Genomic DNA, 288,358 nt, shown 5'->3' with positions numbered 1-288,358 from the left:
TAGCATTCAAATCAGCTTTAAATTCAGCAATATGTCTCTCATTGGTCCAATGATCAGCAAATCATCCACATAAAGAACCACAATGAAAAGTACATCACTCTCACGCTTTACATACAATGTGCTTTCTATTGGATTGTTATGAAAGTCTCGTTTGACCAAATGAGTGTTAGCCTTCTCATACCAAGCACGAGGTGATTGCTTCAACCTGTACAAATCTTTGTTACATTTTCACCCTTTATTCTCTGGTCCTTTCTTGACAAAATCGTGAGGCTGCGTTGCATAAACTTCCTCAAATATGTCACCATTCAAGAAAGCAACAACAATGTCTGATTGATGTACATCCCAACCAAAATGAGTTGCCAATGCACATAGAAAATGTACATTAGCCATTCGACAATTGGGAGAAAAAGTCTCTTCATAATCTATGCCTTTTTGTTGTGCATAACCCTTTGCAACAATTTGAGCCTTTTTGCTATGAGGCAAATCACATAAAGTCGATGTGTCATTTTCTATAAGTGCATCATATTCAGATTGCATAGCAACCATCAAATTTTTTGGATTTTCTGCTTCATCAAAAGATAGAGGTTCCTCAACATCATGTAAGCTAGACACAACCAAAGCATAATAATCTGATGCATAAGATGCATGGTGAGAACCTAAACGAGTACGACTAGGCAAAGGTGCATCCAATTTACTATCACGCAAAATATGCATCAACCATTTAGGCATGTCTCTAGCCTGCTCATTCTCAGCCTAAGTACATCATGTATATCTGCATCAGTAATAGGCTGACCTGCAACATTTCCAAAAAACCCCATAGGTTGCACATTTGCCTTATTGGAATTGTTTTTTGAACTTCCACCACTAAAAAGAGACAACAAAGTGTCATGAATGTCCTGTGAGCTTACATTATTGTCTCTAGTACATGATAGCAAGGGCTGAATAGAATCTTCCACAAACACAACATCCCGTGAAACTAGAATACACTTTGTTTGTGGATGATACCACCTGTAACCTTCGCTTTCAACACTATAACCAACAAAACTACATTTGACAACCTTATCATCCTTGTGTTTGTGGCACCAAAGCATATGTAAAACAACCAAAAATACGCATGTGCTCAATAGAAGGCTTTCTTTCATGACATGCTTAATATGGATTCATAGACTACAAAGCTTTCGTAGGACACGTGTTTAGTACATAAGTGGCACAATTGATGGCCTCGAGCCAAAATGAATGCGGAAAAGCTTGACCTTTGACCATACATCGTGCCATTTCCGTAAGTGACCTATTCTTCCTCTCAGCAACACCATTTTGGTGAGGCATATAAGGCACTGTACATTGGTGTTTTATCCCACAACTACCATAAATGCATTAAATTCATGAGACATATACTCCCCCCTCCACCAGAACGAAGGGTACCCATAGTACATTTCAAGACATTTTCAGATAGTGATAAATTATTTGAGGCACATAAACTCTTTGGACTTTGCTTTAAGCGGATATACCCATGCATGACTGGAGTAATCATCAACAAAAGTCATTAAGTAAAGGTAATTTCCCAAGGATGAAATTTGCATGGACCCACAAACATCACTATGCACAAGCTACAACCTGCATGTGGCCCTAGCTGAACCATCCTTTGGAAACTTAGAACGCTTCATCTTACCTAAAATACAGCCTTCACAAACATGTTTGACAGGTGCTTCAAGAGGCGGCAAAGAAGCAACCATATCAAATTTTTGCAAACGCAGCAAACTAGCAAGATTTAGATAACCAAAACGTGCATGCCAAAGTTTTGCATCTGAAATAGTTGAATCCACAACTTTGTTTGCAAAATTCTACCCACACTTGTCATACAAAGTGAGCTTATATAACCCATGGCATAAAACGCCACATGCATTGAAGACTTGGACCTCACCAATGATTGATTAGTTGATTAACATATTCTCGTTCTGGCTTAAGTCTAACACATGCAAAAAAATGAATTAAATGTGCTTACATGCAAGTTATGATTGCTTACGTGCTAGAAGATCTTGAAAATTTTAAAATGTACAACCCTTGCCTTTAAAGCTAGAGCCAAAGCGATTTTGTGACTTGCCTCCAATGAGATTGTGTGATATGGTACTTTTCTCGCACCCCATCTCAAGTGTTGGAATGACCACTCCGCATCAGACTATGTGATGACCCCATCACATTCCCATTAGGACTCACAGTGCCCAAAATATTTGAAGCACACTCCCTTTGTAGCTTGTTCCATTTGATATCCACCTTCATATAATTCTTACACTTCCTCTAGAGCAAGGTTTGTGCCAATTCTTACACTCCCTTGTGGCTTGTTCCATTTGATATCCACCTTCATATAATTCTTACACTTCCTCCAGAGAAAGGTTTGTGCCAATTTGCATTGGCGAATTAGTGGGTACCACCCTAGGTTGTGTGTGAATATTGCTATCCAAAACATGACAATGTAAAACATGCTCATGAAAAAACCAAATCCATTGATGGACCATTCCCCTTGCCAAAAATCCCACACTAAAGCCTGCAATGAACCTATCGCATCTTTGTCCCTCGTTAGGCATTACAATACATGTCACTTTACTGCCTTTGCGGGTGCACTGAATACCCACATGGCTTTGTTAATTTTCTCTCCTTTATCACGGACCCTCCCCCTTCACTCCTCTTAACAGGCATGTTTGATGTCCCTTCACTTGTGAAATTTATCTTGGCTTCCCACCTCACTGTTGGTCCTTTTTTATTGAATTGTACTCTAGTCAATGAGTTGACTCACCCTCAATATTAATCATCTTTGTTGGAAACCTCTTCATTCAAAAAAAGTTTCCTTGTCACCTGTTGGAGTTGAGGCTTCCCTATAGAGCGGTGTTCCCTTAGTAGCTTCATTCACACGGCATGTCACATGGTTGATTACTTAGCCGCTCAACAAGCCTTTGTAAGGGAGGGCCCTTTCCTAAATGTTTTTCCCTCAAGAATGAAATAGCTTTTCTACTCTATAAAAGTGCATAGCTAGGTCGGTGATGCATTTATCATATACAAATATGCACCTCTTGAATCCCTCTCTTGCCAGCCAGGTCCCATGTTTGGTTTTAGCAAGATTTGTGTGTGGAGTGTTAGGACCGGTCGTAGTTTTTTCAATAGATGTCGTGATGCTACCCAATTGAGCAATGCACACCTCCTACCAGCTTAGCCATGAATCCATGTATGGAAGATTTTTTTCCATTCAAATTTCTAGTCGATTCCATTGTCGTATCAGTTGGGCTTCGATAGTAGTTGCCTCCTTGGATGGTGCTTGCCTCCACTTCTCATACATTTTTATGTGTGTTGATTGTGAGGATGCTATTATGTACTTCACTGTGTGTTATTCGTGCTTTTCTTTCGATGAAATAGGCAAAAACGCTCTTGTCCCTCTGTCACATTGCCCTTACTACCATTGAACACATGGCACACTGCATTCCAATTTGCTTGTGCTTCATATGATCATGTCTCTCACATACTCTCAAGCGACTCTCTCACACTTGTACACTCAAGGAGCTCTCCCTCTCACTCTCATGCTCTAAGGTCCCCTCCCTTCCACCCTCCCTTGCATTACCCTCTATCCCTCTCTCCCGTTAAAATTACGGTTGTAGGAAAACACATACATCTTAGAGAAGATGAAGGAAGCTCAAGGCACACAATAGAGAGCATATTGTGTGCAATGGAAAGATAGATAGCCCTAGAATGATGGGCGTATATACAATGCACAGGGGGAAAAACCTCCTAAAGTGGGAAAAATGCCCCCAAGGTCCTAAGTGTGATTACACACATCACTACCACATATATATAATAACAAAATCCCCCCTGGAGTGATGTGGTCAACAAAGTGAAGAGTAAAAGGAAGTGCCATGCCCTGAGGACATGATCAGTCAACAAAGGGGAGTAAGCCTAAAGCCTTGCGGAAAGCTTCAGACTTCTAACGAGACAATGCCTTTGTGAAAAGATCTGCAAGGTTGTCCTGTGTTGGTCCATAAGCCAAGTTGATGTCTCCTGCTGAGAGTCTCTCCCTGACATGGTGGTAATGCACCTCAATGTGCTTTATGAAAGCATGAAAAATTGGGTTCCTCGCAACTACCAATGCGCTCTGACTGATGTTAGTGTAGATAGTGTTGGTAGTGCCCTGTCCAACACCCAAATCAACCATAATGTGTTTGAGCCATACACACTCAATTGTAGCTAGGAAGACTGTCCTGTACTCATCCTCACAACTAGAAGTGGCCACAGTAGGTTGCTTCTTGCTCAACAAGGATATAAATTAACTGCCAAGCATGAAACATAAACCACTTGTGGACACTCGCGTGTCAACCAACCCAATTTGAGTCCAAAAATGCATGTAAGTCTGGCAGCAATGATCCCCCCTTGGGATAAAACAAGCCAAGATGTAAAGTTCCATTCACGTAGTGGAAAATCCTCTTGAAAGCCTGCCAATGCTTAGACATTGGTCTATGCAAAAATCTCTTGACGTGTATGATTGCAAATTGAATATTCGGCCTCGTGTTGCATACATAAATGAGGCATCTTATAGCAGTTTAATAAAGAGTGACATCTGCAGGATAACAAGCATCATGAAGACTCAATTTCAAACTTGTTTCCATGGGAGTGGCAATAGGTTTGAAATCCTCAAGTCCAAACTTACATAGAATGTCTCTATGTAACTTTTTTGACACACTGCAATACCACCATCACAATGCTTAAATTGTATGCCCAAGTAATGATGCGACATCCCCAAATATGTCATCTTAAAAGTAGCATTCAAATCAGCCTTAAATTTAGCAATATGTCTCTCATTTGGTCCAGTGATCAATGAATCATCCACATAAAGAACCACAATGAGAAGTACATCACTCTCACACTTTACATACAATGTGCTTTTTGTTGCTCTGTTACGAAAGCCTCGTTGGACCAAATGAGTGTCAGCCTTCTCATACCAAGCACAAGGCGACATTTGCAACAAGTCGAGTGTTATAGCGATCAATCTCACCATCCGGCTTGCGTTTCAACTTGTAAACCCACTTTGTACCAATGTCCTTTTTGCCAAGAGGCAAAACACATAAAGTCCATGTGTCATTTTCTATAAGTGCATCAAATTCATATTGCATGGCAGCCATCCAATTTTTCGCATTTTGTGCTTCATCAAAAGATAGAGGTTCCTCAACATCATGTAAGATAGACACAACCAAATCATAACACTCTAATGCATAAGATGCATGGCAAGAACCTGAACGAGTACGACTAGACAAAGGTGCATCCAATTTACTGTCACGCAAAGTATGCACCAACCATTTAGGCATGCCTCTACCCTTCTCATTCTTAGCCTTTCCTCATCAAGTACATCATGTATATCTCCATCAGTAATAGGCTGATCTGCAACATTTCCAAACACCCCCATAGGCTGTAGATTTTCCTTATTGGAAATTTTTTTGAACTTCCACCACTGAAAAGAGGCAACAAAGTGTCAGGAATATCCTGAGAGCTTTTATTATTGTCTCTAGTACATGATAGCAAGGGCTGAATAGAATCTTCCACAAACACAACATCCTGTGAAACTAGAATACACTTTGTTTGTGGATAATACCACCTATAACCTTCACTTTCAACAACCAACAAAATTACTTTTGACAGTCTTATCATCCTTGTGTTTGTGGCACCAAAGCATATGCAAAACAACCAAAAATATGCATGTGCTCAATAAAAGGCTTTTTATATGCCATGCTTCATATGGAGTCATTGACTGCAAAGCTTTTGTAGGATACCTGTTAAGTACATAAGTGGCACACATGATGGCCTCAAGCCAAAACGAATGCGACAAATCTTGACTTTTGACCATACATCATGCCATTTCCGTAAGTGATCGATTTTTCCTCTCAGCAACACCATTTTGCTGAGGCATATAAGGCACTGTACATTGGTGTTTTATCCCACGACTAGCCAGAAATGCATTAAATTCATGAGACATATACTTCCCCCTGGATCAGAACGAAGGGTGCCCATAGTACATTTCAAAAAAAAATCAGCCATAGGCAGAAATTGTTTGAAGCACATAAACACTTTGGACTTCGCTTTAAGCGGATATACCCATGCATGCCTGGAGTAATCATCAATAAAATTCACAAAAGTAAAGGTAATTGCCCAAGGATGCAGCTTGCATGGGCCCACAAACATCACTATGCACAATTTGCAACCTGCATGTGGCCCTAATTGAACATTCGACAAAGAAGAAACCATATGAGATTTCTGCAAACGCAGCAAACTTACAAAATTCAGATGACCAAAATGTGCATGCAAAGGTATTGCATTTGAAATAGTCTTTGAATCCACAACTGCATTTTTTAAACTCTGTCCACACTTGTCATACAAAGTGAGCTTATACAACCCACAACATAAAATGACATATGCAACAATTTTATCACCAAAACTGAGATCATGTACTGTATATCTGTCACCCACAAATTTGACTACAGACTAAGTCTAGCAAGTGTAGGTATAGACAAGAGATTCTTCTTGATCCTAGGTACATAAAGTCAATCAACAAATGTAAAAGAACTGCCATTTGCAGTAGTAGTAAGCACAATCTTTCCAACTCCATGAACCGGATAAGAGGCATTGTTGGCACAAGTGACTGAATTCCCATGAGGGACAGAATCAAGAGAGGCACAAATCACGATGTGAGGTAATGTGCTTTGTACCACCACTCTCAAAATACCACACATGTGAATCTGTAGCAACTGACATGCATGCATCATGGACAACAAGATTATAAGTGCACTCTGCACTAAAAGCCCAATCTGCATCAACATCAGTATCACAATCTCCTATTCACAAAAGAATAGTCTGCACAAGGGAACTGTCTTATGGGAGAGAGTTGGTGATGTCTGCCATGTTCGATGATTAAATTAGATCCATTCTAGAGCTCAGTCACATGGGGGAGAAAATGTTTGTCAGGTGAGATGGGGATCATTGGCTTCACACATGGAAATATTGAGCATTGTACGAGCGGCTGAGTGAATTCCCAACGCCCAAGATTGAGTGTACAATCATGAAGTTTGATCTTGAGGAGATGACAGAGTTCCTATAAGTGCTTATCATGATCAATAATTAAGGTTCTTTACATTATCTTTTTTGCACTTGAATTCCAATTTTTGCTTAATTGTTACCAAAAAAATGAGAACACACGAGTCCATGTGCCTCACACCACTGCCCACAACATCTTCATGATGCAAAAGTTGACACTTGGGAACCCACACTCCTTGTTGGAAAATTTTAGTGATGAGGACAAGTGTTGAGCCAGCAGAGGATCACACCCACATTTTTGCTCATACTCATCATTTTTGTAACCATTGATTGTAATAAATGTCTTTCCGACATTGATTTTGAATTGAGCCATTCATTAAGTAACGGGATTCAATTGAGTTTCCAGCTTGTAATCCCGAAGTAATTTCACTCGCTGATGTAATTAGTTAGAGATGTTCTCACCTCCAAGGCTGAGGTATATAAGCCAAAGTTTTTGTAACCTAAAAGGGGGATTCAGATTATTAATCAAAGTGAGTTTTTGAGCGCCGTGACTGTGTCTGAGAGAGAGTGAGAGAGAGAGAGTCTTATCTACTTGCTACGCGAGCTACGGAGCCGCCATTGGAGAAGCGACACCGCCATTGTGTTAGAACCGGCGAGTACGCACAGATACCAAGAGTGCGCGTTATCGGCTTCTATGTGTGGTAAGTTCCTACGAGCTTCGGTGTGAGTTTTCTTCCAACTCGTGTGTCGGAATAGAGCGTGCAGCATATCTATAGAACCACAACGAGTAGAGCTACACATTAGTACCATCAGGCTCAAGTTTCAGTCACCTGTATTTTTCGGCCTATCTTCATACGCGTTTACCGCACGGAGTGGTTATAGGTTGATTTTGCAGTTCAAGTCTTTAGGGTGTTGTTCTTACCTAGTACATAGACTTCCCCTTGAGTTTGAGATCGATTCAATGATTCTAGATCCTGTTTCTTATAGCATTCGTTCGTAGTACGGATTTCAGGCACTTGCGTATTTTAGAACTTAGATTTGATTTCCTTAGTAGTGATTGTCATTAGAAGGTCGAGTAGGTGATTTGACACCCACCTAGTTGTTTCCATGTGCCTGCGGGTCAAGCTCCGTCCTCGTCTGATAAATTCTATTGTTGGTTGAGTTCTCGCTATTTAGCTTCCGCTAGCGGCGTAACCGCCTTAACATTTGGCGCCGCTGCCGGGGACGAGAGCCCTAAGTAGGTGACCTTAGACTAATCCTACGAGGTGAGTCGTATAAACTACTTTGTATACTTTAGTTAGAAAAGATCTAGGAGTGGTGGACTCCGAAGATCTCGAGAGATTCTAGGAAGTGGGGTATTCCCGGGTCTTCCGTGTTGACAGTATTTTTAGTTTAGCTTAGATTTGTTTGTTGTTGTGTTGGTGTTGAGTAGTTGTTGATAGAAGAAGAATTTGCTAGTCCGTGGGTGGCAGTGGATCTCTTTAAAATCACAATTACCAAACCCATTTTTATGATTAGGAATAGCTTAGGTAGGACTTCATTTGATCCTGATCTGGAGCTAGTAATCATTGGAGTATTTGCTTGATATGGTTGATTGCATGTTAGATCACTAAACCGTCGAGTTAGTAGTGAAACTTGCAACAAACAAAAGTCAGAGAAATTTTCTGTGTATCTGAGAGCTGCTAAGCACTTGAGATAGCTTTAGGAAGGATTCTGTGCCAAAAAACTAGAGATCTGCAACTTTAGACATCATACGCGTATGATGTCTAAATGACCAAACAGAGACCAAAACAAAAATTTTGACTTTACCAAAGTGTTCAAAAGGGGGGTTATACCCTAATTTCAACTTAAAACAAGAGCATTAACACTCAAAGAAACCCAAAAAGACAAGTCGGAGTCCAAGAAACGCAAAGAAGAGGAAATGTTGGATTCAGATCTTGTTTTTACATTCAAACCTGACAAAAACACTTGAAACTCAATTATAAACATTGGAGAAGGCTTAAAACCAAGAATAGTCAAAATCTGGGACAAAAGACATCATACGCGTATAATGTCTTTTGGCACATCCACTGCTTATTTTTGATATCTGACCTGACAAGATTGTTACAAGCACTGTAGGAAGCATAAATATCAAGTTTTGACCCAAATTGATGAAAAAGACATCATACGCGTATGATGTCTTTGACCTAATTTTGGACATATTTTGATACTTTGCCAACACAGATCCATTGTAATAGCTGTCTAGAGGTTATATTTCAAGTTTCATCCCATTTGGATCACAATTGACCCAAAAAACAAGTCAAAAGCGGAAAATTGCCAAGAAAAGCCTAAATTAGCCATAACTTGCTCAAACAGAGTTCAAACTAAATTTTGTGAGTGGACAGAGCATAAGGGGGCTACTGAGAGTGAGCATAACCAAAATAGTCTAAATCTGTGAAAAAAGACATCATACGCGTATAATGTCTTTTTCAGCATAACTGCAACAAAATTCTCACTTGATGAAACAGAAGTTGTCCAACTGACAAGATTAAACAATTGACCAAGTATCAATCAGTTTGGATCAATTCTGACCACAAAAACTTGGGGAAAACAAATTGCCGAGACGGAAAAGTTAAAGTCCTTTAGGGGAATTGATGAATTTGAGATCGGGCAGGAATCTCCAGAATAACCAACCAAAACAAGGGGAACAAGCAAGTGTCATATCAACCGAGGGAAGTGTAAACCAAAGTTGGGTGCAACCATTAGAGCCGATCTTTGAAGGAAGTGTCTCTGATACTTCTTCGGAGAGATCTTACGAGATTTTCACCGAACACGTGGAACACCTGAACCTGAACAACAGAGAAAATATGGCAGCAGGATCATCAAACCCTTCCGCCACAATGAAGCTATTATTCATAAAATATCAGTACGACAATGAGCAAGGTGCCAAGATCTACAAGGATGGAATGGACCGCTATTGTGTGAAGATAGAAGATAGACCTAGTGAGTTCAAGGACTTAGTGCCTATGAGCTATAGCAGAGATAGATATCTAGATGACGAGGGTACCATGTACTTGGTAGTCCTAAACCCTAACATTGTGGACAAGTGGGGATTGATGGGCACCAAAGCCAAAGTAGATGAAGAACTTGAGGAGAAAGCACCAATAATGAACTTCCCTGATGCGAGGTTAAGAAGAGAAAATGAAACTACAAGGATCAACACTGATAACATCTATGTGGGGCTATACAAATATAATAATGGGGAGCAAGATCTCTATTATAGATGTGAAGAACCCTACACTGGAGAGTTGACAGACACAAAAAGACTTTATGTCTTTACCTACACAGAGAGATCGGAAGTGAAAATTGCCGCTTACGACAAGTATGGGAGGCAATACTCAACAATGGGCAAGAAAGAATTAGAAGGATATACATACTTTGGGGGACCACTACATCAGTATTATGTTACCTCTAGCTCACAAAGACTAGCACCAACAAATGGAGTGCAAAACCCAATGACGACAGGAGGACAAAGAACTCAGGTTGCTGACTCTTTCAGCCAACCTCCGTACTCGAAGCTTGGACCAATGGGACATTATATTCTAGAGAGTCAATGGATACGAATCGAGGTAGTGCAGTTTATACCACTCCAGGTCCAAGGTTTGAAGCGGAACCATCACATTTACCTCCTAGTAGTAGATTCAGGGCAGGGGAACCGACAAAGGTAACCCATGAAGTCCATGATGCTAGAGAAGGCTTTAGCCGGGACACAGGAGCAATGAGATTGGTAGCCGACCATAGACGCATGAGACCATCTCAAGTAGCCAAGTGTATGCCAAAGAAGTATGGTGGTTCGGGAGATCCGTATACACATGTGTCACTCTTTAAGCAAGTCTTAAGAGCTGAGCAGATAACCGATTTCCATACACAATACGAGGGATTTGGTCTTACTCTAGAAGGTACGGCATTGACATGGTTTCAACCACTGAACATAGGGGGATTCCATGACATTGACCATTTGCTAAGAGAGTTTGCTGAGGAATTCTCAAAACAAGGGATTAAGCACAATACGGTCTCACAAATATATGCTTTTAAACAAAGAGAACACGAAAAAGTGAAGGAAGCTTCATTTCGCTTCAAACAATACATTGAGAGATGTCCAGTACGTGAACGACCACAAGATGACAGACTATCTGTTCTCTTTATTGAGGGACTGAGAAACGACACTCTCAAGAAGGACTTGCACTTGAAAGCTTGTACAAGTTTCGAGCAAGTAACGAGAGAGGCATTGTACTTAGTGGATAACTGTACGGTTTATGGAGAGGTGTCAGCGAATATAGATTTTGCATCCAGTAGCTCTTCCTCCGTAGTGAGCGAGACTACCACTAAAAAGAATGTTCAAACAACAACCATGCCAAATATAGAGCAAATGATAGAAGAGGCTCTAAAAAGGATGGCACCATACCAAAAACCATTGCCAAAACCGCTGAAATGGTGTGCTATTGAGCAAAAATGGACAAATCATCCAACAGAGGAGTGCTATTACAACAAAGGGTATGTAAGGGAGCGTCAGTATGCACCTCCTGCTCAATTAGCACCACCTCAGGTACATCCAGTACCTCGATACCCAACGGGAAATGTACCAGGACCTATGGGGATAGAAAGACCGCAACCGGTATTGGGACAACAACCACCTTTACCAGGAGCAAGACCAGTGGGCATTAGATATGCACCAACCTTAGAGAATCAGGAAGAACAAGCCTTAGTGCCTGTTCAAGCCTATTATGAAGAATCTGGTGCACACATGTCTCCAATTGTGTATTACCCACCAGAAGAACCCAAACAACCAGAACCATGGGGCATGATTGGGAATGTTGGAACACCAACAGTTACAAGTGCTTCTGATGAAGAGAGATACAATTTGGACGCAAGAACATTGATGTTCATAGCTCATGGAGGGTTAACAGGACAAAGACCATCCTATCCACAAAGGACGAATCAAGTGGGACCAAGACCAGCACTAGGACCCTGTTACAAGTGTGGAGGTGACCATCTGATGAATGTTTGTCCACATACGGAAATCATTAGAATTAACGCTTATTGCACTGAGTGTGGGGTTACTCACTTCATTGAGGATTGTTCAAAGAATCCAAACAAAGTGCAAAAGACGACATTGAATATGCTAGAAACTATTCCTACCAGCAGTGGGTCTGAAAATGAAACTCTGATACCAACGCAAGTTGTTACTAGAGCTCAAGCTAAGAAAACCACTAGAGAACCTGAGAATGGAAAGTTAGCGACTGAAATGGTTAGTCAAGGACCGCGGAGTCAGAAAAACACATGGAAAGCTAGAAAAGCACGCATGAAGTTGAGAAAAGAACGTGAAGACGCTATTCTAGCTGAGGAACTAAAGCGAATAAAGATAGATTAGAAAAACTTGAGAGTCAAAACGGGAAACGAGAGATGAGCCCGGAAAGAACGAAACAAAAGAGTATCAAAGAAACAACGAGCTTAAGCTCAGGGGGATCAGTGCTAGTCGACAAAGTACACGAACCATTGGACGCACTGATGAGAGCTTACGAAGCTAGGTTAAAGAACAACCAAACACAAGAACAGAGGTGGATGACATACCCAAACGCGGAATTGGAAAAGCAGAGACTTGAAATGTGCCAGAGAATGATCGAGACTGCACAAGCCTTATTAGAACCACCAAGAGAAACAATGAATTGTGGAACGGAAAACCCAATTCAGCAAGAGACTATCATTTCACGGGTAGCTGAAAAGACTCCCAGTGCACAAAAGCCTGAAAATACACACAAGGATGACCGCATAGTGTTGAACACAACCGATCAGGAGATAGAGAGTTTTCATCCAGTCATACAGAGGTCTTACGGAAGAGATGAGGATTACAATGAATTTTGGAAACAAGTGAGAGAGGCAAACTTTGCAAACGAGCTAAGTTGCCAAGCTAATCAGACAAATTGGGAAAAGGACATCAGGAACCTCCCATAGTGGAATTTGAGGCAGGATCTCAAGTGGACTTGGATCTGCAATCTTACTGGGGAGATGGGGGCTCTGTTAGAACAATGGAGAGAAAACCTCACTCACTGAAAACCTTACCTTCATACTTAGGAGAGTATGAAGCAAAATCCGAGATTAGAGCACTTCCCTCACGAAGAATCTCATCAAAAAAAGTCATGGACTCGCAAGGATTGATAGAGATCTTGTCAACACCAGTGACATGCACTATCACTCTAGCTGAGCTTTTGAGGCTAAGACCACATATGTGGACCACTGTAGGAAAATGCTTGGAGAAATTCGGGATAAAAGACCCAACATCGAGACTGAAGAGGGTATACAAGAGCTGAGCAAACCACAAAAGAACGCTAAGCCTGTACCCTTAAACAAGGTCGGAGAGTATTGCGAAGGTGAAGAGGGGAATACAACCTTACCAGTTGAATTCCAAGGAGTAAACACGATGGCAATACTAGACAGCGGAGCTGGGGTAGCCATTGCTACAAAAGAAATCTGGAAAAAATGGGGGAAACCAGCAATAAGGAAGACTAGGTTGAAACTCCAATTAGCAGATGGACACATGGAGAAACCTATGGGGTTATTAGAGAAAGTTGTAGTGACTTCTTGCGGCATTGAATACGAACATACTTTTGCTATTGTCGATTTTGGCAAGGAGAATAACTATGATATCATACTGGGAAGACCATTCATGAGACAGTTGAAAATGGTCCAGGATTGGGGCTACGATCACATATACCTGAGAAATATGGAAACCACTACACGTGTGAACCTGAAAGACCATAGCTACAAAGATGTGAACCGAACACCGGTGGAGGAGTTTGATTCAGCTACTTTGGCGGGATCCGAATTTCCAGCTTGGTTAGGTAAACCCAAGGAGTTATGGATGTGTGGAGCTTCGAAATGTGGAAGTCTGAAACGAGAAGAATGTGTTTTAGAAAGGGCTATCGAAGACGAAACTTATATAGGAGAACCCTTTCCAGAGGACACGCTTGAACCATTAGAATGGACACACATTCTAGCAACCCTAGATGTTTGTGCAATTCCGGATGGTCCCACAACAAAATTTTGCGACAAGGACGGGTACGACGTGGTTCCGTACTTCATGTTGAGAACTGTACTCGAAAAAGAAACTGAAAAGAACGATACACTGGAAAAGGAAGATGAAGAAGAGGTGTTTCACGACATTCCCGATCATCCAGAGTGGGGAAATGAAGCAGACAACGAGTCAACGGACAATTCAAGCGGAAACGAAGAAACTATAACGGATGTCCGATTTTATGATTTTCCGAACCAAACTAAACAACGCCAGAAACGCTATAGAGCAAAGAAAAAAACAAAGGGGGTTAGAACCAATCCGATGCCTAGAATAAGAGGAAAAAATCAATTCCTAATGCTAGTAAAGGCGGAAGATTGTGTTAAGGACAAGATTTCTGGAAGAATGAGAGGCAATGATCAAAAGAGCTTACGAAAAACAAAAGAGGCTCAAGAAATCAAGTTCAAAGAAATGGAACGAAAACTGAAACAGAAAAATCAGAAAAGAACAAGCGCAACAGAGAACACACGGAGTCCAAGCTAGAACGTAGAAACAAGTACAGAGAGCTCAAGAAAACTCTGAAAGAAGTTTGGACGACAGAAATTGAGAGTGGAGAGGACGAAAACGCCAAAATCAAGGAAAACATGGATGTTCCCTCTCACTATAGGAAATTCACAATAGAGGATAGGAAGGTGGTATTAACCCCACCTATTCGAGAGAGAAAGGAGAACGAATCTTATGACGGACCGGAGGATGCAAAAAAAGTTGATTTAGCAGCTCCAGGTGAGCCACCTAGACCGGTGTACATAGCCACAGATTTGTCTCCAGGCGAGGAAGAGAGACTTTTGAGTCTTCTCAGAGAGTATAGGGATGTGTTTGCATGGTCTTATAAGGACTTAAAGGGAGTTGACCCATCGATATGCCAACACACAATCCCACTAAAACAAGACGCAAAGCCTAGCAGACAGAGACCATACACATATAATGATACGTTTGCTAAGCGAATCAAAGAAGAGATAGATAAGCTAATGGAAGCTGAATTCATATACGAGATTGAACACACCGATTGGGTATCTCCAATTGTGGTAGTACCCAAGAAGAACGGAAAACTCCGAGTGTGTGTCAACTTAAAAAAGTGAATGCTGCAACAATCAGGGACAATTATCCCCTGCCGATAACTGATCATGTTCTAGAGCGTGTATCAGGGAAAACAGCATACTCCTTTCTTGATGGTTTTTCAGGATATAACCAGCTAGCCATAGCACCAGAAGATCAACATAAAACAGCTTTTGCAACGGAGTGGGGAATTTATGCTTATCGGGTTATGCCTTTTGGTCTAACCAATGCTCCCGCAACCTTCCAGAGGCTGATGACGCATGCTTTCAAAGAATACTTAAGGTTGTTTCTAGAAATATACATGGATGACTTATGTGTACATTCTCTTCTGAGAGATGAGCATCTAGAACACCTAAGAAAAGTATTTGAGAAATGTAGGACATATCGCATTTGTCTCAATCCTGAGAAATGTGTGTTTATGGTCCGACAGGGCAGAATTCTGGGACATATTGTCTCACAAAACGGAATATCCACGGATTTAGAGAAGATAAAAGTTATAGTGGATATGCCTAGACCAACCAATGCGAAACAAGTACAGAGCTTTATGGGACATTGCGGATATTATAGACGATTCATTTACATGTACGCTATAATAGGCCAACCACTTTACAGGCTAATAGTGAACTTTGAATGGACAGAGGAGTGTGAGGAATCATTCAAGAAATTGAAAGAGGCACTCATTACTGCTCCAGTCTTGAAATCACCAGATTGGGAGAAGATATTCCATGTGCATATAGATGCTTCGGCATATGCAATAGGATGCATTCTGGCTCAGCCAGAAGAAGGAAACATGGATTTTCCTATCTGTTACGCCAGTCGACAGCTCAACAATGCAGAGAAGAATTACACCACAACAGAGCGAGAAGGATTAGGAATGATATATGCTGTGAAGAAATTTCGGCATTATCTTCTAGCCAACAAGTTTGTGTTTTTTACGGATCACCAAGCCTTGCTCTACCTAGTGAATAAACCATGCAATACCGGGAGAATAGTGAGATGGTTCATTATCTTACTGGAATTCGACTTCACGGTAGTAGTAAAGAAAGGAAAAACACATCTTAGAGCTGATCATCTTTCGCGATTGACGAATGGAGAAGACCCTATAGGAGTAGATGACGACATGCCAGACGCGTACTTGTTCAACATAGAAATGATACCGAAGTGGTCTCAAAATGTCGTTAACCTATTAACCTATGGAGGAGAGTTCGATAGAAGAGAATACAACCAGAAACATATTGCTATTCAGCAATCCAAGAATCTTCAATTGGTTGCAGGAAGGTTGTATCAATTGGGAAATGATCATGTTTTACGACTATGCATCAATCCTGAGGAATATAATATATATCTGCGCGAAGCACATGTTCAGGAATGTGCATTTCATTGTTCAAGAAGGAACACATATAGGAATTTGTTACAATTGGGAGTCTATTGGCCAGGAATGAAAGAAAGCGTACATGAATATGTCACTGTATGTATTGTATGTTCATCAAAACCGCCAGCAGAGTATTCGACATTATATCAGATAATGATCGCTCCAGAATGGAGTCAGTATATTGTTGAATATCTCACAAATAGAACTTTCCCAGAAGGAACGTCAAAAGCTCGTCAGAAATCTGTAGAGACAGAAGCTAGAGATTACGCTTTAATAGGAGATCAACTCTATAAGAGAGGTAAAGACAACCAGCTTAGGATTTGCGCATCAGAGTCTGAGTATGTGATAATCCTGGAGCAAGCTCATGGAGGAGTAGGTGGAGGCCATTTCTCAGGTGATAAGACAACAAAACTTGTCTTAGCCGCAGGAATATGGTGGCCAACATTACATATGGACGCTGAGGAATACGTTAAACGGTGTGATGACTGTCAGCGGACCAAAGTACCACTTAAAAGAGATGATATGCCGCTTAGACCAATGATGGGGGCAAGAGCTTTTGCAAAATGGGGGATTGATTATGTCGGACCCATTTCACCTCCTGCATATAAGACTCATGCACAATACATCGTTGTGGCTACAGACTATCTAACAAAGTGGGTCGAAGCAAAGGCAACTCAAAAAGCAGATGCCAGGACCACGGCACAATTTCTATATGAATACGTCTTTGTACGATATGGATTGCCAATAGAAATTGTGAGTGATCGAGGCACACATTTTATAAATGAAGTGATAGAGATCCTTCTAGATGAATTCATGGTAATCCATAGGAAATCAGCCCCGTATCATCCACAAGCAAACGGACAAGCTGAAGCAACAAACAAAACCATATGCACGGTCCTTACGAAGATTGTATCTGAGTCGAGAACTGACTGGGACCAGAAGTTGCATTCAACATTATGGGCATATAGGGTAGCATATAAAACATCAATAGGAACGACCCCATATAACATGGTTTTTGGGCTAAATGCTATCTTACCAATAGAATTCTTGATTTCAACCTTAAGGGTGGCTAAGGATCTAGAGTGGACAGGGCACGAGCTTTCTGATAGAATAGATGACCTGGAAAAGCTAGATGAGCTTCGCCTAAAAGCAGTAGCTTCTATCTACGCTCAAAAAAGGCGACAAAAAGAATTTTTTGATAAGCATGTGCGGACTAAAGAGTTTAAGGTTGGGGACTATGTCCTAGTTTACACTCTGAAACAGCATGCTAAGAAGCTTAAAAAGCGAGGGATGGGACCTCTGGTGATTAAAGATCTATCACCAAGTGGAGCCGTCAAGCTTGCTACATTAGACGGAGAAGAAATGCCCAATTGGATTAGTGGATGCAGAGTGAAAAAGTATCTTTTGCCGCTAACCCAAGACATGCTTCTCAAAATACATCAAGAAAAGCTGCGTGTCCAGAAAAAGAAAAAGATTGTGGAGGAAGCGCAAGCCGAGGCGAAGGAAAGAATGGAGAAAAGAAAACTACTGCGTCAGAAACAGCGCAATGAAGGAGCAATACGAATAAACGCAGTCAGTATAACAAAAATGGATAATGACAAAGAAGAACCCATCATTGAATGCAAAGTAGGAACCAACCAAATCAAAGCCAGAGCACTATTGGATTCAGGAGCTCAAACTAACCTACTTTCACTTAGTTTATATAGACAATTGACAAATGACACTAAATTACAAACTGCCAAGCAAGAGTTAAAGAGTTATTCTGAGAATTCAATCAAAACGGTCGGATGCACAGTTTTACATATACAGATTAACCAGTATGTGTATCCTCATATGTTTTACGTGGTTGAAGACCAAGCTACACAACATCCATTATTGCTAGGACAACCATGGCAGAAGCAATACAATGCAATGATTGACTGGAGTTCTAATTCAGTGCTTATCAAATACGAAGGTGAAAGTCAATCAGTTAAGTTCACCAAAGGAGAAGAGCCAACTCCAAAGGACGAATCCAAAGACAAAGGTAAACAACAACCAGAGAAAAAGAAGAAGCAATGGCAACCAAAAGTTTCTATACAACCGGATTACTCTTCGACGAGGAATTCTCAACAGTGGATAAGGAAGACAAGCAATAATATAACAGCTCAACCTTGGGAAAAAACGGAGTCAAAGTTGGTATGGAGACCAAAAAAGGTTGTGCCAGAGAACACAAAGGTGGAAAACAGAGTCTTCAATACCAGACAACAGAGTGATTCCAGACAATCAAGGACAGTGAAACAGATCTGGATTCCAAAGAAGTTCATGACGGCACAAAGCTATAGCAAGCAAATTTGGATCCCAAAGATTTGTAAACAGGAACTCCCTTCAGTACAATCAACGGAAACTCCTAGGTATTTCAAGGCGAGGAAATCAACACAAAAAACAAAGCAGGTTTGGGTCGCAAAGAGTTTGTGGCAAGCACAAGCAAAGCGGAAGCAGATTTGGATTGTGAAAAAGAACAACAAGGTAAAGAAGAATCCATCTACTGATTCTACTACCGAAGTGCCAAAACCAACCCAAAACCCGACCACCAATCTTCAATCAAACAAAGAGAGCTTTATTGGAAAGATGTTGTATCATCGCTCTACAATTGCATTTGGAACTTATGACCAAAACAACTACAATGCTTCGCCCACAGACACTTCATAGTCGTCCGGGAGGACTCAGACTAGGAGGGGGGGAGGTATACAGGTATACAGGAGCTACAAAGCAGCTACAAGCGAAAAAAACAAAAAAAAACAAAAATTATATTACAAGGGCAGTGTTTACATGATTTTGCAATTTTTATGTTTGATTGCGGATATTGATAATATTTATGCCCTTATATACCTTGTTTTGCAACAAGAAGAGATCAAATGATGAATTTGGGTCTCTAGACGTGTAAATATCACTAAATAAGAGTGCTTTTGGAGCTAAAAAGTGGAAAAAAAGTGGTAATCCAAGTCCAGAAATCACAAATAAGTGTATATTCATATACACGGGTTACCAGCTATTTATCGTGTATGTTTGGAATTTTTTGGCTTCAATTTGCTATTTTCTTTTATTTTTTATGATTTTCTTAATAAAAGTAAAAGAAAAATAAAAAAGCAGGTGAAATGAGATCGGAAAAAAGAAAAGAATAGACGGTGATGGTCCTAATGACAAGGGCAACCCATGGTAAAAATTGGGTACAATTCTGAAAAAGTTGCGGAAAGCCCGAAATGACAGAATTTTGGCAAAGTGGACAGATTTCTCAGAAACAGGTCAAACGGAGTCCAAATTGAGAAATTTCAAATCCTAAAGTGCATTTCACGACGAGATAGGAGCACATGTCAAATTTGGTAACAAGTGATCCGGGAAGCCCGAAGTTAAGTATTTTTCACATCACTTTCAAGCTCATTTCCACTATTACCTTCTTGGAGAGAGCAAAGAGCACACAGGAGCATCCGACCTTCTACCGCCTTCTACGACTGCTACGAGAGCTCAGAGGACACCAGACATGAGAGGTAGACTCGTTGCCATAAGCTTTTGATGCTTATCGTTAACTTTTGTCGCGAAAACTGACCAAAACCAAGAAACAAGAGCAGACGGGGAATGGGGAAGAACGCTAGGTAGGGGCACAACCGCCTAACCAAACCTTGCAAGAACTTAGAGGTGGGTTACCCTAGCATAGAAGATGGGTTTCTAACACTCAAAGCTCGAGAAAGAACGACTTGAAAAACCCTAGGTCAACAGAGCGTGCAAGAGGCAAACAGGAAAAAGTTGTCGAAACGACACAAAACTTCTCAGGAAGCTTAACAACATCGAGGGCAATGCAACCATGGAGTATCTCCGGGTTTGGATCACCAAAAGTAGATCGGAACAACCGATTCGGCTGCGGACACACAAAGCGTCATTTTGGCATAACGGCTAAAATTGACGACCAAATGACATGAAACTTCACAAGCAGCTTCAAATATACATGGATGACTTATGTTTGCAAGCAAAACCCAAAAGAAAGCTGATTCACTTACCGATGGTGAAAAAGACGCTTTCGGGCAACCAAATGGAGAAAGATGGAGAACGGGGAGCCAAAGTCAAGTTCAACCAAATAGGTGGCTTCACAACATATCCAATGAGCTGGAAATGCAACTCTCGAGAAGAAAAGTTGAAGAAATTCAACTCCAAGGCAAAAAGACGACTTCGGAGACTGAAATGCCTATAAGGGGGCTTTTTAGATAAACTGATGACTTTTTAAGTTGAAAACTAGTTAGCAGGGCTTAGGGCACTAGCACAAAGCATTCTTTGCACAAAAAGACCAACATTTCAAGAAAAGACATCATACGCGTATGATGTCTCACAGCATGATTTTCACATCCATTTCAACATTTGAGTGCATAGCCTCATTCCACATGTTAATCACATCCTATGAACCAAGTATCATGAGAATTGGAGTTAGAAAACCCAAGGAAAACCAAAAAGACGCAAAGTAGGCCATAAAATTGATTTTTGGTCCTAATTTTGTCAAAATAACTCCAAACTCATTGAAACTTTGTAGGATTGTTGATTAACACATCTACAAGCTATCTGGAACCAAAAAGCACCATTTTGACACAAAAGACATCATACGCGTATGATGTCTATTTGCACTTACAGAGCCAAAACTGCTCATTTGACATCATACATCCATTATATATATCTAATACATGCTACATATGAATTTTGGAACCATTTGGTCAAGTGGATCACCCCATTGCCCAATTGAGAGAAAATCCTTCATCCAAAGCCTATTTTAGCCCAAATCCAACATACTCAAGTCCAAACCAAGATTTGAGTAGGGACAGTCCTTCACTAGTACATGGGGAGTCCGCAGAACCAATCCCATGAAAAATTGATGAAAAAGACATCATACGCGTATGATGTCTCCAGAGCCATTTTTAGCCCAAAATCTATCCAAACTTCATAAATCCACTGAATAAGCCTATCTAAAGCCAAATCCAAGCTTATAGAGAAAATTGGTCCAAAAATACACTAAAAGACATCATACGCATATGATGTCTCACTATGTGATTTTGGCACCTCAGGGCTTCAACCACCAAACAGAAGTGATCTACATGCCATTTGAAGGTGAACCACCAAGTTTTATCCAATTTGGATCATAAAATCCAATTCCCTTTCAAAATTTTGCCAAGAGCCTGAACTGGACTAAACTGGCCAAAACTTGACCAAATGGGATCCAAACTCAAATCCAAGCATATGATACTCATGTATACACTATCAGCTACAAGCACAACCAATATGAAGTCATTTTGACACAAAAGACATCATACGCGTATGATGTCTCCAGCATGATTTTGAGCCCAGTTTGCATATTTTTTCACCTACCCTGCATCTTTAGGCCCTGAATAGCTCATGTTTCAATTTTCAAGTCATTTGAATAGTTAAAAGCTTCATTTCAGCTTTCAGTACTAAAAAGACGCTAACTTCTGAAATTGGAGTTACACGATCCATGGATTCCGCCAAGTCATCAGCAACAAAGAGAAAAAGACCGACAATCAAAGATGCTCTTGCAGAAGCAGAACCCTTTGACATTCCAGCAGAAACCCTCAAGCCAACCAAAACTTGGGTGGAGGAAGCAGTACTGGAACAAGAGGGAATAAAGATCTACCAAGGGACTTTCAGAGATCCTCAAGGGCAAGCGGTGGATATACCGATGATCCCACAAGAATTGGTGGATTATAGCAGGTCAGAGAACATCAGCAGGTACCTGGAAAGGGCAGACTTGCACAGATTCTTCACCTCGAGACCATCAGGTGTAGATACAAGAAGAGTGTATGAGTTGGCAACCTCCATTCAGAAGGATGGAAAAGCCACATTGACAGCAATAGATGGAGAGAAAGTAGAGGTACAGATCACTCCACAGCTCATTGCAGATGCATTGAAGCTGCACAACAAAGGGAGCTCTGTCAGGGAAAGAAGGGAGGCTATAGAGGTTTATGGGTCCAAGAAACAGAATGCAACCTATGGAGATATGGCAGACCAAAGAGCGGCAACCCTTTGCCGACTGTACAACCAGTTTCTCCATATTTGCAGTAAAAGACTGCAAAAGTAAACGACACCACCCCATGCCATTGCAACTACCATCACATGGGCATTGAAGAGCAATATGCCAAAAGAGGTGAATTACGCTCAACACATCCACGAGCAAGTAATTGCCATGCACAACGAGAAGCCAAAGTATATAGGAGGAGCTGAAGTTCTGACAAGAATAGCTTATGAAGCTATTGGAGCCAGAGATCAATGGCCAAAGGTTCCCTCCCAGAATGAGTGGGTTAGAGAAGCCGATGAGGAGGAAGAACAACCTGAAGTATCCAAGAGGGCGTCCACAAGAGCACGCAGGAAACTAGAAATAGTTTCAGAACCTGAAGAGGATGTGGATGAGCCGCTTATGAAGAAAGCAAAGAAGAAGGTTGCTCCCAAGCAAACCAAACGTTAGAAAGCGGCAAGAATGGAAAGACTGGTGGAGCAGTTTAGAGCGGAAAGAGCTCTAAAGGGGGACTTTGAAGAAAAGTGGGTGCCAAACCCCACTAAAGTCGGAACTAGCTCAGTCAGGCCACATGTTGATCAATATGATCAATATATTAGAGCTTATGAGGAGTCAGAGGCTATATTGGAGCAGCAACCGGTCGAGCCATACACTGAAGAGGAAGTACAGCTTTTAAAAGCTGAGCTGAAAAAGGACGACAAGGGGAAGAAGAAAGTAAATGAGTCTACTGAACCTCAAGAGAAAGACGGGCAAGCAAACAAAGGGAAAGCCAAGATGACTGAGGACAATCAGCCCTCCTTTACTGATGTACCAAGCCCGAAGAAGACGGAAATCATTGTGGAAGAGACCACAGTAGAGATGGACACGGCTGGTATGGAAAAGCCGGAGGCCAGGACCAAGGAAAAGGAGATAGATCCAATTCAGCAAAAGAAAAACGATTATGAGGATCTGGTAGCGATAGGGTACACTGAAGAAGAGGCCCTTGAGGCATTCTATGGGATCCCCCTACAAAAACAAGATGATCGGAGAGGGACAGAGGAAAAAATAAAGAGTACAAAAGAGAGTGAAGAGAAACTGGACGAGCAGAACGTACTAGAAGAGCCGAAGCCAGTGGAGGTGGTGGCAGAAAAAGCTTTAGAGTTGACAGATGAAGATGAAAAAGACATGCACATGGTACATGAACTGCTCAGCAAGATCAAAGAAAGATCCAAGGCAAAGGAAGTGGAGATTGAGACAGGCAAACAAAGGGAAGCCGAGTTGCAGAGGAAATTAGAGAATGCTATGACTGAATCTGAAAGTCATAAAGCATCACTCTACGACACGGAAAACGAGAGAGACGTCTTGATACTCCAGCTAGCCGAGGCTTCAAGAGAAGTAACAAGTGCACAGGAAGCAAGGAAGCGGATGGAAGACGACTTGGAGGCGGCTAAAGATGAGCTCATTGAGCTAAGGGAAAGAGTCGAGCTCAAGGAAAGAACAATCACTAGACTCAGGACTACCCCTAGAGCTAGCAGAGCAGGAACCGAACAAGAGGGAGCTCTTGTACCAGCTCTGGAAGACCAGGTCCGAAGCTTACAAAGAGAGCTAAGATTAGAGCAAGTGCAAAGGTTGCACATTGCGGAGGGATCATTGGCAGCAGAGGAGAGGCTCACTTTAGAAAATCAAACACTAAGAACAGAGAATGAGACCCTCCGCAAACAGCTCCAAAATCTACAAGAGCAACAAAGAAGAGAGACAGAGACACCACAAGAAGAATCAGGTGGAGCAGCCATAGAGCTACCAGAAACTGGAGAGGCAACCACAATTGAAGATCCAGCCCCAGTTCAAGAGGTGGCCTCAACTTCAGGAATCTCTGAAGAAGAAGAACAAAGGCTCCATGAACAAATAGAAAAGTCAACAGAGGAGAGTGCCAAGGCGGAAATGGAATGGGAGAGGAGACTCCTAATCTCCATTAGACTTCAGGGACTAGACACAAAAGTGCTCCATGAAGAGTGGATGCAACCCAGCCTGCCTTTCCCTTTGATGAAGTTTGAAGTGATAAAAACGAAAAAGAGAATAGAGGAGGAGCAGTATGTCGCTCTTTACGAAGGCGACATCAAAAAAGAGGAACAATCAAAGAAGATTGTAGATTCGCAGCCTAGATGGAGGAAAGGTTGGCTGAACAAATACCCAGCCTACCTCATCTACTTGGTAGAGGCACCAAAGGAGATTCGGGAGGATGCAACCTTCTGCCCGGTGCCAAGAGTCAGAAGCTGGAAAGAGCATGGCAGGATTGCAGAAAAGAAGCCAAATTGGCTTAATTACCCCAGGATGCCAGGACCAAAGGCAGGAGAGAGAATAGGTAAAGCCTACATGGTGAAAACCCTAACGGGCACCATCAAGCTCTTTACTGGCTCTCCTGACCTTTCGTGTCAGATGCTCAAGAAAATTTGCAGGACTCTCTTAACTTGCATTGAAGTGTTCGCGCCAGATAAAGCCACGACCTCGAGTCTACTATCGACGGCCGACACAGTGACTGATATGATGTATGATCTTTCATTGCAGCCTTCTCCAAAAGTGTTGCACCTCCTATACCAGAGGATTATGTTTTTGCCTAGCTTCCACATGCAAACATTCGAAGAAGCTTTCTACACCGGCTTTTTCACCCACGAAAGTAAAATATTCGGCCCAACCTTGACCATCGGCAACCTACGATACGAATCACATTTGCAGATGCTCAAGACGACAGGACTTTATTGACCAAGCATAAAAGTCATGTCAGGGACGACATGAGCGCGGAGGGGGGGGAGTGTTGAGCCAGCAGAGGATCACACCCACATTTTTGCTCACACTCATCATTTTTGTAACCATTGATTGTAATAAATGTCTTTGAATCCACAACTGCATTTTTTAAACTCTGTCCACACTTGTCATACAAAGTGAGCTTATACAACCCACAACATAAAATGACATATGCAACAATTTTATCACCAAAACTGAGATCATGTACTGTATATCTGTCACCCACAAATTTGACTACAGACTAAGTCTAGCAAGTGTAGGTATAGACAAGAGATTCTTCTTGATCCTAGGTACATAAAGTCAATCAACAAATGTAAAAGAACTGCCATTTGCAGTAGTAGTAAGCACAATCTTTCCAACTCCATGAACCGGATAAGAGGCATTGTTGGCACAAGTGACTGAATTCCCATGAGGGACAGAATCAAGAGAGGCACAAATCACGATGTGAGGTAATGTGCTTTGTACCACCACTCTCAAAATACCACACATGTGAATCTGTAGCAACTGACATGCATGCATCATGGACAACAAGATTATAAGTGCACTCTGCACTAAAAGCCCAATCTGCATCAACATCAGTATCACAATCTCCTATTCACAAAAGAATAGTCTGCACAAGGGAACTGTCTTATGGGAGAGAGTTGGTGATGTCTGCCATGTTCGATGATTAAATTAGATCCATTCTAGAGCTCAGTCACATGGGGGAGAAAATGTTTGTTAGGTGAGATGGGGATCATTGGCTTCACACATGGAAATATTGAGCATTGTACGAGCGGCTGAATGAATTCCCAACGCCCAAGATTGAATGTACAACGGTGAAGTTTGATCTTGAGGAGATGACAGAGTTCCTATAAGTGCTTATCATGATCAATAATTAAGGTTCTTTACATTATCTTTTTTGCACTTGAATTCCAATTTTTGCTTAATTGTTACCAAAAAAATGAGAACACACGAGTCCATGTGCCTCACACCACTGCCCACAACATCTTCATGATGCAAAAGTTGACACTTGGGAACCCACACTCCTTGTTGGAAAATTTTAGTGATGAGGACAAGTGTTGAGCCAGCAGAGGATCACACCCACATTTTTGCTCACACTCATCATTTTTGTAACCATTGATTGTAATAAATGTCTTTCCGACATTGATTTTGAATTGAGCCATTCATTAAGTAACGGGACTCAATTGAGTTTCCAGCTTGTAATCCCGAAGTAATTTCACTCGCTGATGTAATTAGTTAGAGATGTTCTCACCTCCAAGGCTGAGGTATATAAGCCAAAGTTTTTGTAACCTAAAAGGGGGATTCAGATTATTAATCAAAGTGAGTTTTTGAGCGCCGTGACTGTGTCTGAGAGAGAGTGAGAGAGAGAGAGAGAGTCTTATCTACTTGCTACGCGAGCTACGAAGCCGCCATTGGAGAAGCGACACCGCCATTGTGTTAGCAACGGCGAGAGCTACGCACAGATACCAAGAGTGCGCATTATCGGCTTCTATGTGTGGTAAGTTCCTACGAGCTTTGGTGTGAGTTTTCTTCCAACTCGTGTGTCGGAATAGAGCGTGCAGCATATCTATAGAACCACAACGAGTAGAGCTACACATTAGTACCATCGGGGTCAAGTTTCGGTCACATGTATTTTTCGGCCTGTCTTCATACGCATTTACCGCACGGAGTGGTTATAGGTTGATTTTGCAGTTCAAGTCTTTAGGGTGTTCTTCTTACCTAGTGCATAGACTTCCCCTTGAGTTTGAGATCGATTCAATGATTCTAGATCCTGTTTCGTATAGCATTCGTTCGTAGTACGGATTTCAGTCACTTGCGTATTTTAGAACTTAGATTTGATTTCCTTAGTAGTGATTGTCATTAGAAGGTCGAGTAGGTGATTTGACACCCACCTAGTTGTTTCCATGCGCCTGCGGGTCAAGCTCCGTCCTCGTCTGACAAATTCTGTTGGTGGTTGAGTTCTCGCTATTTAGCTTCCGCTAGCGGCGTAACCGCCTTAACAACAAGGCAAAAGTTGAGAGGGTGCTTCATGGCACGGCAATGAACCAATCAAAGATGGCTTTGACTACCAATGTCTTTACTAGCATAGATACTACATAAGGTGAGTTTAATTTGCATGCACTATGTGATGCCTATTATACATGTATCAAACTATTAAGTTTTATTGGTGTGTATGATTTATATTATATGTTTTGATCAATGGAGTCAATACTCTAATTTGTAAATGGTGGTTGGGAATCCTCAAGAAATATTTGTGTAGGGTGGAGACTGAGAAAAAGGAGAGTGGTATCTATCCCGATGAGTGGATAGACAAGATCCACGGTAAGGATGTGTGGAGAGACTGTCCAGGGTTCTTGGACTATGATGATAGGGAGTTCCCTCAAAACAAAGTGGAATCATACAACAGTAAGTTATTTCCTTCTTATGCAAACAATGTGATACTCGTTGGTATATAATGTTCTCACTATTATTTTGACTTGTAGTGTTACACAAGAAGGCTAGGGAGAAGGGCAAAGAGCGCAAGTGTCACCATTAATCAGCCTCTCAATGCCCTTTCTCCTAGCACAATCGAGAGACATCCAAGCCCAAACATAGCAGCTGTAGAACCATTAAGTGGGAAGAAGAGAGTTCGAGTAGTCATTGAAGAATTGGAAGAGCCTTTAGAAGAGTAGCAGATTGAAAGGAACGAATAGTAAGGTGGTTGTTTAGATTTTGAACAAGGTGACTCCGAGAGACGCTTGAAATCACATAGGTTGAATCCATTACGGGGTTCCAGATATAGGGGCTCAATACACACCACCTCCATCACGATTGGGCAAAGCGAGGGTAGCCAGTGACTTTTAAATCATCTCATGAGGCCTTCCAAACCACTTGGGTCCTTTCCACTAGGAAAAAAATATAACTAGAAGTCAATGCATGAAATGTTTTTCAACAATTGATTACATTTTGCATGTGAAACAGTTTCAGCATGCTCGGATGTAGACATGGTGAAAATTGGAGTTGTTGGAGTGGTTCTCGTACATCTTGCAGTCCTTGTTGATGTGGACCATCTAAGAAGGATGCTTATGGACTCAAAGAGTAGCTTTGAGTGAGTTTATGATGCTTTAGTATTTAGTTTCTATACATGATTAATTGGACTCTCATTCCATCTTCTTACACATGGTCTTATGTATCGCAGGACTCTCCAAGTGATTCGTTGTTTTGTGGGGGTCCCTCTCTCACACTAGCCAAATGGATCCTGATTAACGACTTGGAGGGGTGCAACTTGTGTGGGTAGAATTATTAACACGTTGCAAACTTGGCACTGACATTGGCAACATACCTCGTTGGAATGTATTCCCTGACAAGGTTGTTGCCAGTGTTTCACCTTAGCTATAGAGATCTTATTGTTGGATGGTGCAATTGTGGTGGCTTGTCAGGCAGACCACCTAGCACTCATCACCAAGGAGGCTTGCGTGTGTGATTTTGCCATCTCCGTACCATTTTACCTTGGAGTTTCTTGTACATATATGCTATTATTGAGGATTTCATAGATTCAGTAAGTCCTAAACCATTTCTTTATGAGCTTCATGATAGTTATGGTTTTGTTTCCGTTTTAATCATAAACCATATTGTAGGTTGAGATGTTGGTGCTAGCCATGTTTACACGTAGATTTGATGGGCGTCTAGTTGTTCTATTGTACAATTGTTAGACCAGAGATGTGACAATCAACGGTGTGTTTTTTATGTTGATAGTGATATGGTCGAGAACCATTCCAAGAGGCACCATGGACTCTAAACCACATTGAAGCACCCTTTTGATGTGGTGTGGAGAAGAGCTCTTTGGTCGGTAAGTTGAGGAATGATTGAAGTTACAAGCTGTAGTTACCATTGTAGTGTTCAATAATGTACGTGATATTCTGCAGGTGACTGGTGGTGGGTACATTCACGAAGGTTGGTGATGTAGTTTTAGAGTGTTTTGTTGGATGAAATGGCTTGGAGACGGAGTGTGAGCGTCTACAATTACATTGCATCATCATTGAGTGAGAACACATTGTATTTATGGCACATCTCTTACCACAACAATGGCTTTTGAATAGGCTAGGCTCGACTTTTCATTTTGGTGATGTTTCATGATCAGCACGGATACAACCACCTATGTTTCACCCATCACATCCCTAGCAGTCCATGGCACCATTTATTCCACCCTCGAGTAGACGTCCATCTATAGTACCTAGTTGGCCATACCACAACCAACCGCTTCACAAGTCACTCTTTTCCTTGCTACCCATAGGGCCTCCACCAGCACAGCCGCCACCATAATTGTTTCTACCAGGAATCTAAAATCAAATTTTTATTGTTTATTTCATATAAACTCATTCTGTACGTAATGTCACCTTCAAACTTTGTATTTGTTATTCTCACCATATTTAAATTTTGCAAAGGATCACTTTCTATTTTTTGATAAGTGAGATAATTTGCATTCGTGATGTTAAATAATCCTTGTTTTGTATGTAATTTAAGCAATTGTGTTTAATCTTGAAGTGAAATCTTGTTTAAGATCATATTGTATTCAGAAAGTAGTCAAAAGACATGGTGTAAATTACCTTAAAAATGATGTGACTTTGGGATTTATATAAAAGGCCAAAAATTCACACATATCATTCATTTGCAAATTTCTCTCTGCACTTTTTTACAAGGATCTCTTTCGGTGTTCTCGCATCCACACATTCGTCTTGTAGCTGAGAGGTAACCATGGGCAATGCAATGAGCATGGGAAAGATGTTGGAATTAGGGTTGCACAGAAACACACACAGCTTGGAGAAGACGAAGGAAGCTCAAGGCACACAATAGAGAGTGTGTTACTTAGTGTGCAATGGAAAGATAGATAGCCCTAGAGTGATGGGTGTATATACAATGCTTGGGGGGAAAAACCTCCTAAAGAGGGAAAAAAAGCCCCGGCGGTCCTAGTGTGTTCACACACATCACTACCACATGTATATGGTAACAAATCCCCCCTGGAGTGATGCGGTGAACGAGAGCTGGCACATGAGTAAAGGGAAGTGCCATGCCCTAAGGACAGGATCAGTCCACAAAGGGGAGTAAGCCCAAAGCTTTGCGGAAAGCTTCAAGCTTCTCACGAGACAATGCCTTTGTGAAAAGATCTGCATGGTTGTCCTATGTTGGCACATAAGCCAAGCTGATCCCTCTTGCTGAGAGCCTCTCCCTGACATAGTGGTAATGCACCTCAATGTGCTTTGTGCAAGCATGAAAAACTGGGTTCCTTGCAACTGCCAATGCGCTCTGACTGTCAGTGTAGATAGTGTTGGCAGTGTCCTGTCCAACACCCAAATCAGCCATAAGGTGTCTGAGCCATACACACTCAACCGTAGCTGTGAAAACTGCCCTGTACTCAGCCTCACAACTCGAAGTGGCCACAGTAGGTTGCTTCTTGCTCAACCATGATATACATGAACTGCCAAGCATGAAACAAAAACCACTTGTGGACACTCGCGTCTCAAAACAACCAGCCCAATCTGAGTCCGAAAAAGCATGTAAGTCTGGCGGCAATGATCCCCCCTTGGGATAAAACAAGCCAAGGTGTAAAGTGACACTAAGGTAGCGGAAAATTCTCTTGACAACGTGCCAATGCTTAGACCCTGGGCTATGCATAAATCTGCTGACCTGAGAGACTGCAAACTGAATATCCGGCCTCGTGTTGCATACATAAATGAGGCAGCCAAGAGCAGTTTGGTAAAGAGTGACATCAGCAGGATCGCCAGCATCATGTAGACTCAACTTCAAACCTGTTTCCGTGGGAGTGGCAATAGGTTTGCAATCCTCAAGTCCAAACTTACATAGCAATGTCTCTATGTAACTTTTCTGACACAAGGCAATACCACCATCACACTGCTTAAATTGTATACCTAAGTAATGATGCAACAGCCCCAAATCTTTCATCTTGAAAGTAGCATTCAAATCAGCCTTATATTCAACAATATGTCTCTCATTTGGTCCAGTGATCAGCAAATCATCAACATAAAGAACCACAATGAGAAGTACATCACCCTCACGCTTTACATACAATGTGCTTTCTGTTGGACTCTTACGAAAGCCTTGTTTTACCAAATGAGTGTCAACTTTCTCATACCAAGCACGAGGAGATTGCTTCAACCCATACAAAGCCTTCTTACATCTGCACACTTTGTCCTCTTGTCCTTTTATGACAAACCCACGAGGCTGCGTTACATAAACTTCCTCAAATATGTCACCATTCAAAAAAGCAGTAACAATGTCTGATTGATGTACATCCCAACCAAAATGACCTGCCAATACACATAGAAAACGTACAGTAGTCATACGACAAGTGGGAGCAAAAGTCTCTTCATAATCTATGCCTTTTTGCTGTGCATAACCCTTTGCAACAAGTCGAGCCTTATGGCGATCAATCTCACCATCCGGTTTGCGTTTCAACTTGTAAACCCACTTCGTACCAATGGCCTTTTTGCCAGGAGGCAAATCACATAAAGTCCATGTGTCATTCTCTATAAGTGCATCATATTCTGATTGCATGGCAGCCATCCAATTTTTTGAATTTGTGCTTCATCAAAAGACAGAGGCTACTCAACATCATGTAAGCTAGACACAGCCAAAGCAAAACAATCTGATGCATAAGATGCATGGCGAGAGCCTGAACGCGTACGACTAGACAAAGGTGCATCCAATTTAATGTCACGCAAAGTGTGCACCAGCCATTTTGGCATACCTCTAGCCTGCTCATTTTCAGCCCTTTCCACATCAAGTACATCATTTACATCTACATCAGTAATAGACTGATCTAAAACATTTTCAGAAACCCCCATAGGCTGTACATTTTCCTCATTGGAACTTACATTCGTATTTCCACCACTGAAAAGAGGCAACAAAGTGTCATAAATGTCCTGTGAGCTTACATTACTGTCTCTAGTACATGATAGCAAGGGCTGAAGAGAATCTTCCACAAACACTACATCCCGAGAAACCGGAATACGTTTTGTTTGTGGATGATACAACCTATAACCTTTGCTTTCAGCACTATAACCAACAAAAATACATTTGACAGCCTTATCATCCAGTTTTCTGCGCTGCACTTGTGGCACCAAAGCATATGCCAAACAACCAAAACCACGCATGTACTCAATAGAAGGCTTTCTATCATGCCATGCTTCATATGGAGTAATAGACTGCAAAACTTTCGTAGGACACCTGTTAAGTACATAAGTGGCACACATGATGGCCTCAAGCCAAAAAGAATGCGGCAAAGCTTGACTTTTGACCATACATCGTGCCATTTCAGTCAGTGGCCTGTTTTTCCTCTTAGCAACACCATTTTGCTAAGGTGTATAAGGCACTGTACATGGGTGTTTTATCCCACGACTAGCCAAAAATGCATTAAATTCATGAGACATATACTCCCCCCCTCGATCGGAACGGAGGGTGCCCATAGTACATTTCGAGACATTTTCAGCCATAGCTAGAAATTGTTTGAAGCACATAAAAACTTCGGACTTCGCTTTAAGCGGAAATACCCATGCATGCCTGGAGTAATCATCAATGAAAGTCACAAAGTACAAGTAATTTCCCAAGGACGGAGTTTGCATGGGCCCACAAACATCACTATGCACAAGCTGCAACCTGCATGTGGCCCGAACTGTGAACCATCCTTTGGAAATTTAGAACGCTGCATCTTACCCAAAATACAGCCTTCACAAACATGTTTGACAGGTGCTTCAAGAGGTGGCAAAGAAGCAACCATATCAGATTTCTGCAAATGCAGCAAACTGGCAAAATTCAGATGACCAAAACGTGCATGCCAAAGTTTTGCATCTGAAATAGCCCTTGAATCTGCAACATCATTTGCAAAATTTTGTCCACATTTGTCATACAAAGTGAGCTTATACAGCCCACGGCACAAAAGCCCAGATGCAACAATTTCATCACCAAAACTGAGATCATGAACTGTACTTCTGTCATCCACAAATTTGACTACAAGTCCAAGTCTAGCAAGTGCGGATACAGACAAGAGATTCTTCTTGATCCCAGGTACATAAATTGCATCAACAAGTGTGAAGAAACTGCCATTAGCAGCAGTGAGCACAATCTTTCCAACTCCCTGAACTGGATAAGAGGCGTTGTTGGCACAAGTGACTGAATTCCCATGAGGGACAGACTCGAGAGAGGTAAACAATTCATGATGTGAGGTAATGTGCTTTGTAGCACCACTGTCGAAATACCACACATGTGAATCTGTAGCAACTGACAAGCATGCATCATGGACAGCAGGATTGTAAGTGCACTCTGCGCTAAAAGCCCATTCTGCATCAACATCAGCAACACAGTCTCCTTTCACAGAAGACTCAACAATGGCTGCATTTGTAGTGGAACCAGCATTTGCAGTGGAACCACCCTCTTTCTTCTTAGCCTCTTTGGCCTTCAACTTAGGACACGACTTGATCAAGTGATCATTGGATTTACAATAATGGCAACGCATCTTCTTTTTGCCCTTATCACCAGAATTTCCAGACGAAGTACTGCCAGCAAAAGCATTAGGAACAGAATTTTTGCCACTCGCAACAGAACCAAAAGAAGTGGCTCTTCTGTTACCACCCTTTCTTTGAGAAGCAATAAAAGCCTGTTCAACTGCACGCTACCTAGTCTTGTTTTTTCTAGAAAGTGACTCTTGCAACAACAATGTGCATAATGCATCAAACTTGACAACTTCATGATTTCCTTGGGTCATCAGTCTCCAAGTACTAGCAAAAGTTTGGTAGGAATCTAGTAAGGCATCAAGAACAGTCTGCACAAGGAAACTGTCTGAAATGACTTCACCTGCAGAAATAAGCTGCTCATTGATATCCTTGACACTACCAAGGAAAGTGTCCATATCATCTTCCTCATGCATAATCTTCGACTCCAGCTCTTTACGCAGCAAAGCAATTTTAGCCTCATTGCAGCTTGCATAAAGACCTGCTAAAATATCCCAAGCCTGTTTTGCAGATTTTGCTAAACGGATGTGAGGAACAATGGTGCGCTTCACAGACAACGCAATCAATGCATGAGCCCGTGCATCCTTAACATCCGAACGAGCTTGTTATGCCGTAGGCAAAACAACTCTAACAGCTGCAATCCTTGCAGCAAGACCTGCAACATCCTCAACATTGCCTACATCCTCAGAACCAGGACGTACATCAATGCCCTGCACAATGTTCTAGACACCCTTTGACACAAGAACATGTTGCATCATATAAGCCCACATAGGGTAGTTGTCCCCATCCAACCTGTCCTCAACAGCAAACATCTTGAACACATCTGTGTTGTTGTTGTCAGCCATGGTAAATGCTGCACCTGATGTGAAAACTGTCTGAAAATAGGAGAAACGGAGCGGGAACAACCTGTGCTATATAGCACAAACCATAGAAGACTATAAGGCACCTGTTATGTAGAAAACGGCACTGACAGAAATTTTGCACAAAATGATGAAATAGCCTGTGCAGTACTGCCTGGAGTGGAAACGGAGGCCGAAATAAGCCCAAATCAAAATTCTGAGCAGACCAAGCTCTTCGAGCTGTCCCAAACTATTTGTCGACCTACGAACGCTTACCAAAGCTCACTGAAATCACAAAAAGTGAGCAAGCGTGTGCTGGAGCAGCTGGCGACTAAGCACGGGAGGACGTGACCTGCTCTGATACCAATTGTTGGAATTAGGGTTATAGAGAAACACACACAGCTTGGAGAAGACGAAGGAAGCTCAAGGCACACAATAGAGAGTGTGTTACTTAGTGTGAAATGGAAAGATAGATAGCCCTAGAGTGATGGGCGTATATACAATGCTCGGGGGGAAAAACCTCCTAAAGAGGGAAAAAATGCCCCGGCGGTCCTAGTGTGTTCACACACATCACTACCACATGTATATGGTAACAAAAGCCGCTCAACATGGGCATGGGTCTCAGTGTGGTCAACGAATCCCCCATGTCGACCCCATCAACAATGTGCATGCTAAATATATTTTGAGCACTGTACATGCAATGGGCAACTTATGTGAAACATTTATGCAAGCAACAATAAAAAGGATTTATGTGCAGCCAATGAAGCCACCAAGCCCCTATTCAATGCCATGTATGAGCTAGATGATAATGCACACCCAACCAAAGAGGATGTCGAGCAAGTTGCCATTATTGCCTACAAAGTAGTAATGAACTAGGGAGATCTTAGATACCGCATCCCACATGAGTGTGTAGTCTTTGCGAGGGATGTGGAGGCCTGGGTAGAAGTGTAGATGACATACATTGCTTCATAGGGATAAGATAATGGAGCTAACAATGGAAACAATGAGGACAATGACAATGACAATGACAATGACAATGACAATGACAATGACCATGACCATGACCATGACAACAAAAGTAGCGATGACGACAACTAGATATTTCCATTGTAAGCTAGTGTTAGAACAATAAGCCCATGAATCTTGTAGCCATTGTACTATATTGTTTCACTCCATGTTATCTTTTTCCATTATTGTTTTAAATTTAGATGTTTACTTTAAAGTCTTTCAATATCAGTATATGGGTATGTTTCACACATGTCTTAATGGTGTCATGCATTTCGTATTATATTGAAGATTGTTAAAATTATCTTCAACAAGGAGTGTCGTTTACTATTAGATCGTATATGTGTTGCAGAGTAGATAATATCCCACTTCGACAAAAGGAATCTTTGGAATCTACTCATTGGATTCCAAAAAAGCCATGAAATACTCGCAAAAAAAAATGCATCCACATAAGTTTACCTACCAAAGTGAGGTAGCTTTGCTAGTGTTGGCCATTGTGGAACCCATGTGATTTAATGGTAACGTTATGTAACTCACTTGTCCAAGCCATAACAAGGCTAGAATTAGAGTTGAAAAATGAAGTTCTTTGTTATTTGTAGTTCACAATAATCTCTCCAATAAAAGATATTTTATTGATGTTCTTGATATTATGATTAGAAATGGTAGAATTAGAGGTAAAAAAAATGTAGTGCTTTGTATCTATAGTTTGCAATAGTCTCTCCAAATAATAGATATTCTATCAATATTCTTGATATTATGATTAGAAATGGTTAAGATAAGTGCAATTTTCCATAATATGTTGAAGCATAATTATTGAAAGGCTCATCCTTAGTCCCTTTGCAACAAAAGGTGGTAAAGAGATAGACAATACAACTCATAGAATAGAGACTAGTAATCCCTGATATACATAGCACACGAATCCCCCCCCAAAAAATATATTCAAAGTAGATGATAGCCAAACAAACAAAAACATCCAATATTAGAATTTGGCAAGAACAAATGATAGTCAATGATAAAAATTCAATAATGGCAACATGAAGCTTCAAACCAAAATAATAACATCCAAATCAAAATTTTATAGTGCTTTCGCACCTATGAAATTTGAGGCTATTGGAAATGGCTACACATGCCAGTTGGCGGTCCCCAATAACTATCTATTGTAATTTAAAAAGATTAGAGTAACTTGCCGACCATAGCTATAGATGGTGAGTAGCCCATCTTACACATTGATTAGCAAAGTTTAAACAAACTACAATGTAACAAAGAGAATATGAGCACAAAAAATACATCACAAATTTGTGCAACAAGGAGAAAGAGTAGTAATTTCTACAAAATATTTGTAAATCCATTGTGGCATGTTGCGCAACATAATGAAACATTGATCATAAGTAAAGTTCATAACTGATATTTTTTAAGCTATATATATTACTACTTACTTCCTTATTGTTATAGTTGGCAAAACATTTTCAAACTTTGTAATTCCTCTTTATTTTGAGTGGTTAACGATGCAAAACAACAAATTAAATCAACAACCTTGCTAGAAGAATGGTGTGTGTGTGTGTGTGCGTGTGTGTGTGTGTGTGTGTGTGTGAGAGAGAGAGAGAGAGAGAGAGAGAGAGAGAGAGAGAGAGAGAGAGAGGGAGGTTGCATTGATCTTGTACTGAACTTGATTATGCACTACACAATTGATACAAGAGAGTTGGGAACTAATGTCATTTGTACTTGGAAAGAAGGAAAATTTTGAATAGGAGATTGCAACACTAAGTCTGATGACCATTTGATTCATAGAGCCTACCTCCATCCAACCCTCCCTCCACTACATTGTTGCCTACAAGAAGAACCCCTCAACCTTATAAATAAACAAGGTTAAAAATAGGAAACTCTCTCTCTCTCTCTCTCTCTCTCTCTTCTCTCCACCAATTGCAACAAATTTGAATAAACCATGGCCTATGTAGATTTAGTGGGAGAAGAGTTCTAGGAAAGAGTACACAATGTGAGAAAACCGGTAGGAGGCCACAAAAGAGGACCAAAACAACTAGGAGAATGGAGTTACTTCTTGATAAAATAGACGGCGAGGTGAGTGAAGGTTGCTAAGGGTGAGCAAGGTGAATGACCACCAAAGCTCTCCCTATGCCCCAATTGAAGGAGTACGAGCGGAAGTGCGACACGAGAGAGAGTGCGAGAAGAAGAGCACGACGATATGGTGAACTCGCTCTACTGTAATGTGTAGAGCATAGTGAGTTCTTATTAGGTTTTTTTTTTAAAAAAATGTGTACATACCTGGCGGCCCGCCCACTTACCTGGGCGACCACATTGGGCTTTATACCCCAACAACCTCCCACTTAAAGTCCAATGTGGTACTTTAAGTGTGAGAGAAGCTACTATACAAGCTAATATACAAGAGATGTAGAGAAGTGATGTACTACCCTACACCTAACTGCTTGCGAAAATGCGCAAAGCTCTCTGAGGGAAGTCCTTTTGTAAGTAGATCAGCAGGATTTTCTGTGGTGTGAACTTTGACAAGCTGAAGTTGCTTATCCTCGAGCATTTCCGTGATGAAATGATACTTCACATCCACATGCTTTGTCTTTGAGTGATAAACTGGATTGCGAGCCAATTGTATAGCACTTTGACTATCACAATATAACACAGGCATCTCTTCTTTGATTCCCAAATCTGTTACTAGTCGATTAAGCCAAATTGATTCTTTGCATGCCTCTGATGCTGCAACATATTCAGCCTCTGTAGTAGACTGAGTAACACAATCTTGTAATCTAGAACTCCATGATACTGCTCCACCAGCCAATGTAAAGACATACCCTGACGTAGACCTTCGGTTGTCTAAGTCACCTGCATAATCTGAGTCTGTAAAACCCTTTACACTTAGCTCCTGACTCCCATAGCATATATGCATACTCTTTGTAGCTTTCAGGTATCTCAATATTCCTTTCACTGCCTCCCAATGTTTCTTGCCTGGGTTTGACATGTATCGACTTACTACTCCCACTGCAAATGCAATGTCTGGGCGAGTAGCAATCATTGCATACATCAAACTACCCACTGCAGACGCATATGGAATCTTATCCATTTCAACCTGTTCTTCCTCAGACACAGGACAATCTTGTTTGCTAAGTTTCACATATGGTGGCAATGGAACACTCACTGCCTTTCCCTTCTCCATATGGAAACGTTGCAAAACCTTGTCAATATACTCTGTTTGAGATAACCAAATCAACTTCTTTGATATGTCTCTCTCAATGTGCATACCAAGTATATGACTTGCCTCACCCATGTCTTTCATGTCAAACGATTTTGCCATCTTTGACTTCAAAGCTGAAATTTCTTCCAAGTGCTTGCCAGCAATCAACATGTCATCCACATACAAAATAAGGATCAGCCAACTACCATCCTTAGCTTTCTTTGTATATAGACAGTGATCGAACTCACTACGTTTGTATCCTTGAGAAAGCATAAACTTGTGGAATTTATGGTACCATGCCCTCGGTGATTGTTTTAAGCCATAAAGACTCTTTAACAACTGGCATACCCAATCTTCCTTGCCTTTCTCAACAAACCCTTCTGGCTGCTGCATGTAAATTTCCACATCTAAATCACCATGCAAGAACGTTGTCTTGACATCCATTTGGTGCAACACCAAATCTAATATGGCAACCAATGCAAGAAAGCATCTCAATGTAGTCATCTTGACCACCGGAGAGAAGACTTCATCAAAGTCAATGCCTTGTTCTTGCTTAAAGCCCTTGGCAACAAGCCTTGCTTTGTACTTTGGCTGACTATCATGAGCGGTGATCTTATACCTGTAAACCCATTTACAAGGTAGAGCCTTTTTGCCTTGTGGTAATTTAACTAGCTTCCATATCTTGTTTTTATGCAGAGCTGTCATCTCTGACTGCATGGCCAATTGCCAATTCCCGGAGTCCTTCATTTGCACTGCTTCCTTGTAACATGAAGGCTCATTGCAATCCGTCAACATGACATAGTTCATAGATGGAACAAACCTATCAGGAGGTCGCGTGACACGTCCAGATCTACGCACAATAGTTGGCTCAGGCTCAGCCACAACCTGTGGTTCCACTCTATCTTGCCCTTGCTCCTCTTGAGCCCTGACATTTTGTCTTGCACGTGCAGGTCCATCTTCTTGGAAGACAACTCATCTAATCTCCTCAACCCTCTCTGGTTTAGAATGATATTTGGATTCATTAAAGTGAACATCATTGCTGCGGACAACCTTTCTGGATTCGGGATCCCAAAGTCTGTACCCCATCTCACTAGAATTACCATAGCCTAGAAAGATGCACTTTCTACTCTTTGGCTCAAGTTTGTTCCTAAATTCCTTTGGAACGTGAGTATATGCCTCACAGCCACAGACTCTGAGATGCTTGTATGAGGGCATTTTGCCTGACCATACCATCTCTGGCACTGAATCCTTCTGCAAAACCTTGCCAGGAGATCTATTTACAAGATGAACAACTGTTGATACAGCTTCAGCCCAAAACCCATTTGGCAGCTGTGCATTAGACAACATACTTCTGACCTTCTCTTGTATGGTCCTATTCATCCTCTCAGCAACACCATTTTGAGGAGGATTGTAAGGAGCAGTTATACCTTTTGACTCACAAAAGTCCTGAAAGGCCTTTGAAACATACTCTCCACCATTGTCAGTGCGTAAGCATTTAAGCTTCTTGCCACTCTGATTCTCCACAAGTGTCACAAACGTTTTGAAAACACTAAACGCTTCATCCTTGTGCTTGAGAAAGTAAACCCATACTTTCCTCGAGTAATCATCTATAAATGTCATAAAGTAAGAAGCTCCCCCTAGAGATAGGTTAGGCATAGGTCCACACAAATCACTATGAACAAGTGCCAACTGTGTTTCTCTTCTACTGCTTCTATGCTTATGTGGCTGCTGTGTTTGCTTACCATACAAACAATGTTCACAAAATTCAAAATCATTAAATGAAAAGCCAGGCAAATAACCAGAACGAGACAAGATTTCCATTCCCTTCTTGGACATATGTCCTAACCGGCTATGCCACAAAGAAACGTTCGGCTGCTCTGTTACATTGATTACATTTTTAGAGACATTTGATACATAAATCATGTAAATTCCTCCAGACTTTACTCCATGTGCTACTGTCATTGAACCCTTGGATATCTTCCACATGTTCTGTCCAAAAGTGGTGACGTAGCCAGCATCATCAAGTAAACCTGTGCTGATCAAGCTCTTTGTAATTGCGGGAACATGTCTCACATTCTTCAGCGTGAAAGAAGAGCCATTCTGAAACTTCAATTGAACATCTCCAACACCTAAGATCTCACATGTCTGCCCATTGCCTAGCCGAACATGATCTTTAGTGGTCACATAAGAGGTAAACCACTCCTTGTTTGGAGACACATGAAGTGATGCCCCTGAGTCTATAATCGAGTCACTCAGTGCATTTCCATCAGATGTTGTAAGAAGAGCTGAGTCCATTGCATTCTTCAAGAAGTAGATGTCTCCTGACACTAGACTGTCATCCTCTGCAACAGTGTTTGTCACATTTATTTCTTGAATCTTCACCGAGGACTTGTTCTTCTCACCATGGTCTTCAGCTTTCTCTTTGCCTTTTTTTGCTTTCCATTCTCTGCAGTCTCTTTTCATGTGACCCTTCTTGCCACAATGGTAGCATTCTATGTCACTCTTGCCTTTAGCATTGCGGGACTTGCTACGAGACTGATTCCTCTTTCCACCTTTGTACTTTTCTTTGGTCCTTCCCCTGACAAGTAAGGTTGTTCCTTTGCCTTTGTCCATTGTCTTTCTATTGGTTTCTTCAGTAAGCACACTTCCTTCTACACCTGCTATGTTCAAACCATCTGGAGGTGCAGAATTACTCAAAGCTGTGCGAAAAGTGTCCCAACTTTCCGGCAATGTGATCAACAGGAACATAGCTCTAACAAGTTCATCAAACTTGACACCTTGAGCTGACAACTGACTATAGATTGTGTTGAATTCATTCAGATGATTGGACATAGGTGTCCCTTCTTTCATCTTCAAGTCAACAAGCTTCTTAAGCCAGTATACCTGTGAAGCTGCACTCTGCTTCTCATAAAGATCACTTAGCTTTAACCATGCTTGAGAAGCCGACATCTCGTCTGCTACATTGAAGTAAACGCTTTCTGCCAAAGTCAGCATAATGGTAGAAAGTGCCAATTCATCCATTTCGCTCCATTCATCTTCGTCCATATCTTCTGGTTTTATCCCCTTGAGCTTTATAGGATTTATCTGCTTCTTTTGTACCAACACGTGCCAAATCTGCTTCTTCCACAATGGGAAATTGGTTCCATCCAGCTTCTTGATATTGTAAAGAGCAGTGTCCTGTGATCCAGCCATAGCTACGCTTCATAGTAGTTTACTTTCCTGGGAAAAATTCGGTAGAGTTTCCCTTGTAAACTGATCTCTGAACCAATATCAACCTGTCAAATGAACCAAGAAAGCTTCAGATTCTGCAGAAATTTTGGCAGAGTCTCCTTTGTAAAATGGCTCTGGTGTACTAAAAACAGACCAAAAAACAGCTCAAAAAACCACTGTCTCTCTACCACTGTAAGGTGTGGGTAAACCTGTCCTGCACCTGTACTGTCTCTGACTGTCCTGTAAGCATAGACTGCGACAATGCCTCAACGGCAGTAAAGCAAAGATGCAATCCCAACTGTCTAACTCACAGTCAATACATCCTAGCTGCCTATCTAAGGGTGCTCGAGGGATCGCTCGAAGACCTGTATCACCGAAAGGATCTCAACATTCGAGAATCCCCCAGCTCAATAAAACCTCACTCGACCCTCAACAAAGGCTGCAGTAAATCTGACAGTACATAGACTTCCCACAAAGTCATACATCCACAAATTTCCCACTGTATGCTGTAACCGCTGTGGCGGTTGTTTGCTGCGTGACTCACAGCCAACAAACCCTCAACAGACATACATCATCTCTGACAATACATCCCATGTGGAAGTACCTGCAATGTCAGGATGAAATCTGGAATATCAAGCAGCAAACACAAGCTACCTAATGAACTGGTGGATGTCGCCTACAGTCTGTTTGTAGATGCGCCTGTGTCGTATGTGACACGCCTCCAAGAACTGTGAGCCGTCCTTCGATGTGTAGACAGCCACAAATCAACACTCTGGGAGTGTCGATATCCTCAGCACCTGCAGTCGTAGGCCGAAAACCCCAAATTTGCAGAGTCGGATCTGCACCCGCTGAGACCACGTAGTCGAAAATGACCTGCGCAGAACTTTGTCGAAGCCGAACAGCGACCGAGATGACCTCAGAATGAAATTCTGAGCACACCGAGCCCTACGAGTCCGCCCACAAGATTTTGGGCCGTGTCTTTGCCTGTCAAATTTCACTCCAATCTGAGCTGGTGACTCTAGCCTCCTGCAGTGCTGCCCCGAGCCTCGATCTGAGCTTTGATACCAGTTGAAGGAGTACGAGCGGAAGTGCGACGCGAGAGAGAGTGCGAGAAGAAGAGCACGACGATATGGTGAACTCGCTCTACTGTAATGTGTAGAGCATAGTGAGTTCTTATTAGGTTTTTTTTAAAAAAAAATGTGTACATACCTGGCGGCCCGCCCACTTACCTGGGCGACCACATTGGGCTTTATACCCCAACACCAATCACTCGTGGAGAGAAAAAGAGGGCTGGATTTTAACGCATGAGGGAAGATCATTAATATACTTCAAAAGAGAAGAATGTTGTAGAAATAATTGTACTCTCCACGTCGAGCTACCTATGCCATCTTTACCTTGCTCGCTCCTTCTTTATGGTCCAACCCTCTCATTGCTACATGTGCTCGCCTACCATATTGTGCCCTCATGATGTAGTCCCAAAGGCATACAATATGGATTTGGAGCTACCATATTATAAGATTGTTGCACTCATTGCAGATATCTGTTAGTACTTTCTAGGATGGGAGCTTGGGAATCATGATGGACACATTCTTCTAGAATTTGCACAACTCCAACAACACATTTGTGTTATGCTCATATTGCCTATTCCTCATTGTGGCTCAAAGCTTGGATAGGCTCTTGTGTAGAACATTTTTAGGAGGAGGAGGCTATCTGGCTTATTGCTATGAGCTTAACTCTATTCCAATATTAGGGTCTAGCCTCGACTCCTTTTTCATGGTGTACTTCAGCATTCGTTTGATCCATGAACTTGCACTCTTATTTTGACTTGTCAAAGAATATTTATTAAGGTTGTTAATTGTTGTGAATTTGGGAGGCTATTTATATCTCACACCCATATGTCAACATTTTTGACTTTGGGATTCTTTTGGGCACAGTCCAAGGAATCCTAGTATTCTAAGCACAATTATGATGTTAGAGATATAAAATCATTCTCTTATAGCTTGCTACCCCTTGGATCAAAAAATTGAGTAGTGATGGAATAGAGAGCTAATTTTCACAGTAAAATGTTAGGAATCACTTCAAAAAAACTCAAGACTGGAAAGGCAAGTGCTAATGTGGCTAAAATCGCAACCAAATTTGATGATCACATTTAACAATGTGTCGTTGGTGCATTGCACAAACACCCAAAAAAGTAATCCTACCACTACTCCTACTCTTTTTCTACTTCCAGAGTACTCTTATGCAAGAAAGATCATAGACAAAAGAGTGGATGAATTTTACTATTGTGATGAATAAAGTTACTCATGTTTGTGCATTCACGTGCACGTGTGTGTGTGTGTGTGTGTGGATTTTGCAAAGAGCACCCACACCTCCTCTTCTGAAAATAGAATTTTGATCATTGCTCTAGCACAATCCCTATCACATTCACTACTACCTAATCCTAATTAACCATGCGTAGAAGTATGCTCCCTCTTAATGCTCTTACGCACATGATTATTCCAATGAAATTTGATACATATAAGAGGTGTCAAAAGGAGAACCTAGCTCATACCTTTAAGATCATCAAGATTACCCCTCAACAACAATAAGCTCATAATAAAATGGGGGGTTACGACAATAGTAGCGCATGCGCGTGCACACACACACACACACACACACACACACACACACACGGATATAACCCAAATCCTACAAATTTTTCAATTTGGGTTCAACAACCCAAGGGACTAGCTATGGCAAGTCCTCTCCTCTACATAGAAGACAATTGCACGAAGCCACACTCGACTTGCAAAGCACACAATAAACCTCTCTGTCCTCCCATCGATTGTATTACCCAATCTTGGATCTCTTCATCTCTACCTATTTTACCCACACAAGCAATATGTGAGAAATGATGATGCTTCACCTTCAATGAAAGCAAGGTAATTAGGGTTTTGCCACACATTAGTAAAGCAACAATGGATATCATTCGAAATCCTTGGTCAATCCAAGCCTTGGGACCCTTTGACTTCCTATGGACTTTGCAAGCATAAGACTAGACATGAAATCTATAGCCCAAATCAGTCCAAGTTTCACGTTGTAAGTCAAATTTGTTGATATAAAATACTTCAAAACTCATTTGCATCACTTTGAATGATTCTTGAAAGTTGTAAAAGTAAAAGCCAATAAAGGAATACGTGAACAAGGTGCCTCAAATGGACTTAATATCATCGTGGGCAATGAATAGGGCCTAAACTTCACCCCATACAACGAAAAGTCTTCTTGCTCTTCTTCCTTTACTTCACCATGTCTTTGAGGAATTGGAGATTATCTGTTGTTGAACCCCATTTATGCATTGCATCTTAGTATACACTCAATTCCTGGCTCATATGTTGCACATTTGTGAAAACCCTATTATGAGGATAATCCATTAGTGCACACAATTTTGGTGGAATAACAGCTTAAACACCAAAGTAGTCATTGTTGTGATCATGCTGGTAATGAGCTAATTTAGGTGCCCAACTTTGGGGTCCTGCATGTTTACTTTCAAAGCACACATCTTGGTGCTATGAAGGTGTTTGACTAAGTACTTGCAAAGGATGTAAATGAAAACTATCTATATCTATGTCTTTCTATGGTACCTTTATTAAAGCTATCTATATTTTTGGTCTTTTGAAGGTACCTATGTGAAGGCCCCTTGCATCTAGGTGCATAGGCTTCCAAAGTCCACCCTAAGTTCGATATTAAGACAAGGTACAAACTATTTTCAATGGTGCAAACTATGACACACAAAGCTCTTCCAATTTGACTTGGACAACATACCTATAGCATATCCACTTCTTGCCTTAAGTCCCAAGTGGTATTCACCCCAAGTGCTATCAATGCATTCACCATCACAAAAATATTGGTCTCGAACATGCTAGAATATCAGGGTGACCAACTGATACCATTCCCCTCATGCTCCTCTAGTTGCCCTCGAAGCATAGCAGTGGCAAAAGTTGTTCCCTTAGTCTTTCACATTCTTTGACTTCTATCTTGGAGCCTTTCTCTTGCATCATGTATTGCACTCTTAATGCCTTCTAGTATTTTCTTTCTTCCATGACACGTATCCTCCCCTGTGACGTTAGCATCTAAATTTTCTTTCTTCCATGACACGTATCCTCCCTCTGTGATGTTAGCATCTAAATTATCTCAATAGTATCTAAGGGCACAATTACTCTCTTTGTATATTTTGAATCGTGTGTGCTTGTTGCCGTAACTCTCTCAAGATAATGTCTTGAGGAGGCTCCATGGAAGCTTCTATAGTGTTCCACAATGCCTTCACCACAAATAGCCCGAGCAACCTTGTGGCCTATTAGGTCTTGCTGACTAGGGTGGACACCTTTCTTATGCAAAGAGCGTTGCAAACTTTGTTGCGATCTCTCCTTGTTGTGGGTACTAGTGCTTTTATGTAAAGGTGTAGTTGCTCAAATTTTCCATGATAATAGGAATTCTCATACTATTTAACTTAGGCTAAAATAATTGAATCAAATCATATCTAAATATCTAAGCATTTCACCAATGTGGCCAAACGTATGTTGCTCAAAGCGACCATGCAAGAAGGAACCTTATACGCCTCAAAATACAATAGCAAGATTGAAGATAAAGCATTATGAAGTAATTATTGCAAATAATCATTCAAACAATAGGCACGGTAAGTCATTTTCCCCCTATAGTGAGTCGTTCCAATTAGTAGGCATGCCAAAACCCTTAAGGGCATGGGGTCTTAAGTGAAGCCCCCGAGACAGATGACATTCTCAGAGAACTAAGTGCGTAAATCTTGAGGAGATTAGATGTCAAACAAAATGTCCACGTGGTCGGACGCCTTAGAGATTCGAAACCAAAATCTACACTGTGCAACTCAATGCCCTATCCACCAAGGCGTGTGCCTTTTGGTGTCCGCAATGCCTAAACAAAAATCTATAAAGTAAACTATGTAGGCAGAAATAAACTAAGACACAAAAAATAAACTTGAACACACTTAAAAAAAATCTGATGGGCAAATTTACCTCGCATTTTGTGCCCTCACTTGGTTATTGTAGATCCCACCATCCGAGCTTCGTTCAAAACCTCGTGCCTTTTAGTGCTGAGGGTAGGCATTTAATAATCAAAATGTCAACGCATTGCTTACAAAAATGAAATGTCAACACCCCCCCCCCCCCCCCCCCCCCCCCCCCCCCAAAAAAAAAAAAAAAAAAAAAACCGGGGAAAAAAGAACAGGAAAGATAATGTTAATATAGAGTATTACTTGCATTCCAATAGTGCTACTACTAGGAGCACCATGTAGTTGAACGATGAGTTCTAATAATCTTTTGCATCACCCATGTGGGTCTTATACAAATGCATAAGACCAATGAAACCCTATAATCACATTGGTGTGCATGATGAAATTCATGTAGGTAAGTAGAATGTCGCACAGCAGCGGTGACACAAAGTGAGGGAATTTGTGGGAGACATTTGTATGGGGAAGGACCTTAACAACTAAAAAGTAAAAGATAAAGCGACATCTTGGCAAGAGTGGCAACCAAGTTAGAGGATGACAAAGAAAGGGGCTTATGGTTAAAGAAGGTAGATGAACAAGAGAGAAACTTTCCACTTAGCTCCATAGTTGGTAGTGAGTGTGTGCGTGTGCGCACGAGCACTCGAACACATGTGCGCGTGCGAGAGAGAGAGAGAGAGAGAGAGAGAGAGAGAGAGAGAGAGAGAGAGAGACCAAAGTATAATCTTGGGTTCCCACCTGACACAAACTTGCTATTGTGTTAGACTTTGTTAATTTTGATAAAAATAGGTTTCCTTCCTTGCAATGTTGTCGTCTTTGGCTAGCTTGGCACGTTACTTTTACAACAGAGTAACATAAATAGTCGAGGTTAGTATCAACTATGCTTGTCCTAGGGTACGCGAGTTGTCTATGATGATTGACTTTCGCTCTGTTTGTTTAAGAATCATCTCCTGCTTGCAAATTTTCTTAAAACTGTGACAAACGTGGATAATTAATGTGTCCAGTGCCATTTTTTACTTTGTAAATAAGAGTCGGAGTGTCTCTTAATCTTTTTTTTTGGGGTTTGGTTTTTTTTTTTTTTTTTGTTTTGGGGGGGGGGGGGGGGGGGGGGGGGGGGGGGGGGGGGGGGGGGGGGGGGGGGGGGGGGGGGGGGGGGGGGGGGGGGGGGGGGGGGGGGGGCTCTTATTTTGTTCTTTAGATAAAGAAAACAAGGGGAATTGCATCAAGGTTCACACCTAAGGAGTGAAAGAATTAATAACACACGCGCTTTTGTGGGGAGGGGAGGGTATAATGTAATTGTGTGAGGCATGTACAGAGGCGTAAGGCTAAAAGGACCTTCACGAGCCAGCTGGTCGGACCTGATTGGAAAGGAGGAACGAGGGGCGCGACTCTTAGGAGAGAAAAATCAAGCAGAGTGCGCGAAAAAATGGGGGCAAGCGTACGATTGCCAGGTGTCATTGCTCGCGCTCCGAATGGCGGGATAGCATGTCCGAACCAAACCATCATCCGACCTGGACCCCTCTCATTCGTCGAGAAGCCTCTCTTGCTGAGCTGGGCGTTGCGTGGCACGCTGACGTGGAGTCGTCTTTGTCACTCTCTCAAGACCACCATGCCCTCTCTCAGACAACCCTTACATTCAGGCTATTGAGCTCTCTCTCTCTCTCTCTCTCTCTCTCTCTCTCATATACACGCGCGCGCGCACACGCACACGCCTTTCGTCTCTCTCTCTCCTCTCTCTCTCTCTCTCTCTCTCTCCCCCCCCCCAACCCCCGGGGCCTTCGCGCGGGCCTCCCTTTTCCAATCTGCACCTTGTCCCCACTCCACACAGAGTGCGTCTCTCCATAAGCAGGAAAATCACCAGTACACGTGAACAGAGAATTCCAAAGCCCGCAATTTGTAAAGCGTCTCCTTTGTTCATATTGCGTCGATGAATCATCAGGCAGCATGATCCATGGAGCAAAAACACCTTACATCCTCCAAGCAACTTCGCCTCACCGCCAACGCTGCCCCATTCCCTCGCCCCAATTGGAGCCTTGAAGATTGGCCTGTCCAAAACTCTTCCCACCCTTACCATCTTCAGCATCACCATGCTACGATCTCCAATTCTGTTCCTGGCTACGGTGCAGATTCTTCGAATCTTGATGGTACTCTCTCTCTCTCTCTAAATAGAGTGACACATTATCTTCGTTGTTCCAGGAATATGTGCATGTATCTCACACACACACACACACACACACACACACACACACACACACACACAGAGAGAGAGAGAGAGAGAGAGAGAGAGAGAGAGAGAGAGAGAGAGAGAGAGAGAGAGAGAGAGAGAGAGAGAGAGAGAGAGAGCGCTTTCAGTTTCGTGTCTGCAGGCCACATTTTGTTCAATTTGTGGTATAGAGTCCAACATAGTTTTCATCAAAGCACATTCATGGGCTTAATTAGAATGCAGAGCTGAGATGTAGGAGGTGAAGTATGAGCATAGAATGAGTGCATTTTTATGTAGATTTTTTTGACAAGAAATTTCATGGCATTACACACACACACACACACACACACACACACACAGAGAGAGAGAGAGAGAGAGAGAGAGAGAGAGAGAGAGAGAGGAGAGAGAAGAGAGAGAGAGAGAGAGAGAGAGAGAGAGAGAGAGAGAGAGAGAGATGTGTCATCAAGAATGGTATCTGTTTCCTTTCCCTGCTCTTGTCTCCTGCAGAACTAGCATGGCACCCAATGACATCACAGTCACCAGATGAAAATGAACTTAGCATGGGGCCTTTTCCTGAACGGCGGGGTGAGCCAAATTGTGGGTTCTATATGCGCACGGGCCATTGTGGCTATGGTATGAATTGCCGGTACAATCATCCGCCCAACAGAAATCTGGTTCGTTTCATTCATTTACGAACATAGGCAGGAGTTCACCTTTCTGTTTTTTTCAATAATACTCTTTTATAGTCATCATAGTAGCTTCATGCACAAGTGCTGCAAATGTGTGTGACTTTTAGGCTGCAGCACTAGCAAGAGATAAAGGAGAGTATCCAGAGCGACTTGGACAACCTGAGTGCCAGGTTTGGGAATATTCATTTCATTTTTGGTTTCAGCGGTTGGGTCTGATTGAACATTTGAAACTTCTTACTTATTGGTGCAGTACTATTTGAAGACTGGAACCTGCAAGTTTGGTATAACATGTAAATTTCACCATCCCAAGGATAGAGCAGGATATGTTGGAAGCACAGCTTTGAATGCTCTAGGTTTCCCTTTGCGCCTGGTATGCATTTAACCTGTTGCTTCATGATTTTAGTCTTACTTTCATTAGAGTATGGAGTAAGTGATTGATATGCTTGTATGGATGTTGGAAGTGCATTCAAAGGCCAAGAGAGTCAAGGACAGGTCTAAAACCTTAAGAAATGCAATACATTTGTGTCAAACTTGTTGTATGTCTGCCACCAGATATTGACAAGATCTCTTCATCTGATAACCATGTTGGCTACATTATTCTCATTATATTGATTGAGTCCTATTGCAGGGATAGTGCAGAATGATAGAGATCTGTATGTGATATATCAGCATTTAACTTGGACACTTCATACACCATTCCCTACACTGTAATTAGTTTGGCGCCTCTCTGTTTGGCTTGCCCAAATAGTGTTAGAAGACATTTCTTGTGATATCGTGCAGGAATACATTTATGTGGGTCTTACAATTAGGATTGTGCGCCTCTCCTATCTGACAAAAGGCTATTTAGAGGCTTATTCTATCAAAGAATGGATCTTACAGTCTCAGATGGAGGACGTACAGTTATGGCTTGTTTTCTAAGACTTCTTAAATTTGGAGCAACACATTTTTTCAGCTGTCATCTTGTGCCCGAGACAGAGAAGAGCACAGTATTTGCCATGCAAGCAACTCTCACAAGGAAGGCACATAGTGGGCTTATCTATGCTCTGAAGAGTGGCAATTTGCAGCCTGTTCTCAGGCTGGACACAGGTCTGTATGGGCAGCAATCTATGATTGCTCGTGGTGCCCGCTAAAAGGGTCAAATGGGATGTACAATCAGCACCCTACAGGAAGCAAAACCACATGTAGCAAGTGCTGATGTTGTAGAGAATGAAATGCAGGCAAAGCTTGCTACTTGAGAGCAAGAACAGGGCTGATCTGGTTCTGGCTCCTGCTCATTGTTGGGGTTCTCTTACATTGCAGCTCTAGTGTCTTGCTCCTGGGCACCCCTCTTCTTGTTGTTGTTGTTACCCGTTTTACCTTTCTCAACTTGCACCAACTCTACATATTTTCATCTTCTTTACTCATTCATATCCCTTTTTATACAAATCATTGCCTTCAAGCATTTCCATGCCTCTAGAGGGTTGTCCTAATATTGCGGGTCTGTTGTACAACTGCCACGTCATCAGATGTCTGCATCTGGGCAGTGCTGCCACGTCATCATTTTGTGACATTGGTGCAGTCGATCCGATATTTCATGACTTAAGTGGAAATCACATCTTGGGTTGTTTTATCCCAAGGGAGGATCATTGCCGCTAGATTCAAATGCTTTCTCAGACTCGGATTGGGCTAGTTGCTATAACACGAGTATCCACTTGTGGTTTTTGTTTCATGCTCAACAACCCATTCATATCATGGTTGGGCAACAAGTAGCCTACAGTGGCCACTTCTAGTTGTGAGGTTGAGTATAAGGCAACTTTCATAGCTACTATTGAGTGTCTTTGGCTCATATGCCTTTTGACTGACTTGGATGTTCACCAATGGTCTGCCACCACTATGCAGGACAACCCTCTTGATCTATTCACAAGGGCTCTGCCTCGTGAGAAGTTCGAAGCTTTTCGCAAAGCTTTGGGCTTACTCCCCTTTGTGGGCTGATCACATAATGTCTAGCACTTCCATATACATGAGTGCAAGCTCATGTTCACCGCATCACACTCGGGGGGATGAATTATGATAGTGATGTGTGTGAGCATGCTTGGGACCGCCGGGGTACTTTTTACCCTTGTTAGGAGGTTTTTTCCCCCCGGCTTGTTTATACGCCCATTATTGTAGGGCAAGCATTATCTTTGCATTAGCACACTTACTAATACAACTTCTTGTCTTGTATGCTCTTGAGCTTCTATTTCATCTTCTTCATCTTTGCGAGGAAGTCCTCCATGTGAGACTGTAAGATCCATTCTTTGTACCTGGCTGAAAATAAAAGCCGCAACTTAATGAATGTCGACAAAGTTTTTTGCAAGGATCTCACTAGTTTGGTCCGATGATTGTTATGTCATGTTCCATTGCGCCCGATGTTGATATCAGAGCTTTATTGTTGGTTCCGGGCTGAATCTGCAAACTTTGGTGGATCTGACCGAGCGGCGACGATCTGCTACGGGAAGGTGAGATCTGCAAGGTTTGGTACTTGCGGTACGGTTGCTAACCACTGAAAAATGAAAAAGTTGATGCAAATGGGGGTTTATCACCGGAAATCTGCAAAACACTAGGCTGAATTTCTGTACAAAAACGCAGGGGCTGTGCTGGGGTCCTGTTGCAAAAACGCTAGTGAATCTGTTGTCTTGCTGTTGCTAGGCTGCTGCAAATGCAAAACGCTGGGCTGAATTTGTACTTGAAGAAAACGTTGGCTTGTTCTTGGATGAAAACGCTAGGTGATCATGCCCGGGGGGGTCTTGCCGAGAAGGTGCACTGTTGAACACAAGGTTCTTGCTGCCTCTTCTGCCAGAAAGTGCTAGTGCTGGGTTTTCTTATATACATGCTTGTCAAATTGCCCTACCCAGTTTCCCAACAAAAATCACTTAAAAATAATAAGTGAAAAATGGCTAAAATAGGTCTATGCATTTTAAAAATGCTCCTGATGGGTTTTGACTGTAATTTGATGGTCATGCTGTGTGCAACTAGAGGATATGTATCTACTCTAAGTGTCTGAACATACACGGTCTGCGAACAGACTCACAAAAGTGCCATAACACTTCCTAAGCTAGGCTAACTGAACCCCTATCATGAAGTAGGTTGTCCACGTACACATAGGGTTAGATGTGCACGTGACATCCCCTCCTTTTCAAAGTGAGGTACTGGTGCCGAACTGTATGCGTCGAGGGAGATCGCCAACATCGTCTTGAATCCTGGAAAGGACTCTTTGCCGGCCCACTTTGATGCGTGGGTCGTGCGATACTTGAACTTCATAAAAGTCTGCAACGCTTGCTTCTTTGGGACGTGCTGAAAACGACACAGTCATTTGTGGCTCCTTCAATGCTTCAACTTCGTCTATAGTCACGCGTTGTTGGGAAACAAGTAAACTGAAACACCTCTATAGCGATGTCACCCAAGAGCGTTGAAAGAGTACTACAACAACACCAAAAGCTTTGGAAAATCCCTTTGAAACACCACAAGTCCAGCAAGAGTAGTCCTCTTGGGAATTTACTGGCCGTCGCCCACCCAAGAGACTATGTCACATATGAGCAAAACCCTGCCAAAGCATGGATTTACAGCACACGCCGACCAATGCATATGAAGACAAGGGCCTTCCCTTTCACCATTGAACATCACAAACCCACAACTTCAACATCAATTCCACAATTCACACATACATGTCCTCCAAATCTGTCTACACACAATTTGCCACTAGGTTGCCATAACCATAACCCTGCAGAGAACTAGTCGTAACCTGAAGAGCACAACTCCAATTGGGGCACTTTAAAGCTTAAAAAATGACTGGCGAGAAAACTGAAGATGAACAAATTTGAATCTACACGCCGCTACATGCAAAATTGATGCGAACAGGGAGATGTCCCGGTACAAGTACGCGTAGAGTAGGCAAGGCGGGGGCAAAAACTGCAACAGAAACCATCAAGGAGGCACGACGAGCTCAAACCTACAATTTTCTGGAGTTTGGCTGAACTTTTTTTAGTTTGTACATGAGTTTAAGTTATATACAAGTCTCGCTTCAAAGAACTCACTCACGGGCACTTACAGTAGTCCGACAGCTGCCACTAGACTAGCGACTTGCAGTGCATGTACGTGTGCTTGCTAAAGCAAGCTAAAAAACCCACAAAACAAAAGTCCACACACCCTTTTGACATCGGGCGTCATGACCGTATGTACAATTTTACAAAAAACGGGGTGTCAGAAATGCGCCCAACATAGTTTGCCACACCCCAGCTAGATCATTCATGATCAACAGCACAAAAGAGATCCTGTAAACCACATGAGGGAGTCTTCACTTCATCTTCATCCTTAGCCACATGATCAGCAAATTCTTCAAAAGAAGGCTCATCCTCAATCACAGTCATTAACCTTGCAATATAATTCTTCAACCTGTAGCCATTCACACGTGCTTTATGTTGGGTACCATCCAAGTCAGCAAGCGGATATGTGCCATTTGGAAACCTCTTTAAGACCAAGAAAGGACCTTGCCACTTGATTTGAAATTTCTTTTGAAAAGTGCTATCAAGCTTACTATTGTAACGAAGCACCATGTCACCCTTCTTGATGTCCTTGTCCTTCACCTTCTCATTTGCCTTTGCTTGATTCTTCTTCAAGACCTGCTCATAATGCTCAAAAGCCAACAACCTATCCAACTGTACACATAGCAAATATAGAAGCTTTTCCTTGAATGTATCATTGGGCTCTTCTTCAAGCTTTAGCATCATCTTCAAAGCTGGTATCTCCACTTCAATAGGAAGTAAAGCCTCTATGCCAAAAACTAGATGGAAGGGAGAGAAACCAGTACCTGATTTGATGGTGGTCCTGTAAGCCCATAGAGCACAAGGTAGCTCTAAATCCCAAGTCTTCACATTGTTTCTTGTCATCTTTGTAATCATCCTTATGATCTCTCCATTAAACCTTTCATTTATGCCATTGCATTGGGGATAATATGGAGTAGTAAACCTGCGATGCACATGAAGCTTCTCACATAGATAATCCACCAACTCTCCCCTGAAATCTGGACCCTTGTCAGAAAGTAACTCCAATGGCATGCCAAATTTGCTGCAAATATCTTCATATATAAATAAGGAAACATCTTTACTCGTGATGTGCTTAACAGCTTTTGGCTTCGGCCCACCTGGATAGATAGTCAACAGCAGTAAGTATGTAACATTTGCCTCTAGCTATCATAGGTAGAGGACCTATTGCATTAATACCCCACTTCTCAAACACATCATAAGCCACAATGGTGCCTCTAATTTGTGATTTGAGAACCCTATTTGCCATGCTTTGACACTCTTTACAAGACTTGCCCCAATGATGAACATCACGTTGGAACGCTTGGCCACATAACCCTCCTGCAAGACTTTATGCAAAGTGATCTTTGAAGCAAAGTGACCACCACAAGAACCCTCATGATTCTCCTCTAAAATTTTGTAAATTTCCTCTTTCCAAGGCACTTTTCTCATCACAAGATCAGCCCCCCTCATATACAAAGCATCACCAAGTAGCACATACCTTTTGGCACGGTGTAGGAAGGCATATTTTTTTGACTTCTCCAACTCTGATGGAAGCATACCTGTTTGTAGAAACTCTTCCTCCCTCTCTAAAGCTTCCCTTCCCAAATAAAGAGGAGAATCAACCATTATCACATACAATTGCCCAATTGAAGCTTGCGTTGCACCATGTGCTTCTTCATTTTGAGACCTATCCACATGCCTTAAACTCCAAGCCCAATTGAAGCTTGCGCTGCACCATGTGCTTCTTCATTTTGAGACCTATCCAAATGCTTAAGCAGATTCTTTACTTAAAAACACATATTTTTCAGCCTTGGATTCTTACTTTGCCACACCCCAAGTACTTGCTTAACCACCAAAAGAGCATCACCTCTTACCCTCACATGACGGATGCCAAGCTCAAGGCAAAGATTGAGACCTTTCTCCAAAGTAGCATACTTAGTTTCATTGTTGCTTTGTGCTGTAAGCTTCAAACTCCTTTTAGTTACCAAAGCACCTTGAGGATCATAAATTACCACACCTCCTGAAGCTTCACCATGCGCTTTCCTGTAAGAGCCATAAAAAAACAATAGATAGGCATTGTCTATGTCAGGAGCTTCCATGTGTTGCTTCTTCACTGCATCCTCCTTAAGAAGAAGAGGGCTTTCCTTATAAGTAAACAAATAAGCCAATGTAGCCCTTGTACTCTCCTCAACAAAAAAAGAGAATTGGAATTCCTGTAGCTCCACAATCCACTTCATGAGCCTCTTTGACAAAGTAGGGCTATTCACCAATTGAGGTAGAAGAGTGTAGCTAGTGAGGAATGTGAATGGTTTAGGGAGAAGGTAGTGCCTAAACCTTCTACATGCATAAATCACACTCACCATGATGAGCTCCACCTTGGTATAGCCTCTTTCCACCTCTAGCTTCACCCTGCTAGCACTATAGATAGGCTTCATGTAGTGGGAATTGTTACTTCGTTGAAGAAGCATAGCTCCAATAGCATCCTCACCTACTGATGGATTCACATAAAACCACCCTTTATCCCAATTAGGAGCTTGCATAGCAGGAAGAGAACCAAGAACCTCTTTGATACCTTGAAAAACCTCTTCACATTCATTTGTCCATTGTAGAGGATCCAACCTTGCTACTTGTAGAGGATAAAGAAGTTGAGGAGGACAAAGGAATGAACCTTGCCATATACTTCACCTTTTGAATGAAAGTAGCAAGTTGCTTTGTATCTTTAGGTGATGGGAGGAGCACCAAAGCCTTCATTTTGTCAGGATCCGTTTCAATCCCATTCTTTGAAATCATATGTCCCAAAAAGTTCACTCGTGGTTGAGCAAGATGACACTTCTTTGGGTTGAGTTGACTTCCACTTTCATCATATCGCTTCAATGCCATCCCAAGCTTTACACAATGATCCTTTCTAGAGCTATAAACACAAAAGTCATCAATAAGATCCTTCACAAACTTGCCAAGAAAGGGAGAGCACACCTTATTGACGCGCTTTTGATACCATGCACAGCCATTCATAAGACCAAAAGGAAGCACACAATAACAAAAGCATCCCCATGGTGTGATAATGTGGTCTTCTTTCGATCTTCTAAAGCCAAGGTGAGCTGAAAATATTTAGAGAATCCATCACATACACTATACCTCTCATGCCCTGCAATAGAATCAAGTATGTCATCTATGAAAGGAAGAGGGTATGGATCCCTGTTCATGGCTGCGTTTAGAGGCTTAAAATCAACACACATCCTCCACTTTCCATCCTTCTTGGGTGTGACAACAACAGGACTCACCCATTCTGCAGTACTCACAGGAGACATGAAACCTACTTCAAGAATCTTGTCTACCTCTTCCTTTAAAGCATTAAGTTGTACCTGTCCCATTCTCCTTAGCTTTTGGCGTACGGGCTGAGCTTCTTTCTTGATTGGAATGTGAATTTTCTCTCCCTTAAAGCCTCTAATTTCTTCATAAGAAGTGATGAATAAATGGGGAAATTATTGTATCATATGTAGGTACTCACCCTTCTCTTGACTAGTCAAGTCGGGAGACAACATACCTTGTATCAACTCTTGTTTGACATTAGGTTGAGCTTTAGGTTGCATCATCTCTTCAATTTGCTTAGAAGGACCAGATATATCCTCATTCTCCATAAGGCCAAGAAATCTTTGTTTCTCATCATGCTCTTCTTTAAGAAACAAGGAGGAAACATCTAGATGGATATCGTTGCTATCTTCCACTTCACTGCCATCATCCCCATTTTCTTCTTCTTCACTTGAGTAATCTTCTTCATCACTTTGCTCATCAAAATCGGCATCCAAAGATTGCTTGCTAGCCATGTCAAACCTCTTCTCATCACCCCTTCTATTGTAGAGAGTGATGGTACCATGTCCCCAATCCTATACAGCTTTGGTTGCCTGTAACCATGGTCTTCCAAGGATGAGAGGGAAAGCACCAATACCTGCAGGCATAACATGGCAATTGACTAGCACTTTAACATCAAATACATCTACCTCCAAGTCCTTTATAACTCCCAAGCACCTCACCCGGAAAACCTGAATTCTTCACCATGTTGAGTCCCAACTTTGATACACAAGCTTGAGTAATAACACATACTTGTGCACCTCTATCAATATAAGCCTCTCCAATGCACTTACTCTTATGCCATGCATCCATAGTAGGACATATATCAGGTAGCTCATTCAAAGATAGGACTCTCACTGACCCCCTTGCAGGCTCCTTCTTCATGGGGTTGACTACATGCTTCCATTGCCTCTTTAACTTAGGACACATATCCATGAGTTTCCCAAAGGTAACATCAGATCAGCCCGTAAACTATAATTTGGTTGTCCTTCTCCCAAAGGAAAGTCGGATGCATTGTAATGTTTCATGGGTTTTCTCTTCTTCTTCTCTTTACCCATACCTGATTCAACCTGTTTCCCTCTTTTATGGTTGGGACTTGCATCACTTATATCACGATCTCTTATAACCCTCTTACCTACAGGCATGACAATAGCTCCCGAATCATCCTCTTTCTTCTCCAAACGGATTATGCTCACCACCTTTGTTTTGGCCTTCTCTTCAGTTGTCAAACCGCTTGGCCCTGCTTCCCCTTTAATCTCAATACCATAATCTTGAGCTCGAGAAGGAATTTGTGGAGGAAGAGGAAACATGTCACCACCCATTCTCTTTGGCTTGTCACATTGAGGGCTTTTATGACCCTATTCACCACAATTGTAACATTGAAACATATCCCCTCTTCCAGCCATGCCTCTTCCTCTACCACCTGTAAAACCCTCATTGCTTCCATAACCACGTCCATATTCATAGCTTTGACCTCTTCCACCTCCCATCATATGCACACTAAGATTCTTCATAAGACCTCCAACCTCTTGCATCTCCTTGCGAAAAGCATTCACATCATGAGAAGCTTGTTGATCATAACCTGGCTCCCTAATGAGGACCTTGGTCGCTCTACCGCTTACACTTCAACTTTTGGCTCGACATTGATTTTAAGTTGATGAAGACGCTCTGCTTTCCACTCTTTATTCTTTGCAATTTTAACTGCCTCCTCAAAGGTCCTTGGCTGCTTAAGCTCTACCTTCAAGCGTAGGTTACTCCTCAAGCTTGCAAGAAACCTGTCCATCTTTAACATGGCTGGAGGAATTTCAGCCCCCAAAGATGTACACCACTTTGTCCATAACGCATTGAATGCCTTCACAAAGTCTTCTATGGTCTGGCCTTCACCCTGTACTAAGCCTTGAATAGATTGCCATACCTTTTGTGGGTCTTCCACCTGTTGGAAGTGCGTAAGAAAATCATTCCTTACCATTTCATCAGTCATAACTTGAGGAGGTTGGGCTGATTGTAGCTCCTTTTTGTAGCCTTCCAACCATTCCCTAGCATCTCCCTTCAAACAGAAATAGAAGATTCGCAGCACCAACGCTGGGTCTTGCTTGTTAGCAAAAAGGCAAGCAAACTCCATTCTCTCAATGAAACCTTTGGAACTTTCATTTGATTTTCCACTAAACTCCGGAAAATTAAACGCCATGTCTTCCAAAACCTGTAAATTGAAGGTAACTTGAAGCGATTCCTCGGTGGCGGGCACCAAAACACTGTTGGGAAACAAGCAAACTGAAACACCTTTATAGCGATGTCACCCAAGAGCGTTGAAAGAGCACTACAACAACACCAAAAGCTTTGGAAAATCCCTTTGAAACACAAGTCCAGCAAGAGTAGTCCCCTTGGGAATTTACTGGCCGTCGTCGACCCAAGAGACTGTCACATAGGAGCAAACTCCTGTCAAAGCATGGATTTACAGCACACGCCGACCAATGCATATGAAGACAAGGGCCTCCCCTTTCACCATTGAACATCACAAACCCACAACTTCAACATCAATTCCACAATTCATACATACATGCCCTCCAAATCTGTCTGCACACAATTTGCCACTAGGTTGCCACAGCCATAACCCTGCAGAGAACTAGTCATGACCTGAAGAGCACAACTCCAATTGGGGCACTTTAAAGCTTGAAAAATGACTGGCGAGAAAACTGAAGATGACCAAATTTGAATCTACACGCCGCTACATGCAAAATTGATGTGAACAGGGAGCTGTCCCGGTACAAGTACGCATAGAGTAGGCAAGGCGGGGACAAAAACTGCAACAGAAACCATCAAGGAGGCACGACGAGCTCAAACCTACAATTTTCTGGAGTTTGGTTGAACTTTTTTTAGTTTGTACACGAGTTTAAGTTATATACAAGTCTCGCTTCAAAAAACTCACTCACGGGCACTTACAGTAGCCCGACAGTTGTCACTAGACTAGCGACTTGCATTGCATGTCCATGTGCTTGCTTTAAAACCCACAAAACGAAAGCCCACACACCCTTTTGACATCGGGCGTCATGTCCTTATGTACAAATTTACAAAAAACGGGGTGTCAGAAATGCGCCCAACAGCGTCTACCTTCTTCAAGAATCTCCAAGGATGAAAATTCCTGAAACGACTTCCATCACAAAAACATGAACATATCCATTCACATTATTATGCATTTCTTCATGCTTATCATTATCATGCAAATCATGTATGTCGTGCTTTGGAGAAGAAAAGACCGAGAGAGTCTCCTTCTCCTGATCCCTTGGAATCTGTGCCTGCACATTAGAAAAGAGTCGGAACAACTCTTGTATGTGTTGGGCTCTATGTTCGACCGCCAAGCACGCTTGCTCATGCTCACGCTGAAAGGCTAACCGGCTTTCTTTGCGCTCGCGAGCCAATTCTGCTTTTCTTTCTTGGTGCTCGTGATCCATTTCTGCTTTTCTTTCTTGGTGCTGACGCTTTATGGCTGCCATTCTTTCGTTGTGTGCACGATCTAATTCTGCCTTTCTTTCTTCTTTTCTTGCTTCGTGTTCACGATCAAATTCTGCCGTTCTTTTTTCTTTTCTTGCTTCGTGTTCTAACTTTCTGTCCATCATCATCCTGTCGAAAGCCTCCATAGGATTTGGTGCAATCCTTAGCGTAGATGGGGAAGGAAGAGGGTTGGAGAAACCTTCTACTGGGAAAAAGTCTTCTTCGCCACTTTCATGCTCATATCCTTTATGCGAAGTATCCATTCCGCTTCAGGTGATGACTATACACTGAAGTCTTGGGTTTTGAAGTTCATAAGGAACTTGGGTTCTTGTGGGCCTTGGTTCTTTAGGTTCTTGAAGGTCTTGAGTCTTGAGGTTCTTCCTTAGCATGCAATCTGTGTTAGAGAAGGATCTTCTCTTTACCTGAGCTCTTCTCTTTCTTGCAGGCGCACCCCTTGGCAGCCTTGCGCTCACACCAAGGTTGCTTTTTCCAAGGAACTTGGGTTCTTGTGGGCCTTGGTTCTTTAGGTTCTTGAGGGTCTTGAGTCTTGAGGTTCTTGAGGGTCTTGAGGTTCTTCTTTAGCTTGCAATCTGTGTTAGAGAAGGATCTTCTCTTTACTTGAGCTCTTCTCTTTCTTGCAGGCGCACCCCTTGGCGGCCTTGCGCTCTCACCAAGGGTGCTTTTTCCCACCTCAGGGAAGGACAGCAGAGAGGCTATTGGTGTAGTGACAATCACATTGGCACGGATTCCCGCCTTCTAGTCAGATACAGATCGGAGTCACCACTAGCTTCAACCAGAGAGAGGCTTGTGAGTGGCAGACAGGGGCAGATAGTGCTCCCTATGATTGATTTGGACCCTTGTGTAGGAGTTCAAGTTATTGGTGTTTGGACCCGTAGGTCGGAGCTCAAGGCACATGCATCTGGCAGGGAACCAATCAAGCGTATCAAAGACACTATGAATGGGCGCGTCAATTCATTGTTGTTGGTCGGATCATGTACATGATGTGTTCCAGAGTTCATTATCTTGGAGTGTTATATTTTGCACGTGATATGTTCACAGTTCGCGAATGGGGATTATTGGACGTAGTCTTGTCTACAGTTCAGATCTTCTACAGAGGCAACCGACGCTCAAGATGGCATTTCTTTCAAGTACAAAGTTGAGGAGAGCAACACCGGGTGTATCTAGTAGTCTGCAGCTGCTGGGGTGTCCATGGTAGCTTCTTCATCGACTTGGTTTCACTATTGATGTCCACTATGAGCTGTAGAGAGGGTGTTAAAGTTTAGGCATCTCAAGTGAACTAGTATTTATTTGGCTTTCAGAGATTTATTTCACTTATTTGTCAAAGTCAAGGTAGGGCAATTTACCGAGATTTCTATATGAGAAACTCTCGGCCCCCATTATATTATCATCTGTTATCTCATTGCCTTGGTTGATTGGTTCAGTGCATCTCTCTCTCTCTCTCTCTCTCTCTCTCTCTCTCTCTCTCTCTCTCTCCTCGTGCTTTCTCACCTTGGTCTACACGCTTCCACATCGCCGATTTTGACAGTTTAGTATGCCAAAAGGTTAAGTTTTGACAGGCATAAGGCACACGGACTCATTACAGCCTTTACCCATTCCCACCCGCCCTTGGGAAAGCATTGCTATGGATTTCATCTTTGATCTCCCCAAGACTCAAAGTGGGCATGATGGCATTTGGACAGTCGTCAACAGATTCAGTAACCGGGCTCACTTCTTTACGATAAAGAAGACAGGTAAGGCCGATCATTCGGCGAAACTGTTTGTCTTGAGTCCATTGCTTTGGACAGAGATCCTCAGTTTACTAGGTTGTGTTGGAGTGAAATATGGGAGAACATTGCCACGCGGTTGCAGTTCTCGTCCTCATTCCACTCGCAGACAAATGGGCAATTTGAGATAGCCAATTAAACGGTTTTGGATTTGTTGAAGTCTTATAGCTCGATCAAACGACTTTATGGGAAAAGTATTTGCCCTTGGTGGAGTTTCCTAACAACGACACACGGGGAAAGCGCCGTTTGAAGTGGAGGGTGCTAAGAAGGTTCCTCAATTTCTCAGCACCAAAGATGAGATTTGTTTAATTCAGATTTTTTTTGAAAAAGTCTACAAGGCATGGAAGGCTATCTAGCAGTTTACTTGAGGAGAGGTTGTCCTCTCTTGATAGTAACTAGATCAACAAGAAAACCAAGGAGTTCAAGGAAGGGAGTCAGGCAGTCAGGTTTGAGACGTTTTTAGACTACCAAGACACCCGTCGAGCCCTTGAGTTTGTACCACAGTTTGATGTTGCCTTCTCTGGAGGACGGTCCACAGAACACTCTAGGGTGGGAACGGCGGCATCTTCCTTGAAAGGAACTGTGCAGACATGGTTTTCTACTCTGTTGTTACGCAGAGAAGCACATGTGACGTGGTTAAAATTATTATTTTTTTCACGTCAACTTGGATATCAGTTGAATATGCAAGAGATGTCATCACGGCTTAGCATCACTTGAAAATGACTGAGAACGATACATTGAATGACTACTGCCAGAGGTTTTGGGATACTTATTTGCTAGTGTCTTCGTTACGGAAGAGTACTTTGAAAGACTAGATTTTGCGTTTTTGCTGTGGTTTGCTAAAAAAGATTGGAGACTATTGTCTAAACCAGAAGTCTGACTCTATTCAAGGACTTATACAACATGCTAAGGAACGATTTGGAACGCATGCCAACTTATTGACTTATCTTACGGACAGGATAGTATCTACCTCAACAACGCAAGAGTTCGCCAGATTGAAAATAATGAATCAGGGGAACTGGATGACAGCTCATCGCAGGATTCTAGAGAATGAGATGGTAGCACATCCGAAGGTACCGACAAACTAAGGGAACCAGATGCAAGTTCATCAAAGGATTCAGGAGAAAGCGGATCAGATGATAGTTGTGTTAGGGTTCCGATAATTTCGACTGACGTGCCACCGGACAGGGGAGCTAGCGAAGCTACCCATAGGTCCCAGGGTACAAGTAAAGAAAGGAAAAAGAGAATCAGCTGGTGGATCAGAGATTTCCCCAGACCCACGATAAGATTTTTGAAGCGGATCAGTATGATCTAGATCTGGATACTGCTTTTGCCAAGGTGCATGAGGCTCTTGAGAAGTCTCAAGCACGGCATAAGAAGGCAGCCGAGAAGATTCGACGCGACTTGTAGCTGAAGGAAGAAGATCGGGTGCTCTTATGGTTTGAGAAGGCAGGCCTAAGAAAATGAAAGGAAAAGGAGTAGCTTTTTCCAAAGCTAAAAAGGTGGTACTTTGGCCCTTTCCAGATTCAAGAAAAGATAAGTGATGTGTCCTTCAGACTAAAGTTGCCAGATACTTGGAAGATTCACCATGCTTTTCATGTGAGTTTCTTGAAACCGTTCAAGGGTGAGGTGCCAATCGAGAAGGAGCCTGAGGAGCAACCTGAAGTGGAAGAGCGAGGAGATACTCGTTTCGGAACAAATACTGGCTCACAAGGAAAGGAACGTGAACGGTGGTTCTTAGTCGAGAACTATCCGGCATTGGATGCGAAGCGGATGGAGGAGGATCCAACAGATATTCCTCAGATTTGGAACTTTACCTTGAGATTTTTGGTCTAGCTTCCACTATTCCGAGAGATCCCGTGGATCAGCAGGTGCAGACGGGACTGCACAAGAGGGGAGTCACTCCGCTCCTTTGTCACAGGTTACCTAGATGGAATAAAGTCATTGATTTTTCATTGGACTTCAAGGATACTGATGTGCTGACAATATTCTACTTGATGACTTTATGAAAGAAGTACTTCGACATGGGAATTCCCAAAAATGAATCTGATTTTTTTGTGCTCACTCATGTGATTGTGTTGAGTGCAGGTTTGCAAGACGGAATGGCTGCAGCATTTCGATCTTGCGAGCCTATGGACATGATCGCAATAAGGATTAGTTAACGCGACATAGTGAGGTCCTATGTGGATCTTGATGCGATTGCTAAATACGTTGCAAGGAATCATGGTCTTGAGAATCTCTATAGACACGATCGCAATAAGAATTAGTTAATCCGACATCAGTGAGGTCCGGGATGGATCTGGATGCTTTACTAAATTCGTTGCTGGTAGCCATGGTCTGAGATTTGGAATGAAATTTTCCTGTGATTGATTTGATTTGAATGTGATGTGAACGTTCAGTGATTGTCATCTTTGTGCAAGTGCTGGATTTGTGTCGTCTAGTGCGTAGGTACTTAGAGTCAGTGTCTACTGAACTGGTTTATGGCCTCTGTCTGTTTTGCAGGCGTAATTGAGGGTGATCACAATTCTTTCAAGCGAAGGGTATGTCACAAAATCATGACGTGGCAGCACTGTCTGGAAGCAGACAACTGATGACGTGGTAGTTGTACGACAGACCCGCGACTTACATTGAAAACAGTACGGAAATCCCAAAAAATGCGCTTACATGTTGACGTGGTAGGTACTACAGATTTTTGCGTTTTGCATTGACAGGTGCCGACGTGGCATACTGTACGGAATTCCGCAAATTACGTTGACTGCTTTTTGGCAATTTTTAGGCCTAAAAGCTTTTGGGACAATTTGCTTTTGAGTTTGACTGTTTTTGGGGCTCTGCTTTTAGGGCATCCCTTGTAAGAATAAATAAGCCCTAAGGGCCTTACTCTTTAGAGCATCTGGATGCAGAGTCTGAGAGCCGAGTTCCCTCGAAAATTGTACTTTGCAATGATTAATAATAAAGAATACCGAAAGGGGTGCCAGACTTTGGGGCCAATACCTCTGGGCACGGAACTACGTTGGGCTGTGTCGACTCTCTCTCTCTTTATTGAAGTTCAGTGATTTTGAAGTTTCTGTTTGTGTGTTGCTATTGATTTCTCGCTTGGAGTGTCCAAGCGTGTTACAGCCGATGTGTTCACCTTGGGCTATACATAATCTGATCACGTGCAAGATTGCATACTGAACATCTTGCTTTGTAATGTATACACAAATCAAGCAACCAACACCTTGTTGACAAAAAGTGACATCAAAGTGTTCTCCAACATTATGAAGACTTAGCTTCAACTCTGTTTCCATAGGAGTAGCAATAGGCTTGTAATTTTCAAGGTTGAATCTACGCAACAATGTCTTAATGCACTTTGTCTGATACAAAGCATATATCACGTGACACATCCAACCCTATGTGTCCGTGGACAAGCTACAGCACGACAAGGGTTCAGTCAGTCCAGTCAGTCTAGATTTTGAAGTGATGTGGCACTTTTGTGAGTCTGTTTCGCAGACCGTGCATGTCCAGACACTTAGCGTAGATGCATATCCTCTGGTTGCACACAGCATAATCATAAGCATTCCCATCAGATTCCATCAGAATCCTTCAGGGGAATTTTCCAGTGCATTTAGCCTATTTTACCTATTTTTGACATTCTTCACTTATTATTTTTAAGTGACTTTTGTTGGAAAGTAGGTAGGGCAAATTGTGTAAGTTTGTATATAAGTGAACCTAGTCTAGTACTAATTGGCAGAAGAGGCAACAGGAGCCAAGCTCAGCAGGCAACTTCTCAAGCAAGAACTTGGCGGTCTCCCATCCAAGCAAGACTCAACATCTAGCGTTTTCTCCATCAAGCATCATCGCCAGGAGTTCCCTCAGCTTGTGTTTTTGCAACAGGTAGTCACTGCAACAATCCCCATGCCTGGCGTTTTTCATAAGGCCTAGCGTTTTCAGCATTAGCTTCATCGCTAGCAAAGATGCAACACATCAGCGTTTTCAGCCCTTGCCATCGCCACAAAACCCCCATGCCTAGCGTTTTTGATCCTAGCAGAAGCAGCCCCAGTTTTCAGCCTTTGGACATTTTCAGCAGGTGATTTTCAGCCATCAAAGACCATCAGTTTTCAGCCTTAAGACCTGCAGAATTTCAGCGACAAAGACCAACAAAAGCAGCGCCAAAACCAGCGTTTTTGGATTGTAGCAAATTTCAGCCCATAGCGTTTTTGGACAGCAGATAAAAGATTACAGATTTCAGCCCTTAGGTCGGTCTCGCCATCCCCGTCATCGTCATCGACATAGCTTAGACTTGCATCAGTCTCATGCATACCATTTGTACCAGTTTGTGCAATCATAAGTAGACCACTCTCGCCGACAAGAGTGGGGCCTTCGGAGGAGGGTTTTACAACGTCTCTGGTGTCGTATCTCTCTTCTCTCTCTATCTCTCAGTCTCATACACTTGCACGCACCGTGTCCACTCACTTTGTTCGTGATCATAGCACTCCCCATTAAGAACGGAAGGCTCTCCCTTCTATAAGAACTAAAAGGAACCTTGAGCAAAATATGGAACACTCATCTTGAGCAAAGTTCAAACATTCATTCCGCTGCACCTAACAGCATACCTCCATCAGCTTGCTTGATGCAAAAGCCCTAAATCTAACATTTCAGAAGAGTTATCCAATTAATGTTAATATCAACAATACGTCCCTCATTTGATCCAATGAGCAACATGTCATCAACATAAAGCACAATGGTAAAAAATAAATCATCCGCACACTTGACATACAAAGTGCTTCAATTGGACTATTTTGAAAACCATGTGTGGCCAAGTAAGCGCGAAATCTTTTCATACCAAGCACACAGAGCTTGCTTTAAACCATACAAAGTCTTCTTAAGCATGCATAACTTGTTTTCCTATCCTTTTTGAAAAAAACCACGAGGTTGCAATACATACAGTTTCTCGTGCAAATCACCGTAGTCTTTATGTCCAAGTGATGTACATTCCAACCATTATGAATTGCCAATGCACAAATGCTATGAATGGTAAGTCATATAACAAGTGGGAGCAAAAGTCTCATCAAAATCAACGCCCCTCTCTTTAGCATACCCTTTTGCCAGAAGTCTAGTCTTATAGCGATCAACACTACCATCAGGCTTTGAACTTGAAACCCCTCTTAGTTCCAATGGCCTTTTTGCCAAGAGACAAGTCACACAGACCATGCGCCATTCTTACTATAATCACTTCCTACGAGGGATCACACGGAAACATAGAGATAACTGCAATCTACACACTTAGCAACACTTTTAGTACTTCAAAATAACTATAAAAAGGGCCAGAAAATCCACACGCTACATGGAGTGGCGGAGTTCCACCCCTAGACGCACTGGCCCCAAAGACTAGCGCCTCTCTTGGTTTATCTTTATTATTGATTCGCAAAGGTACACTCGAGGGTCCAACTCTCTCTGATACTCTGCATCAAGATGCTCCCTAAGAATTGGCCCTCTAGGCACTTATAAGCTTATAGCATCTGCGCTCAAAGCTAGCTCTAAAAACTGCCAACAAGAATTACGGAATTCCTGTACAGTAGTGCTGTGTCAACATGTCAGCTCAAGTCACGGAAATCAGCTCTAGGGTCCAAGCTTTTGACTTTTGGGTTTTGGGCATAGTTACATGGAACGGGAAATCGAACGAGGAATGGCAATGGGCATGGAATCCCATTCCTTGTTATGGATAGTCACGTCTGAAACACGGAGCGGGACTTGAAACGTGAAATTGAAATGGGAACTCACGACATGATTGGATGCTCGCTGTTGTTGCTCCCGCCCCACTTGCTCGCTCCTCCTTGCGCTGTCCCTACTGCCTTGCCCCATCCCCCCTGCCACTCCCTCCCTCTCCCTTTGCCCCCCCCCCCCCCCCCCCCCCCCCGCTGTCGCTTGTGCTTTGCCTGTCCCCTCCCTAGCCAGCGGGCAACTCCTCCCCAACGTTGCCCACTGCCCACCCGCTCCTCCGTCCGCTTTTTTCATTGCCCCCCACCCCCCAAAAGGAGCCCCTGCTGCTTGGCTCGACAGTGATGCCTCATTGACATTGCTCGTCGGTGTTCACTTCAGCAGGAATACGCCCTCTCTCGTCTTCATCAGCAGTAGCAGACACAAATGGAAGCTCTTGCTCCGCCACAAAAGGACTCAGATGAAGCCCCCTCGCCCAACTCCGCCGAGCCCACGATCCGACTTGCTCTATCGCCAGCATAGCAAGCGAGCCTCGTAGCAGAGGTGGAGCCCCTTCAGGCCACCTCTGTCACCTTCAAGATTATTAAGAGTCGTCCCAGTCGAGGAGAGGTACCGCCTTCTAGCTGAGGTGGGGAAGATCATTGACATCCACCTTCTCTGATGAGAATACTATCAGATAGAGTTTGAGACTCCCGAGATGACTGCCATGGTCATCTCGATGAGCCCGTTGGCCATTCGAGCGGTCAGAGCTCATTTCCGACAGTGGCGCCATGGGTTCGATCCAACATCAGATGTTCTCGTTGAGGAGGCAGACTTCCCTGGTGTGCGGAGGGAGTACCTACCGCGTCTTTCTAGGATTGGTTCCAAGATTGGGACAATCTTGGAGACCCCGCGCATGGCAGCTTCAGTTGTAGCCAAGGTTGTCGGTGTGCCTTCAGTCCGTGTCCTAGTTCGTGACACTCACTCTCTCCCAAAGGTGGTCCTTCTATCTAGGGTGACTCGTGAGTGGGGGATGGTTACACAAGAGGGTGGAGTATTTGGGACTCTCAAACCAGTGCTTCATTTGAAGACAGATGGGTCACTTAGTGAAGGCCTGTCCTCGCAGGAGATCTAGACCCACAACGCATGGGCAGCCTCCCAAGGCCGAGCATGCCCAGCAGACAGGTACCCAGGACACACAAGCTAGTACCTCGACAGAGGCTAGCGATCAGCCAGCTGACGGTTGGCAGCAGGTACCCAACCGTCACTATCAGGGACCACGCATATCCTCAGGCTTTGAAGCAACTGACCCGTCAGGTCTCCTCAACTGTTTGACATTGGCGTGCCCATGGCATGGCCCAACCGTCTCAAAAAACTCCCCAGTAACTCTGTCACCCATCTGTGTCCACCGAGATACCTACCAATGGAAGACAAACTCATGTTCCTGAACTCATGTCCCCGCTCCTCAATGCTAGCCACCTACCAATGGAAGACAAACTCATGTTCCTGAACTCATGTCCCCGCTCCTCAATGCTAGCCACCTCCTGTCTAGCCTGTTGCCCCCTCCCTTCCTCTGTTTGTCTATCATGGTTAGAATCACTAGCGCATGGTCAAAAAAAGTAGTTTCTGACAGGATCCAAGCAGATCCCCCAATTACAAATGTGGTCACTAGCGTAGAAGCGATCTATCCGAGATAGATTCGCTCCTACTCTGCAGTCAAAGAGAGAGAAGGACAAGTTGCTTGGGGTCCTCGCGTGAGTGCTGCCAAACATCAAAAACCCTCACAGTCATACATAGGCGCTCCCAAGTTGCCAACTCAGCCCCGTGCACAATAGCATGGCCACCTCCAATCCTGTCAGAGGGATCCTCTAGCATGTTGAAGTCTCCCCCAACACACCACTGCTCTGCATGCGGCAAAGACTCTACAATATGAGACCAAAACTATGCTCGTGCACTTGCCACATTGGGTGCATATATGTTCAGGAAACCCATGAGGCAACCTTGAACGTGCATAGTAATCCACTGAGCCATGCCTGGCACAATAATACCTCTGCCCACAATGGCATGCTGCCATGAGTGCGCAATAGTCATACATATCCCTCCCTGGATACCTCCAGGTCCAAATGTAGTTGACCAAAATGTCTCATAGCGACCACGCAAAATCTGACCGCATCGTCTAATGCAGCTCTCACAGAGATGATGCTCCTATAGCATAAGAAAATTGATCTCACCACCCACAAGGCATCGCTGAAGCTCCTGACGCAACCGACCCCTCTGGTGCTGAAACTAGGGTCCTCTTAATCCCTGCACATTCCATGAGATGATCCTCATGGAATCAATGAGAGAAACCAAATGTTGCAACAATAGCCAACCTCGCTATCTTAGAGGCAGGCTTGGATGGGAAGTAATCCGCATCCGAGCGACCTCTAGACAAAGGAAATTGAAGTGATTGTCCCACCCAGGCCCAAGCCGAGCGTGCAGTCCGTAAGGCTACATCCTCTGTCCAAGAATCCTCATGTACAAATACGTAGCAAGGGCAAGGGAGGCTCTGAGTGTCAACAAGCAAGTGTAGCACAATGTGCGTGCTGCATCCGGCAGTGTCACACTAAACTTGGCTAAAGGCCAAAGTGTCTGTACCAGACCTGTCACTCCAAGGTCCCCTGTGTGGTATGAGAACTCAATAGCTTGGATTTGGAGCCAGTTAAGAAATGTGTGCAAGTTACACTCTGTATGGTCCCTGCCACACAATGGAAAGGAGAAACCTATCGTTGTATCGAGAGCCTCAGTGCCTCGGGCTGCTAAGAAGAGGACGTGAACTCGAAAGCAAGATTCCTCTAGGTCGGAAGAACGGTCACTAAGAAAGCGTGTGAAGCTGTAGAAGAAGTCCCATCGTCTGCGAATGTTGAAGCTAGTCAAACCACGAGGGACCGCTGCAAAAGGAGAGGTTTGTACAAGAAGAGGCGTCCTCAGGTGGGATTGTCCCTCTCAAGCCATGCGACTCGAAGCAAAAGCACTGCCAAGAGATCGTCTCGCGATGTGTGTCCACTCCTTTGCGTATGAGGAGGTGTGAGATGGATAGGGAGATGAAACTGAGGGTCCCACCGGGGAGAGAGGAGGAGCAGGAGGAGGGGGTGGGGGAGGAGGGAGAGGAGGAGGAGGAGGAGGAGGTAGAGCGGAGGAGTCTGAAGGTGGAGGGGGGGGGGGAGGCGGTGGAGGTGGAGCAGCTGCGTTGGAGGGGGCCTCCTCAGAGGGGCTCCTCTTGGAGGGGGTCAAAACGGTTCCCTATCGGAACCCAATGCTTGTGAGCTGCAAGAGGGCGACCACCACGGGGGGTAGTGTGGTGAGCCCTAGTTGCTACTGACTTTTACCGTGTTCTGTTGTCAGCTCAGTCTCAGTCAAAGCGGCGGGATGCATGCAAAGAGCAGGTTTGGACACAGATGCCTTGCCTTGTTACTGAGGAGATGCGACAGAGACTTGAGCTTCCTCTCCAGCTAGAGGAGCTCTATGAGGCCCTCAGAGCATTTCCTCGTGGTAGTTGTTCAGGGGAGGATGGTTTGACTCCCAATTTCTTCTTAGAGTACTGGGACTTGCTTGGTTCAGATCTTTACAACACATTCCAATACATTTTGCACACTGGCGAGATGGCGGACAACATGAGTGACAGCATGATCTACCTTATTCCCAAGGAGAGAGGCTCCTTGGATAAGATTCGACAATGGCGACCCATCTCTATCCTCAACTCATCTTCCAAAATTTTGGCAAACTCTCTGAGCTTGAGGATTCAACCACTACTCGAGAGCATTATACATGGGACCCATACATAATTTGTCAAGAGAGTAGAATCCTTGACAACATCTTCACTTTTTGGGAGGCGTCTGTCCTCGTGCGTCTCTGTGGAGTGGATCTAGTGATACTCCTTGATTTGAGATGGCCTACGATAGAGTTAACTAGGACTTCTTGGAGGGAACTCTATGCACATGGGCTTTTGAGATGCTTGGATCCGAGGTGTGTCAGCTCTCTATAAGCGTGCGCACAGTCACGTGCTCTTGGCAGGGGGAAGAGGGGAACGCTTCATGCTCACGCGTTTGGTTGGACAGGGTTGCGCTCTAGCCCCCTTCCTTTTTCTGTTCTATGCTGAGGCGATGAGCAGATTCTTGACTTCTCAGCAGGTTGGCTTGCGTGGTCTAGAGCTCCCTAATAGGGCAGATGAGCTACTTGACGCTGAGTTTGCCAACGACTTAGTCTCATACTTGGAGGGCCAGGAGGCCAATCTGCACAAGTGTGAACAGGCCCTTGAGATGTTTTGTTGTGCATCAGGAGCACTGATCAACTGGAGGAAGATAGTAGCTTTCTGGGTTGGCAGTGCTCCTACTCGTGATTGGTCACCAAGTGGGGGTTTTAGATGGATTTTCCCAAGGATTGTAGTTCACTATTTGGGTTGTCAAGCTTACTTGGACTTGTCCCCCGAGCAGCAGATTGCTCCCCTCCTCTTGTCCATTAGGAGGAAGTTCCAACGTTGGAGCTAGGCACGGCTCTCTTTGGTAGGCAGAGTTGTAGTGGCCAACCAAGTGTTGTTGGCTACTATGTGGTACATCACGTCTTGTTGGATCTTCTCGAGCTCCTGTATCAACCAGCTAGAGTGGCTGATTAGGAACTTTCTTTGGTCATGGCGCGACACCCGCACAGCTCGGGTCAAACCAGGTCATCACCTTACCATGTTCTAAGGGGGGCTTGGGATCATAGACCTAGCAAAGCAGAGCAGAGCCCTTCTTGGGAAGTTTGTTGTCAGAGGACTCCTTCTAGGGGAGGAGCCTTGGAAGGATTTGCTGCTTCACCGGCTTCGAGATCGAGTCCCTCATGTAGGAGGCCCTTGGAGCCCTTCCATTAGGTGGATCTTGTAGCGGAGATAATGTGTCGTGCCCTCTATAGTGGGTGCTCCTTAGTGCAATGTGCGTGAATATCTCACCCCACAGAATGAACACAGAAGACAGAACAACAGAGCAAGAACAGTACGACTCAACAGATCATGAACAATACGAACATTGACAAACTCAAAGAAACCGATACAGACTCTGGCATGGCAGCACACTCAGCTCTAGCCCAGATCTCATAGGTACAGTGGGGGTGTCGAGGCTCAGCTGTGTAGGGATGGTGCAGAGTGTTGTATACAACTTTGAGAGACTCTAGATAACTGACCACACAAAAGTAATGGTGCTAATTGCTATCAAATTGAGCTTGGGAAAGGTAAACTCATTCTGGCCTTGACTTGGGTTCGAAGCCGTGGATGCACGAAGTTTAGGGCAATCCTTACTGTAGTGATCCTTCGTTTCAGGGCAATGACGGCAGGGAGGGGACCCTTTTGGCAGGGGTCATTTGCTTTGGTAATAACCATATTCCCCGCATTTGTAGCACAAAATGGGCCGATTCAATGGGCGAGGTGGCCCTTGTTCTTGGAGGTGGAGGCTTAGAAGTTTTGAGGTGATGAGGGAGCATGGGTATGATAAAAGCTCTGAGAGGGAAAAGTGCTCTGCATACCTTGCATAGGAGGGGCTATCAGCAAAGGTGGCATGTGGTTTGGATGGCCATAGGGGGAAGCCATGTTGGATGTAGGCGGTGGCCCTTGTTGAAGAGTAGGACCAAGACTTTGTTGTATTTGTCGCAATCCCTTGAGGTAGTAGCAATCCTTGTCCTCGTGTCCCGACTTTTCACAGAAGTGGCAGTAAACCCAAAGGGGGCATTGAGAGCGGCATGAACTACACCAAACCATAGCCTTACTCTCTTGCTGAGACTTAAGCTCTCCTAGCTCGCGCTTGATCTGTTCCAAAGCCTCGTGATGTGGAGGCTTCTCGTGTCTAAGAGAGAAGGACCTCTCCTCTTGAAGAGCTCGCTGTAACTTTAGGGCTTCTTGTTCCCTGCGTAAAGAAGTTAACGGATCAGAAGGACTTTCCAAAAACACTGAGGGTGTCTCTACCTGAGGGGAGTCGGTGAACAGCTTCCTATCTCCTTCTATCCTAGTAGTAGCCGCAACAAACTCCTCCAAAGTGGCGTCAGGTCGGAGACTCTCGGAGTTTTTGCTGGGAAGTTATGGGAATAGCCTTCTCCACCCACTTCTTAACCATAAATTCACCTGGTTGCTGAGGAATCTTGGCCACTAGAGACTTTGTTCTGGTCATGAGCTCTGCAAAAGTCTCATTTGGCTGGAGCATCAGGTTTGCCAACTCATCAAGGACCTTCTCCTGAAAATTGCATGGTCTCAAAGATTCTTAAAATTGTTGTCTTAATGTAGCCCAAGTAGTAAAGTGGTTCTCTGCAAATTCATTGTACCACTTGTCTGCTAATCCATCCAAGGTAGATGGGAAGAGTACTAAGTAGGCATCTTCTCGGTTGAGGTCACAACCTCTGCAAAGAGAAACAAACCTCCTGGCATGGTCGTCAGCATCCTCTGTGGAGAGACCCTTGAAAGTCGGAAACTTAATATTCACCTTAGCTAGAACGCTTGTGAGCTCCTCCATGGCTATCTGTGTAGGAGCTTGTTGCACTGGAGCTTGCTATAACACAGGGGATGAGAAGTTTATTGATGGGGGTGACTCGGGAGGTGTAGAACTGCTTGAGGGACTGGAGGTAGGTGCAGGGGAAGGTCGGGAAGGTAGGGGTAATGGGGTTGGTGGACTTCTACTTGGCACGAAGGGTTGATGCTTCCTGTGGTAATACTTTAGAGGACTTAATAGTGGGCTTTGTCGCTCTTTTGACTCCCTTGTATGTGTCATGCAGTAACCAAAGCCCACCCAAGCTTTGGGCATGAAGACCTTTAACTTGTTGAAAACTGGTCCAATCGCCACTAGACCAAGGCGAGAGAGATATACCACTTGGCTGGATCTGGACGAGAGAGACTAGACCAAGGCGAGTGACTGGACCACTTGGGTGTACTTGGACCAGAGAGAGACTAGACCTGGCCTGGCTAGACCTGGACGAGAGAGGACTAGACCCAGCCTAGAGACTGCTAGACCAAGGTGAGAGACTAGACAAGCAATCTAGATGAGCCGGTTGAAAACTAAGCAGGTTGAGGGAAAACCAAACGGGACCAAGCTGAGGCAGGCCCAGACCTGTGCGAACAAACCGAGTGATACAGAGAGTTGAAACCAGGTAGCTCCTCGACTCGACTTTCGACGGCGTGAGACTTCTGTTGAGGTCCCATCGGGTGTGCCAAAAATGAGAGCACCTGTAGCAGAGATAATGTGTCGTGCCCTCTATAGTGGGTGATCCTCAGTGCAATGTGTGAGAATATCTCACTTCATAGAATGAAAACACAGGAGACAAAGAACAACAAAGCAAGAACGCAGAGCAACAATAGTACGACTCAACAGATAATGAACAGTACGAACATCGACAAACTCAAAGAAACCGATACAGACTCTGGGATGGCAGCACACTCAGCTCCAGCCCAGATCTCATAGGTACAATGGGGGTGTCGAGGCTCACTGTTCGATTGGGGCGCCACATACTGGCAGCACGGAGAGAGACTCGTCCTGCTGCAACACTTCATTGGCAGGAGGAGGGTCTCACAGTTGAGTTCTTGTTAGAGTTTTGGGAGCGGTTGTGGGAGTCTAGACAGCTGAGGCGAGTCACTTTGTTCTAGTGGCTAGTTGCACACATAGCTACAGCAGTAGGGAGATTGCTAGTACATAGTGGCTTTTTGGCAGCCTGTGGAGCTTGTGACCATCCTTTGGAGAGTCAGTGTCACTTTCTGTGGGACTGTCCCATGGCATAGCAGGTTTGGCTTCGGATTCTTTGAATGATGACAGCTCTTTCCACAACGCGATAGTACACTTTGGGTGCTACAACCCGTTCACCCTCATGGGCCCTGGGCTCCATTTTGAGCTAGCCTCCACCAGTAGGTTAATAGCGATCCAGGGGGGTTGACCTACACTGTAGCTTGCCACATAGCTTACCCCGCAGGAGTGGTGCAGTTAGAGAGGTGTGTTGGGATCTCGTCTGTGGCCTAACACTCTCGTTCATTTGGTGGGTCCGTTGCTTCTGCATCTTTGAGGCTCGCCGCGTTCCACCCGCGGAGACTGTTCGTGATTTTTAGTTGGAGCTGATTCACACTCTCAGGGGTCAGTTCGAGAGACTTCAAGGCAGCTCTGGTCGCATGCGGGAGCGCAGAGAGGCTTTCCTGCGACTTTGGCGCCCAAGGCCTTTCTTCACCATGGTCCAGGGTGCGCCTAGATGGCATTACGGGCCACCTGTGTGGCTCTTTCCTCCTCCCATTTTGTGATTTAGCCTTATTGTACATATTTTGTTCACTCACTGGGAGAGTCGCCCCATGCTTTTGATGTAGCCCTCTCTAGTAGAGGTGGTTTGTAGCCCTATGAGGCAGGTTTTATTAACTAATAGAAGGATCTTTTTCTCAATTTTTTTTTTTTGGATTGGAAATGGAGATCAGAGATCTAAAAATGACCATAAGTTGACAGGCGTTAGGATTATTGATTCCTAATCCCTTATTTACGTTAGGCCACTCGGTAGGACGTTTTAAGTTGGGATTTTTTATGTTTCTTCTAGACCTTAGCAAATTCTACAAAACACACTCAAGTTAGCCCAGGACTTGAAGGTAATGCAACTGATCTTAGTTCCACGTAGATGCCTTCATATGCAAATATGACATAGGAGAACTGTTCATGGCACAAAGGATTCTGGCTTTGACCAAGGGATTGGCATGGACCACCTTTTTAGGGAGAGTGAGTCTTGGGTGGGCCAGACAAATGCATTGATGCGATGCGTCTATGACTTCGACGCAAAAACCCCAACCCTAAAACCCATCACATACCACCTTCTAAAATCAAAGCAATTGTCCTCGATTGCAGAATACAACTAAATGTTTACACTTCTTACTTTCATGCGACCTAAAAACTCACAATTGATAATTTAGTCATGCATTCTTATGTCATGATGGTTGTGCACACATAAAAGCTAGCTGCAGACACCGTTTGAAAGTCAATCTTATGGCCAGTTCTTAGCCAATGCCCAGAAAAGGTCATTGGATCTTGCTTGTGGTGTCAATCACACACCCAAGATCATAGTCTTAGCCAATGCTTGTTACATGGCATTAGATCTTGCTTGGAGGAAGGTATGTCACAAATATACACCATTCTAATGCATATAAAATGACATTGGATCTCATCAGAGGGCAAGTTCCCAATTGATGTCTCTCTGGGTGTGATCGTTCATCCAAAGTCTGTGGAGAGTCCCCGAAGTGAACATCTATCTCATGGTATGACGGAAGCATGTCATCGGCCATACCATGTAAAATTTATATTCATTATTCATCAATCCTCATCATCATATCCTCATTTAAATTTCATAAAACAAAATAAAATTCTTATCCTCAAACGAAAAGTCATCGGATTCATTCCTAGCCGTTGTTGCTCCCAATTGCTTTCAAATGCAAATTCCTCACCATCTCATCCTCAATTTCTATTGCCAAACAGGTAAAATTTCAAGCAGAGGGTTCTCCTCGTTGCAAAAGAGTGGATGTCTAGTTCCATGTTTCCAAATGCTTTCATATGCATGTTCCTCGCTCCTATTAGCACACAAATAACAAGAGCTTCCAAAAAACATTATTTCTACACATGCTGAAATTTTCTGCAGAAACCCTAATTTGATGCTGAAAGCCCTCATTTTTTCAAAGTTGTTGGAATCAAAATCCGTTTGCGCAAATCGTAGAACTCGTCAAGAGGATCAACTTTGCCAACTGTTGCATATCCAAATTCTCAACTATTGAAGAGATTTTTAAAGGTCTCTGTAACATAGAAAAAACATAAAAACGCATGTTTTTAGAGCTTTTTAGGGCAAAATCGAACTCTTTTTTCTCCTTCTCCTCCTCTTGTCATTTCTTCTTCATCCCACTCCATAGCTTCCATCTGTAGGTTGACGTAGGATTGGCTTCCATCTCCATGTTCTCTGTCCATGTTACTTGTCCATATTATATGGTTCCACGTATTTCCTCTCAGCAATGCCACTTTCTCAAGGGGTGTATAGTATTGTACATTGGTGCTTTATTCCATGACTTGCTAGAAGTGCTTTGGACATATACTACCCCCCTCAATTAGAACATAGGGTGCCCACAGTAAAGCTAAATATATTTTTAGCCATACGCAAAAGCTGTTTGAAGCACATGGAATTTGCCTTGAGCGGATACACATGCATGTCTGTAGTAATCATCAATAAGAGTCACGAAGTACAACTGATTTCCAAAAATGGAGTATGCATCGGACCACAAGCGTGACTATGAACAAGCTCCAATTGGCAAATAGTCAGCACACAACCATGAACGTCACATTTTGCCCAAGATATTGTCATGTGACACATCCAATGCTATGTGTCTGTTGCTAAAATTGCTTTATCTTACAGAAAAATAATTCTGAATGAATTATTGGATCTATAAGTGAGAGGGTTTTCTCGCTTGGAACACCAAGAAAATAATTCTAAATGAATTATTGGAATTTTAAGTGAGAGGGTTTTTTTCACTCGAGACATCCGAGTACAGAGTATTCCTAGTGCGTCATTCAAAGTAATGACAGGAGCACTGTGAAAGGGAATATCTGTAAGGCCACCAGGAACGGGTACTTCTGATGCGTCACATCGGATGGGTGACAGGGAGCATCGGGAAGAAGTATCCGACCATCTAGGAACGGACATCTCTGATGCGTCATAGGATGGGTGACATAGAGCATCGTGAAGGGGATTGTACCGTAAGTTTGGTAGGAAAGGACTAGGTGATGGGTATTCCTGATGCGTCACAAGGTGGGTGACGGGTGCATCGGAAAGGGGATATCCATAGTCGAGAGGAAATCTGAAGTGGAAAGAGGAATACGCGTAAAGACGCAAGCACAAGAATAAAGATGGATTTTGAGAAGCTTTTCTTAAAAAGCGGAAAATTTTAGCGAGTTTTCCAGAAAGAGCAAACGCTTTCCCACGAGGAATCTATGTCTGCATTGCATTTGTGCATGTGGTTGCATCCAGGGACGCCTGGGAAGTGTTGTGAAAAGCATTGTTTTAAACTTATAAGGTTTTATTGAGTTTTTGGGTAGGTTCAGACCAATTTTAAAATATGCTGTCCTCCACTTAATAAGTGGGCAACCACTTAGAAAATAAAGCAACAAAACGAGCCAGCGAATTCTCCCTCCCTATTTCGGGTAGAGCAGCGCAAAAAAAAAAAGAAAAAGAAAAAAAAACCGGCCGCGATCTCTACGCGAGCAGCTATTCGTGCCGTGGCCAAAGAGCTATAAAAGCACCACATGCCCTCACTGAAAGGGAGTTACCAACGTCAGCAAGAGAAGACTCTGCGCCGGATAACGCAAGAGATCGCGAGACTACGAGCACGGAAGTCGCTTTTCCCGCGCAAGAGCGACAGGTATCTATTGTGGATTCGCCATACGAATTGTTGTCGCGTGTTTGCGTGTGTATTTGCAGGTACTTCATTGCTAAGGAGAAGCGAGAAGGCTTCGGCCTACGCTTGGGAATTTTGGGAACGGAATTCGGAAATTGTCTGCGAAGTCTCAACCCCGAGTACATACGGAAAAAGGATTGAGAGCTCGTCTCTTGGATTTCCCTTACGGGAAGGAACGACCATCGAGTCAGAGATTTAGAACGGAGGGGTTTTCTTCGGTTCTTGTGCTTGTAAAAAGATTCTCCCTAATAAAGAATTCTCATTAAGGGGGGGGACCAGCCCATCTTCTGGGCCCCAGTATTGTGTCGATCTTCTCACTCTCTTTCTCTATTTATTTCTCTCTATATCCTTTGGCTTTAGTATTAAGTGATAAATTCTATTTATCCGAGTATATTTTATATTATTATGCGCTCCCGTTTGTGACAGTGGTATCAGAGCATGGTCTCCTCTCTTTCTCTGTAAAGGAGGACGACTCTGGGAAGATACTGGAAGAAGCCATGACAAGCCAAGAGAGAAATAAGCAGGCGGAACCCTAAGTCCTGCAGGAAAAAGCTCGCCGAGTTGGGAAAATTTTTCTCTTTGCAAGAAGTCGACACAAGACTTGGGATTCTCTGCAAAGGGGACTAGAGCATGATGCTCAAGAACCTAGAGAATCTGAGGAGCGGAATGCTCAAGATACTTCAGAACCCAGAAGATATCCATGAACATCAATCCAAAACCATAGCCAAGAAATCCCGTCATTTTGGGAAGGATATGAAGAAGGTCTTTAGACCTCAGAACACTCCGGTCAAGTTTGATACTCTTGACGGAACGGAAGATGCCCCGAAAGCTACCGCTTTCATTCGACAGTTTGAAGTTGCCTTTGCAAACGGCAATTTCTGAGAAGCTTCGAAGGTGAGGCATGTGACCAAACACCTCAAGGGGATTGCAAGTACTTGGTGGTATACCAAAGCTCTGCAAGGAACTTACAACAACAATTCAAGGATGAATTTTCTGACAAATTTTTTTCCTCTACGCTTTGAGGAAGGCATTCAAGAAGATTGGGATTGGTTTGCCCAATAGGAACATGAGCGAGTTAAAGCAAGTAGTGGTTCACTCTTGCCAAGGTAGCTCCATTCTTGACCCTATCTGAGGAAGGAAAGATGAACAAATTTAACGAAGGACTTTTGCCCGAATTTTGTGAACGCATCTGCAAGATACTTTGCAGCAGATGGTGGACTCAGCAATAAAAGTTGAAAGTGTACACCTTAGTGTACATAGAATACAATCCCCACAGTGGGACAAGAACCATTGATAACAGAAACAACGAATTTTTGTTCTCTCTCCTCGAAGGATACATTGTTATCCGGAGAAAGTTTGAAGTAAGGGAATTCAATCTAACTCCCGAGTTTTTGAATAGAAGACCCTCAAACTTTAAGTGAGAGGGCAGGTCTTTGAAATCTTTGAGGAACTCATCAATTGCGTATTGCTTTTATGCACGAGATATGCACGTGTCTAACCAAGACAATCACTCTCGAGTGTTTATGAGAGTAAGGTTGAGTCAGAACATTGTTTTATACGATGAACTGCTTTGCTTAACACCAGTTCTGTAATTGGACACTTTAGTGTCCTATTTACTTGGATGTTGTTGGAATTATTTCACATATATGGAAGATAGTTCTTGGTGTGTGGTTTCTACTGTAGCTAGCTTATGAGGTGAAAAAAAATCTCCAATTTTCTTTCTATCAAAATAATTGTTATTTTAAGAGATTCAATTGATCTCTTACGTCAAAATTTTTAGTGATGTTTTGTCAAAAATCTCATAATTTGTCTATAAGTTCTAGAAGATTTAAGTTGTACTATGTTTCTAAAGTCTATATAATACCTATTAATGCTCTAGAATAGGTAATCAAGTGAAAACTCTTATTTTCTATTCCCATTATTAGCTACAAACAGAAACGTGCATCTTCAAAAATGCTGAAAAAGGGAAAAATTTTGGCCTTCTAAGAAAAGTTTGAGTGGATGTATTTGATTGAAATTGATTCTACTAGTCAAAACCAAGAAATTACATATTTTTTGGCCCTCCAATCTCATGTATATCTCATAAATTCATGGTCATTTTGAATTTTTGTTCATGCATCGTACCTTCCAAATTATAAATTATCCTTCTAATACATGTAAGTGAGGTCTTAGAGGTCCCATTTGTTTCTATATCAAGTAACTATTTATATCACATTGATATGTACAAAAGATTTCAAGAGTATGGCCAATTCTAGAGCTCATGTGTCGAATTTCAAAAAGATGAAATCTATAATATGTGTTGTTTTGCGCATGAGAGATGATCTATTTTTACTAGCACATAGAAACATGAACCTTTGTATATTAAGCATCGTGTAGATACATCACATGCATATATTGCATATACAACCTTAAATTACACACTTACCAATTTCTATATTGCTTATAATCAACTTCAAAACAATGGCTAATTAGACCTGGATGACTTTTGATAATTTAATTTTTAAGTGAGCAAGAAACATGTCAAAAATTATTTTTAAGACATAGACATGTTAGAATTTTCTACCACTTCCTAGCATTCTCTTTTTAGTCGATGCGATCATATCTTTTATAACATTCAGTACAGTTTTGCTCATGTACTCTTGGTTACTGTGAATGTACATCAATTTAGGCTCGAAATTACAAGGACTTATTTTTTACACATAGTTTGACTATCATAATTTCAGTCCTCAAAAGGATCTCTTCAAATACTTCTCTCATTTCCTACGGCATTTTATCTAAAACTACCACAAAAGGACACTTAAGTGTCCTGTTTTGGTACCAAATTAGTGTTAACCATCTGGAAGGTCCATGATTGATCTGGTATCCGGTAGTTCTCCAACAAATTACTTGTTATTGCGGGTAGGAAATTATGAAGGAACCATTCTGAGCTTTCAAGCAAAGAAAAGCTTTCATGAAGCTTGAGTACTCTTTAAGCCCACACCCCCTACCCGGTAAGGGAAGATATGGTAGTGCTTTTTGCACAAGTGACGGAATACTCTCTTTACGAGGGAAGGAACAAGCGACGACTACGGCCTATGATCGAGGAATCCAAGGATTAAAATCCCAGTTTATTTGATGAGCGGGTTTTGCTCTAAGATTAAGCCAAGGGATCGACAGGTTGAGCGTCTTCTCTCTAAGGATCTTACGAAGGGAAGGTAATTTCCTAGGCTCACTGAAACTTATGTACACCTTTGGGTATATAGATAACACATGAAGGTGCAGACCTATGCTAAGGTGGGTCATCTACCAATCGAATTTTTTTCTGCTGAATGGAATGAGATGAACCAACATCCTTTTTAGGATCTCGATGGGAGTTTGTTATACTCTCTTGAGCGCCCTTTTGCACGCAAGGATATTCCGACACGAGAATCTCTATTCGAGATGTGTTCGGTAGAAGGAATTTGAGTTTCTCTATGGAGAAGAGGTTTTCTGATGGTCGTTGATCATTGAGTACACTATGTGTCTTTACCATTACAGTAGCAACTTTTGGTTGCGGTATATGTTTCTCCATGAGTAGGTTAAGTAGCATTTACACGCTGCTGGAATAAATTTGAACTATTCTGTTTGTAAGAATATAATTCGCCAACTGTTTCAAAAAGGTAAGAATTACATATGGGAGAACATCCCTGAGAATCAAAGAGGGTTCGCTCTATTGTGAACCGGGTTTGAACGTACGTTCAATGGCTAGAATCCTATCTGCTTGAGATTTTGCAAGGCGTCATTGATGCTCGCAAGGAGGAAAAGATTGGAAGGAAGTGCCGCCGTGCACAAGGAATCTTCGGATTGGAACCGTCCGCCTGCATTGAGCGATGGCTCGAAACAAGAACCTTCTTTAAAATGATCGCAGACTTTGTTTGTGAAGGAAGACATCAAGATTAATACTCTTATGATTTGGGCATTTCCTATGTGGGAGGACACAAGAGGTTTAATACCCTCTGGACTAACAACGCAGGATTATGCGCAAGGACAGATACTTAGATTGATTTCTAGGAGGATTATTCTTCTCGGAATTGAGAAGGTGGAAATGAGTTAACAGGTTCTCGGATGAGGAAACTTCCGATCTGTTGGAAAGACGCGAATGATGAGCATGGCTTGTAACTTTAATGAAAGGTGAAGGATATCCTCGAGGTACTAGAGGAAAGACATGAACCGGTAAGGTAAGTATTAAATTTTTGAAATTTTGAATTTTTGTTAAATTTAATTTAAGTTCTTTTTTGAGAAAGGACTCTCAACTCACCATTGAGCAACATTTGGAATCTTTCCGGTTTCTCCCCGACAGTTTAGATAGACCTCTACAGATGAGGACAACTATTTATAAGTGAGAGGGATGTTGCTAAATTGGCTTTATCTTACAAAAAAATAATTCTGAATGAATTATTGGATTTATAAGTGAGAGGGTTTTCTCGCTTGGAACACCAAGAAAATAATTCTAAATCAATTATTGGAATTTTAAGTGAGAGGGTTTTTCTCACTGAAGACATCCGAGTACAAAGGATCCCTAGTGCGTCATTCAAAGTAATGACAGGAGCACTGTGAAAGGAAATATCTGTAAGGCCACCAGGAACTGGTACCATTGATGCGTCACATCAGATGGGTGACAGGGAGCATTGGGAAGAGGTATCCGACCATCCAGGAACGGACATCTCTGATGCGTCATAGGATGGGTGACAGAGAGCATCGTGAAGGGGATTGTATCGTAAGTTCGGTAGGAAAGGACTAGGTGATGGGTATTCCTGATGCGTCACAAGGTGGGTGACGGGTGCATCGGAAAGGGGATATCCATAGTCGAGAGGAAATCCGAAGTGGAAAGAGGAATACGCGTAAAGACGCAAGCACAAGAATAAAGATGGGTTTTGAGAAGCTTTTCTTAAAAAGCGGAAAATTTTAACGAGTTTTCCGGGAAGAGCAACCGCTTTTTCGCGAGGAATCTATGTCTGCATTGCATTTGTGCATGTGGTTGCATCCAGGGACGCCTGGGAAGTGTTGTGAAAAGCATTGTTTTAAACTTATAAGGTTTTATTGAGTTTTTGGGCAAGTTCATACCAATTTTAAAATATGCCGGCGGTCCACTTAATAAGTGGGCAGACACTTAGAAAATAAAGCAACAAAACCAGCCAGCGAATTCTCTCTCTCTATTTCGGGTAGAGCAGCGCACCAAAAAGAAAAAAAAAAAAAAACTAGTCGCAATCTATACGCGAGCAGCTATTCATGCCATGGCCAAAGAGCTATAAAAGCACCACATACCCTCACTGAAAGGGAGTTACCAACGTCAGCAAGAGAAGACTCTGCCGCCAGATAATGCAAGGGATTGCAAGACTATGGAGCACGGAAGTCGCTTTTCCCGCGCAAGAGCGACAGGTATCTATTGTGGATTCGCCATACGAATTGTTGTCGCGTGTTTGCGTGTGTGTTTGCAGGTACTTCATCGCGAAGGAGAAGCGAGAAGACTTCAGCCTACACTTGAGAATTCTGGGAACGGAATTCAGAAATTGTCTGCGGAGTCTCGATTCCGAGTATAGACGGAAAAAGGATTGAGAGCTCGTCTCTCGGATTTCCCTTACGGGAAGGAACGACCATCGAGTCAGAGATTTAGAACGGAGGGGTTTTCTCTGGTTCTTGTACTTGTAAAAAGATTCTCCCTAATAAAGAATTCTCTTTAAGAGGGGGGGACCAACCCATCTTCTGGTCCCTAGTATTGTGTCCATCTTCTCACTCTCTTTCTCTATTTATTTCTCTCTATATCCTTTGGCTTTAGTATTGAGTGATATATCCTTTGGCTTTAGTATTAAGTGATAAATTCTATTTTTCCGAGTATATTTTATATTGCTATGCGCTCCCGTTTGTGACAGTGTCCGTGGACAAGCTACAGCATGATCAGGGTTCAGTTAGTCCAATCAGTCTATATTTAGAAGTGATCTGGCACTTTTGAGAGTCTATTCGTAGACCGTGCATGCCCAGTCACTTAGTGTAGATGCATATCCTCTGGTTGCACGCAGCATGATCATCAGTATTCCCATCAGAATCCATCAGAATCAATCACGGGAATTTTCCAGTGCATTTAGCCTATTTTTTCTATTTTTGACATTTTTCACTTATTAATTTAAGTGACTTCCAACAAAAGTAGGTTGGGCAAATCGGGTAAGGAAATATAGAAGCAAACCAAAGCTAGTATTCTTTGGAAGATGAGCAAGGAGCACAACAGGCCCCAGGCAGCAGGTACTCCCTCTCTCTCAGCAAGAGCCTCTACACCCTTGGTGTTTTTGGTCATACCCTCATCGCCCAGAGTCCCCTAGCTCTGGCGTTTTCAGCTTTGCTTTCATCGCCAGCATCCCCACAGAATCAGCGTTTCCAAGATCGCCATGAAAGCTGCCATCCTCTAGCGTTTTCAGCCTTCGGTCACACAGCAGATAGAGCAGCGTTTTCAGCAGCCAATTCAGCCATAAGAACCAGCACCCTCAGCGTTTTTGTCAACGATTTCAGCATCAAGAAAACACAGCCAAGATCAGCGTTTTTCAGCCCTAGAACTTGCGTTTTTCAACCACCCAAAACAACCCCAGATTTAGCAGATTTTCAGCCATTAGAAGGTCGTAGATTTCAGTCCTTAAGTCACCGTCGTCGTCACCGACATAGTCCCAAGTTGCATCAGTTTTCCATGCATCGTCATTGTACTTCTTTGTGCAATCAATCATAGACCACTCTTGCCAACGAGAGTGGGGCCTTTGGAGGAGGGTTTTACAACGTCTCTGGTGTCGTATCTCTCTTCTCTCTTTTCTCTCAGTCTCATACACTTGCACGCACAATATCCACTCACTTTGTTCGTGATCATAGCACTCTCCATAAAGAACGGAAGGCTCTCCCTTCCATAAGAACATAAGGAACGTTGAGCAATATGGATCAGTAATCTTGAGAAAATACAACATTCATTCGGCTGCACCTTACATTGGTATCAGAGCTTTGGAAGTGTTCTGTATCACTCAAGGAAAGAACCACAAGAACCACAAGAATTTTGTTTTGCTTGTTGCGGTCGCACGAACCCCAAGTTTGCTTGGGCGTCTCGATTTCGAATCGTGTTTTTTGAAGAGTGACAGGAATCCCAAGAAAGAAGGGCTTGTCCAGCCTCCCCTTGTGTCTCTTTTCACTCATTGAGAGCAGACCGTGTACTTAGCGATCGGCCAATCGACGTGAGGTGAGAAAAAGTAACCTTGGTGTGAGCGCAAGGCCGCCAAGGGGTGGGCCCGCGGAAAAGAGTATAACTTGGGTGAAGAGAAGATCCTTCTCAAACGTGATTTGCAAGCAAAAGAAAACCTCAAGAATCTCAAGAACCTCAAGACCCTCAAGAACCCAAGTTCCTCGTGAACTTAAGAACCAAAGATCCTAGTGCGTGGTCGTCACCCGAAGCGGAATGGATACTTCGCATACAGGTGATGAGCATGAGAGAGGCGACGAAGGGTTCTCCCCACCAGGAGATTTTTCCAACCCTTTCCCTTCGCCATCTACGCCACGAGTTGTACTAACTCCTATGGAGATGATGGTCAAGTCAATGATGGACATGATGCTGGCACAACAGGAAGCGAATCGCATTACTTTGGAACGCAATGAAAGAAATACAATACAACAAGAAGAAGCGAATCGAGTTGCGTTCGCAGAACAAGAAACAAATCGCCTTGCTTTCGAACGCGAGCACGATGAATGAAATGAACGAAAAGCATAAAGGGAGGCTGAGCTAGAAGCTCAAAGAGAGCTACGCACTCAAGAATTGCTTCGACAAGTGCTAGCCTCGAAGACCGAACCAGCCAAATATCATGGGAGTTCTTCAAGTGGTACAAGCCACGATGCGGATTCCAACAACCTTGTCATTGAGAAGTTGACTTTCAGTAAGTATGATGGTAAGATGGATGCTATGGTTATTCATTTTTGGTTGCATCAATTTAATGTTTATTTTGCGACAACTAAGAAAACAGGAAATAGCAAAGTTTTGACGGCAGAACCAACCTGCATCTTCTCCCGACTCTGACACACACATTGATGAGTCCCTCATGAAGTGTTATGGTCATGTAAAAGGGCAGCGTTTTATCATATTGTTTGATCCAAGCAGTATGCATGATGTGATTACACCCCCTCTTGTTGAGAGAGCCCGCCTAGAGGTTAGTCAGAAATCTCCTCTCTAAGTTTCTGGCTTCGCTCTTGGTATGGACTCTCTCATCACAAAGGAGTGCCTTGAGGTGATGTTTACCGTTCAAGAAGCTTCTTTTCGTAGGAAATTTCTTGTGTCTCCTCTCTCAGGATGTGATATGATTTTGGGCATAAGATGGTTTCGAGAACTCAACCCTGTCATTGATTGGGAGGCTAACACTCTCACTTTACATGCCCAAACTGATTCCCCCTTCATCATTCGTGCTGAGGAGGGCTTGCATTCTTTGCCTCTCATCTCTCATGTGTAGCTAAAGCGTGAATTATGACGAGGAGCACAAGCGGTATTCATCTATGCTGCTCCAGTTTCCTAGAGCATTCAGGCTCCAACTAAGTATTCAGAGTTGTTTACGAAGTTTAAACATCTCTTTTTGCAGGATGATCTTCCATCTCGTCTCCCACCCGAGCGGCCGGAGAACCATCGCATCGAGCTTATGGAGGGAGCGTAGCCTGTTAGTAAGGCTGCCTACCGTTTGAACAAGTCACAGGAGGAAGAGTTAGAGCGACAACTCACCGAGTTGGTGGCTAGAGGATTCATACGTCCTAGTGTAAGTCCCTATTTTGTTTGTTCGCAAGAAGGATGGTTCGTCTTGTTTGTGTGTTGATTACATGGCATTAAACAAGATGACCGTCAAGAACGAGTTTCAGATGCCTCGCATTGAGTATATCCTTGATAGGCTCAATGGGACAAAGGTTTTCAACAAGGTCGATCTCAAAAGTGGATACCATCAGGTACGGATATTCAAAGGCGACATTTTCAAGACCGCTTTTTGCACTTAGCGAGGGCAATGGGAGTATATTGTTATGCCTTTTGGATTGACAGGTATCGTGGGTACGTTCAATTGTCTCATGGTAGGTCGTTTCAGCGATATGGTCGGTGTATGTGTGTTCATCTTTTTAGATGATATTCTCATTTTTTCTGCATCGTGGGAACAACATGAAAGAGATGTTGAAAGCGTACTAACTCGTTTGGATGAGTGTCAGTTGTACATTGCAGCTAAGAAGTCTGAATTTTTTCTTACTGAAGTCACTTATCTGGGTTATATCATTTCTGCAGAAGACGTCAAGCTAGATCCCGCGAAGGTGGAACAGGTTCGTAATTGGGATTTGCCCAAAACTGCATATGATGTGTGTTCTTTTCTTGGTTTATGTCAAGCATATAGTTGGCACATAGAGAATTTTACACGCATTGCTGCACCTATGACTGATGTTTTGAAAGGGGTAAAGACTCGCCGTCAGCGCGTAGACTTGCCCGAGGCAGCCATTGAGGCTTTCACAGCTCTCAAGGTTGCGGTGACAGAAGCACCGTGTTTGATTCTTGCCTCTTGGGATGATCCCTTTGAGGTATGGACGGATGCGAGCAATGTCGCCATAGGCCCTGTGCTTCAGCAGCATGGTCGTCCTATAGCTTTCCTTAGCCGGAAGCTCAATAGTGCGGAAAAGAATTATTCAATTTACGATAAAGAACTTTTGTATGTCATTCACTCTCTTAAGCATTGGAAGCATTTTCTTTATGGTAGAGAGTTTACAGTGCGCACAGATCATCAAGCCCTCAAGTGGCTCCAGTCTATGCCTAGTGCACATTGGAGTGATCGCCAAGCACGGTGGTCACAATTTTTTGAGCAATTTGGAGGTTTGATTGAGTATGTGCCTGGAAAAGCTAACCCTGTTGTGCAGATGCGTTGAGTCGCAAAGGATAGATTTTGGCTCTTGAGCCACAGACCACATTTTCTATTCAGGGTGAGTCTTTTTATAGCATGAAGAATTAGTATGCGAGATTCCGAGTTTGGTAAGCATTGGTTGCAGGCTCTTGCTTCCCAAGGGCCAAGCGACTATCTCATCTGTGATGGATTGTTGTTTTGTCGTCACCGTTTATGTATGTTTCCCTCTCTCAAGCCAACCATATTGCATGATGAACATGATTCTCTCACGGGTGGGCATAGGGGAATGAACACCACATTGGAAAAAATTGAACGATTTTTTTTATTGGCTCAAAATGCGAAAAGATGTGTTTCGTTATGTCACACAGTGCACTATATGTCAAAAAGTAAAAGCTTCTCGGGGTAAGTAGCAAGGCCTCTTGCTTCTGCTGCCTATTCGTGATGAACCTTTCCAAGATATTTCTATGGATTTTGTGACTAGCCTACCACCAAGTTTATATTCAAGGAACACTTAATGTTTAACAATTGTTGATTGTTTCAGCAAATTTTGCATGTTGATTCCTTGTAAAGCCACAGTTACTGCACAAGATGTAGCACGATTGTTCATTAAGCATTGGTACCCCCTCTGTGGTTTGCCAAAGTCAATTGTTTCAGATAGGGATGTTAAGTTCACGTCCAATTTTTGGTGAGCACTCTTTGAAAATTTTGGCACTAAGTTAAATTTTTCATCAGCTTTTCATCCACAGTCAGATGGTCAAACAGAAATTTACAATGAGTTGGCTTTTGATGTTTTAAAGTCATATGTGCATGATCAACAGTCTTAGTGGGAGCTTTATCTTCCATTGGTACAGGCTATTTTGAATGACTCTTTTTCTTCTGCTATTGGTCGAACTCCGTATGAGGCAGCTTTTGGCCGTCCGTTCCAGTCACCTTTGACTCGCTCGGTCAGTCAAATGCCTGATGCCAATGCTGAAAGTCAGTCATTGGATGAGATTTCTGAGAGTGTGAAGCTTCGACTAAGCAACGCTCAGGAATCTTATTCACGGCAGGCTAATAAGCATCGTCAGGATGTTTCGATCAAGGAAGGAGATTGGGTGTATTTAAGAATCATGAAGCAACGTCTTAAGCAAGTTGGAAAGAAGTGTCAAAAGTTGTCTTTTCGTATGTATGGTCCATTTCTAGTCATTAAAAAGATAAATGAGGTTTCAATGAAATTGCAGTTGCCTAACTCATGGTCAATGCACAACGTTTTCCATGTTTCTTGGTTGAAAGTGTTTCAGGGAACACCTTCAAAGGACATTTGGAAGAAGAAGAACCGGAGATCATCGATGAAGCTGAAGTCATGGCACCGGAGCAAGTGTTGTTGCATCGGTTTCGCCATGGTTCAAAGAAGCAAGTGCGACAATATTTTTTGAAGTTCAAGGATCGAGGAACCCATGAAGCGGTGTGGGTAGACGAAGAGTTCTTCAAGGATTATCCAGAGTTGTTTGCAGACTACAAGGAAGCCATGCAGCTCGGTACCAGTATCTCACTTTAAAAAGGAGGGGATGTCACGTGACACATCCAATCCTATGTTTCCGTGGACAAGCTACAGCATGATCAGGGTTTAGTCAGTCCAGTCAGTCTATATTTAGAAGTTATCTGACACTTTTGTGAGTCTATTCGTAGACCGTGCATGCCCAGTCACTTAGTGTAGATGCATATCCTCTGGTTGCACGCAGCATGATCATCAGTATTCCCACCAGAATCCATCAAAATCAGTCACGGGAATTTTCCAGTGCATTTAGCTTATTTTTTCTATTTTTGACATTTTTCACTTATTAATTTAAGTGACTTTCCAACAAAAGTAGGTTGGGCAAATCGGGTAAGGAAATATATAAGCAAACCAAAGCTAGTATTCTTTGGCAGATGAGCAAGGAGCACAATAGGCCCCAGGCAGCAGGTACTCCCTCTCTCTCAGCAAGAACCTCTACACCCTTGACGTTTTTGGTCATACCCTCATCGCCCATATTCAGCCCAGCGTTTTGTCATCGCCCACAGTCCCCTAGCCCTGGCGTTTTCAGCTTTGCTTTCATCGCCAGCATCCCCACAGAATCAGCGTTTCCAAGATCGCCATGAAAGCTGCCATCCTCTAGTGTTTTCAGCCTTCGGTCACAGCACACAGAGCAGCGTTTTCAGCAGCCAATTCAGCCATAAAAACCAGCACCCTCAGCGTTTTTGTCAACGATTTCAGCATCAAGAAAACGCAGCCAAGATCAGCGTTTTTCAGCCCTAGAACCTGCGTTTTCCAACCACCCAAAACAGCCCCAGATTTAGCAGATTTTCAGCCATTAGAAGGTCGCTGATTTCAGTCCTTAAGTCACCGTCGTTGTCACCGACATAGTCCCAAGTTGCATCAGTTTTCCATGCATCGTCATTGTACCACTTTGTGCAATCAATCGTAGACCACTCTCGCCAACGAGAGTGGGGCGTTCGGAGGAGGGTTTTACAACATCTCTGGTGTCGTATCTCTCTTCTCTCTTTTCTCTCAGTCTCATACACTTGCACGCACAATATCCACTCACTTTGTTCGTGATCATAGCACTCTCCATAAAGGACGGATGGCTCTCCCTTTCATAATAACTAAAAGGAACCTTGAGCAATATGGATCACTAATCTTGAGAGAATACAACATTCATTCCGTTGCACCTTACAGATATAGCCTTCACATACATATTGTAATGGTGCTTTGAGGGGGCAACAAAGCAACGATATCGAAGTTCTGCAAACATAGCAAATCGACAAAACTCATATGACCAAAATGTGCATGTCAAAGTTTTGTATCTGAAGCCGCCTTCAAATGAGATACTATGCATGTTGAATCTTCCTCGCATTTTCTTGTAAGCGTTGAACATCTACAGTCCACAAAAAAATGGCACATGCTATAATAATATCCGAAAAATTGAGATTGCATAGTACATCTGTAATCCACAAACTTGATTACAGATACATACAAAATATTCTTTTTGATCCCAGGCACATACAAAGGATTCAAAAGTGTAAAGAGCTTCACCTGTACTAATAAGCATTATCTTCCTAACTCCCTTAACTAGATAAGAGACATTATTGGCACACATGATAGTCAATATTCCTGCTAGGGGCAGTCTCAATAGAAGTGAACAAATCAGGATGACAATAATGTGCTTAGTTGCACTCCTCTCAAAGAACCATATATGATCCATAGATTCTGCAATACATGCATCATGAATACATTGACCATATAGACAATGCACGCTAAAAGCCTATTTTGCATCCTGCAGAACACTTTCTGAATTTGCATTGGAAGAAGCATTTGCAATGGTTGCATTTGCCTCTTTCGTATAAGCCTCTTTAGCCTTAAGCTTAGGACATTGCTTGAGGAGATGATCATTGGCCCTACAATAATGGCATTTCAACTGCTTGCCTTGATTGCCAAACTTCCGAGACATATTGCTATTTGAAGAAGCAACAGTGGTTTTCCTCTTTTGTTGTGCAGCAAGAAATGCGTGTTTAATGGCCGGCTGCTTAACCCTGTTGAGCCTCTTGTAGCAATATAGAGACTAGACTATCAAACTCTCCATCATGTGGTTTATTGTCTATCACAAGATTAAAGGTGGAGACAAAAGAATTTGGCGAAGCATCAAGAAATTAATCAGCAAGAGTACTATTAGGAATCACCTCACCAATGCCAAGTAATTGCTCATTGAGATCTTTAATCTTCGCTAGAAATATATCTATATCATCCTGCTCCTGCATAACCTTAGACTCTAGCTCCTTATGTAGGTAAGCATTTTTTTAACAAATTTGAACCAGAGGCTAGTCTATCCCACGTCTGTTTTGTAACTCGTGTTTAGCAAATATGTGGAGTGTAATAGACTTCGACACTCAAAGCCAAAGATCTATAGTAACAAAGGTGAGAAAATTGCAAACTCCTGAATTGAACTTGGAGAGAGAGAGAGAGAGAGAGAGAGAGAGAGAGAGAGAGAGAGAGAGAGAGAGAGAGTCCACACAAAGCGGGGCGGAGTTCCACTTTCAGGTTCACTGGCCCTGAAGACTGGTGCCCCTTTCGGTATTTCTTTATTATTGCTTCACAGGAGTACAATGTTCGAGGGTCCGCTCTCTGTGGGTGCTCCCAAGCTAATCTATCAAGAGTAGAGCCCTGGCACTTACTTAAGGGCCTGTGGCCAAAAAGTAAACTCACTTTGAAAAGCACTAGCTCCCAAAAGCTCCAAGACCAAAATCTGGTGACCGCTGGGGAGTGGACATACATACAATGCCACACCAACACCTTTGCAAAATGCATGCCAGTCCGTACAGTGCTGTCACGTGTCAGTTTTTCTACAATCTGGGGTCCTTGCTTTATTTTTAAAGGGTTTAGGCTCCTTGGCGGGTTGTGTTAGTTGGGTAGGGTTAGGCTTTTAACGCTAACCTCTTGGCTAGAATCTGTAAGTTAGGCTATGCCACATCACAAATTTGTCACATACATGATACCCCCCTCTTGAAAGAATTGTAATCGCCCTCGGCTATGCCTACAAAACAGACAGAGACAAAAACTAGCTGTAGTAGACGTTGACTCTTAAGTAGTCACATACTAAATTGCACACATCTAGCACTTGGACAAAGACGACAGTAACATCACATTCACATCATTATCCGCGTCGAGACCTCAAATGAGAATCATGATCATTGTAAATTATTTAGCAATCACAACCAGACCGCGCTGATCTTTTCACGGAGGTCTTGATCACGTAGTTATTTCATCTTTCCAACACGTACTGAAACAATACACATGAGAGAGCACATGTAACAAATTCATTAGAGGAATTCCCATTTCAAATGTACATCTTTACATAGAGTCATTCAACAGAACAATGTTACTTGTCAGTATCCCTGAAATCGCAAAGAGAAATTATTGACTTTATTCCCATTGAGGTAACTTGTGACAAAAGAGTGGAATAGCTCCCCTCTTGTGCAGTCCACACCGCACCAGATTCAACATGCTGATTCCTCAGTAACTTTCGGAATAGTCAGTGCTAAACCAAAAGCCTCACAGTAAAGCTCTAAACTATGAGGAGAATCTATTAAGTCCTCCTCCTCCATCCACTTGGCATCAAGAGCTGGATCATTCTTTAACTTGACCAAATATGTGCGGATCAGCTTACCTTTTGCTTTCCTTTCCTTATGTGCTAGTACCTGTTCTGGAATGAGAATCTCTTTCGCCTCTTCCATTTCTTGTTGCTCATCTGGCTTCTTGTCCACTACCTTTGAAAGGTCTCAAGAGACATTGCGAATCTTCCAAGTATTTGGTAACTTTAGTCGGAAGAATACATCATTTATCTTTTGTCGTGGGGATTTTAATCAGGCCTTGCCCTACCTCCCCTTGGGCACCTATTTATAGGGGCAGGGGGGTACCCAAGTCCCACTTTCACATCTCTCATCTCACAGAGATCATATTGTTTTACTGAGGTTCTCTTGCTCTGGTAGTTAGTGGGGGGACTGATCGCTCCCTTTCCTACATAGCATTTGTAGTCCTCTCTCTCTCTCTCTCTCTCTCTCTCTCTCTCTCTCTCTCTCTTCCGCACATGCCCACTCTCCCATGGTATCAGCAGCTTCAGGCTCTCCATGGTCCGGGCACTACATTGCATCAGGAACTTCTCCCAAGATCAGCAACAGCCAGCGTTTCTGTAAAACGAGCACAAATCTGCCAGCGTTTTTGCATGCACCAGGCAAGCGATGGAAATTTGCGTTTTTTCTGTCACGGTGGGAACGTCCTCAACCTGCATTTTTGCATTTGCACCTGGCGCTTTTGATCAAGGCTGCCAGCTCTACACTTTCTGGGCAATTTCTTCACCGGAAAACCTCTCCAATCCATCAGCGTTTTTACTGCCTCCTGCGTTTTTGGGATCTGCTGCATTTTGAGTATGGCGGGGCAGCGCTCAACTTCCAACCCAGTGGATCTTGCTTTCACATGGCTTCGCATCCGGTGTGTCGCCATCAAAATCCTCTCCATTTCCACCAGATTTCAGCCACACACCTGCCGTTTTATCTTTGTTTCTAGCAATGGTTTTGCACATAGAAATAAACCCTCCCTACACCCTATGCACCGCTCCGGATCGGACAAGCACGCTGAAAACCGCTGGACAGCAGCGTTTTCATCACCTTGTAGTTGCGTGTTTGGGTGGACAGCAGCCTCTTGGCTTGTGTTTTTTACAGAGGATGAAGTTACCTCCTGCCAAGACACCATCCGGTGGTGGTCCATGCGGTCTCTCAGTGACTGCTACAGTACATGGTATCTTTGACATCTGCTTGATTATCTACGGGCATACGATCTTTGGGAGGTCCATTCATTCCAGCCATCATTCTGTGGTTGCGCACTCTAGCAGGGGTGGTGACGTGGTTTGCTTTGGACACACCTATGCACTCATCAGAGGAGTTCACACGAGATATGGCCATGCTCATGGTGTCACGTGACACATCCAACCCTATGTGTCCGTGGACAAGCTACAGCATGACCAGGGTTCAGTTCAGTCAAGTCAGTCTAGATTTAGCAGTGATCTGACACTTTTGTGAGTCTGTTCGTAGACCGTACATGCCCAGACACTAAGTGTAGATGGATATCCTCTGGTTGCACACAACATGATCATAAGCATTCCCATCAGAATCCATCAGAATCCTTCAGGAGAATTTTCCAGTGCATTTAGCCTATTTTACCTATTTTTGACATTTTTCACTTATTATTTTTAAGTGACTTTTGTTGGAAAGTAGGTAGGGCAAATTGAGTAAGTTAGTATATTAGCAAACCTAGACTAGCACTAATTGACAGAAGAGGCAGCAGGAGCACCTTGCTTAACAGGCAACTTCTCAGCAAGACCAACCCCCGCGACAACTCTGGCGTTTTCTCTCAACAGAAGGCCTAGCGTTTTTACACCAGATCAGCCAGCGTTTTTGCACTTGCAGATTCCAGACGACAGTAGACATAAGATCAGCCATAGCGTTAGCAGATCCCCACCGCAACACAACATATTTTCTAGCGTTAGCAGATTTCCCCGCAAGGTTAGTTTTCAGCCCTAGCGTTTTTGGTTTGCAGATCAACCTCAGCGTTTTTGCAGATCTTCGAGACAGATTCAGCCCTAGAACCAGCGTTTTTAGTTTTCAGTAGTCAAACATCGCAGAAGAAGTCCCGAACCTCGTAGATCTCACCTTCCCGCAGCAATTCCTCGCCGCACGGTCAGTTTCCGCAAGGTTTACAGTTTCAGCCCGGAAAACGCAGATTTCAGCATCTGCGTTTTCAGCGCGTCGTCATCGACATCGTCACCGACATAGAGTTAGAATTCAGTAGATAAAGATTTGCAGATTTCAGCCATTAGCATTTTCAGATTTCAGCCCGCCGTCTCATCGTCGTCGACATCGTTGGCAAGTCCAAGCATTGTAGAAATTTGTGCAATCATAAAGTAGACCACTCTCGCCATACAGAGTAGGGCCCTCGGAGGAGGGTTTTACAACATCCCCGGTGTCATATTCTCTTCTCTCTATCTCTCAGTCTCATGCACTTCCATTCACTTTGTTTTTTCCGTAAGTAAAAGGAACCTTGAGCACAGTTCGAAGCACTCATCTTGAGGAAAGTTCAAACATTCATTTCGCTGCACCTTACATTGGTATCAGAGCTTTGGCAGTGTTCTGTTTCACCCAAGGAAAGAACCACAAGAACCACATAATTTTTTTTTGCTTGTGGCAGTCGCACGAACCCAAGTTCACTTGGGCATGTCGATTCCTAATCGTGTTTTTGAAGAGTGACAGGAAACCCAAGAAAGAAGGGCTTGTCCAGCCTCCCCTTGTGCCTCTTTTCACTCATTGAGAGCGGACCGTGCACTTAGCCGCCGGCCAATCGACGTGAGGTGGAAAAAAGCGACCTTGGTGTGAGCGCAAGGTTGCCAAGGGGTGCGCCCACGAAAAAGAGCAGAACTTGGGTGAAGAGAAGATCCTTCTCTAACACAGATTGCAAGCGAAAGAAGAACCTCAAGACCCTCAAGAACGTCAAGAACTCAAGATCCCCAAGAACCCAAGTTCCTCGTAAACTTAAGAACCCAAGAACCCCAAGAACCCAAGTTCCTCGTGAACTTAAGAACCCAAGACCACAAGAACCCACAAGAACCCAAGACTTCAGTGGATGGTCATCACTCAAAGCGAAATGGATACTTCGCTTGGAGAAGATGAGCCTGAGAAAGGCGAAGAAGAATTTTCCCCACAAGGAGGTTTTTCCGACCCTCCCCCTTCCCCATCTATGCCAAGGATTGCACTAACTCCTATGGAGGAGTTGGAGCAATTGTTTTTGGAACGACAGTTAGACCACAAAGCACGAAAAGCAGAAAGAGAAGCAGACAGAAAGGCCTACGAAGAAGAATTGGCAGACATAGATCGTGAATACGAAGAAAGCATGGCAGCCATAGAGCGTAAGTACGATTTGGAAGACAAAGAAAGACGAGCCAAATTGGATCGCGAGATCAAAGAAAGTCAAGCAGAATTTGATCACGAGAACAAAGCCATCAAAGAAAGAGCGACCAACACATGAAAGAGCTCTTGCGACTCTTTTCTCAGGCACGATGTAAGAGATTCAGGAGAAGGAGACTCTCTCAATCTCTTCTTCTCCCAAGCATGACACACATGATTTGCATGATGATTTGAATGACAATGATTTGCATGATCAAGATGTGATTTCTCACAAGCATGATGATTTGCATGAAGATGATGTGATTGTTCACAAAGATGATGTGTTAGTGGATGCTTTTTCTAGCAAAGCTAACCTTGTTGCAGATTCGATCAATCACGAAGGATCGATCTTGGCTCTCGAGTCGAGGTCCAAAGAACTCCCTCAAGAAGAAGCAATCTTGGCTCTCGAGCCTAGGTCCAAAGAACCCTTACATGAAGTATTATGTGTTCGCATGATTTGTCAGCACGCATTGTTCGAGTGTTCCATTCATGATCGTTTCTTGTATTTTCGTCAGCGTCTTTATGTGATCCCTTTTCCTAGGCATGACATATTGTATGTTGAGTACGTTTCACTCATGAATGAGCACGAATGTATGCGGAATGTTCATGAAAAGCTGAAAAGTATGTATTCCATGTCTCTTCCTTGGCATGACACATTCGTAGAGCGAGCACATGAAAGTATGAGCACCAAGCATGGGCATTTCCGTTGTGAATTGCCACAGTTGATTGATTTAGATCATCACGACAAGTTCGATCTCATTGTTTGCGTGTGTTTGGTGAACGGTTTGGCACTTTGTCTATTTGTTCATCTACATTGCATGCATAGTCTTTTACGAAGATAAGATTTTTTCCACTAACTTTACATGGAATAGATATGTTCATGAATTTTCAGCCATGGAGATTCTTGAAGAAGAAAGAAGCATGACTCTCGACGAAGTTGAAGCATTGAAGGAGCCCATAAGACTTGGTGTCGCTTTCGGCGCGGCCCAAAGAAGCAAGCGTTGCAGACCTTTATGAACTTCAAGTACTGCACGATCCACACATCAAAGTGGGCTGGCAAAGAGTCCCTTCCAGGATTCCGGATGCTATTGGCGATCTCCCTCGACGCCATACAGTTTGGTACCAGTACCTCACTTTGAAAAGGAGGGGATGTCACGTGACACATTTAACCCTATGTGTCCGTGGACAAGCTACAACATGACCAGGGTTCAGTTCAGTCAAGTCAGTCTAGATTTAGAAGTGATCTGGCACTTTTGTGAGTCTGTTCGCAGACCGTGCATGCCCAAACACTTAGTGTAGATGCATATCCTCTGGTTGCACAGAGCATGATCATAAGCATTTCCATCAGAATGCATCAGAATCCTTCAGGCGAATTTTCCAGTGCATTTAGCTTGTTTTACCTATTTTTGACATTTTTCACTTATTATTTTTAATTGACTTTTGTTGGAAAGTAGGTAGGGCAAATTGAGTTTGTTTGTATATAAGCAAACCTAGACTAGCACTAATTGGCAGAAGAGGCAGCAAGAGCACCTTGCTCAATAGGCAACTTCTCAGCAAGACCAACCCCCGCGACAACTCTGGTGTTTTCTCTCAATAGAAGGCCTAGCGTTTTTGCACCAGATCAGCCAACATTTTTGCACTTGCAGATTCAAGGCGACAGTAGACAACAGATCAGCCATAGTGTTAGCAGATTCGCACCGCAACACAGCAGATTTCCCCGCAAGGTCAGTTTTCAGCCCTAGCATTTTTGGTTTGCAGATCAACCTCAGCGTTTTGCAGATCTTCGCGACAGATTCAGCCCTAGAACCAGCGTTTTCAGTTTTCAGTAGTCAGACATCGCAGAAGAAGTCCCGGACCTCGCAGATCTCACCTTCCCGCAACAGTGCCTCGCCGCACGGTGAGTTCCCGCAAGGTTTACAGTTTCAGCCCGGAAAACGCAGATTTCAGCATCTGCGTTTTCAGCGCGTCATCGTTGTACCGTCGTCATCGACATCGTCACCGACATAGAGTCAGAATTCAGCAGATAAAGATTTGCTGATTTCAGCCATTAGCATTTTCAGATTTCAGCCCGTGTCGACGTCGTCCTCATCGCCGTCGACATCGTCGGCAAGTCCAAGCATTGTAGAGATTTGTGCAATCATAAAGTAGACCACTCTCGCCATAGAGAGTGGGGCCTTCAGAGGAGGGTTTTACATCCTCCTTGGTGCCGTATTCTCTTCTCTCTCTATCTCTCAGTCTCATGCCCTTCCATTCACAATGTCTATTCACTTTGTTTGTGTCCATTGCACTCTCTCACTAAAGGAACGGAAGGCTCTCCCTTCCGTAAGTAAAAGGAACCTTGAGCACAGTTCGGAGCACTCATCTTGAGCAAAGTTCAAACATTCATTCCGCTGCACCTTACACATGGCATATGGGATTTTGACATTTCCAAAGAAGGCACCACCATCTCTCGTGGACAGACACTTATCACTTGACTTCGACATGTCATATCACTTGCTTACATAGAAGCATCTACATGGACTTCTTGGACAGGTTCATGCTTGGATCTATAGATTGGAGTGGGACTTCTGTACTTTGAAGTTTAAACTCTCTTGGAGAGCTTACCCGCGAGATGCGGGAGATTAGGCATCATCATGCGACTACATTCGGAGTCACCCGGAGCTTGGCTTGGATGGTAGTGCAGTTGCTCTTCTACACTCCTGATCATTTGGATTGCTACCTTCAGAGTTGCTTACACTCACCCTTGGTAACCTTACAGCAGACTTATCCCCCGGCTTGGGCAGCAGGCCACTCCCAGCTCATTCACATTGAAAGCCAAACCGAGTTGGAGTTTGGTGGCGTTGTTGGCGTGGATTTTGTTTTGGTAGACACCGGAGGATTGGAGGTAGGAGATGTAGGCAAGACGGCGTAGACAGATTGGTGTGGCCTTTTCACTTCTTAGAGAATCTTCATAGCGCAGACTTCTTAGTCTGGCTTCCCTACTTCTACAGGATGATCACGATGCAAACAGCTTGGTCAGACCACACCTCTTCTTAGAGGCCCTTCACAGCAGAGACTGTTGAGTCTGGCTGTCCCCTTATCTTGGATTACCCTACCCACTGATAGGACACCATCCGTGCGGTCTCCCCGTGATTGTTGCAGCTTACGGTAGCTTCTACAGTGCACATTGCTTAGTTTGGCTTTCCTTGGTTCGGAGGACCATTACGATGCAGAGTGCTACCAGGGTAGTTTTTGTTCAACGTACGGAACGTCTAGTACCATTCGGTCTGACCCGTTCCATTGAGTTTGTTTAGTATGTTCCGTTCGGTCGAAAATTGTAGCCGTTTATGACTGTTGGCAACAGTTTTTGAACGTTGACAGTGAACGTTAGTGGGCGTTTAGGGAGCCGTTTTGGAGCATGTTTGCAACCATGTGGCATGTACCAATGCCCATTGCCATGCTCTCCCTCTCACATGCATAATGCCCCATGCTCTCCCTCTCCCATGCTCTTCCTCTTCCTATAATCTATTTAAGTAACTCCTCCACCTTGTTCTCCAACACAACTTACAAGCTACAAGCTCTAGCCTCTCAATGCTCTCATCATCCTTGTGCTCCCATTGAAGCTCTCAAGTGACAAGGCTCAAGCTCTCCATCTTCTCTCCCTTGGGTCTCTCCCCCTCAAGCTCCCATTGAAGCTCTCGAGTCTCAAGTGACAAGCTCTCCATCTCCTCTCCCTTGGGTCTCTCCCTCTCAAGCTCCCCACTTTTTTGTATCATCTTGAGTCTTGACTCTTTACTTATCAATGATCATTGTGTTTATGTAATGCTCATTCTCTTTAGTCTTTGAGTCTTGACTCTTTACGTTGTAGTATTGTAAATTGTAATCTGTACAAATGTCAAGTTTCTTTAAGGCCTAAGCCTTAGACTTAAGAATTATTTGTTTTTTTAATTTTGAACGTACATAACGTCATCGTACATCATAAAATTTTTTAGTTCGTTTAGTACCGCACATCATTGTACGTGTACAAAACGTAGACCGTACGAGACCACTCTGAGTGCTACATCTGGCCTTCTTGGAGTTTTACACAGCTTAGCCACCTGGCCACATTGGGTTACAGGTTCATGCATTGACAAGCTTCCGGTCATTCTCACGACGGTTCCTGGGCTTCCCATTTCTCCAAACGGTTCGACTACAGACACCATAGATCCTATCGGGCAGGACATTTGTAGGTCTATTGGCAAGGAGTTGTTTTCACACTCAGTTCGGGACCTTCACGCAGTACCTTCACACTGCATTCCCAAATCAAAATTTTGATAGCCCCAAGATCAAAGATGTTTCCCGATGGTTATGTTGCCCCATGAATTCTCACAAAAAATCACCTCAATTGGAGAACGTGAGCCAAAAGTTTGCTTGCAACGCAACCCTAGATGTTGAAGCCTGCTCTGATATCAATTGTTGAAAATACGGTTGTAGGAATACGCACAAAGATGAAGAAGAAGCTCAAGAGCTCTCAACACAAGAAGTAGTATTATTGATTGTGCTAATACAAAGATAGAGATTAAGACCAAAGCCGAGTGTAAGATAGGGTCTTTGACATCTAAGTAAGCAAAGAAAGAGACCTTCAAAGGAAAGAAGAAATTGATAAAGTGTGCTCAATGGGCGAAGTTCACTATGTCTAAATTGCCCTCAGTAATGCTCGTGCATTGCTCAATAGAATGATAAACGTGTTTTTAGGGAGCACCAACACTATGTAGACACATTCTTTGATGACATCCTTGGTTTCTCCAAGCTCTAATCGGAGCATAAAGAGCACCTGTCATGAGTGTTTGGAGCATTGAGGGAACACAGGTTGGTGATCAACGGAAAGAAAAACGTTCTTTTTGGAAGAAATAGACTTATTGGGCACTTGTTTCATGTAAGGGTGTTAGCATGGATCCGGCTAAAGTTGAGGCTAGCCACAATTGATCTATGTTGCGGAATCTACATGATATGAGCAGCTTCTTGGGCTTATGTTCTTACTATTGGAGGTTCATTAGAAGCTTTTCCTAGATATCTTCGCTCACAGCATTTGAGGCTCAAGAAGAAGGTGACTATTGGACTTGTATTGACACTACTAGATTTGTAGAAGAATTTTGAGGCTTTTAGTGATGCTTGTGGGAGCAGTTTGGGAGTGGTCTTGATGTAGGACGGCCATGTAGTAGCTTATGACAAGAGTCGATTACTTTTGAGTACTGAGAGTATAACATAAATATTTTTGAGTACCGAGAGTATAACACATATTTATGAGAAGGAACTCTTAGCAGTGATACATGCTTTGAGTCAGTAAGAGCATTATTTGCTCGGTGCAGACTCTATAGTATACAAGAATCATCAGAGTTTGAAATATTTTTTATCCCAACCGAATCTATCAAAGAAACAGATGAGATTAGGGGAGTGCCTTAGTGCTAGAGTGCCTCAGGCTGGAGGCCATTGGCGACCTTCGACTAGATGGATTTTCACAGAGATGCGCAGAGTCGGCTTGAGCAAGAGATTGGAGGACTGTTTTGTTGTGAGTCTGCTCCGCTCCTGGGAGCAGCTGCGGAGAGGCCTGGAGCATCATCAGCCTACTTGCACGGAGGAGCGTCTGAGACAGCCCCTTGTTTGGAACCCCATGGTTAGCACTTAGAGAGGCCACTTGGTTGGTAGTAGGCCTCATGTTTCTTGGGTCCCATGGCAGAGGGTCCAGCACGCACTTTAGGTGACTGGCACAGTTCTCAGGCTTGTCAGAGGAGCTTCAGAGCATCTAGCTACAGGGCATGAGAGGGGTGCAAAGCATGTGTCAGGACATCACAAAGGCAGTAACAGTTGAGTGGCTCACACCTCTCGAGTCAGCAACACCCAGATGGATGGAAGGCTTCACGCATATGGAGGTTCTCATCGTAGTTCAGGCTTGCTCAGAGATTGTACTCTCCCTGTTTTTCGAGCTACAGGGTGAGGGTCGTTTACACTGAGTTCAATAGAGGCCCCATAAGTTGCAGAGTGCTGTTTTCAGAGGATCCGAGTTGTGGGCATCTGTGAAAGGAGTTGTGTCATAGATCTTTACCTAGCAGCTCTTGAGAGCGGCCACTGGAGGATGTGGGCTTGTGAGAGCTGTCCACTGGCATGAGTGCAGTGGGATCCTGGAAAGTGGTTTTCGAGGGACCATTCTCCTCAGCTGACCATCCAGGTGTCCCTTTCTTTTAGTACAATGTTCGACTGGGACGTCACATACTGGCAGCACGGAGAGAGGCTCGTCGTGCTGCATCACATCATTTGCAGGAGGAGGGTCTCACAACTGAGTTCTTGTCGGCTTTTTGGGTGAGCCTTGAGGTTCTAAGACACAAGATAGTTGCGGAGAGTCACTTTGTTCCAGTGGCTGGTTGCACACTGAGCTACAACGGTTGGGAGCTGGCTTGTACATAGTGGTCTCTCGGCATCATGCACAGCTTGTGACCATCCTGTGGAGAGTTAGCGTCATTGTCTTTGGGACTGTCCTTTGGCACAGCTGGTTTGGCTTCGTGTCCTTCGGCTGCTGATGCCAACGGCACGGCAATACACTTGGGGGCAGCTGTTTGGTCCACTCTTACGGGCCTGGCACTTAAGTCTGAGCTATCCTCCACGAGTAGGATGATAGTGATGCAGGGGGGTTGACCTACACTCTAGCCTCCATAGGAGTGGTGCAGTGAGAGAGAGGATTGTTGGGAGCTCATTTGTGGCCTGACACTCTGGTTCATCTGGCGGGCCCGGTGCTTCCGCACCTTTGAGGCTCGCCCTGTATCACCAACAGAGACAGTTCAAGATCTTTGGCTAGAGCTAATCCATACTCTCAGAGGACAATTTGAGAGACTCCAGGGCAGCTCCGACCGCATGCGGGAGCGTAGAGAGGCTTTCCTTTCACTCTGACGCACTAGGCCTTTCTTCACCATGGTCCAGGGTGAGCTCAGATGGCACTACCGTGCACCTGTGTGGCTTTTCCCTCCTTCCATCTCTTGATTTAGCCTCATTGTACATATGTTGTTTTTTCATTGGGAGAGTCTCCCCCTTATGATTGTTGTAGCCCTCTCTAGTAGAGGTGGTTGTAGCCCTATGGGTAGTTTCATTAACTAATAGAAGGATCTTTTTCTTGAAAAAAAAGAAAAAAGAAAAAGAAACAGATTAGATTGGCGAATATCATGTCTCAATTTCATTTTCAAATAGTGTATTTGAAGGGCAAAGAGTATGTGACAGATGCACGATCTCGCAAGCCACAGATATCCGTAGTCAACAGTATTTCATCATAACTTTGATGAGATGAGGGAGCAGTATGTTTCCGGTCCGAATTTTGGTGACGTTATAGAGTGGGAAGATAGTTTCAAGATTTTCTTCTAAGGATGGTTATTTGATGCGGAAGCCACGTTTTGTGCGACAAGGGCTTTGAGGCTAAAGGTGTTTTAGTGTGACATTCATTCTTTCATTAGGCATAGAGGGATAGATGGGATGCTCAAGGTAGTTGACAGTTACTTCGATTGGCCTAAGCTCAAAAAGGATGTGGATGAGTTTGTGCGTGCTTGTTTGGTAAGCTAGAAGGTAAAGTATGACATGCACAAAGGGACATGGCTCCTATAGCCTTTACCTATTCGAGATCGACCATGGGAGTGTATTGCTATGGACTTTATGCTCGACCTTTTGAATACTAAGGCTGGGCATGATGGTATTTGGACTATCATGGATAGGTTCAGTAAGCAGGCTCCCTCTGTACCAATGAAGAAGAAAGTGAATACCGATCATTTGGCAAAATATCTCGTATCTTTCGGGTTAATGGGATGCCTAAATCTATTATTTCAGATAGTGACCTCGGATTTAGTAGCTTGCATTGCAGAACAATGTATGAGAATGAGGGTATTATACTTGAGTTCTCTTCGTCGTTTGATCCATAGATGTATGGGCAATCACAGATTACCAACTCGGTGATAGTAGACTTGTTGAAATGCTATATCTGTGATTAGTCTGAGTGGGAGAGCTGTTTGCCATTGGTGGAGTTTGCTTACAACAACACTACTCACACATCGATGGGGAAGACACCATTTGAGATTGTTGAGAAGGTTCTGCCCATCTTGTACACCAAGGAAAATATTTTTCTAGGTGATCATTTTGTATCTAGCCACATTTTTTGCTAAGGTTAAGGAGGCTTTTTAGAAGTCTCAAGAACGGCAAAAAAAAGAATTGACAAGAAATGACGTGACTTGTATTTGAAGCTGATTGGGTGCTTCTCGAGATTGAGAAGGAACGCTTAAGAAAGATGAAGGGTAAGGAGAAGCTTTATTCAAAGCTAAGTATGCGATACTGTGGGCACTTCAAAGTCTTTGAGAAGATCAATGATGTATTTTTTTGACTCAAGTTGCCAGATACTTAGAGGATTCATAATGCATTCAACTTGAGTCTACAAGACCTTTTAGAGGTGAGGTGCTGGAGCACAAGGAGCCAGAGAAGCAACCTAAGGTAGAAGAAAGCGAGGAAATTTGTATATGTGAGCAGATCTTAGCGCACAAGGAGAGGAGAGTGATGGGCAAGCTGGTCCAAGAGAGGCAAAGCGATGGTTCAAGAAGCAGCTGGAGGGCTACACGTGTATATCCTATCAGCCTTATAGTTCTTGCAAGTGTTCGACAATACTTATGCCCTAGAGAACTACACTGAAGAATCAAAGATCTCTTGAGCCGTCGCTTTTCTCAAAGACAATGTTATGCAGTGGTGGAGTTCTATAGCTACCAAGCCTCACGCTCCAAGGACTTGGCAAGCTTTCAAGAATATTTTTGCCTAGAGTTACATGACATCCTGGTTTGAGGTGCAATTTCTGGTAGGGGGAGCTGGTGGCAAGAACGTTGGTAAAGGTGGTTGCACTGGTAGAAGTTGGATGGCTGCACCATATTTTTGAAAACACCCTCGATCAGAATAGAAGATTGTGTAGATTGGTGAGAGGTAAAACCTAAGGCAACAGAGGTGGTAACATAATCGCGAGGTAAGTTTCGACAATCGAAGAGCTTATAGACCATGCTGTAGTAGGCTACAAACTTATGAAGGGAAGTTTAGAAATTATCACATATGATCAACCAACAAACACTCACAATCCTTGACAACAATGTACAAACTCTGGAGATTCTCGTGCCTGTTTGAAGAAGCCTGCATGCCCTCATGTGCCAACTCGCCATTGAAAAACTTTGCAATAAGAAGGCCGATGCTTCGAATGTTTCTAGACGGGACACACCTCTTACGTATGTCCTAATAAAGGTGATAAAACTCTAGAGAAACCTCCTATTAAGAAAGCCAAAACTATTGCTGGACTTGTTTCAAATATTTATGACATCTCTATACCCAATGCTTCCAAAGAATTGTGCAGAGTCTACGGGCAGATTAGAGTCCATAAGGCGCTTATCTTCTTCGATCCAAGAGCTATCGATAACTTCATCCATCTAGAGTTCTTCAAGCAGATGGACTTTGAATATGATCAATTTGTTGGAGTATTGGAGGTTGAGTTAGCCACAAAGGAAACCAGTAAAGTTGTACCACTTATTGGTGCTCTTCCGGTCACCATTCAAGGGTACCATGGCAAGACTGGCTTCCACATCATGAAGCTAGGGCATTTGCTACGCTCTTTTGGGTATGTCTTGGCATGACAAGAACGATGCTACCATTCAGATTTGGAACCGAACCATCACGTTGATGTAGAATCGCAAGCTAGTTGTCCTTAAAGTTGGATTGATGGAGACAAACCTTAAATGATTTTAGTTTGCATTGCGTTTAGATACTTTTTAAACTCTATTTGAGAATATTGTTTGTAATTTGTTTGAAATAGAATTTATCTGTTTTGAACTTGTCTTGGTGTCGATTGAGTCTGTTTGATTTTGGTTTTGATGCTTGTTTCAATGGTGTTTGAGAACCTTTTGACGACACAGGTTGCGGTCTAGGTCTAGGTAGTTTGGGGAGCGTGTAGTTGTAAATGGAAACCTTCGAGCGATGCAAGCTGCGGTCAGGGGTGCGTTTGGTTATATGTGCTCTGACGATGCAAACTTCGGTATGAGGAGCGTTTAGTTGTACTGAGAACCCTCTTAATAATGGAAACTTTGGTTTGGGGAGTTTTGGTTGTATCTGGATGTTTATGTTATTTGTTTGTACATTTGAACACTATGTCATGTAAAAAGCATTTTGTGAAGCATATGAATCTGGTGCATCAATAGTTCCAAGCTGGATGAGATTGCTTAGATATGTGATCTTAGTGCATCGAGACACCCCTTTAAAGATCAACACGGTTTGTGTGTGATGGCTAACATTGTTACATTGGAATATCAAAAGCTTCGATGTGGATCAGTGGATGACTCAAGTTGTGGAACTGTATGGTGTACTGTGTGCTAGAGTATGCTCTGTCTGGTAATGATGGGCATTGGCATGTATGCATAAAGCCAGTGTGTGCTAAAGAATTGGATTGAGCTTTGCAGGTTTAATCGTGGACGATTACTCTTCTTTTAAGAGGGGGGTATGCCAGAAGTTGGTGGTGTGGAATGACCCCAAGGGGGTTAGGGCCATTATAACCTTAACATGTTTAGACGACCTGCCAAGACCAACTTAAAAGTGTTGATGTGGCAACCCAGTCCGAAAATCACGGAATAAATGCTGATGTGGCATTGTTCGGACATGCCCATAATTCTGGGAACCATGCTATCTTCTTTCTTTTTTTGAAGATGCTTTAGAATCTCCTACACCTTAGTAACAGACTTGGACACTCCAAGTCAAGAATCTACCGCGACAGCACCAAAATAACCACTTCAAAACAGTTCACAGTTCACAATTTATTCGACACTGGCCCGGCGGAGTTCCATGCGTAGAGTTATTGGCCCCAAAGACTGGCGCCCCTTTCGGTATTTCTTTTTGTATTAATCTGAGTTCAAAGTACAAGAGTGCGGACATGCGCTCACACTCAGACTCTGCGTCCAGATGCTCTGAGTTGTGAGAGGCCTGCTCACGTATTTATAGAGTACAAGGGATGCCAAAAGCAGAGCCCCAAAAGCTAGAAACTAAAAGCCTTAAAATAAATAAATAAAAGCAAGGCTCTCTCTCTCTCTCTCTCTCTCTCTCTCTCTCTCTCTCTCTCTCCCTCTCGCTTGTAAATTAAAGCAAGGCCTTCAAAATAAAATGCTCTCTCTCTCTCTCTCTCTCTCTCTCTCTCTCTCTCTCTCTCTCTCTCTCTCTCTCTCTTCAACTTGCGTAGAATAAAGCAAAAGGCAAAAATCAGCGTAACCAACCCTGCGTAGAAAAAACAACAGAATGTTCGTACGTTGCTTGCCACGTCATCAGCCTGTATGATTTCCGTTTTTTTCGCCGCTTTTCACGGGTCTGCCGTACTACAGCGCCACGTGAGCATTTGCTAGGGATTTTCCCGGGGGTTGTCCATGCTGTAAGGATGTGTGTGTGTGCAGCCACGTCACCAGTTTGTGACATACCCCCCTCTTGAAAGCATTGTAATCGCCCTCTATTATGCTTGCAAAACAGACAGAGGCCATAAACCGTCTTAGCAGACACTGACTGTTAGTACCTACGCACTCGGAACACACATCTAGCACATGTACCAATCGACAGTCACATCACACGACATCACAGGACATCACATGACATTCAACATTCGTTCGGATCTTAGACCATGATTTATCGGCAATGTAGTTAGCAATCGCATCTAGATCTAGTCGGGACCTCATAGATGCCCGATTGACTAACCCCTATTGCAACCATGTCTATTCGAGATCATTTCGACCAAAATGCTGTAGTCATTTCGTCTATCAGTTCTTGCACTTAAAACAAGTCAAGAACAAATCAGTTTCATATTCCGGAATTTCATTTCATAAAGTCATACAACAAAATACTGTCAGCTCTTAGTATCCTTGAAGCTCAAAGAGACATCAGTGACTAGTATTCAAAAATTGAGGCATCTGTTGATAAAGGAGCGGACTAACTCCCCTGTTGTGCAAACCCACTGCACCAGATCTCCAGCCAAGCTGAATTCGGGGTTCCACTTGGAGTAGACTATGCTTAACCAAAAGCTTCAAGGTAAAGTTTCACAATCTGAGGAATATCTGCTAGGTCCTCCTCCTCCGTCCACTTCGCATCCAATTCAGGATAGTTCTTGAATTTAACCAAGAACCGCCTTCTCACTTTACCCTTATTCTTTTTTTTTTTCCCCGAGGAAAAGATCCTTCAATTAGTTACTGAAACCGCCCATAGGGCTACAACCACCTCTTCAAGAGAGGGCTACAACCATGGTGGGAGACTCTCCCAATGAAAAAACCAGCATATGTACAATGGGGCTAAATCAAGAAATGGGGCGAGGAAAAAGCCACACAAGTGGTCGGTAGTGCCATCGGAGTACACCCTGGACCATGGTGTAGAAAGGTCCAGGACGCTAGAGTCGAAGGAAAGCCTCTCTGCGCTCCCGCATGCGGTCGGAGCTGCCCTGTAGTCCCTCGAGCTGTCCTTTGAGAGTGTGGATCAGCTCTAGCCAAAAATCGCGAAGTCTCTGCTGGTGGCACAGGGGCGAGCCTCAAAGATGCGGCAGCAATGGGCCTGCCAGATGAACCAGAGGGTCAAGCTAGTGATGAGCTCCCAACACTCCTCTCTCTCAGTGCACCACTCCTGTGGAGTAAGCTCTGTGGTAGGTTGGAGTGTAGGTCGCCCCTCCTGCATCACTATCATCCTGTTGATGGAAGATAGCTCAAACTGAAGTGCCGGGCCCGTGAGGGTGGACCAAGCCGCTGCTCCCCAAGTGTACTGTCGAGCCGTAGAGGGAGCAGGCATCAGCCGAAGAACTCGAAGCCACACCTGCTGTGCCGAAGGACAGTCCCAAAAACAGTGACGTTGACTCTCCACAAGATGGTCACAAGTTGCACATGCGGGCGAGAGACCACTATGCACTAGCCAGCTCCCAACTGCTGTAGCTCTGTGTGCGACCAGCCACTGAAACAGCCTCGGCTGTTTGGAGTCTCATAACCTCTCCCAGAAGGCTGCCAAGAACTCAGTTGTGAGACCCTCCTCCTGCCAATGAGGTGCTGTAGCGGGGCGGGCCTCTCTCTGTGCTGCTAGTATATGACGTCCCAATCGAACAGTGTACTGAAAGAATGGGACACCTGGGTGGTCTGCAGAAGAGAAAGGGTCCCTCCAGAGCCACTCACCAGGATCCCACTGTACTCGTGCTAGTGGACAGCACTCCCAAGCCCACAGCCTCCAACATCCAGTCTCAAGAGCTGTTGGGTCAGGATCGATGACAGAAGTCCTCCCACAGATGCCCACTACTCGGATCCTTTGAAAACAGCACTCTGCCACCTGCGGGGCCTCTACTGCAACTCTCTGTAAGCGTCCCCCACCCTGAAGCTCGAAGAAAACGGATGGAACAGTTCTGAGCAGGCCCTGACTGAGATGAGAACCTCTAGTCGTGTGAAGGCTCCCATCCACCTGGGTGCTACTGGCTCGAGAGGTGTGAGCCACTCAGCTGGAACTGCCTCTGAGATGTCCTGGCACATGCTCTGCACCCCTCTCATGCCCTGTAGGTGGAAACCCTACACCTCCTTTGACAAGCTTGTGAACTCTAACCAGTCACCTAAAGAGCGCCGTGGACCCGCTGCCATGGGACCCCAGGAAACATGAGGCCGACTACCAACCAAGTGGCCTCTCTGTGTGCTAACCATGGGGTTCTAGACAAGGGGCTACCGTGTAGGTGCTCCTCTGTGCAAGCAGGCTGTCTCTGCTGCAGGACTCGCTGCAAGAGCTCCCAAGATCGAAGCAAACTTAAGCGAAGCGGTCCTCCAGTCTCCTGCTCAAACCAACTCTGCGCATCTCTGTGAAGATCCATCTGGTCGAAGGTCGCCAAGGGCCTCCAGCCGGAGGCACCCTAGCACGAAGTCGCTGTAGCAAGAAATCCTTCGAGGGCTCCTCACCTGGAAGAAGTCCTCTGACTATGAACTTCCCAAGAAGGGCTCTGCTCTGCTGTGCTGGGTCAATGATCCCAAGCCCTCCCTGTGAACAAGGAAGAGTGATGACCTGCCAAGCCACTTTGGCTCGGGCTATCTTAGTGTCACGTGTTGACCAAAGGAAGTTCCTGATCAGCCTTTCTACTTGGCTGATACAAGAACTCGAGAAGATCCAACAAGAAGTGATGTACTACATAGTCTCCAACAACACCTGGTTGGCCACTACTACTCTGCCAGTCAAAGAAAGTCGTGCTAAGCTCCAGTGTAGCAACTTCCTCCTGATAGACAGGAGGAGGGGAGCAATGTGCTGCTCGGGAGACAAGTCCAAACCAACCTGACAGCCCAAGTACCGAACTGTAGTCCCTGGGGGAATCCACCTAAAACTCTCTCCTGGCATCCAATCGGGCACAAGAGCACTACCAACCGAGAAAGCCACTGTCTTTCTCCAGTTGATCAGTGCGCCCGATGCACAACAGAAGGTCTCCAGAGCCTGCTCACACCTGTGAAGGTTGGCCTCCTCGCCATCTAAGTACAAGGCTGAGTCGTCGGCAAACTCAGCGTCCAGTAGCTCATCTCCCCGAATAGGGAGTGCTAAGCCCCGTAGACCAACCTGCTGCGACACCAAAAACCTGCTCATCGCCTCCACATAGAACAGAAAGAGGAAGGGGGCAAGAGGACAGCCCTGTCTGAGCGAACGTGTGAGCATGAAGCGATCACCTCTACCTCCTGCCAAAAGTACTTGACTGTGAGCCTGTCTGTACAGAGCTGCCACCCCTCTGATCCAAGCATCTGAGAAGCCTATCCTGCGTAGAGTGCCCTCTAGAAAGTCCCAGTCAACTCTGTCGTATGTCTTCTCAAATCGAGAAGAAGAATCACTAGGTCCTCACCACAGAGCCGTGCTAGGGCAGAAGCCTCCCAAAAAGTAAAGATGTTGTCAAGGATACTGCGTTCCTTGACAAAACCTGTCTGAGTCCCATTTATAAGGTGGTTGAATCCTGAAACTCAGAGCCTTGGCAAGAATTTTGTAGGCTGAGTTGAGGATGGTGCTGGGGCGCCACTGTGGAATCTCATCCAAGGAGCCACCCTCCTTGAGAATGAGGTAGATCAAACCCTCACTCATGCTGTCAGGCATCACTCCTGTGTGCAAAATGTACTGAAAAGCACTACAGAGATCTGGGCCAAGCATGTCCCAGTGCTCCAAGAAAAACTGGGAGTCAGTCCATCCTCACCTGGACAACTACCACGGGGGAGGGCCCTAAGAGCCGTGTGCAGCTCCTCAAGCTGAAGTGGCAGCTCAAGCCTTCGACGCATCTCCTCAGTCACAAGACAAGGCATCTGTGCCCAAACTTGCTCCCTGCATGCACCCTGACGCTCTGACTGAGGCTGTGTAGATAGTAACTCACGGTAAAAGTCAATAGCAACTGCACACATATCCTCGGGCTCAGAAGCAACTGACCTGTCGGGCCTACGCAACTGACTGACGTTGACATGCGCATGTCGAGGTCCCGCTGCCTCAAAGAAAGCACCAGTCACTCTGTCGCCCACCTGTGTCCACTGAGATGCCTGTCGGTGGAAAGCAAGCTCGTGTCGCCTCTCCTCTGTGCTAACAAGCTCCTGTCGAGCTTGCTGTAGCTGCTCCTCCAACGAAGGACTATCTGGATGCTGCTCCTGCATCCTCTGTAACGAAGCAATGCCTCGTCTGAGACGCTGGTGCTCCTCTCTCGCTGCACCCCGGCGAGCCAAAGACTCCTGGAGAAAGAAACGACTAATCTGAGCTAGTCTTGAGGCCACTCTGTCAGCAGGAGAATCCTGCCTGTCCAAGCTCTCTGTCCAGAGAGCCTCTACTCGCTCTTTGAGTGCAGAGTCCAAGAAGACCCTCTTTGAGATGCGAAGCATCATGCTCCCTCTCCTTTGCCTGTCTGCCATTGTGAGGATCACTGGTGCATGGTCCGAGAAGGAAGTCCCTGCCAGAATGCCAACTGTCCCTCCCAAGGCACTGAAATGGTCACTAGTGTAGAAGCGATCTATCCGCGATAGATTCACTCCTCCCACTCTGCGGTCTGAACGAGAGAAGGCAAGGTTGTCTGGAGGCCTCACAAAACTAGAGTGCTGCCAAACATCCGAGACCCTCAGAGTCATACAAAACCTCTCCCAAGCTGCCAGCTCAACCCCATGCATAGTAGCATGGCTACCACCAATCCTGTCAGAAGGGTCCTCCAACATGTTGAAGTCCCCCCCTATGCACGAGTGTTCTGCCTGCAGCAGAGACTCAACTATCTGTGACCAAAACTCTGCTCGAGCACTCGCCACATTGGGCGCATAGAATGTTCAGGAAGCCCACAAGGCAACCCTGAACCTGCATAGTAATCCACTGAGCAGTGCCTGGCACAATAATCCCTTTGCCCACAATGGCCTGCTGCAAAGAGTCCGCAATAGTCATACATACCCCACCCTTGATGCCTCTAGGTCCAAAAGCAGCTGACCAAAAAGTATCATATTGTCCACGCAAGAGTTGACCACAACGTCTAATGCGACTCTCACACAGATGTGCTTCTGAAGCATAAGGACATCAATCTCTCCTCCCACAAGGCAGCGCTGAAGCTCCTGACGCAGTAGACCCCGTTGATGTTGAAACTGGGGCCCACCAAGTCCGTGCACGTTCCATGAGACGATCCTCATTGGGAGCGAGAGAGAACAGATGCCGCCGCCGCAGCAGCTAAACGGGCTATCTTCGAGGCTGGCTTGGATGGGGAGTAATCCGCATCCGAGCGTCCTCTAGATAGACGTGAGTGCAAAAAACGAGTGCCTGGCCCAAGCCCAAGCAGAGCGAGCCGTACGCAGAGCAACCTCCTATGTCCAGGAGTCCTCATGAATGTGTACATAGCATGGTAAGCAGTGTGTATCGGCAAAGAAGTAAACCACAATGTGTCTATATCCTGTTGTATTTGGAGGTGTCACCGCAAACTTGGCCAATGTCCACAAAGTCTGAAGCATGTCTGTAACTCCTAGTTCTCCCATGTGGTGAGAGAACTCTAGAACCTGTGTGTGCAACCATCCCAACACTAAGTCGAGAGTCCACCTAGTCTGGTCCCTGCCGTAAAGGGGAAAGGAGAAGCCAACTGCTGAGTCCAAGGCCTCTATTCCCCTAGTTGCAAGGAACAGAACATGGAGCCTGAAGCAGGCTGCCTCATGGTCTGCCAAGGGGTCGCCGAGAAAACGAGTAAAGTCGTAGTCGAAGAAGTCCCATCGGTGCCGGATGTCGATGCTCGTCAGACCTCGAGGGATAGTTGCAAGTGGAGACGTCTGTACCTGTAGAGGGGGTCGCAAGAAAGGCTGTCCCTCTCTCGCCAAGCGACTCGTGGCAAAGGCGTTGCCAAGAGATCTCCTAGCAACCAGAGAGGGCCCTGCCCCCTGGGTCGACTGTGGAATTGGAGCGGGAGGGGGGGGAGTAGGAGCAGGGGGGAGCGGTGGAGAAGAGGGGCGGGGGGGAGCGGCAGAGGTAGAGGGGTGGGGGGAAGAGGCAGCGGGAGCAGGAGGCGGGGGGGAGGATGATGAGGAGGGGGGAACTTTTGGGGGGGGGGGGAAGGGGTTGTCGAGGGTGAGGCTGGGGTGGGGGTTGGAGCAGGGACCTCATCCTGCTCAAGAGGACTGAACCGGTTCCCCGTGGGAACCCACTGCTGCTAGGTAGGCGCCTGAGGACTACTCTGAGTGCCAGGCTGTTGTTGTGGCCCCTGCCGTCGTCGACCACGGGCCTGCTGCCATCCCTCCTCTGCTGGGGGGAGTGACGAGGTATTCGTTGAGTAGCTTCATACCGCAGACCGTTTGTCTTGGGAGTGCTCAGCGGCGCTGTTTGTTTTGTCTTGTAACATGCATATGTAAGCATTTGTGTTGCATTGTGATGTGCCAATTACTGAATATTCCTAATTGGATGAGATCGCATGGGTATGTAATTTTAGTACATCAAGACATCCGTGGAAGATCAATACAGTATGGGTGTGATGGCTAATTTTACTAAGCCGGAATATCAAGAGTTCCGATCTGGACGAAAGGAGAAGCTAACTCCTTGATCAAAAGAGCAGAAAGGAGAAGCTAACTCCTTGATCAAAACAGCCCAAAGGAGAAGCTAACTCCTTGATCAAAACAACAGAAAGGAGAAGCTAACTCCTTAATAAAAAGAGCAAATTTATTGTTCCTCGGAATGTCCCTCGCAATGAGTCTCGGACATTTTTGAGCTAACTTGATTTGTTTTGCAGATATGCTGTAATCGCGGACGATTACTCTCTTTCAAGAAGGGGAGATGTAACGAACTGTTGACGTGTCAAAGCCTAAAGAATGGAGCCCACTTACAGATGTGGCCGAGGGGCCTTAACCCTAAGAAGAACAAGTAACAGAAGAAGTCCTACCAACTTATGGGGACCTTGTTCGATGGGGCCCCAAGTGACATAAAGGATTCAAATAAAGCAGGACCCGCACACACGCAAAAATTGATGACGTGGCAGATTTTTGAAAATTGCGCTAACATGATGACGTGGTAGGCTATACGGATTTCCGCGTTTTGCGCTGACTGATGACATGGCAGGCTATACGGATTTTCGTAAATTGTGATGACAGTTTTTTGGCTTTGCTTTGGGACCAAAAGCTTTTGAGTTTTAAAGGCTTTTTATTGTAACTGCTTTTCAAGCCAAGGGCCTTTAAATATGAGATTAGGGCTCATTCTTTGGCATGCTTCCTGGAGAAGGTGCAGAGTCTGGAGTACCAGCTTCTACTGTGTTGATGCAATATAAAGAAATACCGAAAGGGGCGGCAAGGTTTGGGGCCAATACTCTCTGGGGTGGAATTCCGCCACTCGGTGTCGCGTGTCGTCTCTCTCTCTCTCTCTCTCTCTCTCTCTCTCTCTCTCTTAGTTCAGTTGTTATTGAAGTGCTAAAAGTCCGTTCAGTTTGTTCTTTTCTATTGGCACGTGGTGCCCGTCTTGTGATATTCGGCCCTTTGCGTCATCAGTCCATCTGTGGGGTAGGTCAAACTGCCTGAATGAATGGCAAAACCCCGTTTCGCATGACTCATCGACTCTTGAATGGAAGCAACTTTTGTTCTAAGCAGTGATCTCGGATCTTTGTAGCAAGACCCGAGGTAAACCGCTCAATGTGTTCCTTGAACGAGATCTTCTTAAATGAAGAGGCGGGTAGAAAAGAGCTCTAGAATCTCTCGCAATAATCGTCCACTGTATTCTTCTTGGTCATCCAAAGATGATTCCAAGCAGTTCGTATGTCGTGTTCATACTCTCGAGCCAGCCAAGAAGAAATAAAAAGCCTCTTAAATTTTGGGTCCTTTGTCCACAGATGCCTTGATTTTTGAATGCTAGTGTCACTGATGTCTCTTTGAGCTTCAGGGGTACTAAGAGCTGACAATATTTTGCTGTATGACTTTATGAAATGGAATTCCGGAAAATATGAAACTGATTTGTTCTTGACTTGTTTAAGTGCAAGAATTGATAGACGAAATGATTGCAGCATCTAGGTCTGAATGATCTCAATAGACATGGTTGCAATAGGGATTAGTCAATCGGGCATCTATGAGGCCCTCAGTGGATCTAGATGCGGTTGCTAATTGCATTGCCGATAAATCATGGTCTGAGATTTGAATGAATGTTGAATGTGATTTGTCATGTGATGTCCTTTGATGTCAAGTGATGTCTTGTGATATCGTATGATGTGACTGTCGATTGATACATGTGCTAGATGTGTGTTCCTAGTGCGTCGGTACTAACAGTCAGAGTCTGCTAAGACAGCTTATGGCTTCTGGGTTTTGCAGGCATAATCGAGGGCGATTACGATGCTTTCAAGGGGGGGGTATGTCACAAACTGGTGATGTGGCTGGCCCCTGGGCATACCTTGAGTGGGCAGCAGATACACACACACACTTGCTCCGTTGGCTGACGTGGCAGTAGTCCCGAAAATCTGCAGTGACACGTGGCAGCAGCGTACGGATATTTCCGAAAATTGCGACGCACGCATTCTACGGACAACTGACGTGGCAGATGCGTAGGGAAATAAAGCAGCTTTTGCGTGGGTTTATTTCTACGCAAGAGAAAGAGAGTGAGAGCTTTATTTTTAGCTGCTCTATTTTACTTAGCAAGGAAAACTTGTGAGAGGAATTTGCTTTATTTTGGAAAGCTGTTTAATGGGCAGCAGCTTTGGAACAGCTTTTGGGGCTCTGCTTTTGGCATCCCTTGTAATCTCTTTATAAGTGTGGTTAGGCTTCCCACTCCTCAAAGCATCTGGACGCAGAGTCTGAGAGTGAGAGCCTCCCACTCGTTTCGAGTTGCAGATTAATACAAAAAGAAATATTACCGAAAGGGGCGCCAATCTACTCTGGGGCCAATATATCTAGGCACGGAACTCCGCTGGGCAAGTGTCGAATCAATTGTGAACTGTGAACTGTTTGAAGTGATTTCTTGTGGTGTCGCGGTAGATTTCTTGACTTGGAGTGTCCAAGTCTGTTACAGTGGTATCAGAGCATGTCACAAATCAGTGACGTGGCAGCCATTTGGGCAGGACAAGGTGTTGTGGCTTGGCCCTGGACATGGGGAGCAGCAAATGCACGCGCACACACACCCTTTCTCTAGCTAGCTTCCAGGAAATTCAGTGTTAGGGCTGACGTGGCATGACTGTACGGATTGCCCGGAAATCACGGTGCAGATTGCGAAGTGCTGATGTGGCAGCAGCGTACGGCAAAAGCCAGGAATCGTGACATTTTGCTTTTTCTGGCTGTTTTCGGCTACGCAATTCAGCCTTGCTTTTCTACGCAAAAGAGGGGGGAGAGAGAGAGAGAGAGAGAGAGAGAGAGAGAGAGAGAGAGAGAGAGAGAGAGAGAGAGCTAAAAGCTCTGCTTTATTTACTAAAAAGGCAGAGCTTGTGAGAGACAGAGCAGCAAATGCACGCGCACACACACCCTTTCTCTAGCTAGCTTCCAGGAAATTCAGTGTTAGGGCTGACGTGGCATGACTGTTGTGGCTTGGCCCTGGACATGGGGAGCAGCAAATGCACGCGCACACACACCCTTTCTCTAGCTAGCTTCCAGGAAATTCAGTGTTAGGGCTGACGTGGCATGACTGTACGGATTGCCCGGAAATCACGGTGCAGATTGCGAAGTGCTGATGTGGCAGCAGCGTACGGCAAAAGCCAGGAATCGTGACATTTTGCTTTTTCTGGCTGTTTTCGGCTACGCAGTTCAGCCTTGCTTTTCTACGCAAAAGAGGGGAGAGAGAGAGAGAGAGAGAGAGAGAGAGAGAGAGAGAGAGAGAGAGAGAGAGAGCTAAAAGCTCTGCTTTATTTACTAAAAAGGCAGAGCTTGTGAGAGACAGAGAGCTCTTGCTTTATTTGGCAAGGTTTTTGATTTTCAGCTTTTGGGGCTCTGCTTTTGGGCACCCTTGTAACCTTTAAATAAGTGGGCAGGCCTCCCACTACTTAGAGCATCTAGACGCAAAGTCTGAGAGTGAGAGCCTCCCACTCGCTTGTACTTTTGCAACAGATTAATACAAAAAGAAATACCGAAAGGGGCGCCAGTCTTTGGGGCCAATATCTCTTGGCACGGAACTCCGCCACAAACTGGTGACGTGGCTGGCCCCAAGGCATACCTTGAGTGGGCAGCAGATACACACACCCGCCGTTGGCTAACCTGGCAGCAGTCCCGAAAATTTGCAGTGACACATGGCAGCAACGTACGGATATTTTCGGAAATTGCGGCGCATACTGCGGACAGCTGACGTGGCAGATGTATAGGGAAATAAAGCAGCTTTTGCGTGGGTTTATTTCTACGCAAGAGAAAGAGAGTGAGAGCTTTATTTTTAAGCTGCTTTATTTTACTAAGCAAGGAAAGCTTGTGAGAGGAATTTGCTTTATTTTGGAAAGCTTTTTAATGGGTAGCTTTTGGCATCCCTTGTAATCTCTTTATAAGTGTGAGAGGAAGGAAAGCAAGGAAAGCTTGTGAGAGGAATTTGCTTTATTTTGGAAAGCTTTTTAATGGGTAGCTTTTGGGGCTCTGCTTTTGGCATCCCTTGTAATCTCTTTATAAATGTGGTTAGGCTTCCCACTCCTCAGAGCATCTGGACGCAGAGTCTGAGAGTGAGAGCCTCCCACTCATTTGTACTTTGAGTTGCAGATTAATACAAAAAGAAATACCGAAAGGGGCTCCAGTCTTTGGGGCCAATATCTCTAGGCACGGAACTCTGTTGCGGGCGAGTGTCGAATCAATTGTGAACTGTGAACTGTTTGAAGTGATTTCTTGTGGTGTTGTGGTAGATTTCTCGACTTGGAGTGTCCAATTCTGTTATTACAGGAGCTTTTCACTCTTGTCTACTTTTAGAAGGCCATGGCCTTTAAATATGTAAAGGGGGGTGGGTCTCCTGACATTTGAGTTGCAAGAAGCAAAGAAGCACCCCGAACTTGTAACCTACTGAAGCAATATAAAAAAGAAATACCAAAAGCGGTGCTAGGGTTTTGGGGCCAATGCACTCTGGGAGTGGAACTGTGCCTCTTTGCCTCTCATGTGGATTATGTGTGTGTGCGTGCGCGCGCACGCAAGTTTGTGAAGCGCTAAAAGTCTGTTCCAGTCTGTTCTTTTCAGTTGGCACGTGGTGCCACCCTGTTACACACTCCCATGCCCTCTACCTTGCATTCTCGAGGGAAGGATTGTGAGGCAATGAGTGGATGATAGAAGATTGAATCGGGGACTCACAATAGCTGGCAAGGTCGCTGCCGTGGTGAGGTTTTGCATAGTGAAAAACCTACTCCATGTCTGTCCACTCAAAAATACTGGAAAGAGAACAATGGACTCAAATCGCCTTTGTCAAGAAGTGCAGAGGCCAGGAGGAAAAAGCAAGAGTGTAACATGATCTGTATAACTAGGACAGGCCGAGGAGGGTTGGGAGTTGAAAAGAGCAGAAAAGCTTTCCAAAGAAGGCCTATTGATTTTTGGAAGTGAGAAATTGCACTGCAGTTGAAGGGAACAGGTATAACAGTCCTTGTGCTTGTCATGAATATCATTAGTCTGTTAAAATCGACATTGCACTGCAGTTGAAGGGAGCAGGTATAACAGTCCTCATGCTTGTCATGTATATCATTAGTCTGTTAAAATCGACATGGTAGCAATCCTTGAAGAATCGACCTGGGCATTCTTTACATGTGGAAAGCATCACCTCAGATGTTCTAGTCCTTATGAAAAGGGAATTATTGTGGACATCGATGTTTGCCAGTCGTATGAATAAGTAGAAGATAACCTCCTTATGATTGGTGGCAGTCAGCTGGTTGGGTGGGATGTTCTGAAATGCGAGCCTCTAAGGAAGATTGACTGTTTTTCTCTCTGAGTTTTGGTGTAATCTAGTGCTAGTGCATGGTGATCTTGCACTATTTGTTGTCTTGAGGGCATTCACATTGTAGTCATTTGCTTATCTGAAGCTTGTGATCAATAATTTAAAGCTCGCTAGCTCAACTGAATGCTTAGTATGGATTACTATAGGATTTATGTAAGCTAATACTTAACATGCCGTTTGAACGCTCCAAACTATCCTGTCTATATAAATCTTGACATATGTCATAGATGCTATTGTTTCACAACGCGAATAATTTGTGCTTTCCCAATGGAAATAAGCAAAAGAAAGTCTCAAGAATTCCCTTCAAACTCTCTTCACCAGTTTCCATATGTTTCATGCCACATTGCTATCAAAAGTTTGAAATAAAAAGTTGGCAGCCATGCTCAAGAGTCCAAAGCTTGATATCCACCACTTACTATCCCTAATCGCTGTGTTCAAAAAGTTTTGTAGACTCTGTACTCTATAGAGGTCAAAGACCATCAGTATGTATTGGACGGGGGCCCTTTTACTTCAAAGATACTCTCTCTCATGCAAACTCATGTAGATCAAAACTATATTGACATATGGTAATTGTTGCATAGACCTCCCCTTGCTTCAAAGCAACCCTTCCTTATGCAAGCTCATGTAGGTCAAGACCAGAGTGACTCATGGTGATTCATAGAACCTTGGTAGATATTATTGGCATCATAGTTGAACTCCAGTTGCATTTTTGCAGTAGAACTGCCACCCAGGAAAGAAGCTGAAATCTATGGCGTGTGGTAACTGTTTGTACAGTCCAGCAACACAGGCTAGGTTAATGCTTTGTACATGGAGCCAACAATTTGCTAAGCGGATTTTGTTATGCTGTTTGCTACTTAGGTGACAGCACTCAATGTGTTAAATACAGGTTTTTATGGTGCAATCTGAAATGATATATATATTTTTTATATTGAGCAGGGTGAGAAAGATTGCTCTTATTACATGCGGACTGGCTCATGTAAATTCGGGGCAACATGTAAATTCAACCATCCCCAACCTGCAGCATTTCGGGCACTTGTTGCAGTTTCTGGGTCTTCCATGTATGCTGCTAATGGCTCTTCAGCAGCAGCTTCTCCACATCCATTCCAAGGAATACCTTCTTGGTCAATGCCAAGAACACCTTATGCACCACGATCTCGGTTTCAGGCACCCTCAGCGTTTGCTCCTTTGATCGTCCAAGCTCAAAACATGGTTTCTGTGCCTGGATGGGGTGCATATCAAGTATGTGATGCTTCTGAAGAACCAGGATGTTATATCTATTTTGCAAATTTCTCTCGTGCTGGAGGTTTTATGCCCATGCTACTGTTATACAACTGACATTCTTTACGTATCCCGATACATAGCTGCCGATACATTGCTGAAGGAGGACGGCTTTCTTTTTCTGCACATGCGCTCTCTGTTAAAGGATATGTATGCTTGCTTGTAGCCAAGAAAACTTCTAGATAACTACCAGTTTGTTTAAGCTAGAACACATATTGCAGCTAACAAAGCAAGCAGTCAAGGTGAGACAAACCCATGAGATTAGAACTAGCGGAAGGTTGTTTGTATGTGCAAGCTTGAGGAGTAGACCGAAGAAGTTGAATTGGGACAATATTTTCAACTTTTGGCCATATAATTAGCAATGTATGCAGTTGGGATGAGCATCTACAAAAAACCAATTCTACTCTTAAGTTGTTCACCTTCTTCCCAGAATGACAATGATTAACAGAACTTAAAACAGAGGAAAGTGTGTGTTGTGAAATTTGCATTCTGCTAGACTTGTGGCAATTACAAGGCTATTATGACTCAGAAACTAGGGACCTTTTTTTGTAAAGGTCTGCCAGCAATGTGTGCACTGTGGACAGTTTTGTATGTGAGAACAGAGCAAGGATAGGTAGCCAGATTGGGGGAGTAATAGAAAATGCAATTTTTATGTGGGTTTCATGTTCTTGTTAATTCTCACGTTTACTACAAAGCCTTCATTAACAACATCGTGTTCACATCCAGTTTTAGCTCAAGGAACTCTATTTCAGAATAATACTGGATTGCAGTAAGATAGTCTGCTAACTGTTGAGATAGTTAATTGGACATGCTCTCAAAAATTTACAACTCTGGCTAAACAGGCCAGGATGGGATCTCAACAGCCGGTGCTTGGAGGAGCAAGCTTTGTGTATGGAACGGGTTCCCTCAATGAGGCACCATCTGGTGGAATTCACACAACCTACCCTCCATATGCTGCAGGCTCTGCCGCGACAGGTCTTCCACCTGCTATGCAATCGACATTTATGTCTAATGATTCTACCTTCCCTGAGAGGCCTGGCCAACCAGAGTGCCAATATTACATGAAAACTGGAGACTGCAAATATGGAATGGCTTGTCGATACCATCACCCAAAAGATCGAGCTTCATTTACTCCAAATTGCATTCTCAATCCTCTTGGACTTCCAATCAGACAGGTAAGCCACTGTTTGGTTGTGATAATCTTTGCATTCTCAATTCTCTTGGACTTCCAATTAGACAGGAAAGCCACTTTTCGGCTTTGATAATCTTTACCGACGTATGTATTCATTCTGAAATTTTAAGGAAGCATGTACACGTCAATAATCTGGATGTGATGGTGATTGGGTGAAAGATAGTTTTGGTGGTAGAGGTTGCCTAGATACCCTGGGGACGGGTAGTCGGGACACTTAGGAAAATTGCAGCGTCATGGTTTTTGTCTTCTAAGCATGCACTACATAAAAATTGCTGAGCTGGAATAGGGTGAATATCCCATGCTGACTGCCTACTGCAGGGGATATTTTTTACTCAGGAGCCAGCTTATTGCTGCTGGTGAAGGGATGTTGTAAAAGGGCCTGCGCGCAGGGCAGGGCATCAGGTTGAAACAGGTGCCCAAGGGGCTGGACACAGTCTCCAGAGAGGGGGTGCCTCAGGGCAGCCAGGGCCACAAGCACAGTGTCCAGAGGCAGCCGACCTGAAGGTGCTGTGCCCAAGCTCTATGCCCTCTAGGAAGCCAGCCCTAGGGTGCATTGCTGAAAAGAAAAAATTATTTTCAACCTTTTTTTTTCAGGCCAAGGTAATAAGGCAGCCGGGATTTATAAAAAAATGTAAGGTATTTGTAAAACCAGGGCTTTTACGTAGTATTTTGAACACATTTTGGACCTTAAAAGTCTATGATACGAAAAGTCCTATAAGAGGCAACTTTTGATACATCTTGAGGTATGTAAATGCTGGGAATGCTTAATGGCATTTATCTTGCAGTCGTATATGTCTTTCTCTGCAATTCTTTGTTCTTCCTCTGTAGGCTTGCTTGCTCCACTGCCGCTTTGGAACTCTCTAGTTTATTCTCTACCTTATCCTTTGATTCTTTCTTTGGACACTTAGCTAGAACGTGCCTAACTTCTCCACAACCCATAGCATTTACTCTCTTTGTAGTATTCTGAACGCTGCTCTACTGTCAATTTAGGTCCTGTGTATTTCTTCTGCTGCTTCTTGCCTTTCTTCTTCTCCTTAGAAAATTCTCTATCAGATAACTTGGACATTGGCTTGTTTGTCACATAAGTCAAGGAGCCTGACTGCATGGACAAATTGTTCATAGCATGTTCCGTGAGCTTCCGAATGCTCTTGGACATCTGTTTCAAATAGTATCACCGGATCTCTTCTTCTTTGGAATGCATACGTGAGAGATTCTGAGGGGTGTCGGCCCGGAGAGAGGACACACATTGATCGGGCTAGATGGGATGATGGTCCAAGAGCTTCCTTTTGCCATTGGTCAGATGCTTCCCTGGTTTGTGCACAGGTCATTGGTGCTACCTATGGATCCGCAGAGGGGTTTTTGCCCATATGGAGAGATTGATGAGGCTATTCCTGATGACTGGCATGGCTACATTGGAGGATAGACTTATTTACCTTCTCATCAGGATTGGTGGGCTTTCTCCACCCAGACACTGGAGATCGATTGTTGCGTAGGAGGGGACTTTGGTGTTTCGCATTGCATGGACAAGCCATCATGGCCATCACATCAGATTGGAGTTTCAAGGTGAGGTACCTCTTGATGAGCATCTTGTTAGAGTAGTGGGCTCTTTAGCGGTGATCCTGTGTTGACCCTGTCTTCAGTGTGGAGCTTTGGAGATTGTGGCTATGATAGGGAAAGCCCCTAGTTGATTTGGATTGGGATCCTGGTGATTGGCAATGGCCTTCTTTGAAGGCTGATGGGGCTGCTCTTTCATTTTTTGAGTACAATCTCTCTCTTGGGAGGAAGCTTATCCTGCGGACATGGCATCCACCTCACCGTTCATGTCAGCTAGAGGTATGGCAGGATCAATGTATTTATCCCGCTTTTGAATGACAGTTTCGGACATGCATATGGATCCTCAGGATTAGTTGTAGGATATGTTATTTCATGTGGATGATAGCGCATGCAGGATTGCCTGTTCGCACTTGGTTCACAGTCATCAATCGCGACCTGACTTGCACAGGTGTACTTTACAGTGTGAGTCTTTGAGGCACCGTTCTGGGTTTGTCCATATGCTCAGCTAGTGTGGAGGGTTTGTTGATTAGAGTGGGCGTACATGAAGTTTTGTGACGTGGGAGGTAGTTGCATGGATTTTGCAATTTTCGAGGTCGCACACCTTTTTCCAAGGCTTGCCGATAGACTCGGTCTTCATGCTTACTTCATTGGAATATAGACCGGGCAGCATCACTCTTTAAAGTTTGGACCATGTGGACGCCTCGTTGTGCTCACATTCTGGGCTCATAGTCTTCTCCTACCTCCACCACTTTGAAAGCCATTTGGACCGAGCTACTAGATACGCTTTGCAGCTAGTGGGATAGTTTAGCAGGCTCTTGCAGGGCGGTAGAGCGGCGTAGATGCTCCTTTCTTCACACATGGACACGATCTTCATTTCTTCTCAATACGGAGCATTATGCACCCCCTTAGTGGTTCATTTTACATTCCTCAAACATGCCACCTTGATATCTGCATAGCCCTCACAACGTTATTCCTCTTTTGTATATCCTCTGGATGATAGGTCATTTAGCATCTCCAGAGGTCTCTTTTGTACACAGTATACAACCACTTTTTTTTTTGGGGAGAGAGAGAGAGAGAGAGAGAGAGAGAGAGAGAGAGAGAGAGAGAGAGAGAGAGAGAGAGAGAGAGAGAGAGAGAGAGAGAGAGAGAGAGAGAGAGAGAGAGAGAGAGAGAGAGAGAGAGAGAGAGAGAGAAAGAAAGAAAGATTTTTAACGTCTATGTCAGGCCGAAATCGGCCTATGAGACAAATCAAATGTACATGGTGTGTATGTCATCCGTCTATCGGAAAGACAAATGAAACAAAACTGATACAAAACTGAACTGAATGTAGGTAGTGGAGTATCTGAGGAGGGATGGAGCTCTATCTCTAGGGGTATATGCATGTCTATATGCTCAAGGTAGTACAATCATGAGAATGCATCAAGCTATCTAGCTCCATCCTGTACTAATGGGGGGATGTAAGATGTGGTACATGGGCGGGGCTGGTGCCAAGGCTACCCGGATGAAAGCTGTCGGGTCGGCCCTCATCTGAGCTACTCGCTCCTCAGTGGCACGACGCTCCCGGGCTCGGATCTCCTCGATCTGTCGGTGGTGGGAGCTCGCGCCCCTGTAGCCTGTGACTCGTGGTCGTCGTCTAGCTCGGCTCACCTCCGCCTGTGGGAGTGTCACTCCCCTCTGAGTGTCTGGTGAGGGAGGGGCGGCAATCCTCTGAAAGAAGTCTGTGAGCTGCGACTGTCTCCCCTCTGTCTGTGTAGCTGTGTGTGGCTGTAGTAGTGTGTCCCGATGGCTCTGTATCTCTAATAAGAAACGTCCGAGCTGTCTCTGATCTCGAGAGTCCATGATCTCTCGGAGAGTGGACTGTCCTCTGAATAAGGCCTCATACCTGCCTCTGAGAGAGAGAGAGAGAGATGAAATGAAATAAAATGTTATATTAAACGTCTTCAAAACGCCAAAATGACCAAAATAATGCAATCCTCGTGGATCTAATCCAATGTTTGGGTATAAATATAAAATGAAGTAAAGTAAAAGATTAAAATCGTTACCATCATCATCCATGCCCGAGGATTCCCGGCATCGGGAGTTGTCGGAGAAAGTATTGCATCGGTCGTTGAAGAGCTTCGTCAATGTCCGCCTCTGTAAATAGTTGTACTGGGCGTCTCCCATGTCGTACTAGGATAGTCCTGATTCATAGGTGGAGCCTCCGTCAATGTCGTGGTCGCCCCTGTAGACGTGGGCGTCTAGCTCTCGCAAGCTCAGTGGCTCTGTCCACTGATATACCTCTGGTAGAAGTGGGCTCTGAAGTCTGCTAAGAATCATGCTCATCCAGCTGCTGAGTCCCTGCTCTAAAGAAGTCAGTGATCTTACTCTGTGAACGTCTCCCACTACGTGGTCTTCTCAAGAGACTTTCCCTCTGTCTGTGCAGCTCTAGCAAAAACAACCGGAGGCATCTCTGATCCTAATATCTCATAACTCTAGCCAACGGTCCAAAGCTCTCTTTGAATAGACAGTGGAAGCGGCCTCGTATCTCATAGTGTACCGGATTATGACAAATGTGATGTAACAATGTCTCTGGCTTTGTATGGCATATCCTGGCTTCTACTGGTACTCTCCTAAATCTGCCAGTCTCAATCTCTAGCTTATGCGATGATGTGCGCATTTGACCAATAGCACATCATGTCCCGTAGGATAAATGAGTGTCCATATAGGCCGGTCTGATCACATATCCATTCTCTGTTAGTTGGAGGAGTTGCTCTCTATACAAAGCCATCTTCGTGCCCAACTCTTGTACGGGCTGTATCCATGTGCTTCTGGTATCTAGTTGAATCAAATCCTAACGTATAAGTCTAGTGGTGTCTCTCCGTGTGAGAGAAAGGGAGGGTGCATCCATGGAGTACTGAAATGCAGGTGTAAGGTGCAGCGGAATGAATGTTGTTTTTTCTCAAGATTAGTGATCTTTATTGCTCAAGGTTCCTTTTAGTTCTTTAGGGAAAGAGAGCTTTCCGTATTGTAGAGTGCCGTGGTCACGAACAAAGTGAGTGGATGTTGTGCGTGCAAATGAATGAGACTGAGAGAAGGAGAGAGAAGAGATACGACACCCGAGAGGTTGTAAAACCCTCCTCTGAAGGCCCCACTCTCGCCGGCGAGAGTGGTCTACTTTGATTGCACAAAGGTGTACAATGCGTATGCAATGGGACTATGCCGATGACGACGACGGTGATGACGACGACGACTTGATGGCTGAAATCTGAGTTCTTCTAATCGCTGATTTCGGGGACTGTTTCGGTGGCTGAAAATGACTGTTTTGGCTGCGTTTCTATGGCTAAACTCAGGGGATCAATCTGCAACTGAATGGGGGCTGATCTGCTACGGGTCTACTGCTGAAAACCTGCGTTGATGCTGCAGATTAGGGCTGAAAGTAAAAAACGCTGGTGCATGGCTGATGCTAGCAAAAACGCTAATGTTGATGTGGGCTGGAAATCCAAAAACGCCAATGGGCTGATTTGGGGAACGCTAGCAATGCTGATGAGTCTGCTGGCGATGGCAGTAATCTGCTAACGCTAGGGTGCTGGTGGTGTTGACGATCCAGGCAAGGCTGAAAACGCCAGATCTTGGAGGTAGGCGAGGATGGGATCTCCAAAAACGCCAAGGTGCTTGAGGGGGTACTGCTGAGAAGTTGCCTGTTGAGCGGGAAGCTCCTGCTGCCGCTTCTGCCAGAAAGTGCTAACTTGGGTTTGGTTATATATTAACTTAGCAAAATTGCCCTACCTACTTTTGTTGGAAAGTCACTTAAAAATAATAAGTGAAAATCCCAATAAATAGGAAAATAGGCTAAATGCACTGGAAAATTCCCCTAATTGATGCTAATGGATTCTGATGGGAATTCCGATGATCATGCTGTGTGCAACCGGAGGATATGCATCTATGCTAAGTGACTGGGCATGCACGGTCTACGAATAGACTCTGTAAGCAGGCTACAGTGTCACTTTCACAGGACACAGTTAGGACAGTTGGTCTAGGCTAGTTCACACTGGACGGACATTGGACGGACCCTCTGGGCTGGGAAGTGACACGTGGCAGGGTACCGACGGTAGTCTAGTGGACCTCGTGGCCAGGTCACCACATGGCTGACATTTATGAGCCGTTGGTGGCTCTTTATGGTGGTACATATGAGTAGTAGCGGTTGGTGATGTGATCATCTTCTTCACATCTGATCTTGTACGGAGTGGTCTAGAGTGAGTCTTGACACAGAGCATGTCTTCACCATCCCTGCACATCTGAGCCTCGACACCCCCATTGTACCTGTGAGTCCTGGGCTGGAGCTGAGTGTGCTGCCACGCCAGAGTCTGTATCAGTCGTTGAGGTAGTCGAGTCATATGTTCTGGTTTGCTGTTGTGTCTTTGTGAGCTCTGTTGATGTCTTTGGTTTCCTTTTCTGTTCAGTTTGTTTGAGTGAGATTGTCACGCACATTGCACTGAGGACCACCCACTGTAGAGAGCACGACACATTATCCGCGCTACATGTGCTCTCATTTTGGCGATCACGGTGGGACCTCAACTGAAATCTCACTCTGTGAGGTGCAAATCTTGAAGCTAGTTGGGTCTATCTAGCTTCGCCTGCCTTGCCTAGTTTCACCGACCTTGCCTTGCACTGTTCTCTTCTCGCCTGGTCCAACTGGTCTACTGGCCCAACCTTCCCTCGTCTCTGGTCTAGACCTCCTCCTCCTCGACCCTGGTCTAGTCCTCCTCGTCCCTGCTCCAGCTTGGTCTAGTCACTTGCCTGGTCTAGACCCTCGTCTAGTCCTCCTCGTCCCTGGTCCAGCCCGGTCTAGTCACCTGCCTGGTCTAGTAGAGTCTATACCAGGCTTCAGCTAGTTCAAGGTTTTCTTGCCCAAAGCTTGGTTGGTTTGGTGGTCGTTGCATGACCCATACAAGGCGGTCAGTCGAGAGTCAAAGCGCACTCCTGAGTCCTCTGAAGTACTACAACAGAAGACGACCCTTGGAACTTGTTAGAAGTCCATCAACCTCATCATCCATACCTCCACATAAGGCATCACCCATTCCTCCCTCCGGTTTCACATCTTCCAGATCACCTTCTCCAGTGAAGCTCTCTCCTATTCTGCTACAGCAGGCTACTGAGCAACAGGCTCAGCAAGGGGCCATGGAGCCATTGGCTAGCGTTTTGGCCAAGGTAAACATCAAGTTCCTACATTCAAAAGTCTCTCTTCAGAAGATGCTGACGACCATGCAAGGAGGTTTGTATCTCTTTGTAGGGGTCGTGGTCTTAACAGAAAAGATGCTTATTTGGTACTCTTTCCATCCACCTTGGATGGCTTAGCAGACAAATGGTACAGCCAGTTTGCAGAGAACCATTTTGCAACCTAGGCAGTCTTAAGGCAACAATTCTGTGCAGCTTTCAGGCCCGGTGATTACCAGGAGAAGGTGTTGGATGAGTTAGCCAACATGGTGCTCCAACCAGAGGAGACTTTTGCAGAACTTATGACGAAAACCAAGTCTCTGGTTGCCAAGCTTCCCCAACAACCAGGTGAATTTATGGTTAAGAAGTGGGTAGAGAAGGTGCTTCCCAAAAGTTCTCAGCAAAAATTACGAGAGAGTCTCCGACCCGACGCCACTCTGGAGGAGTTCATCGTAGCTGCTACGAGGATAGAGGGGGCCAGGAAGCTGTTCACCAACCCCCCTCACATAGAGACCCCCTCTGTGTTTTTGGAAAGTCCTTCTGATCCTTTAACTTCTTTACGCAGGGAACTTGAAGCCCTAAAGTTACAGCGAGCTCTTCAAGAGGAGAGGTACTTCTCTCTTAGACAAGAGAAGCCTCCACATCACGAGGCATTGGAACAAATTAAACGCGAGCTAGAAGAGCTCAAGTGTCAGCAAGAGACTAAGGCTACGGTTTGGTGTAGCTCATGCCGCTCTCCAGGGCACCCTCCACAAGAATGCCCCCTTCGGGTTTACTGCCACTTCTGTGAAAAATCTGGACACGAGGACAAGGATTGTTACTACCTCAAGGGATTGCGACAAATACAGCAAAGTCTTGGTCCTTCTTCAGCAAGGGCCAGCACTTGCATCCAACATGGTTTCTCCCTGTGGCCATCCACACCATATGCCACCTTTGCTGACAGCCCCTCCTATGCAAGGTATGCAGAGCACTTTTCCCTCTCAGAGCTTTTATCATACCCATGCCCCCTCACCACCTCACAACTTCTATGCCTCCACCTCCAACTCCATGGAGCAAGGACCACCTCGTCCTTCGACTCGTCCAGTGAATCGGCCCATTTTGTGCTACAGATGCGGGGAATATGGTCATTACCAAAGCAAATGCCCTTTGCCCGAAGGGTCTCCTCCCTACCGTCATTGCCCTGATATGAAGGATCACTACAGTAAGGATTGCCCTAAAATTCGTGCATCTACGGCTTCGAACCCAAGTCAAAGTCAGACTGAGTTTGCCTTTCCCAAGCTCAATTTGATAGCAGTTAGCACTGTTTCTCAGCCACCCCCTTCTACCCACGTGGTTACCCCTCAAAATAAGCTGCCGCAGTTGGCAGAGGAGCCATCAAGCGTCCTCACCCGGGCCCAGAGAGCCGCTCTCGGTCTTAGCATTCCATCAAGTTCAACTCCCCCACACATTGTCACACGAGTGGATACCCTGCTTGCAGCTGTTAACAAGCCATCCCCTAGTGCCATGAAAGAATCCAAATCTTTGCTCTCAGATATTGATGAAGCTTTCTTGGAAGTAGTTTCCGATCTACAGAAGATCAAAGTACCAGAGGAACAACAACAGGTAGAAAAAGCGAAGCATACAGCAGAGACAGTCTTGAAGAACACTTTCCAACAAGTGTCCCTCTATGACATGTTGCGGCTAGATGCGAGTTTCAGAAGTGACACCCTTGCAGTTATTCAGTCACTTTACCCTGGAGCAGGTCCTAGTGGCGGGCACCTCCCAGTGCGACCGTCAGAGTCCTATATGATATCCAATCCTGCTGCTCCACTCACTGATTATAGAAGCCCTCGCCTGACAGTGTCCGTTTTGGGTCGACAATTCTCAGGAGTGATAGTGGATGGTGGATTTGGCATCAACCTGATGCCCGAGTTCACTATGTTAGCTCTAGGTCTACAACCTACTCGCCCTGTTCCCTTCACGGTTACGTTGGCCGACTAGCGGACAGTCTACTCAGTGGGCATAGTGGACAATGTGCCTCTGCAGGTACAAGCCTTTACTTTTAACTTTGATTTTGTTGTGGTTCGTCTTCCCCAGGTTGAGGGCGGATTTCCTTTGGTCATTGGAAGACCATGGCTGCGACACACTAAAGCACTTCATGATTGGGGAAACGACGCAATGTGGATACATACTTCTGGCTCCTCGATGCCAACCCATTCTCTTAGAAGGTGGTATGGATCCCGTGGTGCAGCAAGTTTCTTTGTCAATGGAAACCAAACCTGAACAAGAACAGCCTACTACACCTGAAGGGTGAGATGAAGATCTGCTGGAGTGGTTAGAGGCTATCAAATCTATGCCTTGTTATGGAGTCTCTATTCACTCTTTGCATGAAGGTACACCCTCTTCTAATGTTTCCACAGTAACTAAACCCAATGAGCCACCTGAGCCTATGAAGAAGCATAGAAGCAGTAAGAAATCTCGACCACAAGAGTTCACCACCGTTCAAACTCAGCCTCAGAGATGTCTACTGCTACGACCAGAACGAAGCTTTGCTTTGGGTCTGGCGAACTCCCTTCACAGAGCCCGGCCGGCTTGACGAATTCCTTACTCTTGATAATTATCTTGCTAATGATAGTTCGTTCTGTCCTCGGCCCTTACCTTGCTCATCATGGTCTGGTACCTCTTCTCCCTTTCCCAACTCCCAACTCTACCCACCTCTCTCCCAACTCGAACCTACCCACCCCCTCCCTTGGCCTTCGCCCTAGTCCCCCTCACCACCTACCCACTCAACCTCACACCCTCGCCCTAGTCCCTCTCCCTCTCCATTGCCCAGCTCTCGCCCTATTCACCCCACCCCCTCCCGGCCCTCGCCCCTTCCCTCCCCCAACCCCCTTGTCTATCCCTCTCGCCCCCTACCCACTCGCCCTCGTCCCCTAGTCCCTCGCCCTCGCCCCTTCCCTCCCCCCATCCCCTTGTCTATCCCTCTCGCCCCCTGCCCACTCGCCCTCGTCCCCTAGTCCCTCGCCCTCGCCCTTGCCCTCGCCCCTAGTCCCTTGCCCTCCCTCTCGCCCCTAGTCCCCTAGTCCGTCGCCCTCACCCCTAGTTCCTAGCCCCCTCACCTACCCCCTCGCCCTCGCCCTCGCCCTCGCCCTTGCCCTCGCCCCTAGTCCCCTCACCTACCCACTCGCCCTCGCCCCTCCCCACCCCCTATCCTCCCCCTCTCGCCCCTACCCTCTCCTCCCCCTTCCCCCTCGCCCCTACCCTTCCCCTCACTTACCCTCACCCCTACCCTCCCCGTCTCGCCCCTACCCAAGCCCTCCCCCCCTCACCCCTACCCTCCCCCTCACCTCCCCTCGCCCCTACCCACTCCCTCTCCTCCCTCGCCCCTATCTAGTCCACCCTCCCCACCCTCGCCCCTACCTACCCCCTCTCGCCCCTACCCTCCCACCCCTTCACCCTCGCCCCTACCCACCCCCTCCTTTGCCTCGTCCCTAACCAGCCCCCCTCGCCCCTGGTTAGGCTGGCATCCAGGTCGGAAATGCTTGCTGGGAGCGCTACTGCCTCGAGCATGGCATCCATCCAGATGGACAGATGCCCAGTAACAAGACTGTTGGTGGCGGTGATGATGCCTTTAACACCTTCTTCAGTGAGACGAGACGGGAGCGGGAAAGCATGTTCCTCGAGCTGTGTTTGTTGATTTAGAGCCCACTGTGATTGATGAACCAAACTGGTTACTTACCCCAGAATTCACTTCATGCTTTCATCATATGCCCCAGTGATTTCGGCAGCCAAGGCCTATCATGAGCAGTTGTCCGTTGCAGAGATAACCAACAGTGCATTTGAGCCATCATCAATGATGGCAAAATGTGATCCTCGTCATGGTAATCCTATCACAGTAGCAAGCTTAAGAGCCTTTTTGGCTGTTTCCTTGGGGCTTTCAAGCATTCACCTGGTTGCCATCACAATGCCGTTAACGCTTTTAGTTTTGCCATTAAGATGGAGCTTAACCGCATCGCGTTATTACTTGAGCTTCTGATCATCCCTCTTTTCGACAATTTCATCTGCAAGTGCGGACCAGGTCATTTTCTTCTCACTATAGTTATGGAGGATAAAGATGCGCTGGATCCAAACCGAGCATATCTCTTTGCTGAGGAGCGTCAGTCTATTTTGCCGATCGGGATTCTTGGACTATGCAATCATATTGGGTTCTTGCCTATTCAAAGGCTTAAGGCGTTGCAAGCAGGACAATGTTTTACTCCACTTTTGAGGCATGTAAGGTCATGGTTGGGCCTAGCACTTGCTTCAAGAAATGTACGGATGCAGCACTCAGTGGTTTTCTTTCATAGTTTTCAGTATTCCTCTCACCGAGACGGTGAGCGGTCTTGTGGCGGGCAACCTGTAGCAGGCTACAGTGTCACTTTCACAGGACACAGTTAGGACAGTTAGTCAGGCTGGTTCACACTGGACGGACATTGGACGGACCCTCTGGGCTGGGAAGTGACACGTGGCAGGGTATCGACGGTGGTCTAGTGGACCTCGTGGCCAGGTCACCACATGGCTCACATTTATGAGCCGTTGGTGGCTCTTTATGGTGTTACATATGAGTAGTAGCGGTTGGTGATGTGATCATCTTCTTCACCTCTGATCTTGTACGGAGTGGTCTAGAGTGAGTCTTGACACAGAGCACGTCTTCACCATCCCTGCACATCTGAACCTCGACACCCCCATTGTACCTATGAGTCCTGGGCTGGAGCTGAGTGTGCTGCCACACCAGAGTCTGTATCAGTCGTTGAGGTAGTCGAGTCATATATTCTGGTCTGCTGTTGTGTCTTTGTGAGCTCTGTTGATGTCTATAGTTTCCTTTTCTGTTCAGTTTGTTTGAGTGAGATTGTCACGCACATTGCAATGAGGACCACCCACTGTAGAGAGAACGACACATTATCCGCGCTACAAACTCACAAAAGTGCCAGATCACTGCTAATCTAGACTGACTGGATTGACTGAACCCTGATCATGCTGTAGCTTGTCCACGGACACATAGGGTTGGGATGTGTCACGTGACATCCCCTCCTTTTCAAAGTGAGGTACTGGTACCGAACTGTATGGCGTCGAGGGAGATCGCCAACAGCATCCGGAATCCTAGAAGGGACTCTTCGCCGGCCCACTTTGATGTGTGGGTCGTGCGGTACTTGAACTTCATAAAGGTCTGCAGTGCTTGCTTCTTTGGGCCGCGTCGAAAGCGACACAAAGTCTTCAGAATCTCCTTTCTTGCTTCAACTTCGTCTAGAGTCCTGCTTCTTTCGTCTTCAAGAATCTCCATGGCTGAAAATTCCTGAAACAATCTCCAACACAAAACCATGAACATACCTATTCCATGTAAAGTGAAGGAAAACAATCTTGTCTTCGCTAAAGACTGTGTATGCAATGTAGATGAACATAGAGACGGAGTGACAACCCGTTCATCAAACACATGCAAACAATGAGATCGAATCTTTTCTGTTTGATCAAAATCATTCAACTGTGGAAAATCACGATGGAAATGCCCATGCTTGGTGCTCATACTATCATGTGATCTTTCGGACACTGTGTCATGCCAAGAAAGAGACATGGAATGTGACTTCCTTGATGCATACTTTTCAGCTTTTCACGGAAAATTGGCATACATTCGTGCTCATCCATGATAGAAACGTGCTCAACATACAATATGTCATGCCTAGGAAAAGGGATCACATAACGATGTTGACTAAAATACAGGAAACGATCACGAATGGAACATTCGAACAATGCGTGCGTATCAATCATGCGAACACATAATACTTCCTGTGATGGTTCTTTGGACCAAGGCTCAAGAGGCTAGATCGCTGCTTCGGGATCTATCGAATCTTCTTGTGGGGGATCTATGGACCTTGACTCGAAAGCCAAGATCGATTCTTGGTGATTGATCGAATCTACAACGAGGTTAGCTTCTCTAAAAAAAGCATCAACTAACACATCATCCTTGTGAACAATCACATCCTCTTCAAGCAACTCATCATGCCTGTGAGAAATCACATCTTGATCATGCAAATCATCATGCTTGTGAGAAATCACATCTTGATCATGCAAATCATCATGCTTGTCATTGTCATCCAAATCATTATGCAAATCATTGGCATCCAAATCATCATGCTTATCATTGTGCTTCAAATCATCATGCAAGTCATTATCATTCAATTCATCATGCTTCACACAATCATGCAAATCCTGTGTATCCTGCTTTGGAGAAGAAGAGACTGAGACAGTCTCCTTTCCGTGATTCTGTGCAAAGTACGCCTGTACTTGAGAAAAAAGTCGCAAGAACTCTTTGTTTTGTCAGTCGCTCTGTTCTTGTAGTGCTTTGGGCTCACGTGCTATGGCTGCCATTCTGTCTTGGTACTTACGCTCGATGGCTGCCATATCTTCTTCGTAGGCTTTTCTTTCTCCTTCTCTTTCTTGGTCCAACTCCTCCATAGGAGTTAGTGCAATCTTTGTCGTAGATGGAAAAGGGGGAGGGTCGGAAAAACCTCCTAGTGGGGAAAATTCTTCTTCGCCTCTCTCATGCTCATCACTTCCAAGCGAAGTATCCATTCCACTTCGAGTGATGACCATTCTGCAATCGTGGATTCTTGTGTTCTTAAGTCCACGAGGGACTTGGATTCTTGAGGGTCTTGGGTTCTGAAGTTCACGAGGAACTTGGGTTCTTGGGTATTGAAGTTCACGAGGAACTTGGGTTCTTGGGTTCTTGAGGATCTTGAGGTTCTTGAGTTTTTCTTTCGCTTGCAAATGGCGTTGGAGAAGGATCTTCTCTTCACCCGAGTTCTACCCTTTTCTGCGGGCGCACCCCTTGGCGGCCTTGCACTCACACCAAGGTTGCTTTTTCCCACCTCACGTCGATTGGCCGGCCACTAAGTGCACGGTCTGCTCTCAATGAGTGAAAAGAGACACAAGGGGAGGCTGGACAAGCCCTTCTTTCTTGGGATTCCTGTCACTCTTCAACAAAACACGATTAGGAATCGCCACGCCCAAGTAAACTTGGGTTCGTGCGATCGCAACAAGCAAAAAAAATTCTCGTGGTTCTTTCCTTGAGTAATGTAGAACACTTCCAAAGCTCTGATACCAATGTTAGGTGCAGCGGAATGAATGTTGTTTTTTCTCAAGATTAGTGATCTTTATTGCTCAAGGTTCCTTTTAGTTCTTTAGGGAAAGAGAGAGCTTCCCGCCTTGTAGAGTGCTGTGGTCACGAACAAAGTGAGTGGATGTTGTGCGTGCAAATGAATGAGACTGAGAGAAGGAGAGAGAAGAGATACGACACTCGAGAGGTTGTAAAACCCTCCTCCAAAGGCCCCACTCTCGTCGGCGAGAGTGGTCTACTTTGATTGCACAAAGGTGTACAATGCGTATGCAATGGGACTATGACGATGACAACGACGGTGATGACGACGACGACTTGATGGCTGAAATCTGAGTTCTTCTAATCGCTGATTTCGGGGACTGTTTCGGTGGCTGAAAATGACTGTTTTGGCTGCGTTTCTATGGCTAAACTCAGGGGATCAATCTGCAACTGAATGGGGGCTGATCTGCTACGGGTCTACTGCTGAAAACCTGCGTTGATGCTGCAGATTAGGGCTGAAAGTAAAAAACGCTGGTGCATGGCTGATGCTAGCAAAAACGCTAATGTTGATGTGGGCTGGAAATCCAAAAACGCCAATGGGCTGATTTGGGGAACGCTAGCAATGCTGATGAGTTTGCTGGCGATGGCAGTAATCTGCTAACGCTAGGGTGCTGGTGGTGTTGACGATCCAGGCAAGGCTGAAAACGCCAGATCTTGGAGGTAGGCGAGGATGGGATCTCCAAAAACGCCAAGGTGCTTGAGGGGGTACTGCTGAGAAGTTGCCTGTTGAGCGGGAAGCTCCTGCTGCCGCTTCTGCCAGAAAGTGCTAACTTGGGTTTGGTTATATATTAACTTAGCAAAATTGCCCTACCTACTTTTGTTGGAAAGTCACTTAAAAATAATAAGTGAAAATCCCAATAAATAGGAAAATAGGCTAAATGCACTGGAAAATTCCCCTAACTGATGCTAATGGATTCTGATGGGAATTCCGATGATCATGCTGTGTGCAACCGGAGGATATGCATCTATGCTAAGTGACTGGGCATGCACAATCTACGAATAGACTCACAAAAGTGCCAGATCACTGCTAATCTAGACTGGCTGGACTGACTGAACCCTGATCATGCTGTAGCTTGTCCACGGACACATAGGGTTGGGATGTGTCACGTGACAGGAGGCAATCTATCCATGCTGAAGCCATGGGATTGAAACCATGATGTCATCTGCCCATACCCTCATGCTGTGTCCCCATGTAGGGCTAGCAGTCGGGATGACTCAAGTGCCAACCGAACATATCTATCTCTGGGAAGGTCCCACAAATGCCGGTCCACTAAAGACTACCCCAAGATAGGTGTATGCATCTGTATACTCCATTGTCTCCTGGACATGTGTAAAAGTAGGTGCTGTGTGTGTGTGTGTGTGTGTGTGAGAGAGAGAGAGAGAGAGAGAGAGAGAGAGAGAGAGAGAGAGAGTTAGAGTTTAAACTATTATCATTATACATAACACATGAGACAAACTTCAAAGACCAAGGCCTACAGTTCATAGTACAAAATCATGTATTTCTTTCGACAATAAATCGAAACAAATACATCTCAGTATCAGGCCATAATAGAGGAAAGAAGGTTCTGATTAGTGTGCCAGTATAAATGTACAACATTCCATCTTCTCAAACAGCAGCCGAGGAAAGGACACCCTAACCTGCATCCACAGTAAGAAAACAAACTTTTCGTTAGTTTTCAAACCGCATAACAGGTAATTGGGGTGACCTAGTTGTCATCCATGTCACCTTGGTACTAACCTAAGAAGAAACCCATGCTGTCTAAATTACAGTGAAGTGTAATAACCTTTTTGAAGACCTTGAATTTTAGAAACAAATTATCGAAGTGTTAGGTCCAATTATCTGAATTGTACAGTACACACCCTAATGCAAAGTATCATTCCTTTATTTCAATGCGAAATATCAACTGAAAAATGCTCATAATGTCACAAAACGGGAGTGTACATGAGCACTTAGAAATCTGAAAAATAAAATACGTTGCAAAAGGGAGAGAAGGGAGAAGATCGACACAGTATTGGGGACCAGAAGATGGGCTGGTCCCCCCCCGTTACGAGTATTCTTTATTCAGGGAGAATTCTTATACAAGCACGAGAACCCGAGGAAACCCCTCCGTTCTGTAATCTTAGACCCGAAGGTCGTGCTTTCCTGTAAAGGGCTTGGGTGCATGGCCGTACTTTCCTGTAAGGGACTTAGGCGCGAAGCCGTACTTTCCCGTAAGGGACTTAGGCGTAAAGCCGTACTTTCCCTGTAAAATGGGAGATTCCTGCAAAACAAACCACACAAAGCAATAATTCTCAATGCGTATCAACACCTTATACCTGTCGCTTCTTGCTCGGAAAAGCGACCTCCGTACTCAGTCATCAGACGAACACTTGCCGTTTCCGTCGCCAACCTCTGCTCCAGAATCCCAGCGCTAGCACTTTCTACTGCTCCCGGCCTCCCCAAAAACTGAACGCTTGCTGCCCTTTTATAGGCCCTGGCACCCGGCGGGAATAGCAGCCGAAAAAGCAGAGCCTTGGTGCCCTAGAGAGAGGAGAGAGAAGATTCGCTGATTTTGGCGCTTTCTAGAGAGAGGAGAGAGAGAGAGAGCAGATTTCAGCCCCCTGCGTAGCTTTTAGCGCTGGCTTCTTTTTTAATAAGAGCCTTGCTTTATTTTCTTAATAAAAGGGCTAGTCACTTAAAAGTGACCGGCCACTTTATAAAATAAAGTGTGAACTTGTTCAAACTTTAAAAACTGACTCAGTTAGTGAAAACAATGCTACACGAACACATTCCAGGCGTCCCCGGGTGTAGGACACGGCACAGATGCAATGCAGATAGAGACTCCTCGCGGGAAAACATCTGCCCTCCCGCAACTGTTCCTGCTTTTCGTAAAAAGCTTCATTGAACCCATCTTTATTCTTGTGCTTGCGTTCCTACGCGTATTTTCTTACTCAGTTCGGATTTCCTCCTTAGCCTACGGGATGCCCCCTTACTGATGCACCCGTCACCCATCATGTGACGCATTAGGGGCACTCGTAACCCGACCCTTTCCACCGAACTTACGGAAACTCCTTCGCGATGTTTACCGTCACCCATCAAATGACACATCAGAGTTTGTCCGTTCTTGATGGCAGTTCCTGTAGCTACAATCTTTTAACAGTTCTTAGTGCACATAATAAAATATCCTAAAAAAAAAATTAATCATTAAAAATAAGAAAATAGTCCAATTAGCAACATCCCTCTGGCTTCTAAACAGTTGACCTCAACTGTAGTGCTTGGACATATACCTCCAGTATCTCGGGATAAGCTGCTAATTCATCTGCGTCATCCACTGAGCATGTAGATGCGAATAGTTCTTAAACTTAACCAAATACTTCTGTGTTATCTTTCCGGATTTGAGAGACCGCTCCTGATGACTTACTATCTGCTCCAGTTGGAGTATTTGTTCTGTTTCCTCAACCTCAGGAGGTTGCTCAGCACTAGGCTGGCTCGGAGGCGGTCCCACATACGGCATGAGTAAACTGACATGGAAAGCATTATGGATCTTCCAATTAGGCGGTAGCTCTAATCGGAAAGTGACATCATTTACTCGCTCAGTGATCTTAAATGGCCCATAATAACGGGTAGAAAGTTTTACCACTTTCCCCTTATGAGACGCTTGTTTCTTAAGTCTTGCCTTCTCAAACTTGAGTAAGACTAACTGTCCAACTGTTAAGTCTAGATTCCTCCTGTGCTTGTCTGCAGCTTTCTTATGCTTTTCCTGAGAGCGTAGAATAGCTCTCCTAACTTGCCCGTGGGTTGTGTCCAAATTCATCCCGGACAAATTCATCTGCTGCAAAGATCTTATCCTTAGTTAAAAGGATGGGTGGAAGCAAAGGCTTACCATATAGAATCTCAAAAGGTGCTTCCCCTGTCGATGAGTGTATGGTATTGTTATACGCATACTCGACAAGAGGCAAATATTTCTCCCAGTCAGATTGCCGGTCTGACACATAAGCTTTTAACATATCCAATAATGTGGAATTGGCTATCTCACCTTGCCCGTCCGTTTGAGGATGGTAGGGAGATGAAAAATTCAGCTTCGTACCAAGATTATCCATCAAGGCACGCCAAAAATTTCCTGTCATGCGAGGATCTCGATCACTCACAATAGACTTAGGCATTTCATGATGCTTAAAGATCTGTGCCAGGAAGACCCTAGCCATATGATCTGCTTTGATCGATTTCTTGACTGGTATAAAGTGTGCTTGCTTGCTAAACCTGTCCACAATGGTCCAGATCGTGTCATTTCCAGTCTGAGTTCTAGGGAGGTCCATGATGAAGTCCATGGCAATACTTTCCCAAGGTTCATTAGGCACAGGCAATGGTTGTAATAACCCAGGCGTCTTATGCCGATCATACTTCACTTTTTCGCAAACCAAGCATTCCCTGACATACTTATCAATGTCAGCTTTAAGGCTAGGCCAAAAGAAATATCTTTCCATTGCTAAGGTCGTAGGGAGAATACCCCGATGACCCGCATAAGGCGAAGCGTGTGCTTCATCCATGATCTTCTTTCTTAATGGTTCCGCCACACATATGGCCTGATGGTGGTAGAGATAACCGTTCCGGAGGGAATAGGGAAACTCATTCTCTCTACGATGTAGCTTTCCCCAAATGGTGGAGAAGTCTGGGTCATTCGGATACAAATCCGGTAGTGCTTCTAATTCTTGGTGATACACCGAAGTGATAGCGTTTACCCTTGGCCGTCTAGACAATGCGTCTGCGACCACATTCTTACTCCCAGCCGTGTGAAGGATCTGAAAGTGAAACATAGACAAAAAGTTGGCCCATCTCATCTGCTTCTCAGATAGTTTCCTTTGCGTAAGAAAATACCGCAAACTCTGGTGATCAGTCTTGATCACAAAATCCGCTCCTAGAAGATAGTGCTTCCAGTTGGATAAGGCGTGAATCACAGCCGTGAGTTCCTTTTCGTAGATTGATGCATGCAACTCTGCATCCTTAACCCGTCTGCTTTCGTAGGCCACTGCATGGCCTTCTTGGTTTAACACTGCTCTGATGCAATCGCCTGAAGCATCGCAGTGAACCTCAAATGGTTTCCTTAAGTCAGGCACTATCAAAATAGGTCCATGGCTTAGTAAGTACTTGAGCCGATCAAAAGCTCCTTGTTGTCTCGATCCCCATCTGAAAGGAATCTTCTTCTTTGTCAAGTCATGAAGTGGTCCTGCTACATGAGCAAATCCTCGGACAAACCGTCGGTAATACGAACATAATCCCAGGAAACTACGTACATCATGTACCGTAGTGGGAATAGGCCAATCTTCTACCACTCGGATCTTGGTGGGATCCATACTCACTTGATTGTGAGAGACTATATGGCCGAGATAGTGTATCTCTGAGAGAAAGAACTCGCTCTTCTTTGCATTCACATGCAACTCATGCTTTCGCAATTCTTGAAACACTAAGTCCAAGTGCTTCCGATGTTCCTCTTCTGACTTAGAGAAGATGAGTATGTCGTCAGAACACTCCCGTAAAAGCTCGATACGGGCTGAAAATGCGGTCCATCATGCGATTGAACGTCGCAGGAGCATTGGTCAAGCCGAAAGGCATTACCAAAAATTCATATAGTCCAAAGGTTGTGCGGAAAGCAGTCTTGTGGACATCCTCAGGGGCGATCCGTATCTGATGATACCCACTCTTTAAGTCTATGCGACTAAAGACACTTGCACCCTGTAACTTATCAAGTATATCATCAATCCGGGGGATCGGAAAGCGATTCTTGATCGTGATCTTGTTTAAAGACCTATAGTCTATGCACATTCGAAACGTGCCATCTTTCTTCTGCACCAGTAGAACTGGAGAGCAGTAGGGTGAAGCACTTGGCCGTACTAACCCTTTCTCTAGAAGCTCGTTCACTTGCTTGAAAATTTCCTCTTGCTGAGCAAGACTTACCCGATAAGGGGGTTGATTGGGAGGTGAGCTACCCGGTATGAGATCTATGCGGTGATCTTCCGGGCGTACCGGAGGGAGTTCATCAGGAAGTGTTTCCGTGAAACAATCTTTGTACTTTTCAATAAATTGAAGACGCTTAATTTCTAGACTAGAGAGAGAGTCCCTACTAGTTTTATCCTTCTCACGTGCAAAAGTGAAGTAAGCAGAAACACACTTCTTCATTTCTTTCTCAACGGAGATATGGCTTACAATTGGGAACTGTCAATCTCCTGCATCAGCATGAATCTTTATCTTCTCACCCCCATGATCAAAAGTGTGGGTCTTTTCCACATAATCGGGAATAGGTGTCATGTGGAAGTACCACGGCATACCCAAGATGATATCACATCCCTCGATGGGTGCCATCAAAAATGATTTGGGGTCCTTGTACTCGCCAATCCGAAGATTGAGCTGTCCTTGCACGAGAGTTGCATTGGTTGTCAACCCCTCGAATGCCGATCCAGATGTAACCGGTGTGCCAAGCTGAGCCGGTGTGAGGCACAAACGTTCCGCAGTATCCACGGAGATGAAGTTATCCGTGGATCCTGGATCATAAAGAATCAGTACTCGCTGGTTGTTCAAAGACCCCCAGCCCTTCAGAAGTTGACGCTTCCCTTTCTCCGTGTCTGTGTTTCCTTGAACATCTGGAATTGAGTTCGAGCTTGGCGGTGAGGGCTCCTTCCTTGCTTTCTCTTGCCTTGTAGAGGCTTGTTCTTGCCGTTGCTGCTTTAGGGGGCAATCCGGTTTCATATGTCCTTTCTCGCCACAGTAGAAGCATCTTCCTTCCTCTGTGAAAGTTTGAAGCTGAATAGGAGAAAGATACTTAGTTCGCTTGCCAGTGCCCTTTGGCTTCTTAGAATGATCATCATCCCTAGATGGAGGGCGTTTTCTTCCTTGGCCTCCTTGGTCATCATAGACCCCTCTTTGTCTTGCACGATAAGTGCTATGCTCCATTTTTTTGGGCGTCCCAGTTCAGTGCAAATCCTCAGCAATGATTGCTGACTCCATCATCCTCTGAAGAGTATCATGCGGATACACCTTCATACTCTTTCGAAGCTGCGGTTGGAGACCCGCTTCGAACTTTCGTTTCTTTTCCTCGTCGGCAATCTTCATGAAGGGAGTGACGTTCAGAAGAACCGACCAATACTTGTCCACATAAGTCATTACTCTTTCATGTTCCTTCTGGGCAAGCCAGTCCCATTCCTTCCGTATGTCCCGCTCGAAGTCAGGTGGAAGAAATTGTTCATAAAATTCAGATTTGAAGCTCTCCCAAGTTCTGGCCTGAGAACCTTCCAGAATCTTGGCTAACCACCAATTACTTGCCGTTTCCTTGAGGTGCATCCCCACATGGCGTAATTTGGATCTTTCTGTGAAGTGCCCATTGGTAAAGGCGACTTCAAACTGCCTGATGAAGGACAGTGCTTTGGAGATGTCTCTCCGTCCGTTGTAGGTTTCAAACTTGATGTCCTTGTCGCCCGATTTGAAGACTCTCATGCGATGTTGAGACTTGCGACCATGCTTCTTGAATCGAGGCTTATCTTTAGGTTGATGTAGGGTAGTAGTAGTAGCGGCTTCCTTCTTCTGTCGAGATGATCGAGAAGTAGAAGTATAATCAAGAGAGTAGGATGGAGATGAGATAGAGATGTCCTTGCTCTCGTCTAGCAAAGAGAGCGCTTTTTCCTGGCCTTTCCTTGGAGTAGGCCGTTCATTCCGATCCGAAGATCCTTTGTGCACCTTGGCACGTTCTTCTTCTCTTGCCTCCTATGGTCTCACGCCAACATTGTTGTCTGGATGCTTGGCTGCATCAGTTCCAGTCGTTTTCTTCATTCCGCCCAAGAGCTTTTGGACGTCTGGCAACAGTAAGATTTGTTGCAAATCCGCAAGTTGAGCTTGCACTTGTTGAAGTTCCTCTTCAACGCTTCTCCCTTGGCTCGACATGGTTCTTCCCGTTCTTCCCGGAATCGTCCTTCTTTGCAGAGAAGAGAGGAGTCCGAGCTCTGATACCACTGTCACAAAACGGGAGCGTACACGAGCACTTAGAAATCTGAAAAATAAAATACTTTGCAAAAGGGAGAGAAGGGAGAAGATCGACACAGGATTGGGGACCAGAAGATGGGCTGGTCCCCCCCCCCCCCCCCCCCCCCCCCCTCGTTAAGAGTATTCTTTATTCAGGGAGAATTCTTATACAAGCACGAGAACCCGAGGAAACCCCTTCGTTCTGTAATCTTAGATCCGAAGGTCGTGCCTTTCCGTAAAGGGCTTGGGCGCATGGCCGTTCCTTCTCGTAAGGGACTTAGGCACGAAGCCGTACTTTCTCGTAAGGGACTTAGGCGCAAAGCCGTACTGTCTCGTAAGGGATTCCCCGTAAAACGGGAGATTCCTGCAAAACAAACCACACAAAGCAATAATTCTCAATGCATATCAACACCTTATACCTGTCGCTCCTTGCTCGGAAAGGCGACCTCCGTACTCAGTCGTCACACAAACACTTGCCGTTTCCGTCGCCAACCTCTCCTCCAGAATCCCAGCGCTAGCACTTTCTGTTGCTCCCGGCCTCCCCAAAAACTGAACGCTTGCTGCCCTTTTATAGGCCCCGCACCCGTCGGGACTAGTAGCCGAAAAAGCAGAGCCCTGGCGCCCTAGAGAGAGGAGAGAGAAGAATCGCTGATTCTGGCGCTTTCTAGAGAGAGGAGAGAGAGAGATCGCAGATTTCAGCCCCCTGCGTAGCTTTTAGCGCTGGCTTCTTTTTAATAAGAGCCTTGCTTTATTTTCTTAATAAAAGGGCTGGTCACTTAAAAGTGACCGGCCACTTTATAAAATAAAGTGTGAACCTGTTCAAACTTTAAAAACTCACTAAGTTAGTGAAAACAATGCTACACGAACACATTCCAGGCGTCCTCGGGTGCAGGACACGGCACAGATGCAATGCAGACACAGACTCCTCGCGGGAAAACATCTACCCTCCCGCGACTGTACCTGCTTTTCGTAAAAAGCTTCATTGAACCCATCTTTATTCTTGTGCTTGCGTTCTTACGCGTATTTTCTTACTCAGTTCGGATTTCCTCCTTAGCCTACGGGATGCCCCCTTACGGATGCACCCGTCACCCATCATGTGACGCATTAGGGGCACTCGTAACCCGGCTCTTTCCATCGAACTTACGGAAACTCCTTCGCGATGTTTACCGTCACCCATCAAATGACACATCAGAGTTTGTCCGTTCTTGATGGCAGTTCCTGTAGCTACAATCTTTTAACAGTTCTTAGTGCACATAATAAAATATCCTTTAAAAAAAAAAATCATTAAAAATAAGAAAATAGTCCAATTAGCAACACATAATCCCTTAACCCCATCCGCTATCTAAAATCTCATTTTAGAAAGCTGATTTAAGTAAGTCAATGTGTTTTTGAAGTCATAATACTCCTTAGATCAACATCTGATATGCAAATATCAATTTTTTAGAGTTAATAGATACCATTCCCATTCAGGCAATAACCCCGGAAAGCCAATTGGGCCATATTCCTATGATATCAAAGTTTAGGCAGAAAAAGAGCTCGTAAAACTCAGATATAGAGAGAACATTATACATAAGGTTAGAGAATATCGTATCGACAAGCAATATAAGAGATAACTTTTCGATCAGCATTGTGAGCCGAATACCCCCTGCTCTGCAAAAGAAACCATTAGAACCAGTCACTTGGCATTCCATACCGACTATAACAATGGAAGGCCCACCAGCTTACCAACGTTCTACGATATCCAGGTCGATCAAGAGCCCATATAGACCATATAGAGGAGAAACGAATACGCATAAACGGTTTATAACAACCTAAAATGACCAGATATATGGCCAAACCAAACTATATGCAGGGCTGAATACAGTACATTAGTCCCAGATGCAGCATTATCCATAAATGAAGCACCAGGTAAATACATTTATTGTTGGTATACCGAGCAGCAGGTAAGATCAACTGCAATAAACAACTCATTATAAATCTAAAAGCTGTTTCCATTTCCTCACGGCCCAACATCTACTCCGAAAAAACCTCCATGATCAGGGTCAGCAGTTGGTGTCCCTAACTGGTACACATTTTTGGGATGCAAATCTGTGCTAAATGCATAGTCCAGCTTGTCGAACTTATAACTTATCCCAATCATCCAATACGTAGAATACATTATTGAGAAAGCATAGTATCATGTCATTCATCCCAGCAAAAACAGAAGACCAACCGTAAGAGATAGGCTAGCCATCAGGTCTTCAAGCTAAACATATCAAGAGTTATTGCAAATGACTACCAATAGCTTATTATATTGTAATAAATATCGGCCCAATGATTGATTCAGTCACAGGCATGATACGGGTCAGTAGTAGGCAACCCCTAAACCAGCAAACACTTATTTGAAGGCCGTCTGACTCTTTCTTTCAATATACACAGAGACCAGCACAAATATACACTTTCATACGGCCAAAAAACCAGTCCTTTCCGCCCAATTATACCAAATTCCTGTATCCGAGTTCAACCCTTGCTCATTATGTGAGTTTGAGCAAATTTTCTTTTGGTGAAACCAACAATCAAAGAGCATCAGTAAGAGATTAATCGGCCCCAAGCCCCAACCTTATGTGTTCATGCAATTAGTTACCAATACCAACAGCTCTTACTATCCTAATATATCCAAAATACCTCCCATTGGGAGAACCAGACCATACCATGTGTTATAAAAGAGAAAGACTAAAGCTTTACAATGTGTTGAAGTAATATATTCAAACTTACCTCAGTAGTATCCACCACGTTTTTCTTGCTAGGGGCCATACTATGAAGACAATCAAGTAGTGCTCCGTACATGAAGAATAACAATGTAGAGTATGCACCAAATGAGAAAGCACACACACCCTTGCAGAATGAAAACCAAGTGAGCATATAACTCACGTTATAAAGCATTGCCACCTCCGCCTATCATGCTCGTAGCTGGCTATAGAGACTATATTTGGAAAGACAGCTCATGGCAGCAGAGGTTTAATGAATATCCACCATTTCCACTTAGTACAGAGCGGCTCTACATCTTCATCAAGCCCCAAATATAGCGGTTAAGAGGGGCATGCATTCATCCGAGCCCCAATACGTCAAATCATTCAAGGCGTCCTCGTCGAACAGGGTAATGCTAACATGGTTATTCCCCTATAATAAAATCAGTTATGACAGAGTTTCTAAAATTGCCCTCATATAAGTGGCAGCTCTTGCATCATTCCCACGTGGTGGGGTATAGAGTGGGCCTTTTTTAGGTGAGTGGTAGCGTTCTTTAGTTACAAGAGAGCATGGTATATTTCCTTTAAGTGGTAGATTTTATGAGATAAGTCAATGTTTTACAAGGGTTAAAGCAAACTCGAGGGTTACACTATGGTAGATATGATATATATATATATATATATATATATATAGAGAGAGAGAGAGAGAGAGAGAGAGAGAGAGAGAGAGAGAGAGAGAGAGAGAGAGAGAGAGAGAGAGACCCACCCTTACCGAGGGGAAGGCCTACCACTTGGTGAGGGGGGGTCATCTCCAAGTGGTGAGACCTCCCCTACCACCAGTGTATTAGTGAAAGAGTTCAAAAGCTTAATAACCTTCTCTTTTTTAGCCGAGCATAGTGACAAGTGGTGAGACCTCCCCTACAACCAGTGTATTAGTGAAAGAGTTCAAAAGCTTAATAACCTTCTCTTTTTTAGCCAATAATTTCTAGTAAGAAAATTCTTAATAGTGCCAAGCAGCTCTTTCGTAGCAAACCCATTTTCTATGTATTTCTTCATTAGGTGACTTATTGTCCGAAAGGCAATGAAGGAGTCTGAGGATGAGTACATAATAAGATATACCATGCCCAGACGAGTTTTTAATGCTACCTTATGTGGACGATTACTCTTCCTTTCGACAAATTCAATCAGGACTGAGAACGAGTCTGAGGATGAGTACATAATAAGATATACCATGCCCAGACAAGTTTTTAATGCTACCTTCTGTGGACGATTACTCTTCCTTTCGACAAATTCAATCAGGACCAGGTGCAGCTTGTCTCTTTTCCAAGAGAATTCAATAATATATCTTCCAGTTAACGGAGAAAAAAGTGAAAGCTCTAGATTAAGAAAAACTGTTTTAGTAACGACATATTTGTTGTCAATATTCAAGTATTCCATGAAAGTAGGTTCAATCCTAAGAGTGTTGGGATAGATTTGCGGTATGCATTGCGCAAAACTAGGATTATTTAAACTTAATAGATCATCCATATATCTGTAAGTGTGTTGAAACCGTGTTATTAGATCAATGATGGTGTCAGTTGTTTCGAGCTGTTTAAGAATCCGTTTATACTCAAAGAAAGCCAGGTAAAGATTGCACATGATTGGTGAACATGAGAAGCCCATAGGGATACCATGGATTTGTTGAAAGCATTGTTCCCCTAGCATAACAAAGCAATTTTGAAAGAGCCATTCAATAATCTCCATTAGAGTACATAGATTATAATGGGTAGGTGGTCTTTTTGTGTGTATTTTACCCATCTAGGGCTTCGAGCCAGTATAATAGTATGGTGTCCCATCCCATTCCTCCTCCCAAATACCATCTTACAGATCTGTTGTAGAACAAAGAAAAGCCCAGAAGGCCCAAAAAGTGATACGTTTTCATAGCACTACGTGATATCAGCTGAAAACATTGAAAAAATGTAATGCGGAAGATTAATGAATACCTCCGTTGAGTTCTTCACAAGCCAGAAGTTATTTACCAGAAGTCCAGTGAAGGTTTTCACCGCTATAAACTTTTCTTCACAAATGTTATTAAAGTCAGTGAGAATAAGATTGAGGCAAAGAGTGATCACATTTGTGGCGTGTAACATAATACAATTGGAGTCATCCAAAATCCACCGGAACTTGTGCTTGTGACTCTTATAAGTGGGAAAAAGTATAGGCAGTTTTGAACTTTGAGTGTCAAATTTAAAGTGACTCAGGGAAGAGTCCAGGTACCGGATGGCTTCTTCTGGACACATTTCAGATAGCAAAAATTTTGGTCCTTTAAGCCTAGATCAACCATTATCTTGGCTAAGTGTTTGCAGATAAAAGTGGGTATATGAGGGGCTTTGTCAAGTCCTACCACAAACCAATCCTTTTTTAGTTTATGTATCATAGAGGATAGTGAGGGAGAAAGCCATGTTGCTTCCTGGCTAATCCATGCAGGTGGGATTGACTTAATACAAGTTTGAAAGTAAGAGGATAAAGAATCAGCAAGTCTAGCATGTTGTAGGCTGTCTAATTTCAATAACTTGACTATGTCAGTCAAGCAAGTAAGTAGTGCGGTAAAAGCCAAGTGTGGGTTTAATGGTTGGAGTGGGATATGATTCAGACCTTTACTTAATAGGTCCTTGATTTCTGTTGAAACAATAAGAGATAGACCCGTAGTGCACACGTGTTGTCCAAATTCCCGGAAATCAGAACAGTAATTTCAAAAGAGAGAGCCCATACAAGATGGTTGCTTATCTGAAGTAAGAAATTTTGTAGAATACATAAAATTCTTCAAGCGAGGATCACCGAGGTCCAACCAAAAGTCAGTTCATCCAACCTGTCGTTACAGTTAAACAAATGTAGAAAAGCATACTGTATTAAACTTTTTGGAGTAAACAAATCAAAAATTCGATTTGAAAAGTGGCATGAACTAAGACAATCTGAAGCCAAAATAAAAGTATAAGTAAAATCTAAAAGAGGAGTTGGTAGGTATTCCATCTTTAAAACCAACCAAGACAAAGGTCATAGCGATTGTGTGGGACACCCCCTACCCTAGAAAATCCGTTTGCAAGTCGTATCTCCTAAGGATAGAAATCCTGTAGACTAGGTCCTGGTGCCCTAGGTCCAACAACCCAAGAGCACCCATGTGCCTAAGGAGAGAGAGTTTAAACTATTATCATTATACATAACACATGAGACAAACTTCAAAGACCAAGGCCTACAATTCATAGTATAAAATCATGTATTTCTTTCGATAGTAAATCCAAACAAATACATCTCAGTATCAGGCCATAATAGAGGAAAGAAGGTCCTGATTAGTGTGCCAGTATAGATGTACAGCATTCCATCTTCTCAAACAGCAGCCAAGGAAAGGACACCCTTACCTGCATCCACAGTAAGAAAACAAACTATTCGTTAGTTTTCAAACCACATAACAAGTAACTAGGGTGACCTAGCTGTCATCCATGTCACCTTGGTGCTAACCTAAGAAGAAAACCATGCTGTCTAAATTACAGTGAAGTGTAATAGCATTTTTGAAGAACCTGAATTTTAAAAACAAATCATCAAAGTGTTGGGTCCAATTATCTGAACTGTACAATCCACACCCTAATGCAAAGTATCATTCCTTTATTCCAATGCGAAATACAGCCTCAAATCTTTTCCATTTGACACAAATTATCAACTGAAAAATGCTCATAATCCCTTAACCCCATCCGTTATCTAAAATCTCATTTTAGAAAGCTAATTTAAGTAAGTCAATGTGTTTTTGAAGTCATAATACTCCTTAGAGCGACATCTGATCTGCAAATATCAATTGTTTAGAGTTAGTAGTTACCATTCCCATCCAGGCAATAACCCCTAAAACCCATTGGGCCATATTCCTATGATATCAAAGTTTAGGCCGAAAAAGAGTCCGTAAAACCCGGATATAATATCGTATCGACAAGGAATATAATATGTAACTTTTTGATCAGTATTGTGAGTCGAATACCCCCTGCTCTGCAAAAAAACCATTAGAACCAGTCACTTGGCATTCCATACCGGCTATAACAGTGGTAGGCCCACCAGCTTACCAACGTTATACCATATCCAGGTTGATCATAAACCCATATAGACCATATAGAGGAGAAATGAATACGCATAAACGGTTTATAACAACCTAAAATGACCAGATATATGGCCAAACCAAACCATATGCAGGGCTGAATACAGTACATTCGTCCCAGATGCAGCATCATCCATAAATGAAGCACCAACTAAATACATTTATTGCTGGTATACCGAGCAACAGGTAAGATCACCAGCAATAAACAACTCATTATAAATCGAAAAGCAGTTTCCATTTCCTCACGGCCCAACATCTACTTCGAAAAAACCTCCATGATTAGGGTCAGTAGTTTGTGTCCCTAACTGGTACACATTTTTGGGATGCAAATCTGTGCTAAATGCATAATACAGCTTGTCGAACTTATAACTTATCCCAATCATCCAGTACGTAGAATACATTATTGAGAAAGCATAGTATCATGCCATTAATCCCAGCAAAAAGGGAAGACCAACAGTAAGAGATAGGCTAGCCATCCGGTCTTCAAGCTAAACATATCAAGAGTTATTGCAAATGACTACCAATAGCTTATTATATTGTAATAAATATCGGCCCAATAATTGATTCAGTCACAGCCATGGTACGGGTCAGTAGTAGGCAACCCCCAAACGAGCAAACACTTATTTGAAGGCCGACTGACTCTTTCTTTCAATATACACAGAGACCAGCACAAATATACACTTTCATACGGCCGAAAAACCAGTCCTTTCCGCCCAATTATACCAAATTCCTGTATCCGAGTTCAACCCCTGCTCATTATGTGAGTTTTAACAAATTTTCTTTTGGTTGAACCAACAATCAAAGAGCATCCGTAAGAGATTAATCGGCCTCAAGCCCCAACCTTATGTGTTCATGCAATTAGTTAGCAATACCAACAGCTCTTACTATCCTAATATATCCAGAATACCTCCCATTGGGAGAACTAGACTATACCATGCCTTATAAAAGAGAAAGACTAAAGCTTTACAATGTGTTGAAGTAATGTATTCAAACTTACCTCAGTAGTATCCACCACGTTTTTCTTGCTAGGGGCCATACTATGAAGACAATCAAGTAGTGCTCCGTACACAAAGAATAACAATGTAGAGTATGCACCAAATGAGAAAGCACACACACCCTGCAGAATGAAAACCAAGTGAGCATACAACTCACCTTATAAAGCATTGCCACCTCCGCCTATCATGCTCGTAGCTGGCTATAGAGCCTATATCTGGAAAGACAGCTCACGGCAGCTGAGGTTTAATGGATATCCACCATTTCCACCTAGTACAGAGCGGTGCTCCAGCTTCATCAAGCCCCAAATATAGCGCGTTAAGGGGGGCATGCATTCATCCCAGTCCCAATACGTCAAATCATTCAAGGCGCCCTCGTCGAATAGGGTAATGCTAACCTGGTTATTCCCCTTTAATAAAATCACTTATGACAGATTTTCTAAAATCGCCCTCATATAAGTGGCAGCTCATGCATCATTCCCACGTGGTGGGGTATAGAGCGGACCTTTTTTAGGTGAGTGGTAGCATTCTTTAATTACAATAGAGCATGGTATATTTCCTTCAAGTGGTAGATTTTATGAGTTAAGTCAATGTTTTACAATGGTTAAAGCAAACTCGAGGGTTACACTATGGTAGATACGATATATATATATATATATATATATATATATATATATATATATATATATAAGAGAGAGAGAGAGAGAGAGAGAGAGAGAGAGAGAGAGAGAGAGAGAGAGAGAGAGAGAGAGAGAGAGAGAGAGAGAGAGAGTCTACAAAGGGCCAAAGTGACCTATGAGACAAAAGAGTTTACAAATGGTGAATCTGATACGATGTTTGAACTGAAACTGAACTGAGCTAGAGAGAGAGAGAGAGAGAGAGAGAGAGAGAGAGCGAGAGAGAGAGAGAGAGAGCGCTGCAAGAACTCTACTTCGCCCCCTTCACCAGCATACCTTTTATGTGCTTTGTATAGACGTAGATATTTGTGCCATCTATTAAGACAAACGACTACCACCGCTTCCTCAGAGTTCCCAAATACTATCACTTTGTAGTGGAAACGGGTGTTTAACATGTAGAGGATTGTGGTTACAGGAAGACTGAACGAGTGTCTTAGATATAAAGCGACGTTAGGAGAGGATGGTCCTCGCAGCCACAACAAACCTAATGGTGTTTTGTAGAGCATCAGGACCTTGTGTGACAGCAGGTTAGAGATTAGAGGGGTTAGAGTTGGGAACAACAAAGTGATGTGTGGCAAATAGTGATGAGAAGATATAGACAATGATAAGTAGGTAGATAGTGATATCGGGTTAGACACTAAGAGGAAAAACACTTGTAAATGACAAAGTTGAAATGAAACAAGGCACACAATGAACCGGAATGACCGACCCCTCCCAGTTATGGGAGAATTGTACATAGTATCATGGGCAATTCAATGCCAGACTTCCACACCGATGTAAGTGAAAAATTTAGCATTGCAAACTAGAGTAGATTGAACGAAGCCTTCGTGATGGAAGTCATTGAATAGCTGAAATTTTCAATTCCGATGCAATTCTTTAAGATGCAACCCTTCCATTGTCGACATATGTTGAGGAGAGAACCTCCACATGATCTCCATCAAAGAGGGATGGCTGAAATTGCAAGAAAAGAACTGAAAAACAGAGAATTCAACAATATAATGGACTGTTTCGATGGAAAACAGTTCCGTATATGTAGAAAAGTTGTGCTGGATTATGAAAAGAGGCTCTACCAAGGTAGGTATGGAAAGCTTCAAAGTGCTGAAAATGCTGCAAAAACAGAGTTTTTAATTCCCAAAAATTCTCTAGAAGCTCAAACTCGCAAATTCTCTTATAAGTAAGTAATTTAAGGCTTGCCACTGGTCAAAATTCTCAAATTCAAACAGCTTTCATTTAAGTCCTTAATGTCCACTAAAAAATTAAAAACTTACTCGCTGCTCTGCTTCTCCCCCTTGCGTATCCCCCCCCCCCCCCCCCCCCCCCCCCCAAATTGCCCCTTGGCTCTCGCCGTGTTGGCTTCCCCTACCCTATTTCGGCCCTTCCTTTTGAGAGAGGTTTTTTGGAGCAGCTAATGGGGCGTTGACACTCTGTTCATCAGCAAAAGCAGACATAGATGGAAACTGTGCTCCGCCACAGAGGGCTTCAGATGAAGCCCCCTCGTCCGACCTCGCCGAGCCCACTATCCAACTTGCTCTGCTGCTAGCAGAGCAAGGGAGCCTCGCAACAGAGATGGAGCGCCTCCTCTGTCGTCTGCAAGATTATTGACAATCGTCCCAGTCGAGGAGAGGTACCGCGACCTTGTGCAGGCCTGCTTTTAAGCAGAGGTGGGGAATATCATTGACATCCAGCTTCTCGGACGGATATACTATCAAATAGAGTTTGAGACTCCCACAATGGCTGCCAAGGTTATCTCGATGAGCCCGTTGGCCATCTGAGCGATCATAGTTTATTTCCGATAGTGGCGCCATGGGTTTGATCCGGCATTGGATGTTTTTTTTGAGGAGGTAGACTTGCCTATATCGGTGGACTTCCTTGGCCTACGGAGGGAGTACTTACCGCCTCTTTCCAGGATTGGTTCCGAGATCGGGACAGTCTTGGATACCCCACGTACGATAGCTTCAGTTGCAGCCAAGGCTACCGGTGTGCCTTCAGTACGCGTTCTGGTTCGTGACACTCTTACTCTCCTGAAGGTGGTCCTTCTACCTAGGGTGAGTGGGGGATGGTTACGCCAGAGGGTAGAGTATTCGGGACTCCTGAACTAGTATCTCATTTGCAGGCAGATGGGCCACTTAGCGAAGGCCTCTCCAGGAGATCTCGACCCACAGGGCATGCGGAGCCTCCCAAGGCTGAGCATGCCCAGCAGACAGGTACCCAGGACACACAGACTGGTACCTCGATAGAGGCCAGCGATCAGCCAACTGATGGCTGACAGCAAGTGCCCAACCACCGTGGATAGGGGCGGGGTTGCCACACTACCCCCTCAATGGCCGACCTCCTACAGCTCAACAGCATTAGGTTCCAATAGGGAACCATTTTGACCCCCTTCAGTAGGAGTCCCTTGAGGAGCCCCCCTCCACCTAAGTGTCACCATCGCCACCACCTTCCCCCCCTTCACCTTCAAACTCCTCTGTTCCGCCTCCCACCTCCCCCACCTCCCTCCCCTCCCCACCTCCAACTCCACCCTCACCTCCCGCTTCCCCCCCTTCCCCCGGTGGGGCCCTGAGCCTCATCACCCGACCCATCCTTGATACACATCCGCAGCAAGACGCTCTCTTGATATTGCTTTCGCTACCAGTCTCATGGCTCGAGACGGACAATCCCACTTGAGGATGCCACTTCTGGTTTAGACCTCTCCTTTTACAGCAGCCCCTCGTGGTTTGACCAGTTTTGATATTGGCAGATGATGCGACTTCTTTTACTACAGTTTCACACGTTTCCTTTGTGAACCTTCTCCCGACCTTGAGGCAGCTTGATTTCGAGTTCACGTCCTCTTTCTAGCAGCCTGAGGCACTGAGGCTTTGGATACAGTGATAGGTTTCTCCTTTCCGCCCTGCAGTAGGGATCACACAAAGTGGACCTTGCACATAGTTTCTGGCTAGCTCTAGGTCCAGGCTGTTGAGTTCTCACACCACACCGGGGACCTGGGAGTGACAGATTTGGAATAGACACTTTGGCCTCTAGCCAAGTTCAATGTGACACCGTCGGATGCAGCAAAATGTAGGCACATTGTGGTGCACTTGTTTGCTGACAAAGAGCCCCCTTGCTATGTATTTGTACATGAGGATTCTTGGATAGAGGATGTAGCCCTATGGACTGTACGCTTTGCTTGGGCCTGGGTGGGACAGTCACTTCAGATGCGTTTGTCTAGAGGTCAATCGGATGCGGACTACTCCCCATCCAAACCGGTCGCGAAGATAGCGAGATTGGCTTCTGTTGCAGCCTCGGTCTTTTCTCACTAATCCCATGAGGATTGTCTCATGGAATGTACATGGTTTAGGTGGGCCCTAGTTTCAGGGCCAGAGGGGCTGCTTGTGCTAGGAGCTTCAGAGATGCCTTGTGGGTGGTATGATTGATATTTTTATGCTTCAGGAGCATCATCTTTGTGATAGCCGCATTCGGCGATGTGATCAGATTCTGCATGGCTGGTTCATGGTTGCCTCATGTGATTCCTGAACATCTATGTGTCCAATGTGGCAAGTTTATGAGCTGAGTTTTGGTCACATATTGTAGAGTTTCTGCCGCATGCAGAAGCAGTAGTGTGTTGGGGGAGACTTCAACATGCTGGAGGACCCCTCAGATAGGATTGGAGGTAGTCATGATACTGTGCACGGGGCTGAGCTGGAATCTTGGGAGCGGTTTTGTATGACCGAGGATTTCAGATGTATGGCAGCATGCTGGCTTTGTGCGGCCCCTAGATAGCTTAGCTTTCTCTCGCTCTGACCGCAGAGTAGGAGGAGTGAATCTATCTCGGATAGATCGCTTCTACGTGATTGACCATCTCTGTGATATGGGAGGATCTGTTTGCATTCTCGCGGGGACTTCTTTCTCCGATCATGCACCAATGATTCTTACTGTGACAGACAAACAGAGGAGTGGGAGTGCGATGTTGCGCATCCTCGAGAGGATCTTGCCTGACACAAAGCTCAGAGACAAGGTGGCAGCACTTTGAACAAAGCGCTTGGACACCTAGGGCACCCCTGCTAGTAGAGCAGCCACTAGATAGGCAAAGCTTGGTCGTTTTTCCCTTGAGGTGGATGCAACTCGTTGGCTGTGGCCAAGGAGGAGGAGAAGCGGCTCAGACGAGGCATTGCTTCCCTTCAGTGGATGCAAGAGCGACACTGTGACAACCCTTGGATAGAGGAGCAGATGCAAGAGGCTCGACAGGAGCTGATTACCATTGAGGAGCAGCGCCACAAATTTTGCCTTTTAAAGACGGTCATCTCAGTGGACACAGGTGGGTGACAGAGTTACTGGTGAGTTCTTTGAGACCCTGGGGCCCCGCCATACGCGTACTAGTGTTAGCCATTTGAGGAGACCCGATGGTCGGTTGCTTCAGAGCCTGAGAATATGCGTGCGGTTGCTACTGACTTCTATCGTGAGGTACTTTCAGCTGAGCCTCAGTCTGAGCGTCAGAGAGCAAGTTTGGGCACAGATGCGTTGCCTAGTTACTGAGAAGACCGTTAGAGACTAGAGATGCCTCTTCAGCTAGAGGAGCTACATGTGGTCCTTAGAGCATGTCCCCGAGTTAGCTGCCCTCGAGTGGACGGTTTGACACCTAGTTTTTTCTTGGAGTACTGGGAGCTGCTTGGTTGAGATTTGTGTAGCGCCTATTAGTACATCTTGCACACTGGGACTAACAGCTTGAGTGAGGGGCCGATTTACCTTGCTCCCAAGGGGAGGGGCTTCTTGATGAGATTCGACAATGGAGACCCATCACTATTCTCAACTCAGCCTACAAAATCTTAGCGAAGGCTCTAAGTTTGAGAATCCAGCCACTACTTGAGAGCATTATACATGAGACTTAGACAGGTTTTGTCAAGGAGCGCAACATCCTTGACAACATCTTTACCTTCTAGGAGGCATCGGCCCTCGCACGCCACCGGGGAGAGGATCTTGTGATACTCCTCAACTTTGAGAAGCGCTACAACAGTGTTGACTAGGATTACTTGGAGGGCACTCTTCGCAGGATGGGATTCTCAGATGCAGGGATCAGAAGGGTGTCAGCTCTCTACAGATGTGCGCACAATCAGGTACTTTTGGCAGGGGGAAGAGGGGAACGCTTCATGCTCACTCATTCGGTTAGACAGGGTTTCCCTCTTGTCCCCTTTCTCTTTCTCTTCTATGCTGAGGGGATGAGCAGATTTTTGACTTCACAGGAGGTTGGTTTGCGTGTTCTAGAGCTCCCTATCAGGGGAGACGAGATGCTTGAGACTGAGTTTGCTCATGACTCAGGCTTGTACTTGGAGGGTCATGTGGCCAATTTGCACAGGTGTGAGCAGGCTCTTGAGGTGTTTTGTTGTGCATTAGGGGCATTGGTCAACTAGAGAAAGACTGTGGCTTTCTGGGTTGGCAGTGCTCCTGTGCTTGACTGGTCGCTAGGTTAGGGCTTCAGGTGGTTACCCCCAGGGTTTGCTGTACATTATTTGGGCTGTCAGGTTGTCAGACTGCTCCCCTCCTCGCCATCAGCAGAAAGCTGCTACATTGGAGTTGTGTACGACTCTCTTTGGCTGGTAGAGTGATAGTGGTCAACCGGGTGTTGTTGGCTACTATGTAGTACATCACTTTCTGCCGGATCTACTTGAGTTTCTGTATCAGCCAGTTGGAAAGGCTGATCATGAATTTTTGTGGTCAGGGCATGACAGATGACTACTCATACGGGAAGAGCCCTGGAAGGAGCTGTTGCTACAGCGGATTCATGCTCGAGTTCCTCACACGGGCGGCCCTTGAAGCCCCCCCCCATCAGGTGGATTTTTACAGAGATGCGTCGGGTCGGCTTGAGCAGGAGTTGGGAGGACGGTGAGTTTGCTTAGGTCGTGGGAGCAGCTGAGGAGTGCCCTGGAGCAACACCAACCTACCTGCATGGAGGAGCGCATGAGACAGCCATTGGTTTGGAACCCCATAGTAAGCACACAGAGAGGACACTTGGTGGACAATAGGCCTCATGTTTCTTGGGGTCCCATGGCAGAGAGTCCAACTTACACATTCGGTGGCTGGCTACAGTTTTTAGACCTTCCCGAGGAGGTCCAGAGCACCCAGTTACGAGGCATGAGGGAAGTGCAGAGCATGTGTCACGATATCACAGAGGCCATCCGAGCTGAGTGGCACATCCCTCTAGAGGCCGCAGCTCCATGGTGGATGGGGGCCTTCACGCGCTTGGAGGTCCTCATTGCTGTTAGGCCTTGCTCGGAGACAGTACCCCCCATGTTTTTCGAGATTTAGGGGGAGGGCCGGCTTCACAAAGTCTCATTAGAGCTGTTTTGAGAGGATTATAGTTTTGGGCATCTGTCGGAGGACTTGTGTCATCGATCGTGACCCAACAGATCTTGAGTCAGGACACTGGCGGCTTTGGGCGTGGGAGAGACGCCCTCTGGCATGAGTGCAGTGAGACCCAAGTGAGGGGTTCTGGCGGGATCCTTTCTCTTCAGCCGACCACCGAGGGACTCCCTTTTTTCAATACACAGCTCATTTGGGGCGACACACACTGACAACACAGAGAGAGGCTCGCCTAGCTCCTCCACTTCATTGGCAGGAGGAGAGTTGCACGATTGAGTTCTTGTGAGTTTTTTGGGAGAGGTTGTGGGACAACAGACAACCGAGGAGAGTTACTATGCCGGTAGCACACAGGGCTACAACAGTTGGGAGTTGGTTGGTACACAGCGGCTTCTCGGCAGCATGTGCGGCCTTTGTCCATCCTGTGGAGAGTTAACGACATTGTTTGTGGGACTGCAGCATGGCACAACAGGTTTGGCTTCGGGTTCTCCAGTTGATGTCAGCCCTTCTACAGCCCGCTTGGTCCACTCTCACAGGCCCAACACTCCACTTTGAGTTAGCTTCCACTAGCAGGATGATTGTGATCTAGGAGGGTCGACCTACACTACAGCTTGCCTCAAAGCTCATCCCTCAGGATGGTGCAATGACAGAGAGTGGTGTTGGGAGCTCATTTGCGCACTCTGGTTCATTTGCCGGGTCTGCTGCTTCCACATTTTCGAGACTCGGCCTGTTCCACCGGCAGAGACTGCTCGGGACCTTTGGTTGAAGCTGATACACACACTCGGGGGTGAGTTTGAGAGACTTCAAGGCATGTCCGATTGCATGCGGGAGCGCTGAGAGGCTTTCTTGCGACTATGGCACCGAGCGCCTTTCTTCACCATGGTTCAGGGTGTGCCTAGATGGCACTACAGGCCACCTACGTGGCTTTTTCCTCCTGCCATCTCGTGATTTGGCCTTTGATTGCACATATTTTTCTCGTTGGGAGAGTCTCCCCATTTTTCTATTGTAGCCCTCTCTTGTAGAGGTGGTTTGTAGCCTTTGGGCAGCTATGATTAACCAATGGAAGGAGCTCTTTTCTTGCAAAAAATAAATAATTTAAAAACTTATTAATGTTCTAAGTAACTTATAGTCTTATTGGTCGCCCAAGGTTCTAGCCCTAGGATTTTCTCATCCCGAAAAAAAAGTTATACTTATCACCTCCACAAAATGTCTCAGCAAACAACATACACATAGTTTCGGACGGATGTCCCTATTTCCCAAAACTAACTATTCATAGCATTCATGCAAGAAAGTATCATGCAAACATCAGGCACGTAAGCACATAAATATGCTATGCAATGCAACATTGGTATGGATGGTCCCCGTTCATGAACCTATGACTAGAGGCCGTTCCTGTGCAAGTACACGATGGTACCAGACCCTACGGAAAGTTCACACACAAGGCATTTCCGGACATGTGCATGTGAACACAAGTCCAATCAGAAAGCCAAGTCCACCGTTTCGTGTATGAACTCAAAGTTCAAGACCGAATGGAACTTAAGTTCTGAGAGGTCATATCATCTATTTTCCTCAATACAAGCATAACATTTGGACCACAATTACCATTTAAGCATTCAAAAGGTGACGGATAGGGACATGTATAACCTATCCTTGTTTATAGATAGGTAGTGAGATAGAGGTTGGGTGAGGCAGAGCCTCACATAAACCTCTCGAGGAGAGGTTACTAGATGAGAGGATGTTTCAAAGTAGCTGGACAAACAAATAGAGCATGAGGATCAGGAGTCAGAGGAAGCTTAGGATCAGCCTGAGGTGCCCCAAGACAAGCTAGTTCAGCAATTTGTGGACTCTTTGGAGCTTTAGTCACAACATGCACTATTCGGAAAGAGTTGGAGAGTGAGTCTCTTGGATTATTCTGCGAGTTTTGCATCACTAGGAGATGTCTCGATATCAATGATTTTGTTCGCTTATTTCTTTGTGTGAGAGTCATGGAGATTTCCAAAGATTTCTTTGAGAAATAGGTCACTATGTGTTGGCATGTTTTTCTTAAAGTTGTCTATAGGACGTTAGATTTTTCTTGGACCAGAGAGATCACCTATGATGAGATTTAGAGTGCAGACTTAACGTAATGGGCTTGGACACCCAAGCGAGAAATCAATAGCAATGCATGAACAAAAACTACAACAACTGAGGTTGAATATATATATATATATATATATATATAAAGAGAGAGAGAGAGAGAGAGAGAGAGAGAGAGAGAGAGAGAGAGAGAGAGAGAGAGAGAGAGAGAGAGATCCAACCTTTATGCTTACCTCGATTGGTTATTGGCAAGGGACTTTGGCTATGCTACCACAGATTGCTTGGTATGGGGATTCTCAGACACGTGATGAAGTTTTTTCAGTCATCACTAGTATTACACTATGGAATGTTTGGAGAGCTCGTTGTCTCCACATTCTAAGTGCGGCTCCACAGCTCCTTCAAGATATCCTCATTGCCATTTGGCTGGACATCATTCACACCCTGATTTGGCTGTGGGATTCTTCCTCAGGTACATCTTGAGCAGCTGAGGCTCGCCGATTTGCCTTCCTTCGGCGTTGGGCACGATCCCCACTCTTCTTCACACTTACAGGTGGCCAGATTACGTGGCATTATGCCCCTCCTCGGTGGTTTTCCTCCACTCATCACACCGACCACCATGAGATTGTTCTAGTCGAGTTGTCACTATAGTGGCTCTCCTCCTTACATTCAGCTTGTACACCCCACGTGATAGGCTATTTTGGCATCCACTGGGGATTATATTGTACTCAGTAATATACAGCCCTTACTTTTTCCAAAAGAGAGAGAGAGAGAGAGAGAGAGAGAGAGAGAGAGAGAGAGAGAGAGAGAGAGAGAGAGAGAGAGAGAGAGAGAAATGAAATGTTACTATAGTCGAGTTGTCACTATAGTGGCTCTCAACCTTACATTCAGCTTGTACACTCCATGTGATAGGCTATTTTGGCATCCGCTGGGGATTATCTTGTACTCAGTAATATACAGCCCTGATTTTTCCAAAAAGAGAGAGAGAGAGAGAGAGAGAGAGAGAGAGAGAGAGAGAGAGAGAGAGAGAGAGAGAGAGAGAGAGAAAAGAAAGAAAGAAAGAAAGAAAGAGAGTTGTCACTATAGTGGCTCTCAACCTTACATTCAGCTTGTACACTCCACGTGATAGGCTATTTTGGCATCCGCTGGGGATTATCTTGTACTCAGTAATATACAGCCCTGATTTTTCCAAAAAGAGAGAGAGAGAGAGAGAGAGAGAGAGAGAGAGAGAGAGAGAGAGAGAGAGAGAGAAATGAAATGTTATATTAACGTCTTCAAAAGGCCAGAATGACCTATGAAACCAAACTAATACAAAAGTGGTGAATCTGTTACAATGTCTGGGTACCTTAGTACTAAAGTACTAAGTGTGAAAGTGTGAAAATAAATGTGAAAAACTAAATACAAAGTATTAAATAAACTTCTTAGGAGCATTCTGGGTGTCTGGTTAGAATGCTTCTAATCCTTTGTTGTAGTCTCCTCCGGTGAAGTGTGCTTCTGCATCTTGGTCGTGGTCGTCTCGATTTCCTAAGCTCAATCGCTCTGTCAATTAGGGTGCCTTTGGTATGAATGTGAGTACTCCTTTGTGCTGGCTGCTGGCCTCTTGCTTCTCCTTCCACTCCTGCTTCTCTCGATCCGAAGAAATCTGTGATCTACCTCTGAGGCTGTATTGCTCTTTGTCTTCTCATTAGATTATCCCTGTGCCGATGTAGTTCCAGTAGGTACAAGCCTAAGCATCTTTGATCTTGATATTGCATGATTCTATCTAGAGGTCCAAAGCCTTCTTTAAATAGGCAATGGAAACGCCCACGTATCTCATAGTATATTGTGCAGTGGCATATGTAGTGTAATTCTGTCTCCGGCTCCATTCTGCATTACTTGCAAATTCTGCTCTCAGGTGGGATTCCCCTAAATCTGCCAAATTCAATTTCCAGCTGGTGTGAGAATGTACGAATCTGACCAATAGCACATCTCAAACCATGAGACAGGTGGGTATCCATGTAGCTCGGGCGAATCACAAATCCATCTTCAGAGAGAGAGAGAGAGAGAGAGAGAGAGAGAGAGAGAGAGAGAGAGAGAGAGAGAGAGAGAGAGAGAGAGGCTCGCGCCCCTTTTTGTGGTTGATGATCACAAAAGTACAATGGCCAGGGGTGCTCCTCTCTACAATGTTGCCATAGCTTAAGGCACACTTATAAAGGTTTTAGAAGGGCCCAAAAATAGGACGTCTTGAGTTGCTTTTTACCTGCCAAAAAGCCTTGTGCGAAAAGCTTCTCTAGGGTGGGTCGTTTAATTGCCAACTGAGCTTGCAAATTGCGGGGGATCTCACGTTGAGGTTGCGGCAGAGTTTGGCAAGAATTTTTGGCGTTGGATGTTTGGTTTGGCCTCTATAGTGGCCCCTTAAAGGGTCCACTGGTACTCACGGCATGTCATCAAGCTTGGGACATACCTCTCTCTTCAAAGAAGAGTAAGCACCCTTGATTAAGCTCGCAAAGCAGACAAAGGACAAAAACTAGTTGAGTGGACACTAAAACTATGTACCCATGCACCGGACTAAAGACATTTAGCTCTTGTATAAAGACGATAGTCACTGAATAGTCTTATCACATTCACATCATTATTCGCGTCGAGATCTCATATGAGAATTAAGATTATTGAAACTTATTTAGCAATCACATCCAGACCGCACTCATCTTTTCATTGATGTCTTGATCTACTAAATCTCGTTACTATCACATTCACATCACCGGTTTGATGGCGAAACCGATAAAATGTTGTAGTGAGTTCATCTTTTTGACATATACTCGAACAATACAACACGAAACAAAAAACTCTAGATTATCTACACAGGATACATTGCGACTCTCTTTGATGATTGAGCTCGCTACTGCCGTACACTACCCTTGCCATTGTTGAAGGTTCCACCGTTCTAGCCCTCTCGCCCCCCTCTACCCTCGCGCGCTGTTGCTGCCCGCCTTGTGCGCATCCCCCCTCAGCGCGCAGTCCCCTTTGCCGCCTCGTGCGCCCCCGTCCTCCCACCCCGTGGTGCCCTGTCGGCCCGTCCGCCTTTGCATCGTGGGTTCCTCTTCCCCCGCCGTACCCTCCATATTCTTCCAGATCAAGGCCGAGGGTTGACTACATAGAGTCTCAATAGAGGCTCCACAAGTTACGTGTCACAAACTGTGACGTGGCTGCCCAATGCAGGGAAAAACCCTAACTGCAGGAAAAACCCTAATTGGAGGTTGTACACGTGGCTGCCTTGCACGGACCCGAATTCTGCGCAGGTTGCTGACGTGGCATCCGGAATTTACGGTGGATTTTTAGGGCTGCTGACATGGCACTTTTGCGGCAGTTTTGGACACTGCTTTTGCTGCTTTAAAGCTACGCAAGGAATTTGAGAGAGAGAAAAAGCCTTTTGCTTTATTTTATTAAGAAAAAGAGAGAGAGAGAGAGAGAGAGAGAGAGAGAGAGAGAGAGAGAGAGAGAGAGAGAGAGAGAGAGAGAGAGAGAGAGAGAGAGAGAGAGAGAATCCTTGCTTTATTTTTACAAAGCTTTTGAGCTTTTGATTTCCAGCTTTTAGAGCTCTGCTTTTGGCATCCCTTGTAACTTTAAATATGTGAGCAGGCCTCTCACAACTCAGAGCATCTAGACGCCGAGTTTGAGTGTGAGCGCTTGCCCACACTCTTGTACTTTGAACTCAGATTAATACAAAAAGAAATACCGAAAGGGGCGCTAGTCTTTGGGGCCAATATCTCTAGGCACGGAACTCCGTCGGGCCAAGTGTCGAATAAAATTGTGAACTTTGAACTGTTTTGAAGTGGTTATTTGGTGCTGTCGCGGTAGATTCTTGACTTGGAGTGTCCAAGTCTGTTGCAGTGGTATCAGAGCACGGCCGATTTCTCTTCTACGGAAAATCCAATCCCAATTTTTTTTCTGCGGCACCTATGGCTTCAGGCAAAGATTAGTCGACTCCCTCCGCATCCGGAGATGCGGGAAGGGATCACAATGAAGATTGTGGCAAGGAGTATGGCCCGCCTCGGCCTACTCAGACGGAGCGTCGAGAGATGGAGCGTCGTCAATTGATGCAACTCAGAAAAGAAAGATGCACGACCCAAGCTTACTCCTTAGGAGCGGGCTTCCTCATTAGGGATGGGAAGTGTTTTGGATGTGGGGAAACTGGACATATCTCCGCGAAGTGCCCTAAAAAGGCATAGAAAGAACAGAACGACAAGGACGAGGAAAGGCTTGAGAGTTTGAGAGCAGCTGAGGAACGTGGAAGAAAAGGCAAGATGAAAACACGATTGACGAGAGTACAGAACTTTGCCGAGCTTGGGGCAAAGTGAAAGACCAAGAAGCCCTGATCTTCTTTGATGGAGGAGCCAAGGCCAATTTCATTTCACGGTATTGGCGACGCGGCTCGAGATCACTCCCGATCGGATGGGACCACTTGGAGAGGCTGTTCTAGCGGCACCCGACAGGGACGTAGCCATTACTCCTGTCATTAGCAAACTTCGGTTGCATTGTCAGGGGTATTTGGGGCATGAGGACTTTTACATAATTCCTTTGGAATGTTGTGATGTTCTCTTGGGAATTTCCTGGTACCACAAGAACAACGCCGTGGTTGATTATGGGGCGAGGAAAGCGACATTGACCACAGCGAAGGGCAGAACCATTGTACTTGATATTAAACTTAAGGGCGAGTTTGTCCCTATTGTATCGGCTTCGGCCATTTCTAAATTAATGAAATCCATTCTGTTTGTTTACTCGATCTTTTTGAAAGAGTTGAGTGATGAGGATAGGACAAATACGTCTGCACTTGATAAAGAACGCCAATATTTTCTCCACTCTCATGCTGATTGCTTCTCAGAGGGCCTGCCAGGCGAGTTACCACCTGCTCTCCTGAAGATTATATCATTGATCTGATACTTGGAAGCACCCCACCGAACCGGCCACTATACCATGTGAGCCGACCACAGAACGAAGAGATTATGAACCAAGTGAAAGACCTCTTGGAAAAGGGTCTTGTCTAGCCTAGTACTTCAACGTATTGCTCTCCAGTGTTGTTGGTTTTGAAGAAAGACGGATCTTGGAGAATGTACATCGATTATAGAGCTCTCAACAAAATCACCATCAAGAACAGATTTTGATTTCTAGGATCGATGATATACTCGACAGATTACAGGGATCCTCGTGCTTTAGCAGGATTGATTTGAAGAGTGGGTATCATTAGATTCGAATCGTGCCAGGAGACGTCTATAAGACAGCCTTTCGGACAACTTTTGGGTTATTTGAGTTTTTGGTCATGCCTCTTGGGTTAACCAATGCTCCTACGACATTTAACCAGATGATGGACAGGATTTTTCGAGAGTACATGCTATTTGTTGGCACTTTCTTTGACGATATCATTGTTTTTCCAAGAATGAGGTAGAACATAGAGATTATCTGCTTCAGGTCTTTCAGGCAGTACGAGATCACAAGTTAGTGATTAATGCGAAGAAAAGTGAATTTTTCCTACCAGAGATACACTTTTTGGGACACATTGTCTCAGCAGCAAGCAGGAGTGCAGATGGATCCGGCCAAGATAGAGACTATCTGTGATTGGCCCGATTTGAAGAATATCCATGAAGTTAGAAGCTTCTTGGGATTGTGTTCGTACTATAGGCGGTTCATTCGAAAGTTTGCAGAGGTTGCTTCCCCTCTGCATGTTTTGACTCAGAAAGGAGTCCCTTTCTCGTGGGGACCCACAAAAGGTGACTGCCTTTCAGACTTTGAAAGAAAAATTGACTATGGGACCAGTTTTGACTTTGCCGGACTTGCAGAAGTCATTTGAAGTATATTGTGATGCTTGTGGTCGTAGTCTCGGTGCGGTCTTAATGCAAGAAGGCCATGTCATTGCTTACGAGAGCCGATTGTTCTCAAGGCCGGAATTGACAACACAGATTTATGATAAAGAGCTTTTGGCGGTTATCCATGCTCTTATTCAGTGGCGGCACTACCTACTTGGAGCGGATTTTACTATCTTTACAGACCATCAGAGTTGCGCTTGTCACAGAAGTAGCTATCGGTAAAGCAGATGCGGTGGGCGAACATCTTGTCACAGTTTCACTTCCAGATTGTCCATGTTCAGGGACAAAAGAATTTGGTGGCAGATGCTTTGTCTCGGAAGCCATTTGTTCTGGCTATTTCCGCGATACATCATAGGAGCTTCGAGGATATGGTTGACCAGTATGCCACAGATCCGGATTTTGTAGACGTTTTCACACGGATACAGGATGGGGAGATAGTAGCAGGATATTGCATTCTGGATGGCTACTTGATGAGGAAAACCATGTTGTGCGTTACACAATAGTTGAGGGAAAAGGTTATGACTGAATGCCACTGTCCGCCTTTTACGGGTCACTGCGGCATTGCTACCACCATGAAAGGGGTAGAGAGATATTTCTTTTGCCTGAGACTCAAGAAGGATGTGGAAGAGTTTGTGTGCAGTTGCTTGGTATGCCAGAAGGTCAAGTTTGACAGGCATAAAGCACAGGGATTGTTACAGCCTTTGCCCATACCTACCCGCCCCTGGGAAAGTATTGCAATCGATTTCATTTTTGATCTCCCGAGAACACATAGTGGTCATGATGGTATCTCGACTGTTATTGACAGATTTAGCAAGCAGGCTCATTTCATTCTAGTGAAGAAAACAGTCAAGCCGGATCACTTAGCGAGATTGTTTGTGGCCCAGATTTTCAGATTACATGGCATGCCTGAGACGATTGTCTCTGACAGGGGCCCGAGATTTACGAGTTTGTTTTGGAAGGCAATTTGGGAGAACATTGGCACGCGGTTGCAGTTCTCGTCATCAAGCAATCTGAGATTGCCAATTCAGTGGTTTTAGATTTATTGAAGTCTTATGTCTCGGATCATAAGACTTAATGGGAAAAGTATCTACCTTCGGTGGAATTTGCCTACAATAACATTGTAGTGCGGATAATGTGTCGTGCCCTCTACAGTGTGGGTGTTCCCCAGTGCAATGTGCGTGACAATCTCACTCAACAAACAGAAACTCTCTCAACAGAATGAAATACAAGAAACAATGGATAATAACAGAGACACAGCAGTAGACCAGAACAGGTGGACTCGACTAACTCAAAGGACCATGTACAGACTCTGAAGTGGCAGTACACTCAGCTCCAGCCCAAGACTCACAGGTACAAAATAGGGTGTCGAGGCTCAGATGTGCATGGATGGTGTAGCAGTGCTCTGTGTAAGACTCTCTAGACGACTACGTGCAAGATAAGATGGAACTGTCCCAAAACGACTACTGATATGTACCACCATAGGAGCCACCAACGGCCCATAAATGTCCAGCCAGCTAAGTCTATCTCCAAACTGAGTGGTGGTGGTGACCTGGCCACGACGTCCACTAGACCATCGTAGGTACCCTGCCACGTGTCACTCCCAGTCAAAGGGTCCGTCCAGTGTGAACCAGACCAACTGTAGCTAACTGTCCAACTGCCTGTCTTGTGAAGTGACACTGTAGCAGGCTACAGGTTGCCCACCACAAGACTGGTCACCGTCTCGGTGAGCCAAAACTGAATGAAACTCCAAAAGTAACTATATGTACCATGAAAGATGAGGTAAGAGCACAATCGTGTCACCCAAGGGAAAGGGTCGTCCCCACTCCTGCGCCAGAAGCTTCCGGAGCGGGAGGAGCCATCATATCAATAGTGTAACCATGCGGTTGCTGTCGTGTGCTTTGCATACCTTGATTTCCTGTGGTTGTAGCAGCCATCTGCTGCACAGCGGATGGGAGTACCTGCCCTGAAGTGAACTCCGGACGCCTAGTAACGCAACCATGGCGGTGTGCACCAGTAACACCGTCACAGTAAGGAACACTCTGGTGTGGCATCTGGATCTGAGACTCTTGTTGAGTGAAGTACTGGACCTGGGGCTGTGGTTAGTGTCCCATGAACTGCTGAGAGTGCTGAGAGGGACCTGCTGGGTAGTGTCCCATGAACTGCTGAGAGGGCTGAGAGGGACCTGCTGGCGCTGCAAAGGTGGCTGGACTCTGGACCTGTATCCCTAGCCTAGTCCATCCATATCCCACAGTAGCCTGGGTAGGCCTGTTATCATACATAAGCATTTCTTGAAATCCTTGCACCTGTGCTTTGAGGTCATCAATAATTCTCGACTTTATCTTCAATGCCTGCTGTAGTGCAAAAATCGTTGCATCTCGATCTGCGATGGCACTCTCGGCAACTCGCAGGGATCCCTCCATAGCTGCGTATGTGGCGGAGTGATGCTAGTGGGTTGTAGCTAGCTGCTCCACGCCTAGCTCGATGGTGGCAATAGCAGCTCTGGAGTCCTGAAGCAACTTCTCTGAAAGCTGAAACAGAGAAGTGGAGTCGGTCCTACCTGAAGATCCCTCAGATGGATGTGATGCTGGAGGGCGCACATGTGGCATTGCCGGCGAGCTAAAAGTAGGTGCAGATCGTGGCACAACCGGCGAGCTAGAAGTAGGGACACTCGGTGTAGAAGGTGCTTCAGAGATTGTTGTTGTAGGTTCAGCCAGTGATATGTTGACCGGTGTATGAGTGAAGATGGGAGAAGAAGGAAGAGGATCCTGTATGGGTGAAGTGACCATCCTGTCCTGAGGAGCGGCAGTAGACACTGGTGTCGGCACAGCAGAACCAGGTGAGCAGTGGACGTATGACGCTGAAGATGTACCCTAGTCTGCTGTCTCTCAGAAACTGGCAAGGAGAGTAGAGACTTCACTGTATCCTTCATCACTTTCGCCTTGATCTTCTTTTTCTTGGTGACTGTGGGGTCTACTTGCATGCTCACGGGTTTCCTTTTCCCTTTCGAGGTTCCCTGTTCCTCATCCACTTTATTTATGTTGATAGGTATGTTTATGATCCATGCCAAGAGAGGCGCCGCAAAACATCTAAAAGTTAACTGCACAGACTGCACTTGGGCCCGAAATCTTTTAGCCCTAGACTGCAGAGAGCTGAAGAGAATTTGGTGGAATCCACATGGGATAGTGTGGATTAAAGAGTATAGCCCGTCGCAGTGGGAGAATGTAGTGAGAATATCTGTTTGTACCTTGTCTTCTTTGGCATCCCGAGCCAGAAAGTAATACCTGAAGATTGCGAGAAGCCGTCTGTTTCGCTCATAATTTGGGTGATCCGAGCTCAATAGCTCTTTACATGCTTGAATTGTCGCGTCCTTGGACAACAAAGAGAAAGTGCGAGTAGTAGACTTCACAGCTGGAAAGTTGGTCATACCCATGGCATGGCCAAGCCTTGTAGCTGTTAGCTTGTGGCCCCGGACCTTTGGAAAGTTTTTCAGCAGTTGATGTATCAGTTCTGCTGGAATAGTATCAGGTAAATTTGCATCAGCCAATTCTGTGAGACCCAGAGTCCGTAGCTGAGCAGTCGAAAGCACCTCACTGAGAGATGGTCAAGGTTGCTGCATATGAAAATGTAATGAAAATGCTGTGCGATTTTTTGAAGAAGCAGGCCTCTTGATTTCATGAGTGATAATTTGCGGCATTTCTTTTTTCTGAGCCACCTTTGATTGTTCCTCTAGATCACTGGAAGCACTTGACTCTGAATTTACATCTGAATCCTCAGATGCTGCTGAGTCTGCTTTGTAGCTTTCATCACTTGGGTCACTGGAGGTAAAGTCATCTATGTCATGGCTGCTGCCGCTTGCAGATACTTCATCTGCTTCGCTCTCTGATTGTTCAACCCGAGCTTTTCTCCTCTTCATCTCTACCTTTTTCTTGCTACTTCTGCCATGTGAGGTCTGATGACAAACAGAGGATGACAAACAAAGCCGCTGAGTAGCCAATGGAAAAGTAGTAGGATGCAGACGAGTTAGATTTCTTCTGCTAAATCGTTGGGCTGGGCGAGTAATTTAAGGTAGGGTAAATTCGAACCAGGCGAAAGTGGGCGGTTAGGGCGAGAGGGCGCTGGGAGAGGGTAGGGGTGAGAGGGGAGGATAGGGGCGAGAGGGGGTGCGGGAGAGGGTAGGGGGCGAGAGGGGAGGAGAGAAGAGGGTAGGGGGCGAGGGGTGAGGATAAGGACGAGAGGGGGGGATAGGGGCGAGAGGGGTGCGGGAGAGGGTAGGGGCGAGATGTTTGGATAGGGGCGAGAGGGGAGGATAGGAGAGGGTAGGGGGCGAGAGGTGAGGATAGGGACGAGAGGGGTGTGGGAGAGGGTAGGGGGCGAGTTTTAGGATAGGGGCGAGAGGGGGTGTGGGAGAGGATAGGGACGAGAGGTGAGGGTAGGGGCGAGAGAGGGGGGATAGGGACGAGAGGGGTGTAGGAGAGGGTAGGGGGCGAGTTTTAGGATAGGGGCAAGAGGGGAGGATAGGAGAGGGTAGGGGGCGAGAGGTGAGGGTAGGGGCGAGAGAGGGGGGATAGGGGCGAGAGGGGGTGTAGGAGAGGGTAGGGGGCGAGTTTTAGGATAGGGGCGAGAAGGGGTGTGGGAGAGGATAGGGGCGAGAGGGGAGGGTAGGGGGCGAGGGTATAGGGTAGGGGCGAGAGGGGAAGCTGGGAGAGGGTAGGGGCTAGAGGGGTTTAAGTAAGGGTAGGAGGCAGTAGGCTAGGTAGGGGCGAGGGGTTGGGAGACGGGTTTATTAAGGCCTAATGAGAGTTAGCACAACAGTAGCAAAGTGCTAGCAGATACAAAGATAGGATAATTTTGAGCAGGTACGAAGAGAGGACTGAGATAAAGAAGGGTATTAAGGCTTGCAATGATCATTAGTAGCCAGCTTTGGAGCACCAAAGAGTACTTTCCCCCTTTCTTTCTTTCTGCAGCAAAGCTGAAAGTTTATTTGCACCAAAGGTTTTTTGCTGGTATTGGAATCAAAAGTTCTTTGCCAAAACTCTGCCATATTCTTTATATAGACAGCCTCAATCGTCGTCTAAGCAGAATGCCCAAGTAGATTTCACTTTTTTCAAACTGAACAAAAAAACACTCTGACTAGAAGCTTGACTGATAGCAGCATTTTGGAAGGACCTTAATACTTAACTGCAAATAACACTTAGGATAGAAACAATTAGAGGAGCGACTGAACTGTTGAAGTTCCGATAATACCCAATTACCAGGAGGACTTAGTGGAGAAAAGATATCTTAGAGGAAAGGTGGAAACTTACAAACATAGCAAAAACTGAGACAGTAACAGAACATCTATTCTGGTGGAAAGCTCGAGGGGAGGAGAGAGATGGGCCATAGAACCTACAGATGGCGGAAAGTTGCATACCCTTTACTCAGAGGAGTAATAGCACTTGATTCTGGAGCCATTTACCAATGGCAAAGGGACGCCTTCCAAAGTGACTAACTGGACAGCCCCCTGTGGCAAAACCTCCTGTACTCTGAAGGGCCCTTGCCAAGCTGGAACCAGCTTCTTTGCTTTTTTCAAATATTTTGCCTGATAGAGTAGCACCAATGTGCCTTGCGTTATTTTTGGCTTTCTGAGGTGGCGATCATGCCACGCTTTGCGACGAAGTTGTTCCGCTTGCAGAGCACGAGAAGCTAAAAGGCGGCTTTCATCCAATAAGGTGAGACGGGAGATAGAGGTAGATTCCATGCCCCCACTTGCACGCAAACTGCCCACCCTAGGGGAACCGGAGTTGAACTCAAATGGAGCTATGGCTTCCAAACCGAAAGCGAGTTGAAAAGGCGTTTGATTTGTTGTTGCTTTGAAAGATGTGCGGTATGCCCAAAGAGTGCCGTGCACAGCTTGAGCCCACGATGCTGGATGGAGATGACATGCTTTCCTCAATAGAGCGATCAGAACCTTGTTGGTGCTCTCGGCCTGTCCATTGGCTCTAGGATAATAAGAGCACGACTTGCGATGAAAAATCTTGTAATTGGCCAGCAAATTTGAGATCATGTTATTGACAAAATGAGTGCCTCTATCACTGGTGATCTCTAAGGGACATCCAAATCTGCATAAAATATTTTCATATAAAAATTTGGCCACTGTATTGCTGGTGCAATCTACTGTCGCTAGTACCTCTGCCCACTTTGTTGCATAGTCTGTAGCCACTAGCAGATATTTGCGATTACCTGGTTGAGCTGGGGGATATATTGGTCCCACAAAGTCCAAACCCCATCTCTCAAAAGGTAGCCACGCCATCGAGACCTGCAAAAGACGGTTGGATTGCTTACTCGGCTTCGGCCCACATCTCTGGCACACATCACAAACCTTAGAATATGCTATTGCATCCTTAAAAATGGAGGGCCACCACAGACCACTCTGTAGTATCTTCTGAGCAGTGATGTGACCAGGGTAATGGCCACCAGTGGGACCATTGTGGGCATCCTCCAGAATATGCTCCACCTCATGAGGCGAGACACAACGCTTCAGAACACCATCTGGTCCCGCTTTGTAGAGCTGGCCCCCGATCAGAGTGAAAGGCCTGGACTTCAACAGCAATCTCCTCTTTTGCAATGGGGATGCCCTCTCTGGGTACAGCCCAGTAGATAGAAAATGTAGGACCTCGCCGTACCATTCCGGTGTTGTATCTATTTTAAAAAGACTACTATCCGGAAAGTCATCCGCAATCCCGGTAGCTTCTTCGCCTGTGTAAATGCGAGAGAGGTGGTCAGCCATTACATGATGCTTACCGGGACGGAGTACCACTTCAAAATCAAACTCTTGGAATAGGAGGAGCCATCGCCATACTCGACCTGCAACCTGTGGCTTATTAAGCAGATAGCGCAAGGCATGGTGATCAGTGATAACTGTGAAGTGGACCCCTAGCAAATAGTGACGAAATTTGTGTAGAGCATACACTATAGCCAATCCTTCCCTCTCTGTGGTGCTATAGTTTCGCTTTGCTTTGGTGAGCAGGCGACTTGCATAATGTACAGGGCGATCCAAGTTGAACTCTTTGCTAGGCTGAGTCAGCACAACACCCACAGCCAGCAGACTGGCATCTGTATGCACATGAAAAGGTAGGGCCCAATCCGGGGCAACTAGAATAGGCGCTTCAGTGAGACGTTTTTTGAGGTATGCAAATGCTTCGGCCTCAGGTGTTGACCACCGGAAGGGAACAGCAGCACTGGTGAGCAGGGTCAATGGTTGAGCCACCTGTGCATACATACGTATAAACCTGCAATGATAGCCGGTGTGGCCCACAAAGCTCTGAACACCTTTGGGATTTATGGGAGGAGGTAACTTCAAGATGGCCACTATCTTCTCTGGGTCCGGTGCCAAACCTTGAGCAGACACCACATGGCCCAACAGTGTGCCCTCTGTGACCAAAAAATGACATTTGTTCGGATTGAGCTTCAAACGTGCCTCTCTGCACCTGAGGAAGACTGCAGAGAGCTGAGCAAGATGGTCCTTTAGATTTTCTACTGGGGTCGAACATTGAGCACCCGAGAAGGTGGAAAAGTCATCCATGAATATGCGAAGGTGATCAGTAAGCAGAGGACAAAAGATGAGATATACTATGCGATTGAAAGAAGGCGGTGCATTTTTAAGCCCAAAAGACATTCTAGTGTAGATGAAAATACCCCAGGGAGTCACAAAAGCTGTTTTGATTTGGTCGTCAGGATGTATTCCTAACTGATTGTAGCCGTTGAACCCGTCCATAAAACTATACAGTACATGGCCAGCGACATCTTCGAGGACTCTCTCAGTAAAAGGTGTCGGAAATCCATCCGGGATTGTGACCTTATTCAGAGCCCGATAGTTGACACAAACTCGAATTTTGTTGGACTGCTTCTTTGGGGCAATAACCATAGGAGACAACCATTCTGAGTGCTCTACTGGTACAATAATACCTGCTTCTTGCATTTTTTCCAACTCGATTTTGACTGCTTCTGCATACTTGGGATTCAGTTTGTAAGCACGTCCTCTGACCGGCTTAGCCCCCTCAACCAGAGGAATTGTGTGGACTCCTAGCTCTGCTGGGATTCCTTCTAAATCGTGGTAAGACTAGGCAAACACATCTTTGAAAGAGCGCACGAAGGAGATTACCAGGTCGAGTAGAGCGGGGTGATCCCATAGCCAAGTGGCTAATAAGATGGGTTGTTGGCTGTCAGGGCCTCCTAGGTTGACCTCTCTGACTGGGTCAGGCGGTGCAGTGGTCGAGGCTACGTCAGGTGAAGAAGATTGTGCCGCCTCTGTTAGCCTTTGGACATTATGAGCTGGCGTCTGATCAATGTTGAAATCAGCATACTCTTCCTGCAACCAACCTGATGGAAGCTCTGCAAATGGTAAATCCTCAGATACCTCAGAGTGCTCCGGCATGGGTGGAGAGTCAGATGGAGTAGAGGCTAAGGAGGGAATTGGGGTGTTGGCCAACTCTTGCAAGGGAGACTTTTTTCCCCTTCTATGGTGGGTTATAGGCTCACCCAGGCCGACGGTTTCCATCAAGGGACCCTCTGAAGGATGGGCACCAGAGACCGGTCCACTTGGTTCTGACTCACTTGAGACTGGTCCACTTGGTTCTGGCTCACTTGGCTGACTGGGATTCTTGGTCTCAGGTGTAGCTTCAGATGAAGGATCAGGGGAATAGGGTGAATCTGTTGGCAAAGGTTGAAGAGAGACTACATAGCATTGCATTGAAGAGGTGGCTTCTAACCACTGCAGTAAGTCTTCATCGGACCCATCGGGAGGGACCGGCTGGTCCAAGTCAGGGTTGGACTCTACTGACAAGGAGCTATGCTGAACGACCGGATCCATACCTCCTTCGAGACGAATTTGTTGCATTGGAGAGCCAGGAGTATGTATCCACATGGCGTCGGTTCCCCAGTCGTGAAGTGCTTTCGTATGTCGCAACCATGGCCTACCAATCAGCAAGGGATAACCTCCCTCTACCAGGGGAAGATTAACTACTACAAAATCCAAGTTAAAAGTGAAATCTTGTACCTTCAGAGGCACCTTGTCGACTATGCCCATTGGGTAGACTGTTCTCTGATCAGCCAATGTAACAGTGAAAGGAGCAGGTCGGGTAGGCTTTAGACCTAAGGCCATCATAGTGAATTCGGGCATCAAATTGATTCCAGATCCTCCATCAACGATGACGCCGGATAGTTGGTGCCCAAGAACAGATACAGTGAGGCGAGGGCTTTTATGATCCGTGAGGGGAGCAGATGGATAGGAAATCAAATAGGACTCTGAGGGCTGTACAGGGAGGTGCTCGCCACTAGGCCCAGCCCCCGGGTACAGAGACTGAATGACTAACAGGGCGTCACTTCTAAGTGTTGCATCAAGCCTTAGCATGTCGTATAGTGACACTTGCTGAAAAGTATTTTTCAAGATGGCTCGGCGCCTTCGAACTGGGCTCCTTTTGTGACCTTAATCTGTTCCAAGTCAGCCACTGCTTCTAAGAAGGCTCCATCAATGTCGGATAACAAGGAAGTTGGTTTGCTCTGAGCAATTGGGAAGGACTTGTCCTTTGGGTCAGGTAGACCAGAGTGAGGAAGTGGAGACTGGCGTGGTGGACCTGTGGGTAGACTGAGACCAAGAGCTGCTCTTTGTGCCCGAGTAAGGACACCAGCAGGCTCCTCCACTTGCAGAGGCTTAACCACATGAGTAGCAGGTGAAGGTTGAGGCACGGTGTTCACAGTAATCAAATTTATCTTCGGAAAGGTGAATTCGGGCTGGTTCTGAGTCGAGCCTGAAGACATGGATGCCCTTTGCTTGGGACAATCTTTACTGTAGTGATCCTTCGAATCAGGGCAATGACGACAAGGAGGGGACCCCTCGGGTAAAGGACACTTGCTCTGATAATGCCCATATTCTCCGCATCTGTAGCAGAGGATGGGCCGATTGGAAGGACGAAACGGGGGACGAGGTGGTTGCTGCATGGAATTTGAGGCTGAGGTGTAGAAACTTTGGGGAACTGAGGGAGTACTGGCATGATAAAAACTGTGGGGTGCAAAGTTGTTGTGCATACCTTGCTGCATAGGGGGTTTTGTCCGCAGAGGAGGCAACTGGTTTTGATGGCCGTAGGGTGAGACCATGTTGGATGCAGGTGCTAGCTCTTGTTGGAGAGAAGGACCAAGATTTTGTTGTATTTGACGCAATCCCTTGAGGTAGTAACAATCCTTATCCTCATGTCTAGCTTTTTCACAGAAGTGGCAGTAAAACCGAAGGGGGCATTCCTGTGGTGGGTGCCCTGGAGAGCGGCATGAGCTACACCAAACCATAGCCTTAGTCTCTTGCTGACACTTGAGCTCTTCTAACTCGCGCTTAATCTGTTCCAATGCCTCATTATGTGTAGGCTTCTCTTGTCTAAGAGAGAAGGACCTCTCCTCTTGAAGAGCTCGTTGTAGCTTTAGGGCTTCCAGTTCCCTACGTAAAGAAGTTAAAGGATCAGTAGGACTACCTTCCGAGAACACAGTGGGAGTATCTATTTGAGGAGAGTTGTTGAAGAGCTTCCTAGCTCCCTCTATTCTAGTAGCAGATGCGATGAACTCGTCGAGAGTGGCGTCGGGTCGGAGACTCTCTCGGAGTTTTTGCTAAGAAGTTTTGGGAAGCGCCTTCTCCACCCACTTTTTAACCATGAACTCACCGGGTTGTTGGGGAAGCTTGGCCACCAGCGACTTAGTTTTCGTCATAAGCTCCGCAAAAGTCTCCTCAGGTTTGAGCACCATGTTGGCCAACTCATCCAACACCTTCTCCTGGTAGTCACCTGGCCTGAAAGCTGCACAGAACTGCTGTCTCAAGGCTGCCCAAGTTGCAAAATGGTTCTCTGCAAATTGGCTGTACCATTTATCTGCTAGGCCATCCAAGGTGGATGGAAATAGTACCAAGTAAGCATCTTCTCTGTTCAGCCCACGTCCCCTACAGAGAGATACAAATCTCCTTGCATGGTCGTCAGCATCTTCTGAAGACCCCCCTTTGAATGTAGGGAACTTGATGTTCACCTTGGCCAAAACACTAGCTAGTGGCTCCATGATTCCTTGCTGAGTCTGTTGCACACTAGCTTGTTGTAGAAGAATAGGAGAGAGCTTTTCTGGAGAAGGTGATCGCGAAGATGGGGAACCTGATGAAGGAATGGGTGATGTGATATGTGGGGGTATAGGTGATGAGGTTGAAGGATTTCTACAAGGTGTCAAAGGTCGTCTTCTGTGATAGTACTTCAGAGGGCTCAGTAGCGGGCTTTGACGCTCAACTGACCTCCTTGTATGTGTTATGCAGTGACCTCCAATCCTACCAAGCTTTGGGCAAGAGAACCTTGAACTGGCTGAAGACTGGTGTAGACTCTACTAGACCAGACGAGTGACTAGACTAGCTGGACCAGGGACGAGGGACGAGGACTAGACCAGGGTCGAGGGGTCTAGACCAGAGACGAGGCAAGTTGGACCAGGGCGAGGGGACCAGGCTAGTAAGGTGAGAGACTAGACCAGCTAGATTAAGCTATCAAGGGTGAAACTGGACCAAACCAACAGGCTGCACAGGCGAAGCGAAGAAACCAGCTACTCAACAGAGTGAGACTTCAGTTGAGGTCCCACCGTGATCGCCAAAATGAGAGCACCTGTAGCGCGGATAATGTGTCGTGCCCTCTACAGTGTGGGTGTTCCCCAGTGCAATGTGCGTGACAATCTCACTCAACAAAGAGAAACTCTCTCGACAGAATGAAATACAAGAAACAATGTATAATAACAGAGACACAGCAGTAGACCAGAACAGGTGGACTCGACTAACTCAAAGGACCATGTACAGACTCTGGAGTGGCAGCACACTCAGCTCCAGCCCAAGACTCACAGGTACAAAATAGGGTGTCGAGGCTCAGATGTGCATGGATGGTGTAGCAGTGCTCTGTGTAAGACTCTCTAGACGACTACGTGCAAGATAAGATGGAACTGTCCCAAAACGACTACTGATATGTACCACCATAGGAGCCACCAACGGCCCATAAATGTCCAGCCAGCTAAGTCTATCTCCAAACTGAGTGGTGGTGGTGACCTGGCCACGACGTCCACTAGACCACCGTAGGTACCCTACCACGTGTCACTCCCAGTCAAAGGGTCCGTCCAGTGTGAACCAGACCAACTGTAGCTAACTGTCCAACTGCCTGTCCTGTGAAGTGACACTGTAGCAGGCTACAAACATGATACACTCTTCAACGGGGAAGGTGCCATTTGAGATTGTTGAAGGTGCTGCGAAGGTTCCACTCTCCGTAAGCACGAAAGATAAGATTTTGAAGCGGATGAATACACGCACGACTTAGATACGGCTTTTGCCAAAGTCCGTGAGGCTTTGCAGAAATCTCAAGAACGACAGAAAATGGCAGCGGATAGCTATCGTCGCGATTTGAAATTGAAGGAGGATGATTGGGTGCTCTTACGTTTTGAGAAGGCACGCCTGAGAAAGAAAAAGGGAAAGGAGAGGCTTTTTCCAAAGCTTAGTATGAGATACTACGGACCTTTCCAGATCTCCGAAAAGATCAATGATGTCTCCTTCCGACTGAAACTGCCTGACACTTGGAGGATTCACAATGCATTTTATGTGAGTCTCTTGAAACCTTTCAAAGGTGATGTGCCTGATGATGGGGAGCCTGATGAGCAACCTGAAGTGGAAGAAAACGAGGAGATCCTTGTTCCTGAACAAATTTTGGCCCATAAGGACACAAAGAATAAGGGTAAAGTAAGAAGGCGTTCTTGGTTAAATTCAAGAACTATCCTGCATTGGATGCGAAGTGGATGGAGGAAGAGGACCTAGCAGATACTCCTCAGATTGTGAAACTTTACCTTGAAGCTTTTGGTTTAGCATAGTCTACTCGAAATTGAATTCAAAATTCAGCTTGGCCGCAGATCTGGTGCAGTGGGATGCACAAGAGGGAAGTTACTCCGCTCCTTTGTCAATAGATGCCTTGATTTTTAGAATACTAGAGTCATTGATGTCTCTTTGAGCTTCGGGGATACTGAGAGCTGACAGTATTCTGCTATATGACTTTATGAAATGGAATTCTTGAATATGAAACTGATTTATTCTTGACTTGTTTTTAAGTGCAGGAACTGATAGATGAAATGACTGTAGCATTTTGGTTTAATTGATCTCGAATAGACATGGTTGCAATAGGGGGTTAGTCAATCGGGTATCTATGAGGTCCCGACTGGATCTAGATGCGATTGCTAGCTACATTGCCGATAAATCATGGTCTAAAATCCGAATGAATGTTGAATGCCAAGTGATGTCCTGTGATGTCGTGTGACGTGACTGTCAATTAGTACATGTGCTAGATGTGTGTTCCTAGTATGTAGGTACTAACAGTCTGTCTGCTAAGACGGTTTATGGCCTCTGTCTGTTTTGCAGGCGTAATCGAGGGCGATTACAATGCTTTCAATAGGGGGGTATGTCACAAACTATGGCGTGGCTGCCCAATGCAGGGAAAAACCCTAAGTGCAGGAAAACCCTATTATTTAATTAAGCAAAAGAGAGAGAGAGAGAGAGAGAGAGAGAGAGAGAGAGAGAGAGAGAGAGAGAGAGAGAGAGAGAGAGAGAACCCTTGCTTTATTTTTACAAAGCTTTTGAGCTTTTGATTTCCAGCTGTTGGGGCTCTTCTTTGGGCATCCCTTGTAACTTTAAATATGTGAGCAAGCCTCTCACAACTCAGAGCATTTGGACGCAGAGTCTGAATGTGAGCGCCTGCCCGCACTCTTGTACTTTGAACTCAGATTAATACAAAAAGAAATACTGGTTATTCGGTGCCGTCACAGTAGATTCTTGACTTGGAGTGTCCAAGTTTGTTACATTGCGAAGTGCTATTTTCAGAGGATTCGAGTTGTAGGCGTCTGTGGGAGAACTTGTGTCATAGATCCCGACCCTGCAGATCTTGAGACAAGCTATTGGAGACTTTGGGCTTGGGAGAGCTGCCCTCTGGCACGAGTATAGTGAGATCATGGAGAGTGGTTTTGGAGAGACCCCTTCTCTTCTACTGACCACCTTGGGATCCCTTTCTTTCAGTACACTGTTGGAGTAGGGTGTCACATATTGGTAGCACGGAGAGAGGCTCTTCCTGCTGTAGCCCTTCATTGACAGGAGGAGGGTCTCACAATTGAGTTCTTGTCAGGCTTTTGGGCGAGGTTGTGGGACTCTCCAAACAGCCGCGGTGAGTCACTTTGTTCTAGTGGCTAGTTGCACACAGAGGTACAGTAGTGGGGAGCTGGCTAGTACATACTGGCCTGTCGGCAGCATGCGCAGCTTGTGACCATTCTTTGGAGAGTCAGTGTCACTGTCTGTGGGACTGCCCCATGGCACAGAAGGTTTGGCTTCGGCTTCTTCGGTTGATGCCAGCTCTTTCCATAGTGCGACAGTACACTTGGGGTGGAGCTGCTTGGTCCACTCTTACGGGCCTTGAACTACAGTTTGAGCTACCAACAGATGATAGTGATCTGTTGGGGTCGACCTACACCCCAGCCTGCTATAGAGCTTACCTCCCAAGGGTGGTGCAGTGTGAGAGAGGTGTGTTGGGAGCTCGTTTGTGGCCTCTAACACTCTGGTTCATTTGGCGGGCCCGTTGCTTCCGCATCTTTGAGGCTCGCCGTGTGCCACCAATGGAGACTTTGCGTGACTTTTGTCTGGAGTTGATCCATACTCTCAGGGGACAATTCGAGAGACTTCAAGGCAACCCCGATCGCATGCAGGAGCGTAGAGAGGCATTCCTTCGACTCTGGCACCGTAGGCCTTTCTTCACCGTGGTCTAGAGTGAGCCCAGATGGCACTACCGCCCACCTGTGTGGCTTTTTCCTCCTCCCATCTCTTGATTTAGCCCTCATTGTACATAATTTTTTTTTTTCATTGGGAGAGTCTCCCCTTTGGTAGATGTAGCCCTCTCTCGTAGATGTGGTTGTAGCCCTATGGGCAGTTTTATTAACTAATGAAAGGATCTTTTTCTTGGAAAACGAAATACACACACGAAAGAGCACATGTAACAAGTTCATTTTAGGAATTCCCATATCAATGTACATCTTTTTTTAAATTCATTCTGTAGAAAATATCATCAGTACCCTTACAATCTTATGGAGCAATTATGACTTTATTTCATCTATGCGATCTGTGACAAAGGAGTGGAGTGGCTACCCTCTTGTACAGCACGCACTGCACTTAAGGAATAGATGTTGCTAACCAAAAGCCTCAAGGTACAACTCTAGAAACCCAAGAGAATTTGCTTAGTCCTCCGCCTCCATCCACTTTGCATCAGATAGTTCCTAACCTTAACCAAATATCGGTGGACCAACTTACCCATCATTTACCTTTTTGACGATCGGAAACGGACCATACATACGAAATGAGAGTTTAGGACACTCGTACCAACTTGCTTGAGACGTTGCTTCATGATCCTTAAAAACACCCAGTCACCCTTCTTCAATGAGACATCTTGCCGATGCTTATTAGCATGTCTAGAATGGGACCCTTGAGCCTTGCTAAGCCGAAGCTTAACACTCCCGAGTACCTCCGCATAGGTTTGACTAACACAATTAGCATCATTAAATTTGGAAATAGACCTAGTCAACAATAATTGAAAGGGTTGGCCAAACGTTCCTTCTGTCACACAAGACGGGTATCATGTGTCAATAGAAAAGAACAGATTGAACATACTTTTAGCACTTCAATAACAACTGAATTGAGAGAGAGACGACACGCGACACGGAGTAGCTGAATTCCACCCTAGAGAGTATTGGCCCCAAACCTTGGCGCCCCTTTCGGTATTTCTTTATATTGCATCAACACAGTACAAGCCGGTACTCCAGACTCTGCACCTTCTCCAGGAAGCATGCCAAAGAATGAGCCCATGGCCTCATATTTAAAGGCCCTAGGCCCCAAAAGCAATTTTCATGAAAAGCCTTTAAACTCAAAAGCTTCTGGTGCAAAAGCAATGTCAAAAAGTTGCCAGCGTAAATCACGGATTTCCGTACAATTGTCACGTCAGCAGTCAGCGCAAAACGCGAAAATCTGCAAAGTTTGCCACGTCATCATGTCAGCGCAATTTTAGGGTTTTCGTATAGCTGCCACGTCATCAGCTGCTATGTTAGTCTGTGTGTGTGTGTGGGTCTTGCTTTATTTTAATCCTTTATGTCACTTGGGCGCCATCGAACAGGGGCCCATAAGTTGGTAGGACTTCTTCTTCTTCTGATGTTGCTTGCTCTTCTTAGGGTTTAGACCCCTCGGCCGTGATCTGAAGGTTGGCTCTGCTCTTCACTGACTTGACACGTCAGCAGTCTGTGACATCTCCCCTTCTTGAAAGAGAGTAATTGCTCGCGATTACAACATATCTGCAAAACAACTCAAGTTAGCTCAAAAATTTCCGAGGGTCATTTCAAGGGACAATCCGAGGGACAATCAGTTTGCTCCTTTTTTCTTTTGTGAAGGAGTTGGCTTCTCCTCTCGGCTCTTTTTATCAAGGAGTTGGCTTCTCCTTTCGTCCTGTTCGGAACTCTTGATATGCTCGCGTAGTAAAATTAGCCATCACACCCAGACCGCACTGATCTTCCACGGGTGTCTTGATGCACTAAAATTACATACCCAAGCAATCTCATCGAGTTAGGAATATTCAGTAGTTGGCACATCACAATGCAACACAAATGCTTACATATGCATGTTACAAGACATATAAACATAAAGTCGCCAATAACCATCTAGGTGCGAGCCATGAGGTGTTCAACGACTCCCTCATCACTCCTCCCGCAAATAACCTAAAAGGTCCGGGCCATGAGATATAGAGGCCTTTTACAACCAAACGGCCCCCCAGACCGCAGCCTGCGTCGTTTGGAGATGCATTGTTTGGAGGTGCTGAGAGTAACCACTGCTTAGACTTCTTAATACTCCTCTCGCATAACCATCCAGGTCCGGGCCATGAGTAAGAACAACAATACTCCCCCTGTAAATAACCACAAGGGTTTGGGCCATGAGTAAAAACAACACTTTTCAATCATTCAATACTCCCCCTGTAAACAAGCGTATGAACAAGCATTCACAAACATCATTTCTCACTACTCTACTCGGGAATAAAAATCACCAATCATTGAAACCAGTATTAAAACCAGAGTTAAACAATTCAAATCGGCACCAAGATAGGTTTAAAACATATACCATCCATTTTAAACAAATTCCAAACAGGATCACCAAACAAGTTCCAAACATAACTCAAACTTAAAAAGCAATCTTGACATCAGTCGAGCTCGAAAAGTCGATTGACTTTCCATCCTGAAATTTGCACAAAAAATTAGGGTTAGATTCCTTCCATAAGGTCGTAGACAACCACAACATGGTCATCAGCTCTTGGACAGACAGTGTTCCTTTGGCGGCGATGGTAGTCCCACGACAGCAATCGCACCGGACCGCCAAGGTTATCTTCTTGAGAAGAGACACCTGGTGAGAGATGTCCAAAAATTTCAAGTCGTAATGTGCTAGGGTTTCCATGGCAAGCATTTCAGGATACCCCACTCTGCCAGAAGTTGCACTCCGAAGGAGGATGTTAGAAACCATATATCTTCAGGCAAAAATTTTCTTGAAAGCTTGCCAAGTCCTTGGAGTGTGCTGTTTGGTAGCTATAGACATCAACATTTGCATGGCACTGCTTTTGAGAAAAACAGTGACTCAAGACAAATCTTGGATCCTTCTCTTGCAAGTGATCTTTATGGCTTATGCTGTGTAAGACATGAGGGGTGAAGACGGGACCGTGCTCGATGCGCGATGAAGTAAGGACGGGAGTGCCTAATTAGTCCAAGGTCGGAGCACGAAGCTACTCCAAATAAAATTCCAGTAGTCTCTGGATTGCTTTGTCTGCTCGTTTGTAGGATCGGTATGCTTTCAGAAAAGTACACGCCTGATGCTCTGATACCATTGTCACAAGACGGGCACCAAGTGCTAATAGAAAAGAACAAACTGAACAGACTTTAGCACTTCAATAACAACTGAACTGAGAGAGAGACGACACGCGACACGGAGTGGCGGAATTCCACCCAGAGAGTATTGGCCCCAAACCTTGGCACCCCTTTCGGTATTTCTTTATATTGCATCAACACAGTACAAGCCGGTACTTCAGACTCTGCACCTTCTCCAGGAAGCATGCCAGAGAATGAGCCCATGGCCTCATATTTAAAGGCCCTAGGCCCCAAAAGCAATTTTCATGAAAAGCCTTCAAACTCAAAAGCTTCTGGTCCAAAAGCAATGCCAAAAAGCTGCCAGCAGAAATCACGGAATTTCGTACAACTGCCACGTCAGCATTCAACGCAAAACGTAGAAATCTGCAAAGTCTGCCACGTCATCATATCAATGCAATTTTCGGGTTTTCGTACAGTTGCCACGTCATCAACTGTCTTGAACAAAAGTTTGAGTCTATACAACCACTAATCGGACATGCTAAGCGGGGATTCTCGATACATTCGGATAACTTGACCTACCCCACTAACGAATTTTGACTCAGAGGACCAGACAGACCTCGACAAACGACAATAGAAAGAAGCAAAACTCCCAGAAAAAGAAGGATGCACGACCCTCTTTGACTGTAGAACAGAGAAACAACTATCTCAAAGAGGGAAGTGTTTTGGTTGCGGGGAATAAGGGCACATCTCCGCAAAGAGCCCCAAAAAGGCACAACGAGGACAGACTGAAGACATGCCTAAGAGTTCTATAGTAGCGGAAGAACGTGGCAGAAAAGGCAAGATGAAAGCAAGACTGGTACCGGATTGCATGGGAACCAACCCAAGCCAAATGGATGAAAGTACGGAACTTTGTCGCGCATGGGGCAAAGTAAAAGATCAAGAAGCCCTCATCTTGTTTGATGGAGGAGCGAAGGCCAACTTCATTTCACCTGAAATGGCGGCTCGACTCGAGATTACGCTTGACAGGATGGGGCCACCGACGGAGGCAGTTCTAGCGGCGCCCGAACGAGATGTGGCCATTACACCTGTCATCACTAGCAAACTTCGTTTGCATTGTCAGGGGTATTTAGGGCACGAGGACTTTTACATCATGCCATTAGAAGGGTGTGACGTCCTCCTAGGAATCCCTTGGTACCATAAGAACGTCTGGTTGACTATCGGGCCAAGAAAACGACTTTGACCAATAAGAAGGGCAAGAAAATTGTACTTGATGTAAAATTGAAGGGCGAGTCCGTCCCTATTGTATCGGCTTCGGCCATTTTAAAATTAATGAAATCCAGTCTCTTTGTTACTCGATCTATTTGAAAGAATTGAATGATGAACAACGAACGAACATGTCTGAATTGGACAAAGAACGACAATAATTTCTGCACACACATGGTGATTGTTTCTCAGAAGGCCAGCCAGGCGAGTTACCTCCATCTCGTCCTGAGGAGCACACCATTGATCTAATCCCTGGAACCACACCGAACCGGCCACCTTACTGTGCTAGCCGAGCCTAGAATGAAGAAATCATGAACCAGGTGAAAGATCACCTTGAAAACGGTCTCATCCAACCAAGTACTTCATCTTACTGTTTTCCGGTTTTATTGGTACTAAAGAAAGACTGGTCTTAGAGAATGTGCATTGAGTATAGAGATCTCAATAAAATCACCATCAAGAACAGATTCTTGATTCCAAGGATTGATGATATTCTTGACAGACTTCAAGGATCCTCTTGTTTCAGCAGGAGTGATTTAAAAAGCGGATATCATCATATCAAATCGTTTCGAGAGATGTCTACAAGACAGCCTTTCGAACAAGCTTCGATTTATACGAATTTTTGGTGATGCCTTTTGGACTACCAATGCTCCAACAACTTTCAACCGAATGATGGATAGGATTTTCCGAGAGCATCGGTCTTTTGTGGGTACTTTCTTTGATGATATTATAGTTTTTTGCAAGGATGAAGCAGAGCATCGATACCATGTGCTACAGGTCTTTCAGGCATTACGTGATCATAGATTGGTTATTAATGCAAAAAAGAGCGAGTTTTTCTTGCCGGAGATACATTTATTGGGACACATCATCTGAGCAGCAGGAGTACAGATAGGTTCTACCAAAATTGAAACTATTCGCGATTGGCCTGACTTGAAGAATATTCATGAAGTTAGAAGCTTTTTGGGCTTGTGTTCTTACTACATGCAGTTCATTCGGAAGTTTGCAGAGATAGCTTTGCCTTTGCACTCATTGACTCTCAAAAGAGTCCTTCCTCATGGGGACCGACAGAGGTGACTGCTTTTCAGACACTTAGGAAAAATTGACTACTGGACCAGTGTTGGCTTTGCCAGACTTGCAAAAGCCACTTGAAGTAGTTTATTGTGACGCTTGTGGTCATAGTCTGGGAGCGGTCTTGATGCAAGAAGGCCGTGTGATTGCTTATGAAAGCAGAACGTTTTCAAGGTCAGAATTGGTACCATAGATTTATGAGAAAGAGCTATTGGCAATGATCCATGCTCTTACACAGTGGCAACGTTATTTAATTGGAGCCAATTTCACGATCTTTGAAGATCATCAGAGTCTACGCTACTTTTCACAGAAGCAGCTTTCCGAAAAGGAGATGCGGTGGGCTAACATCCTGTCACAGTTTCACTTCCAAATTGTCCATGTTCAGGGACATAAAAATTTAGTGGCAGATGCATTGTCTCGAAAGCCCCTCGTTTTGGCTATTTCCGCGATATATCACAGAAGCTTCAAGGATATGGTTGATTAGTACGTCACTATCCGGACTTTACCGATATTTTTACTTGGATACAGAATGGGGAGATAGTGCCAGGATATTCCATACGGGATGGCTACTTGATGAAGGAAACAATGTTGTGTGTTACACAGCCTTTGAGGGAAAAGGTTTTGATAGAGTGCCACTGTCCACCATTTACGGGTCACCGCGGCATCGGCACCACCTTCAAGGGGATGGAGCGTTATTTCTTTTGGCCAAGGCTCAAGAAGAATGTGGACGACTTTGTTCGCTGTTGTTTAGTATGCCAAAAGGTCAAGTTTGACAGGCATAAGGCACAAGGATTACTACAACCTTTACCCATTCCCAACCGCCCCTCGGAAAGTATTGCAAAATGGATTTCATCTTTGATCTCCCAAAGACACAGAGTGGACACAATGGCATTTGAACTGTCATTAACAGATTTAGCAAGCAAGCTCATATTATTCTAGTGAAGAAAACAGTCAACCCGGACCATTTAGTGAGACTATTCATTGCACAGATATTTCGGTTACATGGCATGCCTGAGACAATCGTCTCCAACAGAGATTCCTGATTCACGAGTTTGTTTTGGAGGGCTATTTGAGAGAACATCGGCACACAGTTGTAGATCTCGTTATCATTCCACCCGCAGACAGATGGGCAATCTGAGATCGCAAATTTAGTTGTTTTGGATTTATTGAAGTTTTACATTTCTGATTAGAAGACTCAATGGGAATTTTTTGTGCCTTTGGTTGAATTTGCCTGCAAAAACACGGTTCACTCGTCGACGGGGAAGGCGCTATTTGAGTAAATTGAAGGTGCTCAGAAGGTTCCACCATTTCTCAACACTAAAGACAAGATTTTTGAAGCCGACAAGTACACGAGGGACTTGGACATGACAGAAACTCAGTACGTTGAACTTTGTGTTGATGTATGCTCATGTGTGTGTGTGTGTGGTATTGTGTTTGGGAGCATATGTTAGTACCTAGTTCTACACCCACTATTGGGCATTGACGGCGTTAGTGGGGATGTCGTGGTATTTAGTCAATACTATGCATGATGAAGCTGATGGTTATATTGTCTTGTGGGTGAGTACCATGGGTCTATACCTTGCACTTTCCTTTATGGGTGAATTTGGGCTTATCCTGGATTCATCTAGGTATATTTTTTAGTCGTATAGCGGACATGCAGAGTTCACATTGTGAAGTTTTCATCCGAGTTACGACCAGTTGATATCGTGCTAATTCTTTCTATCTTTTGTGGTGCGTATGCCCTATCAACTTCCTCAATTTTGTGCTAATTTTTTCGATTTAATGCTTCTTTAGTGCTAGGTTTCATTATGGCTGAGTCTGCCCTTGATCTCCGGAGTCATGACAAAAACTGAGTACGTTGAACTTTGTGTTGATGTATGCTCATGTGTGTGTGTGTGTGTGGTATTGTGTTTGGGAGCATATGTTAGTACCTAGTTCTACACCCACTATTGGGCACTGACGACGTGGGGATGTCGTGGTATTTAGTCAATACTATGCATGATGAAGCTGATGGTTATATTGTCTTGTGGGTGAGTACCATGGGTCTATACCTTGCACTTTCCTTTATGGGTGAATCTGGGATTATCCTAGATTCATCTAGGTATACTGCTTTTGCCAAGGTCTGTGAGGCTTTAGAGAAGTCTCAAGTACGACATAAGAAGGAAGCAGATCGACATTGACGCGACTTGAAATTAAAGGAAGATGATTGGGTGCTCTTACGTTTTGAAAAGGCACGCCTAAAAAACGGAAGGGAAAGAAGCAACTTTTTCCAAAGCTTAGCATGAGGTATTATGGCCCTTTCGAGATTAAAGAAAAGATAAATGATGTCTCCTTTCGACTTAAGCTGCTAGATACTAGGAAGATTCACAATGCATTCCATGTGAGTCTCTTGAAACCTTTTAAGGGTGAGGTGTCAGTTGATGGGGAGTCAGATGAGCAACCCAAAGTGGAAGCGAGCGAGGAGATACTCTTATACTCTTTCCTGAACAGATTTTGGTACACAAGGAAAGAAAAGTGATTCGGCGGTTCTAGTTAAATTCAAGAACTATCCGGCATTAGGTGGGAAGTGGATGGAGGAGGAGGACCTAGCAGATACTCATTAGATTTTTGAACTTTACCTTGAAGCATTCTCTTTAGCTCCGCCTATTCCGAGTCCCGCAAATCAGCACGGTTGAATCTGGTGCAGAGGGATTGCACAAGAGGGGAGCACTTCACTCCTTTGTCACAGATTACCTGGATTGAATAGAGTCACTGATATTTGTTTGGGTTTCATGGATACAACGGTGCGGACAGTATTCTGCCATGTGACTTTATGAAATGGAATTCCCGAAATTGAATATGAATGATTTGTACTCTCTCATGTGACTTGTTTGAGTGCAGGAACCGAAATACGAAATGGCTGCAACATTTCTGTCTCATAAATCTCTATAGACATGATCGCAATAAGGATTAATTAATCCGACATCAGCGAGGTCCGTGATGGATCTAGATGCAGTTACTAAATACGTTGCTGGTAGTCATGGTCTGAGATTTGGAATGAAATTTTTTCTGTGATTGATTTGTCTTGTGATATCCTATGATCTCATGTGACTGTTGTCTTTGTACAAGTGCTAGATGTGTCGTGTCTAGTGTGTCGGTACTTAAGAGTCAGTGTCTACTGAAATAGTTTATGGCCTATGTCCATTTTGCAGGCGTAATCAAGGCTATGCATTGCTTGAATGTTAAACTGCATTTCTGGAAGCTTTCTACTCGGCCACTGCATGTTCGTGTGCGAATCGTTCAAAGTATCCTCATGGCATATGTGCAGTTCTTTTTGCCATTGTTGCACTGGCCTCGCCATTGTCTTGATTCTCTCATGTCGGTCGTTTTGTCTCATTTGTGGCGAACTCATGCACACAAAAAAGGCTTGCATCTAATGTCAATGGCAAAACTTTGTACATCAAAGCGCTTTGGTGGTCTGAATATTTTGGACCTACATAGGCATGTCCTTGCTAGGAAGGCTATGCTATTGCCAGTGTTCGGGAGAAATGTGTCTCAGCTTAATATCGTGCCGTTTTCAATTTCCAAAATTCTGGTTGAGGGCAAGGGGAAAAGGAGAAATTCTGCCCCAAAATAGAGAAAAATAGTGTAAAAATCTGAAAAAGTAACCTAATTTTCTAAAATTTCCTCTTGGCAAATTCAAGGAAAGGAATTTTGTATGTTTGGAAAAATGATTTTTCCCGAATAGTGGCTATTGCCTACACTTACGCAACAATCTCAGCTTTGGACTCTTATGTTTGCACACTCGAGTCAGCATGTGGTTACATTCTCATTTGGTCACTGGCAATCATCTATTTGGGAGGTGGTATTTGGTAAGATAGATGGCCATATTCTTGGATGCCCGCTTGCTTCCACCGTGCTCTCTGCTTGGAAACGGGTTACGATTCATCTATTGTGGAATGCTCGGAGGGAAGGAAATTCACTTCGCTTGGAGAGCCTTCATTGGAGCCGGGCCTTTTCTCTTACTTTGGTTGATTGCTCGCCTCGCCAGGCGTATTTCCTCTCTTGCCATGGCATTCGAGTGGTTGAGGATGTGGTGGATGCAGCCGAATTCACTTTGGAGTTTCCATTTGCCGCTCGTCGTTTTGGATTGGGCATGCATTATCGCCGGTTCTGGAGAGAATTGCAGCAAATGTTGGTCGGTTTTTTACCCATTTTACCTTTGGTTGATGGTGATCGCATCTCTGACTGGAATCTTTGGGAAACGCCCTTTCAAGATATTTATGCCGGCTGGGCATATGCTCTTCTTCTGCCTCAATCATGGCTTGCTGATCATTGCAACGCTCTTTGGCACATGCATAAATCCGATAGTTGGTGGAGAAGGCTTCTATCTGCATTATGGGAAAGCCATTTTCCGTTGAAGGAGCGTTTGTTTCTTTGGCGTTGATTACTTGGTGTGCTCCCTGTGGGTACCTACGCCATATCCACCCTTCATCCTGTGTCCGTTGTTCATCTGCGGAAGAGGATGTTTGTCACCTCTTGTGGGATTGTTGTATTACTCGAGATTTCCTTCGTCGGGTATCTACGTGTATGCGGCTCCGTTTTCCCACGACGGTCTTCCATAAACGGTTTTGGGCTTTTGGTATCTTCTCACCGGCGAATTGCAACGCTTTGCAATCTTCTTCACGTGGGTCAGGGTTTTGGGCTTACTAGAGCCTGTGGCGACAGCGTTATGGCTATATGTTCCATCGCATTCATACAAATCCCCTACCTTTCTTCAAGCTTTCCCTTAGGCAGTCTTTACGGTTTGCCATGGAAGTTGGTGATATCACCGTAGAGATACATCAGCTTTCCTATGAATGCTTTTAGCTATTTTGTACAGCCGAACACTTTTGTGTTCCTTCCCTTGTACTTTATCTTTTTGGTGAGTTTTCCTCTCTTTGAGGTTTCCCACAGATAGATAAATCAAATTGATTTACAAAAAAATAAGTGTGTGTGTGTGTGTGTGTGTGAGAGAGAGAGAGAGAGAGAGAGAGAGAGAGAGAGAGAGAGAGAGAGAGAGAGAGAGAGAAAGAGAGAGAAGAAAAAGAAGAAAAAGAAAAAGAGGATTTTAACGTTGTAGGAAACTATCCCGAGAGACCTCAAAGATTTGAGAGAAATGAAATGAAAAATGAGAGAGAGAGAGAGAGAGAGAGAGAGAGAGAGAGAGAGAGAGAGAGAGAGAGAGAGAGAGAGCATATCACAATGGCTTAGAAGCATGCTTAAACATCCTTTAAAGGAAAGAAAGTCCTTGGTTCGATGCCTGAATAGGTTTAAACTGTGCTTGAGAATCAAGGTTGGACTTCCTGCCATTATGCTGACAAGTTTCATCTCAACTCCTGTCTGTTTTCTTGCAGGGTGTCGAAAAATGTGCGTTTTACATGCAATATGGTACTTGTAAATATGGGCCCACTTGCAAATTTGATCATCCAACAAGCCACCTTCCATATAGCCCCTCAGCTTCTTCTCTCATGGATTTGCCTATAGCTCCCTACCCGGTCACGTTGCCAGTGGCGGTTCCAATGCCGACCAATGACTCTACAGTTCAGGGACCTATATTGTTCCATAAAAGATTAGGGACTACAACAACAGACAAGCAACAGGGTTATAAAGATCCCTATCCAGATGGTAGTGCAGGGGAGAGTTCTATGCCAAGCAATGTTGCAAGATCCTCAAGTGCTGGCTCTAATAGTTCTTCAAATGCAGAAACGGTTGAGGTACATGCTGATTCATCTACAGGTGCCTCGAATTCACCATTGTAAAAACTGCATTGAAAGCATACGGGATTTGGATTTCACAACCAGAAGCAAGCCCCTGGAAGTGGAACGAAGAATCTCCTTTGACAGCTGTTTCTTGTTCAAGCACCTCAACACCTTGGATGTGCCCCTCATCTGTGTTGATGCTTGGTAACGGTGCACCTACCTTTGTCTTCTGCAGACCCAATTGGGCCTCTCATCTAGTCGCTTCAATGGGATCCTCCATAAGTCTCTGCTCATGTGTAAAGCAATGAGCTGCTCCAAATTGGTAGGGATGAGTCTGGCCTTGTGGTTTTCCCACTCTTGAGTTGGTGTGAAAGCCCATACAATAAGCACACCAACTCTCCCTCATCGTGGCAAGACACGGAAAAGAGTTATACCATTCATATACATATATACATAAATATTTATGAGTCTTATTAATAATGACCGGAGCATGTTGCAATGGCACACATTACATGTATAATCAAAATTTCCAGTGGCACATAATGCTATTTTATGTATTTGTAGTCATGTACGAGGACATCTTATTCTTGGTTCATGACTCACTGATGTGTAAAGCAGATTATGTGTATACATTAAATTTATTCATGTATATTGTTCTGAAGGGACTCTTGTATTATACTGTTTATAGGGTTAAATTGATACTTGCTGAGAATGAGCTTGGACAGGATCCTATTTTATGCTTAGGGTGGGTTCAGATAAGCCCAGTGGCAATCCGAGGGTCGTGATTTGCCTCAGCTCCATTGTTCACAAGAAGCGGAGGCAGAGCTGAGAATGAGCTTGGACGGATCATATTTTATGCTTAGGGTGGGTTCAGATAAGCCCGGTGGCAATCCGAGGGTCGTGATTTGCCTCAGCTCCATTGTTCACAAGAAGCGGAGGCAGAGCTGAGAATGAGCTTGGACGGATCATATTTTATGCTTAGGGTGGGTTCAGACGAGCCCAGCAGCAATCCAAGGGTTGTGATTTGCCTCAGCTCCATTGTTCATGTTCACAAGAAGCGGAGGTAGAGCTATGAAGTGTAATATGACAGTCGGTTCAGCCAATGAGAGAGAGCTTGTTGGTTGTACTGGTGTACTGGACGCCATGGATATTTGCTCAACTCCTGTGTTTCGTGTTTTGCGAGCAGGCAGCTATGCATTTCCCCGCCGGGGGCCTTTTGGGGGGGGGGGAGCTCGTTCTGAGGTGGATCCGGGGACTAGTGAGCGTATGCCACCGCAGACCCACACTCCTTTTCCCACCTCTTGCCTCTGCCCCATCTGAACCCAGCATTAGCTCAAGCAAATGCTGTGGCTCACGGAAAGGTAGAGCGGAATATAGTTCATAGTTGAGCGCATTGTGTATGTTTATCTGAGGGCACTCCCCGTGTTAGAATGTCTGTAGAGTCAGTTTCAGCCTCGTCGAAGCAAGCTACAAGATTGCATCTCCTCTGCTATGTCTCATGAAAGCTCCTTGGCAAAAATTGCCTGATGCACAGAGCCGCCCATAAACTTTGTTCAGGAAAGGCTCCCTGCCGCATGTGGAGGAGGAGACAATATGCACATAACTGCCCACAAACTTTGTTCAGGAAAGTCTCCTTGCGGCATGGGAAGGCGAGACTATCTACACAGGTTAGTAAAGTGAAATGCATGCAAAAGAAGAACACGTCATTTGTTACCATTGCTGTCTCAATACAGAGATAGCAGGCTTTTCGTCTCTGCAACTTGATCCTTCAAGATCTGAAGTTCAGATCTGTGTTGCTTCCTCCACTTTCTGGGAAGATTTGCCCTCATGGAGTAGAGAGGGTGAGGAATCGAGGATTACAATTGGGCAATCACTTGTGCTGTACGTGAAGCTTTCTGAGTGAAAGCTCATTAAACGTAATTTGTGTTGTGTTTGTGTATTACATTGAGCTTCCTCTGTCCCAAGTATGAAGGTCATTTAAAAGACTCACAATTGTGAGTTCTGGAAAAAAAGAGTGGGGGGGGTCTCGAGTCCGGTCCCCTGTGGTATCAATTAAGCTCAAGTGCTCTCACGATGGTAATTTTGACACCAGCATGTACTGGATTCTCGAATCTTCTCTTGGGCGGCAAGAGGGAAGGGTGGGTGGTGTCTTGGCCAATGCGAAAACCTCGGGAAGGGTTTTTGATGCCGGACCCAACTCTCTCTCTCTCTCTCTCTCTCTCTCTCTCTCTCTCTCTCCCTCCATTTCCCTCTTGAATAAGAGGTCTTGAGTTCAACTCTCCTCGTCGGGTAGATCTTTAAGGTCTCTTGGGATAGTTTCCTACGACGTTAAAACTCTCTTCTTCTTCTTCTTCTTCTCTCTCAACCCAAAACACGCACATACAAGCAAACATTTGCATACAACCCTCCACGTACATGCGTGTGTGCACTCTTCTCCGACACATAAACCACATGTGCACAAAGTCTTTTGGTGTGAATCTTTGGGATTACTTTACAAGTGGGAAACCTCAAGGTGAGGAAAACCCACAGAAAGGATCATGTACAAAAGAAAAAAAGAACCCATCAGTGTTTTGCGAGTCTAAAAGCATTCATAGGAGATGTATCTCAAGGGTGATATTCCCAACTTCCTAAGGGAAAGCTTGAAAAATGGAAAAGGATCTATATTAGTGGTGGAGCATGCAACCATTATGTTGGTGCCATAGAGTCCAATAGGCCCATAATCTGACCCACATGAAGAAGACCGCAGATCGTTGCAAGGACGACGGGAGAATGCCAAAAACCGAGAAGTGCCTATGAAAAACCATAGAGGGGAAATGGAGCCGCATCCAAGTTGATATGCAAGGAAGAAAAACTCGACTAATACAACAATTTCATAGGAAGTGACTAACAATCTCTTTTGAATTCAAACAGTGGACACAACAAGAAGAGCGGATATGACGTGCACTAAGAAAAGTGTCCACCAGGAGAACACCAAGCAAGCATCGCTAGAGAAACAACCGCTCCTTCAAAGGCAAGTGGCTCTTCTAGATGGCAAAAAGTGGTTTCCTCCACTAAGTATCAACAGACTTGTGCATAGACCATACGACATTACAATGGTCAGCAAGCCAAGGCCACGGTATAAGAAGAGCGCGCGCGTACACACACATACAAGCCATGGGGTTTTCTCCTCCTATATTTGGTTGACCAACTTCTTCTCCCCTCTTCTTGGACCTTCTCTTGACAATATGGCTTCAAAAGCGTCCCCGACAACCAATTGCAGATTCGTTGGTACCATCAACCACAACAAGAAGCTCATGGATGGTAATGGTAACACCATTCTCAAGAGATCTTCAGGATCGAGGAGGAGTTTGAACAATGACACTAATAAGAGAAGCAAGGTTGGGCAAAGGAACGCACTACATGGAGACGAGGAGACCATGCAAGATGCCATGACAGTACTCCATGCAAGATAAGATCCATCTCCTTAGCCTTTCTTCATGGTCAAATCACGCATGAAGAAGGCAAGGACACCACAAGCTTACCAAAGCTCTCACCCAGAGCATTGATGGGAAGCTAGAGGCCAACAAGGAAGGTTGGGTAGTGGTGGTCAAGAAAAACATCAAGATGGAGGCCAAAGTAGAAGCTAAAAAAGAGGAGTTTCTCCTCATGCACACCACCATAGAGACAAGATGAGGCATGTCCGACGCCTCAACATACATGTGACCGGCATTGTAAGAGAAGGAGGATTTCACTCCCGAGTTGGATGGAAAGTTATGCATAAAGCTTGGATACAAAGAGAAAGAGCCTCTTCCTTTTGGGATGGTTTGGAGAGTCGGCAAAGAGGGCTCTAATTGTTGGGTTCGTAAAGGCCATCTCCTAATATTTTATGTACACTAACTAACACCACTAACCCACTGGGTGGGAATACACCCTATACTTCAAAAGACCATACATAATATACACTAAAGTTTTAGTGTATCAACGTTTTTTGATATACGTAATCTCTTGCATGCCATCTCTCTCTCTCTCTCTCTCTCTCTCTCTCTCTCTCTCTCTCTCTCTCTTTGAGGTCTCTTGGGATAGTTTCCCATGACGTTAAAAAAATCTCTTCTCTCTCTCTCTCTCTCTCTCTCTCTCTCTCTCTCTCTCTCTCTCGTTTTTTGCAGAAACTCTCAGCGTTGCCTTCTTTTATTGTTAGCGACACCAACAAATTGGTATCAGAGCTGCGTTTAGGTTTTGACTTACACTTAGCAGGTGTTTGCTCCCTCATCTCGAATTAGCTCAGCCCTCTCTCTCTCTCTCTCTCTCTCTCTCTCTTCAATTTCAGTCCATAACTTTTTCTCTCCTCTCACTATTCTCAATGAAGAAATTAGAAGAAAGACTAGTGGTGAAAGCAACGGGTCCACATATAATGTTAGAAGCATGTGTGAAAAGAAGAATAATGCAAATAATAGAGGTAAGAGCAGGGGTAAGTCCCAAGAGGTTATCTGCTATCGATGTGGATGCAAAGGGCATAAAAAGCCCGATTGTAGGCACTACAAGCAAGAACTTGAAAGAAAGAAACATCAAGGTAAGAAGAAGGAGAAGGATTCTAATGATCTAAAAGTGATGAGCATGACTCTTCTTCCAAGGAAGTTTCCAAGGCAAACGTTGTTTCCAGTGTGGTCATTGAAGAAATTGTTGACATGGATGATGCACTTGTTGTTGACTCATGCTTTCATGATGGTAGTGGCAAGTGACATGTGCATCACAAAACCATAGGTGATTGATGCATTAATTTTAGCACATGATGGTCTTTCATAATCATGGATAGTAGACAGTGGTGCTTCATTTCATGTTACTCTATCTTTGGAGTCCTTTGCTTCATACATTGTAGGTATTTTGGGTAAAGTTTACTTGGGCAACAACCATGCATGTGAGATTGAGGGTATTGGCACTCATTAGGAAGGAAATGGAGTTTAAGGGGTCCTCTTTATTTGCCATGGGATTAAAGAGAAGATTATGGATGGGACGAATGCGTGGATGTCATGTGGATTAAAAGGTGGGTATGGTTGGGTCTATAAGTAAGTGATCAAACTTGTACTCTTTTATAAAATATAAAGAGAAAGTATCTTATAAATTTAAAAAATTGAATTTTTTATAAAATAGTTGGATAAAAACCAATCATTTCTCTCTCTAGTGGCTGTCAACTTCTCCCCTCCTTCGTCCTAAAAGGTAGTCCCTTCAAAAACGTGTTGATCACTCCCTCCTCTCTCTCTCTCTCTCCCCCCCCCCCCCCCCCCCCCCCCCCCCCTCCCTCTCTACTGTATCATCTCTCAATTCTCTTTACTTCACCTTGCAAGTTGCTTCTTTTTCTTTCCTTTCATTTTTTCCTTCCAAAAGCTTTGCAGTAGAAGTTTGAACCTTCTTTCCCTCCTCAAGCTTACTGCATTATCCTCAAGCTTGTTGCATTCTCCTTAAGCTGAAGTTCTCCATTTCTCCATAGCCTCACTAAACATCTCTACCTAAAGCTGAAGATCTGCAGCATCTCCTTCTACTAGATCACCCCTCTTTCTTTCCTCAGCAGGTTTCTTGTTCCTTCTCCATTTAGCTCTCTAGAGAGGATCTACTTCCCTCTCAAGGTTTACAACATTATCTTTCCCATTAAGCCAACAAGCAAGTGGAGCAGTATAGTAGTAAGTGGTATTAATCGTCTTTGTGTACCATCAAGAATCTTGCTCTTTATACAGATGAGAACATAGATGTGCAGCGTCTAATAATAAGTGTTTGTCTGTAGATTGTGCCACTATTCCCCATGGCATCATCAAGTACTCGATGACCTAGGAGTGTCATTGACTCCATTTCGTGCAACAATGTACAAGACGACAATAGATGTTGGATGACAATGGATTTCAAACAAATGATGTGGGTGACAATGTAGCCCCAACTCAAGAGGTGCACACAAAGTCTCAAGGAGACACATGGCTTCTTGAGCATACCATTGGAAGTGAAGAATCATGGAATTCAAGCAAACACAAGACGCCAAGAAGCTTGCGAAGGTGCATCATGTGTATGTTGCTTCACAATTGAAGCTAGAGACAGCAGTTGTTCCATCGAGATTTCCTACAAACGATAATTTTACTCCTCTGTCAAGTTTTTAGATTGTCTATTTAGTATTTTTTCCGTATACGTTTCTTTTGATGACTATGAGATTTTCATTGCTTGTTTATGTTTGCAAATGTTTTTCCATCCGATTTTGTAGAGTGGGAGCCAATAGAGTCTTTCACAGGAACTTTTGAGGCCATCCACGCTGACCTTGGTAAGTTGCTTTATGGTGGCTGTCTATCCTCTGAGCTTGCCTCACGTGACATTTTTTTTTATAATCATACTTATGTAGCACGTAAGCAAAATGGGTATGGTAATCTTTCTCTAGTTCACTCGCCAATCTTAGAGAGTCTGGAATGGCCTAAGCCAGACAGTGCCTTGATCACAACAACCAAAAGGAAAATCGAGATAGATGTGCAAGCAGCAATGAAGTGCACATATGGTTTCCACAAAGCCACGGTAACATGGTTTATATCTCTTCATGTGTTTATGTTTATCTTTTGACTTCATAGTGTTCATAGGACACCAACAATGTGGACTTGCAAAGGGGAAAGTGCTATCAACGGATTCCTTGCAACTGGGTGAGAGACTAAGGTGGTCAACCACTAGGAAATTAGAATCAAGTGCTCTGTAGTTGCTGAGAATGTGGTGTTCAGATACCATATTTTGAAGCAAAACTTGTCAATGGCCTTTCCCTATAGAAGATAGAAGCTGACAATGGGAGAATGGGAGGTACTAGAATATGATGTTGCTGCTAGAGAATCAGTTGACCTACAAATATATTTCCACGACGATGCAATGTATGACATTGCAGTGAATAATGATTGGCACCTTTGTCACCTTCTTCGCGAGTATCTTAATCTCAAATATACCTTGCCCAAACAACATCTCTTGGTAATCAATGAAAAGGTTGTTTGCTCATGAAAAGACAAGATCGTTCTGTATAAGAACATTCCATTTTCACGATGTATTTTTGTAAAAGCTTGTAACTGACAATAATTTCGCTCCCATTAATACATACGGTGTTTTGAATCCCGTCTCTGCGCATACTACTTTATACTCAACTTGTTCAGGTTTTCGATTGAACTATGTAATTTCTTTGATGTGAAGCACAAATGTTTTCGATGTTGGTGTCTTTCAATGCGTTGTCTTGTGATTTTGTTTAAAACTATAGTTTTAAGTTATTTTAACGTTAATTTTAAGTTCTTTTAAAAAAGTGATCTTGGATATATAAGTGACTTTTTAGGTTTTAAACTTTAGTTTCACATTCACAAAACTCTAGCTCTAAGCTCCCTTTGCATCTTCTTCGCAAATGAACCCATGGCAACGTCTTCTGATGCACTTCTCACACAACTAGAAACTGTAGGACTTGTGTGGATCGAGTACATGAACTCCTTAGTGTATTCGAGGGGTCAATTAACATGCAGACCACTGCCAACCTTCATGCAAAGGCATTCAAAAGCTTTCTTGACTACATGGCGCAACACATGAAACAATATGTCATAGTCTTTGAGGGATCCAACACGGCATGGCTGCCAGTGGATTTCCTCAAACATCTCTATGCGGCCGACAAAACTTTTGTTTTCACTTGTTGAGGTTTATTAAAGGCCGTACGGATCGGGACTACATGAAGGAGGACGAGGATGATCTCATAGATTTGGGCATGGGGTACATAGGCACCCAATTCATTTCTTGGGACATGGTTCTGGGCCTTACTTGTGCTTGAGGGCATGGATAAAGAAAAATAAAAGGAAAAGGCCATCCAAAGATCGCTTGTGATCATTGTGGAGGAATTGTTATCGAAGAGGTTGATGAGCAGACTGAAGCATCTATGGCACTCCTCCTCTTGCAAGAGCCTAGCTCCACTGAGGAGGAAGATCGGCTCATAGAGGGAGATGAGGTGTTGAAGGAAGTCCCATATCTCTAAATTCTCACTTTGCATGCAGTGGTGGGGGATGATCATCACTTTTTGTTCCTTGACGACATTGCCAAAACACTAGGACTCAAAGAAGACGAGTCACTTGCAGTGCTTGCTATCTATGAGGGCATGAAGGATCCCTGTGGAAAGGAAGAGAAAGTCAAATTTCAAAGTGATTTTGAAGACCAAGGTCTCCCAGAAAGCCTCTCTTTCCTCCCTAATGAAACAAACAGAAGTTGGTGCAAACGATGGCAAGTATACGTGTGGAAATTAAATCATGTGCCTCATTTTACAAAAGCTTCCCAAAAAGCACATTCCATCCACACAAATCATTGAACGCTATGGGTGGAGATGATCACTCTAGAATCAATCTTACAAAGAAAAATCTTGAAGAGATAGATGAAGAAACTGAGGTAAACATTTCTTAACCTGGTCAATTGCTATTGTTCCTTACAACAAGTGTTCAAGTCATTTAAAATTCTTTGCAGACAACATACCATGTTGATAAGTTCACAATACGTACTGGAGGTTCATGCAACGTGCCCATGGGTAGAGATAGGTTGCTTTGGCACTACCTGAGCCACTTGGGGCCATTGATTCTTTGAGTTTCTCACATACAGGTTCTCCAAGAATGGTTGTGTAGAGCTGCTCAAGTGCAAAGCATTAAGTGCCATACTCGCTTAAGATTCCCTCACTCTAAATTCTCACAAATGTATATTGGTGGACCGAGAGGCGGCATTGTATACCTTTACAGGCAAGCACCCTGGATCAGTGCTCTTCCACTACGCCTTAAGCTTAGGTCAAGGGATGAAAAATTCAGAGAAAATTGTAAAATCCCTTGGCTTCAAGTCAACCATTCGTCCCATATCTAGAGATGTAATTCGTAGGAAAACTTGTAGGTGCGGTTGGAGAGTGCAAGAGAGGGATGGAGAGAAGGGGAAGGGGATGGAGAAGACACGCTGTGCAGTGGAGCATTAGAGAGTATTAACTCTCTTCTCCTTATTCTCAATATTGCATCTCACTTTGGTCAGTTAGCTATTATTTTTCTATGGACCTCTGGGAATTTGTTCCACGTAGCTTGGCAGGGCAACTTTGAAACATGGGTACAGGACCCATTACATGTCAGGCCGATTGCCCATGCCATTTGGGATCCTCATTTTGGTCAACCGGCGGTCGAAGCCTATACCCGGGGGGGGGGGGGGGGGGGGGGGGGGGGGGGGGGGGGGTCCACGGGCCCGATCAATATTGCCTATTCCGGCGTATATCAGTGGTGGTACACTATTGGTTTACGCATAACCAAAGAATACAAGAGGATGGGCGCCCGACCATAAGTGGCCACGGGCCACTTGTCTGTAACCCAACAATCTCTATGCAATGTGCAAACTGCTCTGAGGCTAAGCTCTTTGTTAGAGCATCCACTGGGTTTTCATCCGTGTGACTAACTCAATGCGTTTGTTAGCCAAAATATCCCATACCACAAGATACTTGACCTCTATGTGTTTCGACTGGAGTGAAACACGGGGTTCTTTGCTAACGCAATTACACTCTGTCACAATGTAGCACTGAAGTCTGGTGTATACCAAGGTCTCCCACTAGATGAGATAACCACACAGCTTCCTTACTGGAACTAGAAACTAGAAACATACGTTGTCTCAGTGGTGGAAGACGAAGTGTCATTCTGGATACATGATCTTCAAGAAATTGTCGCTCCAGCCAACAAGAAAACATAGCCAGATGTGGATCGCCTAGTGTCCACACAACCCCCATAATCCAAAACAATGTATCCAACTATGGATGTATTACTGTTCCCAAAGCGTCGGCACTTGCCAGCTGAGCCCTTGATGTATCTCAAGATGTGCTTCACTGCTCCCAATGCTTTCTGTCTAGATTTGCCAAAAAACTGCTGACCACTCCCACCGCATATGCAATGTCTGGTCGTGTGCTCACCATGGCAAACATGAGACTGCCAACTGCCGAAGAATACGACACCTTTGTCATCTCTGTTCTTTCATCATTTGATTTGAGACAATCATGATTGCTAAGGTTTTTGTATGCTACCATTGGGATACTCAATGCTTTCTCCCCTTGCATATTAAAATGTTGCAAGACCTGTGAATATACTCTTCTTGTGAAAGTTCAAGTATACCACATTTGTGATCTCTTTTGATATGCATACCAAGAAAGTGATGTACATCGTCCAAATCTTTCTTAGCAAACTGCTTGCTTAAGGCATCCTTGAGAAGTGCAATCTTATATTTTGACTTCTCGACTATGAGCATATCATCCACGTACAAAATCAAAATGATGAGGGAACCATCATTGTACGAGCAGTGATCCTCTTGGCTCTGTACGTAACCTTGGGACTAAATGTACTTATCAAACTTGATGTACCATTGCCTTGAGCCTTGCTTTAATCCATACAAAGCTTTCTTGAGTCTACACACCATTTCTGTCCGTGTTGGCTTGTTAGGCTTTATCGCAAAACCTTCTGGCTATTTCATGTAGACATTCTCTTCAAGATCCCCATGAAGAAACATTGTATTCACATCCATTTGGACTAATTCCATGTCCTTGATGGCTACTAGACCAAGCATAAGATGCAATGTAGACATCTTGACCACTGGAGAAAAGATTTCATCCAAATCCACGCGTTTTTTGCTGGAACCCTTTAACAACCAATCTAGCCTTATACTTAGGCTCGGGATCATCTGTTGATATACTTCTTCTTGTACACCCATTTGCATGGCAATGCCTGTTTACCCGTAGGTAACTCTGTCAATTTCCATGTTTCATTTGCTAAGATCGAGTTATACTTAGATTGCATAGCCTCTTCCCACTTCATGCTATCGTCCATTTGAATGGCCTCTTTGTAGCAAGCGAGTTCACCGCAATTAGTGACTAGCAAGTAGTCTAATCCTGGCTCAAAACGTTCAGGTGCACGAGATATACGAGTAGATCTACGAAGTGCCTGTCTGTTGGAGTTCACTCTCTCTGGAGCAACATGTGTGTGTGTGTACTAATGGAAGGTGCATCACTAACACGTCTAACATTCTGTGTAACTGGTGGTGAGAAATTTGGGGTCTAGCTTTTATCTAAGCGCTTTTGACACATGTGAGAATTCCTCACATCCAAATACATGTAACCTATCATAATTGGTCTCTTTACACATCCACATCTCTTGCGGAAATTTGTACTTTAGTGGTGTACTAGGTGATTGATTGATCAAGTAAGCAGCCGTCGTAACAGCTTCTCCCCAAAATTCTTGAGGCAAGTTGATCGTAGGACAACATAGAGGTGACCCGTTCCTGAATAGTTCTATTCAGTCTCTCAACCACACCATTTTGGGCGGGTGTGTAAGGAGTGGTAGATTGTCTTCTAATGCCTCGTTTACTGCAAAAGTCCTTGAACTCGAAGGAGGTGTACTCGCCTCCATTGTCACTACGCAAATCTTTATAGCTTTGGTTCTCTACCAATGCTAAGAACTTTTGGAAGACACTAAAGATGTCGCTCTTTTGCTTCAAGAGATAAATCCACACCTTTCTAGTAGAGTCATCTATGAATGTTAGAAAGTATAATGCTCCCCCTAGAGACTTGAGTGGCACATTGTGCAATAGTCTCTCTCTCTCTCTCTCTCTAGCTTTACACTAACCTCTCCAAAGCATGCCATTAGCATGAATGGCACACTAACCTATCCACCTTAACCCTACACTCTTCAACCAAATGCCATTGATTGTGGATATTATGTGATGGCTTACATGAAGATTCTTGACAACTACACCTATGCAAGACAAACAAGGATTTGGGTGAGTTTACATGAAGTATTTTATGGTTTATGGTCTCTCCAAAAAGCTTATGGTTTTTTTTTTGTTTATGGTTTCGTAACAATTTTATGGTCTTTTCTTTTTGCATGGTGATGTTTCATATTGGTTCAAGCATCGGTCCATCCAAAGGCTAAAAGAGGCATCTTCATTTTTGGGCAAGGAAGTCTCTAGGGCTTCATAGGTCATAGAGAAATAGTGCACACAATGACTCTTTTTTTTAATGTAAACCATTGGCAACTATATCGTGTTGTGTAACCCCTTTTGGATGAAAACCATTGGTGGCTAACTCTATAACACTTGCACTTATTTTGGAATCTAGTTCATAGTGAAGGTGCTTTATGGTCTCTTGAGATTTGTAATATTTTATGGTTTCTTGAGATTTTGTTAAAGGTCTATGGTTTACTACATTTAGAGTGCTTTGACTTTTGAAAGGATAGTTATGGTTGCTTGCAAATAGTTATGGCTTATTGCACATAGAGGTTATGGTCTTTTTTTAGAAGAGTTTTAGAGTTTATGGTTTATTTTGAGTAGTTTACGGTTCATTGCATCTAGGGTGCTTTGACTTTACCAAATAAATTTATAGTAATTTGAAAAAGTTTAAGGTTTATTGCACATAGAGGTTATGGCTTATCTTGAGAACAATTTTAGAGTTTATGGTTTATGTTTAGCACCTATGAGTTTTAAGGTCTTTGTGGAAAGGATAGTTTAGGGTATGCATCGATATTCATTTATGGTATGCATAGTTTAGCATTGATTTGAGGTGCATATAACTATTTCATGGTTTGCAAAGATAGTCTATGGTTTATGGTCTATTTATGCATGGATTTTGGTTTATGGTATGCAAGGAATGCTATGATTTTGGGTGCTCGTAATGGTTTTTGGAGAGTCTGTCATTTATGGTCTTTTTATTCTTTTTTTTTTGGTTTATGGTATGCAAGATATGCATCAAGTTTTGGGTTTATTGTATGCAAAGTATGCATCGGTTTATGATATGCAAGACATGCGTCAATTTTGGTTTATAGTATGCATCGATTTGGGGTGCTCGTAATGGTTTATGATTTTCAAAGATTTTTGATGCTTTATTGTCTTATGTCATTGTTTCAACTTAAAATAATATTTTTTGTATGCAAGATGGTATGCATACATGGGACCCTAAGAATATATGCGGCAAACTAAGGAACTAGAGCTAGGGAAACTACATAGGTAGTTGTGAACTAGGGAACTAAGGTGGTGGTGAGCTAGAGATACACATAGAGAAGTAAACTGGAAGGGATCTTGGAGTGAACTAAGGGTTGTGAATTGAAAATACTTCACAAATAGATGTGAACTAAGGATATTATACGAGAGAATTTAGGTTGAACTAGGAGCGGTGAATTGGGGATACAAACACTTAATGTGAACCAAGAAAAATCTACACGAGAAGTAGGGTGAATTGGGTGTGGTGGACTAGGGATACACACACTTTGTGTGAGCTATTGCATCCCTAGTTCTCTCTTGGATGTCCCCTATTTCACATTATGAGTGTATTCCCAGTTCATCAACAATATCCCTACATTTTCTCCAATTCTCCCCTAGATTTCCTCAAGTTCACATTAAGTGTGTATAGCCTGGTTCAATACTTCCCTAATGCACCTCTAGATTTTTCCCAGTTTACTAATCTATGTTAAGGTCTGAAAAGAGCTTGAGGTGGCCCAACTAGCCCTAGGTTTCTAGCAACACTAGTTTTCAGAACTAGATAAGGGGTGGGTCTTTTGATTTGAAGGAGTTGAACCTAGAGAATAGAACTAAGCAAGTATAGTGCCTTTCAGAATTCCATCTCTTGATTGTAATCAACTCTTAGCAAGGATTCACCGTCCATTGTTTATAGTTCATAAGTATGTTTTAGAATCTTCTCTCTATTCATGCTTGAGGAGAAAACACAATTATTTTTTAGGAAGCTCTTGCACTGTAACCACAATTTGAGCCTTGCCCTTTCAATTGTTTTAATGAACCATGCATAGGCATAGCTATCATGGCATGATTTGTAAGGTGCAAATGCTACATGTCAGCATAGGCATAGCTATCTTTGCATGATTTGTAAGGCCTAAATGTTGCATGTCATTATAGGCATAGCCATCTTGGCAAAATCTATAAGGCCTAAATGTTATCTTTTCACTATCATCTATGGCATGAGAATTATAGGGTTAATAGATCACACCTTTAAATTTAGCCAAAAACAAAATAAGAACTTTTAGTGAGAGTAAGGCAACAAGATCATGGATGATGGATACCTTGCCTAGCTTCTTCATTGTTGTAGCCTCACATTACATAGATGTCCAATCCTCCTTTGAAGGCTTCCCTTGGATAATGAAAAGAAATTCAAGTTTCATCATATTAAAAGAGAGTTGGATTCCTAGTGGTAGAATTGGGGGTGATCTAGATCATGTAACACCCCGAGGGTCCTTGAGTTCTTTCAACCATATTGCCAAAAACACCTTCCTACGAACTACTCACACTCCACTACATCATCTTTGGAGCACACACTTAAACACATTCAAGAGCACATTTTAGTCAAGAAGACATGAACAAGGGATACTCTAGGGGTGATCTAGGTCTACATGAATAACAAAGAGCAGTATGAACTGAAGGTGAACTAGGGATATTATTGTGGTTATCTAGGCCTACATAAATAACAGAGAGCATCATGGTCCTTAGAGAAAAAATGAACTAAGGATATTATAAGGGTGATCCAAGTCTATAGGATAACAGAGAGCAGTATGGCTTCCATAGCAAAAGTGAACATTAAGGGTGAACTAGGCCCTATTCTAGGGGTGATCGAGGCCTTTAAAAATAATCCTCAAAGGAGAGGTGACTTGAGGGTGAACTAAAGATATTCTAGGGGTAATTCGAGCTTGCAAAAATACCAAAGAGCAGTATTGTTTCTAGAGCAGAGGTGAACTGAGGGTAAAGTAAGGATATTCTAGGGGTGATCAAAGCCTGCAAAAATGACAGAGAGCAGTGTGGTCCTCATAGCAGAGGTGAATTGAGGGTGAACTAGGGATACTCTTAGAATAAAACACATTCCAAATTTAACAAAAGGAAAGTAAATACCTTGAATGCGCATTTGTAATGACATTAGTGAAACTTCCTTTGGAATCATAAATAATGTGAACATCACTTGATTGACTCAAGAAGAAGGTTGATTCTACCTAATCTAGTCATGAGCTGAGATCTGTCTTATCTAATTTTGTTTGATATGGCCATCTAATATTTGAAGATATGAACCACTAACAAATTTTACCAGTTTGATTGGTATTCAAATTTCTTGTTTAGAAATCAAGATTCTATCTTTGGAAGAGTTGCTAAGCTCTACCTCTTTTCAATCCTTTAGTAATACCTTAAAGACTTTTGATATTCATATCTAAGTCTTGAGTGCATTTTTGTGCCTTAACTCTTCTAGTGAGAAGCCACAATTTTACCAACATCCTTGATGCAATGTTGTATGACCTCACAAAAGGCAAAACACCTAGACAATGGATTAGAATAATCCAATTTACCGTATGAAGTAAATAAAGTACATGCTCAGTAAACAAAGTATGAGCTAGAAATTTAATCTTAGCCATGAGTGGTCTTCTACACCCCAAATTTTCATACATAATTGTTGTTGTAAGAAAGTGCTAGGAAAACAAGGAAAATATCATAAAATAGAGAAGTCAAATCAATAGTACACTGAGTGCAGCCACTCATTTTGAACAAAATAAACATCAATTCTAGACCAGGTGTTCATATGAGAAGAATGTAAAGTGTGGCAAGGAGAGACATCTAAACCTAAAGCAGCCAAGTATTCTATATGTATCCCATCCCTACAAGCGTATTTAAACATGATGCTCTTGATTGAAAAAAATAGGATACAAAGTGGTAGCCATCTAAAACCTAACACCAAGTATCCCATCCCTACAAGCGTATTCCAAACTTGAGGGTACAAAGTGGTAGCATCAATAGCATTTTCCACCATGTTGAAATCTTTCCCAAACAAGCCCGGTGTCAATCAATACAAGAAGACAATCTCACAAAGTGATTCTTTGTTTGCAATAGTTAGGGTCCACCTCAAAATATGTAAGTGTAGTATGCTCAGTACTATGTGAGTTCACCTAGAGGGGTGTTCTATATTTGAAAGAGTGACATAACTACATGTATAAGAGGGGTTAAAAAATAAACTCTTATAGGAGTGAGAGAATCACATGTATAAGAGGGGTTAAGAATGATTCTTTTAAGTAAGTTGCAAGCTCATGAGAAAAAGGGACCTTTTAATTTAGGGTGAAGCGTGTGTGTAGAAGGGTTTTATAAATACCTTTAAAATGCACAAGCTAAAGGTATCTTTTGAAAGATGGACCCTTTAGGGAGAATATATGTTGCTAACAACTAACCTACCTGAGGAAGAGTTTATGGAAAAGAAAGAAAATTTTAGTGAGTCGTGATCAAAAATCCAAAGAAGATAGAGAAAAGTTTTAATGGAAGTCAAGTACCAAAAGCTAGCTTATGTAAATATAAATCTATATATTGGGTGAATTGATGGAGGGAACAGGTTCCCCTTAGGGAGGTTGCTAGATCTCCCATGCAAGACCACAAAAATGAAGGAAGATCAATAAAGTCCCCTGGAAACATTTTTTTGTAGTTGTGCCACAGTGCCATCAGCCTCAGACACAATCGTAGCTTGCAAGTCAATCTATGTAGCTACTAGTTATTGTCTGAGACTCTCCACCAAAAACAAGCTTCATGTCAAACATGCACCCACAACTATAGTTGTTGTTTACAACTATAGCTTTTTTGCTCATTGTGGTTTGATTGTGCATAAGAATGTTTGCTTTGCTCAATGCTACAATTCTACACATTACATCTAAAACATCCAGGGATTGGGAATGAAATTGTGGATATTAACATCAGCATAGTCCAAGCACGTGAGTTAATTTCCCTCCCTCTTGGGTCTAAGGTATGGGCATTGATAGTTGCCTAGAATTCTAAGTTCCTCCAAAGTATCTGAATGCAGTCCAGTGACCTTAATTTCTTGGAAGCCAAGTTCTTTTATCTGTGTTTGCTATCATACTCTTTGCAAACAATTCCCAGTCAGATAGTCCTCTAACAATCTCAAGAACAAACTGTTAAGTATGGAGCCTGATTTATCCTTGTAATTTTTTGTGGTAAAAGCGCACATTTGTAAGGCCCCCATTATGAGGAGAAGCCATCGTGCGTGAAGGTAAATCACTCACCGGAAACCAAAATTTTCACAGTCAAAAACCAAGGGCAACTTTAGGGGCCTCGGGGGCGGAAGCCCCCGAGACCTTTTTTTTTCCCTCGCCGGAATACTATGGCCGGACAGCGATCGGAAAGTGGTCGGAAAAAAACCGTCGGTTGGCTGGTGGCCGGTAGTCAATGGCCGGTGACCGATGGTCGGAAGTCAATGGCCGGTGGCCGAATTCAAAAGCGGACTTGTCTTCTCGAGGGCGACCACACATGGGCGGATTGAAGGGTCTGATTTGGACTTATCTACACAAGGGCGGCTACACATGGCTGCCCTCTCATGAGAGAGGGCAGCCCTTTTGGCCTATAAAAGGAGGCCATTTCTACACACATTTCATAGTGTGAAGTTGATGCAACAAGGTGAGTGTGAGGTGGTGAGAGTGAAGCAAGGCGAGAGCTCCATTAAGGGTATAATCCCTTTGTAAACTACTTCGTGTTTTGAAGTACTAAAGCCATTGAGTGGCTGCTTTCCCGTGGACGTAGCCCACATTGGGTGAACCACGTATATCGTGTGTACAAACTCTCTCTCTCTCTCTCTCTACTCTATAATCTCGTGTATGTAAATCTATCTCTCTCCATTAAGTAATCTACTCAATTATCTATTTAGCTATGTCTTATTTCCTAACAACTGGTATCAGAGCAAGGTTTGCTCGTAGCTAAATTATGTCAAGGAAAGGATTCCTTGAATTGAGTGGGAGTTATGGCAAAGGAAGGGAAGCTCAAGATGGAGAAGTTCAACGGCAAAAACTACCAACATTGGAAGATGCAGATTGAAGACTATCTCTACCAGAAGGACCTCTATTTGCCACTAAGCGGTCTTGCGAAGAAGCCCGCAACAATGGCAGATGAAGCATGGATTGTCCTTGATCGAAAGGCACTAGGAACAATCCGGTTAAGCTTGGCGTCAACGGTGGCCTTCAATGTTCGGAGATGAAGACCACAGAGGATTTAATGAAGTCACTTGATGACTTCTACGAGAAACCATCGGCATCCAATAAGGTATTTCTTATGAAGCGCTTGTTCAATCTAAAGATGGCAGAGAATGGTTCAGTTGCAGAACACCTAAATGACTTTAACACAAACATAAGTCAACTTCGATCGGTAAAAATCAATTTCGATGACGAAGTGCGAGCTCTCCTTCTATAATCATCTCTATCGGATAGTTGGGACAGCCTTGTGATGGTTGTAAGTAATTGTATCTCTGGTACAAATACTCTTAAGTTTGATGATGTTGTGGGTGTTCTCCTAAGCGAGGAAATACGAAGGAGAAGCACAGGAGAATCATCAAGTGCTGCATTGTCAGTGGAAACAAGAGGAAGGCCTAAGGAGAGGTTCAAAAGCCAAAAGGGTCGTGATCGCTCAAGACGGAGCAAGTCACGCACAAAGTCGGTTCTTGAATGTTGGAACTGCGGCAAGAAGGGCCACGTCAAGAAGGATTTTTGGTCCAAGAAGAAGAAGGAGACTGAGTCTCAAGACAACAAGCCAACATCGGAAGCCAATGTGGCAGGTAAAGTAGAGCAAGATGCTCTAATTCTCTCATTAGACAATGTGTCTAATTCCTGGATAGTAGATTCCGGGGCTTCATTCCATGCGACACCACACAAGCAACATTTCCAAGACTACACCAAAGGTAAATTTGGGTATGTATACTTGGGAGATGATGAAGCTTGTGAGATTGTCGGCAAAGGTACAGTTTCTGTCAAAATTGCTAACGGAAATGAATGGAAGCTTAAATATGTTAGGCATGTTCCTTCTCTTCACAAAAATTTGATCTCTATAGGACAATTGGACGATGAAGGTCACAACATTGCATTCGGAAACAAACGGTGGAAGATCTCAAAGGGATCTTTGGTGGTTGCCAAGAGAGAAAAAGTAAGTACACTTTACTTGTGCATTGTTAGCACGCAACCTTCAGCTTGTGCAGCAACTACAGAAGTTGACAGTGCGGTGTGGCACTACCGACTTAGGCATATGAGTGCCAAAGGAATGCAAATCCTTCAAACAAAGAAGCTTCTACCAGGTTTGAAAGAAGTGTACTTAGAGTTCTGTAAAGATTGTGTTTATGGTAAACAAAAGAGGGTAAAATTTCAAAAATCAGAAAATGAAAGAAAAAATAAAAAACTTGAGTTGGTTCATTCTGATGTTTGGAGTCCTGCAAGTACACCATCACTTGGTGGCTCATTGTACTATGTAACATTCATAGACGATGCGACTAGAAAAACATGGGTTTATGTCATGAAGAATAAATCCGATGTATTTTCCATATTTCAAAGGTGGAAAGCCTTTGTGGAGAATGAAACAGGTACCAAGGTTAAATGCCTCATATCCGACAATGGAGGTGAATATTGCAGCCAAGCTTTTGAAAGCTTTTGTGCTAACAATGGCATTCGGAGGCAAAGGACAACCCCAAGAACACCTCAACAAAATGGGATTTCGGAAAGGATGAACAGGACAATCATGGAGCGAGCACGAAGCATGCGGCTACATGCAGGCCTACCGCTTGAGCTTTGGGCGGAAGCTATAAGTACGTCTGTGTACTTAATCAATCGGTCACCCTCAATGGCATTAGATGGGGGAGTTCTAGAAGAGGCATGGACAGGTAAACCGGTGAATTATGCATTTCTCAAAGTGTTTGGGTGTGAGGCTTTCATGAACATAGATAGAAGCCTAAGATCAAAGCTAGATGCAAAGTCCAAAAAGTGTTTCTTCATTGTCTATGGAGAAGGTGACTTTGGGTATCGCCTATGGAATCCTGAAGATGGTAAAATCTTAAGGAGTAGGGATGTAATTGTTAACGAAAAAAATATGTACAAAGATTACTTGGAAAGAAAACAAACAAAAGAAACAGGTGATGAGTACATGGAGCTTGAGGACGGTGAAGACTCAAGGACTGTAAACGGTGACAATGTGCAAAAACGTCAACCAAATGAGGAGCCTCAATCTATTTCCCAAAGATCTACAAGAGCAAGTAGACCTCCAGAAAGGTTTGTTCCTTCTTTCAACCATCTCTTGATCTCAGATTCTGGAGAGCCGGAATCATACGAAGAAGCTATGCAACATGAATCCAAAGAAGAATGGACGAAGAGCATGCAAGTGGAGATGGACTCACTACATCGCAACCAAATATGGGAGTTGGTTGAGTTGCCTAAAGGTAAACGGGCACTTCAAAACAAATGGGTGTACAAGCTGAAGGAAGAATAAGGTGGGAAAAAAAGGTACAAGTCTAGGCTTGTGGTAAAAGGGTTTTCTCAAAAGAAAGGTATTGACTTCAATGAAATATTTTCTCCTGTTGTAAAAATGAACTCAATCAGGCTTGTCTTAAGCCTTGTGGCTGCTCATGATCTAAATCTCGAGCAAATGGATGTAAATACAGCATTCCCTCACGGTGACTTAGAGGAGGAAATCTACATGCTTCAACCAAAGGGGTATGAAGTAAAAGGTAAGGAAAAGATGGTTTGTAGATTAAAAAAGAGCTTGTATGGTTTAAAACAAGCATCAAGACAATGGTACTTGAAGTTTGATCGATGGATGTTGGATCATGGATTCACAAGATGCAACTCGGATCACTGCGTCTACACGAAGAATTTGGGAGATGGGAAATTCATCATCCTAATGTTGTATGTTGATGACATGTTGATTGCAAGTGCTAATATGCAGGACATCAAAGACCTAAAAGAGGAGCTTTCTAAATCTTTTTCAATGAAAAATTTAGGTGTTGCAAAGAGGATACTTGGTATGAAAATATCAAGGGACAGGATAAAGAAGACAATAAAGCTATCTCAAAAGGATTACATCAAGAAGGTACTAGAAAGGTTTGCAATGCAAAATGCAAAACCAGTTTCTACACCTTTGGCTGGTCACTTTAAACTAACAAAGGATATGTGTCCAAAGACCATGAGGAGATAGCCTATATGTCTAAAGTTCCATATGCTGCCGCGGTAGGTTCTCTAATGTATGCTACGGTCTGGACAAGGCGAGACATTGCACATGCAGTGGGAGTTGTGAGTAGGTTCATGGACAACCCAGGTAAAGAGCATTGGTAAGCTGTGAAGTGGATACTTAGGTATCTAAAAGGGACAACAAAAAATACTTTGTATTTTGGAGGAAATGATATTTTTCTAGAAGGGTATGCTGATGCAGATATGGCAGGTGACAAAGATACTCGAAGGAGCACTACTGGCTATGTGTTCACGATTGGAGGCACAGCAGTAAGCTGGGCTTCAAAGCTGTAGAAAGTGGTTTCACTTTCTACCACAGAAGCAGAGTATGTAGCAATGACGGAGGAAAACAAAGAAATTATGTGGCTTCACAGATTCTTAGAAGAGCTTGGATTCAAACAAGACAATTGTGTCTTGTACAGTGATAGCCAAAGCGCTATCCATCTTGCGAAGAACTCAGCCTTTCATTCAAGGACAAAGCACATTGAGGTGAGATATCACTTCATACGCACTCTTTTGGAAGAGGGACAACTAAAGCTAGGAAAGGTGCATACAAGTGAAAATCCTGTAGACATGTTTACAAAGGTGGTCTACAAGGAGAAGTTGAGCTTTTGCTCATCTTCAATCGGAATTCAAGGATAAGAAGCCAGGATGGAAAGCAGTCATAGGTTTGGTTTGGAGATCAGTCTCCAAGTGGGAGATTGTTAAGTATGGAGCCTGATTTACCCTTGTAATTTTTTGTGGTAAAAGCAGACATTTGTAAGGCCCCCATTATGAGGAGAAGCCATCGTGTGTGAGGTAAACCACTCATCGGAAACCAAAATTTTCACAGTCAAAAACCAGGGGCACACTTTTTTCCCCTCACCGGAATATTCCTTTTTGCCGGAATATTATGGCCGGACGGCGACCAGAAAGTGGTCGGAAAACAACTGTCCGTTGGCCGGTGGCCGGTAGTCAATGGTCGGTGACCGGTGGTCGGAAGTCAATGGCCGGTGGCCGGTGGCCGAATTCAATGGCCGGTGGCCAAATTCAAAAGCGGACTTGTCGGCCACACATGGGCGGATTGGAGGGTCCGATTTGGACTTATCTACACAAGGGCGGCTACACATGGCTGCCTCTCATGAGAGAGGGCAACCCTTTTGGCCTATAAAAGGAGGCCATTTCTACACACATTTCATAGTGTGAAGTTGATGCAACAAGGTGAGTGTGAGGTGGTGAGAGTGAAGCAAGGCGGGAGCTCCATTAAGGGTATAATCCCTTTGTAAACTACTTCGTGTTTTGAAGTACTAAAGCCATTGAGTGGCTGCTTTCCCGTGGACATAGCCCACATTGGGTGAACCACGTATATCTTGTGTACACACTCTCTCTCTCTCTCTACTCTATAATCTTGTGTATGTAAATCTGTCTCTCTCCATTAAGTAATCTACTCAATTATCTATTTAGCTACGTCTTATTTCCTAGCACAAACCCCTTCGTAAAATCTCTAGTCACCTCCAAACCACTATTATGCTGCGGTTCTTGATCCACAGATATGAAGAGTGTATAGATCTTTGTCCTATTTTGCCTTCAAAAGTGTATGCACTTTACTTTATTTCCCCTTCTAGGCACCTATCTTTTGCCTCTTCCTAGCTGGCATGTAATCTGACACAAACTTGGAGGAGTCATAGCTATGAGGAGTACACACCAAGGAGCCCAAAGCAGAGCAGTGAGGATATGCATGACTCTTCTTTGGTCTACCTCTCTAAGGGACCGACTGCCTTGCTAGAGCTACATTGCATGCTTGCTATGCTCTCCTCTTGATGCAAGTGGTGCTTGGGTCAAGCCATTACCATTACAAGGTGGAGTGGTGTAGGTTTTTGGAATCAGGGTTGCAAGGAAATGCACACAGCTTAGAGAAGACGAAGGAAGCTCAAGGCACACAATATAGAGTGTATTACTTAGTGTGCAATGGAGAGATAGATAGCCCTAGAATGAATGGGCGTATCTACAATGCACGGGGGGAAAAACCTTCTAAAGAGGGGAAAAATGTCCCGATGGTCCTAAGTGTGCTCACACACATCACTACCACATGTATATGGTAACAAATCCTCCCTGGAGTGATGCGGTGAACGAGATCTGGCATAGGAGTAAAGGGAAATTCCATGCCCTGAGGTCATGATCAATCCACAAAGGGGAGCAAGCCTAAAGATTTTCAAAAAGCTTCGAACTTCTCACGAGACAATGCCTTTGTGAAAAGATTTGCAAGGTTGTCCTATGTTGGCACATAAGCCAAGCTGATCTCTCCTACTAAGAGCCTCTCCCTGACATAGTGGTAATGCACCTCAATTTTCTTTGTACGAGCATGAAAAACTGGGTTCCTCGCAATTGCCAATGCGCTCTGACTGTCAATGTAGATAGTGTTGGCAGTGTCCTCTCCAACACCCAAATCAGTCATAAGGCGTCTGAGACATACACACTCAACCGTAGCTGTGAAGACTGCCCTGTACTCAGTCTCACAACTAGAAGTGGCCACAATAAATTGCTCCTTGCTCAACCATGATATACATGAACTGCCAAGTATGAAACAAAAACCACTTGTGGACACTCTTGTGTCAAAACAACCAGCCCAATCTGAGTCCAAAAAAGCATGTAAGTCTGGAGGCAATAATCCCCCCTTGGGATAAAATAAGCCAAGATGTAAAGTGACACTCAAGTAGCAAAACATTTTCTTGACAACCTACCAATGCTTAGACCTTGGGCTATGCATAAATCTACTGACCTGTGAGATTGCAAACTAAATATCCAGCCTCATGTTTCATACATAAATGAGGTAGCCACCAACAATTTGGTAAAGAGTGACATGAGCAGGATCACCAGCATCATGTAGACTTAACTTCAAACCTGTTTCCATGGGAGTGGCAATAGGTTTGCAATCCTCAAGTCCAAACTTACATAGCAATGTCTCTATGTAACTTTTCTAACATAAGGCAATACCACCATCACAATGCTTACACTGTATACCCAAGTAATGATGCGACAACCCCAAATCTTTCATCTTGAAAGTAACATTCAAATCGGTCTTAAATTCAGCAATATATGCCTCATTGGGATCAGTGATCAACAAATCATCCACATAAAGAACAACAATCAGAAGTACATTGCCCTCACGCTTGACATACAATGTGCTTTCTGTTGGACTATTACGAAAGCCTTGTTTGACCAAATGAGTATCAGCCTTCTCATACCAAGCACGAGGAGATTGCTTCAACCCATACAAAGCTTTCTTACATTAGCACACCTTATCCTCTTGTCCTTTTTTGACAAAACCGTGAGGTTGTGTTACATAGACTTCGAAAAAAATGTCACCATTCAAGAAAAAAGTAACAATATTGGACTGATGTACATCCCAACCAAAATGAGCTGCCAATTCACATAGAAAACGAACAATAGTCATACAACAAGTGGGAGAAAAGTTCTCTTCATAATCTATGCCTTTTTGTTGTGCATAACCCTTTGCAACAAGTCGAGCCTTATAGCAATCAATCTCACCATCCGGCTTGCGTTTCAACTTGTAAACCCACTTTGTACCAATGGCATTTTTGCCAGGAGGCAAATCACATAAGTCCATGTGTCATTTTCTATAGGTGCATCATATTCTGATTGCATGGCAGCCATCCAATTTTTTGAATTTTGTGCTTCATCAAAAGACAGAGGTTCCTCAACATCATGTAAGCTAGACACATCCAAAGCATAAAAATCTGATGCATAAGAGGCATGACGAGAACCTGAACGAGTACAACTAGACAAAGGTACATCCAATTTGCCGTCACGCAATGTATGCACCAGCCATTTTGGCATACCTCTAGTGTGCTTATTTTCAGCCCTTTCCAGATCAAGTACATCATGTACATCTACATCCGTAATAGGCTGACCTGTAACATTTTTTGAAACCCCCATAGGCTGTACATTTGACTAATTGGAATTTACATCCGTACTTCCATCACTGAAAAGAGGCAACAAAGTGTCATAAATTTCTTGTGAACTTACATTATTGTCTCTAGTACATGACAACAAGGGCTAAACAAAATCTTTCACAAACACAACATCCCGTGAAACCAGAATACGCTTTGTTTGTGAATGATACAACCTGCAACCTTTGCTTTCAGCACTATAACCAACAAAAATATATTTGACAGCCTTATCATACAAATTTCTACGCTATGTTTGTGGCACCAAAGCATATGCCAAACAACCAAAAACAGGCATGTTGCCATTTTCGTAAGTGACCCGTTTTTCCTCTCAGCAACACCATTTTGCTGAGGCGTATAAGGCACTGTACATTGGTGTTTTATCCCATGACTAGCCATAAATGCATTAAATTCATGAGACATGTACTTCCCCCTCGATCGGAATGGAGGGTGCCCATAATACATTTCGAGACATGTTCAGCCATAGCCAGAAATTTTTTGAAGCACATAAAAACTTCGAACTTTGCTTTAAGCGGAAATTTCCATACATGCCTAGAGTAATTATCAATGAAAGTCACAAAGTAAAGGTATCTTCCCAAGGACGGGGTTTGCATGGACCCACAAACATCATAGGTGCTTCAAGAGGCGGCAAAGAAGATCATATTTTTGTAAACGTAGCAAACTGGCAAAATTCAGGTGCCCAAAACGTGCATGCCACAATTTTGCATCTGAAACATCCCTTGAATCTGCAACTGGATTTGCAAAATTTTGTCCACACTTGTCGTACAAAGTGAGCTTATACAGCCCACAACAAAAAAGGCCAGATGTAACAATTTCATCACCAAAACTGAGATCATGAACTCTAGATCTGTCATCCACAAATTTGACTACAAGTCCAAGTCTAGCAAGTGCAGATATAGACAAAAGATTCTTCTTGATCCCAGGTACATAAAGTGCATCAACAAGTGTGAAAGAACTGCCATTTGTAGTAGTAAGCACAATCTTTCCAACTCCTTGAATTCGATAAGAGGCATTGTTGGCACAAGTGAGTGAAATTCCATGAGGGACAGACTCGAGAAAGGTAAACAATTCATGATGTGAGGTAATGTGCTTTGTAACACCACTATCGAAATACCACACATGTGAATCTGCAGCCAACTGACATGCATGCATCATGGACAACATGATTGTAACTGCACTCTGCACTTAAAGCCCATTCTACATCAACATCAGCATCACAGTCTCCTTTCACAAAAGATTCAACAATGGATGCATTTGTAGTGGAACCAGTATTTGCAGTGGAACCACCCTCTTTCTTCTTAGCCTCTTTGGCCTTCAACTTAGGACACTGCTTGATCAAGTGATCATTGGATTTTCAATAATGGCAATGCATCTTCTTTTTGCCCTTATCACTAGAATTTCCAGATGAATTGCTGCAGTAGAAGCATTAGGAACAGGTGATTTTCCACTCACAGAAGAACCATAAGAAGTGGCTGCATTGCTGTTACCACCCTTTCTTTGAGCAGCAATAAAAGCTTGTTCAACTGCACACTATCTAGTCTTGTTCTTTCTAGAAGGTGACTCTTGCAACATCAATGTGAATAATGCATCAAACTTAACAACTTCAGGATTTCCTTGGGTCATAAGTCTCCAAGTACTAGCAAAAGTCTTGTAGGAATCTGGTAAGGCATCAAGAACAGTCTGCACAAGGGAACTCTCTGAAATGAATTCACCTACAAAAATAAGTGGCTCATTGATACCTTGACATCAGCAAGGAAAGTGTCCATATCATCTTCCTCATGCATAATCTTGGACTCCAGCTCTTTACGGAGCAATGCAATTTCAGCCTCATTGCGGCTTGCATAAAGACCAACCAGGATATCCCAAGCTTGTTTAGCAGATTTTGTTGAACAAATGTGAGGAATAATGGTGTGCTTCACAAACAATGCAATCAACACATTAGCCTGCACATCCTTTATATCCCAACGAGCTTGTTCTACCATAGGCAAAACAACTCTAACAACAACAATCCTTGTAGCAAGACCTGCAACATCCTCAACTTCGCCTACATTCTGAGAACCAGGACTTACATCAATGCTTTGCACAATATTCTAGACGCCCTTTGACACAAGAACATGTTGCATCATGTAAGCCCACATAGGATAATTGTCTATATCCAATCTGTCCTCAAGAGCAAACATCTTGAACACATCTGTGTTGTTGTTGGCCATTATGAATGCCTACACCTAATGTGAAAACTGCCCAAAAAGAGGAAAAACAAATCGGGAACAACGAGTGCTATATAGCACAAACCGTAGAAGATTATAAGAGACCTGTTATGCAAAAAACGACATTGACAAAAATTTTGCGCAGTGACAAAATAGCATGTGCAGTAGTGCCGGTAGTAGAAACGGAGGCCTAAATGAGCCCAAATCAAAAATTTGAGCAGACTGAGATCTACGAACATGCCTGAAATTTTTGTCCACCTATGAACGCTCACCAAAACTCACTGAAATCAGAGAAAGTGAGCATGCGTGTGCTGGAGCTGCTGGCGACTAAGCCAGGGAGGATGCAACCTGCTCTGATACCAATTGTTGGAATTAGGGTTGTAGGGAAATGCACACAGCTTGGAGAAGACAAAGGAAGCTCAAGGCACACAACAGAGAGTGTATTACTTAGATAGCCCTAGAATGAATGGGCGTATATGCAATGCATGGGGGAGAAAACCTCGTAAAGAGGGAAAAAATGCTCCGACGGTCCTAAGTGTATTCACACACATCACTACCACATGTATATGGTAACATAGGTTGCCCCCCCCCCCCCCCCTCCCAAACTAACAAATGACATTGTCATACTTTGCACACTTTGTTCAAATAGAATATAATATAATATTCACTTAGATCTTTTGGTATTTAAATTGTTTAATCCCTTTCCCATTTAAGATATTAAAATATTCACTTGTATCTTTTAGTACTCTAATTATATGAGCCCTTTCACATTTGAAGTTGAGAACTTCTCATTGATTTTAAAAAATAAAATTCTTTTAAATCCCTTCACTTAAAAATTATGAACTTGTAAACTTCATTTGAATGGCTTCAAGGCTACTATTGCATGCCAAAACTCCTAAAATCAAGTAGCTAGTGTACCACCGATTCATGCATACACCCATCTAATAGAAAAACACCAAAGTGGAGGCATGGTAATCCAAGAGAAGTACAAAATAGATTGGAGGCTGCTAGCAGCACAATTGTGACCTTTGTGGAGGAGGTTACATGAACATAAAGGCTGTCTGTCATGTTTTGAGTACTCACAGAGAGATTTATGATGTTCACATCAAAGAAGAACCTAGCTACACATTACCTAATTTTCAAAGAGATAATGTGCTTAGAAGGTATTTATTGCCTACAAACACATTTATCACATGTATGTGCCCATTCTTGGCCTTTAACCCAAGGAACACATGGTCATACGTTAGCTTGCATGAACACCCTTCAATCTTGCCTTATTGTTGGATCAGCCATGTACAATGCATCCTGTTCTATAAATGGAATGGATGCAATCCTTGATATTAGCTCTTTTATCAGTATCTCAAACTAATCTTTTTAGGTATAGTATTTAACAACCTTTTGATTGGTTGACCACATACACTTTGATTGCTGGTCACTCGCAACTTTACCTTGAATTACGCATTAAAAATGCATTTCCTAGGGCTATGACAAGGGCTTGGCAATTTGAAGGTTGGCTCTTGTGTCAAATCCCTCTATGTAATCGTTTGGATATTGTAATGGATTTTTATGTAATTTTCTCCTCATTATTATTATTCTCTTGTATGTGGCCCACATAGTCACACATCCATTTTTCAGTAATTATGTATAGTTGTGAGGTAAGCAATATATCAATGTGTAACTTTGATGAAAATAAAGTAGTGGCAAAAAGCTAAAAAAAGCACTTTCAATTGCAAGAGCACAAAAACAAAGCTCACAAATAAAATACACTCTTACAATTTGGCTTGGAAGGTGATAGAAGCATGCTAACAATCTATTTTTTTTTCAAATCTTACAATATGTGAGAGGTTCTATTAATATGATACATCAGCACCATGCTTAATCTAAGCCATGGCCACATATATTCCATTATAGACTGGCAATTGACCTCAACATGTCGTAGACTTGACAATAAGAATTATCCACTTCTATTTATTAGAGGTTCTGTTTTTTTTCAATCCCTTGGATAATTACAATTGCTAGCTTGGATAATCTCTTCATAGGTGGCTCGAGAGAGATCCTGGGGAATACACGGCCATTCCTGGCCTTCCAAACATGGTGAAAATAGAAGAATCTAACCACCTGATCAGTACATAAGAGGACCATCAGACTTTCAATCATGTTCTCTCCCTAGAGTAGATCATTCTTGGAGAACCCAATCTTCCAAGTCCTTTTGATCATTTTGCATACCTTCCTTGCCAATCCTCTACCTCGGACATTCCAAGAACAAGTGGAGCAGGTCCTCCTTAGCAGTTCTGTGGCCCAAACACCTATTGGGGTCAATACCTCGAGCTAAAACCTTGACACTTGTTGGGAGGGTCCCCCCATAACACCTTCCACAAAATTATCTTCATGGATAATCTTCACAAAAATCACGCAATGTCCATTTAGCATACCATGCATTTTAATTAAAAGCACTTGAAAACTAAATGAAGTCAAAAGATAGTATTCCTCAAGAAAACTCTTTTGAAGAATTATAAACATAGCACTTTCATATATAGCCAAGTTGATATGCAAGCTAAACCTTATCCACCAGATAATAACATATACTCGCTACTGCTCTACTGGTAGGTTCTCACTTTTATTACAAAGAATCTTCTCAAATGCCTCATCTAGCAAATCTTTCCCGATTTGGGATGTAATTTTTTGGCGAGCACTTTTTTGGAATCCGGAACGCAGATTCCAAGAAGATTATTTCTTCCTTCTCAACTTTATTCTCTCTCTTGATCCTCCATTGGTGTGTGTGTGTGTGTGTGTGTTTGTGTGTGTCAGATATGTGTGTGCTTTGACAATGGTTGTATGTGTGGTAAAAAAAAGTAATAAATAGTTCTATCACTATACCACCCAAGCTTCTTCTTCTCCATCATCATCTTCTTCTTCTTCTCTCTCTCTCTCTCTCTCTATCTCTCTTTCTCTCTCTCTCTCTCTCTCTCTCTCTCTCTCTCTCTCTCTCTCTCTCTCGCGATCAAACATTCATAATTTATAAATCTCTCTCTGTTACTATCCTCTCACTCATACATGTGACTTGTCTTCTCAAATGTTGTGATATATGTTGGGCAACAAGGTAAACCACCAACCTAATAAGTGTCCTTCTATTTTGTCACACTTGTGAGCACTTGTACACATGCAACAAATCATTTTTTTTAACGGTTTACACTCCATAATTATGAAGTCTGATTTTGAACAATATTCAAAGACAACAATAAAAACACCACAGACTGTTATTAAAAGGGTTTAAAGTACACAACTTAAAAACAACTACAATAAGATAGATATGGAGAAAGAAACAGTACAATATGCTAATATGGTGTCAAGGCCTTATTTCTGCAACATTAGCAAGGAAAGGTGAGATCTAGTTATTATTGTTGTTGTTGTTATTGTTGGCTCCATTGGCTATTCCATGCCTGACAATGTATGCCATCTACACTTCTACCCAAGCCTCCACGTGTCGTTCGAAGGATGCACACTCCTGGGAGGTACGAAAACCATGTTCCCCCCAAATCATACTTGCATTGTTGGATAGTGCCACAATTTGATCAATATCTCCTTTCATTTGATGTGCATTCAAATCAAGGTTTTGCATGGCGTTGAATATAGGGCTTGTGGTCTCGTCGACTGCACGGAGAGAGTCCGTGTAGTTGTGTGCACTCTGTGCTGTGCATACTACATTCATAGTATATACACTATTGATAATAAAAGTGGCGGGCACATTGTTGATGGGATCAACACGGGTAGGGGATTGACTACACTGATCACGTTGCCCACGATTTTCCCTAGGCATGGTAAATGTGTAAATGAGAGAAAACTCAAGGAATAAATTTAGAAAATAGATACTTAGAGGAAAGACTTGCGCATGAATGAATGAATGTAACATGGCTTTCTTCTGGCTATTTATCAAAAACCCAAGCGTCTTTACTTTAAGGATAAATATGTGAATGAGAGAAAACTCACGGAATAAATTTAGAAAATAGATTAAAAAAACCCAAGCGTCTTTACTTCAAGGGTAAATATGTGAATGAGAGAAAACTCAAGGAATAACTTTAGAAAATAGATACTCAATAGAGAGACTTGCGCATGAATGAATGAATGAAACTTGGTGTTCTTTTGGCTATTAAAAAACAAAACCCCAAGCGCCTTTACTTCAAGGGTCATTTAAACCATGTCCTTCGTAATATTTTCACTTAAAATATTACGAAGACAAAAAAAAACCTAAAAGATTAACCACTATCAATTGACTTGTCTTCAAACATTAAACATAGTTACAAAAATACAAATCAACATAGAGCAAACACATATCAGATTGAACGAAAATTAAAACATAATATGACCAACTAGTAAGTTTAAATGTGCCATTACATAGAAATAAGTTAGTATGGAGTAATATATACAAGTCGAGAATTAGGTTCTTGATGGCTGCAAATCCTGTGGGGGGTGCACTATTGGGGCGTGTGTAGGTAGGGGCCCCATGGGCAGTGTGGGAAATTTGGTCGATAGAGCGTTTGACTATAGCTTGACTATAGCTTAGACAACCAGGAACTATGGCTGGAGGTCTACTCGAAGGCACAACCAACTCTTAGCAATGTCGTAAAGGAGACGAGGATGGCTGTGACTGTGCTCTAGGAGATACCTCGCCCACATGATTAGTCGATCCTGGACTAGTAGGAAGCCATTGTTGTGGTTGAATACGTACCAAAAATAATTTCTTGTCCCGATCAATGCTGATGCAATATCGTTATAGACACTCGCTCTCCGTTGCCAAGCCACCACAATCTGTTAGACTATCTAAAATTGCATCCCCAACCTTTGTGAAGGTACCCAACAACCACCTGTTTACAAACGCACAAACATCAGCAGACATTTCAATGGCACATTAGCAGACTAGTTTAATGGCAAGAACCGAGCATAAAGGTGCCCTTCTAGACTTATCAAGCAAAGAACTCACTCTTCTCCACTCTAGGCTGAAATGGTGCTCCAAGGACATCTAGCATCCATGGAAAGTCCCATAGTGGCTCTTCGATCATATCACAATTAAACTCAAACCCATCTTTCTGAGCTGCCACATCTCTTGCTTGATGATCATACAGTGGAATCATTAAAAGGCCTTCAATTTTATGTGTGAACATGACCAACAATAAGGTCACGAACTGCAATATGAGTATTGTTTCAAACAAAAAACACACCAATATCTACCAACCATGAAATTCGTGGAGAAATGATTGAGAACTTACTGGATCCGTGAAGTCATCTATCACAGCGTATGTGCATGACACCATACAAAGAAAAATAGTGCAAAGATGACAAAAATCGTGCAAGCGGACCTCCTTGGTGATGAGTGCCAAGTGGTCTACCCAACATGCCATGACTACTGCGCCATCCAATAGTAAAAACTTTACAGCCATGGTGAACACACTGGCAATGAGCTCGATAGAGAATGCATTCCATCGAGGTACGCCACCAATGTTGGAATTAAGTTTGCAATGTGGAAAGGTCTCTGCCCACACAAGTTGCGCCCCTCCAAGCCGATTATCAGGATCCATTTTTTTGGAGTGTGTGAGAGATTCAATCAAACGTTGGATCACTCAAAGGCTCCTATAATACATAAATACCATGCAAAAAAAGATTGAGAGAGTGCTTACCGAATTCAGAGTGGAAGTCAAAGGGTCATAAACTCACTCAGAAGAAATCTTTCAATCCATGATATCCTTCCATAGATGGCATACATCAACAAGTACTCCAAGATGTACTAGGACTACCCCAACACTTCAAATTTTTACCATTTGTGCGTCAGAGTGAGCCAAAATTGTGTCAAACGCAATATTTAATGAAATGTTAGGTACCACAATTTTGTTGTTGTCAAAACAAGAATTTGTTTGTGGTGACATTTCTTACCTAGTGGAAATGAGTCAAGTGCTTCGGGTGGCCGAATAGAAACTGGGGTGTGGGAAGAAGGTTTAAGAGAAATGAAATAAAAGAGAGTGGGAGGAGAAGGTTTGAAAAGGTATGAAGGATTTATTTTTTTTTTGCTTTTTTAAAAGATACAGAACACTAACGCTTAAGGAAGAGTAGAACTATAAGGAACAAGGTGAGGAGGCACGATGGCTTGCTAAGGTAAGGGGAGATGAGGGATAGTAAGTTTAAATATGTGCTTACAATCACATTCAGACTTTTATTGTGTTTTAGTATAAAATTATATTATCTATAGGGGATATTAGTTGTTTACAAATGAAAATTTTCTTTAATTATCTTACAAGATTCTTTAGTTAAGACTTTTTTATTGTTAGGGTTGCTGATGATGAGTGCAATTATCTCCTATCTCTCTCTCTCTCTCTCTCTCTCTCTCTCTCTCTCTCTCTCTATTTATGTCTCGTGTATGCACCAGCATGCGGATAACACGTGTCTCCATCTCTCTCTCTCTCTCTCTCTCATGTGTGTACGAGCCTGTAGACAAACGTATCTCACTCTCTCTTCTTTTTATTTTTCGTCGTCCCCAATCTGCATTGTTTTGCTGTTTCAGACCTCTCTCTCTCTCTCATTATGTCATGCCTCAAACCGTGTGCATGACCATGCAATCTCTGCATCAACGAATTGTTGAGTGCAAGCTCGTGACTGGGGCAGAGTTAGCAACAGTTGGATGGCTAGGCGCAAGGGATTGGGGAGGGAGGCAACGCAAGGTACAGGTGATTCAAAAACCTGTGAACAGCCAAGGTTTCACCCAAACTCTGTAGCGTGCAAGGGAACCTGTGAGGGCCACAAATTCACACAAAGATTGCTTGTCTCACGATTGTTGCAGGAGGTCTTACTGGGAGAGAGACGAGTGTAGAAACAGGGGCATGCACGCAGGGAGGCGAGGTGAAATTGGTGATCAAGGCCCTTTTTCACTCATAAAAAATTACTTTGTTTTTCAATGGTAATAATGCCCCCCCCCCCCCCCCCCCCCCCCCCCCCCCCCTTGTTGGGGTATAGGCGTCTGTGCCTTGCCCGGCCGCCCAGAGTCTGGGCGCCCACTGACTTGAATAAGAGAAACCATGGTGAACTCATGTCTCCTACACACACTTCCATTCCAAAATTGACCACCTAGTCTCATTTTTTCTCTTCCATATTACCCATATTTATAAAAAAAACCACAAAATTTAGCCTCTTCTCTTGAAAGACAGGATCATGGTGAGTGATTACTCATGTTCATTTACCTTGGCTACCAAGGAAGGTCAAGAGTGGAGAAAAAACGTACCATCAAAGCTAGTGGACCGTCAACAAGCGTCAAAATTGACCCTACTCAAGACACTTGGAGCATCAACATTGTAAGAAATCCATATTTTCTTACCTATTAAGAGTTTTTTTTTCCTTATTTGTATCCTACATGGATACTCCCATTGTAAATATCCAATTCCATTTGTAAATCAATAAAAATACTAACTCTACTAATTTACTAACACTAACCTACTATGAAAAGTCCTATCACCTCCACTTCTCTCCTCTCTCTTCTTCATCTATCCCCACCAACTTCTTTATAATTCCAAGCAAAAAAAATTACATAAGTGCTGAAAATATAACCCAACCATGGTTAGAGGAGTAACCCTAGCCTTCAACATTGCTATAAAAGGAGGGTGTAGCTAGCTCATTGTCGTATGCTTGTGCATGTGTTGTAATAGGGGTGATTAGCATGGGAACTCTATGCCATTGTAAGAGAGAGAGCGATCATTGAATTGAGAGTGGAAGATCTATCATTCCTCCTACTAGTGCAAGCCCAACATTTGTTGAATCAAGGAGGGTGGATTTGAACTAAGCTTGGATACTTTTTCTCTCTTGCAACGTGAAGTAATGGACAACAATGATGTGTAAGTGTCTTGGTGATATTTTTAGTTCTTGATAGCTTGTGTCTGGGTGTTGTCATCAATTTAGCCATAAATCCCACATATTGTAAGAGGGCGACAGGGTGGAGAGGACTCCCCTGGCCTTAAGACAGTGATTGGGGTGGCTTTTCTTGTGATGTGTCGTGGTGAAATTTACTCAAGCTATGTTGAAAAAATAATAATCTCACTTTGATCGGTCGTGACAGATTTGTAAGAAGGTATTAATGCAACAAGCACCCCCTCCCTCTTCTCTCTCTTTCTTACATATATAATTGTGTTTGCTTGATCATTGCCGATACATTTCAAAGCAGCCCGATCTCTCTCTCTCTCTCTCTCTCTCTCTCTCTCTCTCTCTCTCTCTCTCTCTCTCTCTCTCTCTCTCTCTCTCTCTCTCTCTCTCTCTTTTTACGCGTCCTAGTTCGCATCCATAACTAGGTGGTGCCCCAAATTTGTGTAGGGTTAGGTTGCGGGTTTGTGTGTGTGTTTGTTGTTTTTTTCAACCCCAACCCAATTGAGCAGCACGGGAGTCTACAAGGGTGCTTAGAGGCCGCTCTTCTTGTTGCCCGCCCCGGACCGCCTCAAATTGGCGCCCCCACTGAGAACGGCTTTTGTATGTTTTGTGTAGGTTCAACCTTTAGCATAATCAAGTAGCTTGCATGAATCACGAGAATTTGTATGATCCCTTCATTCCCATTGCAAGGCAAAAGGTACACATAATTGTTAGTACTAAGTTGCAATTTCAACGTGTAATTCGTAGAATTTTAGGTCCGCTTAGGTTGGCCGAGATAAACGCTTCAGTGAATACTTTTATTTTGCCTCTCATTAGGTACGACCTTAATCTGGATGTCTATATTTTTGTTTTGTTTTATGAATTAAGGCATGCATAGACTATGGATAATGGCTCAGGAATAGAGATTTTTCCCTTTCATTTCACTCCACACATTAGAGTAAACATTGCAATTAGTAGAAAAGTCCATTTTCAACAACGTATGGGTTCATGTTTGGTGCCCAAAGAGTAGGAGAAATTCTTGCGTCACCAAACCTTGTCATCCTACCTCTTATTGATTATCATAGGTTATTTGATGTGAATATTTTTATTTTGTTGTAGAAATAGATTGCAATTTAGAAAATATTATTGTGTAAATCTTTTAAAGAAAGAAAAAACAAAAACGTGCGTCACTTTGAAATCAATTCAATGGAGAGCCAACGCCAAATGTCTGGATATCCTCTTTTCTTTGGAGAGCCTGGAGAGGATGCAGAATTATTTTTAGCGAATTTCAAGATGTCTTGTTGTATCAAGAGGATAGTAACTGATCAAGAACGTGTAGAAATGTTTGAGGTGGTCCTTAGGAAAGATTCTAACACTTGGTTTGACTCTTTGCCTGAGGAAGTTAAGGGGAATTACACAGAAGTTTTGAATCGTTTCAAGAAATACTTCTTTGATCCCCAAAACACTCAAAAACTATGGCAAGACATTGTTTCTCATAAGCAAAAAGACTTAGATGACTACTACTTGTACAAGCAAGAGTTTCTACGTCTTTGGGTTGTATGGGTGAGAAATGTTGCTAACCCTGGTGATGGTGCAGAGTTCTTAAAGAAGGAGAGGTTCATAGCCGGACTCTTTCCTGACCTTAAGATAAAAGTTGAGGCCGGTGCACCTGCTACCTTTGATGCAGCTGAAACTAGGGCTGCTGAGAAATATAGGAAACTCAAGTGCTTAAGGGGGGAGGTTCCAATAGAAGGTCTTAGACCCAAAGGTAAGTCACAAGCATCAACATCTAGGGAGATTCCTGAGGTAACGGCGGAAGTGATTGAGAAGTTAAATGAATCTTTAAGCAGCTTGTCAATTAACCTTGCATAAGCTGTAGGTCCAAAAGGACAAGCAAGGAAGTCTGAAGAGCGAGATCCATGACCTAGGAGAGTCTTACAATGTTGGAATTGCGGAGAGTCTGGACATGGGATGTATAATTGTCTTTGGCCCTGTGGGGAGCCAGGGAGACCTAACTTGAATCACCCAGTGATGAATGCAGGTGAAGGAACTAGTCAGCAACCACGGCTTCTACAAAGGCCAAATGGAGCAAGACCACCTCCACAAGGAGTGGAAGGAGTTCCACCTTTGCCAGACCCAAATGTGCATGTAGTAGAGGTGACAAACTCAAATGAGGTCAACATGGAAGCAAATGGCATTAAGCGTGGCCGAGGAAAAGGTAAAGAGAAAGAAGGTGTCACATCACAAAGTGACCATGGACGAGAAAAGAAGGCAAAGGAGACCAAGGAAGCTAAGAGGACTCGACGTCGTATCAATCTCCAAGACTTCCCTCTTGGACATGGTATGGCTCCATACAACCTATTGGAAGACATGAGAGGTAAGGGTCCTGATATCTCATGGCCTCAGTTTCTTGCATTATGTCCACAAGTTAGGAGGGATTTAACAAAGGCAGTTAGCACTAGGAGAAAGGTAAAAGAGAGTGTGCCTGTTGTAAAAATTGCACATGCTGAAATGAATGAGGATATTACACCTGTGCTAGATTGTTACATCAAAGGAAGATTGGTTAGGAAAGGTCTAGTGGATGGGGGTGCACAAATTTGCATCATGATAGAGGGACTCATGAAAAAACTAGGCATGCACATCCATGAGACACCTGAAATTAAAGTCAAGATGGCAAACAATAGCAAAGCTAGGTGTGTAAGCATTTGTAAAAATGTCTCTGTGGAGGCCTTTGGCATTAAGAAGGCAGCGGATTTCTATGTCATGTCTACCAAAGGAAATGGTTACCCATTTATCTTAGGGAGACCATGGCTAATGAAAATGCGAGCTTTGCAAGATTGGGAGAGTGGAAAGATAATTTGCAGGAATGACAATCATAAGAAGGTTGTCTTTGACATGAAGGAGCAACGCCAAGAGGAGCTCCATGAAGAATCATCTCAAAGTGAGACGGAGGAAGGCTGGACCGATAGCACTTCAGAAGGAGAAAGTAGCGGCATCATTACTGAAGAGGAGTCTTCCATCGAAGTCATGGGGGTAAGGTTTAATCCAAACAACCAAGAGACCTCTTGCCCAGGTTTGGAAGAGGTAGGTTCCCAAGAAAACCAAAAAGTGGAAGATGAAAGAATGCTAGAAGGTATGTTATCTACAACACTTACAAAGGATGAAAGAGAGGAGCTCAAAGGTGTGTTAAGGAAATTTCCTAAGCTTTTCGCTAAAGACTACACCGATGTGCATGGAGTAGAGGCTGTTCAACACAAAATTGAGTTGAAGCCAGAGGCCACACCTAAGGCTCAACAGCTACGAAGGCTAGGAGTCATCAAGGAGCAGGATTTACTCAAGGAGGTAAGAAAGCTTCTAGCAGCAGGTTTCATTTATCCAGTGGAGAATTCAGAGTGGGTCTCTCCCGTTGTTGTCACTCCTAAGAAAAATGGCAAGTGGAGGGTGTGTGTGGATTACCGTCCACTCAATGAGGCAACAAAAAGAGATCACTTTCCCCTCCCATTTCAAGATGAGATACTAAATGAGGTAGCTGGTCATGAGAAGTACACTGTGTGTGATGGCTACTCGGGTTACTTTCAAATAGGTATCGCATTGGAAGATCAATTAAAAACAACCTTCATCAATTAAATAGGTGTTGAGAAAGAAGTGCAGGTCATCATGGTGGCAGCAACTGTCAAGCAACCGAGATACCAGGGATTGGAGTCATTGACTCCCATTATTAGCTACATTTTGGAGGGTGAGTTTCCACAACACTTCACGAAGGCTCAGAAGAGGAGACTCATGAAAAAGGAAAGCGTGTATCTCTTTCTAGAAGGATCCCTTTATCAAAGAGGGAAGGATCAAGTGTGCATAAGAGTACCAACTATTGAGGAAATCCCAGCCATTCTAAAAGGTTTGCATGAGGAAGCGTGTGGTGGTCATTTTGCACAGGAACTCACTGCAAAAAATATTTTGCTTGCCGGATATGTTTGGCCAAGCTTGCACATTGATGTTCAACATTGGTGTAAAAGCTGTCACAATTGTCAGATTAATGCAAACAAGCGTCTGTTACATGGTCCACGTCAGTTAGTCCTTACAAATGGTCCATTTGAAAAATGGGGCATTGATGCTATGGGTCCATTGCCTAGGACTAAAAATGGGAAATCGTATATCTTGGTGGCCATAGACTACATGACGAGATGGGTAGAAGCACAAAGTGTGGCAAAGGTAAATGAGAGGACAGTGAGCAAATTTGTCTACACTCACATTTTTTGTAGATTTGGCACACCTTTGGAGATTGTTTCTGATAATGGTCCAGGGTTTAGAAAGGGCTTGCTCACAGAGGTCTGTGAAGAACTTCACATTATACATCGTCATAGTACACCCTACTATCCCCAATCCAATGGTCTGGTAGAAAAAGCTAATGGTGTCATTGCAGGCATCATTAAAAAGATGGTGAAAAACAAGTCAAAGTTGTGGGATGACTTCTTGGATGGTTCCTTGTGGGCATATCGAACCACATATAGGGAAGCCACGGAGTTCACACCATCTCACTTGGTCTATGGTCAGGAGGCTTTACAACCAATTGAGCTCAACATCCCAACAATACGACTTCATGGCAAAGCAGCACAAGATGATCAAGAAGCATGGATGGATCGACTTCTTACCTTAGTTGAGCTTGAGTGGAAAAGAGAAGCATCATACGAGTGCTACAAGAGGAAAGCCACACAGACGAAGGAGAAGCTTGACAAAAAACTAAAGGACAAAGGCATCAATGAAGGAGATCTGGTGCTAAGGTATGACAATCGACTCGATAATCATTTTGATGCCAAATTTAAAACTAGATGGCAGGGGCCATACATAGTTAAGAAGGCTTTCAATTTAAGTTACTATCAACTTATGGACTTGAATGGGAAAGAGCACTCTAGGAAGGTAAACGGTTATCGCTTGAAGCTCTATTTGAGTCGCCTTCTACCAAAGGATCTACCAAAGATCTATCAAAGGACAACTGTCTCATGTAAGTATTGTTATATGAAGCATGAGTGTGACTCGAGCCAAAATGCCGAGGGGCCAAACACTGAAGATCTTGTCAAGGACTCTGAAGTACTCTCTTTAGAAAAGATGCTCTATGATTGTACATGAATATACCATCATCCTAGGGGAGGGCTAATGATAGCCGTTTTTCGTCTTTCCATAATTGCCATAGTAAGCTACCTCACCCTATCAAATCACTCAAACATTTTGTTTATCCCTACCATTTCACTGTACATAGGCGTGTGTGAGTTAGGGACTTTTCCCATATCTTCTTAAAAACCCTCAGCTAGCTAGACACTGGGCTAGTTGAACAAAAAAATAAAAAAATATAAAAAATATAAGGATATTATGGCCCAATTGTGTGTAAATATTTCATTGTATATAGGGCCTAAATAAAAGGATTTTTCATAATTATTTTGATATTTATTTAAATATTTCTACCTATGGTGTGTTATTTATGCTATGTACATTGACTCACCATTACCATATTTTTTCTTATCATCTTGCATACTCTTTATTCCATATAAAAATAATTTCATGCAAGATTCTCTTATTTTTGGTGTAACTCCATCACAACAAAAATCCAAAAAAACTAGTTTTATTTATACGTATATTTTTTCACTATTGTGATTTTTCCTTCCTACATCTATTCTCTTTTACTCTCATAAATTAGAACACCAAAAATATTCATCTTTTTATGGTAGACATATAATGAGAGAGATTTATTTTGACCCCTTTATATTTTTTCCACCTATATTATTTATATTTGACATGTACATATTTTTTTAGACCCCTCAATATTTGATTTTCTTAGTTGTACTATTCACTTATATCATGATCTCAACAATATCTTCAATTATAGACCTACCAAATAAGGTCAAGGGTATGTGGCATGCATGCATGCACCATGGGGAGCTCACTCTTGGAGGTATTCAAAAGAATCATCCAAAGAAGGACCTCACAAGGACCTTGTGCAGTGGAAAAAAGAGTCGGTTTTGCGGAATTTTTAAAGATCACATGCTCCCCGAATTTGAAAAGGTAATACAAACAAAAGTTGTAGCTCAAGAGCTGAAATTGCACCTCAAGTTTTTTCATAATTTTTTGAGCTACGAGCTGTGAGCTATGATTTTATTGGTGGACCCCAGTTTGCCCATGCTATGCAGCCACACTCCCTCTTCCACTTTACCATTTTTCTCTTTCCCACACACCTCTCCACTCATCATCCCCACCTCTCTCACCACTCCTCTTTGCACCCTACTCACCTTCTTCTCAACCTTGAAGAATAAGAGAAACCATGGTGAACTCATGTCTCCTACACACACTTCCATTCCAAAATTGACCACCCAGTCTCATTTTTTCTCTTCCATATTACCCATATTTATAAAAAAAACCACAAAATTCAGCCTCTTCTCTTGAAAGACAGCATCATGGTGATTGATTACTCCTGTTCATTTACCTTGGCTCCCAAGGAAGGTCAAGAGTGGAGAAAAAAGGTACCGTTAAAGATAGTGGACCGTCAACAAGCGTCAAAATTGACCCTACTCAAGACACTTGGAGCATCAACATTGTAAGAAATCCATATTTTCTTACCTATTAAGAGTTTTTTTTTCCTTATTTGTATCCTACATGGATACTCCCATTGTAAATATCCAATTCCATTTGTAAATCAATAAAAATACTAACTCTAATAATTTACTAACACTAACCTACTATGAAAAGTCCTATCACCTCCACTTCTCTCCTCTCTCTTCTTCATCTATCCCCACCAACTTCTTGATAATTCCAAGCAAAAAAAATTAGATAAGTGCTGAAAATATAACCCAACCATGGTTAGAGGAGTAACCCTAGCCTTCAAAATTACTATAAAAGGAGGGTGTAGCTAGCACAAAAGAAGAGCGATAAGCAAGAGCACTGTGCTATAGCCTGAGAAGCCAAGCCCAATCTCTCTAGAAGGAGCTCTTGAGTGGAAGCTCATTGTCGTATGCTTGTGCATGTGTTGTAATAGGGGTGATTAGCACGGGAACTCTATGCCATTGTAACAGAGAGAGCGATCATTCAATTGAGAGTGGAAGATCGATCATTCCTCCTACTAGTGCAAGCCCAACATTTGCTGAATCAAGGAGGGTGGGTTTCGACTAAGCTTGGATACTTTGTCTCTCTTCCAACGTGAAGTAATGGACAACAATGATGTGTAAGTGTCTTGGTGATATTTTTAGTTCTTGATAGCTTGTGTCTGGGTGTTGTCATCAATTTATCCATAAATCCCACATATTGTAAGAGGGCGACAGGGTGGAGAGCACTCCCCTGGCCTTAAGACAGTGATTGGGGTGGCTTTTCTTGTGATGTGTCGTGGTGAAATTTACTCAAGCTATGTTGAACAAATACTAATCTCACTTTGATCGGTCATGAAAGATTTGTAAGAAGGTATTAATGCAACAAGCACCCCCTCCCTCTTCTCTCTCTTTCTTAAATATATAATTGTGTTTGCTTGATCATTGCCGATACATTTCAAAGCAGCCCAGCACTATCTCTCTCTCTCTCTCTCTCTCTCTCTCTCTCTCTCTCTCTCTCTCTCTCTCTCTCTCTCTTTACGCGTCCTAGTTGGCATCCAAAACTAGGTGGTGCCCCAAATTTGTGTAGGGTTAGGTTGCGGGTTTGTGTGTGTGTTTGTTTTTTTTTCCAACCCTAACCCAATTGAGCAGCACGGGAGCCTACAAGGGTGCTTAGAGGCCACTCTTCTTGTTGCCCGCCCCGGACCGCCTCTAATTGGCGCCCCCACTGAGGACGGCTTGTGTATGTTTTGTGTAGGTTCACTCTTGGAGGTATTCAAAAGAATGATGCAAAGGAGGACCTCACAAGGACCTTGTGCAATGGAAAAAACAGTCGGTTTTGCTGAATTTTTAAAGATCAGATGCTCCCCGAATTTGAAAAGGTGATACAAACAAAAGTTGTAGCTCGTGAGCTGAACTTTCACCTCAAAGTTTTTCATAATTTTTTGAGCTACGAGCTGTGAGCTATGATTTTATTGGTGGACCCCAGTTTTCCCATGCTATGCAGCCACACTCCCTCTTCCACTTTACCATTTTCCTCTTTCCCACACACCTCTCCACTCATCATCCCCACCTCTCTCACCACTCCTCTCTGCACCCTTCTCACCTTCTTCTCAACCTTGAAGAATAAGAGAAACCATGGTGAATTCATGTCTCCTACACACAATTCCATTCCAAAATTGACCACCTAGTCTCATTTTTTCTCTTCCGTATTACCCATATTTATAAAAAAAACCACAAAATTCAGCCTCTTCTCTTGAAAGACAGCATCATGGTGATTGATTACTCATGTTCACTTACCTTGGCTCCCAAGGAAGGTCAAGAGTGGAGAAAAACTGTACCGTCAAAGCTAGTGGACCGTCAACAAGCGTCAAAATTGACCCTACTAAAGACACTTGGAGCATGAACATTGTAAGAAATCCATATTTTCTTACCTATTAAGAGTTTTTTTTTTCCTTATTTGTATCCTACATGGATACTCCCATTGTAAATATCCAATTCCATTTGAAAATCAATAAAAATACTAACTCTGATAATTTACTAACACTAACCTACGATGAAAAGTCCTATCATCTCCACTTCTCTCCTCTCTCTTCTTCATCTATCCCCACCAACTTCTTGATAATTCCAAGAAAAAAAAATTAGTTAAGTGCTGAAAATCTAACCCAACCATGGTTAGAGGAGTAGCCCTAGCCTTCAACATTGCTATAAAAGGAGGGTGTAGCTAGCACAAAGGAAGAGCGATAAGCAAGAGCACTATGCTATAGCCTGAGAAGCCATTAAGCTCAACCTCTCTAGAAGGAGCTCTTGAGTGGAAGCTCATTGTCGTATGCTTGTGCATGTGTTGTAATAGGGGTGATTAGCACGGGAACTCTATGCCATTGTAAGAGAGAGAGCGATCATTGAATTGAGAGTGGAAGATCTATCATTCCTCCTACTAGTGCAAGCCCAACATTTGTTGAATCAAGGAGGGTGGATTTGAACTAAGCTTGGATACTTTTTCTCTCTTGCAACGTGAAGTAATGGACAACAATGATGTGTAAGTGTCTTGGTGATATTTTTAGTTCTTGATAGCTTGTGTCTGGGTGTTGTCATCAATTTAGCCATAAATCCCACATATTGTAAGAGGGCGACAGGGTGGAGAGGACTCCCCTGGCCTTAAGACAGTGATTGGGGTGGCTTTTCTTGTGATGTGTCGTGGTGAAATTTACTCAAGCTATGTTGAAAAAATAATAATCTCACTTTGATCGGTCGTGACAGATTTGTAAGAAGGTATTAATGCAACAAGCACCCCCTCCCTCTTCTCTCTCTTTCTTACATATATAATTGTGTTTGCTTGATCATTGCCGATACATTTCAAAGCAGCCCGATCTCTCTCTCTCTCTCTCTCTCTCTCTCTCTCTCTCTCTACGCGTCCTAGTTCGCATCCAAAACTAAGTGGTGTCCCAAATTTGTGTAGGATTAGGTTGCGGGTTTGTGTGTGTGTGTTTGTTATTTTTTCCAACCCCAACCCAATTGAGCAGCACGGGAGCCTACAAGGGTGCTTAGAGGCCACTCCTCTTGTTGCCCACCCCGGACCACCTCAATGTCAAAGGTGGCCAAGATGTCAATGCAGTCCTATGGCCCTAGGTCCATAGGATCTCCAACTAAGACATGTGGCACCCTATGACCCTTGAGCTTACATATTGCACCCCATGGCTTTAGGGCCATAGGATTTCCAAATGGAACATAGGCAATGTATGGCCCTTGAGCTTATACATTGCCACCCTACGGCCCTAGGGCCACAAGATCTCACAACATACAAAAAGACAACCTATGGCCAAGATGTCAAAGGAGGCCAAGATGTCAATGCATCCCCATGGCCCTAGGGCCATAGGATCTCCATATAAGACATGTGGCACCCTATGGCCCTTGAGCTTACATATTGCACGCCATGGCCCTAGGGCCATAGGATTTCCAAATGGAACATAGGCAATGTATGGCCCTTGAGCTTATACATTGCCACCCTATGGCCCTAGGGCCACAAGATCTCACAACATACAAAAAGACAACCTATGGCCAAGATGTCAAAGGTGGCCAAGATGTCAATGTAGCCCCATGGCCCTAGGGCCATAGGATCTCCATATAAGAAATGTGGCACCCTATGGCCCTTGAGCTTACATATTGCACCCCATGGCCCTAGGGCCATAGGATTCCAAATGGAACATAGGCAATGTATGGCCCTTGAGCTTATACATTGCCACCCTATGGCCCTAGGGCCACAAGATCTCACAACAAACAATAAGACAATCTAAGGCCCCTAAGCTCAAGGGTGTGGGTTCAAGGGTGGCCAAGATACCAAGGCAGCCCCATGGACCTAGGATCTCTATATGGGACTTGTGGCACCCTATGGCCCTTGAGCTTATACATTGCCACCTCATTACCCTAGGGCCATAGGATTTCCAAATGGAACATAGGCAATGTATGGCCATTGAGCTTATACATTGCCCCCCTATGGCCCTAGGGCCACAAGCTCTCACAACATATAATAAGACAACCTAAGGCCCCTAAGCTCAAGGGTGTGGGTTTAAGGGTGGACAAGATGCCAATGCAGCCCCATGGCCCTAGGGTCGTAGGATCTCCATATGGGACATGTGGAACCCTATGGCCCTTGAGCTTACCTATTGCCACCCCATGACCCTAGGGCCATAGGATCTCCAACTAGAACATAGGGAAACATATGGCTCTTGAGATTATACATTGTTGTGACCCTAGGGCCATAGGATCTCCAATTGGAACATAGGGCTATGTATTGGAGCTTATCCATTGTCACCCCATGACCCTAGGGCCATAGGATTTCCAAATGGAATATAGGGCAACTTATGGCTCTTGAGCTTATACATTGCCACCCTATGGCCCTAGGTCCACAAGCTTTCACATTGCCACTGTAGGGCCACAAGGATCTCACAAGATAGAAGAAGAAAACCCTAGGACATAGGATTTTCAAATGGAACCGAGTGCACGCTTTGATCCTTGACCTCCAACATTGCCGCCCTATGGTGTGAGCCCGGGGGTGGCTGAGGTGTCTTCCTAATAATTTCGGCCATTCAAGGGATATGTAACAATATCCGCAAGTGGCATTAAAAAAAAAAATGTTAAAAAAATAAAAATAATTTTAAAAAAAATTTACGCTGCGACAAACCTTGTCATAATGGGTTTTCAAATACACTTATTGATATCGGACAAAAAAATAGCGCATAATTTTTGGGATTTTTTTTTTAAAAATTTAGCTATTTTTAGTGTATTTTTTACTATGCAAATTTTTATTTTGGAGTCAAATTTTTCTTCATGGGTGTCGTTCCCTTCGTACTACAAAGATATGGACATTGACAAAGCCTTGCACCAACTTTTTTTTTTCCATACTCTTTTTTTTTTCTTTCTGAAAAGCTCTTTCAATTTCGGAGCCGATGAGCTATGTCTCATTTTCACACAAAGCCTAGAACTCTAGTAATCTCGACTGCAACCCCGTGAGAATAGCCCCTAAATTCAAAATTTGAATTTTGAATTTCTAAACTAACCTAACTAACCTTATCTCTCTCTTTCTATCTCTACCACAATTTTTTTCGCGCTGTCGCTCTCTGTCTCTCTCTCGTTTTTTGCTCGAAACCTACACAAAAACCTGCACAGAGCTTGTCTTTCTCTCTCTTTCTCTGTCTCTCTCTCCCTCTCTCCCTACACATACAGTTGTACGCCATCGTTGCGACGCGCACAGATCTATGCGAAGCCATCGCCACAACCTTCAACAGAAGGACTGCTGCCGCGACCTCCCAAACACAGATTTGTTACCATCATCGCTGCGGCCTCAACACACCTAAGCGACTGCTTGCTACTGCTGCAGCCTCTCTTCATCAAACATAGATTTACTCACAGGTAACCTGTAGAAACCCTAATCTTTTTGCTTAATTCGGTTTTAACTGTTCTTAATCTAATTACGTTTTAGTTAAGTTGTGAATCACCTCTCTCTAAAACAATAAAGAAAAATCATTATTTACATCTCTAAAACTGTAAAACTGTAGACTGTAGAACTATAAAATTGAAAAATCTAATTAGAGATCTAAAACTGTAATACAGAATACTCTAATTAGAGACCTAAAAATGTAAAACAGAAAACACTAATTAGGGACCTAAATTTGTAAAACGAAAAACTCTTATTAGGGACCTAAATCTGTAAAACAAAAAACTCCTCATAAGCGACCTAAAACTGTAAAACTCTAACTGCAAAAATCTCTAATTACAAAAAATTTATAAACTTGCAAATACAAAAAACAATAACTACAGAAGATGCTGAAACTATGGATACCTGTAATTGGGTTGTGGGGAGTTGGGCACACGTTGTAAGAGGACGAGTAGAGCGCGCTGTTGTATGAGGATGGATTAGGGTTCAGTTTGCAGGAGGATGGGAAAAAAAAAGAGGAAAAAAGGTGGGAAAGAAAGTGTACACTATATGTGTTTGTAAGATATGGTGTAATATAGTTTCTTAAAATTCATTTGTAGTTACTCAAATAAAACTAGACATAGAATCTTTAGAAAGGCAGACAGGGTGTGGCTACATAGGGTTTCACCTCATACTAAAGAGTAACATATGGCCCTAAGGCACCCTACGACCATAAGGCCATAGGGTGGTCTCACATAGTACTATAGGGTGACCAATGTCCCATCTGGCCATAGGGTGCCAATGCACAATCTCAAGGGTCATAGGGTTCCCTATGTTCCTATTGAAGATCCTATGGCCATAGGGCCATAGGATCTCCAAAACATATATTATAGCACTATGGCGATAGGATCACATGGTGCTCTATGTCCGATCCAGAGACCTTGTGGCCCAAGGGCCTTAGGGTGGCAATGTACAATCTCAAGGGCCATAGGGTTCCCTATGTTCCTTTTGGAGATAGGGTGGCACTAGGGCCATAGAATTTCCAAAAGAAACATAAAGAACCTAGGGCCATAGGATCAAAGGGTGACCTATTGGAGACCTTGTGGCCCAAGGGCCAGAGTGTGGGAATGTACAATCTCAAGGGCCATAGGGTTCCCTATGTTCCTTTTGGAGATCCTATGGTCCTCGAGCCATAGGATCTCCAAAAGAAACATAAGGAACCTCCCACCATAGGATCAAAGGGTGCCCTATGTCCCATCTAGATACCTTTTGGCCCAAGGGCCATAGGGTGGCAATGTAAAATCTCAAGGACCATAGGGTTCCCTATGTTCCTTTTGGAGATCCTATGGTCCTCGGGCCATAGGATCTCCAAAAGGAACATAAGGAACCTCGCACCATAGGATCAAAGGGTGCCCTATGTCCCATCTAGAGACCTTTTGGCCCAAGGGTTCCTTATGTTCCTTTGGAGATCTTATGGTCCTCGCGCCATAGGATCTCCAAAATGAACATATGGCCCTACGGACATAGGATCACAGGGTGCCCTATGTCCCATCAAGAGACCTTGTGGCCCAAGGGCCATAGGATGGCAATGTACAATCTCAAGGGCCATATGGCTCCATATGTTCCTTCTGAAGATCCTATGGCCCTAGCACCATAGGATCTCCAAAAGGAACATAAGGAACCTATGGCCATAGGATCAAAAGGTGCCCTATGTTCCATCTTGAGACCTTGTGGCCCAAGGGCCATAGGGTGGCAATGTACAATCTCAAGGGCCATAGGGTTCCATATGTTGTTTTTGGAGATCTATGGCCCTAGAGCCATAGGATCACAGGGTGCCCTATGTCCCATCTAGAGACCTTGTGGCCCAAGGGCCATAAGGTGACAATCTACAATCTGAAGGGCCATAGGATTCCCTATGTTACCTAGGGTCACAAGGTACCCTACGTTCCATCTGAAGACCCTATGTCCCAAGTGCCATAGGGTGGCAATGTACAATCGCAAGGGCCATATGATTCCCTATGTTCCTTTTGGAGATCCTATGGCCCTAGAGCCCTAGGTGCATGGGGCTGCCATGGTGCCCGTTAATATGCACCATGGTGTACCCTATGTACTTAGGACACCCTTGGGCCCTTGGATGCCCTATGTCCCATCTAGAGACCTTGTGGCCCAAGGGTCATAGGGTGACAATCTACAATCTCAAGGCCATAGGATTCCCTATGTTCCCTAGGGTCACAAGGTGCCCTACATTCCCTCTGAAACAATAAGGGCACCTTGTGGCCTTTGGGCCATAGGATCTCAATATAGAGCATAGAGCAAAGAGCATAGAGAGCTTCTTACTACCATAGAGGGAACCTTATGGCCTTCAGGCCCCAGGGTGTCAATATAGAGAAAACAGAGGTTCTTACTAGCATAGAGGGGATCGTATGGCCTTCAGCCCACAAGGTCTCCTCAATATACAAAAAATAGTTTTTTTTACTGGCATAGAGAGCACCCTATGGACCTGGGTCCATAGGTTTCCAAAAAACCTTCTTTCCTTAGGGTCATAAGATGTGTAGAGCATAGAGAGGTTCTTACTAGCATACAAGGGACCCTATGGCCTTCAGGCCATAGGGTCCCAATATAGAGCATAGATCGGTTCTTACTAGCATAGAGAGACCAAATAGTGCTTTATAGCTGGGGCCATAAGGTGTCAAAACAATGAGGGTTTTTTTGAAACAATGAGGGCACCTTGTGGCCTTGGGGCCATAGGATGTCAATATAGAGCATAGAGCATAGAGCATAGAGCATAGAGAGCTTCTTACTACCATAGAGGGAACCCTATGGCCTTCAAGCCACAGGGTGTCAATATAGAGAAAACAGAAGTTCTACCATAGAGGGGACCCTATGGCCTTCAGTCCACAAGGTCTTCTCAATATAGAGCAATAGTATTTTTTACTGGCATAGAGAGCACCCTATGGCCCTGGGTCCATAGGTTGCCAAAAAAACCCTCATGAAGGGTTTCTTTAAAACATACAGGGGACCTTGTGCCCTTAGGGTCATAAGATGTGTAGAGCATAGAGAGGTTCTTACTAGCATACAGGGGACCCTATGGCCTTCAGGGTCATAATATGTGTAGAGCATAGAGAGGTTCTTACTAGCATACAGGGGACCCTATGGCCTGAAGGCCATAGGGTCCTAATATAGAGCATAGATCGGTTCTTACTAGCATGGAGAGACCAAATAGTGCTTTATACTGGGGCCATAATGTGCCAAAACAATGAGGGTTTTTTTCGAAACTATGAGGGCATCTTGTGGCCTTGGGTCCATAGGATGTCAATATAGAGCATAGAGCATAGATCATAGAGAGCTTCTTACTATCATAGAGGGAAACCTATGGCCTTCAGGCCACAGGGTGTCAACGTAGACAAAAGAGAGGTTCTTACTAGCATAGAGGGGACCCTATGAACTTCAGCCCACAAGGTCTCCTCAATGGCATAGAGAGAATCCTATGGACCTAGGTCCATAGGTTGCCAAAAAACCCTCATGAAGGGTTTCTTCAAAACATAGAGGGCAACTTTTGGCCTTGGGGTCATAGGATGTGTAGAACATAGATAGTTACTTACTAGCATAGGGGGGACCCTATGGCTTGAAGGCCATAGGGTGTCAATATAGAGCATATATCGGTTCTTACTAACATAGAGAGACCAAATAGTGCTTTATACATGTGGCCACAGGGTGCCAAAATAATGAGGGTTTTTTCCAAACAATGAGGGCACCTTGTGGCCTTGGGGCCATAGGATGTCAATATAGATCATAGATCATAGAGCATAGAGCATAGAGAGATTCTTACTAGCATACAGGGAACCCTATGGTCTGTGGCCTGTCAACATAGAGAAAAAAAAGGTTCTCACTAGCATAGAGGGAAACCTATGGACTTCAGCCCACAAAGTCTTCTCAATATAGAGCAAATAGTGTTTTTACTAGCATAGAGAGTACCCTATGGCCCTGGGCCCATAGGTTGCCAAAAAACCCTCATGAAGGGTTTCTTCAAAACATAGAGGGCACCTTGTGTCCTTGGGGTCATAGTATGTGTAGAGCATAGAGAGGTTCTTACTAACATACATGGGACCCTATGGCCTGAATTAGGGTGCCAATACAGAGAATAGATCGGTTCTTACTAGCACAGAGCGGACCCTATGGCCTTCAGGCCAAAGGGTGCCAATATAGAACAAAGATCAGTTCTTACTAGCATAGAGAGACCAAATAGTGCTTTATACTTGGGGCCATAGGGTACCAAAACAATGAGGGTTTTTGAATGGCATAGAGAGCACCCTATGGCCCTGGGTCCATAGGTTGCCAAAAAACCCTCCTGAAGGGTTTCTTCAAAACATAGAGGGAAACTTGTGGCCTTGGGGTCATCGGATGTGTAGAGCATAGAGAGGTTCTTACTAGCATACAGGGGACCCTATGGCCTTCAGGCCATAGGGTGCCGATATAGAGCATAGATCAGTTCTTACTAGCAAAGATCGGACCCTATGGCCTTCAGGCCAAAGGGTGCCAATATAGAGCATGGAGAGGCTCTCACTAGAATAGAGGGGACCATATGGCTTTCAAGTCACATGGTGCCAATATAGAGCAAATAGTGTTTTTACTAGCATATAGAACATCCTATGGACCTAGGGGGATTGGTTGTCAAAAATCCATCATAGAAGGGTTCCTATGGCCTTTAGCCCACAAGGTCTTCTCAATATAGAGCAAATAGTATTTTTCATTGGCATACAGAGCACCCTTGGGGCGCTTGAGGCCAACCTAAAGGCCTTAGGGAGCTAATATAGGGCAAATGGTGCTTTATACCGGCATAGAGAGCTATGGCCCTGGGGCCATAGCAAAACAATGAGGGTTTTTTGGAAACAGTGAGGGCACCTTGTGGTCTTGGGGCCATAGGAAGTCAATATAGATCATAGAGCATAGACGATAGAGCATAGAGCCCAAAGAGATTCTTAGTAGCATAGAGGGAACCCTATGGCCTTCAGGCCACAGGGTGCCATTATAGAGTAAACAGAGGTTCTTACTAGCATAGAGGGGACCCTATGGACTTCATCCCACAAGGTCTCCTCAATATAGAGCAAATAGTGGTTTTAACTTGCATGGAGAGCACCATATGGCCCTGGGGTCATAGGTTACCAGAAAACCCTCATGAAGCGTTTCTTTAAAACATTGAGGCCACCTTGTGGCCTTGGGGCCATAGGATGCCAATGTAGAGCATAGAGAGGTTCTTACTAGCATGCAGGGGACCGTATGGCCTTCAAGCCACATGATTTCATATGATGTTGGTGTAGAGGCTCTAAAGGGGTATTCAGGCCAATCAAGAGATACTTCTTTGAGGGTCCTCTAATGTCATAAAAGAACATGTGATCACACTACCATAGAGTGGCCTAGGTACACTTGTAGAACCATTTTGTTGGCACCCTTTGGACCCAGGACCACATGGTTTAACATAGAGGGGACTCTATGGCCCTAAGTCCATATGGATGTACTAATATCCATCTTGTCTAAATATATGTCATTCTTTTTACAAAAAATGTCTCAGAAGAGAAAGTCAAAGTCAGTTGATGCAACAGGCTCAACACCAAGTTCTTGGTATCTAGATTTTCACTTACCAAATGGTGGAAGTGATGAGAAGTCCACTTGTTCTTTCAAGATAAAGAGCAATTGCCCTTCAAGGATTGTGGTATTGTCAAGGAGATAAAGAAAGATTGTTCAGATCTTGAAATTTCTCCATGCCTTGGAGTAAAACTACTCAATGGTGACTCCTACTTGTTGGAGCCTGTGGCCTTCGCTCAAAAATTGGTGAAGGTTGATTATGAAGGAGTGACAATGACAAAAGCAGGGTGGGTGGAGCTTCAAGACGACACTCCAAGTGAGAACTTTATAGACTTATATATTGAGGGCTTTAAGAAAGTCAATCAATATTTAGGTAAATTGAGCAGCGCAAAGAAGAATAAGAAGCAAAAGAATGAAGACACAGATAAAGAAAATCAATCTAAGACGCTCAAGGAGAGTCAGACTCCCTCACTTGGAGAAAATAGTGGAAATGTGGCTGAAGAAAATCTTTCAGTTATACCCTTACATACTCAAGAAGCAAGAGATTCTAGTGGACTTGCAACCCTAACAGTTGGAACCCCCTCAGTGGCAATGGTTGTGGACTCAGCATCCTTAGCTGTGTTGGACTCTATTATACAGCCCAAAGAAAAAGATCTTGATAAAGAAGTTGCCAAAACTTCTAAGAGTGGGCTAGATGGATACGTTAGAATTTCACACTATTTTAAATTTGGTGTACAATTTACCCAATTGATCCCAGTTGAGCAATGCAACCTTGCACCAGATGGCTATAAATGCAGACCATTGTCAGATGTGTATGTGAAATATCTCTTGAAGCAATTTGCAGGGCACTCTAGGCCAGTCTCCAGTGCAGCAGACTTGATGCCGTATAACCCAATTACAAAAATGCCTTTACAAACAACTCAAGTGCATGGAGACAAGCTATCAACATACCACTATTGATTCTAGCTGGGTAGCATTCCATCATAGCGGCTAGAGCTTTTTTGAATAACAACAACACTAAGTATGCTTTGAGAAAAGATTTCTACAAGTTTAGAACTGCAAGGATAGTGGTAGACGCTCCGAAAGAGGCTGTTGTTCGAATTTCCAAAATGGAGAACATGGAGAGAATAACAGCAATGAAACACCAGCCTTATGTGGAGGTCTTGAAGCATGGCCGTAGTCAATGGCTTGGATATTCTAAACCAACAAAACCCAAGGTAGGTGTTCTTGTCGGTCATCCGAGTCGAGCACCTTGGGATGTAAGTTCCACTTCCCTATGCTTGCTTTTGTTACAAATATGTCTTGAAATAAAGTTAATTTTCTTTTCTTTATTTTTAAGGCCTTTGTAAATGTGGCAAACATCGTGTTCAACCATAAATCATTTGCCAACAAAGAAGCACACATGGTCATGTACAATGATGAAATATACGATTAGTGGATAAACATCTTGGAGAAGCATCACACAGATGCCTAAATGGTTTAGAAGATAATGATGTCAAGCTACTACAACAGGAGCTGACAGATGAGAAGATCTGCTTAGTGAAGCAACCACATCAAGGGGGCATGCTCGACCTCACTGCACATGCAACGAACTTAAAGCAGACCAGGGTTTTTGAGACTCAAATGTTGATGGCATTTAAAGAGATAGATGCATCAACAATAGCAATTACTTCATGGGATAAATGTAAGTCTCATTATAACATTACAGATGAGATTTACAAATCTCTCTTCACGAGTTGTACGCAATGGCTAAATCTCCTACTACAAAAAGGAAAGGAGAAAGAGCCAATTCCTGAGATCACTAGGGGATATGTGCAGTGGATCATTGCACAAAAGAATGACACTTATAGTTTGCAGTTCATTTTACCATGGACAATCAAGTGTGTTGGAAAGAATTTGGAAGGCATTGAGTTTCTCTGCAGTGAGAATAGCTCTAAAATTCGTGTTGGTGTTTGCATCATAGATACAACACACAAAAGTCTTACATCTAGTGGTTGGAGTGGTGCCCAATTTGGTACAGTAATTGATGGAGTATGTGGGGTAGCACATCAACCATCAGAGTTTTTAATTTCCGGCTTAGTCAAGTATCAGCATGCTGCTTCCCTAGAGAAGGCAATTTCTGGAAAAGCTAAATGGTATGAAATGCACGTTCTACCTTTGAGCTCCTTAATGGGATCAGAGACCATCCAAACATGTGCTCTTCGAGAAGTAATTTTTGGGGTTTGGGCATTTTTTCAGTCAAGGAGAGCAGTACACCAACTACTCTAGTGTTAAAGAGTCACTGTTGGAGCCAATGCATACTCTCTGCATCAACGACGACGAGTATGATGCTGTGACCACGGCCAAATACTTTTTTGTATGTTGTGCAATCAAATGCATTTGTCTCAAAGAAGATGATCAAGTAATAGAAATCTTATCATTAGGCTATGGGAATAAAGAGACACTACAACAATAGAGAAAGGTGATATCAATTGCATGTAGTAGTGATCAAATGACGCAATTGGAATCTCTTTTCCATTCCATAGTGGAAGAAGACCTTGATCTTAGAAGGTGGGTAGGTGTGGATAACACAGAGAAAGTTAATGCCAAGGATTCAGAGGAAGAAGAAATTGAAGAACCATTGAATGCAAGTGCTGAGGCCATTCTAGAAATTCTACAGGAAATAGGTTAAGCTAGCCAGCCATGATATTACATTACTGATATTTAGATTATTATTGTTGTCATTTTATTTTATTTGTCCCATCTCAAATCTGCCCATGATGTTAAAAACATAGATGTTTGGCTCATTATTTTTCTCAATTTATTTTCTTTGAAAAAATGTGAACTTGTGAGTTTAAGTTTTTTCACAATAAATGAATTAGACTTAAGTGTATGATATTATATGGACAAGTTGTGGTAAATAGAATTCTACATCTATATATGGTCATAAGATATATATTCTGTATAAGATATATATTATGTAATACTTTAAAGTTAAGTGATCATATGAGGTTTGGGAAGAATATCCTATGACTTGAGGATCATAGAGTTCTGTGTAGACATGACACCCTATGGACCTAGGGCCATAGAATCCCCAAAAGAAAATGGGATACCCTACAAACTTACGGATGTAGGGTGATTACACCGAGTCTCTAAAAGGGCACATAAGCATCTGGGTTACTCTATAGCCTTAGACCCATAGGGTGTCAACACAGAATCCCCCAAAAGCATTTGGCTACCCTACAATCTTACAGATATAGGGTGATTACATAGAGTCTTTAAAAGAGCACATAAGCATTTGGGCTAGTCCACAGCCTTAGGGCCATAGGGTGTCAACACAGCTATCCTACAATCTTATGTATATAGGGTGATTACATAAAGTCTCTAAACGGGCACATGAGTATTTGGGCTATTCTAGAAGGAAACATAAGTTATCCAAGAGCATTTGGGATACCCTAAGGCCTTAGGGCCATAGGGTGGTGACATAGAATCTCCACAGGGGCACTTAAACCACCCCCTGGATGCAAATCACCTAGCTCTTTATGGACACATCTTATAAAACATCACATGACACCCTATGGCCTTTAGACCATAGGTTGTTGGTTATTCTAGGTCACCTAAAGACTCTTTAAGTGTTTCAAAAACATTTTTCTTTGGCCTTATATTTTGTGTCCATATACATTAGGGACATATATTTCTTATCTTGTGATTAAGGTTTAATATTCTATTGAGAATGAAATAAGCTAGAAAAAACTAAAAAGTATTTAGTCCTCAAAATTCCAAAATGAGAGTTTGAACAATTGATGTATGATCATGTTTTGTTGGGTGTAAGTTCTTCTATTGTGAATTGATGGTGTAAGCGTTTGAAATAATTATCTTTGTATTGCAACTAACTAGATTAAACATATATTCAACATTTGTTGTAAATGCCAATTATTTGCTTAGATAGTAAACATCAAGTATAAATGGTTATTGAAGCATTTGTCCTTTGGATTATGTGAAGATCTAGTTCTTTAATTGTAACAAGATTTTATTCAAAGATATAAAGTGCGAGTATTTTGTTCCAAACTATGATTTTGTTTCTCTTCTAGATGATTCAGAGAATTGGAATTTATATCTTGAATTTTTTTCAATAGAGGGAAGCTAGGACTAGTAGAATTTTCTAGCTTGTCATGTAGCAATCGGAACATTGTATCAAGGTTTATTGCAAAGAAATGATTGTATAACGTATAACCATTGTTTAAGTTTGTAAATAGGAAGTAGAAGGCAACGCAAGTTTTAGAACATGTGCAATGCCATAAGGAGAATCCAACACAAATACTTTTGCCCCCAGGATTTGAAAATCAAAGTGCATGGTGAGCCGGACCTTCCATCCACCAATAGATCAATGCATTTGTGAATTAAACTACTTGAAAATTTGATTTAAATTTTTGAATGTTATGATGATATTTGAAGGCAAAGACCCCACCAACTGTGTGGCAAAGCAACAAATGTATGATGTATGATAATGATTCAATTTTGTATATTGGATTGCATATTTACCGCAGTATTAACTTACACATTTTAATAAGATCATAAATACATTGAGATTTTATAAAAAAGTTAACACTTTGATTTTTTCATGACTATCATTGTCTAACTAAGTTGATATATACCACCTATAATTATTTTAATGTATATATACACTTGGATTTTTTCATGACTATTTTATTATGAAAACTTTTAATGTGTATTCATCCTTGAAAATTATGTCAAAAAGTATATCACCTATATAAATGGTATTTAAGAAAACAACTTGACTTTTTTTATTGAAATTACTAATATTAGAAATACTGCTATGTGCTCTAATGACATCGTAATCAAGATCTGTTTGTGAATGTACCGTGGATGCCTTGGCCACCTTATGTCCCTTGGGCCATAGGATACGAACTTAGAGCATATAGTGTTTCTTACTAGCATTGAAGACACCCTTTGGCCCTTGGGTCATACGCCAACTTAGAGCATGGAGGATTTCCTTTTAGCATAGAAGCATAGACGGAACCTTGTGGTCCTAGGGTGCTAACATAAAGCATGTAGAATTTCTTGCTAACATGACAGGTACCCTATGGCCCCAAGAGTGCCAGCAAAGATCATATAGGGTCTCTTAGTAGCATAGAGAGCACTCTATGACCCTAGTACCATAGGGCTCTAACATAGAGTCTATGAAGAGGCACGCAAGTCACTCAATGTCCATAGAGAGAGTCTCTAAATGGGCACCTAGGTCACTCAATGGTCTTGGGGCCATAAAGTATTCTATATGTATGTAGTGAGGAATTATCTTCAAGGACACCTTGGCCACCCTATGGCCTTAGGACCATAGGGTCTCAACATAGACAATAGATGGTTTCTTATGATAGAACCCTATGGACCTAGGGCCACAGGGTTCCAACATAAAGCATATGGTGTTTCTTAGTAGCATATAGGGCACCTTAGGGCCGTAGGATGTGAACACAGAGCACACAAGGTTTCTTCCTAGCATAGACAACACCTTGTGGTACTAGTACCATAGGTGCAAACATGAAACATTAGGGGTTTATATTAGCCTTGAGGGCACCTTGTGGCCCTAGGGACATAGGGTGCCAACATAAAGCATATTGAGGTTCTTAGTAGAATAGAATGACCCTATGGCCCTGGGGTCATAGGGTGCCTATATAGAGCATGGAGGGCTACCTTATGACCCTGGGGTTATAGGGTGCTAGCATTAGGCATAGAGGGTTTGCTAGCATAGAGGACACCCTATGGCCCTAAGACCATAGGATGCCATCATATCCCATGTACGATTTCTCTTTTACCATAGAGGACATCTTATGGATCTAGGGTCATAAGATTCCAACATAGTGCATAAATGGCTTCTTATAAGTATACATGTAAACATAGTGCATAGAGGGAATTTTACTAGCATAAAGACCGCCTATGGCCTTGGGGCCATAGGTTGCCAACATAGAGCATAGAGTGCTTTTTATTAGCACCTTGTTTCCCTTGGGACACCATAGTGCCATAAAGTGGTTTTTATATATATAGTAGAGAATTATCACACACATGATACCTTGGTCACCATCTGGCCCTTGGACCATATGATAGTAGCATAGAGGACACCCTATAGCCCTAGGGTTTCCTTCTATCCCTAGGGCCATACACTGCCAACACATAGTATACATGGTTTCTTCATAGAGAAAACCTTTTAGCCCTACACAATAGAGTGGAAACCTAGACCATATAATGTATCCTACTAGCATAGAAGGCACCCTATGACCCTGAGGCCAAAGAGTACCAATTTAGGGCTTAAAGGGTCTCTTCCTAGGATGAAGGGCACCTTGTGGCCCTAGGGCCATAGGGTGCCAACGTAGAGAATAGAGGGTTTATTCATAACATAGAGTTTCTCTTTATAGGATAATGTGCACCCTATGGCCGTAGGTCATAGGGTGCAATATAGAGTCTCTAAGATGGCACCTAGGATAAGGTGGTATTTGCAAACATGGTAAGGAATACTCTCAAAGGTCACATTTTCCACCCCGCCCTTGGGACCATAGAGTGCCAACAGCGAGCATATATGGTTTCTTATTAGCATAAAAGCATCCTATGGCCCTGGGGCCATAGGGTGTCAACATAGTCAAATGGGGTACAAACTTAGAGCATAGAGGGTTTCTTACTATCATGGAGGACACCTGTGTCCTTGGTGCCATAGGGTGCAAACATATAGCATGGAGGGTTTCTTGCTAGCATAGAGAGAACCCTATGGCCTTGGGGCCATATGATTCCAACAAAGAGCATAAAGGGTTTTTTGATAGCATAGAGGATAACTTATTTCCCTGGGGCCATATGATACAAAAATAGAAGAGTCTTAAGAAGGGCACCTAGGCCACTAAATCACCATGGGGCCATAAGGTGGTCTTTGTGCAGAATGCTCCTAAAGGGTTCCTTGGCCATCCTATGGCCTTTGGGCCATAGGTTACTAACATAGAGTTTAGATGGTTTCTTACTAACATAGAGTGCACCTTGTGGACTACGGTCTTTAGATGCTAATATAGAGTTTCAATGGTTTCATACTAGGCGTAAGGGGCACCCTATGGCCCTGGGGTCATAGGGTGTCAATGTAGAGCGCAGAGGTTTCCTCTCTAGCATAGAGGGCACTCTGTGGCCTAGAAGCCATTTGATGCACCTATGGCCCGAGGACTGTAGGTTGCCAATGTAGAGCATAGAGATTTTCTTTCTAGCATAGAGGGAACCTTGTGGCCTAGGGGCTATTTGGTGCTCCCCTAGAGCATACAAGGTTTCTTAGTAGCATTATAAAGGGTACTTTGTGGCCCTCAAGTCTCCATAGGGTGCCAACATAGAGCGTAGAGGGTCTTTCTTACCACCATAGAGGACATCCTATGGCCTTGGGGCCATAGGGTTTCAATATTGAGCATAGGGGATTTCTTACTAGTATAGAGGGTACCTTGTGGCCCTAGGTCCATAGGGTGCAAACATAGAGAATAGAGGATTTCTTACTATCATAGAGGGTATCTTGTGGCCCTAGGTCCATAGGGTGCAAACATAGAGCATAGAAGATTTGTTACTAGCACATAGGGCACCCTATGGCCCAAAGGCCATAGAGTGACAACATGTAGCATAAAGGGTTTCTTACTAACATAAGAGGCAGACCTTGTGGCCCTCGGGCCATAGGGTGCCAACATAAAGCATATATGGTTTCTTACTAGTGTTCATAGAGGGCATCTTGTGGCCCTATGACAACCCATGGCCTTAGGGCCATAGGGTGACACATAAATAAAGTACCATATGGATTTGAAGCCATAGATCTATTTATATGTTGAGACCTCCCAACAATGCTAACCCTATGGCCTTGAGGCCATAAAGAGACATATTTTGGATTATCTTAAAGTCATAGAGATATCTACAAAGAGAACTGTATGGCTTGAAGACCATAAGAAACTTGGTCAAGGAAATCATCCAACGCAAGAAGATCATGGAAATAGAAAATGAGACTTGCGCCACCATCATGGACAAAGAACTAATGTAGCTAGATAAAGACTAGGAATCTCTAGACAATAAGGAGCACAAAAATAAATTCATTGTAGATATGTTGTCACTTAATAAATTTTCTATCTGCGCGACTAGTTTTTTCTAAGAGTGTGACAAAAAAGAGTTATCAAAATGTAGATACTTTGGAATCGAAAATTAGGTGTTCTTTAAACTTGCAGTCCTTCAACAAGATATTGCGGCTGACAAAGTTTTACTCGAGATTGTTGGTATAGAGGATGCTAATGCCATTGACCCTACTGAGAAAGATTCTATCAATCTCCATGTCAACCAAAGAGTTTCTGACGAAGATGACAAGAATCTACAAGTCTCTGAAGGTCAACTGCTACAACGACTGGAGATAAATTTAAAGAGTAATCCAATGGAATAAAACAGTGAAAGTTCCAGAACATGTGCAAGGCAAGAAGAAGAAGTACATGTGCATTGTAGAAGATAACAATGAGGTGTATGCGGTGCATCCAGATGCAGAGTATTTCTTAAGATTTTGCTTTGAGTTCTTTGAGGTTTGGATTTGGAGCTGTCATCGTTTACAAAAATCTCAACACATAATCAAGACCTGTTTTCCTACACAAAGTCACAAATTCAAGATGATTATGGATAACAGGTGTTGCCAAAATTCAAATTTCATGATGATCGGTTACAAAAGAGCCTATCATAAAAATTTGCCGACCATATGGAAGCTATTTGATTATTTAGATGGGAGCAACACTATAATATTTGATGATAGTCCATATCGAGTGATGTGGAATATGCAAGGAACTTATATGATTTTTTCACAGTTTTGGAACCAACCCACTCAATTGCTTCAAAGTTTTTTAAAAGATGAAATTGTTCCATGGTTATGTGGATGGTTGTATGCTAAAGACAAGAGAGACTATACCATAAGAAATTTTGTAATGTTCCATCCTGATCCTGAGACTCACTATTTAATGCAATGTTACATGTCTCAAAGGACTCAAAATCTCAAGAGAAGGAGGCCACCTTAAGTGTACTAGTTAAGTATTCAAAATAGCATCTACCAAGTATTTGGCATTGTGTACTTGTCAAATTTTAAACTTGATAGAATGTTTTGGGATATCTTGAAACATCTTCAAACTATTTTTTCAATGAAGTGCATCCTATTGTGAGGAGACTTCTCTCATTCAAGTTCTTTGGTTTCATTGTTTGATGCTTCTATGGTATTGTTAACTTTTTCTTCTTATTAATTGTCTTTATTAAGTGATCCAAACAATCAGAATGTTCTTGACATTTAGTAGTGTTACAAAACGGTGTGTTTTGAACACCCTCAGTCTTGGAGATATCATACTCTTTCTAGTTAGTACTTTATTGTACATGCGATGAAGACCATCATTTTTATGAAACTGTCAAGTTGGTGGCAATCTTTATGTCTATACTTAATAATATTTTGACATAATCAATGTATACAATTCGTATTATTCACATCAAATGGTGTTTTTAAAGACCTCCTTTTTTGAGACACCATCTCTAAAACCTTTGAGTGAAGTTTTAAAGCATGTACTTGATGTAAAAAATCTTCATCTTAACATTGATTCTTTGGCACAAACTTATATTAGGAGTTTTTATATTGTAGTTTTATGTTAAGAAATAAATTCAAAGTTAGAATTATGATAGTTTATCTAGTAAGTGCCTCATTTAACTTTGTATAGTTAAATAAAATACCGAATGGAATTATAGGTGCAATAGATGACATCTTATGGTCTTAGGGCCATAGGATACTCTATATTAATGTTTAGATTTTTTAATTGTTTGTGAACATAGATCATAGAGGGTTTTTCTCACTACCATAGAGGATATCCTATGGCTTTGGGACCACATGGTCTCAATATTGAGCATAGAGGATTTCTTACTACCATAGAGGATACCTTGTGGCCCTAGGTCCATAGGGTGCAAACACAAAGTATAGAGGATTTCTTACTAGCACAGAGGGCACCCTATGGTCTAAGGCTATATGGTGACAACATATAGAATAAAGGGTTTTTAGCTAGCATACGAGGCACACCTTGTGCACCTGGGGACATAGAGTGCCAACATAGAGTATAGAAGGGTTTTTGATTGGCATAAAAAAAATCTTGTGGCCCTAAGACAACCTACAGCCTTAGGGACATAGGGTGGCACATAAATAAAGTCCCATATGGCTTTGAAGCACTGGATCTATTTATACGTTGGGACCAGCTAACAATCCTAACCCTATGGCCTTGAGGTCATAAAGAGACATATTTTGGATTATCTTAATGTCATAGACATGACTACAAAGAGCACCCACCATATGGCCTTAAGGCCATAGGTGCAATAGATGGCATATCATGGTCTTATAGCCATAGGATACTATATAGTATTGTTTTGACTTTTTAAGTGTGAAATATTAGTTTGAATGTTGTTTAGATTATCGTTTATTTAAAACTTGATAGCATGCTACAAAACCATGACCACGTATTTTGTTATACATGGATTAAGGTCACAAAATTTATGACAAGAGTGTTTAATAGTATTTGCCTTTACATATTATCTTTTTTAATTGCTGTAATCAATTTATATGCTGCTTTAAAATCATATCAGTTGGTCTTTTTGACACCTCATTTTTTGAGAAGCTACTTCTAGAAGCATTTGTTGAATTTTGAAAAGCAGTGATGTCATACAAATCCTCTTTCCAAAAACTATATTGGAGGTTTATTCTTAAAATTTTATAGTAGAGAAATTAAAATAGACTCATACAATCATGATAACTTATTTAAATTAAAGGCAACTAGAGCTTAGAAATCATAAAATAACACAATCCTAGCATACACGTTTAGAATTTGGGAAACGGGATTTTTCCAAATTATCTAAAATGGTGTTAAAACCCAAATGCTTGATTTGATCGACTTTCACCAAGAAGAAGAATTATGAACCTATGTTCAAAGAATCACATATGTTCTTCTAGATCCTAAATTTATAATATTGAGTTGAAAGGTTGCAAGCACCCAAAAGAAAGACAATATAAAGCCTTGAATAATCATTGCCCTTGACAACCCAATAGGGAAACATGACAATGGGATCAAATCCAAGCCCATGAGTATCATCACATAGTCTGCCTATATAATGAAGACATAGAAGTGGGATAGTATAGGAGTCCTAGAGGGGTGAGCAACGTCCTCATAATTACTACCATTTCTTGATATTGAGCATACATAAGCCTTAGCTCCAATTTGCCTCCGTCAAGGTCGAGAGTTGGGGGCAACTGATCTGTATCGTTCATCTGCACATCATTTTGACCCGAAATTTTTGTTTGCAGAGCCGTCAGATGCACAACAAATTAGCACACGGAATCCAAGCTGTGAGCCTCCAATGGGGCGACAACACGTCATCACTCGAAATGTTATGAGGTGTTGACACCTCAGCTTGTGTAACAGTAATCATGCAGCCAATCAATGGCGTCGTAAACTGGCCACCAACTCTGAGTGAGTTCTGAGCGACTGTGTAGCTGTGTGACTCACCACCCTATAATCATTCGCCCCCCTCCTCTCAACCATTGATGGGCGGGAATGGTCACCTACTGACCATTCCCGTAATTAGGGCTCCCGGCCTCTGTCTATCGCCCAAGATTAACGGGAATGGTCAGTATAGGCGACCATTCCCTACACCATAATAGTCCTTTACCTGCACCTTGATCATCTATGCTCAATACCTCATGTTCCTATGAACTATGTATGCTACACGAAAACATATGCTCCAAAAGTTAAAACTTGGAAGATGCTTCACATGTTATTGCTCTCAACGTTACAGAATTGTAAGAGAGAGACACGCCTATATTTGTAATATTGGAGTTTACCATAAAGGTGGGCTATTAGAAACTTTGCAAGAGGGAATGGAGACAGGGTGTCTTTCTCTTACATAACAAGTTCATGTAGATTTTTTTCATTGCATCCCTTGCAAGTAGTCCAAATATTCTTTTATGTACGCTCTCTTGGTTCGATTGTAGCCTATATTGCTCTCGATGGGATTTCCTCGCAAAAGAAGCGCTTGTTTTTTTGCCTTTCTAAAAGAAGCCTTAGAGAAGTGATTGAGACTTACCTTAAATATTATTTTGGTTTTAAAGTATTAAATGGATATTTTTATTTCACCTTTCATTTCACTTCCTCACATGGCTTGACTTCTCTTGCATTATATTCTTTTACTATGATAAATTGAAGCTTCACCTTGCATAATTCTAGTAAGTTCTATATACATACATGCGCGCACACACACACAATATAAATAAGTAAATATATAATATATGTGAGTGAGTTCTTTTAATTATATATGTAGATTTATTTATTGATTTACACACACACACACACACACACACATATATATATATATAAATGAGCAAGCCATGATAAAGAGAAGAAAAACCTTGCAATGATGTCAAAACTTAGTTCAAAAATCTTACAAAATTTCAAAAATTTTGCTAATAGTTTTGGTTTACTTCTTTGCAAGGAAGACACTCGATCGCTTAATAAAAGAGACAATCCCAAACACTCCTTCACCTTACATGATTCTAATTAAACTCAACGTAATGATTTTATCACTTTCTTATTGTTTTAGAAAGCAATGGTGACCCTTCCACTTGTTGCATCTATCTTAAGAATTTATAACTTCATAGTTTGGTAGTTCTAACTTCTAGATGCAACCAACTACCAACTCATTAAGATAGATGCTCCTTTTGTAACTTCTTCAAACCTGCTGCCTTCACCACATTGACTTGTGGCTATGCCCTTTTGAAAAAATCCTACTAGCTTCTACTCACCAAACAACGCAAAATGCTCTCAAATCTTTGTAGGATCATAGCACCACCTCAATCACATTAAAATCTCTCTCTCTCTCTCTCTCTCTCTCTCTCTCTCTCACACACACACACACACACACACACACACACACACACAAATGTAAGGGTCACAAAGAAATGTAGGGCAATTACTTTAGAATAATGATACTATAGAGTTGGACGTGTAGCTATTGATGGCATCCACTAACATACCCCTAGGAACTCCTTCATGGTTAGTGGTAGTGTGCACCTCTATTGCCATCGAGATGGCATCTAGTAACCTAGCTAGGTTCTACATACAATTGTACGCTTTCTTTCAACTGTAGGTATGGTCGTTGTGATTCTTGTAGCATTATCTACCATAACATTAGAGTAGGCCTAGCATTACCATTTTTACACACAAAATCTCGGAGCTTGAGCAATTCAATTAAGAATGAGGTTGCACACTCATAATTGCATGCACCAAAAACCAAGCTTTGTAAGGCTTGCATGAGCGTTCGGTAAACTTGAAATGTTCAGAGGAAAAAAAGCAAGGAAAAAATTGAAGAGACTTCGTGCAAGCAATAGCAAGAAGTTTTGGACAAATTCTCACAATATTTCCCACATTTGACTTACCTCAACATCATGAGCTTCTGTGAGGGAGGCACCGCATACCTAGCTAGGTACGATTGGGGGCAGGGGACCGCCGACCTGGTGGGGGGGCCGGTGGTCCCCTGCCCCCAATCGTACCTAGCTAGGTATGCGGTGCCTCTCGAGCAAAAGCTCATGATGTTATGCATTGGATGAAAAACACCGAGAAAGACTCCGTTTTCCAACATGAGAAAATTTCTAAATCTTCTTGTGACGTAGTGCAACAAAAGAGAATGCTAGCCAAAACAGAATTCATGTCAACCTCCATTGCCGTCACCTATGCGTAGGGTATATGAAGGACAGCAAGTGTGCTGTAACTTGTGAAGCGAGTGCATGTGAGGGGCAAAAAGGCTATGCGCTACCTTGCGCCTACTAATCGAAACACACATCCGCCTCACGCACACACACACGAGTGCAAAAAAAACTCTGTTTGCCGTTAGCTGACACATAGTGTCGCCCCCGCCCCCGCCCTTTTTCCCCTCAAAGCTATGGAAGCACAGGAGCAGCAAACCGTGCGAAGAAGAACAAGAGAGTGTGTATGTGCTTGGATTTCAAGGCAATCTATTAATTGGAAAGCAAAAGACGTGTCATCGAGAATTTCCTCGCAAGAGCTGCTTGCTCAGAGAGATGGACGCAGAATGCGACGAGAGCTATTTTCTCAGAGAGATGGACGCAAAAGTACGTGATAGCTTGCTTAGAGAGATGGAGGTGGCAGAAGGAGCTGGCAACAGCTTACTCGGCTGGTTTACACATCCTATATTGTGACTCAGAGTCATTTTCATTGACAACTCCGCTATCATTCACACCAATCTTCAGCCTCTCTGTTCATGCGACTCACCATTTTCATATGTAAGTATATGCATGCGGATGCGCCTCAAACAAAACCCTACTGTGATCCCTTCAGCGATGGGTGAACAACGCAAGTCACGCCCTGAAGATGAGCCTCGTCTCACAGTATCCAACTCTCTCTTGCCTTCCTCTGTGCCTTGCCTACATGCTCCAATAGGCAGCCCTCGGTCATCAGACACAAAAAAATGGCAACAATTAATGTCCCTGCCTTGCTATCGATCCAGACGATCGTCAACGAAAAAATCTCTCCCTCTATCTGTTCGTTCCCATACGCACACGGCACGTATATGTATAATGTCTCCCTCTACACCTTCCCACATGTTAAAAAATTCTATTTCTTCTTTCTCTCCTCTCCCCCCCACAAGAAGTTTTGGACAAATTCTCACAATAATTCTTACATTGTGACTTACCTCAACATCATGAGCTTCTCTGAGGGAGGCACCGGTACGATTGGGTGCAAGGGACCGCCGGCCCGGTGGGGGGGTTGGTGACCCGTACCTATCTAGGTATGCGATGCCTCTCGAGCAGAAGCTCATGATGTTATGCATTGTATGAAAACATTGAAAAAGACTCTGTTTTCTTAAATGAGAAAATTTCTAAATCTTCTTGTGCCCCTCTCTTTCTCCTCCACGTGTTGCCACGGCGCCACCTTCATCTGCTTGAGATATCCTTTAATGCAACCCAAAACGAAAATTGGGAGGACCTACTGAGTGTAATTGATATGCATACCTTGCATGCATCAATAGAAAGATATAAACACGTTTTTCTTGCCAAAACTTCATCAAGATTAAGATAAATCACAAGCTTGCCATGAACGTGCATTCAAGATAGAGTTGATTATAATGACAAAAACATTATCATGCGTGAAGTCTCTCAACACAAGAAGTCAATGGACATTTAATGTTGCTAGCAAAAACACGTTAAAATTAATGAACTAGTGTTCACATTTCTTGCATGCAAGAATAAATTATTCAAGAAGTGTTATGTTTGGAGCTGAGGTAAAGAGAAACACGCCATGTGAATTCAAAGATCTTTGTAGAGTACCTTACTCTGTGCTATGCTCAAAAGTCGATCCTAAGGTCACTGACCACTTTGAAAGGGTGTTTCCTTTGTGACTTGTTCCATTAAAAGCCACTAAAGACTATGATTGTGTATGTGCCAACATGAAGTGAACTCAACCCCCTCTAATACCATTATCATGCCAAAGGGAGAGCACAACCTTCATAGTAAGACCATGCAAGCCCTCTACCTGAAGAGAGAGCTGGATATGAACATTATAGATCTACCCAATCTAATTCCGCTATGGTGTGTGCACAACCTGAGAGAGAGAGAGAGAGAGAGAGAAGAAGAAGAAGAAGAAGAAGAAAGAGAGAGAGAGAGAGAGATAAGAAGAAGAAGTTGATGATGAAGAATCTGAATGTGCGTGGTGAGTGTGGGAAACAGAAGACACACAAGATGTGATGGAGTGCAAGATTATCTTATTAAACCAATAAGTAAATAATGCTAGTGATGGGTTAATGAGTGTCTGACTTAGTTGGCCTCAAACCCCAACAAACTCCCACTTGAAGAACATGGCCAAAGTGGCCTATATATGTACAAACATGTACAATTGTGAAACATGCATGTGGCTTCATCCTACATCCATCATCTCAATGTAATGTGCAAACCACTTTGAGGCTACGCTCTTCATAAGAGCATCTTCAAGATTGTCATTTGTGGGGACTTTGACAAGCTTGATGCATTTTCTAACCAATATATCTCCCCCACATGATCCTTGATCTCTATGTGTTTTGACTTTGAAAGAAACACATGGTTCTTAGCTAACACTATAGGACTTTGACTCTCACAATGTAGCACTAGAGTTTGATGAATGCTAAGATCTTCCACTAGACAAGCTAACCATATAGCTTCCCTGCTAGCACTAGAAACTACAACATACTTTGTCTCTGTCATGAAGATGAAGTGTAATTATAAAGAAAACCTCCACAACATGGTTGCTCCAGCCAAATGTGGATTTTTGACTATCCACACAACTCGCATAAACTGCATCCGTGTAATCCACTATGGACACAACACTATTCTCAAAGCGTAATCGCTTGCTCATTGTATCCTTAAGATATCTCAAAATGTGCTTTATTACTTTCTACTAGGATCTTCCATAAATCTACTAACCACTCCCATTGCAAACACAATGTCTGATCTCGTGGGCTACCGTGGAATACATAAGACTACCGAATACTAGAGAGTATAGTAGCTTTGCTATTTTTTCATTCTCAACATCAAATTTGGGAGCATCATCCTTGCTAAGTTTTTCATATGCTTGCATTAGGGTACGCAATGAAGCCTTTCCCCGTGCATATTAAGCTTTTTTGGATATGAGTCTCTCGAGATAACTCCACTATTCCACGCTTTTTGTCTTTCTTGATACGCATACGAAGAAAATTATTTGCATCTCCCAAATCCGTCATAAAAAATTGCATGATAAGCGATATTTTTAGGATGTCAATCTGGTCCTTAGACTTCTTGGCAATGAGCATATTTTGACATATGTGTCAAGACAATTAGTGAACCGTCTTTCAACTTTTGAGTATAAAATCAGTGGTCTTCTTGGATCCCCCATAACCTTGGGACTGGATGTACTCGTTTAATTCTTGGTACCATTGCCTTCAGCCTTTGGTAAGGCCATACAATATCTTTTGTACTCTACACACCCCCTTGCAAGGCTTATCAGGTTGTTTAATTTCAAAACCCTCTTGCCGGTTTATGTGAACATCCTCTTCCAGATCCTCTTTGTGAAGAAATGTTGTCTTCACTTCCATGTCCTCAACGACTAGTAGTCCAAGCTCAAGAGGTAACGTAGTCATCTTGACTATGGGAGGAAAAATCTCATTGAAAGCTATGCCTTTCGTCTGATTGAATCCCTTAGCAATCAATCTAGCCTTATATTTTTAGAATTTGAATCTTCTACCGTTTATTTCTTCTTACACACCCATTTGCAAGGAAAATGCTTGTTTGCCTTCTGGAAATTCTATTAGTTTCCAAAGTTCATTTGCCACAATTAATTGTATTTTGATTTCATAGCCTGCTCCCACTTCATGCTATCTTCCATTTGAATATCCTCTTGGTAGAAAATTGGCTCTCTGGAGCCAATAACTAAGTCTAACCCTGGCTGAAAATGCTCATGTGCACAAAAGACTCTGAAAGATCTCTTCACACGATTGTTAGAATCCTTTCTCTCTAGAGAATTACTAGTGGTAGGAATGTCACCAATAGACTTAGCTATTGGTCTAATATCAGGTGAGGCTACATCTTTGAATCTAACTTTCTTATATTCACTTGTTTGATAGGTTTCATGTGCATCTTTTATTCATTGAAGATAACATGCGAAGTCCAAATTACTTGTCAAGATTCTAGGTGCCACAGATGGTATCCCATTTCTCCATCGACAATGAATATACATTTGTGTGATTTGGGGTTTAGCATTTTGTGAAGAGCTTTAGGAACATGTGGGAATGCCTCACACCCCCAAATACATGATTTTTTTCATAGTTTGGCTTCTTGCCATTCCACATCTCCTTTAGAATCTTGTAATTCGATGGCATACTAGGAAATGCTTAGTTTGCTATAGAAATCCTTGAGCTCTATGGAGACATAATCTTACCCATTGTCAGTGCACAAAGCCTCAAGTTTCTTGCCTGCTGATCGATTCTCAACCAACACACAAAAATTCTAGAAAGTAGCAAAGACTTTATCTTTCCTCTTCAAGAGGTAGACTCACACCTTCCTACTAAATTCATCTATGACTATTAGGAGATATAGTGCCCCTTAGAGACTTATGCAAGCCCACATAGATCACGATGAACCAAGTATAGAGGGTTTCCTTAACTCTTTACTCAATGGCAAGGAAGTAAGCCTAGTTTGATCGCCATCTATACAATTCTCACACAAACTAAAGTCAAAATAATTTACAATAGGTAAGTACACTACAAGAGGTCCTTCAATGTAGCGACACTCGTAGTACGATGCTCAGATGGGAAAAAGACTGACGTCGCTATAGACGGCACTATGAGCGTTGCTACATAAAAAGACTATAGAGACGCCTATAGCGACGCTCATAGAGATGCTTATAGCGACGCTCATAGAGACCCTCATAGCAACGCCGAACCTGTAAAAATAATTTGAGAGCACCAGAAACTCAGATATGTAGATCTGAGTTTTGATGCTCTCTGCATAATAGGTATACCTTCCCCCCCCCCCCCCCCCCCCCCCCCCCCCCCCCCCCCCCCCCCCCCCCCCCCCTCTCTCTCTCTCTCTCTCTCTCTCTCTCACACACACACACACACACACACACACACACACACACACAACACACACTCACACACACACGAGGAGAAGAGGGAGAGCTAGGTATTCTTCCTCCCTCTCCTCTCTCTTATGTTACGTGTGTGTGTGTGTGTGTGTGTGTGTGTGTGTGTGTGTGTGTGTGTGTGTGTGTGAGAGAGAGAGAGAGAGAGAGAGAGAGAGAGAGAGAGAGAGAAATGAAATGAAATGATATATTTAACGTCTTCAAAATGCCAAAATGACTTATGAGACCAATTTGATAAACTCCTTGTGGATCTAATCTAATGTCTGGGTACAAACATAAAAGTGAAGTAAAGTGGAAGACTAAAATCATCATCATCATCATCAATTTCCAACATTACCCCTCTTTCTCAAATAGCACCACATTGTGCCATACATAGCCAAAGATGCAAACCACATCACTCTTTACAATGTAGGAGTCAATTGCAAAAGTTTGATATGTTGAGATTACTAATAGGCTGTTACAAAAAAACCAACGCGCAGAATTTTAAAATTTTGATATGACCAACACGTTTGAAACTTGCCAAACCCTGGGGTAGACTCCTTGATCACATATATCTGAATCCGGGTGTGAAAAATATGCCAAGAACGCAACATAAATTTAAGGTTGTTGCACCTATCGTAATTTTGATTAGAATTTCAAAAAATGTACATCACCATCGTGCTTGGAACGTGCCAAAACCCCAACCTAAACTCCTAGATCATATTCATCCGGATCCGTGTGGCATAGATATTTTAAAACCACTGTTTCGGGAGCCAAAAACAACAAAAACGAACTTCAACACTTCTTGTTCCCACTCTTTCTTTGAAAAATTCAGCAATGGTGTGCTACACAAGGTTGATACAAGCTATATACATGCCTAAGCTAAGATATGACATTGTCGAGCCATATCCACGGCCGCCGAGCGAGCTCAAGCTGCCATAGCCGAGCTCCGTTGCTTCCGTCTCACTGGAAAGCCATTGCACGTGCTCTTGTATGGTCCTATTCATCCTCTCAGCAACACCATTTTGAGGAGGATTGTAAGGAGCAGTAAGTTCACATTTTATACCTTTTGACTCACAAAAGTCCTGAAAGGCCTTTGAAACATACTCTCCACCATTGTCAGTGCGTAAGCATTTAAGCTTCTTGCCACTCTGATTCTCCGCAAGTGTCACAAACATTTTGAAAACACTAAACGCTTCATCCTTGTGCTTGAGAAAGTAAACCCATACTTTCCTCGAGTAATCATCTATAAATGTCATAAAGTAAGAAGCTCCCCCTACAGATAGGTTAGGCATAGGTCCACACAAATCACTATGAACAAGTGCCAACTTTGTATCTCTTCTATTGCTTCTATGCTTATGTGGCTGCTGTGTTTGCTTACCATACAGACAATGTTCATAGAATTCAAAATCATTAAATGACAAGCCAGGCAAATAACCAGAACGAGACAAGATTTCCATTCCCTTCTTGGACATATGTCCTAACCGGCTATGCCACAAAGAAACGTTCGGCTGCTCGGTTACATTGATTACATTTTTAGAGACATTTGATACATAAATCATGTAAAGTCCTCCAGACTTTACTTCATGTGCTACTGTCATAGAACCCTTGGATATCTTCCACATGTTCTGTCCAAAGGTGGTGATGTAGCCAGCATCATCAAGTAAACCTGTGCTGATCAAGCTCTTTGTAATTGCGGGAACATGTCTCACATTCTTCAGCGTGAAAGAAGAGCCATTCTGAAACGTTGAACATCTCCAACACCTAAGATTTCACATGTCTGCCCGTTGCCTAGCCGAACATGATCTTTAGTGGTCACATAAGAGGTAAACCACTCCTTGTTTGGAGACACATGAAGTGATGCCCCTGAGTCTATAATCCAGTCACTCAGTGCATTTCCATCAGATGCTGTAAGAAGAGCTGAGTCCATTGTATTCTTCAAGAAGTAGATGTCTCCTGACACTAGACTGTCATCCTCTGCAACAGTGTTTGTCACATTTATTTCTTGAATCTTCACTGAGGACTTGTTCTTCTCACCATGGTCTTCAGCTTTCTCTTTTCCTTTTTTTGCTTTCCATTCTCTGCAGTCTCTTTTCATGTGACCCTTCTTGCCACAATGGTAGCATTCTATGTCACTCTTGCCTTTAGCACTGCGGGACTTGCTACGAGACTGATTTCTCTTTCCACCTTTGTACTTTTCTTTGGTCCTTCCCCTGACAACTAAGGCTGTTCCTTTGCCTTTGTCCATTGTCTTTCTATTGGTTTCTTCAGTAAGCAGACTTCTTTTTACACCTGCTATGTTCAAACCATCTGGAGGTGCAGAATTACTCAAAGCTGTGTGAAAAGTGTCCCAACTTTCTGGCAATGTGATCAACAAGAACATAGCTCTAACGGGTTCATCAAACTTGACACCTTGAGCTGACAACTGACTATAGATTGTGTTGAATTCATTCAGATGATTGGACATAGGTGTCCCTTCTTTCATCTTCAAGTCAACAAGCTTCTTAAGCCAGCATACCTGTGAAGCTGCACTCTGCTTCTCATAAAGATCACTCAGCTTTAACCATGCTTGATAAGACAACATCTCGTCTGCTACATTGAAGTAAACGCTTTCTGCCAAAGTCAACATATTGGTAGAAAGTGCCAATTCATCCATTTCACTCCATTCATCTTCGTCCATATCTTCTGGTTTTATCCCCTTGAGCTTTATAGGTTTTATCTACTTCTTTTGTACCAACACGTGTCAAATCTACTTCTTCCACAATGGGAAATTGGTTCCATCCAGTTTCTTGATATTGTAAAGAGCAGTGTCCTGTGATCCAGCCATTGCTACGCTTCACAGTAGTTTACTTTCTTGGGAAAAATTTGGCAGAGTTTCCCCTGTAAACTGACCTCTAAACCAATATCAACCTGTCAAATGAACCAAGAAAGCTTCAGATTCTGCAGAAATTTTGGCAGAGTCACCTTTGTAAAATGGCTTTGGTGTACTAAAAAACAGAACAAAAACAGCTCAAAAAACCACTATCTCTCTAACACTGTAAGCTGTGGGTAAACCTGTCCTTCACCTATATTGTCTGTCACTGTCCTGTAAGCATAGACTGCGACAATGCCTCAACGGCAGTAAAGCAAAGATGCAATCCCAACTGTCTAACTCACAATCAATACATCCTAGCTGCCTATCTAAGGGTGCTCGAGGGATCGCTCCAAGACCTGTATCACCGAAAGGATCTCAACATTTGAGAATCCCCCAGCTCAATAAAACCTCACTCGACCCTCAACAAAGGCTACAGTAAATTTGACAATACATAGACTTCCCACAAAGTCATACATCCACAAATTTCCCACTATATACTATAACCGCTGCGGCGGTTGTTTGCTGCGTGACTCACAGCCAGCAAACCCTCAACAGACATACATCATCTCTGACAATACATCCCATGTGGAAGTACCTGCAATGTCAGGATGAAATCTGGAATATCAAGCAGCAAACACAAGATACCTGATGAACTAGCGGATGTCGCCTACAGTCTCTGTGTAGATGCGCCCGTGTCGTATGTGACATTCCTCCAAGAACTGCGAGCCGTCCTTCGATGTGTAGACAGCCACAAATCAACACTCTGGGAGTGTCGATATCCTTAGCACCTGCAGTCGTAGGCCGAAAACCCCAAATTTGCAGAGTCGGATCCGCACCTGCCAAGACCACGTAGTCGAAAATGGCCTGCGCAGAACTTTGTTGAAGCCGTGGCCGAGTTGACCTCAGAATGAAATTCTGAGAACACCAAGCCCTTTGGGCTCTCCCACAGGAATTTGGGCCGTGTCTTCGCCTGTCGAATCTCACTCCAATCTGAGCAGGTGACTCTGGCTACCTGCAAATGCTGCTCGAGCCTCGATCTGAGCTTTGATACCAGCTGAAGGAGTACGAACGGAAGTGCGACGCGAGAGAGAGTGCGAGAAGAAGAGCACGACGATATGGTGAACTCGCTCTACTGTAATGTGTAGAGCATAGTGAGTTCTTATTAGGTTTTTACAAAAGAATATGTGTACATACCTGGCGGCCCGCCCACTTACCTGGGCGACCACATTGGGCTTTATACCCCAACAACAGATATAGCATATGTGTCTATGCATGACAGAGATGTCACGTTTGCTTCCATGTTTACTCTTAACTTTCTTATGTTGGTTTTTGACGACACATTACTTTTGCATTGGATACTATATGTGAATGCTAGATTTCATGTCACGTCGAGTCGTGAGTGGTTTAGTACATATGCTAGTTGTATGCTTGGACATGTGTGTCTAGCTGATGGTTCAGTGCATGCATAGTTGGTGCAGGAGATATCACACAATTGTTTCCGAGTGGTGCATCATATGTGTTGCGAAATATATGCCATGTGCCAGGTTTGACGCAGAGCTTGATCTCTGTGAGTCAGTGACGAGACAGCGGATGCCAGCTAGTGCTGGATGAGCACAGTTTCAGATTGCATCGTGGACAGCTAATCATAGCGGGAGGTTCTAGTGTTGGCACAATTCATGCGATGCAAGTACGTCGTGTACGAGAGGACAGAGTCTCGTGTGTACGCAGCCATGCAGAGAGATGAGGCATGTCTCCGTTGCGGATAGGTTGCATGATGCTCCAGTTTGTGAGCATGTTGAGCGAGTTGTGCAGCAAGGCATGTCATTCGTGGATGCGATGACGGATATGGATGGCTTGTGTGTTGAGGATTCAGTCATCGTGATTCAGTCATTCATGGATATGCTTAGGCCAGAGGCTGATGTGTGTGAGTTAAAGCTAGGCATTTCTCTTACCACACAGGGTTTGTAACATTTAATGGCCTATAAACTTGTGTGTAGCGGAAATTAGCATGAACATAGTGGGAATTTCATTAGAATAGATTCCTAATGAGAATTACAAGAGTGCTTGGGTGGAGAGAGCAAAACAAATTATAACACCTAGTTAGATAGCATGAACAATACTTTCAAAAGAGAGAGAAATTAAGCTATTGACAACAGTTGAGGACCGGATTTACATGGAGCCGTTCCCCCCTCCAAAAGGCTTTGTATTATGTTTTCTCCCATAAAGAGAGACATTGTACAATACAATTCTTTGTGTTCCTTCAAGACTAGCTAGTGTAATGAAGATGAAAGCTTCATGCACTAAGCAAAACACTTAGCAAACACAACATCAATTATCCCCGGTCTCAGAACCAAGACCTCACACACCTTCAAACATGGTGAGAGCTAGGAGGGTATGAGAGTAGATTGAGAGGAAGAAGGAGTAGTCTTACGAGAAAGATGTACATCTCCTCACATAATCACTCATATTAGCATAGCTTAGCTTAGTAATTAGCTTGGTAGAGGAGATGAGCATGCATTGGAGCTTGGCTCTCATAAGAGGAAGAGGATGAAGAAGATGGAGAAGAGGGTGTCCTCTTTCTCGCATTTTTCTTCTCTTGCCTTTTATCATCTCTCTTTGAATTATGGTGTGGAGAAGGGTGCGATGGTCTTCTCCGCTTTGGTGGTGATGGAGAGCGTTTAGCCCGCCGTCTTCTTGGAGCCATCTCCGCCGAGGTGGTAGGAGACTCACTTCTTTCTCGTTCCTTCGGTGGAGGCTCTTGAGTTCTCCTTTGGGAAGTAAATGCATCATCAAGAAGTAAATTCTTGAGCCCTTCGTATGGATTCTCTTCTTCTTCCTGAATCGGAGAGAGACCTCTTTTGGAAGTCTCACAAGGAGGCTTCCTAGGTGTTCTCTCGTCATGGTGATGAGCTTGGAGAATCCCATGAGCACGGAGCTGCCGTTGCACTTCACTTTGGAGAGATAGATTGCCCATGGCTTGTTATTGCCTAGAAACTAGATAGTTAACAAGCATCGGAGCTTTATTAGTAGCTTGCTCATTAGCAAAATCAAAGTTATTAACATTAATTTCACTCTCTTTACTATTGTTCAGCCATTCTAACAACTTTTAGGTGTAAACGTTTTAGGTGTACTTTGGCACTTCAAGCCCTAGTTGCTACTCCTCTTTACCCCTTTAGAAAAATCACTCAAGCTACTGTACCCGTGGCTCGAATACCATTAATTGCAAGGAATAGAAGAGAGGGTCGTTCAACACCAAAACATCACCGAATCCTATCAAGCTTCTAATAGATCAATAGTGGTTAAGCCGTAGGCAAGCCCCGTAGGACTCCACTATTAGGACCATAGCTCTCGACGGTGATGCCACATTAACTGCACAAAGGCAGGCGCACTGCAAGGTTGAAAAATCCCTATTCTACTTTCTCACAGGCAATCAATAATACCAACCATTTATAGCTAGCTTGAGGACCTCCCTTCTTGAGCAAGAAAAGAGAAACCTTGTGCTCTGATACCAATGTAACATTTAATGGCCTAAAAACTTGTGTGTAGCGGAAATTAGCATGAACATAGTGGGCATTTCATTAGAATAGATTCCTAATGAGAATTACAAGAGTGCTTGGGTGGAGAGAGCAACAAAAAGAATAACACCTAGTTAGATAGCATGAACAATACTTTCAAAAGAGAGAGAAATTAAGCTATTGAAAACAGTTGAGGACCGGATTTACATGGAGCCGGCCCCCTCCAAAAGGCTTTGTATTATGGTTTCTCCCATCAAGAGAGACATTGTACAATACAATTATTTGTGTTCCTTCATGACTAGCTAGTGCAATGAAGATGAAAGATTCATGCACTAAGCAAAACACTTAGCAAACAAAACATCAATTATCCCCAGTCTCAGACCCAAGACCTCACACACCTTCAAACATGGTGAGAGCTAGCAGGGTATGAGAGTAGATTGAGAGGAAGAAGGAGTAGTCTTACGAGAAAGAGTACATCTCCTCACATAATCACTCATATTAGCATATCTTAGCTTGGTAGAGGAGATGAGCATGCATTGGAGCTTGGCTCTTGGTTGGATTTGCATCCACATGCCAAGAGTGTGTCGATGTAGGCTTCTATCTCACAAGCTTGGAGTAGGTGATGAACTCTCCATTAAAGCTTGGGAAGAGATAGTATTTTTCTTGCTTCTCACATAGACTGTGTGAGAGTGTGTGTGTGATAATGCCTTGCAAAATCAGCCTTTCTATCCCTTGGTCGACCCCTCTTTCTATTTCCTCTTGCAGGCTCCCCATTGGACAGTGCCAAGCTTAGCCAATAGGAAAATAGGGGTAAACTGAAGAGCCTTCTGACATGTGTCCCTCTTTCCCTTTTTGAGAGAGATTTATCAATTAAAATTAATTGATTTAAATGAATTAAGTCCCCATTGGACCTTTCCCCACTCTGGCCAATAGGAATTAAGTAGCCCATTGGGCTGCTCAATTCCTATTGGACCCCTTCACGGGCTGTCCAATAATCATCCAGGAGACTTAATTTTCATTGTTTCTTTTTATTAAGTGTTTTAAAATTAATTAGACTAAATTTACTCTAGACTAATTCTCATTGGTCCACTTCAAGGGTCATCCAATAGGAATTGAGCACACTTTGGGGGCAACTAGTTTAGGCATCTGACATCTGTCCTTTATGCCCTTTGTGTTCAAATGGGAGCTTGTGTGTGTGTGTAAGATTTTTCTAGTCTTTCTCTCTCAACCCCCTACCTTTAGGGCTCGCCCTCTCATGTGTAGGGATGTGTGTTGACTTTGGAGAGTACACAAACCATCCAATTTATCCTAAGCTTTAACCCTTTGGACTTACACTTTGACTTTGGAACCTTAGCATTTTGGAAGTCTTAATGTGCTGCACCCTAGGGTCTTTGGAGCACATTTCATGTACATAGCTCTTCTACAGATGGCCCCCCTTTGGATCCCTATTCTCCCTCCTTTGGATCCCTACTGTGGCTTTCTCTCCCCTGGCACTTCCCCATATTAAATGATCAGTTAACATGACAAAATGGCATTTAGGAGATCTAGATATTAGTTATTATGTCAGGGTTTAGGACAGATAGATGCTCTTGGTGCGCATGTGACATGTGATGGACACAAGGATGGATTCCAGGGATCGAAGTTCGGGTGTCAGGGGGATTTTTATGAGTGGAGTTTTGAGCCTGATTTGACTTAGATGGTCAGATTGGCAGATATTACTAGGATTGCATCAGCATTTGGGAGTCTCATGTACGAGATAAAGATCTCAAGACCCGAGATTTCATTTGCAGTAGGTGCATTTGAAATGGGAGCAGTTAGTCGTGTAGTTGACTAACGTTGGGCTTGAGCATACGGGCACTTTGCAGCGTATGGTGAGATACCTGCAGGATGTGTGCGGCTTTGGTGAGGAGTATGGTGTTGATCGCTCTATACTTTCTCTATAGTTAGAACTAGATGCACACAGATTTAGTGAGCCAGTGGGTGTTGGCTAAGATCATACTTGTGATGGCCTTGTACAGGTTTTGTACAGTTTTCTTTTCTCTCTCACGGCCACATTGGCCTTTACGGGGGAGGTTGTTGGGGTAAAGCCCCATGTGGCCGGTTAGGCCAGGTGCCCGCCCACTATACTTATTCATTATATACATAATAGAATAAGGGGGCTCACATATAGAGAGTGAGTTTTAGCCCCTGCAAACACAAGGTCTCCTCTTCTCCTCTCTTCTCCATTGCTGCACACACTCACACACGCTCTCGCTCGTGCACTTCATCCAAGTCATCTTGAAGATTAGCAACTGTGCGTAGAAACAAGAGTGCATTGATTCAAGTGAACTCTAGGCGGGTGTGGAAAAATGTGCGAGATACACAACATTGTGAACAAGTTGTGTTCATACACGGTCCACTATGGATTAAAAATGATGAGAATGATCTGTCTAAACCCTCTATGTCGTTCAAGTTTCTCCACGTAGCAAGCAAGTGTGTGAAGGATTGGACGTTGAGGTCGAAGAGGTGATTCATGAACAAAGCGCAGGACCGACTCCAACTTTAAGTTTAGATTTTGAGGTGGATGAGCAATTGTCTGAACCTAGAGATGAGGTGTCAAACACTGAAGTTGATGCGGAGAGCTACGAAGAAGTAGAGTTCGATGAGACGAAGATGCAGAAGTATAGATTGAGATAGACATCTTTGGTGCATCAGATCTCATAGAGGATGAGAGATTAACTAATGATTTTCTCTAGGAACTCTTTTGTGAAACTCTTTTTATTAGTCTACAATACACTTTAGATGTTGTCATTTGTGTAGCAGTTTCATTGATTTGTTATTTGTATTGATTAAGCATTACTTCTATAAACTAACGTATTTTGTGGGTGTTGTTTGTGTATGATTATCCATGGCCGATGACAATGATCCATACTCTCCTAGTTTTAGTTTTCCTGTCACTCCAGCCGGAATGTCACCCGAGTAGATGGGCTCGTTTTGTCTCAATTCACACCAGAGCAGATCGTGATGGCACAGCACCTTTGGTCACAAGTCCCTCTAGACCTACTACGGTCGATCCTACTCCCAGGACTCATGTTGTCCCTACACCGAGCGGCCCCACACCTTAGTCTAGTGTGCCCCCTACGCCTAGGACTCGTGTGTCCCCCTACACCGACGGGTGGTTCATCCTCGAGACGAGGTAGGCGTCGTTCTGGAGGTGGTAGTTGCTATGGTAGCAGTTCTACCAATGTGTCCACACCACCGAGAGAGCGTCCACCACTCTCTTCAATAGATAGTTTACCAATCGGCACACCACGTACACCTTGGGGATCACACAAGCATGATCCTAGCAAGGTGTACAAGAGCAAGGATGGGGCTATTGTGGCAGATAGGGTAGGAAAGGCCATGCGATAGAGGATTCAACAACTCTGTACGATTTAGTTTGGTCACTTTGTGATGGAGGTTTTGGATAACCTCGATCTTGAAAGAAAAAATTACATCATCGAGGCCATTCAGAGAGAGTACAGGCCGGCAGAGGGGTATGATCCAGTCTGGAACTCCTGAATTTTGAGCGTGGCGAAGTCCACAATGTCACACCGTTGGTCAGAGGCGAGAGACAGGTACAATGACGACAGTCCCAAGCCGGCATGGTTGGACGCAGAGGAGTGGGCGGGGATTGCACGAGAGACACAAGACAATCCTCAAAGATTTCAGCAGCAGCATAGAGATGCAATTAGAGCACGTTTGGAGTCTGCTAGAGCGTCACATCTTGGGAGTGGAGGCTACGATACGCTTCAATGTGAGTTTGTAAGTATTATACGTATGCTTTAAATTATTGATAATATATATGTTATTGAAGATTTACCTAATGATCAAACCATAATTTTACAGGAAGAAGTATGGGTACAAGCATGGACTTGTGGCCCTTTTGACCTAGCTACTACTACATGAGGAGGGAGAGGACGTTGACTGGGAGGCATTACCATGAGGGTCTTTTCACTCAGTGATTGTTTGCATATGTACAATTTTGTAGTGCTTATGTTTATGGTTTATGCTTATATTTATGGTATGGCATAAATGTTATGGTTAAGATTTGACATTCAACTTAAGGTTATGGTTTTGCTATGATGGTATGGCAATGATGTGATGGTTATGGTTATGGTTATGGTTTTGGTTATGGTTGTGCAATGATGGTATGGCAATCATGTGATGGTTATGGTTTTGCTATGATGGTATAGCAAATTCATGTGATGGTTATGGTTATGGTTATGGTTGTGCAATGATGGTATGGCTGTTATGGTTATGGTATGACAAGCAAGTTATGCTAATGGTTATGGTATGGCAAACAGGTTATGTTTATGGTTTTACAGTTTTCAACTCATGTTTTAATTATGGTTATAAAAATTTTATGTCGTTATGCCATGATCAAGCTTTTGATTTTGTGGTTATGTTATTCTTACAATTTTGCTAATTTGTAAACACCCACTCTTTAGCGTCAGCTTGTAGGTGGAGTTCGATTGCTTATGCACTCTTCCTTTGGGCAGAGAGGGTTGTTTTCTTTTATTGCACTACATGCAGCATCAGTTCCCAGCCCTCTCTGCCCAAAAAAAATTTGCAGGTTTGATCATCGGTACAGTATACGTTATAAGCGTCGGTACATACTTTAAAATCAACATCGGAATATGCTATATAAATACCGATGCTTATTTCGTAGTGCATTCCGACGGCGGTTATTTCGAAGCTTGTTTCGACGTTACGTATATCGATGGTCATTTTGACACTACGAAACTGGTGTCTCTTTTGAGGCCTATTTTAATGCTTTTTAGTTTTAAAACTAACTTTATTTCGTCAGTACCTACACCGATTTTTGCACGACGTGTTGTAGTGTTAAGATACAAAACTCACAAAAGTATATTGATGAAAGTGAATTGACAAAGTAATAAACTGACAAATTATACACATCATAGACAAAACCACTTGATTGTTTAGCTTTGATCAAAATGTACAAGCTAACACAATTTTCATTATTGGAAAAATACATTGTTGGCTAATAGTTACAAAATTGATGCACACGTCGTCTCCTAATACATGCTGTGAAAAAATAAAACTAGTGTTATCTAGCTACAGCTACTTTTACGTTGACTAATTTGATGTCTCATCATGTCCTAGCGGCATATCTATCGAATTTTGCCAAAAAAAAAACAATAAGACTTTCTGTAAGTATAAATATATAATTACAAAACAATCTAATTTTTAACTTATTATTAAAATATAACAAATGTAAGAGTGCAAAGTTAAATACTAATCAAGCCGAAGCGAGAACTCAGAATGTACATAAGGACATTTAAGCTCTTTATATCCGCATACTCATGCTCGTATGGTGTGCCCAGCCATCAACCACTGTTCAAATCATACAAAGAAAACGTTATGTTAGGATCTAAAATTACAATTACCCATAACTACCGAACCTAAAGGGTGATGCAATAACACTTACAAAGTCGGCCTCAAATGACGTCCATCTGCCGCTCCCCAAACCTAAAGGGCGATGCGATAACACTTGCAAAGTCGGCCTCAACTGATGCCCATCCGCTGCTCCCCAAGTGGTGTGAGCTCCCTGCTTCTACTCGCGCTCTATCTACCTCCTTTTGTTGCTTCCACTTGTCGGGATTTTCACGTGTTGCATTCTTCCAATCTTCTTTGGCCAACCAATCTAGTCTGCTCCACCCATGCTTTATTGCTTTCTAATGATCTGCACTTCAGAGCGCTTGTGCTTGCAGTACTTACACATCCACACCTTCAGTAAGTCTTCATTGAAGCACTCATCCCGATTTGACATGGAAAACTTGTCATGCAGCATGCTGATGACTCTGTCTTTTAATTCATTCGGCACTTCACTCCAGGTGTTTAGTATGTAGTATCAAAACACCTAAGAGAAAAGGCCACGCATGACGGTATCATCTTCTTGCATTCATCATCCAAGATGATGCTACCGTTGATGTCGACCGAGTACAACAATCCCTCTCGCCTCTGACACATGTGTTTGGATAAAGGTGCTATGCCTTTGGCTAGGGCGGGACGTTGGGTGTCTGTTGGCCACCCACCCACTGTGTATACACACTTCCTTATTCTTTCTATACATAAGAATAAGGATCACCTCACGCACTTAATATGAACAGCTGTTCATCTTATAAATAGATCTCCTAGCAAGGTTTTGCAGAAGGATTTAGTGGTAGAGATGGTATGGTCAGGCAAGGTGCCCTCATACAAGCATCTCAGAGTCTTTGGCTGTGAGGCATATACTCACGTTGCAAAGGAATTTAGGAACAAACTTGAGCCAAAGAGTAGAAAGTGCATCTTTCTAGGCTATGGTAATTCTGGTGAGATGGGGTACAGACTTTGGGATCCCGAATCCAGAAAGGTTATCCACAGCAATGATATTCACTATAATGAAGCCAAATATCATTCTAAACCAGAGAGGGTTGAGGAGATTAGAAGAGTTGTCTTCCAAGAAGATGGACCTGCACGTGCAAGACAAAATGTCAAGGCTCAAGAGGAGCAAGGACAGGATAGACTGGACCACAGGTTGTGGCTGAGCCTGAGCCACCTATTGTGCGTAGATCTGGACGTATCACACGACCTCTTGATAGGTTTGTTCCATCTATGAACTATGTCATGTTTACTGATTGCAATGAGCGTTCATGTTACAAGGAAGCAGTGCAAATGAAGGACTCCGGGAATTGGCAATTGGCCATGCAGTCAGAGATGACATCTCTGCATAAAAATCAGACATGGAAGCTAGTTAAATTACCACATGGCAAAAAGGCTCTACCTTGTAAATGGGTTTACAGGTATAAGATCACCACTCATGATAGTCAGCCAAAGTACAAAGCAAGGCTTGTTGCCAAGGGCTTTAAGCAAGAACAAGGCATTGACTTTGATGAAGTCTTCTCTCCGGTGGTCAAGATGACTACATTGAGATGCTTTCTTGCATTGGTTGCCATATGAGATTTGGTGTTGCACCAAATGGATGTCAAGACATCATTCTTGCATGGTGATTTAGATGTGGACATTTACATGCAGCATCCATAAGGGTTTGTTGAGAAAGGCAAGGAAGATTGGGTATGCCAGTTGTTAAAGAGTCTTTATGGCTTAAAACAATCACCGAGGGCATGGTACCATAAATTCCACAAGTTTATGCTTTCTCAAGGCTACAAACGTAGTGAGTTCGATCACTATCTATATACAAAGAAGGCTAAGGATGGTAGTTGACTGATCCTTATTTTGTATGTGGATGACATGTTGATTGTTGGCAAGCACTTGGAAGAAATTTCAGCTTTGAAGTCAAAGATGGAAAAATCGTTTGACATGAAAGACATGGGTGAGTCAAGTCATATACTTGGTATGCGCATTGAGAGAGACAGATCAAAGAAGTTGATTTGGTTATCTCAAACAGAGTACATTGACAAGGTTTTGCAACGTTTCAATATGGAGAAGGGAAAGGCATTGAGTGTTCCATTGCCACCATATGTGAAACTTAGAAAACAAGATTGTCCTGTGTCTGAGGAAGAACAGGCTGAAATGGATAAAATTCCATATGCGTCTGCAGTGGGTAGTTTGATGTATGCAATGATTGCTACTCGCCCAGACATTGCATTTGCAGTGGGAGTAGTAAGTCGATACATGTCAAACCCAGACAAGAAACATTGGGAGGCAGTGAAAGGAATATTGAGATACCTGAAAGCTACAAAGAGTATGCGCATATGCTATGGGAGTCAGGAGGTAAGTGTAAAGAGTTTTATAGACTCAGATTATGCAGGTGACTTAGACAACCGAAGGTCTACGTCAGGGTATGTCTTTACATTGGCTGGTGGAGCAGTATCATGGCGTTCTAGATTACAAGATTGTGTTACTCAGTCTACTACAGAGGCTGAATATGTTGCAGCATCAGAGGCATGCAAAGAATATATTTGGCTTAATTGACTAGTAACAGATTCGGGAATCAAAGAAGAGATGCCTGTGTTATATTGTGATAGTCAAAGTGCTATACAATTGGCTCGCAATCCAGTTTATCACTCAAAGACAAAGCATGTGGATGTGAAGTATCATTTCATCAGGGAAATGCTCGAGGATAAGCAACTTCAGCTTGTCAAAGTTCACACCACAGAAAATCCTGCTGATCTACTTGCAAAAGGACTTCTCTCAGAGAGCTTTGCTCATTTTCGCAAGCAGTTAGGTGTAGGGTAGTACATTACTTCTCTACATCTCTTGTATATTAGCTTGTATAAAAGCTTCTATCACACTTAAAGTACCACATTGGACTTTAAGTGGGAGGTTGTTGGGGTATAAAGCCCAATGTGGTCGCCCAGGTAAGTGGGCGGGCCGCCAGGTATGTACACATATTCTTTTGTAAAAACCTAATAAGAACTCACTATGCTCTACACATTACAGTAGAGCGAGTTCACCATATTGTCATGCTCTTCTTCTCGCACTCTCTCTCGCGTCGCACTTCCGTTCGTACTCCTTCATCTGCTCCCACATCATCCAAAGTGATAGCATCCCTCCTGTGCTGTCTCTTACGCTATCTCATCCGTCAAAAACAACACCTACGTACATGCCTTGTATGACCACTATACCAACACACAATATCTCTATGTCTAAAAGATCGTCCTTTGACTGTAGGCATCTCTCTAGACCCATTTGTGCCAAAAGCATTGCACAATCTTTGCCATAAATCTCTAGCTGTACATGCATCCAAACCAATGCGATAGACAGACTCACCAAGGTGTAACATGATCATTGAATGTGCAAGCTCATCCAAGTTCTCCCACACATCGTCAGTCATAGAAATCTGGCCTAGCATCCATGCCCTGTAGTGGCAACACTTGGCCCAACTGAGTCAATGCATCATGCTCAAAGTGAGTGGCATAAAATGGTAACCATCTTTTTGCAACATTTGTCAGCTTACTCAACGTCCTCTTCCTCATATGTGTATATATTTTTCTACGCTATTAAGTTATCTAGAGTAAATTCCCCCTCTTCGTTTAACCTTTGTGGCGACACATACATTATACTCTTCTCAAAAATGTCACCTTAGTCATATATTTATATTACCACCCTTTTCTTCTTTGCTTTGTAAATAGAATAAGCATACAATAACCAACTATATACCCCCAAACTTTCTTACCTCTTTTGAATTAGTAGTAGAAAAATAATATATCCATCTTCCACCCCATATAGATAAATTCCCATGGAAATCAACTCTCCACTTGTCTTTACCAAAGATTATGGTCCCTCTCTACAAGTCTTCTATGCCCCCTACATAGGTGGCCCAATATCTCTTAAGAATATACATATAGTTTTTCTCCTTTCAAAAAAGACTCCAATTGTATATTCTTTTCACAAGCAAATAATATTGGGCCCTCCTCTATTTGTTTAAGCATCATAGCCTTTTGAAAAAGCATGATTCCCCTTGGATGCATACAAACAAAGGGCCCATACAAGAAGACTTGGAAGCAAAAGGTTCCCTAGCTTAGTGTGGACCTCCCAAACCGAATTCCTTGGTGCATGGGCGTGAAGAATAGTCCAAATTCATATCAAACATGTTGAGAAGGTCAATTTTGCCTTTTGAAGCATGTCATTCCGAGCTACAGGTAAAAAGTTATGGTCAAAATAGTGTAAATCTGTCAGATTCGCAGCAAAAGGGAACTGTAAATCAAGTAAATCAAGAGGGTGAGATCTTATTTTTTCCCTACTCATCTTCTAGAAGATCAATGAGTGTTCAAGGTCACTTGCACGTGATGGGACCAACCTAAAGATGCTTTCTAAATGCCAAGACAGACAAGTTGAGATACCCCGCAGGAGCCACCCTTAGGGCCTCATGGTGGGGCCCACCTACATTATGCACCCCTATGGAGCCTTCACGGTCTAAAATGATATTTTTGGTGAATAAATAGTCCCTTTTATGTCCAATATTCAATGAGTGGTCAAAGGACACTTAATTAGGTCTAATCACTTACTCTAATTAAGTGTAGCATAATCCCACTCCTACACAACTATAAATAGCCCCCCTTGGAGAGACTCAAGGACACACACACCTATATTTTCAACTTCATGTTGTTTCTTGATCAATAGTAGAGAAAACCCCAACTCTCCCTGTTTCACATCCTCCCTCCTAACCTTCCTCTTTGGAGGAAGTGCAACTCTATTCTCCACTCTTTCCATTCTACAATCTCTTACTCCATCAACCCAATAAATCATTTGTAGCACCTCAATAACTTGTAAATACATCATGGTCTCTCTCATGGTTATGTTAATGATCATGAAATCATCTTCAAAACTTTCAAGTGTCGCAATTCGTGATGGTTAGCAAGCGTCGGTCCTCCCCTTAAAAGGTGTGCGAGAAATCAAGTAAGTGTTCTATTCTCAATTTACCATTGGTTTGTTTCTCCACACTTATTCAATTGGTCTAAAGAAATTTCTCACTCCAACTCTCTTTTGCTTCATTACATATGCATGTGGCTACCTCTCATGGTGATTTTATTTGTGTCACGGTATTGCATAGATGGAGATGAGCTCTCTATGCAAAGTGTGTTAGTTTGATGTAAGTGATTCTCTTGTGTGTATGAGAGGCAAGTCTTGTGTGCATGATTTTTTGATGAGTGCTTGAGAGAGGAAGAGTTTGGGTGTATTATGGGTATTCTTATGGGGAGAAGGTGAATGCTATTCCACAAATTGCATATTTCATTTTGATGCACGGCATTGGGTTGCATAATCGTTGATGGTGTTCAAGTGTCCAAAGTGTATATAGAGTAAGGGGGTTTTCAAAGTGTGTTGCTTGAGTAGGTGAGTGCAAGTGTCATTTTGATTGGTTTCCTTCTCCACTCCCAAAAGAAGGTGGTGTCCCAAGTAGTGTGCGTACCTCTTTACAAACATTTTGTGAGGGTAGGCCCATTGGTTTGGGTTAAGAGGCCCCATTTCCAAAAGCTCGCCCTCAAAAGTTTGAACCATCAAACTTTGTATGGAAAAGCATAAACCCTGATAATGATGTACATGCCAAATCCATGGAGATAACCTATGCATTAGGAAAAGTTTGGACTCAAAAATGGGCCTTGTAAGAATTGTTGATGTGGCATAGCCTTCAAAAACTGGGGATCAGTAAAAGTTTTTGCAAATAAGATCCAAAATTGTCGGAGGTTGGATATTTAGAATCTACTGATCTTCAAACTCTATCTATTGATATATAGCATGCATGTATCGGACATTGCCTTCATGTAGATCTAGAAAAAGGTGATTTTAGATTACCGTAACGGTAACAAAACTTGGCTGATTGAAAAAAAATGGCATAACTTTCATAGAAGTCATCCAAACTTTTCGGACCTTGGCTCTTTAGATTCCATTTTTCAAGAACTTTCCAATGATAGGTCATATCATGGGGTTCTAAGCAATATTTAGAGGGGTCTACCGGGTTGCTTTCTTTTGTACAACTTTGATGATGTGGCACTCTTAAAAGGCCCAAAAATGAGTTCAAAATTTTCCTACAGACAAGACGAAGCACAAATTGATCAACTGACAATAGCCAAAGCCTGGCTAACTCATACACCAAGTACTGTCAAAATACAACATAAGCTCGCATAAGCTGTCTAAGAGAAGTATCAACAAATATGACGATCAATGTAACGAACAAGTGAGCAAAACTGCTCGAATGATGCCAAAACATCCGCTCTAATCCAAAAGCACTATGTGGTAATCGATGAAACTATCATCAACAATCTCCCTCCTGCAGATATTACCACATGTATATCAAATGACATAATCCGGTGAGCAAACACTCTGAAAATGTGATGCCAAAAGACTATGGCAAAGCAACCACTATGCATCAAAACACAATTGCAAACCATGCACATAAACAAATAAACTCGCAAGAAAAATCCGGTAGAGTTTCGACAGTATTTGGCTATCTAACCATAATAACCATACATGCCATAAACATGCTCCAAACCATGAAAAAATCATGCGTAAAATCCGGACTCAAGCATACATGAGTTGCCCCCAAAGTCTCAACTCCGTGCACTTGGAAAACAATCCTATAATCCGAAACACAAAGTGCATCAACCGCACTCTACAAGCAAGACATATACTTGGACACAAACCAACCAAAATATGACACAAATTGATGCTCAAAACAGCTGAAAATCACTCCACATATGCCATTGCAAGGCAAAGAATACCATCTGCCAAAAAAGCGCACATCATGTGCATCCACATGGTAATATAAACGAGCATCAAGCATGTACCAAATGTGTAGCAAATGAGCATCCAAATCAACTAAAAATTCAGCTCACAATCATGCCGAAAATGCTTGCAAAACTCTCTGCAAATCTGTACACTACACTTTCTGAAATCTGCTCAATCGCATAAGTCAATGTGCATAACCTGTGATGAAGCCACTCTCAAATCCTGAGAGTCCACAAGAATGCATACATCCACAAAGTGTTCTCAAGGTATGCGCATAAATGTGTTGAAAATATCAACCCACACTCTTTTCATTGAGAGAAAAACATCAATGTGCAAAACAAGAGAATGACAAAAGCTCAATTTGAGCTCTCCGAATGTAGCAAATCATCACAATATGTATACATAATCTTCAACTTTCCGAATACCCTGCAGCCTGTCAGCTTATATCTTCCAAACCGCTCAAAATTTGCAGAAACTTCCTTCTGTAAAGTTGTAGACCATATAAAAATGGTTGGGAATCGTGGGAATGGAGCTGAAATGTGCTATTTTTATAGGTCGAAACAGATCTATAAAAATATGCACTTGTGTACCCTAAACGTGCATGCAGTTTGAGTGACATATCTCAAAATTGGTGAAGATTTTGAGAAAACTTTCTTTTGCAAAGTTGAAGAGGACAAAAAACCAGTCAGGAGTGGAGGGAATTGGCTTGAATGAAGACGTTTTGGTAGGCCAAAACAGATCTGCAAAAATGTTCTGCAGTTTTTGCTACTTCTCCGCTTGCCTCCTCGCTGAGCTCCAATGGTGCTCCCAATCCCTGAGCTCTGATACCAGTTGAAGTGCACAAGTGAGAGCGTGTGTGAGTGTGTACAGCAATGGAGAAGAGAGGAGAAGAGGAGACCTTGTTTGCAGGGGCTAAAACTCACTCTCTACATGTGAGCCCCCTTATTCTATTATGTACATAATGAATAAGTATAGTGGGCGGGCACCTGGCCTAACTGGCCACATGGGGCTTTACCCCAACATTGGATGTAGCAAAAGCATTCAAGCTGGCTAGTCTCTGTATTCTCATCCTTGGCACTACTCCTACTTTCTTGGACGAAACTTGCCCTAATACCACAGTTGAAAGTGACCCTTTGTTCATCGATCCGCTGCACTCTGAAGTGTTTCTGCGACCACAAAGCTCCATATTTGTAATACTGCAGTCACAAAACTAAAATAGACTAAAAGTTATTAAAGCAAACTAATCTTCATGTGGAGCTTTGGGCATGAAGTTGTGAAATATACATGCCGATCGCAACCCCTTGATATCTCATCTTCCTCGTTAGTAATCAACACTCCATTCCTCTTTGCCTCTGAGAGTGTCGCATCTAACCACCGCCTAGTTGGAAAGTCAGGCAATTTTTGAAGATGATTTGGAAAAGGAAGGTTTCTAGTGGCACGGTTGCGCTTGAATTGAAGGCGATCTGTCAAGCGTTGTTGCTTTTTCCCTTTGTACCTCTCTAGCCACTTTTGCATGATGTTTGAGTTGAGAAGGCAAAATCTCATAACCTTTTCTCACATTGTGATGTCCATCTTACTAACGATGCCTTGTCCCTGCGGTTCGTCCCCTGTCACCTTGGCGTTGACCTCAGTAGTCCACATTCGGGGCATCTCTGGATCAATTGAGACAAGAAATTCACTGATGAGGACAAGAGACTCTTGTACAAGCCATCCTTCAGCCATGCTACCCTTGGGGCAATCCCTTTGACGAACAAACCCCTTTAAAGTCTTCATAAATCTCTAACATCCACCTGCTATGGACCACTCCAGCAACTGCAACTTCATTGACCACATGCACAAGTACATGCATTTGGATGGTAAGAATGTTTGTTGGAAAGTACTTCTCTACCATGCACGCTGCTTCAATAGCATTTAAGCGTGTTGCAGCGATGTTTTCTTCTCTTATCTCTTTTGAACTGATCCAACGTACTAACTCACTAATTTTGTAGATTGCTCTTCTAATGTCATCTTTCAAACAACCCTTTATGGAAATTGGTAAGATGAACTGTAAAATTTTGTGCCAATCGTGGGACTTAAGACCACTGAGATTGTCATCTCTCGTAAAAGCCGTTTTCAAACATCGCATGCACCCTGTGGAAGTCTTGAATGAAGATATAGTCTTCTTCATTTGTTGCTCTTCTGCGCGACTCAAAACCCATGGATCTTTTGGTATAGCAAATTTTCCATTTCCAGTGATGGTTTTCCATATGATCTCCCCCACATTCTTGAAGATGTGCATTGGGTCAAGCAAATGATTAATCAGTAGGTCACTCCAATACGGGAGTTCTTGGAAAATAGAAAGTATTTTCATTCCAGGTGGCATCCAATCTCCCCTCTCTAGCCACATGTTTTTCCAATTGCTCGCTTTCAGTGGATGCATGTCATGTTTGCATATGTTTGGTCCACGTAGCTCATGTCCTTCAAACAAAAATGTACCATGCTCCTCGTAAATTGTCTTGCTCAAATGCTCAGAGTGACAGAAGCCAAGTCGAGGACCACATTTCGGACATGCATGATTGCCCAAGTAACTCAAGCCTGAAACATCACAAAATTAAAATATAAAAGCATTGGCATAGCCATGAATCACATGTGTGTGAGGGTTTTAAAGGCACTTACCTGAGCACTCACCGAATCATGGCCAATAGTGCATGGTCCACATGAGAATGCCTTGCACATGTACATTTCGTCGTGCGATTGGTTGGGACATATCAACCACATCGATTCTTGTCCACAAGATTTGGAGCTCTTCTATAAGTCGTGCCAGATAGACGTCCATGTTCTTTGCTTTGTACTTTCTTGGGACGATCAATGACAACAACAGATGGCCCTTCTTGATAGCAAGCCATGGTGGAAGATTATAATCAACCTAGCAAATAGGCCACATGCTCCATGACAAACTCCGTAATCCAAATGGCTTTGCTCCGTCCATTGCCAGTCCAAAGAGGATACATCGAGGCTTGTTCTTAAATGTAGGCCAACTTTCCTCTATGTGCTTCTATACACGAGAGTCAGCAGGTACCCGCATCACATCATCTGTCGATCTAGTATTTTGAGTGCCATGTCATCAAAGCGGCTATGGACTTGCACCTGAACATGCTCTTTATTCTTGGAATGATAGGAAATTGTCAAAGGACCTTTGCAGAGATAAATTTTCCTTGTGTGTCCTCCCTGTACCTGTTTGATCCACAATTGGGACACTGTTCCAAGTTTGCATACTCATTGCAAAAAAGTATACAATCATTAGGAAATGCATGTATGTTTTGATAATCCAAGCCTAAATTAGTAAGAAGCTTTTCAGCGGTTGGACGGGTAGGGGGCATGTGATTCCCTTCACGCTAGATTTACTCATTGAGAAACCTTTCATTACATGAACAATTCAGCCCTTTGATCACTTTATATGAACTGTAATTTGTACTTTACCATGATTAGGATAAAATGTGTTTACCTAAAAAGCTCTGTGACTGAGGCTCAGACCAACCATAGACACAGACTACAAATTAAGCATTGGAAACTCGGTACGGAGAACTGAGATTTTTGCACCAGTGTGTAGAGCGGCATGCGTGCAAGACTTTGATTATCTTGCCTTCTTCATCATTGCTATCATGCCGTTGATATGAACGGGATGGCTAAGGTTGGTCCACAGTACTGCGTTCAATGTTGTCACCTTTTATGTTTGAATCCATGTCAAAGAACGCATC

At 43.5% G+C, this 288,358-nt stretch overlaps 1 protein-coding gene across 1 annotated transcript; it reads left to right on the top strand.

Moving 5' to 3' along the window:
- Positions 1-48,952: 48,952 nt before the first annotated feature.
- On the top strand, positions 48,953-195,391 carry LOC147426547 (zinc finger CCCH domain-containing protein ZFN-like). Its single transcript, XM_086498535.1, has 7 exons — positions 48,953-49,340; positions 49,907-50,073; positions 50,196-50,258; positions 50,339-50,458; positions 122,555-122,857; positions 123,739-124,071; positions 194,386-195,391. Exons 1-7 carry the CDS (start codon positions 49,148-49,150, stop codon positions 194,788-194,790), a joined length of 1,584 nt encoding a protein of 527 aa, XP_086354661.1. The 5' UTR covers positions 48,953-49,147; the 3' UTR covers positions 194,791-195,391.
- Positions 195,392-288,358: the final 92,967 nt, after the last annotated feature.

This window comes from Adiantum capillus-veneris, chromosome 24 (assembly GCF_014529385.1).
Source record: "Adiantum capillus-veneris isolate H3 chromosome 24, ASM1452938v2, whole genome shotgun sequence".
Taxonomy (NCBI): Eukaryota; Viridiplantae; Streptophyta; class Polypodiopsida; order Polypodiales; family Pteridaceae; genus Adiantum; species Adiantum capillus-veneris.
This window is presented reverse-complemented; position numbering and strand designations above follow the sequence as displayed.

Excerpts from the sequence above, each read along its gene's own strand:
- LOC147426547 (XM_086498535.1), top strand. The coding sequence starts at position 49,148 with ATGGAGCAAAAACACCTTACATCCTCCAAGCAACTTCGCCTCACCGCC. Across the intron at positions 50,259-50,338 it reads TTGGACAACCTGAGTGCCAG|TACTATTTGAAGACTGGAAC; the intron begins GTTTGGGAATAT and ends TTATTGGTGCAG. Across the intron at positions 122,858-123,738 it reads CTGGATGGGGTGCATATCAA|GCCAGGATGGGATCTCAACA; the intron begins GTATGTGATGCT and ends CTGGCTAAACAG.